At 43.0% G+C, this 223,075-nt stretch overlaps 3 protein-coding genes across 7 annotated transcripts; 2 read left to right on the top strand and 1 right to left on the bottom strand.

Annotated features, from left to right (window-relative positions):
- The first annotated feature begins 1,266 nt into the window (after window positions 1-1,266).
- On the top strand, window positions 1,267-28,040 carry LOC128438998 (peroxisomal multifunctional enzyme type 2-like). Its single transcript, XM_053421800.1, is given in 26 exon segments — window positions 1,267-1,435; window positions 3,009-3,062; window positions 3,995-4,102; window positions 4,698-4,757; window positions 4,875-4,896; window positions 5,064-5,110; window positions 5,350-5,434; window positions 7,339-7,526; window positions 8,961-9,052; window positions 9,187-9,211; window positions 9,345-9,473; window positions 11,324-11,427; window positions 16,142-16,254; window positions 16,434-16,551; window positions 16,762-16,813; window positions 17,072-17,143; window positions 18,462-18,565; window positions 18,660-18,725; window positions 20,773-20,842; window positions 21,161-21,186; window positions 21,188-21,268; window positions 24,401-24,487; window positions 24,587-24,673; window positions 24,827-24,965; window positions 26,057-26,184; window positions 27,494-28,040. Coding segments are annotated over 26 exon segments (2,199 nt in total). The 5' UTR covers window positions 1,267-1,383; the 3' UTR covers window positions 27,584-28,040.
- A 118-nt stretch (window positions 28,041-28,158) lies between these two features.
- LOC128438997 (dmX-like protein 1) lies at window positions 28,159-75,240 on the bottom strand. Of its 4 annotated transcripts, none has more exons than XM_053421796.1 (51): window positions 74,867-75,240; window positions 73,053-73,277; window positions 71,256-71,381; window positions 68,461-68,538; window positions 67,914-67,992; window positions 67,659-67,803; window positions 67,288-67,354; window positions 66,894-67,078; window positions 66,500-66,704; window positions 63,079-63,259; window positions 62,037-62,213; window positions 61,660-61,901; window positions 60,134-60,833; window positions 59,567-59,688; window positions 59,116-59,205; window positions 58,621-58,723; window positions 58,401-58,520; window positions 57,824-58,042; window positions 56,390-57,606; window positions 55,952-56,210; window positions 55,538-55,671; window positions 55,157-55,343; window positions 54,931-55,041; window positions 54,338-54,507; window positions 53,614-53,711; window positions 53,317-53,482; window positions 52,409-52,537; window positions 52,152-52,290; window positions 50,406-51,196; window positions 49,992-50,093; window positions 49,383-49,550; window positions 47,588-47,779; window positions 47,102-47,178; window positions 44,978-45,099; window positions 44,327-44,584; window positions 43,668-43,870; window positions 43,215-43,363; window positions 42,982-43,067; window positions 42,669-42,870; window positions 42,246-42,363; window positions 41,771-41,833; window positions 39,935-40,021; window positions 38,998-39,116; window positions 38,351-38,498; window positions 36,558-36,618; window positions 36,038-36,165; window positions 35,401-35,478; window positions 35,136-35,227; window positions 34,889-34,941; window positions 34,064-34,281; window positions 28,159-31,763 (listed from the first exon to the last, which is right to left on the bottom strand). In XM_053421796.1, exons 2-51 carry the CDS (start codon window positions 73,137-73,139, stop codon window positions 31,530-31,532), a joined length of 9,285 nt encoding a protein of 3,094 aa, XP_053277771.1. In that variant the 5' UTR covers window positions 73,140-73,277; window positions 74,867-75,240; the 3' UTR covers window positions 28,159-31,529. The 4 variants fall into 4 exon arrangements, with proteins under 4 accessions (XP_053277771.1, XP_053277772.1, XP_053277773.1 ...); XM_053421797.1 differs by having other exon boundaries at window positions 58,621-58,720; XM_053421798.1 differs by having other exon boundaries at window positions 63,079-63,220.
- A 16,158-nt stretch (window positions 75,241-91,398) lies between these two features.
- On the top strand, window positions 91,399-194,395 carry sema6a (sema domain, transmembrane domain (TM), and cytoplasmic domain, (semaphorin) 6A). Of its 2 annotated transcripts, XM_053421306.1 has the most exons (19): window positions 91,399-91,808; window positions 136,182-136,342; window positions 137,183-137,300; window positions 148,816-148,876; window positions 150,238-150,300; window positions 150,904-151,005; window positions 157,842-157,932; window positions 159,232-159,351; window positions 159,853-159,941; window positions 162,281-162,498; window positions 164,536-164,667; window positions 166,610-166,765; window positions 169,442-169,615; window positions 171,291-171,431; window positions 171,552-171,629; window positions 175,980-176,038; window positions 176,921-176,941; window positions 180,312-180,488; window positions 192,152-194,395. In XM_053421306.1, the coding sequence occupies exons 2-19, from the start codon at window positions 136,243-136,245 to the stop codon at window positions 193,312-193,314; spliced, it is 3,063 nt and encodes a 1,020-aa protein (XP_053277281.1). In that variant the 5' UTR covers window positions 91,399-91,808; window positions 136,182-136,242; the 3' UTR covers window positions 193,315-194,395. The 2 variants fall into 2 exon arrangements, with proteins under 2 accessions (XP_053277281.1, XP_053277282.1); XM_053421307.1 differs by lacking the exon at window positions 180,312-180,488.
- The last annotated feature ends 28,680 nt before the right edge of the window (window positions 194,396-223,075 follow it).

The raw sequence follows: 223,075 nt of genomic DNA, 5'->3' as shown, positions 1-223,075 counted from the left end.
TCAGCCTCCGTCCGTGGAGAGTCTGAGCCAAGCAGAGAGAGACAGAGAGAGAGAGAGATAGAGAGAGAGGGAGAGAGAGAGAGAGAGAGAGAGAAGAGGAGGGGGGAGAGAGAGTGAGAGAGGAGGGAGTGAGAGAGAGGGGGGAGAGAGAGCTCTATCCCATTTCATAACAAGCAGCCATGCAGAGGTTGAAGAGGTCTCACATTTATAATCAGGTTATACCCAGATCTGTTGTGTTGTGTTCATGGACGGATGATGATAAATTGGGCCCCTGGGGTACAGACAAGAAAAAGCTCCACCCCCACCTACACGCTCCTTCATGACACCCATAGTGAAAATGACAAATATTGACAAATAGTCTGCTAAGTATGGTTATGAGTCTCTCTCTCTCTCTCTCTCTCTCTCTCTCTCTCTCTCTCTCTCTCTCTCTCTCTCTCTCTCTCTCTCTCTCTCTCCCTGATGTTATACGTGACAACTGTAAAAAAATCTATTTTCATCTCTCTCTACTGTTGCTTCTCATTTGTATTTCTTTGTGGTAATTGTGTTTCTCTAAATCGCCGATTTGCATCTATCTTTTGGGTCTGTGTTTATTTTGTAACTCTTACCGGTTACTGTTATTATTCACAAGTGCCCTTAACTGTATTTACAAGGTCAGGACATCACTGCAATTTATTACATTTTTATGTTATTGTAATTGTTCTTTGGTAGAAAATGTTTTGTCCTTCTGGTTCGCTTTGCATCCTCATGATCAGCTGCTGGTCATGATCAGTTCTCGGTTTTACATCTTTTTTCCAATTTCAACATATGTAAGTCTCATTAAAGGAATCAAACTACATATATAACAGGCTATAGTATTTTAGTGTGTCTAATGACATTACAACACAATGTGTTGATGGGGAACGCTCATAAAAAAAGACAAAGTAGTAGAAGTAAGACTGCAGATAATGACTTTTTCAGGATGTCAGTTAATCTGCGGATTATTTTTCTGTTTTAATTGATTTGTCGTATAGTTGATGAAATGTTATTTTTAAGAAATGTCCATCACATATTATCATGGTCCAAGTTGAGAAGAAGCAGAAAATGTCTGAGAGGCTGAAAACAACATTTTCATTGTTGCAATTTTCAGGATCATCTTCACGGTCACAGGATGTTTCTTCAGTTGTTCGACTAATCGACTGTTGCTGCAGAGATTTAAAACTCCTCAACCTCGTGTGTAAAATCAACGGTCCCAGAGCAAGGCTTGTCTGATTGGTCAGAGCCGAGAACACGCCCCCTCGGAGATGCGGAAGTTGTGGAAGTTGCTCGAGCTGTCAGCGGACTGAGTCTCTCCTGTGTCCTCTGGTTCTTCTCACACACACACAACAACAACACCGCCTCACGGGGATGTCTCTGTCTTTCGAGGGAAGAGTTGTGCTTGTCACCGGAGCCGGAGGAGGTAAAGTCACCACGCAGACACCACTGAGCGTCAGCCGGGCTGTCAGGGCTGCTAACATCTGAGTAGAACCAGGCTGGAGACGCTTTCTGACGTTAGCTAACCTGCTAATGCTAACTTGGGGAGATTTCGTGAGAGTGTCCTGCAAATTATTAAAACTTTTTTTTTTCCTGTCGCTTTTAGCAGCCCAGCAGGTAGCATCTGTAGCTTGCTGTTTGCTAACACAAAGGAAACAGCTGCAGGGGGAAACAGTCGTTTAAGTGAACACTGCAAGAATCCCCTGGAATCACTGAAACACATTTTATGGCGTTTATGTAGAAAATACACAGTTTTAATATAAGCAATAGAAAAACCTGTCCCAGCATCTGAATCTAAAGATTACAGGGAGCAGAGTGCATGTAACGCAATGCCTTTTAATCTTTTCCCAGTGCAAGTGTGTGAAAGGGCAAATCCACCCTCACAGTCGGTGGCCTGCACAAAAAACATGGGCTCACTCACCCTCAGTGTGTGTGAAACCAGCAAATGAAATGTTTTAAACACAGCTAAGAACTTCTGAAGGATCCTAAACCTTATCGTATTTCAACCCATTTGTTTTAGAACAGTGTTATTCCTGTGGTGAGATATCAGGTTGAGATTTAACAACAGTTATGTCACAGATTTCAGGTCTCCATTATATCCTGAGCACAGACAAGGACGGAAAACATCTCAACGTGTTTCATCACAAAGGAAAATTTAAAAAAAACTTCACTGGAATACTGTTTTGTTTGCCACATTAAGTCAATGCCAGCCCAGTCTGTTGCAACATAGGCACAAACTATAGATGTAACAAATAGTCTTGAAACACAGAATAAGAATCTGCTGTCACTCTCAAATGAGTTGATTATCTTGAAGCATTAAATCTTCACAGCCACTAACCTCATTAAAGACTTCACACATCTTGGTTTGTACTGTTTGAACCTTTCTGTTTTATTTTAGTTTTTTTAAAATTCGTCCTAATTTCAATAAAGGCTTTCAGATTTATGATTCACATTATATATACACTTACTGGCAGTTTTTAAAGGTTTCTGTTGCTGCCGCAGTTTTATTTCAATCATTGAAAATGATAAAAACAAACATAATAGACAAAAGTGCAACAAAACACATTGCTTTATATTGGTGTTGAAAATCTTTCAGTGCAAATTGACCATTACAAAATAGCTGTTTGAAATGCTCTTAGTTTCTTAGGATGATGATGAGCCTGTGACTCATTCACTCTTAAGCTTTGATTTCATCCTTTTTTTAATTACATGGCTGTTTCAGGGTTCACCCAGAGTCTTTAGCTTCATAGCAATTAATGTGTTAGGAGACTGTCTATTTCTATTGAAGGATATATGTCTATAAATTGTATAACAATTTTTCTGTTTAGCCTATTATTTATATAAGTCTTATGATACTAAGTTACAGTTGGAACAATGTTTTAATTCCAGGTTATGTGAGGCTGGTTTATGTGTGTTATTTATTATTCTGTGGACTCATCTCTCTCTCTCTCCTTCTCTCTCTCCTTCTCTCTCTCTCTCTCTCTCTCTCTCTCCAACAGGCCTTGGCCGAGAATATGCACTGGCTTTTGCTGAAAGAGGTGCCTCTGTAGTAGGTAAATATTTAGGGATATATTTATTATTTATATATTTAGAAAGGATTTTCATTTTGAGCCCAATATGCCTCATAATTGAAACAGTTACAATGACCATGCTGTGGTAAGTGCAGGGTGGATATTGGGTATTTAAATCAGTTTAGCTTTCATTTATCCGATCTTCAAATAAATTGCTGCTGACAGCGGCATTATTATTTTTTTCTTGTCACATGAGTAAATGACATCACATGACTCAAGTGAAAACCACAGACTGTATATAAAGATAAACAACATGTCTCCACTTCCTCCCACTACCCAGAAATGAAGCAGTTATATATACGAGTGATAATATCTTGCGTTTTTCCCAGTAGCAATCGTGGTGAGGTTCCTCCGATAGACCAATCGCTAACCAGTCTCAACGGTCAATCATGAGATCTCAGCCCCTTATCATAGCATCGAATAACCTATTTAAACTAAACTTACTGGAATTTTTTTTTACCCATGAACATGCATCAGTGTGATAAGAGCTACCTGAGCAGACAGAAACCAACTTTGACTTTTTGGTTTGGCCCATGTCCCAACAACTAACAGCCAGCATCTAGTGATCGAGAGGATTTGACTACAATCCCTGGGTCTCAGTATCAGCAGATAACCCCGGGTTATATTTCAAATATTGAAATTGGTATTGGGAGAGAAAAGTTTGATCGGTGCATCCATAGAAAAAGTGATATGTTATACCTCTGCATGGTGTCATAGAGAAATGTATATTGCATTCATTGCCACATTAATGAAGGAATGTTTTAGACTACACTCTGGCAGACGATGGCATAAATATTTGCCTATCTCAAAATAAAAGGAACTTGCCCTTGAACTCTGACAAGGAATCAGCTTAGCTATACTGTTCTCCTAACCACCCCATTATTGCTAATCTTTTTCTTCTCGCTGCATTAAAGTGAATGACCTTGGGGCCGACACTAAAGGGGGTGGAAAGAGTTCTGCAGCCGCTGATAAGGTGGTGGAGGAGATAAGAGCGAAGGGAGGAAATGCCGTGGCGAACTACGGTGAGAAGTTTGTTCTTGGCTTGTTGTTTTAAATCTTCTCTGTTACATCCTTCCTTTTTTTCATCCTTTTTCTTTATTGCCTGCCATGTAGGATTTAGCTTATGTCTTGACTCAAAACCAGTATGGATTCTTGTCCAACAGCCTCCCTGATAAAGCTCTTTGCTATTATTGGAGACAAATGTGTCTTTTTATTTTCACCTTTGTGCATCTCACAACAAAAACTGCTTTAGACTTTGACCGATGACATTAATTTGTGGATTTGTATGCGGATGTGATACAAAATTTATAATATATATGAAAAGTTGGAATACTATCTATCTGCTTTTTAACAAACAATTATGCCCAGCAATCAATAAAAATAAAAATCACATTTTAGACGTCATTGCTTAACAAATTGAGCAGGCGAGGCTGTCGGTGCTCTTATGGGTACAATCAATCTTTCTCACAAGCTTTATCTTACTCTGTAGTTCTAATATCGTTAGTGTAACATGCAAACTTTGTGTATACACCCATATGCAAACAGATCAAATGTAGCCTAGAATTAAATAATTATTTATCACTTTTTAAACTGCATTTTTCTGCTGTGCACATACAGATTCTGTAGAGGATGGAGAAAAACTGATCCAGACAGCGCTAGATGCGTTTGGAAGACTAGGTGTGTATTGTAATTGCATGGTTATAGTGTGACCATCGGAGTTAATACTTATATCATTTAAATGCTCAGTCCTCTAATTGTAATTCATTCAATCTTGTAATATCTATTTTCTTTCAGATGTTGTCGTAAACAATGCTGGGTAAGTTGTTTAATCGTTGTAATCATACTTTTCAGATTTAACCACGCCATCTGTTTTTGGAGCAGCCATTTGTTTTCAGTTGCACATATGGGCCACTGTAATCATGTAAGAGAAACCTTAAGTTTGGCACAGACACTGAAAATACTTTCCTGCCTTTCTTTGCCAAGGATCCTCCGTGACCGATCATTTGCCAGGACGAGTGATTTGGACTGGGGTAATAAAACGATTTCTGATACATTGCATTCACTCTGATGAACTGGTACCGTGTTTGGGATTATCTCATGTTATCAGAATATGAAATGTGTACTGTATACTGTATGTAGAGGACTTCATTTGTTTTTAACCTGTGTTTGTTGAAGCACAGATTTTCTGTGTGGGAGTTAAACACCCTAATATAAGCTGGATCTGATCCACAGTTTTCTAACGTGTCGTTCCTCTCACTCTCCCTTTCAGACCTGATTCAAAGAGTTCACTTGAGAGGCTCCTTCCTGGTGACTCGAGCCGCCTGGAACCACATGAAGAACCAAAAGTTTGGCAGGTAACTGGCCGAGCTTCTAACAGATATTGACTGTGCCATCTTCCTATTACGTGGGTGGAACTTGATCGGTTCAACAGAGTTACAGAATCCTGCCTCAACAGACAGATGATTGCTGGATTGTAATCAAGAAAATATCAATATGGAACGACAAGCTGTGTGGAAAGGTTTGATTCCAAATGTCAGCTGAGGTACCAAAGATTTGTATCTGCTGCATTTTAAGTGGGCTCCTGAGGATGTGCACTTGAGGTTACGATTATATAAAGCATGTCTGCCCTCACAGAATTATACACATATTCTGACTCTTACTTTAATCACTTGATATAATTTATTATATCTGGCTCCATTGGTCTCATTGTGTAAGATGACACAAAATATGCATACTAATGAAAGCCCAGGACAGCAAAATTCATATGAATATGTAAATCAGCAAAGAAAGTAGGAAATTAGTTAATTTGGTTTTGCAGCACTGTAGGTTTATCTCTGAACAATTTAAACACTATTTAAACTGATGACTCCACAAGAAGCAGCAGAGATGTCTGTGCAGGCTCGTCTCACTCTTCAAAGTAGTGCAGCTATAAAAAATTCAAATATCCAGTGGTCTGAAGTTGTAGAATTGAAAGTGTTTTGCCAGACGCCTGAGATTTTCCACCTCTGGAGAAGTCCTTTGAGTGAGAATAGAAACATTTAGTGGATCATTTGTATTGACTGTAGTCTGTGTGGATGCATGAAGATATGTATTGATAATTTGTTTAAGGCGGCATCAATCCCTAATGGAAAAGGGTGAAGCTATTACGTACTCAAACAGACATCCAATACAGATTGTTATTTAATCAACAGGGAGTTGTCAACAGGCTTTTCTAACAAAAGACATTTTCCCGAAGTGGTTAAACTATTAACATCAATGAGAGACTCATTAATGTGTTAAGTGAAAAAAAGCCTATTGAGATGTTCACGTGATCAGTTATAATCTGCAGAAGAAGGTCACACAACCCCAGGTAACATTTTCCATTCACAAGTGCACACATTCTGTTCGACATGAATAGGACAAGACACCAGTTTATAAAGATTAAAGTGACATTTGCCCCAAAAGTTACATCGAGTTCAAGAGCAGCTTGTTATAGAGTATAATAGAATACAAATGCAATTAATGCAGTTAGTTTCATATCAAAGGTTAAAAGTCAATACAAAAATACTAGAAGTAACACAATAATCCTCAGCATTATTTCAAATTTTGTAGTTTGAGTCTACATTTGCGATGCTCATTTGCACGTCTAAAATAAAAAATGTCCTGTGTTGTCACTCCAGATAAAAAGGTCATGATGCATTTAAAGGAAAAGCTATAGCAGAGAAATGAAAATACTCCTCACGAGAGAGACCAATCCTCTCATAGTTCCATTGGAGTGTACTGTACTGTATGTGTGTGCTGTATAAGGATTCCTGTCATCTGATGACCACTGGGGCAGCGTCTCTACAGTTAATGTCGCATTTGTGCTCCACCTCATTACGTTCGCTAGACTGCAGTGAACTCTGTGCACAAGAAAACCAGCAAAATGATATGCACAAGTCTGGTTTCTGCTTTGCATACATGCATTTATTTCTGCATATAGCCTGTGATCACAGTTGTTCAACTGAACTGTTTAAGTAAAATTACTGCATCTAGGTCTGTATCAGTAATAAAGTGGTGTGTGTGTGTGTGTGCGTGTGTGAGAGAGAGAGAATGGGCGAACATTACATGACTAGGTGCTTACATGTGTGCACATGGTCTGTTTATGCATGCATGAAAAGTATGTACCACTTTGTGAGATTATGTGTGTGGGGGACCGTCTGTGTCTCCCATTACTCCGTAGCAATGCCTGTCACTTTGTATTAACACTGACTTGTTCCCCGGGGTTTTCTGTGGCCAGAATCATCATGACGGCTTCAGCCGCAGGCATCTACGGTAACTTCGGCCAGGCCAACTACAGCGCGGCCAAGCTGGGCCTGCTGGGCCTGGCAAACACCTTGGCCATCGAGGGAAGCAAGTACAACATCCACTGCAACACTATTGCCCCCGTTGCAGGGTCACGACTCACAGAGACCATCATGCCCCCAGGTAGGCACAGAGATTAAACAACATGAATAATTGCATGCCGTTGGTTTGTATTATTCATACTGTGGTGTGCCGCTCGGAATTTAGGTGAACAAATTTCATGTTTTGTGGACAGGCCAAAATAGCCAAATGGATTCTAACCACAATTTTTTTTTAAGGAGCATCTGCATAATGGAATGCCCATGTAATGTTGGTTTACAAAATTTGAGGCAACGGCACTCCCGTTTGACATGCAAATTTGTCATCTAATATTCAAGAGCTGTGTTTTTTTCTGTTCAAACAGCCATGATGAAATCATGCACCCTGTAAGTGCTTTAAAAGTTTTGATGTGTCAGCACCTGATTCAAACAGACAGATCTGGCCTCCTTATTTTACTGTTAGGGTTGTGCTTTTAGATATTCACAAATAAATGCGAATGTGTACGATTGTGAAACATTATATTTCCATTTAAAAGCAAGATGGACGGTAATGGTGGAAGCATACAGTGAACTCTGTAAACGGTGTGTCGAATATAAACATTATGAAAGTAAAATCTAAAATATCAACGTGTCTCATGAGCCCATATAAATCCAGTATTTATAAATGTCTATTCACGCTCTGTGGCCGCAGCTTGTTGACGGCAGTATTGGTGACAAATTAAAGGAATGGCTTTGTTGTCCTGCAGTGCTGGCCTCGAGCAGCATCTGTCACACCACGCTGTACCAACTGTCACAGAATAGCCTTACCTTAGCAAATGACTCGATTCCACATTTCACTGACTCAGGCTTTTTAAAAAACAAACAACAAAACTCATCTTGCTTAACATTTCAGTGAGCATGGAGCATAATGCCTTTTCTTTAGTTTTTAAAATACGTATGATGTCTAATATTACATCTTTAGCAGGAAAGTATGGGCCACATGTACTAATGTTCAGGTCTTTATTTCATAAAGCAGTAATAAGGTAATAGATATCCAGAAATACTCTCTTCTTCTGTTGCAGATAAATTTGTCCAACATACAGAGACAAATGCTCACATTCACACCTTCAGTCAATTTAGATCTGCATGTCTTTAGACTGTGGGAGGAAGTCGAAGTACTTGACGAAAACTCACACTGAAAGGCGCCAGTTGAACCAGTAACCTCCTTGCTGAGAGGCAGCAGGGCTAACTGCTGCACCACTGTGCCGCCTACATAAAGTAAAATGAAGGAAAACAAATGTTATCATCTTTTAGGGAAATTTCTAAGGAATAACTGGTGACTTATAAACCATGTTTGTTAGTTCTGTAGCAGTAGGTAAACTACTTTGGGCTTGTCTGATAATCTTTGTAATTTTCCAAAAAAAGAAAATTAAACATGGTTTCATTTTGATAATATAACTACCAAGCAGAGACTTGTGATAAACGTGTGATTACAAAGAAGGATTACTTTACCACATTGAATGTATTTTCTTTTATTTAGACCTCGTGGCATCTCTGAAGTCTGAGTATGTGGCTCCCCTCGTCCTCTGGCTCTGTCATGATCAATGTAAAGAGAATGGAGGACTATTTGAGGTACGCCAGAAAAAAGCATGTTTTCTCTTTCCCTTCAGGAAGTAAAAAATTGAAAAACTATTAATAACATAATCCTACAATCCATAATAGATTTTTTTCTGTGGGTCATCTGCTCATGTCTTTTCCCTTTTCAGGTTGGTGCAGGCTGGATTGGTAAATGTGAGTACTGTGTATTTTCCCCTGCATTAAGTATTCATCTTTAATATGCGTTAGCCCCTGGTTCATCAACACTGAATATGTGTGAGTTTCTCCATGTAACATCCTCTTTCTTTGTGTGTGTCCATGTGTGCAGTGCGCTGGGAGCGTTCTCAGGGCCGCACTGTGAGACAGAAGGATCAACCCATAAATGTCGAAGCTGTCAGGGACCAGTGGGACAAAATCTGTGATTTCACAGACGCCACCAAGCCTTCATCTGTACAAGGTCAGTACAAAGTAAACACACTCACTTACACACAATAAATGACCAAAACATATACATGTACACACTTGCATTTGAATTCATATGCACATTAACATACAAACCTTGGAGTAAATGTGCTGTTATGATCTTCCTGTCATCTTATTAAAATGTAAACAAAATTACTTTTCGCTTGCTCGCTCATTTGTGTATTGTGAATGTGATAAAACCAATAAACACGTACAACTGTTGCTTGGACACCATTAAGGCTGTTTTCACACATATTTTCTCTATTTGAGTCCAAACTGAGTAACACAGCCCCCTTCCTCCTCACAACCTTGCTGCTGTGCTTTCACACTCGTTTGACTCACTCCCTGATGAATCAGAATATTTAGTCATAGCTAGACTGAACCTTCTCAGAGCCATCGTATGCATAAGTAGAAGGGCACTTGGTACAGTGCATACCTAGACATGTTTATGAGCTCTGTGTGTTTGGTTGCGTGCCTGAAGGGATGAGTGTAAGAGATGGAGTGAATGAGGTGCAGAAAGAAAAGGGAAGGTGAATAAGATGTGAGAATGAACCAGCCCGGTGTTGTTTACAACAGGTCTCATGCAAAGCAGAGGGTGGCGAATGAGTATTACTTCTCTCCACCTCCTCCATCCCTCAGATGTACATTTGGAGAAAGGGCAGCAGTGCTAACATTAACTGCACAGGGGCGGCAGTCCCACTGGGTGCAAGCTGGACTCATTAGCATGGCTTTGTTGCGCCTCCTCGTTTGTAGCTTATTACAGAGACTTGTTGCTGCCTCTCTTCTGTAACTGCTGCCACTGAGTAATGTTCATCAGAAGCTGTGGTCTTCTCAGTCTCTCTCTGCTTCTGTTCATCGTTTTCTCATCTGTCGTCACATTACGTTACATTTAGCTGACGCTTTTATCCAAGGTGACTTACAATAAGTACATTCAACCATGAGGGGACAAACCCAGAACGGCAAGAATCATTTAATCTGTTGGTAGTTTGAGATATGTACTGTTGACATGCTACAGGCTCTGTAAGTAATTATTCTAAGCTAAGCTAACTGGTGGCTCGCAGAAGCTTCATATTTAACCTAAGACTGTACGTAAAGATCGCTGAAATGAAGGCTTCCCAAAAGTGAAGCCAAAGCATCTGTATTGTACCCTTGTGGCTGGGTGCTATAAAAATGGGGGCTAATGTTATGTTTGACAGCTGAGACTCCCAATTTGTTGAGCAAGTGTATCAGCAGAACCTTAGAGCACAGTTCCATCCCCTGGTCGTTACTGCACAGGGTCTAAGATGGCAGTGTTTGCTTGCGATATTTAGGATTAATTTCTGTACAGTGGGAGCAAGTGGAGACATTTTGTCCATCCGCATATACAGTTTAAGTATTTATTCCACAACTGAAAGAGTTGAATCTTCTCATCTAAATTGAATAAGCATAATATTTGCTCCTACTTCGCCTTTTCCTCAGCTTTAGTTTAAGTAATGTGCGCCTGCTGTGAAGTAGTTCAGACTTTCACCATTGAGCGACGCCAGCCAAGCATCAGAGCTGATTATGGTTTTTAACCTCGTAACACACGATACATTTATTTCAAAATAAGAATCCACTGTTGTCTAGAATAACAAATTAACTCTTCAAGTCCTGTTAACTTTAGCAGGCTAACACAATGTAAACCTGGTTAAAGTCAGCTGATGGGGGGATCGACAATAATACACATATTTCTGTCTTCCTACATGATCTGTGGCATCAGAGATTCGCCTTCATAAGTTGTAAATGGTGAATTATTTCGATGTGACCCCAGCTTCCTGTGTTTCTGGTGCTGTTCCACTCATCTGCCATCTCCAACCTTTTGTGCAGAGTCCCTAAGCTCGATGGTGGCGGTGCTGTCTCAAGTCGAGTCGGAGGAAGGAGTCGATGCAAATCCAACAGCTGCTGTGGCCTCGACCTCTGGGATCAATCCTGTGAGTACAGTGCCATTGCCTCTATCGTCTGACAGTAGTTGGGTGGCTGTGGCTGAGGGGTAGAGCGGGTTGTTCTCTAACCATTTGGTCAGCGATTCAAGTCTTCCCCATTCCCCATATCATCTCTTGCCTGCTGTAAGCTGTAGTACCAGTTGAGAAATGTATTTGTTCTGGGCTTTTGGGAGACTTTACACACCTATTAACTTCGATCCACTGTTGAGGCTTGTTTGAACGAGTCAAATCCGTTTCTCTGGAGTTCAAGTCAGCATCAATCAGACCTGCAGCAAACACCACCTCCGCTGCTTGCTACAGTTATAAGGAAGCACATCAACTCTCAAAGGGCAAGTTCTAGTAAAAACCTGAATAAACCTGAATTAACCAGTTAGTTTGCTTTAAAGTTTAGTTTAATTTGATTTTATCCATCCATTCAATGAAGCTTATTTTGGTCCAAATTACTTTAATTGTATTCATTATTTCATGAGGCATTTTTATAACACCCTGCTTGGTTGGACTAATGAAAATGTTAATAAATAATTATAGGCCATTGCAGCTCTCCTGGTTTCATATCATGCGTTAACACTTGGTCTCATATGATTATGAAAGAGGTATCAAAAGTCTTCCTTGTTGTAAACCCTGCACAAACCCTAATGTGAATACTAGACTTGAAATGTTTGGTCCCTGCACTTTAAAACTTAATTTCCACCACCACTATTATTATCAAGGCCCTCAGTGTTGAACTCACCCTCATTTGCTCTCACTCCTTTAAAGGCCGCGGTGGTGTTTGTATCGGTTGGCTGATAATGACTTGTGCGGAGCTGTAACCTCTGACTGTTTGCTAACATGGCAGCCCATGACTCTTTTAATACCACCACACTGTCACAGACCATAATAACCCTCCCGACAAAGCCCCTGCAACGGACGCAAGTACTTTGATTTGTGCTGTAAATATGAGATGGTGATGCACCAGACAAGTGCCGACTCACATTAGCTTTTAAAGTGCTACGTATAAAAGATGTTGGAGCACAATGGTGCTGCAATGGCTCCCTGGATGGATGCTTCTTCATTTCACCGTGTTCCCTGTCACTGACGCACAGAAAGGGAACTGGTTATAGCTCACACATGGCTGAGTTGCTTGAATACAATTATAAATGCATAAGAGCGAGTAATTATCCACAGAAACAGCCACCCACTTTCTGTGAAGACGACCGCACATATGCCTAATGTGTATCTGTAATAGTAATAGTCCTCAAATGTCCTTTTATGTTTTCAATTCCCTAAATATTTACAAACTGTTGTCCTGAATCACCACATTAAAAAAATAGCCGGCTGATTAAACTCAGACCACACTCGTTAAAGTTTAATGAATGATGGTTTAATCTGAGTCAATATACGCACTCGACCAATCATGAGTCAATCTCAGCTGTCAACCATGATGTTTCACTCCGATTTTATAGTTTAATTAAAACCAAATTAGCTCGAAAAATTAACACAGAAATTAAAACTGTGTGTGAACTAAAATATTATGAACAATCATTGACTAACCACTAACATAGAGGAGGCTGGATTTATGATACCGATACTGCAGCCAGCCACCAGGTTAGGAATGAATAATACTTATATAAGTAAATGTTATTTAATATTAGCACACATCTTTAGGTCTATGTAGAGCCGACATGTATGTGTGTTAGTCTTTTCTAAAACAGGTATGTGACTCTTTTGCAAGAAATCTTTTTATTTTACACCCAGTGAGGCGTTAACAGATCTCACTGACCTGCTTCAGTAGTATCATGGCTCAGTCCTTAAAATGTTAAGTGATTTTCAGTCATACAGTTCACCATCCTCTCCACTGGGACTGTGTGTGTCTGTGTGTGTGTGTGTGTCTGTGTGTGTATCTGTGTGTTTTTATCTGGACTGGAGATTTGGAACAGCGCCACAATGTAGCCTCAAGACAAACATCAATGTGTCCTCGCCTGACTTAGCTCTGTGTGGCGCTTTGCTGTGTTTGCATTTATTTCACGCAGCTCTCTCGCTGCACAGAGGTTGAACAATCCTTAAAACAAAAACAGTTTTTAAACACAAGTGTTGATTTTACTGTTTGATTGTTTGAAGGTTTGCAGTTTGCAAAATGATCCTTTTCTTTGTAACTCGACACAGTTGGAAAGCATCAATAACTGTAGCCTTCAAATGATCATCCAGTTGAATGAACATTTCTCTAAAACTGTTAAAACTAAAAGTGAACATTATAACCTCTGTATTAATTTAACTATTGCTCATGGTTTTTGACCTCAGAGGTCGTGTTATGCAGAGCATGAATCACATTGTGTGGAATCACATTTTATTTATAACAATAGCTCAACATAGTGGTGGATTATATGACAATTGACAAATGAATAACTGTCGGACTACAATGAATCTAATGATGATAGATGTGTCTGTTTGGTTTGTGCTGTGTGGGATATTTGAGTAGGAAATATCTATAAGTAATTTATCAGATTCAATGACGCTGCTTGACATGGAGGCTTTAACTGGAATGTGCCCTGTCATCCCTTCATAACAATATTTATTTTTAAGTTTTATATGACATTATAGGCATCTTGTGCTCTTTATGAATTTGATCAGAATTTTAGGGGCACCATCAGGTTTATTTTCTTCTTTTTACTATAAAGTTTGTATAGTCTGCTCTCATCGAGGTGTGTGTAAAGACGAAGAGATATAATCAAAGACAAATGAACATGAATGTCATAGAAATTGTACAGAAATGATTTGTGCTGGTTGCTTTAGATTGAGTGGGAGTTAAGATGGAATTTCATGATCAGTCGGAGTCTTGACTTCTCAGCAGATTCTGTCAGAGGATTGTAGGTTGGGAAAAATCCGGGTTTTAAAACATTTACAAAACATTGACAGGCTCATGAGCTTTAAAAGGCGTTTAGGTTTTGTGTCGTTACCAGTGTTGCCATAGTTACTTTGAAAAAGTAACTTAGTTACTTTACAAGTTACTTGATTTTAAAAGTAACTAAGTTAGATTACAAGTTACTTGATTTTAAAAGTTACTAAGTTAGATTACAAGTTACTTTATTAGTTACATTCAGCAGCTGCCGACAACACCCCCGCCGCCTCAACATAAAAATGACAACCGGTTTGGCCAACACTAACTTTATTAGACACCGCCCGAGCCCCCCCCCCCGCGCGAACGGAGGGTTCCCCTAACGGGCGCTGTAGCTGAGGAGATCCGCGAGAAGAGCCCGACACACGTCCAGAGTCGCTGTCGCCGACCGTCGTACCCGGTCCCCTCCAACCGGTCCCCGCCTTCCGCAGCGCCGACGGACACCGCCCCGCGGCATACTATAAAGAAAGCCCCCGCACCGCGGACGAGCACCTCCCCCCCTAAAAAAACGTCGAGGAGTGCCGCATACCGAGCCTCCGGCGGCGTGGAGAGGAGGGCGACGGGGCGACTGCTCCCCCAGCCGCAGGACGTGCCCAGCGGGCTAACCACAAATACCGAAATAGTAACGGAAAGTGACTTGGACAAGTAACTTTAATCTGATTACTGGTTTGGAAATAGTAACGCGTTAGATTACTCGTTACTGAAAAAAGTGGTCAGATTAGAGTAACGCGTTACTAAGTAGCGCGTTACCGGCATCACTGGTCGTTACTGATTGATAACTACGATGTTCTGTTAAGATGTCTGAGCGAGCATCGATCGAACGTGTAATGCCCAATTTCTGGCCTCTCCGTCTTGGCCACAAGTCAATTTCAGGGTTTGCCTTAAAAATATGCTGATCACTCACAAAGCTCTGCCTGCTCTGCTCAGGGGAACGTTTCTGAACTGCAGATTCCTCTCAACTCTGTAGCTGCACGGATTCTGATGTTTTATTCCTAAGATGCTTTCTCAAAATATCTTCTAAGATTCAAAAATTCGGATGTATTTTATCAGTTGTATGCTATTAACCCTGCATGGAAAGGGTTCTTCCAATGTTTAATGAGATTGCTAGTGTTTTAATTAGATACAAATTGTGCCAGCCCTCGAAACTGAGGTCACAGGGGACAGTTGGCTGCTTTTCTGCTGCTGGGACTTTGAAATATTGTCAAAATGCTGACACCTTTGCAAAAGCTCTAGCTAATTCCACACTACCAGAAGTCACTGCTTTTATCCTGCTCAAAAACCAGTACTTGCCAGTGGCAGTACCAGTGCAATGAAACTGCTAATAGCTGTGATATCTGGGAAAATAAAATTGCAGTTTCATCTCGTTTAAACGAATATACTTAAAAGATGTGATATCTAATCCTAACATAGATTTGCGTACTGACTAATGTCCGACCCGGCATTTATCGTATCAGAAGCATTTGTGATGCTGGTATCAGAAAATCTCTAATTAGGGTTTGGCTTGACTTGAAAAATGTCTAGGTTCTGTTTAACTGGTGCTTCCCAGTCTTCACTCTCACTGTATCTGTAATGTTTATTAAATCATTTGTATGCAGAGGTTGCGCTGTCAAGCTAATCCACCATGAGGTGAACCTTATTACTTTTCTGCAACCCCTTAAAATTGCACATTAATTTTCTCTGTCTAAATTAAAGGATAACTTTCTAATGTCCTGCTCTCAAAGTCAACACTAAAATCCTCCCCCTCCCCTCCCCTCTTCCTCCCTCCCCTCCCCTCCCCTACCCTCTGCTCTTCCTCCCCCTCTTCTTCCTCTCCTCTTCCTCTCCTCTCAGGCAATGGCAGTGGGACAGAAAATGGAGGCGACCACGTTCAGCTTCAACCACACTCAGTGTATCCTCTACGCACTGGGGGTTGGCATGTCGACCAAGGACCCAGACCATCTTAGGTGTGTATTGAAGTGTGTGTGTGCTAATGAGTGTAACAGCCTCATGGGGCCTGACAAGTCAACGATATGATAACACTAAAAAACACTATCCAGGCTTTCAAACACAGGCCGTGTGCGTCCATCTGTGAATATGAACTATTCCTATAAAGGTGGGATTTTTCACTAACACTCTCATGTAGGTTCCTGTATGAAGGCGATCCTGACTTTAGCTGCCTGCCCACCTTCGGGGTCATTCCCTCCCAGGCAGCCATGATGAATCTGGCCTCAATCCCTGGACTCAACATAGATTTCACACAGGTTAGAAAACACATGCATTATTCAGAATGCTCTGAAATGTCTGTTTGTGTATGTGTGTGACATTTGTATTTGTATATTAACATTTGCATATTCCATATGGCACATTCCATGCACTCTTTAACAATTGTAATGCACATACTTCTCATGCTAATGAGGCTTCTAGACTGTGGAGTGATTATACATCACATCTGTTCTGATGTTTTGCATCAGGTTCTGCATGGAGAACAGTATCTGGAGCTTTACAAACCTCTGCCAACATCAGGTATTTCTTTCTATGCTCGTTATCTGCATGCAATTTAATGTAGATTTTACATCATAATGAAATCTATGTTAGAGCATCAATAAGTCATTTTACTCAGATTATTGTCACTAAACATGATTTTGACTTGAAACCTTTCTAGTTCTGTGAGGCAGTAATTTCATCAAGTGTAGAGCTAGTTTACTGATGTAAGAACATGCAAGATTAATTTATGAGACATAGTTTAAGTGGAAGTAACTGGGTGCAACATATATTTTTTAGGTGAACTAACCTCTCAGGCGACGATAGCAGACGTGATGGACAAAGGCTCCGGAGCCCTCCTCCTCCTGGACGGTGAGTTTCTCTGCGTTTTAGCGGACAGAACTTTTATCGTGTTGCATAATCATTTCAAATTCATTTGTTTTCATCACTTTAGTGTGTCTTCCTGAAAGTTGCCTCTCAGGCTGAGTTAATGAAAATGAATTTACAGTCTGCGTCTGCAGGGGATGGAAATAATGGAATAAGAAGGGGCCCATATTTCTATTGGACATTTCCATAGAGATGGATGATATTAAAACCACTCGGATCTATAATTAATCCGACTTAAAACAAATAACATGGGACCTGACGCTCCCCCTGAGGAGGTAAAATCAAATCTATGTAATTTCTTGACACACACCAAACCAGTCAGCGTCTGCGATCCTCCCAGAGTAAAGACTTTCCCTGGATATTTCCTGGCACATCAAAGTGACACTGTGCAGACGCATGCATTCCTGCTGATAGTCTATTCACTGTCCACCCTCATGTGGCTGTTTCCTCCTGCTCTCAGTTCACTGTAAATGTGCTGTGAGGCTGAGGCACGTGTTCTCCTCACTCCTCCGTGTGATTGCAAGGGAAAGTCAGAATTACTGATTATTTAAAGGACTTTTTTATCTGTTAAGTCAACATCCCCTGTACTTATAGAGTAAGAGGAAATTCTCAAACTCAATGAAAATCAGATACAATTAGCATAACTCAAATATTTAATGGCAGAATTGAACTACTTAAAGTTCAGTTTCACAGTTTTCACCAATACATCAACGTTTTCCTCTTCTATCCTTTGGCTAAACAAATGCTTCCCTTCCTCCTAAAACAGATTCAGAATCAGTATTAGCTACAGGCAGTCCTTCTCTTCGCTGGCCTTCGCTGGCTATTGATCATTATTGAAGCCCGAAGCCTGAAGCTGGTTGCGTTAGCTCGGATGCATGCGAGTCCTCAAGCCTGTGATCAAGATACCAAGAAACAAGAACGCCTCTCATCTCATTGTGTCTATTAAAGAAGGAACAAAACTATTAAAAAATACTTATTTACTTTGGAAATCAGGGAATGATTTAGGATCACTTTACTATATTTCATATAATGCAATTTTATGTAATTTCAATTTTTTGTTGCAACGTCAATATTCTGATCACACATTAGTGCTGCAGTAAATATATGAATACAAAATAATGAACCACTTTCAAAGGCCACTTTGCTGACAAATGAGTTATTTTACCTTTTATGTGTTTTTACTGGTTGTTGAATATTCTTTAAAGAAATTTTCCACTGTTACTTGCTACTGTTACACAAGCGGAGGCTCTGAATCCTTCTGTCAAAGTCTGAGTCTGAACTCCACCGTTGTGCTGATTTGCAGTGAACACCTACAGCGACGGGGAGCTGCTGTGCTTCAACCAGTTTTCAGTGTTCGTGGTCGGAGCCGGAGGCTTCGGAGGGAAGAGAAACTCCGACAAAGCTAAAGTAAAAATTCACTTTACTGCTGAAAATCGAATCTAATGAAAATAAGACATCGTAAATAAAACGTTGCCTCTTAATGTTTGTGTGTTTTGTCCAGGTTGCTGTGTCACCACCTCAGCGGGCACCAGATGCTGTGGTGATTGATTCCACCACCAGAGACCAAGTGAGTGTCTGTGTGGGTTTTAGTTGCAGAATACAGTGCCTTGCATAAGTATTCACCCCCCTTGGACTTTTTCCCATTATGTACTGTTACTAACTGGAATTCAAATAGACTTAAATAAACTTTTTCCCATTTGATCAACAAAACATGCATAGTACTTTGGAGGTGCAAAATAAATTTTAATGTGACACAAACAATAATGAGAACAAAAATGTTGACATCTGTTGGGTGCATAAGTATTCACCCCCCTGTGTCAATACTTGGTAGAACCCCCTTTCGCTGCAATTACAGCTGCAAGTCTTTTGGGGTATGTCTCTACCAGCTTTGCACATCTAGAGATGGAAAGGTTTGTCCATTCTTCTTGGCAAAAAAGATGAAGCTCAGTCAGATTGGATGGAGACCGTCTGTGAACCGCAATCTTCAAGTCTTGCCTTAGATTCTCTATTGGATTGAGGTCTGGGCTTTGACTGGGCCATTTTAAGACATTAAGATTCTTTAATCCAAACCATTCCTTTGTAGCTCTGGCTGTATGTTTAGGGTCATTGTCCTGCTGGAAGATGAACCTCCGCCCCAGTCTCAAGTCTTTTGCAGACTGCATCAGATTTTCTTCAAGGATTTCCCTGTATTTGGCTCCATCCATCTTTCCCTCTATTCTGACCAGTTTCCCTGTACCTGCTGAAGAGAAGCATCCCCACAGCATGATGCTACCACCACCATGTTTCACTGTTGGGATGGTGTGCTCAGGGTGATGGGCAGTGTTGGGTTTTTCGCCACACATAGCGTTTTGCATTGAGGCCAAAAAGTTCAATTTTGGTCTCATCTGACCAGAGCACCTTCTTCCACATGTTTGCTGTGTCTCCCACATGGCTTCTGGCAAACTCCAAACGGGATTTTTTATGGATCCCTTTCAACAATGGCTTTCTTCTTGCCACTCTTCCATAAAGGCCAGATTTGTGGAGTAGACGACTAATAGTTGTCCTGTGGACAGATTCTCCCACATCAGCTGTGGATCTCTGCAACTCCTCCAGAGTAACCATGGGCCTCCTGGTTGCTTCTCTGATTAATTTTCTCCTTGTCCGACTCTTCAGTTTGGGTGGACGGCCTCCTCTTGGTAGGTTTGCGGTTGTGCCATATTCTTTCCATTTTCTTATGATGGATTTTATGGTGCTCAGAGAGATGTTCAAAGCTCTGGATATTTTTTTATAACCTAACCCTGCTTCATATTTCTCCACAACTTTATCCCTGACCTGTTTGGTGAGCTCCTTGGTCTTCATGATGCTGTTTGTTCAGTAATGATCTCCAACAAACTCTGAGTCCGTCACAGAACAGGTGTATTTATACTGAGATTAAATTGCAGACAGGTGGACCCTATTTACTAATTATGTGACTTGCAAATGTGACTTGTGAATGCAATTGGTCGCACCAGATCTTTGTGAGGGGTTTCACAGTAAAGGGGGTGAATACATATGCACTCAACACTTTTCAGATTTTTATTTGTAAATAATTGTGAAAACCATGTAATATTTCCCCCCACTTCCAAATGATGCACTATTTTGTGTTGGTCCATTACATGAACTCACGATGAAATACATTTTAATCTGTGGTTATACCATGACAAAATGTAGAAAAGTCCAAAGGGGGTGAATACTTATGCAAGGCACTGTAAATCAGCCGCATTGATAAAACGTGGGTGGAAACAGAACGTATTGTTTTTTACCTCTGTAATAACCTTAAAGATTTAGACAAAATGCGATGGCAGAGCAAAACGTTGAACAAGGTTTTCATACAGCCAGACTTAAAAAAAAAAAAAAAAAAAACAGAATGCTGACAGCGTGTGTGCAGCAGAATAAAAAACAGAACGGGAGAATAAAGAAGAAACCCAAATCCCCTGAGCGATTTAAATGACTGTATCACTTCAAAGCTATTCTTATTTTAGGTGTCTCTTCTGTTGCCTTGATGATAATTTAATTTCATACCACATTTGTGTATGAAAAGTTCAGGGGTTTATGAATTAGATATAGATTAATGTGCGTTTCCCCTGCGGTGCCAGGCCGCCTTGTACCGGCTGAGTGGCGACTTGAACCCTCTTCACATCGAGCCCAGCTTTGCTGCCATGGGAGGTGAGTGTGGGCACATCTGTTGGGGCTTCATGTGTCTTTTTCATAAATGTATATAAAATGTAAATCTTCATTAAAATGTCTACAAATTGGAAAGTTATGTATTTTGTGGATTTGTGTACTTACATTTAAACCCAGAGAAATCCACACTTTCATTTAAAGTAACACAACATTCAATTTGGGCTGACAGCATCAAACTTTTGTTACTGTTTTGATTTGAGGGACGTTAATTCATCTTGATCCAGAATAAATCTCTGTGACGTGTTTGGATTTCGTTTACACTCATACGTTCTGTATTTAAAGCTGCTGCTCTCTGTTCAGGCTTCAAGGCTCCCATCCTTCATGGCTTTGTGCTCATTTGGCTTCGCTGCGAGACACGTCCTCAAGCACTTTGCCGACAATGACCCGTCCAGATTCAAGGCTATCAAGGTGAGTCAGCTACGGGGGCGGGTGGCTCATTCAGGAACCACGTGTACGAGCAGGTTTGATTTTAAACTTAATATGTGTTTTAGCCTTGACAAGCTGAAAAGCCGTCTCTGGGGACTTTATCCATGTTGTATTCCAGGTTAACGTCCTCAGTTGCACCAACCCGTGCACATAATAAGTCTTCGTCCTTGCACAGCATCAGGTGTGCAGGAGAAAGAACTGGTTTCCTGAACACTCTCAACTCTTGTGAATTTAGGGGAAATTAAGTTTGAGGGAAGCAACCTTCACTGCCCACTGTATGATATCCTCCTGTCATTTCCCAGACTGTTACAGCCATTTATTTTTGACAAGATGTTTCATATTAAAGATTTGATGGTTCAACAACCGACACTGTTACAGAAACTGAACAGTCACGTTTCCTCGATGGTAACATTCTAATGAATTAACACACAAATAGGAGGCAAATAACCAATGAATAACAAATGTGTGGCCTTTACTGGGAGTTTTTTAACCCGGGCCCTACATTTATACATGTGGTTGTTTGATTGAATGGTGTGAACAACCTTTGGAATCGGTCCAGTTGGTAGAATCCACCTCCAGCCAGGACACGACGGCAGGGGCTCCACCTTATGGGGCAACTGTGACAGTCCCCACAATGAAGTTCCATTCATCTACACATCTATAAACACCTGGTCCAGGTTGATGAATACCAGATTTACCCGTCAAGAGAATTTAATGAATCCAACTCTCTCTCTATACGGCCAGAGTTCAAAGAATAAAAATAACAGAGCATTAGAGTAAGAATGAAAAAGTGTGCTTGCATGACCCCAATTGACATCTTCAATTTTAAGCTTTTTAATTTTTAATTAGAAACAATCTTTTGGAACGTGGTCGCTTCACAGAGTTTTAATCTATCAGGGTTTAATACTTGATAAACTACTTAGTGTTATGGAAGTTTTCTGGAAGCTGGTGAAAGGAGAACTCAGGCAGCAGCTGGTGATTTGAATGTAGACTTGATGCAACAGGGAGACCAGGAGGTGGAACAATGTTCAAATCAGAGCTCCAGAGATGAAACCAGAGCTTGGTACTGGTGTCTGAAACCAGTCTGGACTCTGGTTCAATAACCACAACACGGTCATGTTCATCATTTTCATCGATCATAGGAAGAAGAGTATGTGGGTTCAGATGTGGGGAGCGATTAGATTAGGTGGGGTCTTGAGGATGATCATTCAATATCCAGATTGACAAGCGGCTGCAGTTTGCTGAGTGGCAGAAAGGTTCAAAATATGCAAAACTGAATGGGAAACACAAACCAAACTTTGAACATTTATCCATCAGCATTCATCAGGAACATGTTATCACTGATCTTTGTGGAACAGAATCAGACTTTATCTGCTCTAGTTTCTTTAATCTCACTCATAACTTGTTTTAATTTCCACCGTCAGTCCACTCACACACGATCACAGTTAAAGACTCAACATTCTGAAAGTCTCTCTTTTTATCTGCCTTTGACTCCAGCTGGCATTCTGGAGGAAAACACAGCTTCAGACCACGCCCCTTGTTTATCTCCAGTGGACTGATTTTAGTTCCTTGACACTGTTGCTCTGCTTCCCGATTTGCCTTCTTTTATTTTATAAACCCATTTTTTACAGTTTAGTTGTAACCTCGGCTGTGGACTGATTGTTTCCCTTGTTAACATCTTCACATCAAAAAGCACAAACATTCACTTAAATGCTCATTACACACTGCTGCAGCATCAGGGCTTCCACAGCCACATTATGCTTTACTAAATCAGTGGTGGCAAACTTTAAGGATTTTGAACAAAAACTCAGAAAGTATTTTGCCTTGTGGAACCATCCTTAAAAACATCGGTGCCTCGACTCTGGGATCAGAAATCCGAGCGGAGCCTCCTCTTTTCCCAGAGGACACAGAGAAGATAATCCCTGTTATTGATTCAAACGTAACAGGCCTCTTCACACTACTTCAAAAACGTCTTTTCTATAGTTTATAACTGGATCCCTCTGTGTCGAGTGCAGCTGGAAGCCGCCCCGGGAAACATCCCCTCTCTTTGGGGTTCAGCAGACACACCACAGACTTTTTCTAATCGTTCCCGACGGACTCAGGCTCAACGCCAAACTCCAGCTTACACCAAAGTCAGGGTGGGACCAGGTGGAGGCTACAGAATACTCCAGTGCCGGGCACGACCCCCAGTAGCCCCAGAAACCAACCGACCACTGGTAAACAGATTTACCACTGACTCAGCACACTACTACAGTGCAACATGACATTATAAATATACATAATCCAATTTCCACTTCAGCTCAGTTCGCTTCCTTCATTTCTACTCATTCAGTTTTGATTCAGATAGATCAAGTTGGGTTTGAGCCTCGTTGGGCAGAAGAGACGACAGACATCTCTCCTGCACTCACACACTGGCCTTCAATGGTTTTGTTTTCCAGTCAAAATAGCAGAAATGTTCTTGTCTTTCTTATGATCCCATCACAGTAAGGAAAATCAAAAGAATAACTTTAAATTTGCAACTTACCGATTCCTTGCTGGGTTGAGATCCTGTTCGTGACACCACTTTGTTCTGGAAGTTTTCTGGAAGGTTTGAATGTCGACTTGATGCATCAAAGAAACTCTCCCACAGCGTCCCAGTGTCTCTCCCTCCACTGGCATCACCCATTCTAACAACACATCCATGAATGACTCTCACTGCTCTCACTCTCTATGTAACATGTAGGTGTTTGCATCCTATTGGACAGTTCAGCCTAAATCATGCTTTCCTAAATCACACAGTGTCCTTACGTCTTGCCACTGGTGTCATACGTTAAAGAGTTGGTGAGAGTTGAAGTTGGTGTCTCTCTGTCTGGAGCATCTGAGTTAGATACGAGTCCCTCAACGTAGACACTACAATGTGATGCTGGTCTTTATCTATAACCTGACCTTGGGTGCTGCTGAGAGAGAGGAGGGAGTGTGTGTGGACAGGCTCTACTCTCCTGTACAGATATAGTGTAAAATACAATATACATAATGTATATACAGTGGCATATACAGTGTGAGGATGTCAAGTTGAATTTGATGAAACCCTTTTAATTAGAGATGCCGTTGACTCCTCTGTCTTGTGTCTCTCAGGTTCGCTTTGTGAAGCCGGTGCTGCCGGGTCAGTCTCTGCAGACCGAGATGTGGAAGGAAGGCAACAGGATTCACATCCAGTGCAAAGTCAGTGTTGGATTCAAACCATTAAAACAGATGAAGTGAGTCAGAATGTGAGTGTCCCCCCTCCTGACGTCCTGACCCCTCCTCTTCTCTCCGGTGCAGGTGAAGGAGACTGACGCTGTCGTGTTGTCAGGAGCTTACGTGGATTTACACCCTGCGTCAGAGGCGTCTCCAGAAAGTCTCAGTCAAGCAAGTTCATCAACAATCCTTCACTTTCCTCTGATCAGATTCTGTCGATCGCTCTGAGCCTCCCTCGCTTTTCTTCGGATAATTGAGACAAGCTCCTGTTGAAGCATCGAATCGAGTGTGTGTGTGTGTGTGTGTGTGTGTGGCTCCACGCAGGGAGCAGGACTTCAGAGCGAGCTGGTGTTTGCAGAGATCGGACGTCGTGTGAAGGACCTCGGCTCCGAGCTGGTGAAGAAGGTGAACGCTGTGTTCGGCTGGGAGATCACTAAAGACGGAAAGACCACCGCACAGTGGAGTAAGTGCTGCACAAACACAATGAACACGCATTCTGGGTCTTTGTTGTACAAGGAAAAATACAACAATCCCACGATACAGATGTGCTGCTACTACTGGGTCAAAGTCTGTTTCACGTTCGGGATGTGGGTATCTCTGTAACATAAACACAGAGGGATCATTTTAACAGGAACAGAGCTGAATAGAAACAGATGTAAGAAAAGGAAGAACAAATAGGTGTTGGTGATATATCGAATGAACTCGATGAGTCTTTTCCAGATTGATTCTCTGTGAGGCTTCTCCTTCTCATCTTCAATACGGGGAAATAAAAGTCATTCCTGGACTTAGATATGAATATCTAACGTTCTTGTCCCATGTCTTAAATTTTATTCAGTATGGACCTTAAAAAGTTCTCAATTTATGTCTTAAATTTAACTTTTTGAAAGCCTGAAACACTCTCATGCGAACTTGAATGATCTCCATTTTACATATGTGACTTCCAGAATAGTGTTTAGCTGATTTATTGCTGAATTAAGGGGCAGCATCATGAAACCGAAAATATAAAACCGTAGGAACAGAAATAGAGCGACTAGGAGCCCTGAGGGACTTTGTGGTACGTCAGGATTAAGAGCATTTATCATGTCCATTTCATATACATGTGATAATTCAGTACTTTACTCTCGGAAGCATGTTTCTTAGCCAAGAGGGGGGGGGATGTTCTATATATGCTCACATGAATGAATCTCTGTGTCCCCAACCCCGACTGCAAATTCAAATTTCCACACAGGCAACTCACTGAGAGAGTCAGGAGGCTGGAGGTGTTACTGATCTATTATAGAATCAGTCAGAAAACGTGATCTGCTCCGACACTGGCTCGTGATGCTGAATTGAGTGTGAGCTGCAAAGTCGACAAGAGAATGTGACCCAGAATGACCTTGAGCTAACGAGCCGGCAAACAAACCCTGAAAACTCGGAGAAAATCCGAGCTAATGACCGAATAATAAATCCAGAGCCGGAGTGGGACGTGGAGGCGAGGGGGCCGCGGCCCGGCCGACCCGGGGAGAGTGAAGCTCGGTCAGCTGATTGTGATTTAACATCATCTCTCTCCTGTAGCCATCGATCTGAAGAACGGCAGCGGCTGCGTGCACGAGGGTCCGTTCAGCGGGAAGACGGACGTGACCATCACCGTGTCCGACGAGGACTTCATGGAGGTGGTGCAGGGGAAGCTCAACCCTCAGAAGGTGAGAGACAGGAAGCTGCTGCGTGTTGGTGTGTATCCACGTGAATCAGAAACACTGTATTGATCACTGCGGGAAATTGGGTTTCAATACATTTGCGTACAGACCTAGAATTAATATAAATATGTAATATATACATAAGAATAGGAGGTATGTAAAGATATGTGCATTATACTGCAATAAGAAACAACAACAAATGTAAATGTGTAAAATACAATATTTACATAAATATATTTCACCGTCCAGCCGCTACACGCTCGGCCAACTGCGAGTCAGTTCCGCTGTCAATCATGTTGCCCCCCCCAAAACTACCTGAAAACAAATCATCAAATAACTAATTAAAACCAAACTTATAATAATAACACTTATTACACCAGTGTGATCAGAACTACAGAAACTGTCTCAGACAAAAAGGTATTAAACGTGAATTTAAGCCGACATGTCGTCCATCTTTATAAAGTCTATCTATCTAAATCCTGCTTGATATTCATTTTTCTTTAAATCTCACATGTGGCATTTTAAAGAAAGTTTAAAAAACAGGCGCAGAAAAGGGCCCCGAGGTAACAAGTAGTTTAAAAACCAAATGTCATCTTTTACAAACCCTCTCGTCTGCTCCTCATATTAAACTTGTTCATTTTAATTAAAGCGAAAGTGTCTTTTGAAAAAGTCTCTTGAGATCTGAGACGACTCCTCGTTGATCTCGTCACGTCACAGAATCAAAGGGACGGCAGCCGAGTTCACAGAGCGCTCAGTGGGGATCAACCCCCGCTGCTTGTTAGGTCTGTAGCATCTCATCTGTCACAGGAAGTGGCCGTCACTGTACAGAACCTATCTGCCGGCTGGAGCCCTTGATATCGATCTGAGGCGTGGGTGTGTGTCAGTGTGTGTGTGTGTGTGTGTGGTTTGTGTGTGTGTGGTGCAGATCCCTCAGGCCGGGTCTTTCCCAGCGGCTCTGTCGATGAAAGATTAGTTGCTGGAGTTGAAAGGGACGCAGGGTCGTCGTCGTAGCCACGCCGGGTTGATTGATTTTTTAAACTGGGAACCACAGAGCTCATCCTCACTGGTTCAGCTCGTCGTTAAAGAGACGTTACCGCTCAGCTGTGAACCAACAGCATTTCATTTTTCAGCTGCCAGAGCAACAATGGCCGAGCTATTCCCTCCTTGCCGGAGTCCAGGCTCGCTGCTGTTCGGTTTGTGTGAAGTCTGAGCCGCAGGCGCTCTGGCTTCCTTCACCCGGTGCACTTAATGTTAACAGACAGACGAGCGGAGACCTTGTGAGGAATCAAGTGTGTGTGTTTGTTGTGTTCGCCAGGCGTTCTTCTCTGGCAGGCTGAAGGTGAGAGGGAACATCATGCTGAGTCAGAAGCTGGAGGTCATCCTGAAGGACCACGCCAAGCTGTGAGCCGGACCAGCGCTCCCCTCCGTCTGCTTCTCCGGTCCGGGGTGAACTTCCAGGATTTGACCCAGTTTGATTCCTCCTCACTAAAATCAACAAACTGACAGGAAATGTGATTGACAATAGCTCCGTATCACTGTTAATGTCTCTGTTGGTCAGAATAGGATTTATTCTTGTATTAATATGAACCTTCTGCTTCAGTGAGGAACCAGGATCTTGCCGTTTCATAAGTTAAATGTTCTGAGTGAAGTGATAACGATTAAAATCTAAACTAATCATAATTCAACACAGGGATATTTCATGACTAATTCATCTTTGTCCCTTAAACACTTTCATGTAACTGATACTGTAACAACTGAAAGTTTGAAATGTAAAATAATATGTATAATAATTTTCACTTGTCAGATGATTTCAATGCACCTGTAATATTGCTCTTTTTGAAAATAAACTAATTCAGAACTGATTTCTGTATGAATCATAAATGATCCTTTTGAAATAATGTATAAAATGTTTAAATGTTCATCAAACCCACAGAGATCTATGACCCGGATCTAAGCTTTAAAAATGACAATACAACTTGCTCATGTTGCATCATTTTTATTACATTGGTACATTTTCTGTATTTAATACATTGATTTACACATTATCTTCATTATAAAATTAGAATCTTCTGATCAAATTCACATTTGTAAGATTGAAGTGAGAAAACAAAAGGGAAGAAGTGAAGATTCAGTTCTTTTTTTATTAGGCAGAGTGAGGAAAATAAGAAGCAGGATTTGATTAAAAAATAGATTTTATTCTCCAGATTTTGTCCGAGCAAACATGGTTTTAATTTTTGATAAAATGGATTTTATTCTCTCGTCCTCCTCAAACCACTTTGATTCGTTGGGGAAACAAAAATCACAATCTTGTTGTTCACGCCCACAAAAGGAACAAAACATAAGAAAGAAGAGAAATTAATCAAATAAGAAGAAAAAGAGCAGGAAATAAGATCACATCCACCTTCTGATCAGTCACTATAACCCTAAATATGCACATGTTCCATAAATATTTGTATAGAATTATATTCTTCATAAAGTGGCTTCTGTCGTAATTACCTACTGTTCATCTACGACTAGTCCTTATTAATACGCAGTTAATATGAGAAGCCTCGTTTGCGGATCTATGTATTTACACGACTGCATTAAATCTGTTTCATTTAAAAGCTTTTCCTCAGTTTATCCCTGAAATCAAAGCGAATGTACATGTGTCCCCCAGCAGCAGCACAGCGGGGGGGCTGTGGGTCGTGTGAGCGGATTATTATTACCCTCCTTCACGCCTCGCTGCTGCGGTCGCACCGGCCGAGCTCACACGTCCCAGCAGGAGCTGAAGGCAACGTGCTGCGTTCGGGTGATTTAAATAAAAAAAAGAAAAGAAAAAAAAGACACTTTGATGATAATAATAATAAAAACACAAAAATAAGTGATATTGTTGTGACTTGATCCAAAACAAGTGAAAGTCAAACCAGATAAAGTTTGTCTGTTAATAAAGTGAATATTACTTCAAGAGAAACACTGTTGTTCCCGAGGCAGTTTTCAATCACGGCCCAAGTGGAGAAGGAAAGTTTGGAGATGACGAAAAGATGCGTCGTCATCGGAAATAAAACTTTCTGCACGACACGAGAAATTCTTTAAAACCCAGAAGCCCGTTCAACGTCTCCTGCTACATGTTCATCAGCTTAATCTCCAACATGTCAGGTGCTCATGGTGTCCCACTGCTCCAACCAGAACCTCTAACTAAAGCTAATCTGTGCAATTTAACATCAGTAACAATCTGTAGCATCAGGACCAACAGCAGCAGCAGCTGTTGGAGAGTAAGGACACTTAATAATAATAATAATAATAATAATAATAATAATACCGCTGATATAATCTAGGCCTGGATAAACACACATCCTATGATATATTGTACTATTATGACTGACTGCTCTATCCAGCCTCGTACTTATCTGCTTCACAATACATCGAGTTCAGCTTAATCCTGATGTGCAGATGAAAGAGAAGCGGAGCAGGAGCGTTAGGAAACACTGGGCGACGGCACATCTGTAAACCTGGATCCAAGCCAGTGACATTTTGGAAAATACGTTATTTTATTTGCTTTCTGTCGTAGAAGGTGAGAAGACTGATACTCTCATATGTGGCTGTTCTAAAGAAGCTAAAGCTTTAACTGGATTGGTGAAAATAGATTTGGGAGGAGTTTTATAATCGAGACTATTTAAATATATACATTCTTTTATTTATCGGGGTGTTTTTCAGGTGCAAAGCGTTGAGCTAATCTCCGGGGGGGGTGCAAGTGCGTGCAAGTGCTCTGGAAACAGCAGCAGGTGATTGGTTGGAGTTCGACACATTGTTAGATTAAGTTCGACTCACAAATAAAACTGCAAACAACTTTGGAAATGATAAAAAAGAAAAAGAAAAAGATGCTTCTTGTAAATCTGAAACTCGTCTATTGAATCTGACGGTTTACAGAAAGCAGGAAATGCCAATTGAGAATTTGGTGTGATTTTAATTTTGTAAAATATAAAAACATACACCCTAAAAAAAAAAAAAAATAGGGGCTCGTGTTGTGGCTCCTCCCATCACAATGGGAAACTGTTTACAGAATAGGCGAGGTCAAAGGTCACATCTGCTTGTGTAAAGTGAAAACTCGTGTTTAATGGAAATAAACCCAAAAGTAATAAAAGTAATAATTATAAGGCAACTGCAAAGCCATGAGATTGTGTGACGTCTATAATCAGCTGTAAAACTGCTAAAATGACTTAAACACGTTATGTCGTGATTCGGTTACATCATGACAGAGCTAGGCTAACTGAATTTATGCTAAGCTAAGCTGAGCAAAGCTAAGCAGCTAGCGACCGTAGCATCGTAAAAAACAAAGTGGCATCAATCTTCTCATCTATCGAATCCCAGAAAACCAAAAATATATATTCTCTGAAATGTGAAACTGCTGTTTTACCTCCAGGAAACATGATGTGTCTCATAAATCTAATTTGTTCACTTCAAATCAGGCTGGAAAAGCCGATCAGCCACACGAGAGTGAGACGCAGTAACAGTGACATGAATCTGACGTCTGTGATTCCTGTAGTGAGTTAACACCTGATCCTCCAGCTGAGCTGGTCGTTGTACGAGGGCACGAGAATCTGTGACTGGATCGAATGTGCTTTGTAGGATTGTCCACTGCTCTGGAGGCTGCATTGTGCTCAGGTTCAGGTTCGGCAGTGTTGTTCAGTCTCCACACGTTCAATTCTGTTAAAAGGATCAATTATCTGCGTGAGGCTCCGCCTCCATCGACTGAGCGCTCCAGCAGTGATTCAAGAAGAGCTTCCTCTATCGCAGACTCTTTCCTAACGTGAACTTAAGAGAAGCTGAGGCTGCAGCTTCCTGCTTCTACAGCTTCACTTCCTGCTTCTACAGCTTCACTTCCTGCTTCTACAGCTTCACTTCCTGTGCAAATAAAGGCTCCGCATGTGCTCGTCCTCAGACGCTGAGTTGGCAGTTTGTTTGGGAGGATCTCCTGCTGGGTCGTCTTTATTCTGACTGAACGAGCCCTCACGTCTTTACCCTGTGCCCACTTTAACTTCCACAGCAGTTTGAAACCTTTGTGTTTGGTCGACCAGACGCTAAGTTCCACACAGAGCAACAGATGGGATCATTTCACTCTCAGGGGAAAAACCTGAATCAGATGAAACACTCGCACTCTGTCAAAGTCTTTAACTCCTATGAATATTTCACCTCTTTCTCCATGAAAGTCTTTCTTCATTTAAAACTTTTCAGAACACTATGTCATCGTCTCTGTCTCGGCCTCGCTCCCCCAACATGAACCAACGTTCAGGTATGAAGGAACTTTTCATGACAGCTCCAGAAACGTTTCTCAATCATAAAACAAACTTCACATTATTCAGATCTGCTTCCGTCTATATGATGAATTTAACATCGTTCTTGAGGTTGTTGTTGTTGTTGTTGCCGACACTGTAGCGGTTGGGGAGGACCCTCAGCTTCATGGTCCCATCGGCGCCGCAGGAGAAGATGTGATTGGCCGGCCCCACTTCGATCTGCATGACGCCCGTGCCCAGGTTCCTGAACAGCGACTGGCGGGCGTGCTCGTTTGGAAACGAGAAGAGGAGACACTGAGTGGCCAGGCTCCAGACCTGAGGGGGAAGGAAACAACTTAATACAATTCAGAGACAATTTATCTGGAGAAGATATATCAGATATTTTATCATTCTAATCCTATGAAAAGACCAAAACTGAATTGATGCTAAGAAGGAGCCTTTAATTCATTTATTTTATTCAGTGAAGATTCCAGACAGACCAACTTTTCACTGCTGCAGGAGAAACTTCACTGAAAATAAACTTGACTCCTGTTTGCAAAACACATCAGTGTCTGTTTTGATCTGTTCTATGTTTTAGGGGCACAGTTCTAGTGACGTCAGTGTCTGCTGGTCAGTCGTTCTACCACCTTGGTCCAAACCATAGTCTGTATTAAATATAAGACCGACGCTTCTCCACTTCCTCCCACAATCCAGAAATGAAGCCAATACACGCTGCCATCTTGCCCTGATCACAGACGCAATCAGAAGATTGAGCTGCTGCATCGAGGTTCCACTACGAAACGCTTGAAATAACTAATTGAAACCGAACTTTACCAGAAACACGAACAATGGAACAAACATCAGTGTGATAAGAAACTAAGTATGACAGAAATCCTTCTTGAGGAACATTGACGTGTATTCTCAGTTTGGTCCATGTCCCACCCACTAACTTGGAGGAGGCAGGGTTCATGACCTATGCTGCAGCCAGCCACCAGGGGGCCATTAAGAAGCTTTGGCTTCACTTTTGTGGATCTCGTCCATCTTTGACACAAGATTTTGTACGTGCATGGTTTTTCCTATAGTGCCACCTTTAGGGCAAATTTACAATGCATGATTAAAGAGCCGACAGCACGGAGTAGAGTCTAAATCTAACTTCAAATGATGTGTTGTTAAAGGTTTAGGACTAAATGATCTGCTCTGAGTGACAGACGGCGTCGGGATGATTTTCTGCTTTTAGTCTCTTCAAATAATTTGTTGACATTAATAAAAAATTATTAAATATGAGCTCTGTTATCGTTCAAGTTGAATCGCCTCCAGAACGAGAGCCTGGAAATTGTGAACATGAGATGAGCGTCCGCTGAGATCCATGATTAGCTCTGAGACACTTGCATTGTTTGATTCCTATTCCCAGCCTGGGAGCTTTATTATTTGATAAGGTTCTTCATGGACTTAACTCTGTATACATTAGTTAATCTTCCACTTCCACAGGCTCTAATCAAACTCTTTAAAAGCTTAGAAATTTGCAAAACACCATGTGACATTTTCACTTGGCCGCTATACAATTAGCAACTTGAGAAAAGTTACCATCACACGCAGCTTCGGAGGATTTTTCAGAGCAATCATGCAGAACCAAAGTCGTTTGAATTTCCGACAGATGTTTCACTGCAGCATTCCCAAAACATCTGCGTGACACAGTGGCTTCGTGGTCGGTGCGACAGCTGTGTGATCCAACGTGTTCGAGTCCAAACATTTAAAAAGATGAATTATCTAAAGATGGTGACATCTGCTGTCGGTCAGAACACTTTCCTGTAGCTTCTCACTTTTGAACATTTCAGTCTAAATCATTCAGACGATGTTTCTGAGCAGCTGCTTCGTCTCAAGTTCTCCGTTGTTTTCTAGCAAATTAAGCTGCTTCCCTGAAATTTCACGGGAGGGGCCTCGTGTGACAATACAAATGAAGTCAGTTGCTCATGTGACAATACATCTGGAAAATATGTGGAAACTTCCCATCTAGTGAGTGGACATGTTGATGATGTTTAAAACGCACGACGGATGCAAAGTTTGAGTAAAAAAATATCTCGGGATGAAAAAGACGTGTCGTACAGGACTTGTTTTCCACAGTGGAATTTATACATCCTCTCCTGCCTCCTCCTGCTCCAACCAGACGCCATCCTTCGCCTGACCTGTTCTGTAAAAGTCTCTATTGTTGTGAACTCATCTGACCCAGACCATCTCCTGCTGCATTCTTCTTATGTGGAAGGCAAAACACAGCTTTTGATGGAGGTCTCAGTCTCCACGGATGAGTGCGACAGTCGATGTGCAGGAGACAGGAAACCTTCACACCTGGGTGCAGGACGGATCTGTCTGGGATGTGCTCACTCTGTGCAGCGGACACCCCCCACTGCTTTAACCTTGGACATGTTACGAGAAGTTTACTCCCTGTGAAAGTCCCTCACAGAGCAAACTGACCTTGAAAGTTGCCAACAAACACTATTAAATATTCATATTTAAAAAAGGAAAGATCCATCAAACTCCCCTATCCTCTTCATGGAGTACTAATCTAATCATTATCAGTAATGTCTCTAATTGCCTTCAGTAACGTGGGGATGCAAAATAAAAAAGGTCAGCGAGGATACCTTGATGTTGCCCTCAGCCGATCCACTGACGAAGCAGTCCTCAATCACGTCGACGGCCAGAGCTTTGACCGGGGAGTCATGGGCCTGGAAGCTCTGCCGCTGGTGCCTCTGGGGAAGCTCCAGGACGCTGATCCAGCCTTTCCTCCCGCCTGTGAGGAGCAACTGCTGTCGGGGGGCCATGGCGAGCACGGTGGCGCCCGACTCGTGGCAGCAGAAAGCTGAGGAGGAAGAGGAGGAGAAACAGGGAGGATGAGATATCTTCTTGGAATGGGACGGACAGACAACCCGAAAAACAAGATGCATCTGGCCTCTAGGCAGCAAAGAGTCAACCAGTGTTAATTTTAGCAGCTATTTTTGATTTAGTCTTAGTCCTTTGACGAAAATGCATATTAGTTTTAGTCACCTTTTAGTCATTTTTATCCTTCTTAGTTTTAGTCTAGTTTTAGTCGACGAAAACAAATTCCATTTTAGTCTAGTTTTAGTCACATTTAATAGCCACATTAAACTCCTTTTCTATACAAACATATAGCTGCAGCCAAATAGCTTAAAAATATATATTTAATTTTAAATGTGAAAACAAAAAGTGAGTGCAGGTCAGACTGGAGGCGAACACAGAAACTGAAGCTCGGTACAAACCAACTGCAGCTTCTGTTCTGATCAAGAAGCTGCTGCGCTGATCTCTGAGCAGCTGAGACCAGAGAAACTCTGTGTTTTCACTGTTTCCATAGTTAAGAAGCAGTCGGTCACTGAGAGGCTGCTCCAAGAGAATTCAGATTCAGTGGTAAGATGTTGAAAATAAGCTGATTCTTCAAAGAGGTGTCTTACCGTGTGCGAGGCTGTTAGCAGGAGTCACCAGAGTGTCCCACAAACACACGTTCCTGGAGTAAGTCAAAAATAACCATGTTACTGTCCAGATTCCAACATTTGCATCACATCATACATGCATGCATCATTATTCCTGTCGGCCACAGCACGGAGAAGTTAAATGGAACAGACTTCAAGTGTGAAGGGGAAATTCATTGAGGACGACTGGAGCCAGAAATCCTCTCCAATATCTTTTTTTTTTTTGTACCTGTTGTCTGTTGAAAGACCTGCAGTGGCGATGAGGGAGGAGGAGCCCACGAAGACAAAGTCATGTGCCGTCTTGTTGTGGCACTGCAACGTCTGGCAGACAGCAACACAACGGATGGTGAGTAAAAGTGACAGTAATCGAGACGCAGGAGAAGAGAAAGAAAAGATTAGAGAGACAGGAAGAAAACAGAAGGACACCGAGGTGGAAAATACATTCTGCAAAAACAGAAAAATTACTAAATGAATCCGCTCTTCACATTTCTTACCAGGAAGGGTTTGGGTGCATTCCCACTTGTGTTGGTCTGCCAGAGACTCAAACCTCCATCAGCATCTACGATACCGAACTGCACAAACATTCAGAGATGAGAGTTTGCTGATATGAAGACAGAGTTAATCCTTCATTCAATTACAGACACACAGACACACATCGCCCTCAGATTGCACACAACTGAGACCTATCGTTCCCTTCAGGTGATTTGGATCGTGCTCAAATTACTTTGCCGGAAAACAATGTCAACGGCCTCATAAGATCAAGCACCGCTCACATAGCTGCAGTCGAGAGCTCTGCATGTCCCGTCCAACCGAATGTTTTTACAGCATATTCAACTCCTGGTCAGAGCAGGCAGAGAGGGTGGTACTGGCACAGGAGCGGCACCATCTGAGAGTATTATTAGCTGGAGGCGAGTGCCTGAGGTCAGAGCGATGAGTCACTCAGATGAAGAACAATGTGCGCTGAAGACAACTCCCCGCTGCGGCTCGTGTCTGATCGGTGCAGTTGTGAGCGGACTTTTAAAAGTGTTGTTCAATCCGACAGGCGCACACATCACGATGCATTCGGCCTAGGCTAAAAATAATGGGACATGTGTGCCGGTGACTGTTCTCAGCCACGCTCGGCTTTGTTACCTTGTTGCCTTGGTGGTTGAATCGTATCCTGGTGACTCTGGAGTTGCCGGGACTTCTGAAGCAGATGATCTGCTGGGAGTGACCCCACTCGAACATCCGCACACTGCCGTCCTGAGCCCCCGTCAGGTCTGGTCCACGGGAAACAAGAACGTGAAATCAGGTTTTGGCTTTTTCCCCAAATTATGAGTTTAATAATTCATGAAGGAATAATTAAAGCACATGCTTCAGCAAACCTTACATCTTACGATCAGCATTCAAAACACCTCACAAGTGAATCCCCACTGTGCAGATTAACTGAATATACAACAGGCTGTGGGGCTCACTCATCCTTCTCTAAATCAACAGCAGTACCGAGGCCAGAGGAAATAAAATGTTGCCTCTCGCTAAATATCTGCACAGGAGAACCTGCATCAGCTGATGTAATCACCCCCAGAAGCCTCTTCTCTTTTCTCACAGAGAAATCATGATGTCAGGACAGAACATTTCATTTCTCTAATCCACTCACAGACATTTTACTTACAGTAAGGCAGTGTGGGATGGGAGGTCATCCTTCTCACATTATTGATATTTCTCTTGATCATCTGGGAGAAGTGAAGAGGAGGAAGAGGAGGAGGAGATTCTTACTGAACTTCAATATGGCAAACAGTCATATTTTACATTAGGGACACTGTACACTGCTGTTCAACAGTGCAGAGTTACAGAAAGTTGCAGGATCTACAGCCTTTGAACAGGAACTGAATACTACATGTAGCCGGCTGATCCGTAATTTTGTCGTTCAGACATAAAGAGGATTGTGTTATGAGTTTGTTCAGGACCAAAACTGAAAAAGAAACCTGTCTGCTGTATGAGAAAGGAAGCAGAGTTAGACTGTTCTATCATCACATATAGAATAAATTGCCTTAATAGCTCGGTGGATATTTTCAGTCCTGTATTATGACTGGAGGCCAAGAAGGCAGACATCAACGACGATGTCTTCCAACAGTGCTATTTACAATTATCTCTCTTTCCATATCACAGTTCTGCTCGTCATTAACCCCAGAGCTGCAGAATCTGCTTCTACTGGTCTTCTCTCTTTCCATCTCCTTGCTCTCTCTCCCTTCCCTTGCCCACTTCTCTTCTGTAAGCCCTACGAGCCGCAGATCATGGCGCCTTGATAAAGTCACATGACAGATTCAAGATGTCATAGGGTCAACACAAAGCCACCTGGAGTTCTTCAACTTCAGTTAATAAATACAATTATTTTCACATGCAAGTTAAAGTCTGTAAGACTGGATATTTATAGTATATTTTATGTGGTATATAAAAGCATTACAAACGGCCAAAATAGCCCTGGAATCTCAAGGGTTTTTACAACTGAACCAAAGAAGAGAACCCGAGTTGTTTTTCTTTCTCACTGTGGGAACTATTGGGTTTGTCTCTATAACCTTGTAAGGTCTCCACCTCACTCCGTTAAATGTCCTGAGATAATGTAAATTGTGATTTGCTGCTGTACGAATAGAGCTAAGGTGAATTGTATTCTGCTCCAACCTTGAGCAAACTTCCCGACTGAGAAATAATCACGATGCAGAGCGGCTCTCCCTGTCCAGACAGCATATCGAGAGCAATGAGCGAACTGGGTAAATATCAACAAACATGACTCACTGCTGCTCCATTCAAAGACACCGCAACCACCAGAACCGAATCAATCTCCCTCCACACTGCTCTCGCCAAGTTTCACTGCTTTGGAGAAACAGCTTTCACAGACTTTCCATTACAAATAGCAGGGAAAGGCAGAGATCTGGCCTCACAAGCTGTAGCAGTCAACAGCATCATAATGCCTTGGTAAATCAATGAGGACATCTTGTGTTTGCAGCCACGAGGCTTTTAAGCCACTGAGCCCAGACAAAGACAAATTAGCAGCTTTTGTCATTTAATCATCTGCTGGTAAAGAAGTTGAAGCCAAAAGCAACGTGTGTTATATTATTATTATTAAATATTAGCTCTACTGCTGTTAAGTTGCATTCTGCGCTATGGAGGCTATGACAGGAACGACCAATCAGTTAATGGCTGAAACTGTTTAAAATCATTCGTATATGTTCTAGAGAAGAAATAATAAAAAAAATATGATCCAGCATAGACAAGAAACAAGTAGCTCATATTTCATCACTGAAGAGAAGTTGAATGCAAATTAAGAAGCAAGAGAAGTCGCATCATGTTTCATCTTTTCTCCAGTCTACAGCTTCATCGCCATGACCAGCTCCTAGTCCTGGGTGTCCCTCCACCAGACAACTCCTGCTGACTCAGATAACATCATCACACAGGTGTAGAACTCACCATGGCTGCCCCCCGGCCTGTCTGCATACCTCCCAGCCACGGCATGTTGATGGGTGTACCAGGGCTACTGTGGGTGTACGGTGTGGTGCCATGGAGGGCGGCGAAGTCGTCACGTGCATGGATCACCAGGAAGTCATCACCTCCAACACTACACACAGAATATTAATAAGACAAACACTTTCATGACACAACGTCAAAATTCAGGATGTTATTTCAGAACGGATGCAGAGATGTTCAATATAGAAAGACAGCAGGATTTATTTGATTTAATGATTTCAAAATAACCAACTTCAGCTGGTGGTTTCTTGTTTGCAGGACAATAGCTGGTTTGTGCAGTGTGCATGTATTGAGCAATTCAGACTAGAAGAATAACATATCAACAGAAAGCCCCTTTGTTCTGAGATTCTATAACAATCTCTCGAATAGAAGCAGCTACACACACACACAAATACATATAGATTGAGGTGTGCACTCATACATACATGCATGATCACCACCTACACAACCTTGACTGAACCAATCACATTGTCCAATGCCCACACTCTATTTAGCTCTGTTGGGTGAAAAGGTGAGTTGAGGGTGAAAAGGTGAGTTGATGTTAATCATCAAGTATAGTCCACACACACACACACACACCCCTTTCTTACCCTTTGGTTTCGGCATCATCGTCGTCTATCCATGTCATAATTTGTGTGGCCAAGATGGATGACACATCCAGCTCCTGAATGTCATGTGTGGAGGCCATGACTAGACAATTACGATTTGCCTGTGAGAACAGACAGCAACAGGACATTGTGAAAAGGGGAGTGAGGAAGGGAAAACATAGGATGTATTTGCAAAATTGGAAAAGTTAGAAGAACAAGGACGGACTCTTCTTAGTCACAAAAATCCATTTGCTTTTATAAATGCGTGGAGAGGAGGAGGAAGACAGTACCCTTTTTAAATAAAAAGTAGCATTAATTTATAAGCATTGTATTGTCAACCTCTATATCATGAAAACTAAGAACTCAACAACATCAAAAGGGCTAAAATATGGCAAAATTGGTTGTCAAACTGAATTAAGTGTTGAATTTGTGTAAGTGACTATGGCGAGTTTTCCAAGATTCTGTTTGAAAACACACTAGTTTAAAACTTCAAATTCAGACACACATTTTATTTTTTATTTGGTTTACGGCACATTGATTATTACCAACTAGGAAGTACTGCTATCATACACAGCTGAGCTAAAACTGCTTAGAACAGTAATGGTCTCCACTAACTCCTGAGGGATTAACTGGCTCTGCATTGTTCAAGTAGACAAAACTAATATTTCAAAATGTATGCAACAAAGAAACCTACGACCATATGTCTATGCATTTAACATTCTCTCCCAGTAACTAACATAGATTTAATGCAGACACTAACACACAGGCTTCCACAGTAATAACTAAACAATTGGAATCATATACATTAAGATGAATGTGGACATGCTGAGGTGAAAATAGAAAGACCAGTATAGGTTTAACAGACTGTTTTACTGTTTCAGCTCAGGCCTTCATTGGTTTATCTGTGCTGTTCAGTGACATCTGTGTAAAAGAGTTTTACCTTGTTGATGGCAAAGGCTGTGATGATGTCAGATTCTTTGTGGATGATGCGTGCTTTTCCTCCAGGGCTGCCCTGCTCGGACCCAGTCTGCACATACACACATACAACAATAACATCAACATGCATATTCAATGATCCCAGCTGAAACATTGGTAAACATGTCCTGCCTGCAGATACAATTCTCTTCATGCTACAGAACTAATGACCTGACAAGATCCGAGGGAGGGGTTAATCAAAAAAAGTGTCTAAAATTCAAGATAACATAGTGGATGTTATAAAAGAATCAAGCCTCTGGCCGGACTTACTCTTTGTTCTCTACACTATGTAACAGTTTCACTCAATTTTTTTACCTTTAGGAGAAAACATGCGAGGTGCGTCAGACCACACTATTAACCACTGCAGCCAACATGTACTAAGTAGGTTGGCGCCATTAGAAAGCACGAACACAACAACCCCTGAGCAATGAGCACAAGCACACACTGAACCATATAGGTCCTATGGGATGTATGCAGTAGCAGCTAAGTATACTATACTGTGTCTTATCTCTTATATTCTGATGCCAAAATAACTGAAAACGAGACAGCCATCCTTTTAGCAAAAGACTGAATTAAAGTCTTTGCTGTATTATTCAAGAGGAAAAGACCACGTCTTTTTCTGTCAGACGGAATTAAGTAAAACTTGACTTGCAGAAACCTAAATATGGTGGTTTGGCATTTTTGCCGCGAACACACTCAGATTCACTGCGACAGTGCTGGGCTCATTAATCAGAAGCTATTCAGCTTCATAGCTTGTCCTCTGAGTGGGTTAATTAACACTGAGCCAAATGGAGTTACTTTAACATAGCAGCCTGCACAGTAAGAGCCAGAATATTAGAAACCTCTATGAAGCATCAGTGCAGAGTGCAATTTAAGATGTATGGCTCACGTTCACATGAATATTTAGATTGCTAAATGCAAGTTTAATATCAAACATTCATAGTTCATAGCCTTGAAAATACGCAAACTGCAATACTGTCAAGTTCACAATTTGAATGTTTCCAGGATTATATGTGACAGGCCACATTTACTATTCTACTGTGGAAGGTAAATAAACGATGCACGATGTACATGTTCTCTTTAGTATGTGATGTTCAGTTTCAGAAGGTTTAACAACATCTATATAGAGAATGATTCTGTTTCTCAATGTTCTCGTCAGAAGTAAACAGATATCAATGATGAAAACATCACAGATGATTTCATCACTGACAAGTCTGATGTTGCATCACCACTTTTTTATGAGCATGCTGCAAAACCCTCAGATAAAAAATATGCGTTCTTGTTGGGAATGTATTTCATGTTACAAAACCTTTGATTGTATGATTCAGACTGATGATTTTCTGCATTCCAAAATGAGGCAACCTTACATGAGAAATAAAAAGGTGCCAATCCTAATAAAACCAGAAAGTTTTTTTATTTCCCATTATCTAACATGGCAATGTTTTTTACGAGTCATTTTAGTATCAGTGCCAATGCAATGCGTTATTCTGCAGTTTTGCACAATTTAGATATGTATTTATTAAGATAAATAAATAGATACAATAAAATAAGAAGATAGAATAATAAGAAAAGCAATCATGTCAAATGTGGTCTTAAAACAATCACAAACCCATATGTATATTAATGAAGTCAACATTTAAGACAACAAACATTCAAAATGATCAGGAATAATCGTGAACTATTTGTAATTGTTTTCCCCAACTATTAAATTAGAAGTACTGCGAAAGGTTCTGAGGTTCAGCTCGGGTCCATCCCCACTCCAACATCGCTCATTTACAATAATTATCTAATGCAACAGTACCTGAGGGTTTCCTGTCTCCTCCACCACTGAACATTTCATAGTGCCAGTCTGGTCCTCGACCGACTTTAATGATTTAGGGAAGCAGCATGGGGCAGACACATCCACACGTAAACAAACACACACAACACATAACAAACCAGTGACGAACCATGCAAACACACAGAAACTGAATTATTGTAATGTTAATCAAACAGGGTGTAATTATTTGAATTAAATTAAAAGCATCATCATGCAACTGGAGGCAGTAATAATACATGTGTTTGGCATGCGGGACAAAAAAGGCACAATTGTGCCAGCAGAGATGTAAAAGCAATAACACTGCAGTTTGCCTGGGGGGTAAATACAGAGATGTGCTGTAGTATTTAATCATAACAAACAGTTAATGTGTTATTCAGTGTCAATTAATACAATGTGCTAGCTGTGCAACATGGAGACAGTTCATGCAGGGGGGTTGCATGGTGTAAACATGGTGTACCTCGTTGGGGTCCCGTTTTTTGGTGAAGATATTTCTAATGAAGGTCTCCTGCACTTCCTCCTGCTTGACCAGAAACTGCCACAAACGTTTCACCGGCAGCGCTGAATGGTGGTTGGTCCTGGAAAGAATAGAACATCTCCTGCATATTAACATTAATGCTCATTTAATCCGTCAGTTTACTGAAGCAAAACCAAATGTGTTAAAAAATGTTATTTTTGAGTCGAGCCATTGGTGCTGGTCTGGAAAACATTCACAACTGGTGCTTAAGGCGAGATACAGCAAATTCAAATGCACAATGTAGTTCTACCAAGAACGATAAATTCCTACAGTGCATTATATACTTATTACACAACCCCAGAAATATGTGTTAGACAGATACATCTATGACTTAAACAAATACTCAGGTGCAGCTCTCAGTGGTACCTGAATGGGGTGTTGGACGGCTCAAACAAGACCTTGTGTCTGAGCAGAGCCGGGCCGGGTGTGGCAGTCTCATCCTGGAGCTGTGTGGAGATGTATTTGGAAGGAGGCCCTCCAAACAGCTCCAGTCTTTTCTGCAGCACCTGCTCCCAGCGCTGCAGAGTCTTCAGCACAGCGTGACACAGAGGAGAGCCCACAGGCAGATCTGTGTTAAACAGGCGCAGGCAGACACAAGACGGCAATACGATTAGCTCAGACAGGGACTCTCATATACCTCCTGAACATTAGTGCATCAGTGGGTAGGTGGTGTAGTTACCTAATAGATCATATCCTGCCATTGGGTAAAAGGACTTCAGATTGACCAACACCAGCTGAACCATTGACAGCCGCATTAAACACCAACTAAGAGAAGAAGACGTTACAAATCAGATTAACACTTATGAACACAAACACTGTAGATGGGTTCAAAGTTTCTTTAAAAAAGTGTTAGTGAGAGTGTGTAGACAGACATTAACAGCTGAAACGACGTGCTCAGTGCTGGGTCATTACCTGTATGAATTGTGGTTTGAATGCTCTCTCCGCGGTGAGTTGGGGTCAAAGACGTCTTCAAAGTCATCGTCATCCTCGTCTTCATCCTGACTGCCATGGCTTTCCTCAGAGTCGTACTCTATTCTGTTCTCTGACGGTGGCAGCATAGGCTAAATGATGCAAGAGCACAATAACAGAAATTAAGAGGTGGTTAATTAAACTGTTTGCTTAACAAAAAGACAGCCACTCTCTTTATCTTTCATTTAGTGCCAGTCAGCTTTAGTAGATTTCGATTATAACAGCAGATGATCACACTAACAGGTGTATTTGCGTAGTCCTAATAAAATCAAACCACATTTGAATCCTGGTAATGAAACATCATCCTAATGAAAAGCCAATTTACTCAGGCTAAACTCAGAAAGGTAGGAAAAGGAGTTGATAAACTTTTAACTGATGTTTCTTTTCTTTTTTTACCTTGGCAATAAAATAGTCCCAAATGCTGAGCTCTGGAGGAACAAATCTTTCTTTAAAGATGGAGGCAGCCTCTTGTTCCACTACAGGGACATGCCTCGGACTGGATGGTCCCTCCCGCTCTATCCCAGACTCCTCTTTGGATCCACTGCGTGATGTCCGAAGCCTGAATCGTCTGGACTTCCTGTCTGAGCCGCTCGGAGAAGCTAGAGTTCCAAGAAAAAGTTTCACAATATCATACTTATGATTTCAGATGTCATCAAACCTACACACGCCTTTTAAAATCTTATAAGATACATATGCCAGGCTTGAATTATTCTTTTATTTTTTTTATTTTAGACAATTAAATTACCATTAAAATATAAAAACAATACAAACAAACAAAATGTAGTTCAAAATACCTACATAACGTGAGATAAACAGGAGTTACAGTGATATTACATCAGGTTTCCTCTGCCATCCAGAGAGCAGCAGCAAAGAGAGAGAGTGATCGAAACAGCTCCCACACTAATCGGTTAATGGATTTCACTATGACCCACAGCCGGGAACCCAATTAATTTAGCAGGAGTGATTTGATTTAGCTACTGGGTCACTACCAAGAGAAAGACTCCACACACACAGACAACCACTCACTGTCAGACAGAAACCAGAGAAACAATCACCTGGAGGGGGTGTCCTTGTCGGGCTGTACGGTTTCTCCATGACGGGGATCCGGGCACCTCCTCCGAACACTGTTACCCAGAGATTGCCGTTGAGAGGGTGGGCCATGATGCGAAACAACTCGTTGCTGGAGTGAGTGGCCATGCCGTGAACAAACAGACTGAGGTATACGGCAGTCAGGATCTCGCAGAGCAGCACGGCCAAGCCTGGCTGGCTCTCCTCACCTGCTGAGCTCAGCAGACGGATCAGAGAGGCGATACCTGCAGAGAGGGATGAGTAAAGCAGAGCGAGAAGATGGCAGCATCTGTAAAAGCCCTTCAAACGACCAGTTATTTTTAGGAGTTGACCAAAATACTAATCATTGATTAAAACACTAGAATTATCACATAACATAAAAGGCAACATTAAATCTATAACTGACTAATAATCTCGATTTGAAAATACTTTCCAGCAAATACAATCTTTGATATCGTTCAAGTCCTGTTTGGTGAAAAACTAAAATAAGTATTCACCTGTCTTTTGAAATAAGACTTTATTCATGAGAGGATTTTAGCTTTATATTGTTTTGTTATATTCCTATTGTAGCTCAGTGCTACATACAGGACAGGCAAGTTGTTGTTTTGGTTCTCCTGTTTGTCTCTTGGTTGATTTACCTGGCCACTGTGCAGGAGAAGTGTTGGGCTGAACGGACTCGTCCATGCTGACAGCTCTGACCGGCTGTTTCTGAGACAGCAGCACACTCTGGTAAACAATCCCGGTGAAATGGTTCACATGGCTGTTGGAGATTAAACATATGGAAGAAATGGAGCCAGTGGATTCAGTCATACGCAACAAAACAAAACATTTAGGAAATTCTCTCCTGACAAGTGAAATAGAAAAAATAAATGGGGTTAGGTGCTATAAATATATTATGTCTAAAAGTCTTATTTTAAATGTTTTAACTTTGTTCTGAATTCTGGGAAACAACAGTTTCTAAGAAAGAGGCACCAGAGTCAAACTGTTCCATCAAGACATGAAATACTAATGAGCTGCAGCTCCAGTTATCTATTGCCCGTCTATGCTGTTCGGTAAAAGAGAATAAAAGCATCATGATGAAGAACTCTAGTACTTTGATGCTTCACATAGATGTAACTATTGTTTATTTATTAAAAGTCAAACAAATACAACTTAGAATAAACTTAAGAGACGAAAATGCATCAAAATACCATCAGCAACACTCAACCCCTGCAACCTACATCAGGAATTAACCTCTAAAAAATTAACACTCACTCATTCTCTCACTCACTAGCGGGAAAAGTAAAAACAGAAACACAATGTCATCAAACCTCTGCAGCGAAACACCAGGAGAGTTTTTCATAATTACCACAACAAAGAGAGAGTTACATTTCAAAAAGGTTTGCTAATTCAGCCTGAGAGTTCAAGTCCCAGCAGTGTGTGATAGACGGCTGCTTATGTACATGTGTTGAGTAAATAGAGGATAAGATGCAAAACCAGCTGCCCATTTAATCACGTGGCTAAGAGTAGAGTTAGTAGTTTCCTCTATTATGTTTAAAATTCTCCCTCTCTGACACATAATTTAATTTAAACTAGCAGTTTTATCTGTGGTGTCACAGCCTTGTGGCTTTTAAAGTCCCAGCCTGGTCAAGCGTAAGTTAAAAATAATTATGTACAACATCGAGCAATATGGCAGAACCATGATAGGAACCCAGCACAGCTGTATGCCAGATGGGCTTTATTAAAAAAGAAGAAAAAAAATCCCCCACACACAGTTTAATTCCTACTGGGTTGCTGTCAAAGTGATTGGGAGTTGTGGTACATCCTAAATGAACAATGATCCTTCCATCTGCCAGAACCAGAGATCAAATTAAGTATTTAAAATAAGAATTATAAACAGCAGCCTCGCAGCTTTCATAAATTATTTTCAACAAGATCAAAACAGACAAGAGACTGGTATTTATAGTTTGCACACTTCCAAGATGTTTTTCCTTTGCACAAATCACATCGATACAGCGCTGTGTAAAACCAGCATTAAAGCATGTGTTAGGATGATTGTTCATAAAGAAAATCAAAGACATCTTGAAAATGATGGTCTACTTTTGTCATAAATTTGTAGTGTTTGACTTGAACTGTATTAATAAACAACCCTCTCATTACACAAGGACGCTTGGTTACCAGCAGCCATATCCTTCCTCCTTAGTTCTTATTATTCTGCTCCAATAAGCCCAAAAATCCTCCAACACACACAGACACAAACGCAAATGTAACCAGAGGACTCAAATTAACATTATTTTAGTCTGCATTGTGTCCACTAAAATGGCAGCGCTAAGAATAGGGAAATAAGAATCAGATCACTCGCGACAAATAAATAATCCAGTGGCACCGTTAATGGAATCGTGTCAAGGTGAATGTGATGGGAAACGAAAAAGTTCTATCAAAGTTAAGCATCACCATAAGACATATAAAGAATTCAAGAATCCTGCTATGAGAGGAGCTTCCTTGTAGATACCCACGAAGAATTCAAACCTTTCTGAGTCAAGCTGCATAAAAGCTTTTTCCACAGATTTACCAGAGACGTGCAAAGATTTATTCCCATATTACCAGATTATTATTGAGAAATGGATGGCTTGAAAATAGCTCAAGGTTCGTGATGTACGAGTGATGTGATTTATGACTTCAGCAGGAAGCCACTGGATATGGTGCCTTGTGGAAAAGTCCTTGTAACGCGATAGCCAAAAAAGAATAACGAGTGAGAATGAGAGAGATAAAGAGACAGTTACCTGAAGGTGTGTCCGTCACACAGACACTGATATATACAGGCAGACAAGGAAGCAGCCAAGGTGTGCATCACATAGATCTGAAATAACAGCCGTGATCACAGAGAAACACGAATTAGCATAAATCTTTCATAGAGGCAGACTTTCTTCTTCTAAATATATGCAAAACAATGTCACTTGTGGCAACAGACTCTACTGTGCAGTTGCTCTGTCAAGCTTTACAGCATCTTTTAGCTCATTGTTTCACAGCCCACACACCTTACTGCTGTTGTTAACTCACGCACATTACAAATACATATTTAAAATTAATTATTGTTAATTATATTGGTCCTTGTACAAATTTCCAAGTATCACTGCTTTTTTTCTTTAATAATATGTAAATGTATAGGTCCTCTTGTACAAAACATTCTGAAGCAAACTCTTAGCTTTTGGAATCCAAAGAAGAAATAGATAAGTGAAATAGATAAATGTGACCAGAGGCGGGCTCACCTCATTGTTAACCACATCAGGATGTGGAGGTGAGTCGAGTGCATTGATCGTCTGCAAGATGTCATGAGTCAAGTTGGTCAGGTAGACGATGGGATTGGCCACCACTGTCTTCACGTTGGCTGTGCAGGCCATAAGGAGAGGGATAGAGGAGGGCTGGGAACTGGTCGTCACCACTGATTGGGTGGAGTCATCCTGTGGGCAGAGGTCAGAGGGGAAGGGTTTAAAAATCATTAGAGTAGCTCTGTGGGTACAGTAAAAAGTATGTTGATGTTGATCGTGCACAATACATTTTTACGAAAACACAAGACAAAGTATACAATATATATAACCACAGTGAACTTAAACAATGTATGCGACTACAGTCAGCTTTTTCAAATAGTTTTTAGAGTATAGAATAGACAGCCCACAAAGAAACTAGAAGTTTAGGCTGCAGCTTTGAACTTTTGAACTTCTCCTGAGCCATAATAAAGACAGGATGAGCCAACAGCATGATCCCCGTACTTAAGAAAGAACAGGATGTCTCTTAGTAGTGGAGGGGTGGAAAGGTTGAGTCTGTTTATATGTGTGTGGGATTCCTGAACATGATTGAATAACAATACCACAGGCTTATGTTTATTTTTGCCTGATGAATCAAATTCAGTTGTCACTATGCTCCTTAATGAAAGTCATAATTTCCTCGACAACTACAGAGGAATTTGACAACCATGGGATCAGAGTTGAGACAAAATAATATATTCTAAAATCCAGGTAAACACCCAGTGCCTGTTGACTGTGCTAACACTGAAGAGCGCTGTTCCCATGCCGGCTCACTGAGTTGTTTACTTCCTAAATTTGATTCAACCTTTTAATAGTCAGCCTAAGGCAGGTCCTCCCTCAGGAACTCAGAGTCAGGACAACCTGTCAAACCGTTGCTGGAGGTGTGCTGACATTTGCCAATGAACGATAAGTAGGTTTATGTGTGTGTGTGTGTCCTGGGAATCTGTTTGCATTAACCAAAGATGATTCCTTCGTATTTCCTCCTCATCTGCTCAGTCTCCCTTTCCTGCTCAATAACATCACATTTAGTTTGTACTAAGATCAAGCTTTTTTCCTTTGCTACCACTTGACTGTGATGATGGACTTTTGGTTGCAAACGTATACTAATGCCATCAGAAGTATCTGAAATGTAAGACCTTGAAATAGGGTAAAAACAGCCACAATCAATAATTCATTATTTTTTCTCACTTCACTGATTAAGAAGTGCTTGCTCCAAACCCCCTTAAAAACCAACGCCATATATTTTATACTCAGGTAAGAAAAACAGAAATCAAGCAAAGTATTTATGAAACTGTAATCAGCAAACACTTGCTGCTTATTTTACTTTCATCACATACCGGATAGACTAGCAAGCAATCAATTATTTGCATAGTCAAGTCATAATTTATTCCTGCCCTTGACATGCTGTTGATATACAATCTTTTTCCAAATTGGGAAGAATAAAGTACATAAATCTATTTATCTACTCAATACAAATGTAAAGACAATAATCAAAATAAACTGCAGCACAAGTCAAATTACTACTGCTAAAAATCATTATTTAATATTTTCTATTCAACAAATTGTCAACCAAGAACCAAGAGATATATTGAATTGTTTGATCACTATCATCAGCAACAGCAAAATAAAATCAGATGCAATAGTTGCACAGAGGGGGGGAATAGCGACAGATCCAGACTAATTTGGATGCCACATAAAAGACCTGTCATGTTCTGTTTGTCAGAAGCTTTTAGTGTTGGCCTGTGTGTGTTTTCGTCACCTGGTGAGACTCCTGAAGAAGCAATATGAGCTCCATGCGTACAGAAGCCAGTCCTCCGCCATGGGAGCCATGTAAGCTGCAGTAGCTAAGAAACATCCTCAGTAAGGGCTGGTTACTCTGCAGCCAGTGTCTCCTGCTCCTCTGGCTGTCACCACGAGGGCTCCCAGGCTGGAAAAACATTTTGACTGTATTAGGTTTACTATTGACAAAACAATCAAGATCCCTGTTAATGTGCAGATGTTATCCGACTGCCTCAGATAAAAGCCCCACAAAACAAAATAAAGCAGGAACAAAAATACACATTAATCTACACTGACAACAATACATCTCTTTTAAATGTAATTATGAATTGTTATGAAAAGGTTTGCTGCTGAAACTGAATCAACAGTAGAAAAAGAAAGAGAAATTGAGTTTTTGTAACCCATAAAATACAGAGGTCTGACAGTCGGAGAGATCGAATGAAGACTGGTGCAGCAAACTCTTCAATTAAACCCCTGTTTCCCCAAACATGACAAAATCTGCTCTTGTTTTAACTTTCTAATACAGGAAGTGTTGCAATGATTTCTCTTCGCGCATTAACATCTCAAAAATCTATAAATCTGTACATACTTGTTCCTCCTCCTCCGCCGACCCAGAAACACAGGCATCACCCTGGGCAGACAGCTCTGGCAGGCAGGGCTTGTAGCTGCAGCAACGCTGAAGAGCCACCACCTGGGGAAAACAGAATTGTTATCCTGAAATCAATTTATCAAGAAGGAATTTATCATCCATGCATGGCAGCGAAAGCAAAACATTTCACCAAAACGTCAAGCTGCTTCCACAGGAGAAGGTAAACAACTCGATAAGAGGAAACCACAGGGGTTATTAACGCACAATGATAGAAAACCAGTGAACATGAAGACGGCAGAGATGTGGGAGTTTTGCAAGTTATGAAAGTTTTGCAGCCAGGATTCAGTTTCACAGATGGATATTTATTTATGTGACCTTTAAGTCTGTAAATATTAAAATGCTGCTTTAAATTACCTCTCTTTCTAACCACTGGTAGAGCTGGTAACGCAGCTTCCCCCCATCGACTTCGTACCCCGTCGACAGCGTCCGCAGCTCATTGGTCATAATCTTCAAGCAGGCAGTAAACTTCAGCTGAGCCACCAAGATGTCATCAGATGGCGCCAGGAAGTCAATGCTGGCCTCACTGTCCTCTCCGATCACCGTCTCCATTAGCGGTGACATGACGTCCTGTGGGTCCTGGAACACACTGCTGATGTCTGCGATTGTACCGGTGTTAGCATTTTTAATATCCTCTTCGTCCTCATCCTCTTCTTCATCATCTTTGTCGCTGTCCCACTTCAGCTCCAGGGCGTCCCCTGGTAGTGTCAGTGATGGCTGGCTCCAATCAAAACTCAACACCGAACCTGATTTACTGTTGGACAAGCTGTTCCCATCCGACTCGTAGCCATTCAGAGACGGCTGGGACCAGTCTGATGCTTGGCCATCTTTACTCCCGGCACTGAGCTCAGCGTTGATTCCTGTATCCTCCTGATTCAGGAGTTTGGAATGCTTGTGGACTTTGGGCATCTTAGAGAGGACTTCAAGTGCAAGCATGGGGCAGCCAGCTTGTAAATGTGCATATGCAGCAGTGAAGAACAGTCTTCTCTCCTCCAGGCTAATGGAGTCAGCCCGGCGACCCTCAGCAGTCAGGCCAACTTTAGCCTTGTCTGACGAGCCAAAATGGCGGCGAAGGAGGAGTGGGTGCGTGCGGAGGTAGGTGTAAAAGTTGAAAACTTCAGGGTTGCATGTAGCCACAGAAGAGGAACCTGTGAAAGATTGTTTTTTGTAATGAGTTAGAATTGGAAAATATCTGCCATCTTTACTGCTTTTACTAGAGTCTATGAGAACAAGATCAATTATATAACCAGGTCCTGAAATGTCTGCTGTCTGACTGAAAGTGTGTTGCAGCTTTGTGAGGATCAAAAAAGTGATGCATTAAGTTCACCAAGTTGTTCATGCGACCCTGTCAAAGGACCAAACAACTCATCGTGACCACAGGGTAAAGAAAGCATACCCTGTCTAACAGAAGAAGCATTTTCAAACCAGTGTTTGGTTTCTCTGTAAGCACATTAGCTGTGGTTTGGGGACGTCATTTATGAGACACATGTAGCAGAGGGATGTTAATCTGGGACTGGTTTGGCTCTTAAGTCAAAATAAGGTTCATATTAAGTTCAGTTCTTCATCTATTCTTCAGGCAAGCCTCACATATTTTCTTCAATTAAGTGGCCATCAGTGTCCAGTAGGGTGCAATTACTTATTTCATGAACTTAAAAGGACCAAAAATAACTGCACAGCGGAGGCGTTTAGTGAAAGCAGAGGATTCAACCTCAGTGTCAAATTACAGTCTGAGGTCACTCCCACTGGATTTTAACTAATTAAAAGAAGGTTTTAGCAAACGTTTATAAATTATATCCTGAAAGTATTTCTTTAAACTACTAATATCTATCAAATAAGTGTTGCTACGCATCACAAATGTTAAATACTATTTAAAAAATGCATTGGCAATGAAAGCAGTCTTTCTTTTAACTTTTGATTACTAATAATCTGAAGTATACAATCATAGGGTGGTGTGCTAGGTTCAAGTACACAAGTTGTGTAATAGTAAACTGTGGATTATTAATTATAAACATAAATGTTTTTGTGGAATGCAGTTACAAATTGTACTTTTCCAATTCCCCCTTTGCACATATGTAAATAAAAACAGATTCCCTGCAGACCTACCAGTGACACATTTGCTCTCAGTGGACCCAGAGCTGTTGCTGTTGGCAGGCTGCTCAATTAAGGTGTCCAAGGCTCTGCTGTAGTCCTCCAGGACCCAGTGAGCCATGCTCCGCAGGAACGGGTCCTGGTGGCCTGGAATCTAAAATATACAGAGATTTGAAATGTCTCACTCTGGTTTCTGCATCTTATTATCAATCAAACAAGGCTGGGTTGTTTGATGCAATGTGGATGCTGTTACATCCCTAAGGTGTAGGTACCTGTTTGTCGTGACCCAGAACGTGTCTTTGCAGGATCTTTTTGTAGGTGGATGACGTCTCAAACTCAGACTCATACAATCTTGAGATCACCAGAGCCAGCTGCAAGTCCTGCAATTTCTCTATACACACCTGGCGGAGGAATAAGTAAAGCACAGTCAGTCATCATTTGAAAATGGGTCTGAGCTATTGTCAAAAGACTGAATAGCTGAGACAAGACATAAGCTGACAAATTAAACATTATCTGGATACAGAGTAAAGTAGTGGAGCTTAACGATCCGCTGAATTTATTGCTTTCTTATCCATTTATTTTTATTGAACTTTATTGAATAAAATAAATTAAACTCTGCTCGAAGAGAAGAGTTAGTGGGCGTGTCTGAATTGTTCTCTTCACTTGTGACTGTTAAATTGTGAGGTGCATTTCAATGAGACTACCTCCCAGCCAGAGAGACTAAACAAAGTCAATGATAGCCCATTGCCCGGGTAATGCTCATTTCCATAAAGCGCTTAGAGAAGCTCCAGTTACCCACGCTGATGAAATAATGTGACTCATTGCTTCAGGGATTTTCTAAACAGAAGTAACCTTGATTTATAAAAGGTCAAGTACAGGAGATGACCAGAAGCTGCCCTTATGATTTGCGAGTAAAAAGATGAGAACCATGCGCTTAATTAGTGGTGACACCACAGGGAATAAATTAACTATTATAATAATAATAATAAGGATCCACTGGCCACACGATCTGTTTATGTGAATCTGGTGTTTCTGCTATATCAAGCACTTCCTGCATGAATATGACTTGTCTTATTCTGAGAGCAAGGTCTCTGAGGTTTAGCCGGCTAGAAAGTGACAATTGCAGCTGAAGGAACATGGGCTTCTTGCAAACATCATGTCATGTCTATTTTCCACTTGCCTCAACAGCATCCTTCAGGGAGCCAGCTAGAAGAAAGAATGCTGCAGAATGCTGGAAGCGCTGCTTTCCCAATAGTGAAAAGGCATTTTTCAATGCTGCTTTTCTCCACCGGTCCTCGGTGAAGTTGTTGCGGAAAAATTCTGTCATTTTGGCATTGTTCTGAGACCTGGAGAGAACGTAGTTATGGATTGAAACCTGCTGTCATACACCTTCAGTTATCAGACAAAGGGAAACTATTTTGATGACGGTATGTGCATTTGGTTTTTCAATGTGAAACATACTGTCACTTCTGCCTACCTGTACAATCCCCAGACCACTGCCTTCTTTTTCATTGCGAGGTAAAACATAGCTGCATCCAGTGGATCGTTGCTCCTCAGGAAAGAAGCCTTGGCAACCTGACAAAACAAAGAAGAAAATATACATTCAGCTCACGCCTCCTCAGTATGCAGCAGTCTTATCCACAGAAAAAAGTTTTTGCTTTGTGGATCAAACTCAGGGAGAAGCTTATGTTCCATTTTAATGCTGCATTCTAAACCGACCTCGAGAGAATGTCATTTTTACCCTAACTGACAACAATTCATTTATAATGAAACCCTCAGTAGATAGTGTCAACACTCTAAATTATTCTGTGCACGTTTCTTAGAGAAAAATAAGAAAATCCTTAATAAACTTTGTTTGATCAATATGTTGCTTAGAGTCAGAGCAGCTGTTAAAACAGTATTCTGTTCACTAATGAATAGGACAAAGAAAAATTAAATATATTAATCAAAATAGTAGAGATTAAGTTAAGAGTGAATATGAATGCAAAGTGAATGTGTGAGTTCAGAGAGGAGCTGGCCTTCTAATGTCCTACACACCTCTATATGTTCTCTGAATTACTACTAGCTGTACAACCTGTTAAATTTTTACTTCGTACATATCAATCTTATTTTATCTGAATTGGCAACAGTTCACTGCTTAAGATGAAGCACTGGCTCCTTAATTGAATATGAAAATTGATTAATGACATGAGCCGCCTCACCTTCTCAATACACCTGCGTAGCTTGTTGGTGCTGCGCAGCCACCAGCCCACACCCATGGAGCGGAGCTCAGGCCAGGTGGTCTCCCCCTTCTGTAGGGCAGGGAGCATGTTCATCAGCTCCTCCTCAGCTTCAGAGTGGAAGGCCCAGGCATAGTGACACGTTGACAGGCCTGTAGATAGTAGAAAGGCACATGTGGAAAATGGGGAAAGTTTGTATTTTGAAGGGAGAATCCACATTGTTGATGTACAGTAAATACAGAGGCACAGTTGGATCCCTATATTCAAAGCATTCAGTAGACACAGATTAAGAACCTTGCTCAATGAGATTCTTAAGTATGATAATTGGCTATGGCTTTTTCACATCTTTCATTAAAACCTCAAAAACTCAAGTTCGATATTTGTCCCTTCGATGCGTCTCGGGCATTAGAGTTAATACCCGAAAATGTGTACTATGATTTGATTGAAGGAGTGCAGGTCACACTCAGCAGCAATCTGGACGATTAGTAAGAAAAGTCTTCTGATCATACAGTATCAAAAATCCCATCAGCTATTGGATGACCCCAATGAAAACAGTTTCTCCCCAGTCTCTCTACCTTGCCGTAGCAGCTGTGCTCGGTGCGCTGGAGGCAGGGAGGTAGAGAGGAAGGTGTGCAGTCTAACGGCCAGCAAGAACTTCAGACCACACTCATCCAGTGTCTCTCCACCTGGTAAATCAACAACAGACAGTTAATTGATTTACAATTGTATTACCTTTTGTGTAATGAAATGGAGAACATGTCCTTGTAGGACCTTCATGCCAACTTTATTTCCCTGCAGTACCTTTGCTTTTGCCCTGGCTGCCCTTGAGGTCTGTGCTTGTGCTAGCAATTGTGTCGGCCAACGCCATGAGAGACATCTGCTCCATACAAGTTAATCCTGGCAAACTGGAGTGAAGGAGGTGGCTGGACAGAACCTGGGCATGTTCTGGACCAAAGTATGTGGGACTGTACTGAGACAGGTCAATAACCTACAGACAGGAACAGGACAGAGGACAGTCTCTAAAATTAAATGTATAGTATTTCTAACTTAATACACAACACATAATACAGAAGCAGAAAATAATGATAAAAGAAGGAGAGGCAGAAGATTTTAACTGGTCTATAATTTCAAGGCACCAATATATCATTCACTGAAACCAAGCAGAAGCAAACAGAAACTGACCTTGTTTCCAGTTTCCTCTTCATCGTTGTCCAGAGGATCCACGTCCGCTATGCTCGGTGTATGGAAGAGCTCATCGTAAGCATCTGTGTGACTGGAACCGTGCCCACTATCTCCACTCACACTGCTCACTGTATCTGTAAGGAGGCACAAGGCAGAGCTAAATTGTATAAGACGTGTAATTCATAAAACACCTGAGGAAAAATACCCTCCTGCTGGCGAGACAGCAGATCAAATTAAATACAACAGAGCAGATTATTGTATTATTGTATACATGTTTCAGCTTTAATACTTGTAACTTAATATCCCCGGAGACAAGATGAGAGAAAACAAGAGGATGAAACACTAGGATGGTCTCTCAATCCTTCCCATCCTAGCTACTTAGTATAATTCTCAATCCACGTTTTGTATACCCACCAGTTTTTCGTGACGTATCCTCATCAGCTGCTAGAAGGGCGTACAGAGGCAGGGGAGGGATGGAGCTTATCTCTGTGTAGTCAGGGGCAGAGTTCTCTGTGATATTGAACATCTTTGGATCCCTGGCTGTGCTTCCACTGGCACCAATAGTTCGAGAGCGCACACGTCTCTCTGGATGGGCGGTGCTGTCTTTAAGTGGCACAATTTCTCCAGCAATGCATTTCACAAGGTGAGAGAGGATGGCTTTGGCGCGATGAACCTGAAGACAGGCAAATTATGTTACACGTATTAAATAAAATACATTGATTTGCTTTGTAAAGAAACCTCAACAAATTGGTAAGCTTCTGGTAAATTCCATTATTTTTAAATGTAAAGAAAAAAATCTAATATACAGTCAATAAAAACAGTTAGAATTTGAGTATTTGTTTTTTTACTTACTTTCCCAAGATCCATGAGCTCCAGTAATTGCACAGGATGGTATTGGGGCAGAGTGGGAAAGAGTTGATGAGCTGCTTCAAAAAGACCAGAATCTTCCATCTCTACAGGCAGGTCGTAGGCCGTCCTCTTCCCGCTGAGTTTCTGAGCCAGACTCATCATCGACCTGGTCAAGGCCTTTTTGGGAGGAGCTAGTGAAGACGCTGAAGCACCAGGACTGAGTACCTCCTCCTGGCTCTGTCTGACAGCTGAGATAATGGAGGAGACACTGCTGCTGATGTCGTTGTCTTGGTTAATGACAGCACTGGGTCTTGGTGGCGTTGGCGGCTGCCACTGGGAGTAGACGTGCATCTCACAGTCCATCCCTACAACTAGGATGCCGTCTCGTACCCAGGAGAGGGAGACCGGGATGGGTAATGAGCCTTCAACCGAGGAGACCAGATCGACTGATCGAAGCAGAACTAGACGAGACAAGCTCTGTTCTCTACTCGCTTCAGACGACAGACCCAGTTCTGGAGGTTTCCCAGAAAGACGGCCGTACATATAAATCTTGGTCCCAATACCAACAGTCAGGACATGTGACCCATCCTCTTGGGACACCCAGTCCAAATGAACAAGGCTCTTACTAGTGGAACCAAGACAGTTGTCATTAGGTAAAGAGAAGTCCATTTTAGTTGTAACACTTACAGGTGTGAGATCTGCGCTGTCCAGGACGATGGTCTGATCGAGAATCCACTGTGAACCACCGGTGGACTCACACTGGAAGATGCTGATGTGTACCAAAGGTTCTCTAATGTTTACTATGTTGGGGCTGGGGGTGGGATTAGAGCTACGCTGTACAGTCAGAGTTGGGGTCAGGTGTGTGCTATAGGGAGAGGACGCCAGGGTAGGAGGAGACGTCAACAGTCCATTAGAGTTCAGATGAAGTGTTGAATTCAAAGATGTGTTTGGCGTCTGCCTGTAGGCAACTGCAATCCGTCCTGTGTGACAGCAGCTGACCTCTATGGGGCGACCTGGCACACTTACTGTGCTGCTGTTGGGAAACCTGTCCTCTAGCAGGAGCTGCCACTCCTCCCACTGGTACAACAAGGCGTCCATACTGGAGGGTCCTGCCGCCACAACATTACACCTCCAGAAGCGCACCTTACCATCAGAACAGGAAGTAGCAAGGAGATAAGGCACACGGCCAGCTGGCAGAGAACAGGATGCACTCAAGTGACCTAGGAGGAAAGTTGATAATAAAATATTAGCCAAAGAAGTTTTTCTTAACATCTTAAGTTAAAGAATGTGATATCTTTTCAGATTTAGAACTCTGGCAATTTGACAACCTTTGAATTGGCAATTTCTGTTCGGGGTCATTAAATGCTGTTCTGTGAATTCTCCTGCGTCTTGGATCTTTTTATCATTTGCATTATGTATGATCTCATTATCGCTCACCTGCGGAGGGTGTAACACTGATGGCTTCTACACCTTCTGGAAGAGCCATCTCTTGGCTGTAAAGTCTCTGCGTTGTGAGGATGAGGCGACAAGCACTCTGCAGACTGGAAGTGCAGGTTTTACTCTTCTGGGCTACTGGAGAACTGAACGTGTCAAAGTCAAACTGGGATGTGTTCATGGGAGAAGCTGAGGTGGCATCTTTCTCCGTCTTGGTCTCCTCTGGGACGACACAAACAGAAAGAGGCCTGTAAGTATACTGCCATTACAGTTTAATTAATTAATTTACAGAATATTCTCAAAAGATTGTCCACAACTTCCTAGGATCCTCAAAAGTTATTATTTCTACATATTCAATAGAAAATGACATTTTATAACATATTATTATATATATTTAATGCTCACTAGCAGAAATCATAATACTGTCTGGGAGCTTCAAGTATTTGTCCCTTTCTCAGGATTAAAGTTGTTTTTTGGAGCTGTCATTCATGTATTTCATTAGCTATTAAACAAGGTGATAGATAAAATAGGGCCTGTCCTTAAGCAATTGTGAATTAAAATGTCATATCAAAGTACCCACCCATGGTGATTGGTCGAGCAACAAGATGGAGATGCCACATGTGGAGGAGGGAACGACCTGTCGGAGTTAATTCGACCACCACCAGGAAAAAACGTGCCGAGAAGGTTGGCTCACCGGAGGCTGCAGAGCAAAAACACACAGACACACAGAGAATAATAATGAAGTTTGAAAGGTGGCATAAATCAAACTTCTGAGCTAGCAAAAGATAATTTATCTGTACCAGTGCGAGGAGAATCAGGATTGTCCTGTGTGCTCTCTGTTCTCTCACTGCCAAGGATCAGATCCTCTTCAAAAACATGCAGGAGCTGCGTCTCCTTTCCCTGCTTTAGAGAACAACACAAAATGCTATCAAACTGTAACAGATGCAGACACTGAACAAAACGCTTTATCGACTGGGGTACAAATATACAAAACACATTAACACTGACAGGAGTTGTGTCAAAGCTACATAAACACATTCACAAGCTGCCTGAGGTGAAGAGGAAGGATTTGCTCTGCACCCGTTTAGACCTTTCGAAGAGACCCTGAACTCTACCACACAACGGTTCTTATACAAATGCTCCAGATTCCGTCTTTGGCCTTTAAATTTAGTTCAGTAAAGGTTTTATTTCAGGGGTAAAGTTCCAGTTCATATCTTAAATATCAAAGATGTCTACAAACAAAAAGCAAATGTTTTAGAATACGCTCCATTTACTTGGGTTTTATTTATACTTACAAAGTCAGTAATGGCGTCCAGCTCTATTATACAGCCTGGTTTTGCTGTGGATTGCTGACTGATCATGTTGAACACCTCCCCAACATTTTTCTGAAGAGGAAAGGACATTAACATTTTTAGACTAGCATTACATAGTTGAAACATACAATTACTTTACCAAACGTATAGTCTAAATTAAAAAAATGTATCTTAGATGCAATAGATAGATAGTGATTTGTTTTGGTTGATAAAGGCTTAATATCAAATGTCACTTTTGCTGAATTAAACACTGCTGTAGTAGGTCAGAGAGATCCCTGACATACCATTCGTCTTAATTATCACGTTATTTGATGTCATTTTTCTACCAAGTCATCCAAGGCTGACACTAATTAGGAGGCAAGACTGCAAATTCATAGCTTCTTCTTAAATCACTTAATAACAGTTGAAGGTACTAATACATTGGAGGACTTACTGAGATCTCAGGGTTGGAGAGTTCACCCAGGAGTTTCTTGGCTTCGATAACAGCCTGATACAGCCTGAGTGAGTGGCCGTCACTGGCCACAAAGCAGGCGCTGGGCGAGTTACAGTATACACCTAAAGAGGGAAATGAAATGAAGACAGTTAAAGAAAAAACTGTGTGACAGTGGGTGCTATTAAGCTTGTTTCTCAAAGTAAACATACAATCAAAAGACAAAAAAATCCAGAATACTAAGGTTAAATATATTTGACAAACAAGCAGATTATTAAGGTGATATTCATGATGTTTACAATGTTGTAATATAAATCTTTTATTACACAGAGGAGAGCTACAAATGAGGGTAAAATAAATATTTTAAAAATTCTATTTTTGAGTATTCATATCCCCAAGTCTCACTTGGTCAAAGTAAGTTATTGAGGAAAAGATAGTTGAAACCGAACCCGAATCCTTTCCTTCATATAACTGGACCAAAATAAGTGTTTGGTAAACAAACATATTATGATGATGATGCTGTGCTCATTAAAATGTCAAAGCAGAGAAATCCTAAAAACATTTTCTCACCTAAACAGCTGCTGGGAATGAGAGTGGGCAACCAGGCAACGTTAGCGAATGCTGATGCATGGAGGGAATTGATCCTTGCGAGCTCCGAGACCCCGCCTGACAGAGACAGCGGGCCAACAGGGTCCACTCTCCATAAAATCAGCTCACTGTAGATTGCATTGGGGTCTTGGGAAACCACACCAAGGGACAGCCGGCTGGCCCGTGACCCACGGGGTAGCGATGTTGAAACAACCTCTGGAGGAGCCAGAATGCTGTCTACCTCTGGTGTCCTCAAGGCATTGTGGTGCGAGGTGGTGAGGAGGAGCGGGAGTAACGAGTGACAGGCCAGGTCGTTGAGGTGGAAGCGGTGGCCACAGTACCGTGACTTGTGTGAGACGCTGAGGACAGTGGAGAAAGCAGAGTCCTCTGCAAAACTTACTGCCCACTGGTTCAGGGAACCATCAGCGTGTTTGGAGATCATAAGGACATTGGGGGTGAAAATGCTGAGTCGAAGGCTACTGCTGGGCAGAGTTTTTCCTTGATCTCTGTAGCTTATTAGAGCAGATTTAGCTTGAGGCAATGTGCTCCCAGACGGTCGTTGTCTGCCATGTTGGATAGCCAGATCCACGTTCTTGTTGCAGGCATACATAACAACGCTGTGGCTCAGGGAGATGGCATCACCAGCAGGGAATGCCACAGGGATACGGGACACAAACGACACCTGATGGAGAAAGAGGAAAATCAGAGCAATGAAATCTTTAACAACTCAAACTTTTCAGCTCTGAGTGTTAAAAAGGATTTTGACAATCACTTCTTTTTCAGAAACTGAAAAACTTCCCATTTGAACGTGGAATTTGACACAGATGGCACTGAAGATCGTGAACCCATTTTATAAAAAGGTTGAGCTCAAAACAAAAGGTTCACATTCTTCTGTTCTTCTTTCTGAAGTTGAGCAATAAGAGAATATCTGACATAAAGTGAGTCACAAAGACAATAATGGAGACTTTTCCTGCATTTGCACCTTCACATATGTAAAAAACGATATGTTCAACAATACTCAAGCTAAAAATAACCTGAATGCTAATGAAACTTGGGAATTTTATTTGCTGCATTGCCCGACTGAATAACTGCCACGTCAAGAGATTCTCTTTATTTCACTGCTAATAAAAATGCAGCCGGGAATTTGATAGGAAATCACACATAATTAGAATGTAATTGTCTGAACGGCTGGTTGAGAAGCCATTAGAATAGAAGCCGGACCATCGCGACTGTCAAAATTATTCACAACCTGACTGAGATGATGAATTGATGCTGTCTCTGAGAAGCACTCCCCAAAAATTTGAATACAAACCAGACATTTGAAAGAGTGAACAAAATGAAAATCTACTTAATTTACAGTGATGATTAAATCATTAGGTAAAACATTTAATTGACATTTGCTTTACTGTTTTTTCCTATCATACAATTTCATGTCTCTATTTTTCTTTATCCATCTTTGTGGATTCAATTATTTTACATAAATATGAAGCACATCACAGTAAATGTACCTGAGCTTGTCTGAACATCCCTGGCTGGTATTCATCCAACCAGTCCACATTCCAGACTAACAGGGAGCCGTCCATGGGGTGAATACTGAACAACATGTCTGCCCCTTTATTCCACTCCTCTAACAGCACGTCCACCTGGTGCTCCACTGCTGCCAGAGGAAGCTTCCCACCCTCAGGTCCTTGGGGTTCAGCTGGTCTGCTCCCAGTGTCCTCGTCATCAGAGTTATCCTCATCCTCAGGCTCTGGGTGGAGAATGCAAATCAGTGTTCAGTATGAAAAACTAAGCAGAACAAAATATGTTTTGACAGTTCTGCTCCAGCTTCATATCCACACTCCTTCAAATAAACTGTTGGCCTAATCCAAATATTTGTCTGTACCTTCATGGGAGCAGCCATTCTGTTGCTCCAGGCTGCCTCTGAGCTGCTGCAGGAAGACTTCCATAGCTAAAGTGAAGTGAAGCTCTTTGTTGTTCAGCCAGTGGACGGTAAAAGGACCTCCAGGTTCGTCGTCATCTGCGGCACTCAGAGAGGAGATTGAGGGCAGCAGAGGAATGTCTGCAGTAAAGACATTACAACCTTTAGACTAAAAGGTGAATAATAACAGGGATTTGCATTCCATTAGTTCGGGGGCACGCTGGAGAAAATAAACTTCCATGAATATGAGCATGGTTTGAAATATGCTTAAACATAATTCAAGCATACAAATACGAGCCTACAGGAATTAAAGGCTGAAGGAGATTCGGCCGCAATTCAGGTCAAATTAAGCTACCCTAAAAAAACAGAGAAGAACAGAATGAAAATAACTTCCATTTGCTGTGAGCAGCTTCCGTGAGGGAAGGGAAACACACTGGCACGTTAAACAACCTCGGGCAATGAACAACATTTACAGCCCTTTTTGTCAAAAGAAAGAGCCGAAGCCCTCTGACCCACTACTGATTTTATTCAAACAAGACTTGATGTAGCCTCTATGGTTTACAAATAACTAATATGTTGCTGGACTGTAAAGGTATTTCTAGACATGAATTCTGCTAATCATTTGGATTTTGTCTTTTCACATATGAAGAGCAGCAGGAGAAAGAAACGCTCAAAACTGGAAAATATCCAGAACATTGAGGTGAGGGATAACGTCGAGCATTCAGGAGACAGGTCATATGAATCAGCGGTTTTTAGTAACAGAACAACGGACATCCGTGTCGGGTCCTATCGCCAAAAAGCTATCAAATGTCTTTGTCTCTCCAAGTTCACTTCTTTGTCTGCATCTTATCATATCTCTAAAGCACCTCTTTATCATCCTATGATATTTATATTCTTTCAGTTGTGCATCAGTCACGTGTTTGAAACATCATCACCTTTAATACTTCACTAAATTTAGATCAACCATCAACAGCTAGTAAGAGAAACGTCAGTTATTGATTCTAACCTGTGGCTGGGTTGATGCTGGCAGCAATGTGGAAGTGGCAGAGAGCGTTGGCATGGGGCATGTTGCTGTTGATCCTCTTGTGGTTGTAGTGGCAGCTCTGATGGTTGGACATGCACCCAATCAGGGAGGGTTGGGGTACGTCCTGGTAAGAGGACAAGTGCCATGATTCTTGAAAACTCGACTGTGAAGAAAACATTAATAATTTAAAGCAGACAGTAAAAATGTGTTGTTTGTTTCTTATACTAAACTTGGGTTGATAGTCTGCCTTAGATTTAGGCCAACATGCTTTTTTCCCTGGCTTATGAAAGTATTTACATTAAAAGAAATGATAGAATTAAAAATGCCCAAAAATGTAAATAACCTGAAAAGCAGGTGTTGTATAGGATGGGTCAGTGTAGTGACACACCATAGGTACACACACAGAGAAATGCAGGTCAAACCGGCTTTTTGTTATTGTAAATGATTCAAGTTGTACTTACTAACAAGGAAACTCCTCCCAGCCTGAACAAAGCTTCTCTGCTTTAGGGTGTGAATTTAATTTGATGTTACTGATGTTAAAAGACATTCAAGTTTTACAGCCAAATGTGTCTAAGAAACAGAAATGGAAGGAACCCGCAAGCCTGGAGAGTGGATATGAGAGATGGGGCTTAAAACTTAAATTAGTACTTAGGTTAAGTACTTTGGGCTCATTTGTCATTCAGATATACACTTCTATATTTGAGCCTCTGTGAATGCTCATGACAAGATTAAACCTGTAACAATAATCTTAATCTCAAATACAGATGATCTTTAAATTCATGTAGAATTTTTTTGTTGCGGTTATGAAAAAGAAATGTGTGTAAAGAGACTATTTGGGAGTGGGTGTCTCACATTGACGTGTACAAAAGGAGACAGACGTACTTCTAATTGGTTTAAGTTATCCAAGTAGAAACATTTGATTGTAGGCGATTGCAGTGTAAGTGCTTTCTCTGTATTGTCCATCCCTTGAGTTGGGGAGGGAGAGAATTACCTCAGACTACAGCCCGGATCAACCCGCCCAGTCTGTGATTTCTAATGAATAATTCCACACATCTACTCTTGCAGACTCTCCTCAAGGCAAAGTACAGACATTTGCATACCTATTTTTCTTGTAATCTTATGTGCTCTGGGCTCTGTTAAGTGCCAGTAAGACCTATTTAAACATGGACATTTAAATGTACATATTAAAATGGATTTTAACATTGTCTTTGGGGCCTACAGAGGCCACACAGTCAGCAACAGCCTAGGTCACAGACGACACTACCGTTGAAGGTGAGCTAGCAGCAGCAGAATGAAACAGAAAAACAACCGTCACAAGTCAAAGTGATAATGTTCAAGTGTTTTATAGAATACGGAAAGGAGGCCAATATTCTACCCTGATTCTCTTAAGCCCTCGACAAAGCTTCAGAAAGTGTTTTCATGTCTGATAGCCAATTAATTTTCACTTTTAACTCCACTAAGCCTCAGTTATATTTCTATCTCCTTCTCCAGTCTCCCTTTGCTCTTTTTCTCTCATCTCTGCAGTTCCCTAATGACATGCCTCAGCAGCGTTGAAAATATAGTGGTCTGTCTTCTATTTCAAGGTTATTTGTGCACATTTATTCCCCACAACAAAGACAAATTATGGTATTTCTTTCTGTATTTTGTAGCCAAAAAATATGATATTCCCAAAGTGATAAGGTATAACACATTAAAGCATGAAAGTGTTACGCTAATATAAACATTAAATTTGTTCTTACAATGCTTTATGAGGACAATTTATAAAACTTACTTAATCTGTGCATTTTATGGTATTTATTTATTCATTTATATCCAAGTAGGAAGTAAATGAAGCATGACGTTTGTACATGTAACAATTTGAAAATCTGCAAAGTGAATTTAGAGGTAATACACAAGCATACAGCATGTTATACATATTAGTAAATACTGACATTAAAGTATATATTTTTAACTTAAATTCTATGATGTTATTTAGGTTGAAATAATTGAGGTCCTCTTTTTTCTTAGTTTAACATTATTAGACTTGGTTAAAACGGTTTTGGAGACAATTTGACAACACTTTAGTTAAAGTTGCTGAAATGATGAGAAATATCTCATATTTTGCCCATTCGAAGATAAGCTATAAGTGTATTGCGAATTGACAGCACTGCTTACTTTAATCCCCCAAATGGCCAAAGCAATGAACTGCTTTCTATCTCCACAAGGGTAGAATATACTGCTGGAAAAAGGCTAGAGTTGTTTTATCAAGTTGTCCTTTAATACAGTGAATTTCAACCTTTTTTGAGCCGCGGCACATTTTTTACATTTACAAAATCCTGGGGCACACCACCAACCAAAATGACACTCTATGGACTAACACAGTACATATAATACATATAGTTAGTAATATAATTTCTAAATGTATTAAAAAGCACTATTTTAAATTATTTCAGCCCTTTCTTACTCTTACCTTTTAATGAGCACAAATTGAATCAGATTTATGAAACAATCTTTGATTTAACTAAACTTTATTTAACGGAGACATATTATACCCATTTTATCACATTTGATATGGTTCCTTGGGGTCTTATTGAAATGTCTGTAACATATTTTGGTCAAAATACCACAAGGATCATTTAAAACAGGACCTTTCAACCCTGTCTAAAACAGATTTACCTGTTTTGAGTGCCAATAGTTACTCCCGCCGTTTGCCCGCGCTTCATTGAATTTCTTCACTTTGACATTCAGAGCACTGGGCAGAAACCACATCGCGTCAACACCCACCGTGGGCCTTCGCGATGCTTTGTTTTAATTAAACAGTCGGATTCCCCTGGTCCGCACCAGTTCTGGCTGCTAGGCGCCACCGCCGGAAGAGGCCCCCGCGCAAACGGAGGGTTCCCCCAGCGGGCGCCGTAGCTGAGGTGATCCGCGAGAAGGGCCCGACACGCGTCCAGAGTCGCTGCCGCCGACCGCCGTACCCGGTCCCCTCCAACGGCCCGCCTTCCGCACCGGCGACGGACACCGCCCCGCGGTCCAAGAGATAGAAAGCACCCCGCACCACTGACGCCGTGAGGCACAGCGGAATAGGACCTCCCCCCCCCAAAAAGACGCCGAGTCTCCGGCGTCGTGGAGAGGAGGGCGACTGCTCCCCCAGCCGCGGCACCTGCCCAGCGGTTTAACCACAAATACCAATGATATCGGTGAAAGTCAAGTTTATTACCGATGTGCAGATGTCGGTAAACGAGGCAAATATCTGCCGCTACCGATGTTCGGCCGATACTTCGGTGCAACACTAGATATTAGATAATTTCCCACGGCACACCTGACGATCTCTCACGGCACACTAGTGTGCCGCGGCACACTGGTTGAAAATCACTGCTTTAATAAACGGGGCAACTGTTAAAGTGACATTAGAGTCTCTTACCTCCTGTGCTGTATTTCCTTGGGTCTTTCCGTTACAGGCGTGTTTTCTTGTAGGACCGGTACATCTGGGTGTGTCACTGTGTTGGCCAGAGCTGTAGTTTTCGTGGGGACCGTACAGGAGGCTGTCACCGGGCAACAGCGTCTCTGCCCAGAGCCGACACACGCTGTCCTTACAGCTGGTGAGCAGGACATTACACACTGCACCTCTTTTAGGAGACAGGAAGGAAAAGGGAGAAGGATTACCTCAAACGTTAACTAATGTCTGTTGACTTGTGCTTTTCTTACTGTTACTGTCAGCAGTGTAGGCTAAAGTCAATATTAGCCAGATGAGAAGATGAATTAATCATGGCTGCAGAGAGGAGGGCTGTCAAATAATAGCTTAACAGTGTCAATACCGTGGCATGCACGTGCTGGTCTTCCTCCACGAGAAGCCGGTAACAGAACGGGGGTGAGCCAGGTAGACAAAGGAGAAGGCCAGCTCTCCCTGGACACCGACACTGGGATGTGCAGGAATGAAGAGTCTGGAAACACCTGACTTCCACTTACTGGTGCTGTACCAGACCTTGACTAAGCAGTCATCCTGGAGAAGAGAGTGATGTTTGGATTTAGGGAGTGCAATTATAATTTAAAGCCATTGTGAAAAAAGGGAACACACTAAGGGAAAGCAGTAAGTTACTTTACACTTACAGTGTAATTACTTCTCATTGTAAATGAAGAATGTTAGCATGACATAGGATAGCTAGCATCACAATACAAACAGGTTTGGCAACTCCTGTTAAAGCCACTTACTTGTCCAGCAGTAGCAAAGAAATCCCCATCAGGTGAGAACCTCATTAAACTGACTGGAGAGGCTGTCCTTTTGAAAAAGAAAAAATACGAAATGACATTTTAATACTCATAACACACTACAGACTACCACATAAGTCTATATTCTCTGATACAAGACAACGGTTTAAGACAAAATAAAACGAATTTATATAAAACGATGCATCTGCATTCAAAGTTAAATGTACCAGTAATGGAATTAGCAAGTTTTATAACATTTTCTAATTAGTAAATAAGTTAAAAAAATTGTGTTGATGCTGTCCGAAATTGAAGAACATTTCAATTAAACATTTCCTTGGCAAAATCCCCATTTTAAAGTTTTCCTTAGTTCTTACTTGCTCTGCCAGATACACCTCCAGGAACAATGAGAGTCTCTCATGGTCATTTCTTCCTTCTTTCCCCATTCTTCAGCTTCATCTTTCACTCCATCAACATGAGACCACAACTGGAGACTAGTAGAGCCTGTTAGGAGAGTGCTACCTGCATAGACAATAAAAAGATACATTAAGGCAAATCTGAGAGATTCACCAATTCAACACTTTTTCGAGGACATCATTGTTATTTTGGTACGGTTGTGTTACATTGATTACCTGTGGGGTGCCAAGCAAGGTTCCGTACCATAGAATGTAATACAAACTGACCCGTCTTCTGCCATTGGCAATTCAACTTCTGCAGAGACAGAATATGCAAAACATTAATGTTAAAATGGGATTAATAATTTCTATTTTCCTCCATCACTTCTACTACTGGTTACAACTGCAGAACTAGAACCAGCAGTGAGGCTGTTCTCATGTGAGCCACATGTGATCAGGCCACATTGACAGCAACAGTTACAGCAGGACACTTCTGCAATGAGAGCGGTGCTGGTAAAAACTTTCCATCACTGAATAAAGAGTAGTTATAAATAGTAAACGAGAAAATGACTGCAAGATTTGAAAGGATATTTCAGTAAGAATGTGTATACGTGTTTCAAATATTTGCTCTTCCCTGGTGACTTTCTTACAAGATTAGAGTGAAAATATTCTGATGTGTGTCAAATTGTACAAGAGCAGCCCCTGAAAGAGAAATGTCTTGTTCAGGATGATGTGACTGCATGCATGACCACGCTGTAATTGGAGAAGGATGCAGACTACTCACAGTCAACGGTGGATCTTTTTGATCTGGGTGCTGAACAGGCTCAAAGACGCACACAATGCTTCCATAGGAAGCTGCAATCTGTCAGCACAGAAAAGAAAATGCAACCCACTATAAATCAATACATGTTTTCTGATGCAGAGTGAAACAATTCATCATTACACAAATTATATTTTCATTTCCATGTATGCAAAAAGGGTAACTTCCTTTAACAAAAATTGTATCAAATACAGCTAAATAAACTAGACTTGAATAAAGAAAATGTAAATGCATTTTTACTTAAATATATACATAATTTCACACAGTTTATTATTCAGCGATGTTATACTGATGTACCTGTGAAAGGCGCATATTGGTGCATTTTTATCGGCCAAGCAATAAGTCAATAAGGCTTTAAAAGCAACAATTTGTTGTAAAAAGAAAAGGGTTTAATGGAAATAAACCATAAACTAACTAACTTGACAATTGAGATGGTGAATAATGAGGGTTGATCCTGACTGATTTTTCTAATTAGGACCAACCAAAAAGAATCCATAGACTTCTCTATAAACCAGAACATCAACAAAACATTTGCATAGCCCCTGGACAACATGCCGCAAATATTTGAGCTTATAAAAAGTGAGGGATGAGTCAACATTGTCTTGTCGACTGTATGCACACGTCCCATTCATGCGTTGAGGGCTGCATGCTCAAGTGCTTTCTACGGCAGCCACGGTCACGATGTTAAACAGAGTGAATGGATGACATTTCTATGGCAATGAACACAAGTAACAATCTTCCAAGGTTCAGGGATAAGAAAAGCTGTGTCACACATAGGGTCAATAAAATACAGACTGTCAGCGTGTGACTTCTGTGAATGAGAGAGTTTAAGTTCTTTAAGAGCATGATAAGTTCCATTTCTGTCTCCACTACAATTTGATTTAATGTGAACCATCAGACAAAAAAGCAGCAATTGAACATGAACTCTCGGTGGCTGTGATCACTACACTGATTTTCATAAGAAAACAACTGAGATTCTTAGATCACTACAGAAGTTATTATAACCAGGAGGAGCACATCTTTTAGCTAGCTAACTAATGGGAGCCCCTTTTCAAATTTCACTGCTCATGCTTTGTGGTTTTTAGTGGATATTGTACCCCGCTCTGTCTCTATAGAGTTGCTCTGCATGCATTTGAATTCTAAATGCAAACCGTAGATAACAAGTAGGCATGCAAATTGTGAGGTGAGGTAATTTAACTCAGTGTTCAAACTTTGCCAATTGCCATCATTTCTTTTGTTTTGTTACAAGTTTCAAAAATAAACATTCCACGGTAGCCGGGCACAAATGCTTAGAAATATATTGTAAGTGTTACAGCATTTACATAATTAGCAGAACAATGCTGTGTAATCTAATAGCATTACCCATATCACCGTTGAGATAAAGGTATGCATACCAACTGGGCATGTTTTTACAGACACTACACTGTGCTGAAGGCATGTGAGGTTAGTTCTGGACAAACAGAATTGGATTAGACATCACATGAGGGGAGTGGTGACGGCTTGGGAGACCATTTTCCCCCCATTTGAATTAAAGCAGGCCTGTCTGCTGTTTCAGCAATGCCACCACATTCCCCAAATAAAAACTAAATTGTCTGGCGAGATGACTTTAGCTGTAACATCTTAACGAAGTAATTTGTCAAGTTTATACAGATGGAGAAACACTTTAATTCTCCTTTTGCATTTGAATGCAGCATTGTTAAGGAGTAGCTCTGAGCAACCATGAAAACCATGACTTCAGTCAAAGTGATTGTCTTCCACTAAAAACTAAAACAGCCGTCGATCAAGCTTGAGAGAAACGGAAGATTTAAATTAGTACGCTGTAGAGACGTAACCATCAAGTCTCAGTTTTTTTAACTTTTACATCAAAGTTCTGGACAGCTAATATCAAGAATCTGAAAGTGTGAATTACAAACTTAAAGCCTGTGCTGAATCCAAACCTATTCTGTAATCCTTCACCCTTATTCATTTGTGAAACTGGGTCAACATCTGCCCCAACTTCCTTTATAAAGACTACCAGCAGTCCTGCCAAAACAATGAAACAAATCCTGTTTCAACTCTGCATTCGTAATCGAAACTAATCAAACTAATACATCTACTCCTATAGCAAACAGTGTAGAAACCAAACAACTTGTTATTCTCCCAGTCCCACAGATATAATCAGACACTAGAAATAACTATACATTTTCACAAATCTTTTTGTCCTCCGGAAATCTGTTTCAGTTGAAAATTACAAACATCACAACAGATCTTTTACTGTGTAAACAATCATTAGAGGGGATATCAGGGAATGTGCCTGTGTACAACTACATGCTTCTACGGGGGGATTTTCCCCTCACTCGAACAGTAGAAGCTCAAGTTCATTACACAGCTTCTGATTTTGCCAACAAATGTCTTTCAACAGTAAAAAGACTGCAACAGAGCTGCGGCTTTGCAGTTAATCTACAACAAAAGAAACTAAAGAACAGAGCCCTGTAGGCAAATTAGCAAAGGGACAGGAAATGGATATTCAAGTCTACATAAGCATAAGTATGATTTCACCAACACTAGCTTGCTTTACACACACAGGAAAAAAACATTCAAACAAACTAATGTCGCCAATAAAAAAAAAAAAAATGTCATGAATACATCCGAATAATATTTACAAAATAAACATTGCTTTAAACTGGAATAATGTCCGTGTTCAACACAAGTGGTATTCCGGGAACATACCAGATCATAGTGAACCTAATAAGATGGAGAACCAGGCCCATCACTCTTACCTGTCCACCATGCAGTGAGCAGTCGACACAGCCGACCTGAATGTTCCCATGTTTGGCTCCTGGGATGATCTGCAGTCGCTCAAAGTCACTGCCCAAGATTACCACGTCGCAACCTGACGCATAGGCCTGTGCCAGAGAGACAAAAGAGAAAAGCACAAGGAGAAGAGGAGGTGAAGATGATTCTCAGATCCGTCCAGAGAGAATTGCCACTTGAAGGCTCACTTGATCTGCACTTGTCTTATGCCACCATATGACAGGTCTGGAGCACAACCAGATGAGAATCTGAATTATACACTCTATTTCTGTGGCTCTCAGAAGAATATCTTCACATGAGCTGTGTTCCAGTGTGTCTGTGACTCTTTTCACTAGAGGACAGAGGGACAGAAATAGTTCTCCTATTGATCCACTCTCTGAATAGCATGGGAGTAGTTTTAGATCACGGAGTGCAAACGCAGTCTGAGGTTCTGCCTTTGAATTTCAGCCCTGGAACAAAGTCGTATACCCTCATAAAGAACTTCCTGCAGAAGAGGAAAAGGACTTTGGCACAATAAAGCATTTGAATTATACAGTTAACTAATAGAGTAACCTAGCCTTCATCTATATTTCATTTCAGACTAGCAGTACTCATTTATGAGGAACTGTGTAAGCAAACCCATAATATCATTTGCTATTTATTTTTCAGCATCAGAATCCCTGGTGGGAATCACGACTGTGACGCTGACTCTGACAGTTGTTCCTCGAACTGGTAGAAATTCATTTGTGAAATTGTTGATTCATACAATTTTAAACCCAACTTACGTTGTCCTGTAGACATGTAGACTTTGAAAAAAGATTTAATACGTGTATATACTGACGAGGCAGGTAGAGGTACATTTTCTTTCATTCAGCAAAAAATACGACAAACCAGCTTAAAGCGAATTTAAGACTTTACCAGTAGAGGGGCTTTTAAAAAGGTAATAAGATATATCTTTTATCTGAGGCCAGCACATTACTTTTGTGTTATATAGTATTGGCTGGATTATGATCGGTTTTTAGCAAAGAGATTTACATATAAAATTTATATTATTAATTCAGTTCAGCTCATTTTTCTGTGTGATCCTAAATACTCTGTTTTTGCTCACTAACAGTTACAATCAGAGTATGAATGATAAGTCATATTTGATTAATAAAAATATTTTTGTTTTTGTTTTGGCTGAATAGTTCCTTCTGACAGAAAAGCATCATGCTACCATGGCTCACAGGGGAAGTTATAGAATAGAATAAAGACTGTATTATTAGTAGCATCTGTGCTTTTCCTACTATGACACATCACAATGTCTGCTGTGAAAAAGACGACAGTCCTCATCTCCTGTCCTATAAACTCCTACTTTGGGTTTAATTGGACCAACGTGGCTATAGCAACAGAATTGGTGTGATGGCTGCTACTGTATTTTATATGACAGGTTTCACTTTGTAAACAGCAGTACAGTATGTTTTGAGTTCAAGGTCACGTGTCATAAATAGATACATGGTTGCAAAGCTGTTCTACGATAGACAGATAGTAGATCAATTTTCGCTTAAAAATATTCAACATCAATAATGTGCCCAATATCTATTAGCCGGTTACTAAACAGGATCACGCCCTCGGCTTAATTCTTGCTCCAAGGAGCATTAGTAAAGCATTTTTGGTCCTTTTTCCATCCCGTGCTTCTGCTCCTACTACATTTACCTTAATAAAAAGCCTCAATGAATAAGAGTCTCTTCAGTTTTGTGACCAATCAGTTTAGCAGCATGTTTCCAGAGCTTGAAATATCTTACCGTGAATGGCACATTGTTGACGCTCCCGACAGAGAAACAATTGTCCCCTGGGTTGACAGCCCCTGTGAGGACCTGATGGAGATTCATGACTTATGTTGACAGTCTCCTTGTGCTCCTTCCTTCCTCACACCCTCCCACTCCGGGTAAAATCCATGGGAAACCATGGGAAGGATGTGTTCATCTTTGTCTTTTGTCCTTAATTTCACTTAAGTGACTACAGATATGCTGTTAGGAAGAGATAAAAACAGAGAGATGTGATGATGAATGATTTGGTTCGGTAAACACCAACCCTGAAGCCGTATTGACTGCCAATTGATTTAACACTCAGCTCTTGTAACGTTAACAAGGATTAAATACTGTGGGTGATCACTGAAGTGTTTCTGTTGTGCCACTTGGAACTTAAAACGTTTCTCCAGCCCAAAAACTGCACGAAAGTACTCTTGCAATGAGAACCTAATGTATGGAAACAAAACCATGCTGATGTTATTGATAAAGGACCCAATGCAAATGAGCATTAAGCCTATTTGGAATCCGGACAGCTGGAAAGAGCATATAGGCATCAAAGTTAATGTCGTTTGGACCTATCTCAACATTTTAAATCAATCATAGAGGGTTGAGATTCACTGCAAATTAAATGCAATCAACTTGATGACAGACTTTTTAGAATGAAGAGGAACAGGAATGCAAAAATCAAGGTGGGCAGAAACTACACTGATAAGCATGGGGGAGGGCATCCAGGGAGGTGAAAAAACAATGGTACCATGGACAAGCAAAGTGAAGTTGAAATTCAATAATGGTGCATATTTTTGCAAAGTATTTATAAGGGTCAACTGTATTTATGTATCATTGCAAAAGAAAACAAATGAAAATCTAGGTAAGTCATTAAAGACAGCAAGTTTAACACAATGTCTAGAGAAGTAGTAGAAGAGGTCGTTTTTCGATGAGTAGTGACAGATAAATCAAATTGGTTTAATGAGATTGGTTCAATAAACAAAATATGATTTACATCTCTATCAAAACAAACAAAATATTTATTGATATTATTGCTTATGCATTGTGAAAACACCGTGAGGAGGTAGAAGACATAGCTGCTTTTAATGTTACAACTCAGATTCGGGAACTCTGTTGCTGTTTATCAAGCGTCAACGTGAGAGATGAAGTGATAATTATCGATATCGACCCGATATCTAAAACCTTTTTGACCACAGCTCTCAACCCTCGATTCTCCTCTCAGAGCCGGATCCATAGGGGGGCAGGGCAGATGCCAGTGGACGTGTCACCGTCACCAGGATGCAAACCTACAACATCCTACAACAGAGACATCCTACTGCAGCCCTGTGCAGGAGACCATCCCTGCAGCTACATGGAGGGTCAAGTCAGGGTCACATGTCTGCAGGCTCTCTCTCTCTCTCTCTCTCCTCGTGTGCATCGGTCTGCGCACAGTTTTATTTCCTGATGATGTTTGAGCCTTAAGCAAAAAGTCGGTTATGACACTGTGGTTTTGACGTTACAACACCAGTGGACCACGAGCCTTCGCACATCAAAGTTAGCAACTTTACCACCAAAGGGCAGCGGCAGCGTCACAAGCCATTTTATAACAGGAGCAAATGAGAGTCATCTCTCCCGGGCTGTGGCGACTCACGTGAAAACCAGTTTATAAACACCCGCTTCCCACACCAGCTACCTGTCTCCCCAGTCACCGCATCACGACGCTAACTTTAGCCGTCAAGTTTAGCTAGTCGCCTGCAGTCCACAACAGCAAAACCCGTCCATTAAAACCCACCCGGAGCCCCAGAGGCTAGCTAGCTACTCACCGTGTGCTGCCGCGGTGTTACACGTCCCCGGGGGATGCACTGTCAACACTCGCCCCCCTGTCAGCTTCAACTTTCTGGGTAGAACGGCGAACGTTACGGTTTCGGTCACCTCGGTTAGCCCCGCGTTAGCATGTGCTAGCTGGTGGAGCGGTGTTTTAGCGAGGGTCCTTAGCTACCGGAGCTAGCTGCGGCTCACTCGTCAAACATCGCCCGGTGCCCGGTGGCCTCTGCCCGTCAATGCGAGTGATTCGCCGAGTTGTCAAGGCGCGGAGGAGCCGCAAGGAGCCAACCTCTGCCCAAGGTTAGCAAGAGAGATGCCTCCAGAGAGGAAGCTTTTGCTTATGTTGGAGATGTGTCATGATAATCGCTGTTTCCGTGCGGTGCATTGTGGTCCTTGTAGTTTGGGGTCGTGGAGTTTAAAACTCATCTGCACTTGTTCACGTTGTGTTATTCAAAACGTCACATTACCACCAGGATTATAGTTCAATCCTGATTTCAATATTTGATAAATATTCTAAGGGACGTTTAATAATTATTATAAAGTATTTGATTTATGCTGTAGAAGTGGCTGAGTTTCCCTTTAAGGTTCTGAGCATGTGATGATGTCGTAAAACCCACCAATAAAGAAGGATATGTCTTTATTCTGCCTGTTGATTCTTATGTATTTGTGTATATATAATACATAAATACGTATATAGAAATATTGTCATCTATGGTAATAAAATCGACTATAGTCAAAACATATGCAGCCGTATAGATTGTGGAGGATTTTGTGTAGATCAAAATGATGAAATAAACGCCACAATACAAAAAAATTAAATTAAAAGAGCACCACACTGCTGCAGAGCAGGGACTTCAACCACTTGAGGTCGGTAAAAACATGTTCTGCTACATGTTCAATCAAATCACAACAAACATCTGGTCACTCCCTGCTGGTTTTTAGCCTTCCACGTAGATCTGGTTTTATATCATTGAGATTTCTTCCTCTATCACTGAACATTTGAACTGAGAAGAGTTTCGTTGTTCTTCTCACAGCTTTAGAAGTTAACACTTCATAATGACATCATGGTATTTGCTACGGGATGACTGTCACATGACTGTGCACGTGTCTCCGTCTCTCTTTTGTTTATATAAGGCAAATAACTATTGGTCATGTAAGCGCACAAAAGCTGCACATTTAACATTTTCTGGTGAGGTTGAATTATATTCCACAACCTTTGGTTATGGATGTAAATTTTATCTAAATGTCTCTTTATTCCCTCTTCTTGTCTGAGAGGGTGGTAGAGTCGATTCAAATCCTCGCATTAAGCCTAAGTAACCATAGAGTGTCACTGTTCCTCAAGATACTGGGTTCCAATTTACCTTGACCAGTCCAAATGTTTGTCTCCCTAAAAAATATCCCTGAAATATCTTGGAAATATTATTAGAAAATGTGGCTTTTCGTGGATTAAGAATTTGGTTTAGTGACATCTTTACTGCAGCAATCAAACACAAATAAATACACTCAATTGCTGCAGATGCTTCAACTTTTGTTGATGACTTAAAAACTGTCTTTACAAAGACAGTGTTGGAACAAACTCTGTTTCTGCACCCTGTGATGAATAATAATAGGACAATACTGCAGGGAGTAGTCCTGTATATTATTATCAGAATGGTGAGAAAATGTCAAGTAGCAAAGGCAGACAAACTGGCTGCTCAAGGGTTTATCTTAAGATAATAAAACATGAGTAGAACAGAACCAGCTGGTGTTTTCACTTGATAAACAACCGGAACAGCCTCCAGACTGAAACATCTTCGAGTCACTTTAGGATAAACTGGAGAGAAGGTGATAACACTTTAGGCTGAGGGCAAACTTTCTGAACAATAGTTTGTTTTACAGCTGGTTTGCACTAAGTTTAGTCAAACAAGAATATTCTATAAAGTCTCTAAATGTCTATTTGTTCAATGAGATATTGAATTATGAATTATTTAAAATGACAGCTAGCAAAGTGCAGGCGTTCTACCAGCAGGGTGTACTCTAGAATACAGGACGAGATCCATTTAAAGGTATTCTGCAAAATCTAAGTTACCAACTATGCCAGTAGATGTTAGCAGGTGTTAGCAACCACAAGCAGATGTAAGGGACATAACTTCAGTTGTGCACCTTAGCGTCATTACGTGTTTTTGCCTTGTAATCAACGATACAGGCCGAACTTGAGGGTACGCTGAGGCTAAAGGTGAATCTGACTGGCTACTGGCTTGTATGGCACTACTATGAAAGCCATGTGGAGCACTCAGTAGATCAGTCATCATTACCCCAATGCCTTTTTAAACTTAACGCTGTCCCATTTTATAAAATAGGACAAAATGGAGAATATTCCTTGTATTTTCTACCTCATTAATTAATGCTTACCGCCAGTTAATGTTATCGGATGTGAGCGACCACCAGCGGATGTTAGGACGTATCTTCTGTTGTGTACCTAACCCTAACCCTAACCCTAACCCTACATGATGTGAACCCGACATCTCTATTTCTACATTCACCTTGTTTCCACACATTCTGCTCCAGCTTCACTGTAATTGAAAGGGGATGTGAATGAGGACGGGGATTTGGAGGCTTCCAAAAAAAACATGTTGAGATTAATGGGAGCGACACTCTCAATGAATAATGAAAATGGCTGACATGTTAGTGATATCAGGGAAGGCTGGCGACATTTATCGTTGTGGCAGTCGGATGGCGGCGACGATGAAACAGTTGACTTCCCAGTCAGGAAGTAGGTCACGGCATTATTAAGATGTAGCTTCATAATTCAACTGTGCTAAATATTGCATTGGATTTCCGTTTTGACACACACAACACAGACGTGACCTCTGTATCTCTGCCGGATATACGTGCACTATAGATATAATAGTCTTGTGCACACACCTACACACACAGCATCCACCCTGGTGTAGCAGTGCCTCCTTGTCTTGTTTCCCTATCTCGGCTTTCTGTCGGTTGTTTTGACTTTGAGCAACATTCACAAGGAAAATAAAAGAGATTTATAGAGGAAATTCAGTCCAGAGTGTATAGAAGATATGGCTGTTCAGGGTGATGTTGAATTCTCTGAGTTTGTGCAGCAGAGTCTCGTTCTTTGTCAGCCACACTTTTCTTTTAGTACAGGCACCTAAAGAGAAGGAAAAAATGATCTGCATTCACACTTTTTGAAACACAACTAGGATATTATGAATCATCTGGAATATGATGACCATAGAATAGATTATGGACAGTATATTTAATTTCTATTTATATATATTTATTTGACAACTGCAACCTTCTTGTCTCATCAATTGATTATTAGAAAAAAGATTTAACTCAATTTATTATTCATGTGATAAGTATGTCTATTGTTTTAGTTTTCTCATTATTTTGTGTGTGTGTGTGTGTGTGTGTGTTGCATTTCTTCTCGTGTCTCTGTGGCTATGATAAAATGTCCCCATGTGGAATTGTTGAAGCTGATCTTCTTTATGTCTTTGATAATAAGAAAAAAGCAAAATATTAAGTTTTTAATTTTGACAATAAGTGATAAATTTGTAATTTGGAGAAGTAAAGAGTATATTGTAAAGTCTAAAGTATAAAGGATAAAAAATGGAAAGAACATATTTTAAATTATGTTTATGAGACACAAGAGGGCAGTATTGAAACATTAAAAAAAAAATCCTCTGGAGGGAACTCTGTTCTGAACCAAGTCCCAGCAGTTTAACCTCGCCCTCACACTTGGCTGCTGTGAACTCCTACGAGAATTAGTCACCACATTGTAAATGCAAAAATATGGTAAAAACAGTCAGAAACCACGGGTCGGCTCAGTTTTAACATTAACATCAAATGTATTTTCAAACTGCACCAACATAAATCTTGATTATCAGGTTTGGACCTCGCTCCAGATAAACCTGAGCTGAGCCCCCGGCTGCTCTGGAAGGTTGAATCAGACCTTCCTAATGCATAATCCATGAGTTTTTATTTTCCCCTTGAAATGTGAGTTGTTCCTTTGATGTGCTCTGTGGTATTATTATAACCGTGGTTTGACGAGTAATAATGTTGATGTCTTGTGTGAGCTGTAATTACCGGATCTGGAGGTAGGAGGGCAATGCCAACATGGGCTCGGAGCTCCAGTGTGGCCGTGCTTTGATGTTTCACGGGTGGGGGGGTCGAGGGAAGCACGTTGAGGTGAGGCTGCTTTTCCAGCGAGTCCCTGAACTTTGTCTGACAGACAGGGACATTAGTACCAAACCATAATGGAGTATAATGGCAAATAAAACAACTGTTCTTTTGAAGAGACTAGCCATTTAGTATTTGGCCCAAGTAATCACAAAATGATAAATAGTCTCGTTGCAAAGTAATTATGTGTCGCTTTGAAACACTCATCAACTGATTTCATTTCGGTGACTGTATGTAAGACTGCACTGAGATGGATAATAGTCTTTGTTTGCACCCGGTAAATCAGACCAGCTGCACTGGGCTGCATGATAATATTGTTTTTGTTGGTGCCATCTCTGCCAGACTCTCTGTGTTTGCAATTCACCGGCTCTTTCTCCTCCGTGCAATGATTTCAACACTGACCTTCGTTTGTGTGAAACGCAGTGACCTGAGTGAAAGTGTCCTTGGCTGTGAACGTTGTTGAGTCAACTGGAGGTTCGTGCGTGTGTGTGTCTGTGTGTGTGTGTATGTGTGTGTGTGTGTGTGTGGTCCAGGTTTTACTCATGTTGTGGGGACCTAAATCTGCCGCTACAGTTACATTATTGGAACTTGTCTTCTTTAAGGGGGAAGAAAAGTCTCTATAATGTAAATCATCTAATTTTGTTTAAGTTTAAGTTTAAGTGTAAGTTTAGGTTAAGTTTAGGTTAGGGTTAGGCAAGTAGCCAATATTATTAGGGTTAGAGTAAGTCTGCAGGAAATCCAGGTAAGTAATATAATGTCATCTGAAGTCATAGAAACTGGTGTGCGTCCGTGTGTGTGTACTTTGTGTAGTTTTGGCCTTTATGAGGACCATTTTGAGCAAAGACCTTATGTAGTGAGGTCCTCACTTTCTCAATGTTCTGTTAAAGGGTCATAACTTGCTTTTAGGATTAGGTTTAGGTAAGTGTTGAGCATTTAGTTGTGATGGTTAAAGTTAGGGTCGGGGGCTCGGCTGAGCATTATGCCAATGAGTGTCCTTGGTAAGATAGTACGAGGTTGTTTATGTGTGTGTGTGTGTGTGTTTTTTGGGCTGTCAGCATGTGTTACGGCCTGCGTACATCAGCGCATGTATCCATCTGCGCTCGTGTGTGCGTCACTGCACGATGAGTCTGGTGTGTGTACGTCTCTGGAGCACAGCTTGTCCTGCAGAGGTGGCTGTGAAACGATGGGAACACACAATTACCAGCGGAGGAAGACGGGGTGAGCGGGCAGGCGGCAGGATATCCCATCACATTAGGACTTCTGCTGCGCCCACTTCCTGAAGCTCTTCCCAGCAGCCGGATCCAGGAAAAGGTCAGGAGGGGTCAAGCAGGCTCCTCCCTCCGTCATTATCCTCCCATCACCTGCCGTCCTCTCCCTGCTGACAACAGAACTTTCTTTTCTCTCTCTCTCTTTACCACTCACTCTTGACACCAGCTTCAGCTCTTTATGACCCTCACTCCCTTTTCTTTTCCTCCTTGTCTGACTCTGCCTTTATGATTTTCACTTTTTTCCCCTCTCCCCATCTGTTCCCCAGTTCTCTTTCCTTTCATGGCCTTTTATTTGTCTCCTTTTCTTTTTTTTTTTTGCTCTTTTCATAGGCCTGCATCACTTTCAATTTCCCCCTGTCATTTTCTCTCCCAGATACAGAGAGCTCAGGGGTCCCTCTTTTGGAGACCTTTTGTTGAGTCTGCAGCTGATCCCCAGATTGCAACAGAGTTAAACCCAGGCTGCTTCCACAGACAGACAGGAGATTGAACCAGATTCTTCCACAGGAGGATCTCTGGTGAGGTTTTTATTGAAAAAAGGAGGAAGACTAGTTGTGTACTGTGAGCCAGAGAGCTCAGTCTAATGTGTGTCAAAAAATACAGCTGAAATCTGGGCCAAGTGGTAATGCAATATAGATGTTATATCATTATGAATATTTCACGATACACAACAATGTACTCTAGTAGAATAATGGGCACGTATGGGTATTAAGTAAACTGAGCAACAGAGGTGATAATTTGATGTCTCTATTTTCCCTGTCATGACAGTTTTAAGTCAAATCTGTCAACCATCTTATGAAACCACGATAGCTGCCTCAAAACCGAGCAAACTTCCTATATTTAATTCACTTTTAAAGGGAGTTTTAATATTTGATCTCAATGGTTCAAAATTTTAGAGAAAGCTCCATCTGTAAGTATAAAACTCAGAACTGCAAATTACTGATTTGTATCTCACATAACAGTTTTGAAATTCAATAGTGCCCGTGGAGTCTTTATACTGAAGATCTCCCCTTCTTTTTAGCAGCAAGATGCTCAGTCGTTTTCACATACACACACACACACACACACACACACACACATACACATTTGAGCTGCACTTCCCCTCGGTGTGTTTTGACTTTCTTTGAGCTCAGGTCTCTCTTTCAACAGATGCTATGGCATCGTTCTTTGTCTGGCTGCCTCCTCCTGTCTGTGGAAATGTGGAGTGAACTTGCTTAATGAGGAGACAAGAATATTTTTACATGATTTAAAGCGAGATCACAGAGCAGGCGTCCGAGAACACATCTCTCAAACCACGCACGTCTGATAACAAATCAGATACAGGGTAGAGAAACTGCAAATGAAAAGCACTTAGCAGGAGAATCTTCTCGTCTCCAGTCGCATAAAACATGACGTCCACTTGCATCCATCCGTCCATCCATCCATCCGTCCATCCATCCATCCATCCATCCATCCATCCATCCGTCCATTCGTCCATTCATCCATCTATCCATCCAACCATCCATCCCTCCGTCCATTCGTCCATTCGTCCATTCGTCCATTCGTCCATTCGTCCATTCTTCCATTCGTCCATCCATCCATCCATTTGTTCATCCATCCATTCATTCATCCAACCATCCATCCATCCATCCATCCATCCATCCATCCGTCCATTCATCCATTCGTCCATACGTCCATTCTTCCATTCGTCCATCCATCCATCCATTTGTTCATCCATCCATTCATTCATCCAACCATCCATCCATCAGCTAAACTACTTATCGTATTGTCCGATCCATCCATCCGTCTGGTATTCTGCCTATCTTATCATCCATCCATCCACCTGAACTGCTGATCTTATGAGGGTTGCAGGGGGCTGGAGCTAATCCCTGCTGACATATGATGAGAGGCACAGTTCTGGTCCACCAGTCAGGACCAGTTTATATCCGCGTCGCTTAAATGATCCATAGATTTCAGTGCCTATTGTATTATTAAACACAACTCGCTCATCTGACCTCAAATTGTGAATCATATCACGTTTAAACCACTAAACTCTGCATATTCCACAACATCAAATTATTCTTAAGTAGTAAAATGTGCAGTGCGGTATTTAATAGATATGGCAGATTGGTGAGTTATGGCTGTTGGGTATACCTGTAATGCTTCTGGTTGGGTCATTATCCTCCATGATATCTGGTTATCATCCCTGTCTGATTTATGCTGCCTCCGTCAACCCTCAACCACGGTGACCTACATTCACTTTCATCTCAGCCATCAATCATTCAGCAGTTCAAAGCCAAGGTTTGGCTGTGGAGCAACGCAGAGGGCTTGATCATAATGACATTAATTCTCCAATGCGGAAAAGTGCCCACTATTATGCATCTAAATGTGTTTTCACTGTGGGGATAAAACAGAATACCAACTAAAAGACATCAAGAGACAATGAGCGGGAAACCGATTGTTTTGACACTCGTCTTCGCTGAGTGGAGGAATCCAGCTGTTATCAAGGCCAGCAGTAAATCCAAAAGCTCTTTCTTTCATGGTCACATTCGAATTTCCTCCATTTCCCCTCTGCTACTGTTCCATGGACCCAAGCAGCCCAACCCCAACCAGCGTCACAAACAAACACAATTAAAAAGACACTACTAAGAGCGACAGTGACAGCAATGATACCAGAATATGTTGCTGAGCACACACATAAACAACATATATCTACAGACACCTGGGCAGACATAGAGTTGGAGTGAGTAGGTAAGATAGAGAAATTGCCTCCCCTGAAAAATGGATGAGCACTATGGGTGTGTGTAAGCGGAGGCTGGATGACTTATTCAGCAGGGACTGTGTGTACATGTCATTAAATCAGCTGCTATCTCCACATCCAGCCGCCCAGGTGAGGGGAAGGCTGGAGCTCAGAGAGAATTGAGACGTCGGGGTCTAATCTCCATCTGGATTTGGAACTGGATCAACGGGGCAGGGTGAAGTCGGGAGTAATAATATCGCATTGTAACAGGAACATCTGTTTTCACTTTGTATGCCACTGTAGTTCTTCCGAGTGACACCATGCTTTACAGAGTCATAAATCAATTCCACTCGACACCTGATATTAGTTGGTAGGTGCAACAGAGGGCACTGTACTGTTCCACAGTGTGTAAACAAACATCTCCCGTGCTCATGCAGACAGAACCAGGGGACAAAGGTCAGTCCTCCTGCAAAAATAATGTCAAAGTATATAACCTAAATCTATAAATCAAATTGTTGTATTAACATACATTAATTCAACATAATATATGCAATATTGCACAAGACAATATTTATAATATAGAGTAGCTGACAGGGCATTTGTTCTCAGGGACCCAACCCTGTGGAATAGTTTTTAAATCATCTCTCAGGATGTGCTTTTACTGAATGGCTTAATGTGATTGTTTTTGTTTCTGCTCTTTTCTTTTTTTTCATCTTTTTATTACTTTTAAATGATTTGTATATATTTTTTTGTATTGTACCCTTTTGACTTTAAATGAAACTGGACTCATTCGCTTTTTGTCTTCAATGTTATTATTAAGTTATTATTATTAATTGAATTCATTTAAAACACAATAAACAAGTGAAAATAGATGTAAAGTCTATTTGTCCCTTCATTTTTCCAACAAGTCAAACCAGCGCCAGTTGTTTTACTGGTATCTCCTGCAGTTGCACCTCAGCTGACACACAGAGCACTGATAGTGGGATAAGATCATTGTATGTGGGCAGAGAATGGATTTCTGATGAAACTGAACTCAGGCTTGTCTGGAGTGAAGCATTGTGCTTCCTCTGACTCAGGGCTGTGACTGGCCTGTGGTTTTGTCTTGAGAACAGAGCTTGTGCTAAGAAGCTCGTGCCTTCCCCGTGAAAAAAAGCCATTTAACACACGAGTTATCAGCATACAAAGCAATAACACACATCCCCGTGGCATGCGATTTTAAATTATGTATGACATTATAACATTAGTGCCATGGTTAATGTCTAAATATCCATACATGACATTTTCCACATACTGTGTTTCAATAAAGACAAAGAGAAGAAGAATTTCTGGGGAAAAAAACAGGTAAATTCAGAATATTTAATAGTAGATAGATGAAAATGAATGCTGGGATATTGCTGTTTGGTTACGTGACGACCCCTCGGTAGTATTCCCTCTCCACCTTACAGCTTCATTTCCCACTGACGTCAACAACCGCTCTCTTTCCCTCCTTCAGACCTTATCAGCGGCATGGTGTCCATTTGTGAGGTAGACGAAGGCTGGGGGGAGCAAGCGAAACCCTGCATACACACACGCTCACACATACACACACACTTACACACACACACACCAAGTCCCTTCTGAGATTATGAAGACTATGCTCTCTAACTGTCACTCCTAGTTACAGACCTATCATGCAGAAATGATGACTTATTCATGGCTTTCATGCAAACCTGGATGCACAGAGGAAACTGAAGCAGGCTGGGGCGAGGCCCAATAGGCTGTGCATGTGTATGACTGCATCAGTGTGTGTGTGTGTGTGTGTCTGTGTGTGTGTGCGTGTGTGTGTGTGTGTGAGTGCATGGTCTACCTTATAGTACTTTTGCTCACTCCACCTAACTCAGCCACGCTTTACATCATTTTGCAATTACACGATACACAAACACACACACGCACACGCACACACACACACACACACACACACACACACACACACACACAGGCACACTTCTTCAGGGAATACAGTATGCTGACGTACATGCCTCAGGTTTACACATTCACTTTCAGTTTCCAAGGCTTTTAATACTTTTTGAAAAAGTCAAGTACATATCGATGGAAGGACTGAAAAGACAGTTTTGCATTCAGTGTGTGTGCTTACAACTCATAAGAAAGTTTAATCACAGCTCACTGATAGAAGAGAGATACAAAATGCAACTCTTGAATAAATGTACATGACTAAACGTAATTTTGTATTCAAATGTATTTATCTAATCTTGATTACTTTATTTGACTGAAATTGATTTATGTGACTTAATAAAACTGTGGCCAATATGCAACAATACAGCTCCATACCGGCAAGCTATTGATCGTTAAAATGTGAAATGATTATTCAGGGCTGCACACAACCAAAGGCTGCCTACCTGTTGCCTAGTCTCGTCTATATCCGTGTTAAGTGGCTGGCGACTCTGCTTTAACATTAAGTGCTCATGGAGTTTTTTCAAGTACTACACTTCAACTTCAATTTTCTCAGAGAGCAATTAAAACAGTGTGAAAGTGTGATTCGTCAGCTGCATGGTGCTGAAAACGTTCTTCCTGTGACACTTAGTAATTGACAATAAACTTGTGTTGCTGTTGAAACACCTTTTAGTTCATATTGTATAATGTCCTGAGTTCATCTTTCATTTGAGCTCAGTTTTAACACTGTTTGATGAACCTCCGGCAGCCTCTGGGGTACAGTGACAGCAGCTAAATAATTCACCTCTATCAAGCCTAAGTGCCTAAAAGCCGGGACACCTTTGTATACTGGTGAGCAAAATGTCTGATGTTGAAACACAGTGTTGCACATTTATCTGTATGCTCTCTGAACTTTCTAGGATCATCTATCTCAAAGTATACCTTTTATTTACATAACATTATATATATATCGATATTACTTGTTCTACAGTGACTTGCGATGATTGGGAGGCTTTGGATACATTTCACAAACAGTCACAATTGAATAATATCTAAATGTTATATATATGGTGCCACATCACAACTTTCATTATCTCGAAGAACTTTTCATAGAGAGATCGGGACCTTATAATACAGAAACCCAACAGTTCCCGTGAGGGAGCACTTGACGATTGTAGAGAGAAAAAACCTGGACTCAGTTTTGGCGGCCTGTCTCGACAGGTTGGGTTTAGAGGATAGAAATGGGGGAGAGAGGAGAGGTGGGTGGACAAAAGGGGAGAGAAGAGAGAGAGAGAGACGGGGAGGGAGAAGAAAAATTCCTAACAAATATTTGGGATATTCATCTTAACTCAAATGATCAGTCGAAGTCATGAGAAAACTGACATTTGGTCTATTTCTAAAATATTTGTCTGTATCCTGCGTCCTCCTCACATCTTGTCATGGATCCAGAGCTGGGTCGTGTATATATATTGTCAAAAAAATACCACATACAAAGTATAAATGTCATTTGATTCATAACCGTTGTTAAAGATGCAAATTGACATGTGTTCCCGTTCCTCTTCCTTTCAAACTATCCAACAGACAGTCTTTCCTATGCTAAAAGGATCCGAGCACATTTTGAACCTTTGGGTGACTTTTACATGGCTGTATCAGAGGCCTTCTAAATTAAACATCGAGCAAAGTACCCATAGTTCTGCAGTAACTGAGCATGTGTGTCCCTGGTCTGCTGCTGGGAATGCTTCAGACTCGTAATCCAGCGCTTTGAGCCTGAACAAGGTTTTTCCAGAGAACCCACAGCATCACTTTCAAGCCTGTAGCTGTGTGGCAGTGTCAGACCTGATCCTTGTAATCGCTGCTTCTCTGTCTGTTCTCACCCTGATCCATGAGTGGATATCAGTTGTGACGCGACCGAAAAACGCAGAGCACAGATGATGAACACAGATGCAGATGTTGTGCTCCCGGTGGTCACACATGGTTTAGCAATCAGCAGGATGTTACCAATAAGTTTTGGATGTTACTTGTTTACTCTTTTCCACTTTAGTTCCTTTGGGAATAAAAAAAAAAAAACCAGCTGCGGTGCCCATTAAATCTCCAAGAGGGGAAGCAGCCGACAGACTCACTGGCGTGCAACACCACAATGGCTGTAAACAGGCCCTGCTCCTTCCTCAGGTGCCTGTGTGCTCCACAGGTGAGCAGCCTCCATTAGGACTCCAGCAGCAGCAGCAGCAGCAGAAGTGATTTGAACAAGTGATGCTGATCCAGGGGTTCAGCGTAAAAACACACAGCTCTGCAGGAACAGAATCTCTCTCACCTTCATTACCTTGTGATACGAAAGCAAAACAACACTCCAGCAGGTTGAGAGGCCAGAACAGTCCCACAGTTACACAACACACCGTCTGAGGGGTTTGGGGGATTTCTTAACAAGCTCGTTACGAGTTTGTAATTCTTTGGGAACTGGTGATTTGTGTTTGTTAACATGTCTCAATAATGTGTGGCCATTCAGAATGTACACTGCATGTGTAGGAAATAAAAGTATATTTTACTCAAATAAAGTAAAATTTGAGGTGTTTTTATTCCAGGATTTCCTGTATGCGCTTTTCCAATTTAAATGCTGCACTTTCAGGGGGATAATGTGTACTTTTACTTCATTTCATGTATTTCACTGCTTTAGTGACCAGAGACTTTGCATGTTTAAAATGCAAAACACACAGGGGACTCATATAATATGCTGCTTTATTAATCTTTAACCACACAGACCATGAGGTTGTTAAAGTTGGCTTCATTAAGTGAGTGACACCATTTGTATGCAGCTCACACAAGCAACCACGATGATAAATTGAGAAAAAATTATGTAATTTTATGAAAATCACAACTGTGTATAAGTAATTTTGATGCTAAACATATTCTACTTCCTTAATTGTACTTAAATACAAAATTTGAATGCTGGATTTTCACTTTTAATGGGAGTTTTGGTTCTTTAAAATGATTTGTATGGAAACTGCTCCTAGAACTAGTGTGCTGCTGTATGTTGATGTCACAGTGTATGTGGGTGGAAACTGGGTGCTTGCATACTATATATATATGTGTATATAAATCAATGAGATACGGGTTTAAGCCTTTGAACACATTTCAACATGTGCACGTGTGGTTCAGCATGATTTCCTATGACTCCCTTCTTTTTACATAACTATTCACATTTAGAACATTCACTCACATTCTGTATTTGAGTGTATTTTGAGGTCCTTGTTACTAGAGTGGCCTATTTCCATTTTATTGCACTGAATACATCCTCACAGGGGAAAATTACTTTTACTTCACTGTTTTTATTTGACAGCTACTTATTAGTTTCTTCCATATGAAAAAAAAATATATAAAAAATGATCCATTGTAAAAGATTTAACCTTAGTGGGTTGTGACCCCTTGTAAAGAAAGCAGTGCCGTGTAAGCAGCTCCATGAAAGACACAGTTACCCGCTTTTACAAAAAAGAAAACACATTATGTTTCATAGAATATTTCCTGTTTTCTTCTCAATCCCTTCATCATGACACAACCGCTGATATTTACCATGGGACCCTTTAGAGGGGGCCAGACCCCTGTGTTCAGAACCAGTGCACCTAGAGTGGAAGTGTGTGAGTGTATTTAAAGTAGATCCTGTAAATAAGTTGCACCTCAACCTCCTGATAACCTCCTGATACTCATTGAGCATCACTATTCTCAATGTTATAATGTCATATATGATGATATATGAATTCTAGCCTTGAAGGTCAAGGTGTGTCCAGTTGAGTTGTGATGCAGGAGATTGATTTGTGTTCAACTCCACATCAAATGGCCAGAGGGAGTCAGGGGTCAGAGGTCAAATCTGAGCGAGGACAGTAAAAACACTTGCAGAAGGCTGCAGAGAGACGGCTCCGGCTGAGAAGGAGGATTAACTAACTGATTTTCATTAGAGACTCGGAAGAGTTGGTAATTGGCTATTGTCTGATCAGCCTGCTGTGGGCCAGACTCAGGACAGAAACACCCAATGACGATGAAGAACACAGACAGAAGACTTTCTCATGTTGGGTCAGAGCACTTTTCCACTTATCAACTTTGAGGCACTGGCCAAAGCTAACATATAATTGGCTTCTGAAGTGCCCCTGTTTTATCAATAGTGTTAAAAAAAATACATACTAACAATAAATATGACAGTTTAATGGGATGTTACATTTTCTAAGATTTGAGTAAACAATGTGCTTGAACAAGGTTCACTTTTTAAAATAGAGCGGTAGATAAAAACATTAAATGATGAATGACTTCAATGTGCACCTTAATGAATCAGGAATTGGGAATTAATATTGGACATATACAGTAACTGGCCCCTCTGTGTAAATTGCGGCTCATATTTTCCAGCCACTTAACACGGAAAATCCTAAATCCGCCACTGGAAGCAACAGTAACCTCCACACACACACAAACACTGTGAATGTGCCTGGAACAACTTTAGATAAGCGGGATAATGATATTTACAGAGTACAGGATCACTATTGTGTATCTTAACATTATTGAGCCTCCCACATTGCACCTCAAAGTGTGTGAAATACAAGTTTTATGTAAATTTCTCCTGCAGCATTTGCATGGCGACTGATGTTGGAACATCAAGATGCTTTTCTCGTCTGATTTGTGTGTCCAGAATGATTCACCTGCACGCGTCAACTCACACTAAACTTACACTCTGCCACGTCTCTGGCGCAGAATTTTAATGAAGCCTAACAAGCCCGCTGTACATTATGCTGTAAGATGAGATGTACTGTGTGATATATGACTGCACTCAGAGGCAGTTGAGGAAGTGCATATACTCGCCAATGATGTGCCGGCATTTGCATATACGCCTTAACCACATTTTACCTCTTGTCACTTTGTAATAAGATATTCTTTAAAACAAGCAGGATACAAACTCTGCTTTGGTGAATGATAAATCAAACAGCCGTCATTTCTCTGAGTTATTATGTTCTCTCGCTCTCTCTCTCTCTCTCGTGAACGCGGCTCTCTGTGACGCTTTCATTGCATTACGGTAAATGAGTTTTGTTTTTAAAGCAAATTAAATGATAACAGATGAGGAAAGGGCTGGCAGGCATGAGTGCATTACTTTGTATCAAGGAACAGCGGTGTATGGTGTTTGGCATCGGGCCTGTAGAGGCAGCACTGTACTGAGCTGTTACTGTAACAAGACAGCAATGGTGCCTGACAGGCCGCGACTCAGGAGCAAACACACACGCACACACACACACACACACACACACACACACACTTGTCAATCTATAGTTGTTAGGACACTCATTGACATAATAAGTTCTCTATAGCCCCTTATCCTATCCTTAACCATCACAACCCTAACTCTAAACCTACAACCAAATCATAACTTCACAACGTCCTCACAATGATGGCCTTGAACCATAGTCTCATAACTACAGAAACACAGAAACACACAGACACACACACACACACACACACACACACACACACACACACACACTCACACACACACACACACACACGCACACACACACACACACACACAATCACTGTTTTCACAGGTGGTGTGTTAAAAGCCCAAAGCCTCACATATATTAATGTTCCTCTGGAGATTTTGTGCACATTCATACACTATCCATATGATGTCCACACAGGTGTTAACTTTCCACAACACAATGTGTATTTGTATCTGAGAGCATGTGCAAGTAGTTAGGTTGGTGTTTTGTAGCAGCCCTGCAGTTTGCAATCTGACAAATTTGCCTTGACAGAGAAAGAGATTATATGTGGAGCATGTGCCTGACCTCAGATTGTTGCCTTCAATGTACCGTGAATTTTAACAACAACTTTTTTAAACTTTATCTTCGGATGCGATCAGAGCCAAATACAGCGAGGGCCCATTTGCAAAAACACAGTGACTATATAAAAGTTTTTTGAGTGCGTACACGCGCGTGCCAGGGAGGACCACCAGGGAAGGAAGGGCGGTCCCGAGTTAGGAGGCAGGAGGCAGGAGGCAGGACACAGGAGGCAGAACAGGCTTTGAACCTGATCAGAGACTGTGCGCACAAAAGACGCACCAAATGGAGGATAACGCGGATGGCATGAAGAAGGACCCGTGTCTTTATTGTGTCCTGCAAATCACCACTGACAGTTTTCCATGACACAGAGCCAGCAGACCATCTAGAAAACGCCACTTCATTTAATCTTCTTTTTTTCTCCAAATATCCTCTTCTGTCTTGTTTTCCTATTCTCTTTTTTAAAAGCTATTAATATCGCACAGGCTTTCTCCTCCGCCAGAGCGCATTCTTATGAAATGCCGCTGCGTAAAAATAGAAATACAGTTGGCCATAACTGGCACCCATTGACACAATAGCTCCCGTTCCACAGACGAAGCTCCTCCCTGTGTGTGTGTGTGTGTGTGTGTGTGTGTGTAGCGGGTGGGTGACAGCTGGGCTCGCTGCGCTCCGCTCCAGTCTGGTAAGGAGCTTCATCTCCAAATAGGATGACCGTCGGCTTTTGTGGAAGGTACTGCGCTCGTGCTCCGTAGCTAGTTCTGGGACACCCGGTTCGCCTCCGTCCGTTCAGCTCACACCTCGGGTTGCGGGAAAAAGCCAGAAACGTCGGTGGGGTGTTATTTCTTCTCTAGTGTGGATTTCCGATGGATATTCCGATCTGAAGAGGTGTGATTTGAGCGCGGCATGTAACAGAAAGAGGCGCAGGAGAAAAGTAGCGCTCGTATTGTTGTTGTGAATCGTCTGAACTGCTTTAAACAGCCGCGTCTCATGGATTACTAACGGACAGAGCATCTACTATACCGAGGTGGATCCATTCATGAGCTGAAAGGTAAGATTTCTGTGTTTATTTCAAAACTTCACGTGCGCTCGGTGCGTCTTTCTCCGGAGCCCCGGAGGCTCGTTTTCCGCCGGGCGACAAGTGCACGCACGCGGCACGGGATTACTCCATCCGCTCAGGGCGATTTCGCGGATGTATATACATATACAAAGCATTTTAAACTGAAATTAAGTTATAGAGAAAAGCAGAAAGTGCCTGTTTTATTCAAATGGGAACTGCGATGCTTGCCCTACGAGACAAACACCTTCTATCGATGTAAACAGAACCACATTTCCGTGCGTAATCCCTTTTATGCTGTTTACGCATAAGGATTAAAGAAGTGTCAGTCTCAGAGGAGCTATGGCTGCTCACACTGAGCCCAGACTCAAGCAGGAACAATGTCCGGATCAGTCATTAGCAGGTACATGGACGGAGAATAAGAAATGTGCCTGTGGGAACTTGACCGACTGTTGTCCCCCCTCGAACGGTGCGTTCTTTCCCACCCAGCCTCGCTGACCCTGAATGTGTCTACTGACACAAAAACTACTGACACAAAAACAAACAGTTTTAGATTTGAAATAAAACGAGAGAGTTTATATGAGCCCATAATAACATATTCATGGCTGATTTGTGATGGAAAACGCACAAACACTAAAGTGCTCGCTCCATTATTGCAGTCCATGATGGGATTTTCATTTTGCCATTTATTTTCCCACGACTGGAAATTCAGAATTAGAAAAAGCAATTTACATTTAGACTTGTGTTGCCGAGTGTGTTCAAAATCTTTCTTTCAAGGAAATGAGGCTAGAAACTTGCTGTGCATTCATTAGTTAATTTCACATACAGATTGTTATTGCTCTCTCTCTCTCCCTCTCTCTCTCTCACTTACACACACATGCATGCTCACACACTGGCCATAGGGGTGCGTTCAGGGATTTCAGGAGAAGCAGAGTGGTCAATCTGGTCCCAAAAAAAGATCCAATAGAAATGTTTGTAATTCCGAGCAGGAGGCAAAATTGCGTCAGTCTCTGAAGTGGGATTTGACCATTAAATCAAGGGCTGCTGCTTTAACGAGGCAGGATGAGGAGACAGAGGCCTCACAAGCCACATCCAGCCGCCGGACTGCCAACACCCAGTCAGTCATTCATTCAGTCCCTTCTCCTCTCCTCTCTTCTCCTCTCCTCTCCCAGTACACCCCCCTCTCCCCTCGCTCCACCAGGCACTAGGAAAGGGGAAGGCTGGCAAAAGGGATTCAGCAACTCTAAATGTGGGATTTAGATTAGGAAGCGTGTGCAAGGCTGGTGATAGAAATGGATGAATCTAAAGAGTATTGAAATGCCCACAGCAAAATGTGCCTCTCGTCAGCTGATTTTCAGCAGCAGCAGCACATGGTGTTTTGGAAACATGATTTTATTATCAAGCTTAACAGAATTAAAGGAAGAAAGAGGACTCACGTCACATCCAGCTCTGAGAGGAGAGGGTGCTGGGATTCATGGTTTCCCTGAAATCAATGGAAATGTTGCATGTTGCATGTTTTCATCTATGTAGTTTTTTTTGTTTTGTTTTTGCCGACACTATACATGCTGTGCTGGAGATTAGACATGATATTGAATGTGAAATAGCATAATGTTTTAGCTCAGCTCCTCCTACAACATTAGCCTCGAGGCATTCAAATGTCCTGGAGGCATTTTTTTTAGATGCTGCACGGGCTGAACCCCCCCCCCCCATGCTGTTTCATAAAGGCTACAACACCAAAAAACCAGAGCGCTAATCCTGGCTTTTGAGAAAGGAAAAAAAACACTTTATACATTGACATGTCATGATGCTGCTGCTGACATGAATTACAGCATGATTTACCTTTGTGACAGAAGCCTGCCGCTCCTCTCTTCCTGGGGAGGCAGAACAGAGCGACCAGAGTTGTTACTTGTATTTGGAGCAATGCTCTGCGGAGCGTTTGATCCAGACGATCCCCCAACAATAGCGATGGGGATGGCATTGTGTGTGACTGATGTGAATTTGTCACACTGTATGTGTGTGTGTGTGTGTGTGTGTGTGTGTGTGAGAGAGAGAGAGAGAGAGAGAGAGAGAGAGAGAGAGAGAGAGTTAGTATTTACCTTTTGCCGTACAAATGCAGATGCAGCCTGAGGATAGTCAGCTTGAATAATTGATAAATGGCTTTGTTCTGATTCAAATGAATTGCCCCTCTACTCTAAACAACGAGACAGGTCAGTTGCTGTTAACCACTGCTCCTCATTCAGCCAGTGTCAATACCCAGCATCCAATAGTGTTTGTGTTTATGCATAATGCATATTTCATAAAAGCCATGTTTTATTGATGCACGTCCTTGGTGTGTGGGCTGCTGTTTTTTTGTTTTTTTAATTAGAGTGTGAGAAAGCATCAGACCCCTCTCACTCATTTGCATGTGATTTATTGATGCTTAACCCATTTTCCAGTTTTCACATCTTTACTAAATTGCCGCTGCTCCAATTACACTGCCTTAACGCTAAATCTGTTATAGCGGTGGAACATTAAAAACACATAATCGTGAGCTTGAGTGTGTGTCTGAGCACATTTTGTTTTCAGGGATACAGGTCAGCACAATCAGAGACGCTTGCGCTGAAATGAAACTGTCCATCACAAATGTGAGCATGTGCTAATTCTTCTTAAGTTGTGATTCATCTGCCGAAAGAGGTAAAAAGAAAAAACAGAAGATGTTGTAAACTGCTAATAAATTACACAACTTCTCCTCTGTGTAAACGCTTCTCCACTTTTCCTCTGCTGGTAAGATTTCCTTGACCCCCTGAAGTTGAACTCATTATTGATAAACGCCTTAAATCTGATTTAAGAGAACACACTGAATAATATGCAGTTTGAGAGACGATGGCTGCAGACCTGTATCTCAATCTCATCTATTGCCTTCGTTGATATGTATTTATTTTTCTGAAAAGGCAGCAGTTTATTTGCTTCAAATTGGAACATATCGCCCACTCCTTATAGGCAATGATAAATGATGTTCACTGTACTGTAGGGATTTAGTATATCTCACTGAGCAGTATGGTCAAGTGTGCTATATATTCACAGCATGGCTCATTGAAAATGTAATCTCTCGCTTGAGCGTGTTGGTCCATGATCTCGCTCTCGGTCTTACACATACACACACACACACATGCGTGGATCCATGATGCCAGTTTTCACGTTTCATTGTGTTGTTGGAGCTGGCTGCTGTCTCCCACTTAGCCTTAACCCTTCCGGCTCCCTAGAAATGACTCTCCATCGCATGCACAGAATTAACCGTCCATGTGTTAAACATTCTTCATACTCATTACATTAGCATAATTGATTGAGAGTGTTTGGTGTGCCAAGAACGCCAGAGGCATGGAGGACCAAGCGGAGGGCTTATTTCGGTCCGGGCGCCGCAAGTCAGCGGCAGAATTGGCTGAGGGTCTGTTGATGCTGTTGGTCCTTGGCAAAGCTTTGTTGTTCGAAATTTAGTGAATCAGAAAGTGATAGCCAGTCCATCGAGGAGAAGGTTGTTGAGGAGCCAAACTTTGTCACATGCTCGCCAATTGAGAGCTCATCCAGAGAAACATTTTAAATCAGCTTATAACATCTGTCTAGTCCTCATGCAAAATGTGTATTTTAAATACTTAGTGTATGCGACATCAACATGCGGTAATACCTTTGTCCAGGCTGACTGTGTTTGCCTGTTATTACTCAAATGGAGAGGGAATGCATTTACAGGGATAATCCAAAAGCTGCAGGACTTTGTGTGATTGCCTGGGAGATGGATGAATGACTGGAAAAGTCTTGTTCTGCAGATCAGATGACGTAAATTGTGGAACAAAGCATAAAAATATAATGTCCCAGTTCCCGTCCTGCTGTTGGGCTTTTACAGGTAAGAGCAGCCAGCTGTGAGTCATGGAGACAGCCACAGGCTGATAAGATTCATTAGGGCCACATCCGCTGCCGTGTTAATTTGTGTGGTTACTTGTTGTGTGTCATGTGGACGTTAAGCATCAGGAAAACTCTGCCACCTCTTTGTTTGCCCCTTCAGCGTTAACTCTGCCTTTAATACAGTGTTTATGTGTCTCTGTGAGGTGTGTGGCAAGGAAACCACTAATGGTGGTCCATGTGTGTGAGTGTGTGTTTGAGTTTATGTGTATGATTTTTGATAAGATGGGGTGGGGTGGGGGTTGGGGGGGGGGGGGGGGGGGGTCATGAGTGTGTACTCAGTGTGTGTGCTCCCTGTGACTGTGCGTGCAGGTTGCCTGCATGGTGTTGTTCAAGTGCATCTGTCCCTCCTCCCCAGGCCCCAGCGATTGGCGCTGCATCTCTCATCTATTAATCATAGAGAGCGCTTTCTCTCCCAGTCCGTTGCCATAGTTTCAGGACCTGAGACAGTGTTGGGGTGTCTGGCTGCTCAGAGAGAGAGAGAGAGAAAGGAAAGGAAAGGAAAGGAAAGAGGTGTGACTCTGTAGGAAAGGAGGAAATGATATAGGCTAAACAGCGTAGCGAGGTGAAGGCAGAACAATTGAAACGGAGCAGAGGAGGAAAGAAGGGAAGTGGTTGAAAGAGCGATGGTGGGCTAACACACTGAGCTTGTCCTCCACATGGATGAGTGTGCGTCGAGAACCAAAATGGATTTTTATTTCAGTGGTGAACCCCGCTATCGCCCTCTGTGCATGCATCTTTTCACTTCCTCTTAAACTGCTCTCTCGCTCCTAAATGGGGGCAGAAGAGGATTTTCACAGTAGGCCTCATCTTGTGAATAGCGTGGTCAAGGGGCCGGTGCATCTCCTGTGTGTTACAGTACATTGAACGGCCATTATTTCACCTTGCTTTACAATGGGAAAAAACCTTCCAATGCGCTGAGATGGAAGATGGGCCAGGGCCTCCTGTTTCATGCTCAGTTGGATGTTTTGATGGTAAATCATGCTGAATTCATTCGTTATTCAATGCTCGACAGCTATGGAAATCGACTGTGGGAATGTCTGAGGCAAGGAATACCTTCTGCTATCAAGCCCTGTCTCTCCATCTCCGTGTCTTTGCATTTATCTGTCTGTCTTTCACTCTTTTTCCTTTCCCACTTTCTTTCTCTCTACCTCCCTCCACATTTAGATTCGCTCCCCTCGCTGCAGAGAAGCAGTTCTTGTTTTGGCTTTAGGCTTTGCAGCTCCCATATGACCTCATAATCTCATTTGGGCCTTTTAATGGCTAACCATGCACTAATGTGGTGGTTGTACTATCGCCTTGTCTCATCACATCATACCCTGCTTGTGAGCATTTCCAATGGGAGCTTATGGAGAGTAAGCTACCGGCAGCCCTGTAATCATGGGATTTTCAGCACACAAAAACTACCTTTCACTCAAATGCATGAACACAATTACACAAAAAACCTCACTATTACACACACAAGAGACACATGTAAGTACACACTTGAGAGGAGGAGGAGGAACAGAGAAAGCTTGTTCATTGTTACAGCACCGCACAAAGTGAGCGCCAATGGGCACAGAACCAAGAATACCTGATTGCAGACACTGTCATCCTCCATGTATGGACCTTCTGCAGGGGGAATCACCATTACGGGACAGGAGGACAAAGGAGGCAGTGAGAGGGTGCGTTTGCTCTTTGTGCTGCGGTGCCACTAAGGTGCTTTTGGCCCTTTGAAGTGATGGGATTGCAGGTGACATCATAGCGGTGGCATTCTCAGGTGCAGCAGGTAAATTGATCCAGCTGGGGGAAGGGGTAAAGGTGTTTCAATGCTCCTTGAGTATCGGTGGAGGCAGGCATGCATGGCTCCGTGTGTGTGTGTGGACATACGAGTGTGTGTGTGTGTGCATCAGTCATCAAAGCAGAGGAAAGCCAGTGTGTAAGGTGATCTGTATGCTCACGGCAGAGCAGCAGGCGTACCCTCCCAGAGGCCGTAAGCCTCGCTGAATGTGGAACAAGCCGCTTCTTCCTCCAAAGCCCCGCTGCTGGTTTCCGAACGCGTGCCAAACTAGACAGATTTAGTTTATTATAAATGTTTCTGGGTTTCCCTCACAGCAACACTTCAGGATAAATGATCTGTCAGCGGTGATATAGTTTCACTCAACGTGACATCGCTTTCTAATCTCGGGATGCAAACATTTATTAGCCGGCCCGAAACCCTGCCGGCACGAGCTCGTCTCAAACAAGCATCGACGGATATCCTCGACAGCGGGTAATTTGTAACAACCGTCCCCGGCTCATCTGACACACTGATGATGATGATAGATTGCTGCAATTGGCCCTGGGTGAATATTAATTATTTCCAGGTGACTGGTAAATCCTTACAATGACCTGCAGTTATTCTGACGCATACACATGAAACGTAATAAGGAAAGATTTTTCAGCCAAAGGAAAAAGCAATTAAAAGAGTTTAGATAAGATGATCAAGCTGAAACCAATTAATATCTGAAAACCCTCAAACAAGCAATATAATTTTAGAATATATTCACAATGGTTATTAGGGAGACTAGATATATAGAGGCGAATGTGTTTCAGAGTTGGAAGCAGTGTTGAGAAATCAGTCCTCTCCCGGTCACAGTGGCTGGCAGACTACAAGTGATTCCCCTGAGGGTCCTCTATTTCACAATCCAATCAGGCAGGACTCAGAACAATATTACCCCTGTGTGTGTGTGTACATTTATTATATAGCTAATGAACAAATTGCAGCCATGTGGCAAAGCCTGGTGGCGTGGCTGGTGAAAAGAGAAACACACACACACACATATTCACAGACTCACACACCACACGCACAGCCACCGTCTTCCCCCTTTTCACCACAATACACACAGATGCACACACACACGCCCTAACCACAAGGCCCCCAGTGTTCTTGGCCCGTCTGACCATCAGCTCATGCGGAGCGCTGGGCTGGGAGTACTTATCATCACTCTGCTGAGAGGAGGCCTCACAAAGGCCCACTCACATCACACACACACACACACACACTACCGCACACACGCACACCACACACACACACACACACACACCCACACACACACACACTGCTCAGGCTGCTGGATTGATTAAATGTACGGTGCGACAGCGGCCTGAGCTGACACGAGGTGGAAGAAGAAAGCGTGATGGGCAAATGGAGACTTGTAGGAGCAGGTAGACAGGAAGTAGATAAGTAACCTTTTCTCTGATTAAATACATTTTAATACATTTTACTTGCTTTGCCAGATACAATACCTAAGTTATGTTTCCTCACAACGCAGGAAAGATTAAATCCAGGAAACCAAAGGAAGGTGGTCAATGTGACTGTAGGACAATGTGACTTGGTCTAATTAAATACTTGGTTGTGAGGCGGGATGTGTTAAGTACTGCAGCCAGCCACCAGGTGGCGATCAGGACGCTTTGGCTTCACTTTTGGTCGTCATGTTATCATCTTGTTTATGGTCTGATGCCACAAGTCGCTGTTTAGATAAGAAACACTTTACACTCAAACGAAGTTGCCTGAACATGGCTATAAAACATTTTTGGGTTATGAATAACAAGTTCAGTACCACTCTGATGTCCGTATGATGAAATATGAAGACACAGCTAGTAGCTAGATAGCTTAGCTCAGACAGCAAATAGCCTTGAGGAGGTGCTGCTAGGCAAATTTAGTAACTAGCTGTTTCCTCTCTCTTTAATGCTAAGCTAACCAGCTGCTATTGGTGGTTTCATACTTACTTCATACTTACAAACAAAGAATTATATCAATTTTCTCCTCTACCTCTATAGGCAAACATTTGTATCTTTCCCTAAATGACCATTAATTGGTCCCAACCTGACAATATGCAGATAGATAGTTTGTAGATATCAGTATGTTTCTTACTATATATTCATGAATGCAAATTTGTAAAAAAAATGAATCAAATCGTCAAGAAAAAAGGAAACAGATAGCCTTGATGGAGATATCCAGAGTAAGCACACAACCAGGTAGGGAAGGAACGCTCCGACTCACAGAGGTAACTGGGATATTTAAGTGGACAGGGAGAGAGAGGAATCAAAGAGAGGCTGAGGAGGCAGGCAGCAAGGTTTCTAGTCACAAGCTGAAAAAAAAAAACTCCACACGACTTCTCGTAATTATTCCTCGAGAAAAATAAATAAAATTTCAGCCTGCCCCCCCACTCAATCCCCTTTAATGTGGACAAAAGATGCTCCGTATGTGGGCAGGTAATCACGCTCGCGGGGTTGATAGGCTGTAAGACTGACAAGCTGTGAGGCAGGAAAAGAGAAGTTGCACCTTGCATGGTAATGCACTCATTCACTGCCTGCTCTGATAATGTTCACAGCAGGCTCGGATTGATTCATTCATCACAGTCTACTGAGGGCCCTTTCCACGTCATTTGTTCCAAAGCCCCTTTGCTTTTTCTCAACCTGTTAATTTGATCTGTGTGCTAACTGGATTATTCATGAATTTGTGAATCTGAGATATTTGTGAATGCACGCGCTCCTGTATACATCGGTATATGTGGAGAAAGTAATGAGGCTTATTTTGGTCTTGCTGTAGTTTGGTTTGATTGGGCAGCTCAGGAGGTGAATACTGAAACACAGCATCTTTTGATCTACTCCCATCCTCATGGGGCCGTCTCATCTGTTTCACTGAACAACTCCTCTGTATTTGTTGTATATTATGGGATCTGTTTAATTTAATACAAAATAACCAACAAATCCTCTGTTTATTGATCCCGGTATTATAGAGCAATTGAACCTGTGCTTATTAAATTGAGTTTGCAGTATGATCGATGTGGCTATGTGCCCAGCTCCTCGGCCGAAGGGCTCATGAGTTCAAACTGGTTAGATGTCATAACAGAGAGTGCTACTGGGTTTTTATCCCGGGCGAGGTTATTAAAACATGTGTTTTCCCACCGATATCAAGCCCTGTTTGACTCCAGGCTTTAAGCTGCTGCTCTCACATGTTCGACAGGTAGGAAAAACAGAATATGGCAAATTAGTCTCCCTTCGTTTAGTTTCTCTCCTCTTCGCTATCTTCCCTTCTCCTCCTCTGCGGGTACACATGATGCTTTCAGTAATGCTAGCTAGTCTAGTAACGCTAGCCTGGTAACTAGAGAGGAACACAGGATGGCAGGTAAGACTATCTAGACCCTTGAGCTGCTTTAATCATTTACATGGTAAAGCTTCTTATTGTCATGGTTATCAAGGAGGCAATGTTTTCATCTGCGTCTGCTTGTTCATAAGCATGAGCACGCTAACAACTACTGGATGGATTAATACAAAACTTGGTGGAAGGATGTGATATGAGTCTGTGAAGAACTCATTATTTTTGTCGGGATCCGAATCAGGGCACAAATCCAGGCATTGTTTTTCACACTTTCTTTTCAACCTCTATTACTAGTTTTTCACAGAATAATTAATTGGATCTTGATGAAAAACTATATTTACGAGACTGATATCTATGAGTGTTTGCAATTTGGTACAGTTTGATTCCAATTTATTTGTTTTTAAACTCTTTCATCTGGGGAATTAGAAGACCACAACCATTGGATCATCATTTTGTTAGTTCTCCTTCAGTTATTGGAGAGAGAGAGGTGTTGCTGATGCCCGTGGCTCCTCTACCTGGCCTCTACTTTGGGTTCACGCCGCAAAGTTACAGTTTGTTACATCAGCGCACACTACAACAAAGACATCAGAGGGCAAGAAGAGGAGGTGGGCTGAGTCGTTCGGAGGTGCAGCTCTGACCTAGATTATATTGGGAGTTTGGGGTGTTGGGTTGATCCTGTGGTGGCGGGCCTATTGTTGTGGTTGTCGACTTTGATGTTCATCCCTCCCCCTGTGCTGCGGTGGGCTTGCTCGCTCCTATGAGGCGCAGTCATCCACGGCCAGCTGAATTCCCTCTAGCTGACTTGCTTGATTGTCGCACACTCTATCTAGTGCAAACAGGTTTTCATGCAGCCACCCGATAAGATGGGACATGGTGGTGTGTTCTCGTTGGCGCCACCGCAGCAGTCATTTGTTTCACACATTAACAGGTGAAGGACTTAGTGGGTTTTTCTATGTGTGTGTGTGTGTGTGTGTAAGAGTCAGGCTGTCTGGCTGTGTGACCCAGACTTTCAGTGGACAGTCACAGATAACACAGGCTACTCCAATAAAGATATGTCATTACAACACTGTGAAGAATGAGGATGTGATCACTTATCTTTGTATTGTTTGCACACAAGCATGAACAAACAACAATAAAATACATGAAGTCAATAGAGGAAGCTCATAAACCTGTGACAGCTGAGTAGCTGAGGTTTGACGTATTTAAATAACTTAAGGTTTGAAAGAAATCCAATAGTAGAAATTAGCTACATAACGGGGGTTTTGCTTTTTTATTATGTTACATGCCTTTAGTGGCACATGCAGATCATAACTTTGCACAACAGTTGTTCAGGCTTAGGAAGCAATAAGCAAAGCTGTTTTTAAACGAATCGCTATTATAGAACCATGGCATTCAAATTTCACAGAAGCTGTGGTGTAACCCACTCGCAGTTCACCAGTTCTTCATTAATTCTGCACCATGAGATATGCTGATGGGGGGGGGGACCACTGTGCGGTGCTTCTTTTCATTTCCATTTCCCGTCCGCGTCTCAGACCTGTCTCTGTACGAAGCAGCGTACACGGCCTCAATTACCTCGGGAGGTCGTATTTCTTACCTCCGCCACTTGCATAATAAGGCGTGACTTTCTATTTGAGTGCTCTCATTGCCTGTCCCACCCTGGAGGCAGATAGTTATTCCTTAATCACGGTGATTTCCATGCTTGTAACACCGGGCTAATTACTATAGTAAATACCGCCTCAGTTGTGAATATAGCATCGGCTGAATGGAGAGGGGAGAGCGCAGGGGACGTGCATTTAATGAATTGATTGTTATTTGGAATTCCTTTTGTAAATGATTGCAGTCAATCTGACATAATGGAGGCGGAGCTGAGGTATTTCCATCCAGAGCACAAGTAGATTTTTTACTCTGGATGAATCAGAGTTAATATGTCGGTGAAGTGTCCAAACCTTTAGGTAGGATGTGTGTGCTGACAGCGCTTCAGTTCAAATCCTCCCCTTCTTTTTTTCATGACTCTTCTGAGTAATTTCTCAACCACTTTTCATCCTTAATTCCTTGTGCCACTATATTGAGATTAAATAAAGATTGTGGTTGGGGGAGATATCGATTCCAGTGGCTAGATTGTTAGCCGATTCTCAAGAGCTTTTTATAGCCATTAGCAACGGTTATTCATTCCCTGGGATGCATTGTATTACGTCTAAGGAGGGCATAGGGCGGATGGTGAGATTGTAATCAATAGAGGCATTAAGACTGTTTTGGTCCTCTTCTCACAAATGGCCGCTTTAATGACGAAACGTCCCCCATCATGTTTGCACAGCGATGTCTCTCTCGTAAAAAATATTTTTTTTATCACAAGTTTTTATGTCAATGACGCTTTGAGGTTGGAAAATAAAGAATAAACAAGCAATGGTTCAAGTATCATCATCATATGAAGTGGTCATAAAAAGTGCAGTGGCAGAAGCAGGGCGGGAGGGTTTGTCATAGAAGCAGCTTGCGCTCCAGAGCGGGCCTGCCATATGCCTGAAGTAAGCAGAGCTAAAAGGAGATATAATTCACAGAGGGACGTAACGAGGAGCCGGACACGGAGAAAAGGGGGGGAACCCAACAAGTGGAGAGGCTTCGGTTACCCTTTTAACTGATAGCTATCTCTCAAATGGACAGAGAGACGAGCGCACCTGTATCGCGGCCATTTGTATAAGAGGACAAATAGTGTATTTTATTACCTGGGGGATGATGGAACTTTATCCACCGCTGAGGGGTTTTATGATGCTGGCGTTTGATGAACGAATATGAGCGAGAGATAACAAGCTTTAGACAAGCTTTTATGACATTGTGACGGTTGGCTGGGAATTTGAGATGATACAAAAAGTACACACCCACACACTCATGCATATACACACACTGGCACCCAAGAACGTGCGCCCCAGAGAGTGTATATCATAGATATAGCCTCTCAGTATCATGCAAACATCCACAGCCACTCAGCAACACTCACTGCCTCAGGGTGTGGACGCTCTATATGCTGTGGGCTGGGTTGCGTGTGCGCCCCGCTCTGGTATCTACTATCAGGGTTTTGGGCTGGGTTCCGTGTATCATGTGTCCGTAGGCTGGACATGTGCTGGGAGTCGGATGACCCCGTGGTCGGATCTGATCTGTGAGAAGCCGGATTCTCTCACTCTGGTTGTCTTTGTGTCGCTGGCGTCAGATGTTTGGTGTTTCAATTAAAGGATGAGAAAGTCAGGTGAGACGCACGGACTAGAAGTGAAACAGCTAATGGATTAATCAATTAGGTGATTGCCAGTAAATTGATGAACTGCTATTTTGGTGACCAATTTCGCAAAATGTAAGTAAGCAAACATTTGTTGGTTCCAGCTCCTCACTCAACACGGTGTGATTCTTCTCTTCTTCATTTACGGTGGTGAACTGAATACCTTTCGCTCTGATAAGACAAAAATATTTAAATACGTTATCTCTGGCTCATTTTTCACTACATTTCTGACATTTCAGAGATAAAAATGATGAATGTGTTAATTAAAAAACAATCTGTTGATTAATCGGTAATGAAATAATCATTATTTGCAGCTCTGCTAATGACGCAATTTCATTAATGTGATGCACGGGTGGTAGGTACAGTAAGATGTTCAGTTACTTAGTCTCTCTGAATGAGTCCAGAACAAAAAAGCTAAAATCAATCCATAGAAATTACAAATTCATATATATAACTATATATAAACTGAAGATTTTTGCCCCCCCATAGTGCAACAGTGGCATCTAAAATCGAATCACTCTAATGTTCCATCACATAAACATCACACGCTCTACTAAAACAGATTTCTCTGGTTTGATGGTTTTTGGCACCGTCATTCTCTACAGCTCAAGTGGGAACAATAAACAAAGAGGTATTTGTTTATGTTCTTCCATCATATACAATTCAAACCACCTAGTGTGTCCAATTGCTTCCAGTTACAATATTTCACAGAAATCGAATAATAAGATTTGGCCAAATGAAGTCGAGTCTGAGTCATGTTTTCAAACAGCACGACCACTTTCTCAATTCCAGATATTGTCAGTTTGCTGAATAGAGCGTTTCTCTCCCTCGCTGGGATCTGATGAAAAGAAATGTCACAATTAGCACAGGTAGATGTGATAAGCAAGGTGCCGGCTGTGTTCCCTGTATTGAAAACATGCGACGGAGAACAAGACTCGTCATTGAGCATTCAATCAAACCTGTGTGATTTGGTTTCTGCCCACCCACCCTGCAGACCAGGGGATGTAATCTATCCGGGTCGATCACAAAGAACCATTCAACTGGACTTCCTTCCCCCGAACAGATTCAATGCGTAGATAACACAAACAATCTTCATATGATATTTCCCCCTTTTGTTTTTTTTGAACGTGTAGAGATGCAAAGAAACAGCGTTCGGTCAAAAGCTAATTTGTCCCCTCAGGTCATATTTCTGACATCTTCTCCTTAAGCATAAGTCCCATCTTTGTTTATAATCGCTGGGCTGTGTCTGAACGATGCAGTTCCGTTTCCGTCTGTTGATTGGATCTGTGTTTCTGTTGCTGTCTCAGTCCGTTTCTTCATGGTGGAGTTCATTATGCTCCTCTGTATGGTGCCTCCTGCTAATTAAAACATTTTCTATTTAGGCTCCACAGACCTGTTGTCAGAACCACGTCAGGTCAAATGCATAAGAGGATGTTTCTAAGGGGCGGTCCGACCTCTGCTCTTTAGAAAAGCAAGTGGAAAAGTTCTTCATAAACAGAACTAAATGGAATCACAACTGTTTTACACCCAGAGATGTGTTTTCTTTAAACACATATAAACCAGCTAAAAAATATGAATACCGATCGTATCCATTCCAGTCGTAGACAAAACCAAATGTTAGCCCATGTTAGTTTTTTCGACCGGCGGAAAAGGGGCTTCAGAATTGTATTGTCTGCATGAATTCAAATGAAAATGTTGGAAGGTTATTTTAAAAAGCAAAAAAAATGCAAAAGAAGTACCTTCTCTCATCCTTTATAAAGATTTCAGTTGTTGACACACTTGTACTGGGCTGTAGATTCCAGAGTGTGTCTGTGAGGAGGAGGTGGATGAGGAGGAGAGAAGAGAAATAGATCTGCCTTTGGTGGAGGTCGGCCTCTCAAGTGCACAGTGTGGTGCTCTTGTAGTTGAAAATGTGGGCATATTTCGGTGCGAACATGTGTGCGAGTGTGTGCACATCAAAGTTTCTGTTTTATGTGTTTCCTCTGTACTTGTGCCTTCCCCGTGGTGAGCTTGTGTGTACTTAGGTGTGCACGAGCGAGCGCTGTTGCCGCTCTCTCTCGACCCCCTACGAAGTAAATATTGCAGCGCTGGGAAAGCGGACCGGGGCCGGAGCTGCAGAGGCAAAGTAAAAGAGGAAAAAAGGGTACACAACCTGCACACAGACCCTTCTTTATACCCCATTAATAACAGGGTTCCATGAAGGGCAGCCTCGGGCCACAGAAGGTCTGTCAAGGTAGTTCATTGTGTGGTAGGAAGTGAGTTGTTCATATGGTAATAGCTGCTGGAGCGGGCTCCTTCAAAGCCCGTTTGTTTTAGTGAAAGTTGTAGTCACTCATTGAGGGGGACTGGATGGAATGTGACAGGGTGCACTGCTGTTTAGTTACTGTAGCTTAATTGACCCTGAGAAAGCCGAGCAAAGCCAGGGGAGAAGGAGGAGGAGGAGGAGGAGGAGGAGGAGGGTTTGCGCGGCAGAGGGAAGTAGAGGCAGAGGTAGAGGGAGGGCGAGAGAAACAGGCAGAGCAGCGGGGTGCAAAAACAGAAAGGAGAAATTTATTGAGACGGAGTGAAAGAAGGAAAAGAGACGAAGCTTGATTACGGCGGAAGCAGCTTTCCACTGGAATCTGTTTATCTGTTTAGTCGAGAGGAAAGAACTGTTATTGGTGGAAGCGCTGCACGATGAAGTCTCCTTCTGCTAATGAGCCAACTTGTCCAGAATCATCATCTTTATAATTATTTACTTCATCGTTATTTACGGTTCCATTTATGTTTTTTTTTCTATTTATGGCCTGCTGATCTTCTTTTGTAATTTTTTCTTCTGGGTCAGAGAAGAAGCTGAGTCTTGTCTTTTCTCATTGAGACACGTTAACACAAACAGTCACGCGATGTTGTAGATGTTGTTTCTACAAATTACGGTTTTCTTTCACCTACATGCTGCCGTAGTTTTGTCCACGGTGGAGCAGAGAACAGTGACTCTTATTGTCTCCTATTTGGCTGACAAACAGACGTCCACAATAATGAATACAGAAAATCCGGTGCCAAGAGATATACAAGTGCACAACAGGGCTGTCATTGTCGCCAAAACCATTTGGAGAGAGCAGCCAGAGGAACCAGAGATGAGGCACAAACAAACGGAAAAATAGTTTCCAGTTGAAAACGTTGAGGCCACAAACGGTCTCCCCAGACGATCTGCCTCACCCCCGTGGGCTGAACATTGCTGATGAGTTGAGCAGTGACCACATGACTTCAGCTCTATGTGTCAGGGACCTGGCTTGAATGAATCCATCCGACCGTGAACCAGAAAGCTCACCCTGCGAGGGTCGTGAGCAGACAGTTTCTATGATTATTGAGTCATTGCACTTTTTCCTGTTAATAACGTACCCACTTCATAGGAGGAGGCCTCGATAAAACTTTATTTGTCTCAGCTTCCACATTCAATGTCAGGCTGCTGTGAGGTGGACAGAGATGTTTGTGTGTGTGTGTGTGTGTGTGTGGGTTTATATGAGTGGGTGTCAGTCTGTCTGTGTGTCTGACATTCCCCTGAATCCATTACTAGGTAGGTCTAATCTGACAGATGTGATGGATGATGACACTAACGGCCACACATGTGCACATACAATACACACGCATTGCACACACATGACGGGAGTGGGCTGCATCTCTGACTTTCAGCCCAGGTTTTTTCACTCAGGCACTTAAAAGGGACCTGGATACAGGAGGAGTCAGAGTGTGGAATCGTTCTCCTGTCTCCTCTCCACCCGGAGGCCATGAGCTAATCAAAAATGTAGAGACCTCTGCAGACCTTTGTCAGCCTCCCCATTATTTGGGTTAAAGCCGGGCTGCAATCAGGGAAGCTATTTTAAGGCGCTGGCTGCTGCTCGCCCTGTACTTCCTATATATCTCTCAGTGGGAACACGGAGTCATTGATCTATTGCCTTGCAGCCCTCGTGCACCCCCCCCCCCCCCCGACCTACCCTTCCTTCTCAGTGAAAACCCACAAAGCGTCTCCACCCTGCAGCTTTCACCTTCACACAGCATAGCCCTGATGCTGTGAGTAAATAAAATATCAGCGGGGAAAGAGGTTGAAAAAGCTTCATGTGACACCATCAGCCGTCACTTCACAGCAGCCTGCACCTCTCGAAGGTAGTTGCTGCTTATAGTGTTTTTTGTGGAGTCTGTGAATTATAGTTCATACATAATGAACGTGGAGACCTCTGCTCCTCTGCGCAGTGTTTGGGAAGAGAAAACTATTCCTCAGGTATGTGAGCTGAAACAAAGACGGAAAAAAATGCTGCCCGACTCTCCAGCAAAGCATTAAATATCTCGGGCCGAGCACGAGTGCTGATGATGAACAAGAAGCCCATGTGCCTCTCTGTGAGGGGAGATATTTTTCTGTTTCTATTCCGCTGTGCTGCTGCTGCTCAGAGGAGAGATTTAGCCTGTTTTTTTTTATGTAATTACTTTTTGGAGTGGATCATTTAACTGACGAGTGACTGTGCACATTTCCTGTATTGGATAAACCTCCGCAGTGATTGGGATTTGAAGCAGTTTCTATGGAACATACAAAGTGAAATGACTCATTACGTCCGGCTTGACGGAACAATTATTGATAAATGTCCCAGTCCTGCCCGACAGTGAGTTGTTTTCTATATTTTTTTTAGAAGAAATTTGGTATGAGGTCACCGTGCTTGTCAGGACTCGGTGACATTGGGCCGTGCGGCACGAGACAGGACTCTGGGAGAAAACTCTGTGTCTACAAATATCCCACATTCATCTTCCTGTCTCTTCTGTCTGAACTGCGTCTGTCTCTGTGACTGTTTGTCCTCCCTGGCATTATGTTCTCTAAGCCCTGCGGTCAGTCTACAAGAGGTGATAGGAGAAAATGGCCCATTTAATCCCAGAGTATGTGGGTGTGTATTAGTGCGCGTGTGTGTGTGTGTGTGTATTTGTGTGTTTAGTGATTGTTAGTGCTGCTTGGAGCTTGTGCGCCTAATCTCTCATAGAAAAAAGAAGAGAGTCAATAGAATCTAACTGTTTTTCAAAGAGATAAGGAGACTTAGGAGATGTTTGAATGGTGGAATAGTTAAAAGGCGTCGGCTAAGTAATTCACATTAAATCCTCTTAAGTCGGAGTTGAGATGTAGCGACTCATGGAAGCATTTACCCAAACTGCAACTGGAGAGAAATGTTCCTTACTATATCAAATCTGTTATTCAAATGAAAATCACCAGCCGGCTTTCAAATATACTTTTCTCCCCTCTTGAGTTAATCCGGCACCATTGAGCGTTGGGGGGAGGGGCCCGCCGGAGTCATAACGCAACTATTGAGTCATCTCGTCAGTGTGACATGTGCTCCGGTTCACCAGCGAACCCCCCCCCCCCCCCCCCCCCCCCCCTCAACTTCTCAATCAGCGCTGTCGTTGACACAGTCGGTTCCTCCGTCTGAGGCTCCTGCTGCAGACTCACCCGCTATGTCTTTGTTTGTTTTGGTAATGGATTCCAAGTTGCTATTGTTGCTTATGTCACTTGGTGATTGATGGGAAAAATTCACCTTCTCCCCCCCCCCCCCCCCCCTTTCCCTCCCCAAACCATCCTTGCGTGGCTGCCACGATGGACACACAGCGAGAGAGAACAAGTTCCATCCTATCCTCCTGACAAAGTGACTCACTGGCGTCCGGGTGTCTTTAAATCAAGACGGAGCCCTTTCTGTAAACAAGGTTGAATCTGTGTGGCTATGACAGCGCAGCCTCCGAAGGAAAAGGCTGAGATTATATGCGTGGACGGTTTGGGGGTCCCTCTATTCATCGGTCATGTCGCCCCATGGGGGAGGACTAATTGGGGGCCCCAAAGAGCCCCCTGTTTTGTACCCGCTGCTCACAAAGACATCGGGGTGCGGTCGCGTAGAGGACGGGGGTGACGGAGAGCGGCAGCAGGGGGGGACAGAGAGATAGAGCAGGTTTCCCATAGAATAGTTGGCTGGAACTAACGGGACGGGGGCCCTCACCACTGGGTCGCGAGGGGACACGACACACTCATTCACTCTCACCCGATCACCCACCCTCACACACACACACACACACACAGTGGGGGATTCTGGTGCCAGTTGCTGGCCTCCTCTTCCACAAATGATCCAAAGCTGACCCACATAGTCAGCCATGTGTGAGGCTTCCCTTTATCCCCAAGCCCAGTTGAAACACTGAGTTATGGGTGTTCTCTGGTGCGCCCTGCCTTCTCGGCTGGGACCGCACTGGGCCCCATGTGGGCTGACATTGTTCACCATGACCCAAGGACAATGAAGCTGTTGGATGGGCCAAGAGAGAGAGAGAGAGATAGATAGAAAGAGAGAGAGAAAGAGGGGCGGAAGGATGGGTGGACGAGAGACAGAAAGAAAGACAGACAGAGAGAAATAGATTGAGATGGATGGAGTGAATAATTGAGAGAGGATGAGAATGGATGAGAGGGAGAGATGGGGAGATAGAAAGTGTTTGGGGTAAAAGAGACAAAGAGAAATGGCCTATCTGGTAACAGAGGGGGGAAGAGATAAGAAAGTAAGATGACAGAGGTGAAGGGAGAGTGACAGATAGGAATGAGAGATAGGACGCGGGCGGCAGGGAGACAGATGGTGAGACGGACAGCGAGTACAGGGCTCAGCCGGTATGAGGGGGAATCGATCGCCGTGTGTGCTGGGTGTCTTCAGCTGTCGGAGCTGGATCCAGAGCGAGGTCGTTAGTGTCTGCACAGCATGGAGCCATGGACATTAGTGGCTCTTTAACAAACTCTGTATTGATTGGGACTTAGAGGAAGACTTACATGTACGCCGAGGGATAATGTCCTGCATGTAATTAGCACCACTGGTCCGAGGGTGACATTGCACAGGACATCACCACCAGCGATAAGGTGTTCAGGTTTTTTCTCTTTCGCTAAAAGCTTAATTTCTGTCCTTGCAGTTTTTTTACGAGCCTTTTAGTGTCCTCGCCCTCACTCGTATTCAATCTTAATTCAGGAGTTTTATTCCGATAAAAGCATGTGATGACGGTAATACTAATACTTTATCTAAAAGTCATAAAGAGGATAAATCAGTGAACGGGAGCGTTGACTGTGTCACGGATCATTTCACTTGTTCCCATTTTCCTCGTCACTTCCACAGTTTCCTCCTCTCCACTTGACCGTGATTGGTGGTCGGGCCCGGCTTTTAAAGAGTGCAGTAAAATTGACGAATGACTTTTTCCTAATGAAGTGATAGTGGTGACGATGACGGAGGGAAAGTGTTGCCTCAGGTGCAGCGTGACGGGTCAAGCAAATGAAGTGTTTTCAGCATTAAAATGTGCTGAAAGTTTTATATTTATATATTTATAATCAATCAAAATGAGGATATAATTTGTGTTGTTTATCAAGGTTGACAACTCATTATGTCAAGTACAGACGTTGACCTGAAATACCAGGCAGGACAAAATGTGCAATTTGGCGACAGTGGATGCTAGCAGTTGCTATGGCCTTTCCGCAATGTTTTAATAACACACAATAAACACACTTTGCTGCTGCGCCTGTGTCTTGGTCTGTGCTGGACAGTATCAACCGAATCATCAGGGATTTTTCCACGGTATACAATGAACTCTTCATCATAAAGGGGGCGGCTATGAATCACGAGGTAGAGCGGGTCATCTACTAACCACATGGTCAGTGGTTCGATCCCAGTCTGGCCTTATCCCTGTGACCAAGTGTCTTTGGGCAAGATACCCAAACTGCCCCTGATGGCTTTGATTGATGTGTGACACAGAAAGTGCTTCACATGCACTGTATGAATGTGTGTGTGAATGGATGTATCACACAACTGTAGTGTAGACCACTTGGAGTTGTCATCAAGACTAGAAAAGTGCAGGAATGACTGTTTTGACATGTCTACCGACCGGATATTACATTGTTGTACCGGTTATTAAGAAGGACAATCATGTCATGTGTTGTATGGATAAGGTTCTTGTGCTTCTACGTGTGAACAGACACACACACTCAAACACATCCACATAAGATGTTTACATTACCTAAGACAAACTAAATAAAGTTTTCAGATCTCTTTCTTTCCTAGTAGTCGCTCTGTGCCGTTTGTTTTAAAGTCCATTGATCCAGATGAAAGATGGTGCTAGAGCGATGATTAAAGCAGCCATGGTTTCAACAGCAGCTGATATGTCAGCTGTCATGTTTTAAGGTATATCTAGAAAGATCAAAAACCTGTTCACGTGGGACATTAAAGACGTCGTGGAAGCGTTGGATGGTACCTTTAGGGAGTATTTGTTTTAATGGCTTTGTTACGTCTAATTAATTGTAGCATTGAAGATTCTATGGTTTCGATTTAGATGCTCTTGTGCGCTTCAGTCGGTGGCGACCACTTTCATGTTGTTTCATTAAAGTTCTGATGTCATTCTCGGCTCATTTTCCCACTTTTACCCAGCTCACCACCCAACTTGAGTTTTAAACAAAGGATTTCATGGTTCTGAGTCAGTGTGTGTTTGTGTGCACGTGTGTGTAAGGAGAGGACACACACATACCACATTGAACCAGTAGCATGTCATCAAAAGCTTAGACCTAAGCGCCGCGTGTATGCAGCACGCTCTCTTCTGGAACCCATTTTAAAGTGGGGTAAAACCACATGAAAGCTCTGCCCCTATCCTTCCGCCCATAACCCCCATCCCCCCCCCCCCCCCCCTTAATTCCCACTGCCTCCCCTCCGCTGCCGTTAGAAGATTAGACAACTTTACTAGATCTTATAATCAGAGATGTCAGCCACAGATGAAAATGCCCGGCCAAATGCATCTTGATAGTTCCCAAGAAGAGGGAGACATATGCAGGTCATTATGCCTTTTCCTCAAAGACAGCTGCTGCCTCTGGATCCCCGAGACTCCCTGAAAGTCTCTGGCATAAATGGAAGGTAATTACCATATCAGAGATCAAGACTCTGGGCTCTGACACCACTTTTTCAATTACTCAGAAAGGTTGTTAAGATGCAAATTCAACAAAATGGCTGAAACCCCCAGAGAGGGATAGGGTTTCACATCCAAAGCGGCTTCTTGAGTTTCTTAGCACATCACTTTTTGACATGCAAAGAGCGGTATGGAGGTTTGGGCGGGGTGATGCAGGCCATCTATAATTCATTCTCTTCGTTAGCGTGACAACCCCACATCTCATCTCAGCACAAACTTCTCTCAATTGTGTATTCTCTGCAGAGTTTCTCTCCTCGTCGGGGCATGCAAACTCACGTCATTCAGCCCTGATTCAGGTCTGACTTTGTGTTGATGTCGTGCGTGGAGGTTGAAACCTGACGTCTGCTATGTTTCTGTTTTGGGAAACGGAATCTTAATCTGTCCTCATGACAAAGTGGCTCTTTAATTAAACACGAGATTTATACACAAGACACATTGTTTGCCCTTAAAATAAAAGATACGATTTTACCCTTGAATTTTTTACACTGGCTTATTCTGAAGCTCTTTAAGTGAGGATGATATCTTGCAACGTAGAAGAATTACGCAGCAGCAATGTACAGAACTGAAATAAAGTATTATATTTTGCAGATCTGTGATTCTGCCTTCCAGTGTTTGTATTTGAAGGCGAAAAACAAACAAACCAGCTCCTCGAGTTTGAGCTGACAAGTTACCGACTAAAGTTGGCCTCCTCAAAGGCCCAGTGCTCGTACTGCTGTGGTGCTAGCAGGACATGACGGATACGAACAGCGAGTAAAACTGGCATAGTTTGTGTTTCTGCTGTTCAATCGTTTTGCAATTTCCTCATATCGAAGAAAAGTAGTTTTTTTAATGTCAAACATGCCCTGGTAGCAAACCCGTTGGACCTGGAGGATTATTTCTTTATGGTAGCTGTATGTGTTGTTTATTATAATGTAGACACTAGAATTTGCAGTAGAGGAGATGAAGGACGATCCCAGTGGGAACCAGGAGAAAAAGTATCTGAAAGATGTGGATGAGGAGAAAATAGTGTGAGCTTCACCTGACTGACCAACGCTGCTCAGTGCCAGCTAGATAAGAATGATATGAATAATAAGTTACACTGACATAACTTGCGTTTCTGGTCTTGAGTCATTTTACAGTTTTTCCTTTTCTTGAATAAAAGTAAAAAGTAGTTTTTTATACTTATCAAAGAAACCTCATGTCTCCAGCACATGAGTGACAAGTTCATCTTTAATTCTATTTGTTTCTGAGAGCTCAGCAGGGATCAACTGCAGATACAAGAAAAGCCAGTTGATGAGAAAAAAGGGGAGAAAACAATAAGTGAACGATGTGGAGGAGCAGCTCTGGTTTGACTGGTGCTGCCAGGAGCAGGGTGCCAGGGCCTGGAGGAGGGAAGACTCTCACTGAGGTCATGCCATGTAGGCCTCTCCACTGGGGCCCACCCTGCCTGGCAGCAACACACACACACACACACACGCACAGGCACACAGACATGCACAGAAAACCCACACTCACACACAGACACACACTGGGGCTAGTGCCAGACAGAGACTTGAGGAGACTCTATGGCTCTGTGGTATAAACGGCTGTCTGTTAACTCCGTGTTGTCCTCCTCATGTTGGCCTCATTATGGCATAGCTAAATTGTGTTTGTATGGAGATGTGTGTGTGTGTGTGTGTGAGTGTGTGTACCTTAGGTAGACAGCATAAACACTGACTAGTAGACATCACTGGGACCAAAGTCCTGTCCTAAAGAGACAAAACTTACTTTCTGAGGTCCTAGTTACCGTTAGTGGTCAGATGTGATTTGTGGCTGAGTTAAAGTTAATGAGTAAATGAGTGGCCTCACTAAGATAGAAAGAGACTGTGTGTGTGTGTGTGTGTGTGTGTGTGTGTGTGTGTGTGTGTGTGTGTGTGTGTTTGAGTAACATGGAGAGAAAAAAAACGTATAGATACAGAGACTTAAAATCCTTTATGTGTGTTCATGTGCGGTATGTTTATTCAGTGTGTGTGTATTGGTGCGTACGTGTGTGTGTGTGATTGTGTGTGTGAGGCCGTGCTCCCAGGGTATTCCTCTGTGCTGGAGTGTACCAACAGGATGTTTCTTCTCAGTGAACACTTAAGGTGGGATGTCTTCATTCAGCGAACGGAAGAGGACTCCTACAGTTTCGAGGAAAGCACTGTGGGGCTTATGTAATAATTCATTAGCTCCACGTATTATGCATATATACATAAAGTTTGCTTGCTTTCTATTGTTAGTGCTGTGTCCAAATTTTCCCTTGACAGTCTATACAGAGGCTTCATGCATTATGCAGATCACACAAGAGAGCTGGTTTGCTGGGGGAAAGTACGACTCCATAGCGAATTATTACAGCACACACACACACACACACACACACACACACACACACACACACACGCGCCACATTGTTTACACATTCTTACATATTCTGTAAGAAAAGGCAAGAGGAATAAGATGATGGTGTTTTTAGTTTTTTTTTTACATTTCCCTGTCTCCCTCCGTCTTTCATGCCGCTTCTTGGAGTTAATAAAAACACGTTGGTGGCGAGGAGGGGAGGGGGGGGGATGGGGGGGTTGATTTGCATTAGCATGCCATGTTTTTATCTTCGCCACTCTTTGTTTTCCTTTAAGCAAACACGAGTGTTTACCGTGCGTAGCGCCACCTCCTCCCTCGCCCCTGCCGTCACCATCCCTCACTCCTCCTCTCTCACTACCACTTATCTCATTACTCCCTCGGGTGGATTATTTGCAGTGCCTAATCTCATCACCACTCTCTGGCCCCCCCCCACGCAGTCACAAGAAACCCCTCATATTTACGCCCCCCCCCCCCCCCCCCCACTCGCCGCCGCACCCCCGCGCTCCACTTTCCCCTTTCCCTCGTTGCTCTCCATTCCGTTTGAATTCTCCCTTCTTTTCGCAGCACTCATTTGCGCCGCTCCCATCGGACCCAGTGCCCATGGATCTTTTAATCGACAGCCCTCCCTGTGCCGCCAGTGTTTCATTATGGCCTTGGCTCTGCTCCCCGACTCAGGCGATTCCGATTCTTGCCGGAGTCACTCTCAATGAGCTTATGCCCCTCTCCCACTTGATTAGAAGAAAAGAACGAGTGAGGGCGAGAGGGAGAGTGAGCTGAGAAAGATTAAGACAGAAACTGTGCAAAAAGATATATTTGCTCACAGGGGAGAGGAGTGCAGAGAAGGAGTCAGAGAGAGAAACGGCGTCTCACGCAGAGCTTGAGAGCGTTGGCCGGCCTGAACGACGAGCCAGCAATTGATGTCACCTCTGCTTTTAAAATAGTTAATCTGCTCCTGGAGGGACAATGACTACTTTAAGTCCCTCTCCTCTCCCGCTCCCTCTCTTCTAAGTCCCTCCCATGAGCTAAAGCCCTCTGAGGCACATTGCTCGGATTAGCTTGTGTTGTTGTTGCATCTCTTCAGCTCCACCAGCTCTGGATGCAAATGCAGCAGTTACCCAGTGTGCACTGAGAGTGAGGTGGAGGAGCAGTGTGGGTGGGTGGTTGTAATGTTTTAATCCGAGAGTAGGACTAATGGTGGTTTTACGCAGACTGAATATTACACATAAATCTGTCGATGTTTGTTAAACCTACTGGCACAACATAAATTGCGTTGCCTTTACGCTCGCTCACTTTGTGACAGGTTGGAGTGAAACATGAAATCACAGCTGATATCACAGCAGTATTGTGGATCTGTGGATCCTACTCTTTGAGCTAAAAGTCCAATTTGTGTGTGTGTTTGTGAATGCAGCTTCCAACACATTCTTAAAAATAGTCAGTGTTGGACAAAGAAAAAAAAGTGTTTTTGTTTTGATGCAGATTTGTTCTCTGGCTGCAATTTCTCAGTCATTTCCCTCAGACGCTATTTAAGTCCTGGTTGGGAGTAGAGATGTAACTGTGTGGCAATTTAGTTTCACGATGAAATTTACACAAATGTTCCCAGTATGATGAGTATCATCGCCAGTTGTGTAGTGGCAGGTTATACGCAGGTACATAGCGTAGACCCACTTATGACAGCGTCACCTGCTTTAATCTGCTTCTGATTGGTTAGCTAGGATAAGAATATTGGAGTAAGCCAATCAGAGGCTGAGTAGGGCGGGTCATATCTGTGTTTGTCTTGCTGGTAAAATATATCATCTGCCCTTTACCTGACCTCCCTCCACTAGACTCATTCAGCCATAATGCTGGTTTTAATGAGGCTTCAGCTCTATAACCCTGTACAGCACATTATCCTGTTCTCACAGGAGATGAGGTAATCTAAATGGAAAATATCAAATTGACGACATTGACAGATTAAGATTACACAATAGCTCTTTAGGTTATCCTGCCCATTTGGATAAATATGACGCACTGTATGATTTAAGGATTATGTCATATACCTAAAGAACCATGTAAACACAGGGACAATCCCATCCTCACATGTTTCTAAATCATTACATTTCAGTTTTTTCCATTTCTGCCTTGTACTGCAGTGTAATTGCTGCTGTTCCCTAGTAATGATTTTTCTAGAAAGTGTTTCCTTTATGAACTGAGAACAAGTTTCATTGAGCTGATGATTGTTCACTGCGAGGAAAGAATATTAACAGCCTCCAAACTAACTTTCCAATCTCATTTCACCAGAACACGGTTCTGATCAAATATGACGTTTATATTGAATGTTTGATATTTGTTTACGGCGGTGGAAGAGCTACATGTTCTCCAGAAGGTCTGCCTCCTTGACCTTTGACCTTCTTTCCTCATCTGACCCTCCTTCACTGAGTCAGCTGTATATTCCAGTGCCCTGTCCGCTGCTGTGGCACGAGGGGATTAACGGCTGCGGCTGCATGTTGGTTTTGTCTTGTCCGCCCGCCGCTCTCCTCAGCCAGTCCACACACACCGAGGAGCCGCAGCGGACCTGAAGGGCCGTAAAGGCAGATCTGACGGAGCTTCAGCTGTCAGCTCCAGTCTCTTGACAGATGTAGACGCGGGGTCAAAGGGCAAAGCAGATGTCTGTGTGGAAACACATCAGATACAGATTTACCTGTGTGGCCTGGCGTGATTCTACAGAAATGGCTTCGACTCAACATGACATAAAACTGCAGATGGTGTCTTTTTATGTGCTATAGCTCTATCCACAACGGAGGATCTCCTCTGAACAAACCTTAAATATTAATTCAACCCAGATGCTGGTTATAAAGAGCATCGTTCCTTGTCTCTATTGTAGAACCCATTTGACACAAAATTTATAAAATACAGTAATATTCCCTAATGAGTAGAAATATTTAGACGTGCAGGGGAGAAGCTTGAACTTCTTGTCAAATCTGCATAAATACCTTCACTAAATCATCTCGTCACCCTCCCAAGTAATTTTCTCCTAACCTGACAGTGCATGATTATAATTCATTACATTACTATGCAACAGGAGAACTGAACCCCGGCATCAATTCACGAATGGCTTATCTTTGCAAAAGGAAAAAAGACGATAATGAAAAATTAAATCTTCTGTATTGCGGCACTGAATTTATTCCTTCACAAACTGTTGAATCGAAGTGTCTCCCAATTAACGACCCGAGCGGAGGAATAAGCAAAGATGGTAGATGATTAGTGTTTGACATATAAATTAATTACGTCTATTCAAGATGAAGATCTTATCCGTTGGAATTGATTCCTAAGAAACTTGGTGGAAGGAGGTGGTGCGGGTCCGGGAAGAGGTCATTCATGATCCTAGTGTAGGGTACATTTCAGCTATGTCAGAAAATGGATAGTTTGCCAGCATTGTGTAGCTGAAGTTAATACACAATATTGTGATAAAGTGGCAAATCAGCCTTGGTGGACGTGTGCTCACTCTGAGTGCCCTTCTAGTCAGAAGTGCTATAGTCCATGAGCTCAGTGGACGACATAGAAGTCACTACACAAATTTTGCATGATTGCACAAATCGCAGCAGGTTGAACAAGCAGCTTGTCCTTTACATGGACAGCTATTAGGTAAGGAGAGAAACACAAGCTGGGAATCAACAGTGCAACTGTGCTTTGTGAGATTATGTCTAAAAAGCCCATGAGCTCTATTGCTAATTATACCATTGTTGTTTTATCCTTCCTCTACAGATTTGGTTTTAAGGTAAAAATAGTAATCTGCCGATCCTCCTGGAACAATGAGGCTGAGCATGTGTACTGCTGCACATCAGCTCGCAAGTCAATTACACAAAGTTTCCATTTGCACTGGCAGGCAAATGGTGCTGGTGATAAGAAACTGCTTTTCTTTAAAAAAAACTTGGTATGGGTAAAAAAAACTCAGATATGCAGCTTTCAGATTACTAAATTAGTTAAAATCCCTTTCACATAAGTAGTCCTCTAAATTCTGCAGGAGTGTTCACGTTAAGCCAGCTTGATCGTGGCATTAAGCCTCAGCATTGTCTGACAAGATAGCTCCTTTGCATTGTTTTCTGCTCAAAAATGTCATGTCATTGGAATTAAACGCACAAACAGTTAAATGGTTTAAGTTACCGGATGAGCAACCTGATCCTCTTATGTCTTTAGGGGCCCTCACTCAGTAAAGCACAGATTTCATTGTTGCTCGAAGCAGACTGCAGAATGCTGTCTCTGTGACTGTGTGTGCACGCGGAGGTGCTGGTGTGCGTTTGCGATGCTACAGGCCCTGTCCTTGGATTAGATGTGGCGGTAATGGTCTGGATGGGATCATATCTGGATGAATGGAAAGGAGGATTGGATGGAAAGGGAAGGGTCAGGTTACCCCGGGGACTCATCAAAAGAAGACAGAATGAGGCAAACAAGAAGAAAAGAGAAAAAGGAGGACATTGCCTGTCCGCCTTTTTTGTCCCCTCTCCAAGGCCAGTGTGAGAGCAGCTGAGGCCTGCTCACTGCTGATGCCTTTTAGCTGAGTGGATATTTGAACCCGGAGCTACCCTCTCCCTCTCCCTCTCCTCCTCGATCGCCGCCTCCCTCCCGCTCCGCTCCGCTTCATTCTGTGTCTTCACTGCCATTAACTTGATTTACATTATTCAGACATACTCATTAATCACATTTTCTCCTGGATATAATCTGCTTGTCAATCTGAACCTTGGCGAGAGAGAGGGAGGGATGGGAAGAGAGAGAGAGACAGAGAGAGAGAGAGAGAGAGAGAGAGAGAGAGAGAGAGAGAGAGAGAGAGAGAGAGGAAATAAAAATAATGAGTGAGGTAAAGAAAAATTAGGTAGACAGCTGGATTATCTCCTGCTGGAGGGTCGCCTGGACGTCACAGCAGTCCACTGTGATTATGTTCATCCTCATAGATATTTTGTGTGCATGAGGAAAGCCAGACTCGTGTTTATCTCAGGAGCCAGACGGACACCAGGGAGATAGAGACACACTGGGAGAGGAAGCGAAAGGTAAAGACAGAGAGAGAGAGAGAGAGGGGTAGACGAAGAGAAAGAAACTAACAAACAGAGAGTGAGAGTGAGAGGGAGAGAGTCGGGGGAGGCTCCAGCCACCGCCTTCCAGTCGATGATGATGAATTACTTTGACAGAGACAATCAGGATGAAATGTTAATGCGAGTGTGTCAGTGGAGGCAGTCGCAGCCAGACTTACTCCTCCGCTGGGGAAATGAGACGGTTAGTTAGAGCTCACAAACACACTCACTCAGAGTCCGACACACTCCGGTGCACACGTGCTTAGCCAGATATACACGCATCTCAGACGATATTAAAGTCCTTTTTATTGGGTGTTTGTTTAAGTGTACATATATATATATCGCCACAGCCTGGGGATTAAACGTATTGAAATACCACTGCTCTCCTGACCTTTGTTTACAAGTAGGTGTATGTGTGTGTCTGGACAGTGTTGACTTCAGGAGATAAGAGGAGATAATCACACAGTGTAATGGTTTCCTGAGTTGAACTGCTCCGGATGGCGGGGACAGTTGGTCTGGTTCGGACGGAATGGGGAGATGTATTAATAAGATTTATCTCTTTCACGTTTTGCTCAGTACAGGGAATTTGGACAGTTTGAACACGATCAGAGTGATACAAGATTGTATGGAGTTGGAATGAGGTGCATTCAATATCTTAGCACTAGTGGTCTTATAGGGCCGGGATGAGATCTGTCCAAGCCTGTCCTCCTGTCAGGGCCGGGTCTAGGCAGGGGCAAGAGGCCTGGCCCCCTCAAATAAATGTTGTGCCCCCTCAAACTAAATAGGGTTAGGGTTAGGGTTAGGCACAATGCCCCCTCAAGATTTGTGGCTGCCCCCTCATACATGCCTGTCTAGACCCGGCCCTGCCTCCTGTACTTCTCAGAGGACGCAGATGTAACATCAGGAAAGCCGCTGGTGCTCTGGTCAGAACTGCAGCTTCCCTGTAAACATCCTCACCACTGTCCCCACGTCTACGTATGTATATATTTTGGCCTTAGCTTCACATGTTTCCTGTCGACACCTGTCTGGCTTTGGGTTTTTCGGGGGATTCATGAAACGTATCGGGGAAGATTTTATTGCACTTAAGGTAACGAGTGGTCAACCCGCACTGCGAAACGCTCACGTTACCACTCAGCTCAAAACTCTGTGTCCCCATACAGAGCTGCTAATATACATGTACCTATAGAAAGCAAAGAGAAGTTCAACAAGATAAAGGTGTAGAAAGATGCTGCTGCTGTAATAAATCAACGTTTTCTGGCTCTCAATCATTTTGGGTTCTCTGAAGCATCTCCGTTCTTTTGTCTCTTTCGAACACTCAAAGTGTTTGAGACAAAGAAAGGAGGCCTTCCTCCACGAGATTCATCAAACTCTCCTGAAAAGTGAACTGACATGATAACTTGTCATCGGCTGAATAAACAGCTATGATAGATGTGTCTGCTTAGCCATGAAAGGAGGATGTCTCCCCTCTTTCTCTCTCTCCCTCTTAAATCTGCCTCTTCTCCGGCACACTTCAGCAACCGTTCCCCAAACTTCTCTTTAAACTCTCCCTTCAGATCCTTCCACGAACTGTGCAGGCGTATAATTAGGAGAAGCCGGTTTAAACCGTTTTATACCTGATGTGCTGTGGTTTTGTTGTCTGGCAGTCAATCAGGCAGACGGAGCCGGAGACAGAGAAAAAAGAGGCAGACGACGAGATGGCTTGATTTTTTCTTTCATGGCTTTGATTTAAAGGAAGCACTAATCTCAGCATTAGCTCGACATCCTGACGAGTGGGCTCCGGTTTCCCTCCGAGGTGTTTCCGCTGTGCTAAACCTGCAGGTGGGCACATGCTCCGCCATCTGACCGATCGACTGCAACACAACAGCTGCAGGAACACGCACATAACCACAAACATGCACAACAGCCCATTACCACCATCTCTCTTCACACTCTTTCCTTTATTATCACTCAGACGGAGAAAAACGGTTCAGGGCTAAGCTCTCAGCCCTCCAGACACTTTTATTCCCCCCCCTCCTCCTCTATGCTCACGCTGACAGGAAGTCGTAAAGGCAGATCTTTAGATGTTGCCTGGTTGTGGTGAGGGGAGAGGTTAGAAGGTTGCGAGGTCAGAGATGAAAGCCGGAGTGACTGGTGGAGGGTTTATACCAGAGGCCGAACATGTGATGTATTCTCCAACTCTTTGTCTGCCGCTGAGAGGCTGAAATAAAAAAGGAGAGTCAGGATTTGTAAGTGTGAAATTGAGGCAGTTAGCACTTTTATCACTCGCGAGGAGCAACACTTAGTGAGTTATGGTGTGAAATACAAAAAACAATTAGACAAGAAAGAATAATTGTATCTTCCGCCCTCCAGACTGGAAGTTTTCAGCTATTTGGCAGTGTTATAACTGTAAACAGCCATTTCTTCAGCTGCACTGCTCCTTTTTTATTCTGATAATTATGCCGCTATATTTAGTGTTTGGCTATTTCCAATGGATTGTGATGCAATTATTGTTTACACTTGACCACACATTTTTCATGCTTGTTCTCTGAATTTCTTAAATCTAAGTAAGATAACTCAATCACGATGATTCATTATTTGGGGGACATGTTTACCAAGTAGGTGTTGTGTTCCTAAAGCCTTTTAAGCTGAGTAATCCTGTTAAATATGACATTTCAAAATAAAAATTGCGTTGAACTGTTTTCCTTTTGTTTTCAAGCACCTAGAAACATTGCGAGTATACAAAACTACTTGGCTAGAATGTTCTTTATATATATTGTCAGTTCTTGTCCTTTTGGGACAAGAAACAGTAAAGCAGTTCAAACTCAGTCCAGCACTTTTATTTTACGTCTGATCCTTGCAAGCTGTACAAAATAAACAGCCTGGTCTGGCCCCAGCCCAGCTCAGCACAGCTCAGCTCAGCACAGATCAGGTCAGATCAACTCTGAGACCCCACAGGGGAAATCTACGACCGTGATGTATGGCCCCGGCCAGTGAATTAATGCAACATTTCCATTAGAAAAATTGCATGACACAGCTGATATAAGAAGTTAGTGATCACAAAGACGCTGTGACACGGCATGGAAAATTACTTATCGGAGAACCGTCATCTGTGCTTTGTCGAAATTTGTGATGGGAGGCAGACGCAGACTGAAATATATATGTTGTTCTGGAAAGGCAGAGCAGAGGGAGTGAGATGCTGGGAGGAGGCTTGTATCTAGTGGAATAAACAGCCTGGTCTGGCCTCACAAGTCTCACCTAAACTTATTTCCGACATGTATGGCAGTTAGCAAATTCTCCTGGAGTTATCCGGAGGGGCTGTACGTGAGAATGCAAATGTCCAAGTCAGATAATCCAGAGATTTTCAGGAACTGTTTCTACTGTTGGAGAGGTTTTGGAGAGATAAGGACCAATGTGCTATATATAGCACATGGTCACCGGCATATATACAAAAATATAAACGTTGTGTCCTGCCTCCTGCGTGCTCTACCCAGGCACCCCCCCCCCCCCCCCCCCGACTGATTGTCCCTGTTGTTAGTGTGTCTGAAAACAGCTTTACTTTCTGCATATTCTCACACCCATGGAATTCAGGTGAAACCTCCTACTGTACATAACTAGTTAGTGTGTGACTTTACAGTAGCGCCAGGGCTGATTAGAACCTCACACTGTAATTACTGCATAATTACCACATATAAGAAACCATGTGCATCTTGGTTGAAACAGATGTAAAACAAATACAACTACTAACAACATATATTATCTGTCTGTCTTCAATTTGATCTCATAAAACCACTTTTGGGTCGAGTCCAGGACCCAAACCCCCACTGCTCTATATCTATATGGATGTGTCTTTTTTTTTTAAATGACCTCCCTTCAGAAAACCGAATGTATTTTCCATTGTGAAACGCTCTTAGATTAACAATTAGGTGTTTCTTTTTGCTCAAGTGTTTTAAGTGCTACGGGCACTTGCATTACCAATACATCACTTAGAGTAGACTATAACAGGATGAGCACGGGGAGGGCTGTATCTCTTTTCCCCTATGCTGCTCTCATAACATTTTTTAACTTGTCTGCTTTTATCCCGGGGCTGTCTTATACACTGCTGCATAAATGAACTTGTGCCGCAGCCGAGCAGCTTCTTCCGTATTGATTTTGTGGTCTCATTATAAAGACTGCACCTCTCCTGTGGCTCCAGCGTTCATGCAGCTCATTACGTGGACCTGGCACTCAGTGTTTATGAACTTACACTTCAGTGCCGGTCATGCAGACGCTCTCAGTTTTACGACTTTGCTTGACGTTAAAGAAGTATCTATGTTTCGAACCTGTTGCTATGTCAAACGAGTCCAACGTGCTACATAAACACATCTCGAGCTAACCAAGGTTAACTCATAATCCAGCCCCAGTTGCGTCCAAACCTAAAAGGATTCTGTTTGTAGGCTCATAGCTAATAGTTAGTGGATAATTGGCCTAAATCACTAAGTCGCCTTCGTAGTTGGGTAGAGATTTTATTTCTTTATGACTTTTGTTGGAATGTGACTTGATCGTAACACAGGTCAGGGACATGTTAACATCATAAACTGTGGACTTGCAAAGTTTGAACTTTTAGGATTAGAAATAGAAGCTTTTTGGCAAAAAAAACTTTGACTTGTTTGTTTCATGATAAAAGATACAAGAATAATTCCATTTATTTTCTCCAGAATCTTTAAAAAATAATATATTTTGTGGCATAATCCTATTTTATCTTGTAAATTGTTTAACCTTGTTGTTGTTTTTATCCATATTGTTTTGAAAGGTGCTATATGAATACAGTTACTATTACTAATACTCTAGCTCGTCATGTATTGCTGTTGTCTTGAGAAGAATCTCAGTGATGCTAGTCAGTTGTGTGTGGTGTAATGGCTCGGATTGGCTTGGTTCTTATAGGATTTAGAGACGCAGACATTGGCTTCCTGAAGGACTACTTGCTTTTATCACTTCTGTTGTGTTTCTCCGAACACATCCTAGTCTTTAAATCTCTTCTCTTTCATATCTTAAGTTTTGTTAATGTCTCTCACTTCCCCCTCTATCCTCCCCCAGTGTAACGTATCAGCAGCTGAACCAAAACACAGGCGTTGGTTTTAAAAGTTAGAGTTAATCATTGGACTTATTGTGTTGCGTTTCCTCGTCTTGGACATAACAGTAATGGTAATGACCACTCAGCCGCGGACCGACAACACTTATTTGCAGCTGGTTGTACCGCACCGTGTAACAAATTTTCTTTTCGCACATTTTATTTTGCACGCTGGCGGGGGGGCCTCTCCATGATCTGCCTTCCTGAGCATTGTCATTCCTTTCATTAGTTTGGAGCTGGATGTGCGCTGCATCCCTCCCACAATATGGTCTGTGGAGATAACGACATTTAGACAGATTCATTTTGTACATTGGCAATACAATAACCACGCTGGTGTAATGTGTTGTCAGTCAGCGACTGTGGCCCCATGCAGCAACTGGATTGAATGTCCTGGATTATCGGAGATGATTCATAATGCTATTGGATGTGATGCACTAACAGAAAACAAGATACTCTGTTATCAGCATCACAATATCGCGGGCTAGCACAGGACGTAATTGGGTTTAGTTTATTTCATAAGCCATTATAAAAATATGCTTCCTGTCATAGAGGAAAATGGAGAGAAACAGAGTGTGTGGTACGAGGCTGGTGTTCTGAAGAAGTATGTGTTGCAGGGAGGACGGGGGACCGTGAGAGAAGGAAAGTGAGAGAAGGCAAACAAAGAGAAGGAGAAACTGTGATGTAACTAAACAGGAGGGTTGTTATAAAGTGAATAAAGAGACAAATAAGGAGAGAGACCAAGGAAGTGTGTGCGGGTGTTGTGCTCTGCTCTCCCCCGATCCATCGCCTGCACATCACCTTAGTAGAGATCAGCATCATGCTCAGACAGATCTGATGGGCACGCTGCTGTGGATCGGAAGGTCAGCTAACCAGTTATCAGCGAGGAAGCCGGTTCACTTAGCATAATGGAACCTGCATCAAATAAACTGGGAGCTCAATAAGAAAAGGCTATTAACGGAGCTGGAATGATTCTCTGTGAAGGCAAACCATCAAATGAAATCATGCATTTTCAGACTTTATTAGTGAAACAGATGCACATGGTGTCCCGAGCTATCCAGCAGATTTATCTACAACGCACAATTACATTTCTAATGGTTTTTTATTTTTCGTTGGTCACGAGGATGTGCAGCTGATGATAACGTGTGTCTCTGTGTGTGTTGCTAAAAGCGCACAGTTGATGGACTGTCAGAAAAAGGTGGCAGAGCTCATCATGGACGGCGGTAGAGATTGCAGTGCATTACAGGTACACTAGTCGAGGCACAAATAGAGATAGTGTCACGGCCGTGTAAAAACTCTGAAGCGCACCTATTATGGAGATGGTGAGATGTGAAAACGGCAGCAGATGGATGCAACCACAGAAACCCATCACACCTCACGCTCAGTCCCCGCAGGCCATCCGCTCATATCCTGCCTCTGCTTTCCCAGTTCAGCTGCGACGACAGGAAAGGAACACAACAATAAAACAGCTCCTCTCCGTTCACATGGAATGGAAAACACATATATATGTACTCTGTGTGTGTTTATATATAAACACATGCACTACTTTATTGTGTATGTCTCCGAGAACAGGGGTCAGGTTGGTTCTAGATACAGCAGATTTCCATGACGTTGTACTTACATAGATGCCGCATTGATTATAACTTCATGTCTATTTAGTCAAGGCCCAGCAGGAATGAAAATTCTCATTTCTTTTCCCACAAATCTCCTTGAGTCTGTTTTATCCATAGTAAAACCACTTAGTGAGCCGCCGTTGAATATTGACTTTGAGACTTTTCTCATTTACAGCCCAGGCCTGTTGAGGAAAGGGGTTTGTAGCTATCCAGCTCTCGGGCCAGAATTACAGCTATCGTTTTATTGATTGCTCATCCTCATTTACTTGTGAGGAAAACTACCCCAGGAACACCGTGTCCCTCAGCTGCTTCTCCCATACTCCTCTAAATACCCAAACAAATTTCTGCCGTGACTCACAGAACTTATTCAAGGATTTCTGCAAATCTATCAAGCTTTTCTCTCTCCCCGTTGTTTTTTCTCTTCTAGAAATCGCGTAAAAAATCATTTTGGGCCCCATGCCTTTTTGGAGTTGGAAATACTTATCCACACTAATGGATTTCCCCTGTTATGCTTTTGCCTACTGATGTTTATTGAGGATGAGAGCCGAAGCAGTTTGTGCTTAACCCCTTCCTTGAAGTCTTATCTGCTCCTGCGTTTAGTTCCGCCTGTAAGGGACACACATCTCCAAACATATTGTCGCATGCTTTCGACTCCAGGCAGCCAAATTTAAAGGATCACTCGCCTCACCAACCAAACAGGTTGGAAGTCTTTATCGGGACTTGAGCTTAGCATGGCAGGCTGCAGCAACACCTGAAGGCATCCCGCAGTCAGCTTTCACAAAGTGAGTTCCCCGAGTAAAATGTGCATTATGCTGTGTGACAGTCTCAACACCCCCACCGCTGCTCCACGGGGCGCTGTGCTTCAGTCATTCCAGCTTCTCTCCCTCTGCGGAGTTAATGTGGCATTTAGCTCAGTGACATTCTAATGTTTTTTTTACCGGTTTTCCTTCCCCGCTGCACCTCAGGAGAAACCCGGCGTCTCGGTGTCTCTGAGCTGCTTTTGCTCTTTTGACCGGGGTCACCAGGCGGGGGATCTTTTACTCAGAAATGCACAGGATAGAAAAAGCGAAAGGATAAACAGGGTGATGTCAAACATTCAGAGAGGCGGACGGAGTACCATCAGACCAAAGAGATAATTGGATCAAAAGAGAAGGCCATGTGCAGCCGAGCATGTTCTTATCAGCAGTAGTTTCCTCTGCTCTCCCCACACAGCTCCGTGTCATCTGCTCCCAAATTGATTAAGTCGCCCCGTTTGTGTCATCGCTGCCAGTGACTGACAGGCCTGCAAAAGGTTCTGGTATTTAAATGTGAAACCTTGTTCTTTTTCGGGGGGGTCAATCTTCTAAGCAATGCATGTGTGAAGTGAGTTGGGCTTTGTGTGTGTGTGTGTGTGTGTGTGTGTTTGTATGTGTGTGTGTGTGTCACTTTGTGGGGGCTGTTTTTGATACATAAATTATTTTTCCAGACAAAGAAGCCGCCTGCCCTTTTTTAGCTGCCGTTTTGAAGGAGATGAAAAGAAGTGAAAAGGGTTGAGAACAGAGAAACGGAGGAATGATGGTGATACCTTAATAAATGTTTTCATTAATTCTCTCAGAGGTGATGGAACATAGAGGTGATAGTGGGCCTAACGCTTTAAATAGCATGTTGGTGGACTTGAATCAGACGTGTGACTCGTAACGCGACGGTGCTAACTATAGCCACTACGAGTGATATAAGGCTGTGAAACATTTTAAATAAATTGTTGTTATAACTATAAATAAAGAAAACAGAAATACACAACTACTTCTAAATGTATATTCAAAGGTAGAAATAAATGCACATCTTTTCTGCATTGTCTATTCAGTAAAACAAAAGTTTGTTTTATCAGCAAACATAAATGCTGATACATCGGTAAAAGGCTCAGACCTATACAGCTTATATAGCCTTTGGACTTTCTACCTGATGGTGGCACTAGAGGAAACTTAGGAGGAATCTTTTGTCAAGATTACAATTGATCTCGTGGGTAAAACATAAAATCTGCACCTAATTTTATGTCATAAGTCAACTTCATAGTGCCGGATCTTAGGATGCACCCCCGCTGGCACCATGGTTAATATCTGTACGACATTTCAAGGCAATCCATCCAATAGTTCTAATTCAGAACTAAAGTTCTGGTCCTAGCATGGATAGAAAGTGAGAGGCTGAGATACCCTAAGCATCAATAAGAAAAGTTCGGATGATATTACCCAGTGTTATTTTCTCGTGTTGAATATCCAGTCTTTGACATCTTTTCTGGCCAATTATCTAACTTTGTGTAACACATTTTTGTGCGTTAGGCGAAACCTTCAACTGTCAGAGGTTTTTGCAGATTAATTTTGAGCCCTCGTATAGGCTCCAACTCTTCTTGACCTACTTTAAGAAACCTTGTAGTGAGTTGTAGGTAGTTATCTCCTCTCATCTTTCCCCTCCATTGATTTCTGCTGGTGGCAGTGTGATGTCACTTTACTTCGGATCATCCTCAGACGCAACCTGCCGTCCTCTTCTTTTCCTTTTTCTCTCTTTTTCTTTTTAGACTTTTCCTTTTTACTCACCTTCTTTCTGGACCTATCCTATTTCTCTACAAAGAGTGACCTCAGTACGTCTCAAAAAAGGATGTCCGAGAGATAATTGTTTTTAATGATTAAGAAGCACAGAGGCATATCCAGGCATAATGGCTCCTAGATCACGGAGGCAAGGTGATAAAGATAGCAGCTTATCTTTCCTCACCGAATGTCTTTGTTAAGTCGCCGTTACTCCAAGTCGACGCCGAGCTTCTGCTCCATGACGTTCTTCTGTGCCCTTTCTCTCTGAGGCGTCTTTGGCCGGCTTCCAGAATCAATCCGTCACCTCTTTAAGGGGGGGGGGGGGGGGGGGGGGGGGGGGGGGCATTCTTGAGTTTGGGTTTCAGTTTCAATAAAGGGCCAACAGCGACAGGGTGCCTCATTCATGTCCACTTCATTGTCTTTTAATAATCCAACCATGATGGATTACCTCCATACCGATATTCATTTGAAAAACAGCACAAGGGAAGAAAAACAGGGGAGGGAAAAAGGATAGCACCAGAATGCTACTTGATGGCTCGAGGACTATTTGTGGTAGTGTGCATGTGTGTGTGTGTGCGTGTGTGTCTTTGTATTGGATGCCAGTTTGGCTCTTGCTCTCAGAAAGACAGGCAGGTTCCTCCCTCTCGCTCCCTCTCCATTCTCGCCTCTTATCGTGGCCTCCTGGGTTGAGGCAGACAGCTCCTCCTGTCTTCTCCCTCTGATTTATCAGGCCAGGGCTGACAAGTGTAAACACCTGCCAAGGTATCCTCCCAATTTTGGAGCCCGAGGTGGTTGGACTTGTTCCATATTTTTTATCCCCATATGGTGGATCAATGAATTATTCTCACCTGGCTGTCTATCCAGCCCCCCCCTCTCTGTTTGGTCGTCTTCTCTTCTTTCTTTCACACCTCACCCCCGAACACCATCTCCTCCAGCGTTCTCTGGGAACAGGTGTGGTCTGAAGCTCTGTTAGGTTTGGCGATATGGTATTTATGTGGCTGAGTTGTGTAGTTTTATTGTGGTCCGGTGCCGGGGGGAGCTGTGTTCGCACTTGTGTGTAAGGTCTGCCTCTGCTCTGTAGTGCCGTGAGATTGTCACACGCAGCAGAAACTTCTGAAGGTGCTGGAATTACCCCGCTGTCATTCATGAGCCTGTAAATTCACTTTGGCTTTTATTCAGTTCCAGCGACCATGAAAAGCAACTGGAAAATCAACAAACAGACAAACTGCTCTTCTCGCTTCATTCTTTTAACAGATTTTCCCCTCATGTTTAAATGGATGATTTATCTCTTGAAGAACGGAGGCGTGCTGTTACTTTAGATTTTATTCGTACTGTTTTTGAACTTTTCCTTTACCCTCCACTTCTTCTTGAAGCAACAGTCCTCCAGGTGTGAGGTCTGAGACCACGAGCAGCAGGAACATTTCTGTTTCCTCACGAGACGTCATGCCCCACAATTCTATGGTGCATTCTATGTGCATCCTCTGTTACATCATTTCAATTAAAGATAAAAATAACAGCCCCTCCACCGAATGTGGTGACGGGCTACAAATACACACAGACATGTCGCAGCACATTGCCAGTAAGCCGCCACATCTCGTAGACATTCCTGTCATCTGTAAAACCTTCAGCACCAATCTGCGGACATTACCCAGACGGCCAAATATAAACACATGTAAGGTGCACTGCTGTCACACAGCATTTACAAGAGCTGCTCTTTCCTCCTGACTAGTCTATGGTCCACTCTTTTTCACAGCGTCTGGCAATGACATGTTTAAATACATCATTTCCAATACTGAATTTGATTATGTGGCACAACTTACCAGACCTTATTTATGTCGTTAACACACAGGTCAGCAATTCGACACAGATGTGCCACTTATGTACATTGCAGCCATTCAAAATGGTTTACCTGTTGATTACAGACCAATGGTTTGATAGAACAAACAAACAGCAGGTCCTCCAGAATTATGTAAATAGGAATTATCTGATTTTAAACCACTGTGGTTAAGGCTTGGTTAGGTCTAGGCACAAAAACAACATGGTTAGGGAGACGGAAAGAACATGGTTGGGGTTTGGTTTAGTATCACATTAAGGTTAGAGGACCTTCGACATCTTGGTTATATTATTAAGAACAGCTTAAGGTTATTGGAATGTCCATATGATGGTTAAGAAACCATGAAGTTAATTTTGTACTGATTCTCACTCCTTTTTGATTATGTAGATTAAACCATTAAGAGTTTTTCTTTCCTGATAACTCTTTCTGAATATTTAATTTTCCATTTGTTTGTATAATTCTTTTTTTTAAATTCACATATTCGAAATAGATAAAAAATGAATGAATGAATAAACATATTAAAGTCTGACGTATTGTTGACCCGCCCATCCACCCTGAGCAGCGTCTCCTTCGGTACTGACACCACACTAACTCCTCTCCTGATGGATTGAGGCTTTGCCACTGGAGTGTAAACACATGCTGTTTTTCGGGCACTTAGCTGAAACAACAGATACTGTGGTTTGTCGCTCATCAACAGGTCTACTCTGATTTAATCAAATGTTAGTCTTGCACTTCATTGCACGGTTTGATGGCTGGCACAGTGGGGGGGCCTCCAGGAAATGAATAGCTGGGACCTTGTCGAGATTTAATAGCTGTGTGTTTGGGAAAATGTTCCCAACCAGGCATTAGCATGTGCATCTGGGCTGCTGCTCTGTTAGTTTGTGCTCGTAAACTGCACGTGTGGCCACATGTTAGCTAACACTTCCTTCCTTGTCCTCACCTGAAGCCCACTGTGGCTGACCTTGTCACTCTAACAAATGTCTGTTATTTAGCTCCGAGCACCAACAGCTAAGTAACGACATCATTAGGCCTGGTAATATGTTTATTGTTGAAGCTAATGCACTTTGGGTTGGCGGGCCCCTTGGGGCTGCTCAGTCTTGGGAGAGAAAGTTGACGTGCGTGTTAGAGATTGTTTGTCTGCTTTGGGTTGAATGAATTCATGATATACTTTGAGTTCAGGTTCTTTTCTCCTTCTAGCAGAGTGTATTTTCCTCTTGCACGGATGCAGTGTGACCGAGTGTGTAGAGTTATTCATAAGATGGGAGGACACATGCAGAGGGATTCTGGGCCGGGGGTCCGTGTGTTTTTATTACCTGCTGGCGGCCCCATGCCAGCATCTAGCTTGATTAACTCTACCCTCTCTCCTCTTTCTGCTCCAAACACGCAAACACACACATGCCTGTTTGAACGCACGCATGCACAACCACCTAGTTTATCACCGAGAGTGTGGGGGGTGTGAGGAAACAGCAGCTGAGGTTCTCAAAAGGTTATTTCTCTATATGACTTCTCTTTGGTTGTTTTTCAAGGAGAGTTATTATGAGACAGGAAATCCACACATTTCCACCTGTGTTTGTGTGGAAGTGGATAATTTATTGCTGGAGTTTAAAGACATGTTTTAAGCCTGGATACCAGGATTATTATGTTCTTAGAGAGTGGGTTGGTGTGTGTGTGTGTGTGCGTTTGTACACATCTTGTTTTGTTCTGAAATCAACACACACTCACAAGGAAGCAATTTGCTCCTCCATAAAAAGAGCGTAATTCGGTGAAGACAGACTGTGTCTCGCTCCCTCCTGTTGCTCACGTGTGGCAGCTGCTAATGAAAGGGCCACCGGAAGCTTTAGGGGTTTCACTTAAGCAATCCTGTGCTCAATTTATTTTGTGTATCACAGGAGGCAGCGTGGGAGATGGTTTGACTCCCAGATTTCAGCAACCTGTTACAACCCTCTCATATAGACGGAGGATGTGCGTTGCCTTCAGGAGCCACAGATTCTAGACACATGCGGGATAAACATCTGGAGAATGATTGAACACCTGAAGACACTTTCAACAAACAACTAGAGAAGCCATTAGTAGAACACATGCGTCCACCAAGGCCTGACATCCCCCTATAAATAATGCACACTCATAGATATTAGTACCTCAAATGTGCCTGATTTTCTTCACCTACATTCATGAATTATTCCCAAATTCTATAGAAATTAATAGATTCTTCCCTGACCCACACCACATCCTTTCACCAAGTTTCGCAGTAATCTCAACAGCAGTTTTTTGGTAATTCTGTTCACAAACAAATAAACAAGGGTAATAATAATAGCACATCATCTACATTCAAACGGAGGAAGCAGCTATTGCAGTTTCTCATTTGATTCTGACATACAGTGGGTAAGCTCTATCGAAAAATGTCATTTCAAGGTTATTCCCATGTATTTGACCCCAGTTAAGAGCGAAACCACATCTCGTTTCTGGCTCGGCACAACCTCCATCCGTCATTCACCGTGTTAGCTCCTTCGGGGCTCACCTCTCCGCCTCGTGCCACTTCCTGCTCATCAATCAGTCAATTACTGGAGGACTTCCGGGTCAAGGTTCAGCCCACCACAGTGGTTTGCTGTACTGTATGTGGAGAGTAGAATTTTTTTTCATTTACAATCTGAAAACAGCTGGAATTTCTCGGTGCGAGATCAGCTCAGTCAACCTTTGCTGTGTGATGAAGGTGAGAGTGCGAGGGGGGAAAATCCATTTGGTTATTTTTTCCTTTTCAAAAAACATAGAGTTCGGTGTGAGAGGAATAATCCAAGGAGGGAGGAGGCAGGGAGGGGAACAGAGACGGCTTGTGAGATCAAGGTCGTATCCAGGCTTTAGTATTGGTATTCTCCTCAGTGTTAAAGTGATTCTCCCAGTGAATAGTGTTTTCATTCCTCTCCTGAATGAGATTCACAGGAGCATGGAGACAGAGAGGGAGAGAGAGAGAGAGAGGGAGAGAGACATGACAAAGAGAAGAGAGAGTAATTCCCTCTCTCTCTCTCTCGGTCTCTCTCTCTCTCTCTCTCTCTCTCCCTCTCTCTCTTTCCCCCTCCTTCTTCCCCCCTGTTTGTTCCAAATCGGACGTACAATAGCGAATGGGAATACAGCGTGGGATAAACAACTTTTTATCAGACTGGAGAAAATGAAATAGACTATTTTATTCAATTCTTCATCCCTGAAGCCCCCCCCCCCCCTCAATCTCGATCTACCCAACAACATCTCACCCCCTGCAGCTTTGGATAGACAGAAAAAAAAAGGTGTTTTATGCAAATTAAATGCTTTATTCTTGATTAGATTAGAGACGCAATAATTGTCTTGGGTGATTTATGGGAGTCATTTGTTGCCACAAACTGCAGAAGGGAAAGCTCAGTTGCCACGGTCTGTGCAATGAAAACATTGGATCAACACAATTTAGTGCACCTGCTGTCAAATCCACTTCTGGAGGAAAACATTACACTGGAAAAATAACCTTGTTGAGGACATCGTGTTTTTCCATGATTATAAGGTAAATAAGATAAACAGGACAGTCATCCCAATTATGCTGAGTGAGATCAAAGTATACACACACACGTTTTTATGACTGATCTGATCTCTTTGCTCTTCAATATAATGCAAATATATAAAGAGGGGTTATGATGTTGGTTAAATGCTCCAACCCATAAGTACACATTTTGAACAGTGCCCATGTTTTTCCCACGTTCCGACTTCAAAGCACATGAACGCACAAAGTCACAGCTCGGCAAGTCGGACCTTTTGAGGAGCATGTGAATGCACCGTTCTCTCTCAGGTGGCCAACACTCCAGTATATCTTTACACAAAAAATCAATGTTGGCTGCTTTATTAATGGATTGTGTATATAGGCTATATAACCTTTAAGATAACCTTTAATTTGATGAAGAGTACAGGAAGGAAAGCCTCTAGGTGAATCTTAGATAGTGTGTTTTTATGTAGTGGTCATCAGCATGTGGGCGTTGGCATCGGGGATTTCTGTCATTAAAAAGGAGACTGACAAGTGGGAAATATATGACCTGCCCCCCCATCCACCCCCATCCCCAGGTACTGCCCCCACTTTACAGCAGGTTAATCTCAACAAGAGCCCTCCCACTGTCACAGAGGGAGAGAGACCGAAGCACAGACATCCTCTCTGCCTGACATTGATCTATGACGCATATTACCCACCTAATCCAATTAATTCTGTTTCGCTTTACAGCACAGCTCGCTCGAGTCATCAAAAAGGCATATAAATATATCTGCGACAGATTGCAATTAGCTGTGCAATGTGCAAAATGCACCAACAGCCAATTTAGTGTGGACTTGAACTTGTTTGGCTAACTCCTTCCTTTTTCTATGCCTCCTCTCTTTCCCTCCTGGATTTTGCATTTCTTTGTCTCACACAATGAAGGCAGAAACTGAGAAGGGAAAATAATCGAAGATGCAGTCAGGTGAAAAAAACGATTTGTTTGATAAACTTTCTCTCTTTTTTTTCTTTCCCACTCCTTCCCCACCATCCCTCTCCACTACCTCCCTCTCCTCCTTTTCTCCCACTCTTCTCGTGCATAACACAGGCTGAGGAAAAATCTGTAGCAGAGGACCGGCAGCAGCGGCAGCAGCAGTGTTGGTGCGACCATGAGGTCAGAGGCCTTGTTACTCTACTTCACGCTACTGCAAATAGCCGGGGCGGGCTTCCCCGAAGACAGCGAGCCCATTAGCATCTCACACGGCAACTGTAAGTATATGCTCTCCCTCTCTTTCTTTCTTGATGTGCCTCTGTTGTCCCTCCTCTCATCACAAGTCCCCATTCGCTCTCTCTCTCTCTCTCTCTCTCTCTCCTGCACTTCTCTTCCCTCTTCTCCTTTTCACAAAACCCCCCTCTTGGTATCTTGGTCTCTTGTTCTATCCTCTCGCTCCTCCACTCCTCCTCTCGACCCCTGCCTCCTCCGCCACCCCCACCTCCTCCCACACTGAATGCATTTTGAGGGAATGGAGTGTAATTTGGGGGCCGAGGATTGGCCCGTCCACACACTCCATACTGAAGGGTTTAAAGCGGCATTTGAAACAGAGCCCACCCCACATCAAAGAGTAATCTGCTGTTTTTCTGTTGGAATCCTAATTCTGTGTGTGATAGTGGTAATGCCGTGGCAGGCTATAAAGATATAGTCATTGTTTCTCTCCCTCTGTCCCGTCCCGTTCAAGCCTCTCCGGGCGTGTTTGCTGTATCTCGCGGCCAGGACAGCTTGAAACAAACGCCAGCCGCCCTCACAACGTCCCGCTCCCCTATCAGACTATTTATTCAAACCCAGCACTTTCAGCCAAAGCCACGGACAATAGAGCGACTGCATAGAACAATGCGGCACATTTTTAGCCAGCAATTTATGATCACAGCAGGAGCTCAGCCAACTATTGTGGCAGCGTTTTCTCATCCAGCTATAAAAAACATATAGGCTGACATTTGACCTGTAACCTGTTAGACTCCTGACACAAGATTTCAAACTCAGGAATAACCAAATCCTTCATTTATTAATTAGCTATGTAATCTGGAATAATTTTTTTTTTCTTTTGCTTGCAGACACAAAGCAGTATCCAGCATTTGTAGGCCACAAACCTGGCAGGAACAACACACAGCGGCACAGACTGGACATCCAGCTCATCATGATCATGAACAGGACGATATACATCGCTGCCAGGTAAGTGATGAAAGCTGTGTGGTCAGATTTGTCTGCCTCCGTGCCAGCAACAGCAAATGGAGGCTATAGGCTTTGGGGTTGTTTGGGAACAAGATATCTGAAGAACGCGCGGAGGGAATATCTTAGAATTTGGCACAAATGTTCGATTTGACTCTGAGATGAAGTCATTCGATTTTGGTGGTCAAAGGTCAACGTCACTGTGATTTTAGATTTTCAACAAACGCTTACTTAAAGATGACGAGATTCAACTTTGTCAGTCAAAGTCATTGTGACCTCATAAAACCCTTGTGAACTTTTAAACTGAACAACGCCTCAAAATTTGCTAAAATGGCAAATACACATTTGGGTGGCCAAAGGTCAAGGTCACAGTGGGATCACGAATCAGGTTTCTGGCCTCTTGTACGTGATCTCTCAGGATCACCTTTCAGGACCGGACCGATTAGATTTCAGTGGTCAAAGGTCACAGTGACCTCATATGAGTCGGAAAGAAAGAAATGATCTAGACTGAACTGCTTTGGTGGGTGGAGGCATACGACATCGAAGCGGTAATTCTAGTTTAAACATGGTCTTCATGTATAGATCCTCAGATAGTGGTGCTACTTCAGACAAATTCAAGAAGACACTTTAAATGACTGCAAGTTTCTCCGCATGTCTTTGTGGAATAAACGTGCAATCAAACTGAGCAGGCGCGGCTCCACCAGGATTATTGAACCCTTCATCACGTCACCCCCTCTCATATTACAGCCGCTGACTCAAGTTGATTTTCAGCTACGAATGATTCTCATCAATTGCTGCCGGTCGGGGGTCGTTAACATGTGATCCTTTTTAACTCGATAACGGCTGAAGGCTGGGAGATCCCCAGCAGTCTGCCTATCGAACGGAACTGTGGAGCCCTGCTGTGCTGTTTTCTTTTAAAGTTTGACGAATCAGCGGGGACCAATTCAGAGAGAATCTCGAGACTGGATTTGTTCAAGTGGACTTTTTCCTCCTATTACCTCAGTGTTGTTTGCTATTTTCATCTCAGCATCTGCCAAAACCCTTTAGCCTCAAACCACGTCCCTGCAGACTTTTGTCCTGCTTTTCAAACATCCAGGCAGACACACGGACTCACACAAACACACAAAGCCACTCACACTTACTCAAATGAAAACTAAAGATGAATTAAACTAATAAAAAAACGTTTTCTCAATGAAAAACCTTTTCCTGTTATTTAGAAAGATGTAACTTGATGTAATCAATATTCTGGGTCTCAGCGCAACATCCAAACAACCTTAATCCACCGAGTGTTGTCGATAAATCACAATACAGGAGGAGAAGAGAAGTTTAGGTTCTTTATTGGCTGACAGACCAGTTGCCCTCGCACATCGATCTTTAAAACTCCTTTCTTTGTCTGGCTCACTCTTTCCCCATGTCTGTCACCTGCCTTTATTGCTTTCAGTCTGTCCATCAGTCTGTTTTTCACCCCTTTTTTTCGTGTGTCTCTTTCTGAGATGATATAGCTCAATTACACCATCTGGAGCCATAGAGAAAGCCGACATTGATTTAGTCTTCTCGCTTCTCATCAGTAGTTTTCGAGCGGTTTGTGTTGCCTCACCTCGTGGCTCTGCAGAAACAGTCAGGGTCGGGCCTGCAGCATCGACAGGCGGGGCAGGTGGAAGTGTGAGTGTGGAGTGTAAGTCTTAGTTAAATCAGATCTGTATCTACTTGTTCTTGCTGTTTGCCATCGAGCTAATTGAGAGGCAGACTCGATTGGATACTGTTGAAAGCCACAATGGGGGTCTTTTTTTTGTTTTCCTCCCAAGCACGTCAAATGAAATGGCGGAGGGAGGCTGCTGCTTTAAGTGGCACAGCTTTGTTACATATCTGTGGTCATTAAAACAAGGTGCAGGGAAGAGTGAGAAGGGAAACAGAGTGAAAGAGAGAGCATGTGTGTGTTGTGTGTGTGTGGTGTGTGTGTGTGGCGTGAGTTTAGGAGCGGGGGGCGGCACCGGAGGCTTTGGTCTGCCTGTCGCCCACCTGCTCCACAGGGGGTGACAGGGGCCTGGGGGATGGGGGACACAGAGGGTTTATTAAAGGGGTGTAATAAGAGTGTGTGTGTGTGTGTGTGTGTGTGTGTGTGTGTGTGTGTGTGTGTGTGTGTGTGTGTGTGTGTCTGAGAGTGTGCGAAAGCCAGCAGGTGCGTGTTTGCCCAGTTTAGAGTGCTGACCAGTTGTCGAGGGGATCTAACAGTGGTTTCTTGAGTGTGCCATGTGGGGTGGGGGTATGTGTATGTATAGATATACATGTGTTATGTTGAACATGTGTTGCTGTGCTCATGGGCGTTGGTGCTGTTGCTCATGATCGTGTCCGCAGTGAGTTATGCACGTGTTAATGTGTGCGTTGGCTTTTTTCACCTGGTGTGTCTGCACTCCAGCTTGCATGAAGCGGACGGGGATTCTGACACGTCTGCAGGGTATTTGACCCCAGAATAACTGGAATGGCCGCCTCAGATTAGACCTGCGCCGGATGACCACCATTGATCCCGACACAGAGAAGAATGTCTCTGTGTCAATATAATGTACACAGGACGACGGCCTGTGCTCAAAGATCCACTGGCGCTAAGAGGATATTGATAGAGACACGTTGAAGAGTTGAATGACAAACAGTTTAATACAAACTGTGGAGACAATCGCTACTTTAGAAATCAATGTGAACGCCGGCCAACCCCGGCAAGACTCTTGCTACGGAACAACCAACAACGCTGCAGGAAAAAAACTCAGCCACATCAATAGTTGCTTTAATGATGGTCGTCCCGTCAAATAACTTGTTTGTTCTGGGGCCAGCATCATGCAGCTTTGCCATCGCGCCTCCAGACGAGTCGGCCTCAGTTCTCGGAGCCGAGCAGCTTGCAGATGGCCGCTGTGAATGCAGTCCAAAGCCCAACACTGTTTCAGGCTGTTTTTTGAATCGTTCCTCAGTGCATTCAATCCCTTTGGCTCCCGCCTTGGCACTGGCAATAAAAAAATCACAAGATTTTTAAACTGTGCGCTGCATGCAAACATAGCAACTGATGAAATTGTAAATGGACAAAAGTGACTTGATCCATAGAGGGGAAGCGTCAAGTTGTTGGCAGGGAAAGAACTCAGCAACAGATGCAGTGACTGATAATTCATCCAAAGTTTTGAGCCCTGAATGAAATGTATTGATTTGCTGGAATCAGCTGCTCCTTTTACAGCCCTGTCTCTGCTGTTATATGTGCAGGGATTGAACAAAATGGCCTCTGTTGATGAGGTCGTATGGCTTTTCCAATACGCGTAAATTATCGTACGACCTCTTAGACTCCTATTGAGTGTGGATTATGAATTCAGTACATGCCTAGTTTAGTTTCTTAATATTCTGAATCCTATTCCATGACTCAGTTTCCATCAGGCGCATTACCCAGAGGCGCCAGTCAGCCTGATGAGATATCCGACTGCTCCGACAAAGAGACGTTTGTTCAGCTTTAAAAAGCTTAGTTGATTTCTCTCGTTCTTTAAAACAAATGACAAAAAAAAAAGGTTATTCATGAATCAAACCTAGAGGTGTTTATGTGTTAAATCGTAGTGATTAACAATGGGATTCAGCCGGGCACCAAGATTCAATCTGATACATTTTTTTATTATAGCAATTTGTTACGCATTATCCGTGATTACCAAGACAGGATGTATATTAAAGTACGGGTAATGGACATTAATAGGGAGAAGCTCAGTGGCTGATGTGTGTCTGCCGTCATGCATGTCATAGGTGTTCAGCAGCACAGTCACGTTCGCTAAAAGCAATAAAGTGTTCCTGATGCGGTGAGAGACGGACACAGCAGGTTCCACACTGACCCATATTTCATGTCCAGGCAGCCCCATGCACAGCATTCAGAGGGAATTCATCATCAGTGCAGTGGGAGATATATCATTCTGATCTCTGTAAAAGATATCCACGTGTGCATGGAAATCCTTGTGTGTGTGTGTGTGGGTGTTTTTGTGTTTGTTTGTGTGTGTGTGTGTGTGTGTGTGTGTGTCTGTGTGTCTGTGTGTGTGTGTGTGTGTGTGCATCTCTTACCAACAAGTCCTTCAACCTGAACGACCATATAGGTCATTTGTTCCTTCCTTCTAATGTGATTAATGAGCACAACTTTGGAAATTGGGTCCCATACAGCAGCAGGTGTACGGGACCTTTGTCGCAATGGTTAGTTGAGGATGATAGTGTGGTTTGTGTTAAAGTAAGAACTCTCATTAAGGCTATAGCGGATGTTAGTTAACATGGCTACAGTTTTTAACATACATTTAATGTGGTGGAATGGTCTTAGTTAAAAGAAACATTATTGACTATTGGATTCAAAAGTTTTGTAGACCTCTCCATCCTTCTAATGTGGACATCTCTGTTTATAATATCGTCCTTTGCTACCATCTAAAAAGGATTAGAGGGGTTAGAGGTCACCTAACAATACATAACCACGGGTAGTAGGTAACAAGCTGTTGGCACAGACAACTTATGGCTTCATTTCTTAACGGAGGAGATACTTGCTCGAATCACAGCAAGTGACTGCTCTCCACTGTGTGTGTGTGTGTGTGTGTGTGTGTGTGTGTGTGTGTATGTGTGTGTTTGTGTATTTATTAAAAGGATTTAATCAAAGTATCTTGTCATTTAAATCAGACAGATGTGTCCAAAGACTTTTTTTTTGCCTTGGAGGAAACAAGCTCATTGCTGAGGGTCCTAAGAACACCATTAGAAACCATTTGTATATTACTGGATCTCTTTGGTAAAGCAGATATTTCAGAGTATAATGTGCACGTGCAAAGTACAACCAGGAGTGTGGATGTTTGAAATGGAAATCTTGGATAACATTTTTATTTGTATTTTAAGCAAGAATTGGTCTTTCTATGAAATCTGCATGATGCTTATTTTGTGCATCGTCTGACTTCTTTTTTGCAACGTTGTAATGGTCTAAAAAAATAACATGATCAGTCCAATGTTACAGGAATGGAGGCTATGGCTTTGCAAATGAATCTCAGGTTGTATGAAACAGGAATTTTCCTTCGAGGTTAGGGTACGGTTTGAAGACATGAGGAGAAGTTTCATGAAGATAATGAGACAATCTGTATATCTTCATCTGTGTGTGTGTGTGTGTGTGTGTGTGTGTATGTGTGTGTGTATGTGTGTGCAAGCATGCCCCAGGTCTCTCCACATGCAGGGCATAGTCGCCATTCCTGGCCCACAGTCGGCCTTTACCATGGTAACACCAACCACACTCTGTTTACACCCCTCTATGAGACTGGGAAGCATGGGAACCAGCAGCAGAATGTGAGTGTGGAAGAGTGAGACAGTGTGAGAGTGTGAGAGTTTAGGGACCGAAATTTGTGGCTGTCATTAGCGCTCACAAAGACACACACACACGCACACACACACACACACACACACACACACACACACAAACACACACACACAGAAACAGTAAAAATCCAGATTACCTTCTCTCAGTTGAGTCCTCCAGAACAGTCGAGCCTCTGTGGCCGCTGCCCTTCCCTGTCGGGTCTCTTTGGGTCTCGCAGCGGAGGCCACTGGAGTCTCCATTATTGTAGCGGCACCAAATCCGGTTAAAACCCACTAATGACGGGGATTACACGGCCGCCTCCTCTCCCTCTCCTCGCTGCACTGTGGGCCATCCGGCCACGTCCGCACTCTGGAACAAAGCTCGCAGCTCCAGGAATCATAATCACCTGAATCAGAAGTTGTGACGACTTTCAAGGAAAAACACAAAAAGTACTTTCTTACACCAAAGTTTTTAACTGCTTTAGTAATTTATCCAAAATTCACAGAGTCTGAAAGTTCCTCAATTAGTTTCCTGTTAGTGTAACAGCAGGAATTTAAGTTATAGGTGGCTTTTACTGAGGATTCCCAGAACAACAGGGAATTGTAGTGCAAATACATTTTTTTTATTAGTATCATAACATTCTTTGGTTATGGAATTACATTTCTACTTTTCACCTTAAGACTTTTTTTTATGCATTTGAGATGCTATGCTACATGTTGTTTAATTATTCCCTGGGAGGAGGGTGACAATGTTGAAAAGCGCAATGATGAAGTGATCAAATAATCCTGGATCCGCCCCTTTATCCAAATGGACACCAAAACTGAAAGGGGTTCTCCTGACCCAGGTCACATCCTTCTTCCAAGTTTGTCCTAAATGTGAGGAAACATGTCCCACTGACCCAGCCACGCACAAAAACACACAATCCCACAAAAGGAGATGTGGTGGGAATGTAGAAATGAGAAGTTTCGCCCTTCAAAAAGAACAACCTGCCTCAGCTCGGGGGTGAGTGAACTCTGACGTGTTGTATTTCATGCCACCACATCAGCGAGGGCCTCTCGATGCCCTCGGCCCATTCAGAGCCCGAAGGTGCCTGCTGGCTCCCCCCCGCTTCCCTCCCCTTCCACTTTGTGAAGAGGATTTGAACCAGTGAAAGCCAAAACAACACACAATGGGCCCTCCTCTATACCACCCATGATCCAGTTATTAAAAGAGAGGAATATGGGCGAAGTGGATGACGAGAGAGAAAGGGTGGGAGGTGGAGCGGGGGGGTTGACGCGCCGGCATTTGGTTTGAGGAAAGAGGGGTGGTGGCACAAGGTGTGGGGGGCATGCTAATCGCACTCTCTTTTCTGCGACTGGAATGTGAGATAGTTTGACAAAGGCCCAGCAGATGGACCGAGCTGGCTCGCGGTCACCCCCAAACGAAAATGCGCTGTTATGAAAACGACATTCTTCCACACAAAGCCCCTGTGTTCTCGTGGCCATGCATGGGTACATGTCCGCCGGAGACCCCTCTATGTCACTCTGTTGCACTCCATCTCACACTCGCGCTCACTTGGTCCACTGTCTAGCCTCGATCCTCCAGCTCCATTCTCACTGTCTGTACCCGTCCTCCATTTTTTTGTGTCTAACAGGATATTTGCATACCTCCCATCCTACTCACACATTTCTTTGTCACGGAGTTTCGGGAAATAAGACGCCGACGCCAAGTGATTCACATTGACGGCCAATGTTCTGCACCCGTCAACGGCTTCAGTTTTTTTTTTGGTCTTCGGCAGAGTCTCACAGTGTTTTGCATTTCATCAACACCGCAGCCCCTATAGACCCCTATGTTTTGTGTAATATGACACGGGGCTTCTTGGCCTGATGCTTGAATCATAGATCAGAGCTCAGAGAGAGAGCTGGACTGTAACAGTGAGTCTTTGAGACGGATTTGAACCGACCACATCAGAAGGTTTGAAACCCTGAGGTGTGTCCACCAGAGAGAGAGAGAGAGAGAGAGAGAGAGAGATATCTAAAGGAAGGTGAAAGATGAGAGACTTGAGACAAAACTCCAACTTTTACTCGGGCTGTTCAATCATTGGATGTTACCCCTTTATCCCACCGCCTCACTAGTCTGTATATAAAAATATGAACATTGGGGATGTGTTGTTCTTCAATGATATTCATATAGAGTCACACCGATGTCAGTGTAAAAGGGAGAGCCGTGGGGGGACAGGACACAGATGCTTTTGTGTTACATGTCACAACCTCGGATTCCACAAAGCCAGTATACGATCTGACATCACACGCACAGCAGGGGCAGCGTGCACATGGTCTTTGAAGGAATCTTAATAGCGCAAGCAGCGATATATCAAGATGTCTGCATGAAAGCGGCTAAACACACTGAATAAGACGTTCGGCAAACATGCACCAGTGACCTGACAACAATGGGATGTTGAAAAATAGAAAGGGAGTAAAACCCATGATGGAGAAAAGATAAATAATTAACTGATGTTTGCATATGTACCAAGAAAATATGAACTAAATTATTGAAGAAGAAAGAATACGGGCAGATTAATTAACTAAGAAAAGAATTCCCGGTATCAGCCATAGTTTCAGTTTCCAGTACTGTGAGGGATCACGTGTTTCAAGTTTTGTTTCAACTCTCTTTTCATTTAAATACACAGAGCTCACTGTGTGCCTGCAGACTAATGATATTAATTTAAAAAAATTCACAGGGCCTTTCTGAACACCAAAGGAAACCTTATGATACATCATAAATACATGGATTATCAAAGTAAAACCCAAAAGTTTAAATCAGAAGATGAGACGCAGACATCATTCAATACAAAGAGGATCGTTAAAAGCAGATAGATTCAGCGTAAGAGGCGTAGACACTTCCACAGTGCGTCACATCTGAACACAAGAGTCACTAAAAGTAAAACCAAAGGCAAAACTCTAATAAGAGGGATGGATAAGATGTTACACAGGGGAGACTGATCCAAACAGATGTGTTCTGAGTTGTGATTAGAACAGTTCAAGAGGATCCAGATGTGAGACGGCAGAAGGTCTCCACAGTCTTTGTGGAGAGCGGCTGCCGAGGCTCTGAGCCACAGGAAATCAATTTTTAAAACTGCTTGGGAAAAAAAGGGCCACAATAACACTGACTATATTCGATTGGAAGTTAATGATCTGCAAACACACAATAGCACCAGTGTCGTCCTTGAAGACCCCGGTCTCGTTCCGCCTGTTGTTCACCCTGAAGTCAGATGTGAGTCACGCACCAGGGGGAAGTGATGCTGTAATGTGGGTTCAGGTGCAGCGCTGGAGAGGGGGAAAGGGTGCATGTGTGTGTTTGTTTGAGCATGTTGGGGTAAAGGAGGGGGGGGCGGTGTTAGTGTGGTGTCTTTGCACATGTGTGTGTGTTTGGAGAGCTGGTGTTGACACAGACACAGCCGCTCCATTGTCCCCCCCCCCCCCCCCCCCCCCGCCATCTCCAGTCAGGATGTTTGAGGGACGTCTCGTAGCTTTGGCTCTCTCTAATCTCTGCTGGAACCGAGAACCCCGCGGCTGGAGCTCCGTGGCCCCCGGGAGGACGCAGGCGGCCCCGGGACAGGGAGCGTGTGGCCGGGAAGGTTACCAGCGGAAATAATGGGCCAGTCAATTACACATTACTCGTGAGCTGTTTTAAAATCGCAGGCAGTCAAATCACCCACGGGATTACTCTAAATCCACCAAGTAATCCTCTGATTTAATGGCTTTTGGTTTGGTTTTTGTCTTTTTAATATAAAGTTTGAGGTTTAATGTATGAATTAAGTTATAAGAACAAATTGCTGAACTTTGCATGACATAGGGGAACATGTCAGTGGTCTCATCAATCACTGTTATCACCCATCAGTTTTGCTTTTCTTCTGTGTCCGTGCTTTATCTCATAGTTTGAATTTTTGTATCTTTGACAAATTACAGTTATAATCCAGTTTACGTCAGACACGCGACCTGAGTCTGTTCTGTTACCCTGGAGGCAAGGTGAACAGAACCCTGAAGGACAGACGGGCCATTCAGGAGCCCTGGAAATTCAATCCAGATCAATTAGCGAGAGTAGAGCAATGGGGGTGCGACTGGAGAGCCATAATAAGAAACATTTTACAGTGGAGTTTGCGGTTTTGGCATAAAATACTTCATTTGAAGCCGTGGTAGACTGCACGGTGACAGGCAGCATCTGGCATTGTGCAAGTGAACTTAAATTTGGAGAGGCCAAAGGAAGCCTCCCAGTGACCTAAAGCAGACTTCCTCTCCTTTTCATGGCTTAATATTAAATGAAAATGTTTTGATTCCCCAGTTGATTTCAAAGAACAGCCTTTTATTCATTTTTATTTCAACATTCAGAAAGTTAGTTTGGGGAGCCGTTAAGGTCAACCACAGTTTGGCTTTGAAAAGCTGATGTCATCCATAAAGACTGATACGAGCTTTGAGCAAGCTGAGTGACTAAAACATTTTTTTTTTATAGTTATTTAAAAAAAGAAAATCAATATTTAATCATAGATGAAGGGTTGTATTTGTGTGTTATGTAATTTTGGTCATTTATCTTCATATCTGCTTCTGTATCATCATCTAAAAGACAATTTTGTTTGTCAGTATGATTTGGTTTCAAATTGTGTGTATATATATATATATATATATATTTATGGTGATCTGTAAATCACATGACAGCTCAATGGCACTACAGAAACCAAGAACCACCTCCTCCCTGATGAGGGGAGCTAAGGGCGCTTTCACACACTACTTAGTTTAGTGTGAACTGGGCCTTGGATCCCGGTCAGAACCAACGGACATAAATTTAGTCCAACCAAAAGAGATGGTCATGGTCTGGATCAAACTGAACCATTGGCCGGTTCTTTTGCAGAAGGGAAAACTTTTTTCGGACTTTTGGACCAATTGCAAGAAGTTGAGGCGATTTTAAACAATAGAAGAAGAAGTCTGCCGTCTGCAGAGAGAATGATTTCAGAGTAGACGTGGAAAGAAGTAGTCATAGAAGACAATTCAGAAAACATGCCTGTCAGAGGTTTGAGTCATGTCACATCACCTAAACCATTTTCCTCTCCCACCAATAAACACACTCTTTTCTTAATTTCAACTGCTCTCAGAGATTAATTATTCAATTTGAGCATCGCGGCTGATAACGCGCAGCCGACCGGCTTTTATCCTCAAGGAGACGGCGAGGGCCCCCAGGAAAGTGATATAAGTGGATTCATTTCAACATGTCTGTTCCTCCAAAGACTTTATTAGATTTAGTTAATGAGAGAGTGAGGCGGGCCGTGCTGGCTGAGCGCAGGTCGGGGATCTGGAACGTAATTAAGCCGCGAGTCTGACGATGCCACTGTTACACACTTTGATTAAAAACACGTTCAGCGGCTAATCTCCAACAAATTAAAGCGGCCGCAGCGTTTGGCGTGGTCACCTTTGGTTCTCCCTCTTTACATCCGCCTTTCTTCCGCTCGCACCACTTCCACACCTTCCACACCCCTCCTCGCTGCACCCCCCCCCGCGTCTGCTCCCTAATTCTCCGCGGTAAGTAGGTGTAGCGACATGCCTGTTCAACCAGCCGGTGCGTCTGTCTGAGATGTAGTTAACCCTTGTGGGTTTTATGTCTTCCATATGCCCTGCTGAGTCCTATATGGCTGGACTTTGTAATAAAAGAGAAGCCTGTATATTTCCAGGCCAGCACACATAAGTCTTCTTGTCTGAGCTATAATGAGTGTTAGTATAGATTTCCTGTGGCTCAAACACTAGGCTTAATTGACCTGAACAGCCCTGAGTGACTTGGCACCTCCCGTCTCAACCTGCCCCTCCTCCCTCACCCCCCCCCCCCCCCCCCCCCCCCCTCCCCAAGACCTTTCTCTGGGACAAAGAGGCTTTTGTCCCCGGGCCTGCGCCACAGCTCTCTAAACCTTTGTTGACTGTTTCTGTCTGACAGAGCAAATAGCTCTGGCCTCCTTTTGTTTATTGTCATTTCTTGAAGTTTGAACAAAGTTTATACAAAGCTCCATTTTCCGACGTTGTTTGCTGCCTGCAGGGGCAAAACTGAGGGAAGAGGAGAAATGGGTTTATTGTTTGTTGAATTTTTGACTGTCTGCTGCTGTCTGACCTCTTATCGTCTCATCTCTCTCTCTCTCCTCTCTCCCCCCCCCCCCCCTCCATCCATCCAATGCAGGGATCACATATACACGGTGGAGACAGACACTGCCAACGGTGACGAGATCTTTTTCAGTAAGGTGAGTGAGCCGTCTGTCCCTTTCGAGGACACGTTGTCCTGGGCGTGCCGTGATTGACAACGTATCCTAATAACCTGGCTCCGAGTGCAACTGTGCGTTTGCGTGAGCACGTGGGGGTGTGTGTGTGTCTGTGTGTGTGTGTGTGTGTGTGTGTGTGTGCGCTGCCGTGTGCCGGCCGGCAGTCTTACTCACCCGCTCAACGGTGTGAGCTTGGCGTGCTCGCCATGGTGACCCCTTTAAGAAGATTATCCAATCAATCAGCTCGCGAAACGCCTGCGTCATTCACGCTCATCAGTGGGACGGCCGAGGATCCGATTGGCTCGGTGCAGAAGCTGCGAGGACAGGAGAGCAAGTCTAGTAGGTAGTAGAGGAGGAGAAAGAGGAGGAGGAGGAGAAATGGAGGGAGGAAGATCTCATTGTGTATATTTGCTGATTATTCAAAAAGCTTCATATTTGCACAGGCCCTCAGCCGCAGTATCCCACTCTCCATCTCATCCCAACCGCTGTTCAGACCACTCCTCGACTGCATCACTTACAAAATCCATGCAAACAGAATTCAAACAAGGCCGACCTCGTGTGTACAGCAACCCGCCAGCCCTCCACCTCATCCACTTCAATGTCATCGCCCGACGAGTGGGTCTTAATGAGAGCCTGCTGCAGATGAAAGGCTGGTGGGAGACTCGCAGATTGATTGATGACTGAGGGTCTTTAATCAGCGGCTGAGCTCCAAACATGTTGTACAACAGGGGCGGGTGTGCAGCGGTCTGAACCGGAGGCTCAGCACTGACCCTCTGGCCACACAGGGCAGGGAGGCAGAGGAGTGTGTGTGTTTATATCTGTGTGTGTGTGTGGGTGTGTGTGAGTGTGTGAGTGGCTGCAGAAACCAGATATAACTTAGTATTGACTGATGAGTGTGTGTGACAGCGTAAGAGGGTGTATACATTGGTGAGCGTAGTTGATTGTGTGTGTGTGTGTGTGTGTGTGTGTGTGTGTGTGTATGTGTGTGTGTGTGATGGCCAGTCAACCTATCAATCCACAGCAATGGGCTCAGAGGCGGGATCTGCCCTTGGACAGACTCGGCTCTGATCCGTGGACAGTATTGTATTTCCTCCTCTCCGCCAGAGATTTTAAAGTTCAAGGAGGTAAACTGATCTCTGATCAGCTCTTTTAGTAAAGTTCACCTCAGAGCAGGTGCCTCATTAGGAGAATCAATGACAGGGAATCTCAGATGATGATTATTGATCACAGCATCGATCTGTTATTGAGCTCTGGGGTGCCTTCTGTTTTCTGTCTCCTCCGTCGATGTTTATCTTGTTTGCTTTCTGACCCCTGATCTCATTCTATCTTTGACTCGTTTCCAGAAAATGACATGGAAGTCCAGACAGGCAGACGTGGACACTTGCAGAATGAAAGGGAAACACAAGGTAGAGAAAACGCACACAAGCATGCACATACATACCCAGACGCACATCATCTTCGGTACTTACACCTTAACTTCATTTATAGAACAAATGTCACCCTACTCTTCAGCAAACACTTCTTTAGGATGTCACACTTTACACACTGCAGACGAGCTGTATCAGATGTAATTTCACACACTTTCTGTGCCTCTTTCACACGCATATGCACGACACATTATCAGAGAGAGGCGACTCTGCAGGTGCAATAACACAGTCTCTGTGTTTCACTCTCACTGGCAGAATAATTGCATTTTCTATGGATTTATTGCACAATTCTAGCAAAACTGTTTAAAATGTTTATTGATTTCATTACTGTTCCAGAAAGAAATTGAATCTGCTGTAAATCTCTCTTGAAGTACCGAGAGGACATGATTCATTTCGTGATCGCCAGCTCGATGTTCGTTATGCTGCTCCCTGGTTTCACTTGTACTTCAAAAGAAAGAAAAGAAGGAGCCACATGTGGCTTTCTGTGTAAATACGTCTCGAGCCAAAAGACACAAATGTCACCATGAAACCTCTTTTCTTCTATTCCTCTTGTCTTCCTCTCCCGGCTTGTGCTCCCTGAAGGACGAGTGTCACAATTTCATCAAAGTTCTCCTGCAGCAAAATGATGACACCTTGTTTGTTTGTGGAACAAACGCTTTCAACCCCTCCTGCCGAACGTACAAGGTACTTACATACACAAACACGCACATGCACACACATTAACTCCCTGGTGCTATTTTTTACCTCAGTGACAGACATGCACCAAACATACTGTGCACATAAACGCCATACTAACATTGGGCTGTTTCCACTCCTGCTGTTTCTCTCTGACACACACTCCCACACACGGGTTTTATTTCAACCTCAACCATGCGGGGGTGTAGGGAGGTGAGCTCTGGAATGACGGACATAGATGGATGACTTTCACAACTCAGCAAGCGATCCCCCTATGTCTTTATCACCAGGTGTACTTTGACACGCTCGATTTAGGAGCTGCCAAACCTATCTACTTCCCTTCATACGTAGACACTCATTCACTCACACCCACTGAAATGCACGAGAAGGTGCACTGCTGAAATCCGATTCATCATTCTCCTGTAAGTGGATGCCTGCCCGGCGGTACACATGCAGGCAAGTCTGGAATAGCTTCAAGATTCCTGCAGGAAAAGCACAACCACCTCGTGAAGATGCATTTTTTTACGACCCGGGGTCAAGAAAGGAAACAGGTCGACATCGAGATTGACTTTTTTGAGAAGTGGGGATGCCAGGAGAAGATAAACAGGGAAGCAGATGGACAGATAGAAAAAGCAGCAACATGCAGACATTAACCACACTCATTTCAGGGCATACAAGCAGAGAGAATGACAAACAATAAAAAAAGCAGACAGGCTGTCTTCTAACTGCTGCTCAAAATGTCATGTTTTTTCCTTCCCTTGCGACGTAGATGTTTTTTTCATACTACTGTGAAAAGTGAGAACTGCCGTTACAAAGACTGAAGCGTTGCTCATTCACAGGACGGGTTTTATGCCTGGTAGCTTGAATGGCCCAACGTTTCGAGGATAAGGCTATGATCACACTGCGAGGGTTAGTGCTCAATTGCTCAGATTTTTGGGGGTTTTAGCAGTTCACATTATTTGTTAAATGTGGCCAGAATGTGGCAGGTGTCCGACTCGAAAGAGAAAAGTGGTCATAGTCCTGAACTGACCTGCATTGTGCAAAAGAACAACAACACGTCATACCACGTCATACACAGTGGTAAAGGCGGATGGCACTGAAGTCACAGGTCACAAGTATAAGTTGTTGGGCAGTGGAATACAACAAATGTCACATTGACAAATAGTAAATAAAGAAAACTGCACTAAATATCCACGTTATTCCAGTTTTGTATCAGGAGGATTAGCTTAAGAAGAGAAGTAGAACATATATCTTCTAGGAAAACAAATCAGATATGAATGACATCGCACCGACCGACAGACAGACAGACAGACAGACAGACAGACAGACAGACAGACAGACAGACAGACAGACAGACAGACAGAGAGACAGGAGGAGCATAAACAGACTCAGCCGAGGTTCTGTCCTGAAGGATGTTATTGTTTGCTTTGCTGGGATGTGATGTGATGGTCACAGCACACGGAGATGTTATCTAGGGGGCCTGTGGGGAAAACTCTCCTGCTTTGGTTCACTAGATCTGTTTACCAGAAAAACAAGACATCTCCGCTCCGTTGCCTCTGTGGTTTAGCATGCTACGCACACAGAGTGGACGTCTTTCAATTCACCGACTCGTCCTGCGGGGGAAAGTGGGATTTATGTCTCCGCATTTATAAGGCGTGGATAGCTTTTATAGCCACTCTGGTTATGGTTTCAAGGTTCGTGTTTTAGCCGCCGTCGCACTGATATTGTCTGGTATAGAGTTAAGGGCGGGTGAGGGAAAGGCTTGGTAATATGGCCACATTTACACACCAGCACACTTCCCTGCTACTAAACATAAAGTAGTTCTTCTTTTTATTTTTCAGTTTAGTGCTTTTTTGTCCAAACATACATACATTACATCTATAGCATGTGACACAACAATACAATCAATTACAGAGTGCTACATTGTGTAGACTAGTGTGTTAAATTCAATTACCACTTGTGTAAATTAAGCAGACAAATTGCACTGAATAAAAAATGAACAATTTAATCTACATTCGTTTGCCCTAGGAACTCTCTGGTCCCCGGGGGGGGGGGGGGGATGATTGCGTTATGTAGGGTGTGGTCTGGGCTCCCTCAAATGTATCAAGGCAGTTGTAACCTATCCTAAAAACGAAGGAGGAAAGATAGCAATGTCCTATCTGCCCATTAATACATTATAAAATGAAATTACTTCATTCAACTGTTCATTAATATTGTTCCTTTTTTTTTATTGTTTGTCTCCAACTATCCAACACATTTTATTGAGTCAGTTTATTATGTTTGCGTCTGCTCCTTCCCTTAAGAACTAATTTCACCGACCCTGCTGTAAATGTTTAAGTTGAATAAAATTACCTTTCGATTCTGGAAACACTTGAATCAATGGCCATTGATAAACTATGATGTGATTTGAAGTCTGACAAAAAGACTTGGGATTTAAAATGTTGTAAAAAATTGATCACTTACACACAAACATGCAAATGCTCATTTAAGAGCCTGGGTAGGATACAAATGGGTATATGCATCTGCACAAACACTGACAACTGTGCAAACACATTGACTCACAACACACATTTTACTAAATCATCACACACACACATTGCAGTTCTGGCAGAAAACCTCTCTGGGCCGATACCAGAGCTTTGATGGCGCGCTGGGCTCGTCCACTCTGCTTGGTGAAAAGTGTATCTTGTGTGTGTGTGTGTGTGTGTGTGTGTGTGTGTGTGTGTGTGTGTGTGTGTGTTTGTGGTTAAATCCACCTTGGCCACAGTTTGCCTCTCCATCTCCCCAGTGTGACAGCACTGAAAAGAGCTTCTGTTTCGGGGCCAGCCTCATCCCACATTAATCAACAACGCTGCGAGGGCGACTGGGAGGGGGGAGGGGGGGGTTCAGAGGTGGAGGGAGACAGAGGGGAGGGGGGTGGGCAAACAGGGGGCAGGGAGGGCACCCGACCAAACCAGCATCACCCCACATTGATTTCTGTTCTAACACCTTCTCTCTTCATTAGCTTCTCGTTATCCTTCCTTCACCTTTTGTTGGATGTGTCGACACTTGGTTACACACACACACATGCACACACACATGCACACACTAATTTACACACACATGCGTACGTAGAGAAAGACCACAGACAGACTCCTTGGCAGCCATGTCACAGACCTCGCCCTCAGCGCCGCACATCACCCAACTCTTCTCCTCTCTTCTTCACCTCCTCCTCCATCCCTCCTGGAACTCCTCCCCCTCTCCTCCTCTCCTTCCAGCCCTAATTCCTCTCCCCCAGCATTGCTCCCACCGCTCGGCCATCTTTCCCTCTGTTGCTTTCTCCCTTTGTCAATCCCTCGCTGTGCCGTAATAATAAACACCCCATCCAGCCAGGCTGATATACGACTGGAGTCGGTTTCATCGCCTGTTGCTGGGCGAAGTGTGTGTGTGTGTGTGGGGGGGGGGGGGGGGGGGGGCACTGGGTCCCAGGTGACGCGCCCTTGATTCAGAGGGACAAAAGTGTGTAAGGACATTTTTATCTGGGTCAAGTCTTTGCACAAACGGGGGGTTTATTGGATTGAAGATACATCAACATGTGTTTCTTTATTTTTTCAGAAGATGTTTTATAGACTTAATGTTTATTACAAAGAGAGACACTTTGTTTGTTCACTCCAAAAGATTGAGAGGTCATTTGAGAGGCTGACGGCTCAGACAAACGAGGGACTTGCTCCGTCCTCCATTTCTCTCAGCAGCTGCAGACACTCCAGCTCCCTGCTCCGGTGTGAAAGGTGGTCAGGCAAAGAGTTCATCCGCCCGGGGCTCAGAAACAGGTTGCAGAGAAGTGGGCCATGACTATTAATCTCCCACAGAGATCTGTCCTTGTTTGGTTTACACAACCGTTTCTGGCCCAGGTGTGAACTTGTGCACTTGAGCTTTATTGATGGAATCTGGTTGTGCAGGTGGAAAACATGGACTGCATAGAAAGAAACTTGACTCAACTCAGCTGCAGACCGTGAAATATCCACCTCTACATACCAGGACTGACACAAGGAAGATTGACGCTCTTCTTTCTTTTTCTCCTTTGTGACATTCACGATCTGTTAGTCGCTCCCCCCCCCCCTCCCTCAGACAGATTATTAAAATCCTAAATTAAATCATTTTGGAACGGCTGTCACTTTGCACGAGGAAAAAACCCTTTTCACTGCATGAAAACCCTCTACACTGTACTCTCTATGTGAACTATTGTAATAATATTTTGAAGGCTGGCTAATAAGCTGACTATTGGTTCAGTTTGCCCTCAGCGTGTCCCTCAGTTACATCTCGTAAATCCCTCAGCAGTGTTGAATAAAGCCCATAACAGGGTCCTCCCAAAGACAACAGAGACACAGACTGAGAACGTGTCCCTCACCCCTGGTGCTGAAGCTGATGCTGAACCAATTATAACACTCCTGATGGGCATGTTTTTGGCTCTACGTTGGTGTTTGTCTAATTAATTAGCATATAGCCTATGGAAAACACAGATGAGCAGTTGTAGTAATTAATTCATCGAGATACACTGCCCCCCCGAAGCCCAAGGTTACTGTACAATCGTCTGCTGAGCTACAAAAGATCCCGACTGAGCAGTGCTGACAAAGTGTGACAGCGCTACTGTTCTCTCTCCACGTTTCTTTGACTCGTGTTCCCTCAAAGCTGAAGCACCTCTTTCTTCTCTGCAGCCAGCGGAGGTGACAGCATAATAAGGTTTTTTGTTGCTTGGTAAGCAAGGTAAACAAATCCATCTGGGCTGTTAAGACATCAAAATCCTTTATGGTAATGTTTCAGGAATGTTGTGGTGCCGCGTGGCAGCTGAACGGAACTGCTGCCGATGCTTCTTTCCACAAAATACGAAATATTGCTTCCGACAGGGCTAACAGAACCCAACGTGAGCACCGAGCTGTTGTTTCTCCGCTCATGGCAACTTGTGGTGGAGAGCGGAGCTGTGAGTTTATCTGCGGTCGGCCAGGGACTGTCTTCCTCTCTTCAAACGGCAGCAATAGATCAGTGACAGCCGGTCCGGGCCCCGCGTCGACAGAGACCACTGCCTCGGTGAAAGCTACTGGGCAGGATGGAGCGGGGTGGAGGTCGCTGCTGTGGCGTGGGAGATATGTGAGGGTGTGTTAGTGATCTGTCAGCGGAGGAGGGAGTGTTTGTGTTAGCGAGCCGACACCGGAGCTCCCGACGTTTCAGGCTCTAACACCGCGCTCCTCTGGACGACCAGACGCTGTGATTCCGTGGACGCACCTGACCTTCAACGACTCACGTCCCGTGTGATTAACTCGGCTAATCCGTAATTACACTCTCCCCTGTCTGATAACAATATACATTTTCTCTGTATATGATCCTCCTGTAATTTATGAAAAAAAAACGAAGGGAACGAGAAATCGAGCAATGCTCCGTTTGCCGCTGCTGGTTCTGTGTTTGTTGTAAAAGGTCACTTGTAATTTTCTCTGCCAAATCAGCCTCAACAATTTCTCTGGCAGGATTTTCCAGCGCTGCGCCGGAATGTGTGTGTGACCTTTTTAGTGGGCAGATGATAACCGTTTCCGTCGAGACAGGAATAGAAAACAAAATGACCTGTTTAGAGACCAGAAAGGGCGGCGTGAGCAGTTTGCAGCCTCGGCAAACTGCGCTCGTCTTTGTCGAGAGAGAAGGAGGAAAGTGAGGAAGGAGAGAGTGCGCAGGAGGTAGATTCAGCGATGAAGAAGAACAATGACTATGTATTGAGAACTCTGCAGGCATACAGTGAGTTCGGTAATCTTCCCTGACCTCAGCCTCTGGCCAGTGTTTTATGGGTTCTGTTTTCCTCTAGCGTTTGTGTGTATCCCTGGTCGTTAGCCAGGGTAAGAGCAGATCCTATGGCGTGCTGGGGAAGACAAGCCTACCCGTGGTGGGATGATAGTGACCTTTTGCCCACATGTGATCCTCCGCCATGCTCAGCCAAACCTACTACAACCAAACAGGGCACAAAACACAAAAAAACGAATTCCACTACAGAGAGATCATCCCACTAAGCGCTAAACAAGACCAGTAGCGCTTCATAAACAGTGGACAAGGCCTTAAAATAGCTCATGGAACTGGGACCACTAAGTGAGTAAAAGAAAAACATTTTAAAGTAGGATCTTTCCTGAAATAAACCAAATGAGGGAACAACGCGCGCCCAAGGTGGAGCTCTGATCACACGAGAAATGTGAGGCTGCAAAATATAAAATAATGACTAATGTATGATCTACTGTTTAAAAACTACTGTGCTTCAGTAACAAATTCTCACTTTTGCTGCTCAGGGCCATGTGCTCACCCACTTCTTTCCTTCCTCTGCCCATTTATTCCCTCTTCACAGCCCAGTAAATGGGTCAAAGATCCATCATGAGGGTTGTTAAAAGTCTTTTTTAACACCAGTACAGTTGAAGGATAAAAGATGGGAGGGGGAAAGCAAACCACATCCACCCATACTGTGAAACATGTTGCTGTGGAAAATGTCTGGTTTTTCTCATCTCCCTTCATGACAGTTTCCCAGTTACTCCCAGATGGGCTGCTTCGACAGCTCGCAGCAGGACACCAGAGTGCCATCAACGGGATATTAGTTCAGATCAGAGATACACGGACACACACTCTTGGGCTGGGAATCACAACTTGTTGGGACCATTTTATAAGGACTAACCCCTCCACTCTAACACAACAGTTTTTGAGCTATGCCTTTAGATTGCATTCTTTTGAGCAAATTTTTTAGACCCTTTCCTCTGACCTCAGAGGACTCTCTAAGATATGTTTCATGTGTTTTGTTTGACACATCATTTGCTTGACCTTTTCACCTCTTTTGTTGATGCTAGTTGGACACCTTGGAGGCCCTGGGAGAGGAGATCAGTGGGATGGCCCGATGTCCATACGACGCCAAGCATGCCAACGTTGCCCTCTTCGCTGGTAAGTTGAAAAACACCCCAATTCAGCTCGGGTCTCTCTGTGTCTGGGTGAGGGTTTCTGCAGATTGGGATTTGGCTAGTTGGAGACTATAGGTGTGATTGTGATTGTGAATGGAAGGGCTCTTTGTCTCTATATGTCTGTCCCCGCGATACACTGGCAGCTCTGGGATCAGCTGGGATTGGCTCCAGCTCCCCTTGTTACCCTCAAAGGATGATCCCTTATCTGCGATTTGTCAAACTTCAATCCTGGAACAGTGGCAAAAAAAATTCATCCTTATTTTCTTTTCTAAATTGAGTGCGGGGATTAGTTGCGGTTGTATTTGATAATGTGCTTAATACCCTGAGGTTTACTTTAATGGCTCTACTCAGACAACAAGTAAAAAAGCCAATATGTGTTGCATGCACCAGAGCTCCGGAGACCCGGGGCCTTGTTTGCTCTGTGTCAAGAATTTGCTGCCACTCTAGAAACACATCAATAGCGTCGTGGGAACAGAAAAAAACACAGAATGATCCGTCCCCCGCCTCCAGTGCAGTTCCCCGTCATTCTCTGTGTCTGTCATTCACTTACTTTCACAACTGCACCAGATCAGAAACAAGTTGAGAACAGACGGGACCATAATGACCCAGCCTCTTCCGTTGGCGTGGTACAATTCCTCTCATGCAACGAAGCCGCAGGCGGCTAAAGACATCCAGTCCCCCGTTCCTATTTGCTGTGAACCGATTTACGGCCGTATTGATGAGCTGAGCCTGCCCGAGACGCTTAGAGACGAGAAGAAGAGAAGTAAACTCAAGCTTGACCATTTAATGTGTAGCAGAGCCGCTTGGAAAGAGGCTGGAAGCACTGAGTAATCAAGAGGGTTCCTCCGACTGCTGTCCTTTCAATTATGTAGTTTGAGTTTCCACTGTGGTTACAGCCGAGGCACGCTGAGGTCATGCCGGTGGTGGATTGTGTTCGCCGAGCATGTGTGTGACTGTGGGTTCCTGTGGTGCTCCGAGAGCCGCGGTGCGAGTGCCGGGCTGCAGCGAGGAGCGTTCGGGAGAGGGAGCTGTTCCCAACGTACGACATGTTCAAGTGTGGAGGGTCTGTTTGTTGTCCATCAAACAGTCTCTGCAGTTTGTGTGATTCATTCATTTGCCAGTGTCTGAGCCATCTAAAAACATGTTTGTGTATCGAGCCACAGAGAGCACACAACACTCTGAGTGACTGTGTGTTAAGCTCTTGACTCAGCTTCACTCTCATCGTTCTTCTTCCCTCTCCATCTCCCTCTCCATCCCTCCTTATTACTCCTTCTGCCTCCAGGTGGCAAGCTGTACTCGGCCACCGTAACGGACTTCCTGGCGATCGACGCGGTCATCTATCGCAGCCTGGGAGACAGCCCGACGCTGCGAACTGTCAAACACGACTCCAAGTGGCTGAAAGGTGAGTGTGGGGCCCCCCCCCCCATAGTTAGAAAGCACCAAGTTGAGTGACAAGGGAGAAAACAAGCCCGATTCGGAAAATGCATTCCTCGACCGTATGTTTGTGTTGTTCCTGATTTATGCTATATGTGTGTGTTCGCACCTCTGTGTCTGAGGAGCAGGGGCCCTTATGCTAATGCGCCACGCTCTGTTTGACGCAGTCATTTTGCCAACCTGTCCTGATACAGTTGATGAAGCCAGGAAATTGCTCTGCCCCAGGGAGAAACAACCACAAGTCCAGCCTGTCAAAACTCAATAGAGAGATCCCTCTTCCCATGCATGCAAAGTGTTCAGCTGATATGATGGATGATATATTGCGGCACTCAAGGCTCACACTCGGTGCTTTTCTGCATAATATGACAGATATTGTGGCTGTTTACTGTGAAATACGGTGTCAAAACTGTTTTGTCACGAATGAATCTCACTTTGACTCATGTTTTATTATATTTTCCTCGTTCTGCAGAGCCTTACTTTATCCAGGCAGTCGATTATGGGGACTTCATCTACTTCTTCTATCGGGAAATTGCAATGGAGTACAACACGATGGGAAAGGTAAGCAGAGGCCCCATTGTTCTGCTTTTGTTTGAACTCTAATGGGAGGTGACTTCCTATTTACCAAGAGAATGGGAAGCGCCTGAGGAAACTAACAGGATATGGGTGTATCAAATAAGTGGACGGAGACTTCCAGGAGCTGTTAAGTGGCCAAAGCGTATTTCAGTAGCACGTAAACATTGGACAGGATGCAGCACCAAAAATAGATTCAAAAAGAAAAAGAAATGTGGGTGTCTGGAGATCTCATTTTGAAGTCCAAATATAAAGTTTGAATTGCACGTCCACATCCGTCCGGCAGCGCTCCCGTTTGACCTGTCGTCTCAATGTTTCCCGAGAGGAATTCCCGAGTGTCCCTGAGAAACGAGAAGGAGTAGAAGAGGAGCGGTTCAAGACGAAAGTGGATTTCATCAGGTTTTTCAACCAGAGGGATATTACCAGACTTTTTTTTTCTTTCTATTAACTCCTCATTTCAGTTTCCCACCCGGCCTTGCGAAAGTTTAATTGGTAGAAGAAAGTCCGATATGAAAATGAATCTCTCACTACCCATTTTCCACATGTGAAATTGAAGTGGAAGGAGACACAAAGGGGAGAGTAAGAAAGGGAGGTGATGAGACGAGGTAACAAGGAAGTGAAATAATGAATTTGCTGCTAGAAGTGACAGAGCCTCTCAAGAAGGTGGATGTTTTAAAGCGATGATAATTATGCATTGTGGGGTTGGGTGTCATTGTGGTTTTTTATTTGATAAGTATACTTTTAAAAACGGTACAGGTGCTTAAACAGTGGCCGAATATACAAACAAAAAGTGATGGTGCAAAGAGCAATGTAAGATATAGTATGTTGTGTGCAGTGTGCTGATAAATAGCTATCTGTTCTTTGCTTTAGTTTTAATGTTGGGGTTGTTACCCTGTTATCTGGACACAATTTAAATGAACAAGCCTGAAGTGTGGTATTTGTTCATTGTAATTCTTCGACGTGTGAGTGTATTCGCGCCATTTATGTGTGTTTTGTCTCGCTCTGCCCAAGTGACACGGAGATAAACCCCGTGTTGAGCTATCTGCAGCGAGCAGGAGATACGACACACTGAACTGTAATATGCAAAGCTGACATAATTCCACATTAGACTTGACAGTCTCACCTGTTCTGTGTAATACTTTCTCAGCAATCTCAGGGCTCTATTATCCCACAGAGAATAGACCAGTGTGTTTTTCCTATGTGGGATTGGGTGATTTTTGCATCCATATTTGTGTGAGCGTGTGTGTGTGTCTGTGAGATTTGGAAGCTGGAGGGTTGCGGCGTATGCAAGGCTGAGGGTGTGTGTGTGGTTGACTGTGGGCGTGTGTATAGAACGCTGGTTTAAATGCATGCTAGCTCCCATTCACACTGTTTACTCTGGGTTGCAATTTCAGGTCAGGGTTAGATTTATTGCTGTTAAGTATAGTGTGACAACAGCTAATTACAATACTGCCTACACGAGCTTACGGCACAGTTGTAATTACAGCACCGGCTCCTTTTTGAAGCGGGAGGATCTAAATTTTGTTCTGCCAGGTGCTGACTCTTCAACAGCCTATCAAACACACTTACTCCTCTGAGTCTTTAATTTTCGACGAAGTGATAACACACTGGATTAAGACACCGTGGAGTCTCCCAGAGATTTTTTTTTGTCAAACGGGGTCTTTAGCGAGAACTGCAGGGAATCAAAAAACCAACGTTCTTCTTTCGGCTTCAAGGTTTGGAAACAGCAGTTGAGAAAACAGTCTCACCAGGTCTATTAGTGGCTGTTGTGGAGCTTTTGATCATATCAGGAGCTCCACTTGTCAGGGAACTACAGGTGTTCAAGTTTCATCCTTTTTTCTCCAAGAAAAAGATATCTCTGGTTCTGCATCGTGACATTTTCTCTTCCTCTGTCCTGAAGACAACCGGTGGCCAAGGGCACAATGTTTTCAGGTTGTCCGTCCAGTTTATATGAAAAGGATATCTCAAGAAAGCCTTGAAGGAATTTCTTGAAAATGTTGGTATAGTTTGACTCAGGGGCGAACAAATTAGTCTTTGTTGGCTAAAGGTCAAAGTTCACGGTCGCTCTGATGTAGCAAAGACATTTCTTGCCTTGTGAAAGTGCTATCTCAAGAATACCTTGAGGTAATCCTTTCAAACTGGGTACTAACGTCTAGACTGAAACTGCACTGGTCGGCCGAGGCATACGACCCCAGTTTGGCTAAATACCAGATCTATTAGTTGACTGCTAAATATTTAAGCGACTGCAGACATTATATGTGACAGAAGTGACTGTTGACATAAAAAAAACCTTGAGCTAATCAAATTAAACCCTGTCTCTTGCTCAGGTGGTGTTTCCTCGAGTGGCCAGGGTCTGTAAGAACGACAGGGGGGGCTCCCCTCGGGTCCTGGAGAAGCAGTGGACCTCCTTCATGAAGTCCAGGATGAACTGCTCCATACCCGGCGACTCCCACTTCTACTTCAACATCCTGCAGGCTGTGACAGACGTCATCCACATCAACGGGCGGGACGTGGTGATGGCAACCTTCTCCACACCCTACAACAGGTAAACCCTGAAGAAGTGATTGTCAAAAGCAACATTTTCACAAGAGGTTTGATGTCAGCAACAGATGGAGCTGTCTTCTTTTCCTCTAGTCTCAAATGAGTACATGTGTGTCAACAACTGTTGCTCTTTTCCCGTTTATTAAAGCGATTATCTTCCTCAGTTTGAAACACCTTTAAAAATGCCCCTAATTCATCAACATGATGACAGTGTGACCTTTGTTAATGTAAGTAGTGCTTTCCACTGATGTGCCTCTTGGCGGCGTGTAATTCCTGAGACTACTGGGTCAACATTTACATCTTCTGTCAAAACTGTTTTTCTGCCCTTCTGACATGCAGGTGTTTAATTGTATTTTCCTTTTCATAATTCATACGCTGTACCGCTTTCATATTCATAGGCAGTGGGAGTTTTTATCTAAATTGAAAATTACCACAAAGTCATAGAGCCAGGCTGATAGCTCGCACATATTGTAATTTTCCATTTTATGGCTGCTTTTTAGCAGATAAGACAATTGCTTGTGACAGTGCAATTGAGCATGGTTAATGGACATTAAAGCCCAATGAAGCAGTGCCTCTGTAATTTTTCCATAAGCGCTGGTTTGGATCCTGACATTAATTTTCTATTTCATAGTAAGGGGTTGAAATTAGAGCGAGCACATTCACGCTGCAGGCAGCACTCAGGGTTTGTGTCGTCCACTTGTCCCTCTGGGTCGCTGCCCGGCCAACCGGCTCGCCTCCTGCAAATCGGCGTGTTCCCATCGCTATCACCAAGTCTCTGCCTTGTTGGCCGCCTGCTACAAACAGACATATGATTGTCTATCTTTCTGTGCATATCCAATGCAGATCGTAATTACCACAATTTTGCAGCTAAGCCAAGAATTAACAGCTCCCTGACCTTGTTCTTTATAATACTGCCCTTGTGTACGCTGTCTCCCCGGTGTCTACATGATGAGTTTAACCCATGATGCAACAGCCAGAGCATCCAGACAGAGAGAGAAATATACTCTTTCTTGATAGAGGGAATAAACAATTCTCAGTTTTTATTTTAGAAAGCGTGAAAAATGGAAAAGTGACTCAGCAATCAGCTATGCATTGATTCCACACAGACGGGATAAATCCAGTGGCTCCACTGATATCACAAGATGGGTGTTTCCCCCCTTAAAGCAACGAGCAATAATAAGATAATCTGTTTCCAATATCTCTTGCCTAACATTGAACTTTGATGCCTCGAGGCTTTTGGGGAAACCCAGTCGTGGAAGGGAGGGTTCGGGAATGTGTGTCCTCTTGAGGCTTGGCAGGCGCACACACTGTAACTCACACAGTACTACAGTATGTGCAGTAACACTCTGACATAACAACACTGAAACTGTTCTCAATACAGAGAGGAGAATGATTGCGACCAGATTCGTAACAATTCAAACAATAAACGGAGAAAAAGATGTTGCCGCCGAAAATGTTTTATTTTTATGGATGAGGGAAGTGAGGAAAGAGACCGTGACACCTTCTTAAGCTCGAAGGAAATGTCTGGGAAATTGGATAAGAACCATTTCCCCAAGTTTGCAGCAGAAGGTTATCTGAGTCATACACTTTCACAACAACAGTAAAGTGGAGGAAACATCAGCTGAAGAGTGGCACCTGGGCAGAGAAGCAGGAGGCAGGACGTGTAAATTCTGTTTTGCCGAAGTCAGGTGTTTTTGTTTACAACGCACCAACACTGGTGTCGGCCCTTATCGACAAAAACTAATTTTCTTTCCAAGTTGATGTCTTTATAAACTGACTCGGACGTGTGTGCCCCTTCCGGTAATTTCAGAAAAATGCCTGAGTTCAGTCTGAAAGCAAATATTTTTCTCATCTTGCAAATAGATGACATTGAGTGTATCACCCAGTGTCAACGTGGTAAAAATTCAAATTTAACTCTTCTAAAATAGGACTGTAAAAATAGTTTTTTGGTCTCCTGGTGACCATCCAAACCTGGCAAGATGTTTCTGTTCTAAATTGAGTCGAGGGGATTGCTTATGTGTTTTGTTTTTTTGTGTGGCAGCATTCCAGGCTCGGCGGTGTGCGCCTACGACATGGAGGAGGTGGCCAACACGTTCACCGGGCGTTTCAAAGAGCAGAAATCCTCCGATTCTACCTGGACGCCCTTTCCTGAGGACAAGGTTCCCAAGCCAAGGTACAGCAGCAGTTAATTAGCCACAGCAAACTCACACTCACACACACACACACACACACACACACACACACACACATATGGTTTCACACCTACATACTGTGTGCACAGACTGTATGCCCAAAGATAACACCTCCCCCCCACAGTAGTTTTTACCCCATAACCCATTACCTCACCTCTCCTCCCCACGCAGCTGCATCAAAGAAGGGCTCGCTATCATTTTACAGATGGCTGCCTAATTCCACAAATGCACCACCCTGATCAATCTCCCATCTATCGCTCGCTAATTAGTGCACCGAGAGCCGCCCTCTTATCCTCAGAAAAAAAAAGAAGATTTACTATAGAGATCTGGGCCACGATAATTGTTGGTAGCCTGCATGTGTGTGTGTGTCTGTGTGTGTGTGTGTGTGTGTGTGTGTTCCCGTATGGCGGACGAGGCGGCGCCTCCCCAGCACAGATCCTGTACCCTTCATCTTTGTGCCTTGTGTGACTGAGTGCACCCTCCTCCCTCAATTAGCATGTGTGTTCAACAAGTTCAGACATTGCAAATAGCTGATACACTCTGCGTTGTGTGTGCTGTGATGGATGCGTCTGATTTCTTTTTCCATCCCCTGGTTGATTTCAGACCTTTTATCTGCAGGCAAACAGACGGGGAGTTGTAACAATGCCACCTAGGTCTAGCCCCGCAGCAGACTGTTCCTCCATGTGTTACACTCGCATACTGAAGCGTTTACAGATTTTCACATTGAAGGGATGTCTGTTTCGGTTCTGTTCTCCATATGTCTCCGTGTAGCTACAGCAAAGAAAACGTTGTAGCTCTGCCGGTTTCTGTCTCCTATTCTCTTTTTTTTGCGGTGATAAATGGTTCAGCAAATGCTGCCAATTAATTTGACTAGTTATGCGAGACCAATATGTTTTCATTACAGAGTTAATATGGTAGCAAAACATTTTCCTTTGCACAGTTGCATTTTCTTTTTTTTTATATAAGAAATACAATATTTGTCCTTAAACTCTCACGGAGTCTTTAGCTTTACCAAATTTCACACACAGATATCAGTCCTCTTAATGTGCCTATTTTCATTTAGATGTGATATGGTAAAACTGTGAAAACTTCTAAATATGCCTCAAATATATTTATATATCTCACAATGATAAAGAAAATGAAAAAAATAACTAACCACCTGGATACGCACTAAAAATGTAATGGGTTATTACCTGACCCATAACGCGTACTTCCATCAAGTTTTATGGAAACCCGTTCACTTGTTTTTGTGCATTTGGCTTCCTAACCATCAGGAGTGACGTGGGTGAAATCCTAACCTCTTGACAGAGGAGGAAAAACCATATGAAGGAAGATTTCCACTGGAAATACACCATTATACAACCATTATTATATAGGTCTGTGTGTGAGGCTGTTTTTATGGTTCGGTCCCTGCATTTCTTCGTCAGACAGTCAGAGTTCAGCTGGCTAATGTTTCTGGGAGCTGGTGAGGATTACGCGGTGTGGAAGGGTATCAGGGACCACGCAGTAAAGGGCTTTCACAAGCTCTGGGAGGTGAGATGCCTGCAAAGGGGATCTGCTATCAAAAGCAGCTTCTCTTTTACAAGCAGCTCAACAACTCCCAGTAAAAGGATCAGATAGACAGAATGTCCCAGTGCTTTAACCCGAGTCCAGTCAAAATAAGGCATCTGATGTCCTTAGTCCTGACCAAAGCCTGTTGGAATGAGAGTTCAGTAATTTAAAGCTGCGCTCACATTGATTTTGGGGAAGTAGAACTTTCTGTCTTCCATCGGGGCTCAAGCTGTGACAAATTGCTCATTACCCCACCACAGTCCATGTAGCAGTTTTCCTTTTTGTACTTTTCCCTCAGTCTACTCACAATTATTTTCTCCACTCTTCCATCATCCCTCTTCCTCACCACCCTCCCGTTCTCTCCATTTGCAGACCTGGCAACTGCGCCGGCACTTCATCCATGGAGAGGTACAAAGTATCCAACGAGTTCCCCGACGACACACTCAACTTCATCAAGATGCATCCGCTGATGGACGAGGCCGTGCCCTCCATCGCTAATAGGCCCTGGTTCCTCAAGACCATGGTCCGGTAAATATTACACACTCCACAGGCCGTCGGCATCAGAGGTTCTGTGAGCCGCTCTTCAGCCCAGGACAATAATTAGGTGAAGTGCTGCTCTGAGAGTCGGGCGGCTCATTAAAACACAGTGGTACTCCACAAACTAGCCGCTGACCTATTTTATCTCTGTAGTAGAGGAAACGCTGATATACGCAATACTATACTACCATTCTCCCAGAGTGACTCTATAGTGAGTGAGAGGGAGAGAGTGAATAATTTGATTTCTCAATAGCGTCTCTCTATATGCTAAAGCCTGTTAGTTGTATGAGAAGTCTTCATGGGATTTCATATCTCCATCGATAAAGAAGACGATCGCTGCTTTGTTGCCAAATGCTGGTTTTAAACCCTCTGAGGAGATTTCAAAGAGAAATGATTTGTTTGTGTTTTGTTCTGTGTTTGCTTTTCTCCCGACTTTCTGGAGGTTAGCCTGTTTCCCAAAAGCCACTGCACTGTGGCTGATATCATTTGATCATAAAGGTCTTTCTGGCTTTTAGCTACACGACACACAGACATTGCAACCAACGTCCTGGGGGAATATGAAAGCACATCCCGGAGGCACGGCAAAACCAGCTGACAGAGCGTTTTGAGAAAAGTAAAAAATACCCCAAAAAATCCAGTTTTTAAAATGGACCTGGTTCTGAATTGAGTTGCTAGTGATTTCAGTTCGGCAGAGCGTGCCATGCCGCTGACAAGCCCCAGTGGTGGAAACATCACTTTAAAGATGAGATACATAGAGAGAGCTCCGACAAATTATTTGCGTCGTATCACATCTTGCTTCTACTTTGCTGAGGTTTGACCTACATACTGTGCAGGCTTAGTCAGAACACGAGCAGCTTTCATCAAGGTTATCCCTACACCGCTCTCTATTCATTAGTGCGCTATATCATACGACCAAATATGAATAACACAGTGTTTCTGTCTTTACATAATCAGCAATCAGACTCTTTTATTTGATTTGAAATGACACCATAGTGAGCAGAGCCCCGCGTGTATGTCTCAGGCAGCAGTTAAAAGCATTACGTAAGCTCATAGAGCATCATGGAGACATGTGGAGTGGAAGAGAGTGAAGCCCTTTAAGAGGCCTGTCGCAGTCCTGTGAATCTGCAGGTGAAATACTGTTCTTGAGCTGAAATCATATGGAAAACAAAAACTGTAATTGGGTTGAATCCTCGTTCCACCCTGCAGAGGATTGCTGCAGATGTGAAAAGGAGGAAGCTTTTCAGTCCAGAGAGTTGTTGTGCAGTGGCAGGGACTCAGTTGGCTCTACACAATGATTGAAATGGAAGTGGGCAACACTCTGAAGATTCCCCCTCTTGAGATTTTTGTATCATCCTTGAATAGCAAAGACACTGAACGTCTTGGTCCTTGAGATTGTATTATGTAGCTGAGATCAAATCATATTGACAAAGTCCTCGGAGCTGCTGTTCTGCTTGAATGGAACAAAAAACCACACTAGACCTTCACACCGCTGCTGCCGCTGTTGATTGGATAAAGTCACAAGAGCTTTTTAGGAGATGTTTAGAGAAAACAGGAGGCAGATGGGATAAGAGGATATGACCTTGTGTGGGTTTTACGGTCTCATGGTGTAAACTGGTTCCATTTACATTCAACACATTCAAAACAAATTCACCTTCAGAGTTGCAACTTCTTTACCACCCACGGTCGAATAATGAGCATTCAGTAAACCATTAAAAAGGGCTTAGGGCTTTCAAGAGAATCTCACCTTTAATTTGCAAATACCCGATTTTTCAATTTAAACCGTGAAAACCAGGATTTGCCTAATACACATTAATGAGACGATAGCTCTTTGATAACTTTAAGAGTGTCTTGGCCCTGAAACTGATTGAGAGATAGATACAGAGATTAGATGGTGAAAGTAAGTAACCGCAGAGGAGATCTCTGAAAAACATTCCCTGTTATTTGATTGATCTAAAACAGTTTGAGTGGCAGGTGTCTAATTTGTATAATTTCCTCGCACTTGAATCTACTTCTTTTTTTTTAATTGAAAAAGTTATTTTGGGTGCTGAGCCAAGCTGTGTGACCATCAGCTGTCAATTACAACAGACAGTGATGTTTACATGTTTTATTTTGAGCAACCACCTGAAATGCCCTATGGCAATCTGATTGAGTTTAATGAAATAACAATCAATTAATGAGATTAATAAGAGAGTGTAATCTCCCCCTGCTGTTCCTTGGGCTCTGTTAGACAACTGACACAATGCTGGTAGGCAACCTGTGTGATTGATGATATATTACTGGTTCAGTGCCCGATTGGAAAGGGCTGTTTGCTGGGCCTGTGGTAATGCTGGTTACAGTAAGTGGGTTGTTGCCAGTAAAGACCCAGTCCACAGAACAAAGCTGTTCAGCTGTTTGTTCAAGGTCAAGTGAAGCTTGGAGCAGAAAGCACATTGTCTGTTGTGATCGACAACGTGTCCAAATTGCACCAATTTCTATACTGCACATCCTCGGTCCCTTAACAATACATACCTGTGGAGCTGAAGATGAATGGTTCTCAAGATATGCGAGTCACTCAAAGACATACTATATTTCTATTGATTGAATCGTTACTGATGTTCTTTTACCATTTTTGGCTCCTCTAACTTGTTCCTCTACTGACTACTAAAACTTGGGTATCCCTGTATACAGGTATCGTCTGACGCGCATTGTCGTGGACGGTGAGGCGGGTCCCCACAAGAACAACACGGTGGTCTTCCTGGGATCTGAGAAAGGAATCATCCTCAAGTTCCTGGCCAAGGTGAACGATGGCTTTCTCAACGATAGCCTGTTCCTGGAGGAGCTCAACGTCTACAACCCGGACAAGTACGTAGTGCAGCGTGCACGTACACACATGTGTGAGAGACGGATGGGAATAGAAAAACACGTGGATACAGTTGTTACAAACTAAAAGTCAGTGGTTGCATGTGTGCGTGTTGCAGAGATAGAGTGTGTGTGTGTGATTTAGTGTGTTTTCCAACCATCTCCCGACTCAGCCAACCCACCAGCCCACCAGCCCACCAGCTCCATCAATACCAGTCAGTTCCCCCGACCCATGATACAGTGAAGTCAGCCAACCAGATGGCTACTCTATCATTTAAAAGAGTTTTATCAGGTTACACTTTGTCCAACCGCAGCTACTAAATTAAAGACATAGACCCCAAGGCTCTGGATCGCCTAGTGCTGTGGTTCCCGACCATAGTGGAGACCAGCTCCTCAGAATCGTTGGCTGATTAAAGGAAACGCACACACACGCTCACACACACTCACACACTGAGGTCTGTGTTTGTCTTCAGAGCCAGGCTTTGATCTTTGTCTAATACATTAAAAGGCTGTTGGTGCATGTAAGGATGTGAGCTTGTGTCGCATGTGTGTTTTCATGAGCCGGGTCCGGTGGCGTGAAGCGAGCTGAGCATTGTCGCGTATTTGGAAAAGAAGTGAATAAGGAAAAATCGGGCCACAGTGGGACCCTGCCAAAGCAAATGTTTAGTCGAGGGGTAATGGATGAACAGGACCGATTTGGCAGCACAAACAGAGGAAGGAGAGAGAGAGAGAGGTAAAGAGCAGAGAGGAGGGATGGAAAGAAGCACAGAGGAGAATGCGTTAGACAACCGAGAAGAAAGGGGAAGCAGAGCGAGGGCCTGACAGGAGGGCTTTCAAGGTTACCACTGTTTGTTATCCAACATGCTGTGGCCATGTGACGTGGCGTATGGAGGGGATGAAGGGCAGGCCCTGCCCTCTCCTCCCTCCCCGGGTTGTGCCTCTAACTTGCCTCATCCCTGCTTCTCTTGTTTCTTCTCTGTCTCTGTGGCTGAGGCCGAGCATCGGCATCGGCTGCCGGCCATCTGGCTTCAGTCGCGTACAGTAAGTGACTTTGCCTGCCTCCCGCCCGGCTGGCAGGATCAGCACAGGCCCGATTGCCGTGCATTACCCAGTGTAGATGGATTCTAAGCCCTAATTGAGAGCGGTAATACGGGGACCAGTGCACTGCGAAGGGGGAGATTAAATCCCAGGAGCTGGATGGTGGGATGGAGAGGGGAATGGATGGAGAGAATGGATAGAAAGATGCTTGACACGCCCAAAGGGATTAGCGTGCGCTGCTACGGGGGCGAGCAGACAAAGAAGGCTAGCAGGGATGGAGGAATGGTTGAGCAGGAGGAGGGGGTTGAGTTAGCGCTAGTGGGTTTTACAGTTAAGTGCAGTGTTATTGCTGACTGCTCACAGTGCCCATCTGTCTGTTTATCTACCCTTTTCTTTATCTCCCTTTATCTCCCTCTGTTTCTGACCCCATGTTCTCAGGTCAGGCATTATCTGTTTTTCCTGACCTTACAGTATCTCTCTGCCACATTTTCGCACAACTGTATTTCAAATCAACAGTTAAATCTCGTTTTTGCAACATTTCACGTCTCTTCTGAGTTGACACTGTCCCAATAAAACCACATAGATGAATGAAAGATGGAATAATCCAGGTTTTATCCTAAACTCTGTCGTCCTCCCCTAGGTGCAGTATAGATGGTGTGGACGACAAGCGGATCATTGGCATGCTGATAGACAGCAAGAGTCATTCTCTGTGGGTTGCGTTCTCCTCCTGTGTGGTTAAAGTTCCACTGTCTCGCTGTGAAAGACATGGAAGATGCAAGAAGTAAGTTTGATGCTTGCGCACAAAGTTTTAATTTCTACTCAAACGGTCAAACGACTCGGACCCCCTCTGAGAGAGTGGAACGATCTGACAAGAGGCTAACGGTGTGTGTTTGACTTCCAGGTCCTGTATAGCCTCCAGGGACCCGTACTGTGGCTGGGTGTCAGAGGGAGCCTGCAGACAGGTGGTTGGCAACATAAAGTAAGTAAACACAAACACAGTCATAACAGTATTTGCCTTGTGCACTGAAAACCATGCTCATTGAATACATAGGCAAGGTTGGGCGACAGGTGGTTTGCACTTCCAGGGCCTGTATGGATGTGAAAATCCAATCTAAAACAATAGACCCCAGACAGATAGATGCCTGTGCACTTAACAATATAGGAACAAAAGTTGGGTTAAATGTTGTGGCTCACTGCCTTTTCTCCATAGTAATAGCAGCTAAGGCTCATGGGTATTGTAGTTTTTTATTCTCTATAAAGTGGTAGAACAGTATATGGGCTTTCAAATATTGAGTTGCATTTTCTAAAACTGTACGCCACTACACTAACCTTCACTGTTAAATGTGCCATTAACTTTATATCGTCTTCACATCTTTAGAATAACTTGAGTTTGAACAGATTTATATTTTGTCACTTCTATCACGATCTGTCCTGAAGAACGAAGCCTGCATTAGTGATGAATGCTCCATTACAGCTACAATACAGTCAACACATGACACGTTGAGCTGGTTCCATCTGTTTAGCTGAGAAAAACCATTATAACGCTTGATCGTAAAAAGCCTGTGACACGTGTGGTTTACGAGACTTCACAAGTTACATGGAACAGTGTCCGCACCTCTCCTCTACTGGTGCCATTCCTTTCTCGATTTGTCGTGTCTGTGATCTTTCTAATTTTATGGTGAGTAGGTGCAATTTCCTCCCCCAGGAAAAAGGGGGCTATTGGAAGGATGAATGGAAGGAAAGTGTTCGAGAAGGCTTGGGGGTTGGTAAGCAGAGCTGGGTAAAGCCCAACGGTCACGGGTACTGTAATTTGTGGCTGTAGTTGCGACACAGAGCCAAATTATCCCTTCTGAACAAACAGCGTATATGGAGTTTTGTGGTGGGGAGAAAACGTTTTACCGATGAAGTCATAACAAAAGGGCTCTGCAGCCTCAGTGGCTATTTGACGATGAACGGATTGGATCCCCCATGCTGGAAAATGATTGGTTTGGCATGTCAATACTCCACATGCCCACACATACACACAAAACATGCAAAACGAAAACAAACACACCACCCATCCCATTATTATTCTGCAAAAGCAGAAGCGTTGGACCATCCTGATTGAGTTTCCACCTTGACACTTTGGCACCTTGACACTGTACAGTAATTGTTAGTGAGAGGCGGAGGGATGGGAGGTCTGGTAGAAGCTACTGGTCTGTGGTGAGCGATTCGAAGCATTTGCCAAACTGGACAGAAGGAGGGATGAAACGAGGGAGGGGAGAGTCAGAGGTATTTTGGTGTTGAATAAAAAAGCGGTTATTCGCAGTCAAAACAAGTTCCTGCAAACGTGAAGCTCGCTCTTTCTCAACATCAGTCTGTTCTCCCACTTTTTCGATTCCTCATTAAAATAAAAAAGCCTTTCCCAGCACATCTCTTTTCCTGTTTCCTTGGCTGTCTTTATTTATCTGTCTGCCTAACCAGCTACCTGCCTACCTTCCACGCATTAAGCCCCCCGTCTGTCTATCTATTTCTGTCCACCTTTCTTTTTCTCTCTTTCCTCTAACATATCATTTCTCTCTTGCACGCCACCCCTCCTTTCTTCTTCCATCTGGCCCTCGGTGCTTGCGTGCCAGCTTTCCCATGTGGAGTTATGCCTCTTATACCTACTGCCTATAAACAGCTTGCACTCTGGTCTCCTGCAATATGGTCCCCGGTCACCCCCCGGTTCATGTGATTCTGGATGGCTGTTATTATGTAAACTAGGTGCACGACTGTGTTTCGTAGCATATCCATAACTATTTGTTAAATATTTAAGCCAGTGTCAGAGACTTTTCTCTATATCCGAGATATGGTCTAATACAAGCTGCACATATGCTCCTGGTGAGCCCCTGACTATTACAGCCCAGCTTATTGCAGGTAGTCCTTTGTAAATCAAAGCCATGAATCAAAATGACTTTGAGGAAACATTACACACACTTCTTTACACTATATACTACGTGCAGTACATATTCCCCAGCTGCCCATTCACTACAAATATGAATAATTAATGCTATTATGCCTGACCTGTATTTCAGCAACCACGCATCTCACATAATAATCTCATCAGGATGTAAGTTAATATAAAATGTGGCCCGTGGAGGCCTCCAGTTTATGTACAGTTTGAATCTTTAAATATGCATTAAGGGGTTGCAGTGGGATCTTATCTCTGAGCTGAGCCGTCTGTAGCGTCACATTAAAACACTGCTTCACTTCAGCTGCTATGATGCAGCTGCCGTGGGACGTGAACCGAGGGCGCACACAGTGGTGCAGTCACTTCTGTGCGTGCCAAGCGAGGGCCAGACACTGCATGTGTAGTGTGACTGCTCATTGTTAATTAATCTACAAACCAATGGGATTCAAGATGTGTAATCTTCATCTCAAAGGGGCCTCGCACTCTGCAATATTGTTATCAACCTATATTGGAAACCATGACCATGAACGTGCCAGTGTTTTGTCTTATCAAAGACGGAAAACAACATTTCATGGCAGGGTGGGACACGGAGAGCCTGGACCGCCTCTGTGCTTCGACAGTTGTAATTGTGCAGCTCTGTGTCTGCTTTGTGATTATGACTGTGGATGATAAGCAAATCAGATAAGCAGATTAAACGTACCCCCAGAAATGAAACGAGGATGCCGCTGCTCTTGTTGTTTGTGTGGCTGTTGTGGTGAACGCTTTTGAAGGGAAATCGGTAATCGGGATAGTAAAAGGAACCATTGTCGTCCCAATTAAGGTGCTGCCAAACTGGGAGAAAAGATAAATACTAAATGAGAGTGTGACATTTTCCAATCATCTCCCCCATGTACTGTGAATATACTTGAAAGGCTGCCTTTGACTTTGTGTCTGATTTGAGGGCGTTACAGCAGAAATCCAATTGTATTTTCCTCCCTCCATAAAAATCTCCCGTGCTTGCCCTTGCTGTCAGGTTCACGCTTTCAGCTCTGATCAGGGGATAAGGTCTTGGGTGATGCTGTTTTGGAAAATCTTTCTTCTTCATGCTATAATTGTGACCAGCGAAGGGTGAGAAAGATGAGAGGCGGGTGGACAGACAGGAGGAGGAGGAGGAGGAGGAGTGGCGAGGAGACGGGGAGCTCGGGAGGACTGTGAAAAGCTGTCATGCGTGACTATGATCCTGGTTGACAGTTGGTCCGCTCTGTTTCACAGATCTCCTTACTGCCTGCTTGGTGGTCTTTCAGGAAGAAAACAGGTCTCCATGCAGATTGGGTCAGAGAGTAACATCTCTGAAACTCTCAGTCTCTCTGCGTCATGTGATGGCCCTCGAGCACTGTCACCCCTCACTGCCCGGGCCCTGGCCCATGTGATTGGGACTTCTGCCTCATGTCTCTGCTCAACAGAGATTATGTCAGATACAGAGAAATAGTAAAATATCATCAAAGTGAAAAGTTTCAGATGTTTTTCCGCATTTTTCCGTTAAAAAAAAAATTCAACATTTGGGGAAATTCTATGTTGTCTTTCCAAGAGTGAGATGAGAAGAACAACACCAATGTCATGTTTCTTGGCTTAGCTTAGTTTAGCATAGTTTAGTTTAGTTAGCTTAGTTTAGCATGGGGTAAACACTTTCCAAACGTAGCTAAATTATTATCGTTTAATATTTTGGGTTACTGTACGTTATGTTGTTTTTACAGGAGTCAAGATGTATCCGTATTGGTCGATATAACTCAATATGAGACTTTCACAGTCACATCGTTATCTTTGTTTATCAATATGAAAACTTTGGCCCCCGAAAAAGCCATATAAAGTTTTTACACTTTGGTATTTGTGTGGATTAAAGAAATCAAGTGTAATCCATTATTTAGCATTAAATAGGTGTTGGTGGATGTATTTTGTTTCCTTTAAGCGCGGAGGCTAGCAGTTTCTTTCTGTCGTAGCTTCATATATCAACATGCATGTGATTTCACTGTTATTTTACTCTTGGTAAAAGAATCTAATAACCGCCAAAAAATGTATTTTTATAGCAATACAGCATAACATGCTTTTATTAGATCCAAGTAAATCATCAATGTATTTCCATCAACACTCCTGGCAATGGTCCCTGAGCCAGCTATGGATTTACCAGCCTGCCAGTGTTCTTCGTAACCACTGATTTTATGCCCCCAGGGCAACTGATAGTTGTTCTTTGATTCGGTTCCAGGTTTCGGGCTCTGAGCTGCACACACATTGTGCGAGCGTGGGGTTTGCTGTGTTTGTGCAGCAGCTTCTCTTTTAGCCGTGTTACTTTGTTAGGTGTGGCGAGCCTGCACAGCCTGGCCTGTTTTCCACCGCTGACCATGATGTCTCTGTTCCCCGCAGATCAGCCTTTGAGCAGGACGTGGAACATGGCAACACAGATGGCCTGGGAGACTGCCAAAGTAAGCAGGCCCTCTTCACTCTTATCTGTCCTCCTCTCTTCCATACCCCCCCCCCTTCTCTCCTACCATTCCTCTGCTCTCTGTTAACTTGCTCTCACTCTTCACTCGTCTCTCCGTCTCTTTCTCCGCTGCTGTCACCTCTTTCTCCCCCGTCTGTTCCGCCCTCACAATCCTCTCTTTCAGCCTCTTCCATCCATCTGTCCCTTTCGGCTCTCATCCTCCTCTGTCCTGCTCCCGCTGTCTCTCTGGTCCCCCACCGGTCAATAGAGTGTTGTGTCCCACTGGGCAGAGACTGGGTTCCTTCTTGTAAATTGCAACACAAACACAACCCAAACATCCAAGTGACACACAGGATTTGACTTGTGAGTCGTCACTGGGCTCATTTTGAAACACAAAACAAGACGGGGCTCTGAACCCAGTCGACCTCAGGCGCTTTGAAAGGTCTCTTTTGACAACACAGGGACTGGCACAGAGAGCCAATGTATATTTGATCTTTTCATGTCCACAAAAACAGTTTGGATTTGGTAAATGCTTCAGCCTGTTAAAATTCTACTGAGCTGCTCAGCTGGCAAGGGACGCTTCAAAACATTTTGACGTTAAATCATTCACCCTCTTCCATTTCATCTCAATTTCAACTATTTACGCAGAGTAAATGAAGCAGGTGCATTTTCTCTTCAATTTCATCAGTGTGTTTAGTCGAGGGGAGCCGTCGTGTTTGACCTTCATAGATCACCTCTGATTAAAAGTTGGGGGGGGATATTGAGCAGCCGGTCGATTGTGAATTACTTTAAAAGTCACGGCTTCTTGATCATGTTGGAGCAGAACCTCTCTTTACTGCGTGCAATAACACGTTTATTCTCATTTCTTCTCTTCTCCTTCCAGATACCTTTGTGGCACTCAACGGTAAGTATCCCACATTTACTGTAGAGGCAATTAAAAAGAGAAAAGTCAGCAGCTACATTTCATCCACCCAGACTCTTAAACTTCTGCCACACCTCTTCATCTAGTCAATCAATCATTCCCTCTCAAGTAAATGAAAACTCCTCCCACATGTGTAAAAGACGGGTTATTAATGACTCAGGGACTTCAACTGAATTCATCTCATTCCTTCTCTTTTCGATAGACGTTCCTTCCAGTTACGAAGGTAATGAAACATTCAGGCATGGTCTGTAAATTTCCCCTCCTCCTAGTCTTTCCCCCCCCTGGTCCCCGTTGATGTTTAGAATAAAGGACGTAGAAATTAGAAATCAGAAACCTTACGCTTGAAAATCTTTAAACGCTGATTCTGATTCTATTAGCTGTGTAAGACCTCCACTCCCTTCGTGTTCCCCCGGCCCCGTCCCCTTTATCTCCTGTGCAGTAGCATTGATTATCCCTGACCTTTGCTGGGCTAATTGGATGGATCTGGTTGTTGGTGGTTTGGGGCCTTGATGTTGAAGAAATGCCTCGACGTGCACATTAAGCAGGACGTGTCATCAGAGAGGCCGATGGAGCCGGTTTCTAGTCAGCAATAGATCAGACGCGTTTCTGCCAACTGCCACCAAGCATGTGCAGTTGGCAGCCGAGCCGGAGATAATTAATTCAGATAAGGCTAATGCAAAACGTGCACGGACGTTTCGCACATGCAACCACAGGAAGATGGCTCCTTCATGCAAATGCGTTCACTTTCTTAATCACAAGGCGTGGTATCACAATCACACTTAACTAATGGCAGATTTTTGCTCACTCAGGTTCTTTTGGAGTAATGATACTCAGATGTGATTCGCCTGCAATAAAGTCACTCTTATCCGCAGCAACCGCAATCTACACTCACATCCACCTTGGTTTTATCTAATCAGATGGTGCGTTAGCTTGGTTTTCAGTCGCTCTCAAACACACACACACACACACACACACACACACACACACATACCTTGCAGCAGCCAGATCAAAACAGTCAGATCCATACAGAAAGACGAGAATAGATATTTTGAAGTTGTTCCAGAAAGCCCAGCTCTCTCCCTTTCTCCCTCTCTCACCCCCCCTGTGGCTGCACCCCCACTGCGATTCTCTCCCTTCTTTTCAAATCCAGGGTCACGGTATCAGCATCTGCACCCATATAGTGTTGAATATGATTCCAAAAGCCTGGCTGTGTGTTTTGAAACACACACACACACACACAAACACACACACACACACACACACAGATAACACCCAATTTACAACCCCCCAAACAAAGTCTCAGCCGTCGCCCCAGAGCCTCTCCATCTATCTGCCAGTGGTTGATATGGATTTGGAGATAAATAAATGCCCCCTCTCCATTCTCCTCTCTCTCCTCTACTCCAGACTAGACAACCTTCCCTCCCTTTTAATCTGGAGAAAGAGAGGGATGTGCATCCGTCTGCAGTTTAGGGCTTTTTTCCCCCTGATCCGTGGAGGAGCTCCGAGGCTCCAAGCTCTCTCTCTCTCTCTCTCTCTCTCTCTCTCTCTCTCTCTCTCTCTCTCTCTCTCTCTCTCTCTCTCGCTCTCTCTCTCTCTATGTGTGTCATCTGCCTGAATTGCACTTCCCCTGGCAGTGGGGGGAATGAATTATAAAATAGGCCTGTCACACTAATCTCTCAGCCCTGGGCCAATAGTTAAATAAATCATTTTAATGATTGCCACGCCACACGGAGGAAGAGGAGGAGGAGGAAGCTCTGGGTGGTGTTGTGTGCGGGTGTCTGTTGCGAGTAGTCTACCAGCAACATCGACGTTAGTCCCCTGAAATGTCTATCCATTAAAAACACAAGCGTAACCACATATTGAAAAGACACCTGCATATGTGCAAGTAAACACACACATATATATACACAGGCACACAGACACACACAGACAGACACACTGCTGTCACCACCTCTGAGGAAATAGGAATTGGGGGCTGAGCTCCACAGAGGATGTTGGAACACTTCACTTTTAATCTAGGAAATATTTTTTTAAACGTGTACTGTAAGTATTTGGGATGGTAACGTGATTAGCACGCTTAAAAAATAGTCAGACAAAGCTTATGCACCCATTCCAACTTCTGAAAAAATGAGAAAACGGAGCAAGACAGATGCAGGAAAACACAGAACTCATTTGAGCGATGATAGACGGAGAGGCAACCGGTTAGATCCACAGATTACTAAAGTGGACATTTTCTCAGGTGTATGTAGCGGTGGATTCATTTTAACAGACATCCAGCCTTGTGCTAATCTTCTTGGTCGGGTCCTTATCAGTGTCACTTCCTGGCTGTGCTATGTAGCCTCCTTAAGAGTTTAATTACATGGACTAGTCAGATCAGAGAAAATTCATTAAATTTTAATGACATATTTCTGATGATTGATCAGGCCATGTTGCTGAGGGCCTTGCTAAATAAAGACTGTCGGCCAGGGAGATAAGAAACATCGGGGAGACCTTCGGTTAGGAACAAAGGAATGAAGGAAAAAAGAGACAAATGGGAGAAACCGAGGAGACAAGAGAAAAGAGGTTAAGAGAAAATTTAACAAAAAGAAGACGACAACTAGATGAGAAAAGAAGGAATTGCTTCTTTACTGTGACAAACTGTAAAATCTCACCAAAAACTGAGAATTTTAACAGTTAAGAAACTAGAGCTATACAAAAAAGAAAATAATCTCTTGAAATGTTGTGTTTAAGGGGAAATAAAGCTTGAGAAAAATAAAAGGAAGGAGCATGAACAGACTTACAAGCTCCCTTACATTTTGAAGAAAAGTTACTAAAGTTAAGTGATGGAAAGAAAGTTTGTTTCCTGTCCTTCATATTAAAGTTAGACACCCTATGGTGACTGTGGAGGATTGTGCTCAGCTCCGCTGTGACAGGCCCAGCACAGCTTTGACGTGTCAGTCAGAACAGGAGGGGAGAGAGAAAGAGAGAGAGAGAGAGAGAGAGAGAGTTAGAGAGTTAGAGAGAGAGAGAGAGAGAGAGAAAAAAAAAGAAAGGACATGTCTATCCTGAGACACACGCACACACACACAGACACACACGCACACACACACACATTAACTAATGAGTTGGTCAGGGTCACCGAGAGAGAAACACTTTTTTGGCTCGCACAGCCCAGCAGCTGCCCTTGTGTGTGGGTGTGAGTGGATCCGAGTCTGTGTGTATGCTTCAAAGGAAGGGTGCGTGTGTGTGTGTGTGTGTGTGTGTGTGTGTGTGTGTGTGTTTGTGTGCGAACCCCTGCTGGCCTGTGCTCACATGCACTGCAGCCTATCCCTCTCTGCCCCGGGCGTCGGTTAACCTGTGTTGTGTCCGGCAGGCCACCATCACCACCATCACCACACCCTCACACTCCCCACCTCGGCCCTACCTGAGGCCGCCGAGGGCCCCCTGGGGCGGGGCCGCATGGTGGAGCGGAAGGACCCCCCCATGAGCTCAGACAAAGGGGAGGACCCCTACATGGCCGTGCCCTCTCAGACCCAGCCTGAAGCCAATGGTAAGCCTTGGAACGCAACAGTGAGCGTCAGTCAATTTGGTCCATTGTCACCTGTGGCAAGAGAGGGGAGGGGAGGGGAGGGAGGAAGGGTGGGGGGGGGTGCCCTAATTGAGATTTACGGCAGCCACGCTTCTTCCAGCTGACACGGTTCAGAGATACTGGATCACTTTCTCTCCGGGGGACAAATTGCCTCAAACTGTGCATGTGCACCCAAACATAAATACGTGATACATCCCTACGCAGGAACATTCGGTGCTCATTAAATTACACGTATGCACACAATTACACTCACACACACACACACACACACACACACACACACACACACACACACACACTCTGTAGGGTTGATTTATTGTCCGTGGACAGTAATGTCCCACAGGAGATGTAATATCCAGACCATTACACTCTGAAAGGAAGATGGCGATGTATTTATTTCCTTGAGAAGAGGGCCCGGGCCCCGGCTCTGTCATGCTTTGCGACACAGGGACATGACATTGAACGCCCTTTTCTCTTGTGTTAACAACCTGCCTAATGCTGTACCGCCTCAAGGACGGCTCGCTGGATAAATGAGACAGAGAGAAGGAGGGACGGCAAAGAGACGAGAGGGACAACACACACACACACACACACACACACACAGAGGTCACTCCAGTGCTGCCGATCCATGTTTTGTCCCTTAATATAACAGCCAGCGTCTTACACACAACATGCATTATGTCCCAGCTACATTCACATAGCTCATGCTATTAGAGGTGGCATTAACCTAGCCTTGGGAACATATTGATTATTAATAACAGCGGTTCATCATGAGCCTGGCCCGGCAGATATATTTTCTGCTTTGTATAAATAGAAGGAGATGGAGAGCAGCTTCTGACCTTAGTCTGTGATAATATGTCATTTATTTTGTCCAATTGTGCAGCAGTGTCAGTTCATGCACAAACTAATTTGTGACCGTGATATATCAACATTACATTAGTGTTTAAGAAGCTTTAGAGCAATCTGTGATGAAGCCAGAAGGTCATGTGACAACTCTCATTTCCAGAATCACCTCAAACTCTTCTAACCACCTGAATAGAAAACTGTTCTGCACCAGAGAACATCTTAAGAATATCCTGTAGCCCAACTGGGATCAACGCATCTCCTTATTTAATTAAACACAGTAAATCAAAATTATTAAACCTTTTGAAATATTATATGTATTCAAATTAAGTAATACATTTGTATTTTGCTTGAATTTGATTAAAAGATCAAAAATATCAATAAAGCTAAAATAAAACTGCAACCTCAACATAGGAATAGTTTTATATCCACATGTCTGAAAGAGTCTTAAGATTTTGGAAGTACTGACACATATATACCATCAGAACCTCCACCAATTAAGTAGTTAATAAAGGAAGTAGTTAATAAATGAAAGGTACAGACACGTACAGACCTCATAAACTGATACATCGTGCGCTTTGAGTTCACAACACACACTCCAGTATCTCCTGTCTGTGGAACACACAGTGACGTGTCAGCTGGAAGCAGTGAGGCCCCGGTGGGTAGATCCAAGCACGATGGTGGCAGAGACTTCAGACAGCATGCCTACAGCCAGCATCACAACATGCTGTCGCTATAACCTTGTTGCCTTTACCTGAGCAGGTGTAGCGCCGCTCGGGCCTCTCAAGGAGCAGCGAGGAGCGCGCTCAACACAACAAGATAACAAAAAAACTGAAGTTGTCACAATAATTTGTTCTTATTTCGGGGGGGTAGTGGGAGTTCCATGCTCAGGTAAATGCAACAGGGCTTCACATTTCAAAACAATGCTTCTTGCTGTTTTTTTCCCCCTGTGTTATTATTATTATGATTATTATCATTTTTATAATACACCATTGCAGCTTCTTTCAGTGTTTATCAGTTCTATTTCTATTTCAGCTCTGCCGTCTTTTATTTTTCATTTTCTCTGAGAATCAGCTCTGAGGAGGTGTCTTGGATTTTCTTGTGTTGTGAGCAGTTGTTGATATTTTGCATGGCTTGGTTTGAGACTCTTTTCTTTTGCTATTTATATATTTGCCTATTTTCCCCCTGCCTTGATTGCTTTGCTGCTATTGAGCACAGTTGTGCCTCCATGCAGCTTTTCCAGGATGGCAAATTGAGCCCCCCACTCACAAAACAGTCTTCATTTCCTGCTCCACCCGTCCTGCCTCCTCTCCCTTCCTGCCGCCCTCAGTATCCCTGGCTTCAGGTGTCAACTGTACTGTGAAAGCTTTGCAGACTGCGAACGTGAAAGAGAATCAATGCGTGAGGAATGATTATGGAGCCCGAGATTAACTAAATGACTCCTTTTATCGGCATTTTAATGCAGCCGAGATAAATTCATGCAGCCCATTTCGCAGAGAAAATAAGGGCCAAACATTCGACTACACCATCCATCTCTCAAATTAAGTATGAAAAAAACAACACCAGCGTTTGCTTGAGTGACATCGTATTAGCGCGCGCCCAAAGTTGTTTGCCGGCTTGTTTCGATTTAAAAGACATTACAATTACTCCCCAAACTTTTTTCATTTGCAGTTAAGACATCGCAGCATCTTATTTGCTAATGAATATTACAGTGCTGCCAATATGTATTAGTCCGACGCCACCCGAGTAATTAGAAAAGCTGCAGAGGGATGGGGATTCACACGCTGATGGTATTTAGCACCCAGCAGCCTGATGATCTGGCGTTCCAGTGGGGCCAGTGCAGTTGCCAGGTGGCCGCTTCTGTTTCACAGTACATTTGAGCTTGGTGTGTGTGTGTGTGTCTGTCAGTCTGTCTGTCCGCTGTGGTCTCATCTGTCCCTGTTATATTTTTCCTCCACTCCCGTCACCCTGTCGTACACGTCTCCCTTTGCCTCCCATCGCTCACCCTGCCCTCCTCCTCCTCCCCCCTGAGAAAACTCACCACCAACCCTGCGACTTTTCCACCATCTGCTGCCATTGTGATCAGTCTCCCTTCCACAGGACCTCTCATCTGACTGGGATGGCATGTTCCAAGGCTATACCTTTACCTATAGTGCAAATTAATTCCTGAACCAATTTATGGAGGCTCCCCCCCCCCCAAACGCCCCTCCCCCTGTCTCTATTCCTTCCTCCATCTCTGCTCCCCCCCCCCCCCCCCCCCTCCGTCTCTCCCCTTGTAGTCTGTCTCTTCTCCAACGACAGTCATATCTCTTCCCTTGTCTGCAGGAATGAATCCTTGCCCTGCTCCCACCCTTTTCTCTCTCTCTCTCTCTCTCTCTCTCTCTCTCTCTCTCTCTCTCTCTCTCTCTCTCTCTCTCTCTCCTCTCTCTACCTCCTCTCTCTACCTCTCTCCCCCTCTCTCTGTCAGCCTCAGCCTCCCCCCTCCCCTCCTCTGTACATCCACCCTCCTCCCAACCCCAACCTGTAGCCGCCACCGCCGTCTTGCTCCAATTTATGGCTTCGTTACAGCAGCTATCCAGAGGAGGAGGAAGAGGGGGAGAGGTGGAAGGAAAGAGGGATGGAGAGAGCCAGCAGGGGAAAGAAACATGGGAAACGAGGGAGGGAGAGTGGGCCAGACACAGAGAGAGAGGAACATGCAGAAATGTATTAAACAGAACGAGGCCATAACATAGTGGTGAAGGTTACAAGGGGGAGAGAGTTAAATGGTAGAAGGTTGAGAAACCGACAGAGAGATAGAACCGGATAAATGTGACGGAAGGAAAGTGATAAAAGATGCTGTGAGATGTTGAAGCTGAGGACAGTGTTTCTCTCTATCCCTCTCAGCCATTCGCTTTCATACCGGGCCACAGTTTTTTACCCTGAATAGTCCACTACATTTTATTTCCACCCAGACAACCCAACTCTTACCGGCTGAACGAGCAGAATGCCATAAATCTACAAGTGGAGTCGGTGAACTCCTGTGTCCTCAAAACTACATTTTACTTTTGTTTTTTTATCAAAATAATGATATTGTGAATTACTGTTACTGGCAAATGAAAGAATGTATCTGCTAAACGTTCCTAGATAAGATATTTCATTTGTTGACTTCCCATAGTAACAAGAGCATGATTTAACTTTGTTAAGAGTTATGTTCAGGCACTTACAGCACTTGGTTAAGATCAGGGGAAGATCACAGTCTTGGTTTAATACTCAACAAGTCAAGAGAGGGGAAGACCTGTGTTTACTTTATTAACAATAACCAGACCATATTATTCTGACATGTGTTTCAACAATTGTGTCCACCCTGTTTATATTGGCACTGCTAGACTAAATGATTCAAACAGTTTCACCTCACAGCCTGGATCTTTAACTGAAACTAAACTTTAAACAGTCAGGATTTATTGCAGAATAGACCACATTTGTTTTAGGCAGGTGTCTGTTTGATGCATGTAGCTTTACTTTACATTTATTGGTTTGTAGGCGGATGGACATTCGACGTTGATGTGTTGTCAGTTTAGTTGTTGTATTTGCTTACTATTAGAATAAAGTGTATATTCAAAATTTCCTGCAATTGGTCCAAAAGTCCAAAACATCCCAAAAAAGATGTTTTCACACTAGAAATTATCCAAACTGGTTCAGGTTGATCTGGAACCAGTCCAGCTCTTTTGGTCGGACTAAATTTGCACCTTTCACACATGTGATTTTAAATGCCTACACTAAAAACAACACCATTACACATAATGGAAGCAACAACTACATTTCTGACTATAATGTAATTGTGAAAGAGAATTTGCACGAAATACACATTTGCTAAGAGACAGAATTGTGAGACAGTCATGATAGTTTTATTTCCTCTTGTCAGAGCCAATAAGATTCACAAAACCAGTAATCACAAGTGTCAACTGAAAAAGATTCCTTCTTTTTTATTATGACATGGTAATTACAAACTTGACTTGTGGTATTCCATCTGAATAACCACGATTCTTTTTAACCAACACATTTTTTAAACGACATTCGGGGCGTTTTGATATTTCTTTCCATCACACGAGAGCAACTGTAATTTACCGAGAGATGTGATTTTCCTCCATGTCAGGAACTCACAGTAATGCCCACTGTCTGGTAGCTGCTCCACAAGGGTTATTTTTTTCAGCTGGAGGCGGCTCGCTGACACCTGTGTGCCAAGGTGAGGCTGCGATGATAGAGGAAGAGTCTGACCCTGCTCACACAGGGAGGCAGATCCTGGTGTGTTTTTTCTACCAGAAAGTCACCGTGTTCCCCTCATCTCAGCGTCTGGAGGACAGCTGAAGGAACATTTCACCATCGTTACTGGGCTGGTCGTGTCAAACTCGAATGTTGAATGTAATTATGTGGGAAAGCTGTCCGCTACCTGGACCATTTTTTATTTGTTTACAGTTAAAATCAGGTTTTAAATGTGATTCGATCCAGCTACAGGCCCGTGAGAAGAGCACAATCGTGGCTTTGATTTGAGCCTTTCTTGCTAATTTGGAATAACAGTTACGCTTATAGTGTTAAAAAACAAAAAAAAAGTCAACTTTTTTGATTTGCAAGTGTGTTAAAACACATTAGTTCTGCAAAATGCAAACCGAGACCAAACAGCCCCTGTCAAATGGAACAAAGGAGCATTCAGTATCCTTGTCTCTTAAATGTGATCAGTCTGGAACAACAACATGTTTCCTTTCCACTAAGTAAAAGATAGATGGATTTTTAGGGGATTGTCTGATTATTATGGAGACACTTCTCCTCTCAAATTGCTCTCTACCCACGGAGGTGAGCCGACAAGATTTGAGGTGATAGAGGTTTGAGTTCAGCTCTGAACTCTGCTCACTGTCAGATGATGCATTTAGCAGGTGGAAGTTTCCAGAAGCCTCTGAGGGCAAGGACACATTTAATGTCAGTCGTTTTGTACTTTCCTTGAGGTAGAAAGATAATTGGTGAACAAATTATAGGATTATCAAATAAAGGTTGAAAGTTGGCAAAGGTGGCATTTACTCCAGAAATGCACAGCGATGTTTTAGGTAAATTATCCTGCACATACCTTCAGTATTGTCTTAACTAAAGGATTGTGGTTCACCATCTTTTAATCTCATCTCAGAGATTTTGATAGTTGTTTGTGAGGCAGATGAATTGCAGCTCATTGTGAATCATAATAGAAACAGGGGACCGGAGGCTTTCCCGACATTACGCACTTCCCGGACTGACGTCAAGCCATTAGCCATAATTTCCTCCACTGATTAGCTTATTGTTCTCTCTGGCCTCGTTTGTTTTCTACACATATTTGCTCCTTACTTTTCTAGTTTCGTGTTTTTACTTTTGCTTTTCACTAAGACGTAGCACTATTGCCTGAGTGTAGTTTTTAAGGAGATACAAACCGGGTCTTTGTTCCTCGGTGGCACTACAAAGAGCCTGTTTGTACCAATACGTTTTCCTTAATAATTATCAGTGGCTGCATTTGTATCTGGATGAATTACAACTCTTATCAGTACACACACAGCACTTTAGTCATCCACAGAAGTCAGAAGATTGGCACACGCTTCCAGTTGTCATAACATGATAAAACACACTTGAGTGGGTCCCCTTCTGTACAACAGTGACTCATCAGCCAGATGAATACTAATTAAACAGAGTCAACGTTCAGTAAAAAAAAAGCCATTCAGAACTTTATAACCAGAGCTTCTCTCCATGGAGAAATCTGAATTTGAAAAAAACGTATGATTCTAATTAAAGTGCAGCCGCAAATGTTCTGTCTGAGCCCAATGGAGCCCGAGAGAAAATGACCCGAGACCGAAAACCAGGATATCATTTCAAAATTCTTGTTTATCCACCCTCTAATTATAATAATGAACCTGCTGTATCAGGATAGTAGCAACATACAGAAACTAGAATGTCCCTCAGTAGAGTGTTCACCTCCATCAAAGCTTCTTATGAAGCCGCATTTAAATCCACTAGATCCAGAAATGTATTGGATAGCAATTTGGATGAAGCAGTAAAACAATCCTGGATCCGCCCAAAACATTAATGGGTTCTTTCTTGTCCCAGGTCCAGTTCTTCCACTAAGTGTCAGAATGATCTGTTAACGAAGATGTTCTAAAAGTAGATTCTGTTCAATCCAGCTGAAAAACAAACAAACAGACAGGGGTGTAAACATATCACCCTTGACAGAGGTGATAATTGGCCTAAACGTTGTTAGCGGAGTGTTTATACCGGCCAGAGTCTTAGAACCAGTCTATCACCTGTTATTTTTAAATGGTGGCAGCGTCAATTCAAGACACTTACCGGCGAATGAAAAATGTTCCTTGACTTGATTTCCTGAGAGTGTTTAATACCATAGTTCGTATACAGGGAGGTGGATAAGGTAGAACATTGATGCTAATACCTGCAGTACCGAATTGTATAATTAAGTCGTTTAATTATATCTTAACTGGCTCATCAGCATGCAGTGCACTGACTCCGGATTGTTTGATGCCTTAATATTGAGCGCCTCTCCAATGCAAACATACACAAGACTAAATGGGATAATTGTGGATTTAGAAGAACTTAATGAACTGCTGTCATCATCTGAACAACAGCCTCCGTATTTTAATAGATGACATCAAGCGTGTCCCTGAAAGCAAGATAAGAAGTTTCTAAACGCTCTCTCTGAGGCAGAGTAAACACTTTCTGATCCTCGTCTTCATGTTTCCTGGCGCTCCCTTACTTTTTCACTCGTCAAGGTCCACCATTGTGTCTTTCAACAAGTGGCCAGCCAGCGAGGGCAGTTAAGTATGATTAAGGCTTTTTTTTTTTTTTTTTATCATTTCGCAGACAATGTGTTGTGTGGCGGCCTGCAGTCAGAGGTTAGGGCCCTCTCCACAACCCCTCTGTGATGTTTAACTGCGTTTGAAGTTTGCCCAACACAAAGACGCTCTCTGTGGGCTTAAGTCAGCCGGGGCTTTCTGAGGAGATTAGAGAAGTGTACGAGTGTCTGTGTGCGAGAGACAGACAGAGAGGGAGCATTCACCCTTTCCAGTCACAGTAGATTACAATGTCTCTGATTTACCAGCAAGTGTTGCCGACCCGGGCTGTTTTGACAGCGAGAGATATCTGGGTATCTGAGATATGTGTTTAATATCTGAATGTTGAGGCCCGAGGCGGTGTGAAATTCAAATCAATTCAAACCCCGACAGAAGTGTCGAGCTGCAGGACGGCTGCACTGATGCATTCTGGGGGCGAGGCAAGAGTTGAAACCAGAAGATTATAAGTCACTGTGTAGTCAAGACCCCCCCCCCCCCCCCCCCCCCCCCCCGACACGATGAGACTAAAGCAGAAAATCTGAGTTTTAGCAACACTCTGATACTTCTCAAGGTCACGTTGGGAGAGTTTTGGGAAAGTTTTTTTTCTAGGATCACACACAGGTCTCGAAGAAGCAGCCATACTGCCACCTTGATCCAAAACCCTGAAGTCCTGTGTTCTGATAGAGACAGCACCGGTGTCCTCTGTGGCTACTTTCATCCTCTTTCATGTTCGGATGAAGAACAATTCCTCACATGAAAGATGGAAGTCTTCAAAGTTCCCTCTTTCTTCTTTCTTTTGTGTCTTACCCACGGCTTTGGGCTAAGTACCCTCTGGAAGTGTGTGTGAGTACAAGAGACAGCAGTGATGGATGGAAGCAGAGAAAGAGTGGGAAAAAAAAAAGAAATGAAAGATTTTCTTTAAGAAAGAGGCAGACAGGAAGAGCCATGCAGAGCAGGTTAAATGGGGCTTTAACCCCGGCTCCCTCAGCCGGAGGAGGAGACAAAGATGCAGCCCCGCTGATCGCCTCCCTCACCTGAAGGGACGACCCGTTTGGCTCGGCTGCCCTCGGCTCTGTTATTCAGTGGGAAACCCAAATCCCCGCTGAAATAAAGTTCACCTTTCACAGCCGTAAAATGCAGTGTCATTGAAATCTATTCCAGATTTGACTTGCTCATTCACCACAGTAAGAGATGGATTGATTTATATTCAACACGGGCAATGGATAACGGAGAGATTGGCAAAAGTATTAGTTTAAGATTGAACTTACGTTTGTTTGTCTGTTAGTTTGTAGGATTACATAAAAACTACTGGAAAGTTCACCAAGAAGCTTGGTTGAAGAACCAGGACTTATTCTTACTTTCTTTAACAAGGTGTTTTTACATTCTCCTTGGTTTCTCAGAGAATAATTAATGGATCTTAAAGAAAGCTCTGACATGTCTAGGTGCAATTTGGTGCGGATCCAAATAAAAATCCAGATCTAGTGAATTAAATGTGCTTTTGTAAGAGGACTGCATTACTGAGTGTCATCTAGGCTATTTTAATATTCCTGCAGATTTCAGGGTTTCTCACCTGAAGTGAAGCTGAACTCCTCCACCTTTTCTCCACTGTTAAGAGACACATTTCCCCCAGCACCAGGGATGATAACACACAATGTGCATGAGATTATAGTTACAGCTTTCCCAGTTTCCAACATGGAATCTGAACAGAGTTAAAAAAAAACAAGGGATTAGAAAAAAGTGATTCAGTGTTTCTGTGAAGGGGAGAAGTCCGGGAAGTGGGAGAAAAACGATGTGAGAAAAAAGTGAGGACAGAAGAAGGTCAACAAAGTGAAAGATTGCAGCAAGTTGAAGTATCTCTCACATTAACGTGTTACTGTAGGAGATGGGAAGCAGATGTTCCATTGGACAGGTGAGCCCGATTGGTCCCAGCATAACAAACGTCAGATCTTAATGCCTCGCTGCAGATAGCACTCATCGCTTCTCACACTATCTCCACAGCCGGGCACGTCCTTGATAAGAAGTGGCTTTCGGCCAGAGAAGAAGTTTTTTAAGCCTTTTGTTTAAGTCTGAATGAGGAACGGCTGAGCTGTGTTTATTCAGCACTTTGTTACAGAGAGAAGTGAAGTTCTTATTTTATACTATTAATGAGGAATGATCAGAACAGAAGTAACTCCGGAGTTTGTCTTTTCTTTTGAGCATTAGCGTCGAGGCAGAGGTTTTGCTCTGTGCTTTATATCAGCTGGGAAAATGAGTTTAAGTTTGTGTTGTTGGACTAATGATGACTGCAGCTACAGGGAGGGATTACGGATGTTAGTTGAAGAGAGTCTGGGTTTTAGTTCCATGAGAACTGATTACTTTGCTGTTTCTTGTCTGTGTTATGTCTCGGTGAGCAGTCAGAGAGACAAGATGTTTTCCAAGGAACGTCCTCGGTAACACAGCCGAGCTGAAAAGCCTAAACACGATTACACAACCCCTTTCTGGATTTAACACAATTATTGCAACTAAAGTTTTTGGGACGTCTTCGTCTGAAAAATTAACTCCAAGAAAAGTAATTTGTGGAAACAGCAACAATCTGCCTGTTGACAATTGTTTTATATTGGCAGCTTAATTTTACACCTTTTTGTAAAATCCTGAATAAAATACAAACAATAAAAAAAGCAACAAAAAAAAAAAAAAATGACAAGACAATACCATCACAGCCTTTTTACCAAATCTGGCCTCTTTCATGCACATTCCTAGTAAAAAAATAATCTTATCACCCACACGGTTCTTATTTTAGACAATCTGCCCACTGTAAAACACAGCTTAGTATAGGAAACACATGTCCCTGGCATAATGGATTAGGAGAAGTTGAATTCCATCAGGTGATTGTCCTCATATCATTCAAAGCGACTGAAACCTGCCATCTTTTTCAGTTTGTTGATTTTTGTGATTTCCTTGAGAAGCTCTTTCTTTCTCTGTCATGTGAACATTGCACGATGAACAACATGAGGATCTCAGCACATGCGTGTAAACCAAGTCAGGTTATCGAGACCAGCGGTGCACTGTGGGAGCTCTTTACGTGATGGAGTCCACCTGTCTTATCCTCTGCAGTAACTGATCTGTGTCGGCCAGAGGTCGTGAGTGAGCGCGCTGTAAATCTCTGTGCCGTGGACGTGTGTGTTTAACCCAAGGACCAAAGTGTTGCATTAGATGTCTTCATTCATCAACAGGCTGGAGACGATCATCTGTGTGTGTGTGTCCATGTGTGTAGATTATTGTTGACCCCATTTTACTACACACAACCTGCTGCACCCGCTCCACCACCACTCGAATACTTCACAGCTGCTTTTATTGAATTATCTTTTATTTGGCTGTATCGCTGGGCGTCTCTGCCGGTCTTTGAAAATGGCGCACTGATGACAGAGCTCATTGGATTCAGCGTCTAATCAGAGGCTTCTTAATGCATTCTCTGTGACTCATGAGATTGGATCCAAGCTTTATGAAAAGTCCCCCATTTGCATCAATGAGAAGAAAGGCTCTGGGTATTTCAGGCTCCTTTATCTGCGCTCATATCTTTTTTTCATTTCAGCAGAGGGTTTTATCTGGGATTTAAAATGTGAATCATAATCACCCCCGTCCAAAACATATTTTCAGTCTAGGATTGGATTTTCGGGAAACACTGAATGTTTCTACTTCAAGCTGCCATGTGAGCCTGCTCTGAATAGGTGTCTCCTCTGAAGGGATAAACCCTTCTTCATTTGCATGTTTGTCATGGAATCATTTAAAAATGCTAATCGCTTTACCCAGAAAATGTTGAAATTATTGTAATTCAATTTTCAGTGTGTCTTTAATAAGCATCTTTCCCAACAGCTCTATATTCTTCATGCTTCTAAAACACATACCAGCAGCTGTATCATCTCTCTCTCTCTCCTCTGCCTCTCTGAATGTCATCTCACCGTCTCTCCGCAGGTGTGATCCGTGAGAGCTACCAGAAGGGTCGTGACCAGCTGGTTCCCGTGACCTTGTTGGCCATCGCTGTCATCCTCGCATTTGCCATGGGCGCCATCTTCTCCGGCATCATTGTCTACTGTGTCTGCGACCACAGGCGGCGAGACATCGACCTAACAGGCCGCAAAGAAAAGGACGGCCACCACCTCCACTCCCGCCGGGGATCAATGAACAGTGTGACTAAGCTGACGGGCCTGTTTGAGACCCAGGCCAAAGACGGCCGCCCCGAGGCCATCCTCACCCCTTTGATGCACAACGGGAGAATGACACCAAACGGGAAGATGCTGATAAAAGCGGACCAGCACCACCTGGACCTCACTGCCCTGCCAACGCCGGAGTCCACCCCCATGCAGCCACGTCGCAAGCCCGGTCGCGGAAGCCGTGAGTGGGAAAGAAACCAGAACCTCATTAACGCCTGCACCAAGGACATGCCACACATGGGCTCCCCGGTTATATCTACGGACCTGCCCCTGAGGGCGTCACCAGGTCACATCCCCAGTGTGGTGGTGCTGCCCCTGCCACAGCATCAGCACCAGCTCCAGCCTCACCTGCAGCCACACCAGCACTCCTACCAGCACGAGTATGTGGAGCAGCCCCACCACAGTGACATGAGCATGGGCCACAGTGTCATGGACGACCAGGGGGCCACCCTGGAGTACAAGACAGTGAAGAGCCCATGTCACAACCTCAACATGGTGGATCCAGATGGGGTGCTGCCGCCCCGCGTGCCCCAAAGAGAGGCTTCCCTCACCATCCCCCCCGCCGTGCCACAGATGGGCAAACGTCTGGAGGTGCACTCGTCAGTCTACGGTCTCCGGAAAGGATCAGCGTCCGCTGCGTCCGGGTCCTCCGCCCTCAAGAGGCACAACACCAACTCCTCTAACTCCTCCCACTTGGCGAGACATCACAGCTTCAACCGCGTGGAGACGCCGCCGCCTGCACCTCAGAGGGTGGACTCCATACAAATGACAGCACAGGGAATATCTCTGTCACGGCAGCCTGGGATGAGCTCCTATGGTTCACTGCCTCGAACGGGCATCAAGTACCTCAAGCCTGATGTCCCTCCCAAACCCTCTGTAGTCTCTCTCTCAACAAAAGTCAAGTCCAGTGACTCCTGCACATAGTCAGCTTCTCCGCCAGTCAGTCCGATGGGAACAAACAGTAGATAAAAGGTTTTTCTGAGAGAGAAAAAAACAGGGAATACTGTACAACTTGCATCTCCTTTTAGTGTTTTATTTTTGGTTTGTTTTTTGGTGAAATATACAACACATTTTTGTTCTTTTGTTTTTTAAAGAAAGACTTTCTTTTTATATAAATATGTAAATATTATACAAATGGTTGTCGTCATTTGTTGCCGTCACAGAGCTCAAGCTCCGGCTGGCTCCCAGTTCCTCTGTTAACACACGTGGGAACATGTGCTACTGAAACAGAAGATGACGTTCGTCCTGAATATTTCATCCGACGGCACCCTGTAGCATCCAAGACTTGTGGTTCTCTTTTTTGTGGTGTCTTTGGCCGCCGGGACGCGACACGACACTTCATCACGCTGGTAAAAGCACAGAAGAAGACAGCGCGGGGAGATGGGAGAATGATCGTTGTACAGTACCTTGAGGACTGGGGGAGTCTGAGTGTGCGGGCACTCGGAGGGACTGAAAGGACAGACAGCTGCCTGAGGTCTGTGGCAAACTGTGAAAAGCCTCTCAGTGTTACAGCAATCAAGTCCTGCCCGGGTTCCACAGGAAGCCCGGGCCAGAAGAATCCTCTACTGTGCTGGTTACTGAATAACACATGACTGTTAATACTAATAGCTTGTTGTATTTATTTTTATTAAGTGCTTTTGAAAAAACAATGACTGACTTTCTAGGCTCGGAGAGAGAGACGGGAGAGAGGAGAGATCTTTTAATAATAATTAATCAAGTGTGAGAAAGAAAAAAAACAACCTTATTTAAAGTCATTAAACTGGAGCCAGTAGAACTTTTCTTGATGACTAAAGGTCCACTGGGTCTGACTGGGTGCTCAGTGGGACCTGCAGCTTGACATATATGTGAAGAGGAGGAGATATTTATTTAAAAACCGTGCCAGACAGGGACATTTAACTTCATGGACCAGAGTTTCCATCGTTTTAAACCAATCATAAGAAGAAAAAAAAGAACTTCCTGAATCTCACCATGTCACTCCTCCAATGAGCAACCCCCCCCCCCCCCCCCCCCCCCCCCCTCAATCAGCACTGTGGTTTCGTGTGAGTCGGTAACGTTTGTCCTGATTGGTTTCTGGCTTAAAGCTCACTGTTGCATGTTGCAAATATAAAATAACAGCTGCAGCAACAGACCTGGGATCTGCATCCACACATGAGAAAAGAAGCTGAGGGTGATCGGAGCGTTGCCTCCGTCTCGGGACGTCCTCGTCTCTTCTACCGGTGTCACACACACACACACACATGGGCAGGCGAAGGAGGAAAGTATCAAAACATCTGTATTGCCTGCTTCTTTTTCCACATGTAAATTTGTGCCTTACACCCTAAAAGTAGTGACAATGTTTTCTTTACTAGCTGTTAACTTTGTCTCCTTGTAGTATTTTTTATTTTTTCTTACGTCATGATATTTCCCTGGTTTGATAAAAATGCAATTAAAGAATGTAGGTGTTATTGTTGTAATTCTGGTCCCTAGACATAACACACGTACAGTTCAGAGGGCGGAGCGGGGGGGAGGATTCGCTCTCTTCTTTCACTCGTCCTTTCTGACGCACACACTCAAACACACGCAAATACACACACACACACACACGCATACACACTCATCTTTGTGGTTCATTTCTGATTGTGCCATTAATGCGCTTAAAAAAAAAACCTTTATGTTGTGCTGGCAGTGTTGATGATGACGTCGTGAGTGTTTTTTCATTTTCTATTTTATACAATTTACGAGTCCTGGTATTTGTTTTGACTTTTTTTTCTTTTCTTTCTGCTGTCTCTTTGTTTGGACTGACGGTTAATTGACTGATTAACCGACCAATTAACATTTGTTACTTGAGAAGGCAAATGTACGTGCATCTCTCTGGTGCACTGCAATAATGATGCGACGACAACATGAGAGCGGACGTACAGGATGAGATACTAACACACTTTTTGGCTTCTCGTGTGCATCGTAACACTTATTTGTTAGGCAGTTGCAAACGCAGGCTGGTTCCTGTGAAGAAAGTGGACATTTTAAAAACAACACTATTAAAAATGTACATTAATTAACCCCCTATTTTTTAACAAGACAAAACACATTTTGAGAAGATAAGATGTGATTTCATTTTATTGCTTCTCTAACTCTCGTATCAAATGGCTGAGAGTTCAACTAATCCGACCTTTATCTTCCTGTCGCGTCCTTCACTTGAGCATTTTTACTGCTCACCCCCCCCCCCCCCCCACACTTAAATCAACGGAGCACCCCCTTAGTCATGTATTTGTAAATGCGCAAAAAGTTTTCTTGAAATCAAGCAATTTTCTGTTTCTCAACGGAAGTAAGCCAACTGAGTCTCGATCCACAGCTACTGTGAGTAAAGACATGTGACCTGACTAACACTAACATGTGTAGCTAAATGCCCCTTTTAGAATTGAGACAGCTATAGCCCTGATTACTTCAAGCTATGTAATGAGGGCAAATGACCCAGGACTAGTATGAAGGGGTGTGTTTACTTCAGACTTTTTAGAATACCACTGCGTTGTCGACTGGTAACTGGGCAGTATGAGACCACAGTCCCACCCTCCAGTGTACCGAGGTGTGCATGAAACAGCAACGGTCCCAGGCCTGACGTAATGCTGATCTACGGCTGAATATTTCTTGTCCAGAAAGAGTTTAGTTGTGTTGACTTCTCTCGCCTTGGAGAATCTTCACGTCTGCACACAATGCGAGCAAGAGGATCCGTCCGGGGTCAAAAGGTTCAGACGTCCACACCCTGTGCAGAGGAGCGAGTTCTTTGCCTAGCTGTCGGTGCATTTCTGATTCTAAAAGCATTTCGATGTCAGAGTGAAGTTCGGCCGTTTTCTTTCCTCCGACGGGATCGGGTTGGCGTGTGGAGGCTGCTGTGGACAGTGAGGTTCTTTGGTGTGTGCCTTTTTTCGTCTTTCACCCTCGTTATGATTCACGTTGCGATTAGACGCAAATCGACTCTCTTCTCGACTTCTCGACCTTTTGAACTTTGTAAGCTTGTAAGATATTGTGATGTCACAAAGTTTTTTGCCCTACTCTCTCCACTTCCTTAACATCTGATTCACAGCTTAATGTATGTTGTAAAGACAAAAAACTCTTTAATTTAATGCAAAATGTAATTAAAAAAAAATGAAAATAAAATTCATGTCATGAAGATATGTCCTGGCCTGTTTCATGTGTTTCTCTGCCTTTGGGTTGCTTTATCTTTTTTTTGATTTCCTTTAAACTTCTCCGGATGTTGAATTTTGTGCAATGCTGTTTGGGGAGAAACCAAGCCGGGGTTGTTCATAGGATTTGAAGCTTTTTCTGATAGAGAATTAGTTTTAAAGAAAATATGGTACTTTAGTGACCTTAAGTTAACTCTTCTTCTTCGCTTGTAAAACCAGCGCCGAAGCCCTCGAGACCCGAGAAGCTTCTCTACCGAAGAAGATTTCACCTCTGATGTGGATCTGATTGGATGAAAGTGCTTCAAACTCAAGTTGTTTCTATAACTTCACATGTAATAATCAAAGCAATTCCAACAGGGTCTTCATGCTGTCAGTGCTCGGGCCCTGATAAGAGAAAAGAAGCCAAGTTAATCACTAAAGAGGGAGGCCAGTTCTGATCCTGTTGATCAAATGAAGCAAACATTAAGATGGAGATTGGCAGATTTCTGATAGACAGATGAATACAGAGGTTACTCAGCTTTTAAACTATGGTGAGAGATTGATCTACTACATCACTGTTCAAAGAGGCATCGTGGGAGTGTGGTGTAGATTTGGCTTTATCCGTTTAGTCCCATGAAGGAAATCGATAAACTCTTAAAATATATTCTCAAGGCAGTTAGTTCCATTTAAAAGCTCTGCAGCTCCATTCGGAGAAGACTTCGGAAAATGAAACGTTTGGTTTTAAAGTGCTTTTTAATAACTATTCATGAATATCTTTCTCAAGGGCAGACAGAGATGCTAGGTTCAGGAAATACGGATACAATCTTGATGTAATAACATTAAATAAGAACTGCAGCATAATCAAACATTTTATACATGCAGGTCCCATCACAGCATTGCAAGATTTCAATCTTATTTAACCGATTGTTTTAGTCTTTAAACATGAGTTTCTAGTTTGGGTTCAGTCTCAACACTCTCCTCAGTGTAGTTCTGCAACAGACTTTGAGTTAAATCAAAATACCAGGTCAAAATCTAACATACACCTGGTCCCAAAAAGATCTTATAAGATCTATAGAGTTGGAGTTATATGATCCAGTTCATGGTGCTAGTGAGGACTCGAGCAGCAGCCTTCAGGTCAGCTGAAGATAAAAACATAGCTTCTTCTAAATCCTGCAAAGACAAAAGTCCTTTAAATTATCTATATAATGTTGAGGTAGTAATAATAAAACTCTGTAATTGTTTATGTGGCTTAAAAGTTAAGGTCTGAGTCTGTGACTGCACCAAGATTTCTGGATTGGTTTGTGTTTTTAAACTTCACAGATTCAACCTGAGCAATGACTTTTAATCATTCTTCCAAATATTGAATTGTTCAATGCAATCTATTCATTTAAGACCTTAACAAGAGCAGTCTCAGTGCTGTGGTGTGGTCGAAAACCTGACTTGTGTGTGCCTCTTGCTTGCAGCGCAGTAATTCTATAGAAGTAGCCAGGATTTGTCGAGAAAGTCATGAGATTTGTTGGTGGATGATGTTTTGAAAAAGGTCACAGAAAAGATTTACATATTTGTCACTGGCTGGTGATTCTTCAGCCCTCAAATGGCCTAAAACATCCCTGAATGCCTGTTTTACATTTTGAAAATGTAATTAGGAGTCAAACCTGATTCCCAGGTCTCTGGAAGAGGGAATTAAGAGTTTTTGATACAAAGAAAGAGTTCTATATAGTTGCTGCTTGATCTCAGTGAACTCAAAATGACAGTTTCACTTAATAATACAGTTATTTTTATAAACTGCAAGTAACAGTGAATCCAGCCAGCTTCAGGACACAATCCTTTTAGTTAGTAGCTAAAGAAAGAACAAATTGTTATTCTGTCAAACTTTTTAAATCAATTCCTGAACTCTGTGTGACCTTAGAGTACCTACAATGTTGCCTTATTAAATTATTTTTCCTGATTTAACACATGATCATGACAACAAATCTCATCCCGTCCAGAGCCTCAGTGTTGACTAACAGTGACCAGAACAGCTCCAATATCAAATGTGGGTCTCCAGTTTCATGTGTTAGCACATCCTTGGTGTTATTGTGTCAGGATCTGTGGCTTTGGCAGGTAGCTCGACACTCGAGCTTTTGATCTCGAGGTGAGTCACAAGTTACGAGCATTGGTACAAGGCAGGCTGTGCCTGGAGATCAGATAACCAGGATGTGGTGCGGCTAATGAGGCCTGTCGCTGCCTACACAATGCCGCATTGTGCAGCCTCCATTCAGGCGCCCGTGTGTTGTTGTACAACTCAGAGATCAAGATTCAGATATTCACCGCTGAGTCTTTTTCAACATGACAAGAGCACAATCATATCTAGTGGTCGTTAGTGTGAGGGGCTTTCTTCAAAGAGTTAGTCAGAGTGTGGTGTAATGATCTCAGAGGTTGGAATTTAAGAGGTCAGTAGGTGTGTGTGTGTGTGTGTGTGTGTGTGTGTGTGTGTGTGTGTGTGTGTGTGTGTGTGTTACCATTTCACACCAAGATTAAGACAGCAAGTCATTGTAGGGACAGATATCAGACTCTTTTCAAACATATGCAGGTTATCCAGTGCATGCAACTATGTTTTTGAACGCAGCTACACAACGTGGTGTGAGACGTGCTTGGAGGTCACAACTAGTTTAAAGTGTGCATACAGGTTTCTGTCACTGTGTTGTGTTTTTTATTTATTAAAGGTTCCCTTCAAGCCAAATTCATTGAAAATGTGGTTTGTGTTATTATATATTTAAATGTAATAATTAAATTAAAAGTGTCTCAAGAGTAAATCTTTAGTATTTTTATTGTATTTTATATTACTTTTTTATTTGATAAATCTCTTTAATTATCCTCCAATGTCTGATGCAAATGCATTGCACTGCAAGGCGTCTTTATTCAGTGTAATAGAATAAAAGTATGGAATGTAAAAATAAGGGGAAAACTGTAATAGAATATAATACAAACAAAACAGTACAATTCATCAACACCAGAGAATACATATCTAAATTATCCAATAAATCCACACATCTCTAAAGTATCAACAAATAATAAAACTATATAAAAGTAGAATATATATAAGCTTTAGCTTCTAATAAACTGAGCAGTACTTCAATCCGTGATTCAACTGAGCGTGTCAGGGGGAAGAGTCTCTGAGGGATTTCTTGTTGTTACCAGTCCCTGCCTCTGTGTTAGTGCAGATTCCAGTATGGAAATCAGAAGAGACAGCTGTGGCAGCGCAGTGGATTTGTGGCTTCGTGCACTAAAACCTTAATGCATCTCGTAATCTAGAAGTAAATACGAAACGCACTCTGATTAGCAGCGGCTGCAGAAATAATGTGAGCTGCAAATCTTAGCTGTGTAAATCACTGGCAGTCGCTCTGTCTCATGACCTGACATTATGACCCGTCGCTCTAGGAGCTCAGTGGCGGTTCTCCCTGCCAGCGACAGCTTCGGTGGGCAGCCGGCCAAGCTTCCAGCAATCCCAGCAACAAACCAGCATTCAGGCAGCGGAGCAGCTAACCAGTCATCCAGCCAGTAAGCCCTTCAGCAAGCCCGTGCGTTAGCCATCTAGCGTTCGTGCTCCCATCCGGCCCCCGAGCCCCACCTGTCCTACACATCTCTAATCCAGCCCGCACATCCACAGCCTGGCAGTGCTCATTTCGAGTGCCCGGCAATCTGTGGTCACAACAAGCTTAGCCGTGTGCTAATCCTCCCTATCCAGCTATCATTATCCCCACACTGATACTCTACTGTCTGCGTCCGCGGCTGCTCCTAATGGCACACATCCCTACTTTTATTCTTTTCATGCATTTTTCTGTCCGCGAACTGAAATGGCTGCTGCAGGTACAATGACTGCAACACAAAAGAGAGAGAGAGACACAAAGGCTGGAAAAGACGAACGAGCAAACAGAAGAGATAATTATCTGCCAAACGAAAGAAAAAATTAAAACGGTGTGGATTTAAATAAAGTCAAAATACAGACAGGGTGCTAGACAGACACACATGTTTGAGCTCACACACAGACACACACACACACACACACACACATTTACATATTTACACACTCTAAAGTAACGTGTCCCCTGTGGATTTAAAAGGGTTTCTATGAGTCACTAATGGGGGTCAACAGGCCCCTTATTGACCATTATTATTCTCCATGTTGGTTAGTTTGTCATTACTGTCATTGAATAAGAACCACTGAGCATAGTGTGTGTGAGTGTGTGTGTGTTTGTGTTTGTGTTTGTGTGTGGGAGTGTGTTTGAGTGTGTGTGTGTGTGTGTGTGTGTGTGTGTGTGTGTGTGTGTGTGTGTGTGTGTGTGTGTGTGTGTGTGTGTGTGTGTCCGTCTTAGCCTCTCTGTTGTTAGGTCGTTGAAGTGCATACCTCCACCGAGGACAACGAGAGAATTTCTTGGGGAAATTTCAGGGTTTGCAAACAACCATTAAAAATGTACACTCGGTGGACATTTCGTAAGATAATTCCAGTGTTTTTAGTCCATTAAAATTTGATCTCTTTTAGGCTGATGAATAAATAAAGGATTGAGTATTTCTCTACCAGTTTTACTTCTGGCCATTTGGAGCAGGCCACATTTAAAACTCTGATCAGGGAATTAGATGGATTCTTGAATAATCGTATAGAATATTTGATCCTTTATTAATTTCTTACATAGAAAATATGAAGACTAATCAAACATGAAAAATGTCGAACAGAAAAGTAGGGAAGTATTTTGGCCGTTTTCTAAACCTCCCTCATGACCCTGATTGTCCAAGCATAGCTTAGTAACAGTAGCAATCCAGAGAGAGCTTTGGATTCCTGCACACAGCACAACTGTGTTCATGTGGTATTTAATTAGGAAGGAGGCTGGTTTGGAACAAAATGTGTTAAACTTGTGTTTATCCGCTTTAATGCAAGTGGCAATCGAGCATATCTGGATTATTAACTCACTACCTACAGTGGCTGTTGAGTGTGAAAGCCAAGGCCAAGAAGTATTCCACTGACTGTATCCATTTGTACATTAGTGTAGTATGCATTCATAGAAATGTACAAACTAATGAACCAAAAACCTCTGTCCTCTTCTTTCTTGGGCTTGGGGTTGGTTTAGAAAACAGCCAACAGTCAACTCTACCTCATACGACATTAAGATGTAGCACACATACACCTTAAAAGCCTTATTTCTTTTGATGGATCAGGTGAAAACAAGTTGTTTAAAAACACAAACAGATATTTGAGATAAGCAGCCAAACAGGGTTATGTCAAAATAAGAGTCTAGTATTGTAGTTTTCATAGTGTTATTCTTTGCATGAATACATTATTATTGTAACAATAAAGAATTAAAAAGCTGTGCAGGCAACAGTTGAGTTTTTAGGTAGAAATTAGAGGCCAACTTTACTTTTCAATAGAGATAAGTTCAGTAAGGGTGGAACATTGGTGGGTGGCGCGGTGAGGGAGCGGTTAGCACTGTTGCCTCACAGCCAATGGGTTTCCGGTCTCCCTTTCGTTTTCTCCAGCCTCCTTCAACAGTCCAAAGACAAGATAGTTTAGATTGGGGACTAATTGACGTAGGTGTGACTGGGCGACCGGTCCAGGGAGCACATGACCCAATACCATCGGCTCCTGCCCTAACTCTGGATTAAAAAGCTCTGCCAGCAACAGTTGAGTTCTCAGGTAGAAATGAGAAGCCAGCTTCAGCTTTCAAGGAAGCACTCAGAATATCTAGTGCTCTAGTCTGTCAGTGTAAACTGCAGACGGACAGTGCTGGAATAAAAAAGCTGCCATTCAGAGCCACATAGAGCGACTCAGGAGGCAGGCTTGTAAGAGATGAATTGAGAGACACGGAAATCATGAACTCAGTATTTCAATTTCCCTAAAATCTTGACTTCCTTCCTGACCCTGTCTCTCTGTTTATCTGTATGCCTGTGAGGGTTTTTCCTGTCAATGTGTGTGTGTGTGTGTGTGTGTGTGTGTGTGTGTGTGTCTGTGTTTGTTCAAAATGTCTCTCTACAAACGTCTCTAATCCTGGACTCTGAAGAAAAAACAATCTTCCAGTGGGGCCACAGGGCTTATTGCCTCTCTGTTGTAAACCGGCCCCAGCAGACTTCTCTCCACAGTAATTTAGAATATTACAAAAACCACTGGATTAGTTTGACCACAGCTTCTGTATCTGCACTTTGTATTATAATGGTATACAATGACAAACCTTTGTGGCTATCTTGCTTTTGAACACTGAACATAATGATTTTAGTTATGAACTAATAAAGCTTTGCAGTGGTAATCTCCACTTTGCTGTGGATCTCTGTGGTTTACTTGTTGAGCCTCAATCGTTCACACTGTACTTTATGTCTTGGCCAGTGAACAATATATCTGCTCCGCCTCATATTAAGCTGATTAGGTCTTGTGGTAATCTGGACGTTGGCCAAAATACAGAGCAGAGTCGAGTTACTGCCTGGACGAACTGGTAAAAGCCCAGTGGAGACTTTTCACCCTTGTTGGCGGCACATTAACACATCTCAGGCACTCAAGCTGCAATAAATACACCTTTGAGTCACGATGCCCGACAAAGACAAATGTGAAATTCAAGGGGATTAAACTATAGTGTGATTTAAATCATTCCATATATCAATATATATTAAGTAACACTAAGCAGATTTCAGAAAATGCCGTCATTGTGTGACTCACGTTGTACTCTTCTCGTTATGTTATTATATAATTCTTTCTGAGAAATATAATGCTTACACTCATATGATATTCACAGTGAGTCCCCGGCCGGTCCATTAGCAATAAACCTGCTTCTGTTTTGTGAACTTTTCCCAGGAATCTATTAAAAGTTCCTAGAAGGGGTCTCATGATATGATGACTCACTGAGAGGAGCAGGATTGCACTAAGGGGACCTGTGGCACGCCAAACCCTGTCGCCGTGATAACAGCCTGCTCTCGCATGATTCCCAGCATTATACAGAATTTGCACCATTCGGCTCAAACTTCTCCGAAAAGCGATGAGGAATCCGGCAGATGCCTCTCGGTGAGGATTCACAAGAACGAACGGAGAGAGCAACTGTCTCTCATGCTTTGAAAAAAAAGAAGAGGCTCTGGGCTGTGAAGAAGCAGCGAGAGGAGTATACCTCTGAGACTTCTGATGGCAGAGCGAGCAGGGGAAAGAGCCAAGCCTTGTTCTGCCGTTACAAGCTCTGCACTGCATGTACGCCGCCGAACAAGCAGGGGAGAAATTGGCAGTGGGAATAAGGGCAAGACAGTGTAAATTTGGAGCACAAAAGGCTTAAGGGGGCGTTGTGCATGCATCCCCGTGGCCCTCCACACACACACACACACACACATTCAGTGCTGCATGCACGGGGCTTAAGAGGTGGCTGAGGAGAATGACTGGCAGGGGATCAAAACGAAGCCCATGGGTGATGTTGGAGGGCAGCTCAGGGACTCGGGATGGAAGTCGGCTCCTCATCCACCGGTCATACGCACATTCAGGCGTGCACACACTCACACACGTGCTCAATAAGTCGGGAAGCATAATGACCATAGGAGAAGTGGAGATAACCCAAAGAGAAATCACACCACGGAGATAGAAAAGAGAAACTCACAGGCAGTAATGAGTTCATGCACGCACACCACGAGGCTCCGACCGGTAGATATGGCCAGGAGTGCAGGGATAATCCTGTGGAACTGGGTTTGTGTGAAGAAAACTTCAGTGGCCAGGAGAGAACACCCTCCGCCCGATGAGAGGAGATGCCAATCAACCTTACACCACACTAATCTGTGACCTGCTTTCCCAACGCTCTCGGCCTGTTTGACGGGCGAAAAAACAACAACCACACGGATTCATCCAATTATTTTTTGTTTAGGGGCATTTCAACATTTTCTGTAAACACGCCGGCTGTTTTCATAGTCACGGTTCAGAACCACACTTGGCCCGATCGGAGCAAAACGTGGAGAGTGGAACACAAAGAGTGAGTTGAATCTGGTCTCAGTGTCTTGGAGAAAAGGCACCGAGCAGAAAACTGTGAGGATAATTCAGAGAGAAACAAAAGGTCAGAATTTATCGGAGTCCAGTTCCCACTGATGATGTGATGGGGCGACGAGACCAGAGTCACTTTGTCTCGGCTGACAGAGATAGGACTGGGAAATGTCACTTGATTCATGGCTTTGCACATGTTGTTAATTTCACACAGGCTATTGTAATCAGTGTGAGTGTCTGTGTTGGAGTATAAAGTCCTTTCCAAAGCTGTAAACCTGAGCAGCTCGACTGTTGTTAATCTCAGATTTTACATGTGAATATGCAGAATCTGTAGCCCAGGGTTTCTAGTTGACCAATCACATTTTAACAGGCTCTGGCTGCCTGCAGGTCAGTGGTCCGTGTGGAGAACAAGAGGTGGAACACACTGACCGACACACATCGGCTTCTGCTTTTTAATTAATCTGAAACCTCCTCTCTGACGTCAGAATTGGGACGACTGTGTCCAACAATTTTTTGCATATTTGCTGAAGCCCACCCCACGTTCATATTCTCTTCCTACAACTATTGGCCAGGTGAGCAGGGGTGAGACTGAAAGACATTTTAAAAACTGAATAACACCTCAAACAAATAGTTACTACTTCAGCTCAAGCACTTTTTCTGTTTACTGCAGGCGATTCTTATTTCACTTGAGCAGCTCTCATTATAATTTGTTGTTTTTCTAATTGAATATTCTCGGAGACACCATTTGTTTTGAATATAAATAAGGAAATGAAACGACTAATAAATATTTAAAACTCAGTCTCATTCCTTGTTTTTCTCTTCACGAGTTAAAGGAGTTTTTACTGACATTCCTGTATTTAGTTCAGTGGTTTTCATTTCAATTTGTTATTTTTTTGTCAGTTTCTTATTTCACAGCATGCTCGTTCTCCACAAAATGATTTTATAATTGTGTTCAATTTTAACATCGTGAAATCTTTGACTGTCAGACAAAAATGGGTCAGAGGCAGTTATGTGATTTTTTGTTTTACATAAGATATTTTTCAATGCAACTTGAAAATCTTAACTGATGTATCGATGGGAAGCATCTACTGACGTGCATCATGTGAAGGCATCTTTATTATTAGATCCTCTTTGTGGTACTCGACCCAGATCTGGTGTCTGTGTCCCTGCTGTCATCAAGAACGTGAGAGGAGGAGGTCAAGAGAGCAGCGTGTGAAAGTCTCACCTCCCTCCCGCGCTCGCAGGCTGGCGTGAAGGGGACAGGAGTGGAAAGGCGTCCGTGCAGAAGCTTCCACCTACTTGTTAATTTGCTGACGGGGTTTCATATATCTTCTCCAAACAAGGCGATGAAAGTCTTTGTCATCTTGAATTGTGTTTCCACTTTGTAACATGTCACTTCACTTAAGAACGGAGCATCACGTTAAGGTTAGAATGGGTTTATTTAAGTCTTGTCGATTATCTTTATTTTAAAGAATCTTTCATTTGATCGTGTTATTTCCAGCAGCCCTTGTCGTGCCGCTGCCTCCATGTGTCTGTCAGAGATTAAAAAAAAAGACTAAAAAGCTTTTAGATTATAACAAGCATGTCAAATTAATGAGGACGACATCGACAATAACCATTCATGGACATTCATGAAAGTGTACTTTTTCTCCTCTGTCTGAGTGACAATCATTTAGGAGCACGGACGTTAATGAACGTTAATAAAAGCAAATATTTTCATTTGATGTATTATTTTTCATCAGTAACTGGAAAGCATCTGCAGCTAGCAGCTCTGTGAGGAGGTCCGGGGTGCACCTTATCTACCTATTTATCTTGTGTTTCTGTTTTTTATTCTTTCTACCTCAATATTTTTTGTTTTATTCTATTGTATTGTATTTTATTGTATTCAAATGTAACGGCTGCTATGACGACTTAATTTCCCTTCGGGGATGAATAAAGTAATCTATCTATCTAAATACAAGCACATGTAATATTCACCATCTTAGTTAAAACTTTCACCTCCAAGTTCCTATAATTCCTCCTATAGCTTGAATTAACTTCACTTGAATTAATAGATACATCGTACAGAGCCACAGCTGAAAAACAAAACATCCTCGTCACATCAGCACACATCCATCTCCCAGGCTGTGTTTTCAACCAGGACCTCAACAAGGTGCCTGCCGCCTGCTGATAGCTGTTGTGTGAGGAGACTGTCTGGACGTGTCGAGCGCACCAGTATAAGGAGAAATGTGTGTTATTGTATTGTGGTGACTGTTTTTCAGCAGTCGAACCCTAAAAACATAAAATTGAGCTCACACAGGGATTCGTGAACATATTTACCAAGAACCAGCGACCCCCTGACACTGAAAGGTTCAGATCAGCTCGACAAAGTATGTTCCTAAGTTAAAACATCTACAGGTTTGAGACTGAAAGTTTGAAGAAAAGAGAGTCTGACCTCATGAGACCTGACAACTGTTGTGTGAGGAGACTGTCTGGTTTTGTCAGACATCTACATTTGTTTGGCTGTGATGATAAGTGAGAGGTTGGTGTTGTTTTCATTTCTGTTTCTATATCTCACCAAGGCTTTCACTGTTACGTTTAAATTGCAAAATGAAAGGGGGACAGCCTTGTGCTTGAAATTAATAGATACTGAGTAAAGTTTATGTACATTTTTACAGCAAAGGAAGTATCGAGTCAAAGACATAAAGAAAACTAAATATATTACGTACAGACGGTGGAATTATTCCTCTTGTTAACATTGCAGCAGAATGTGTCCTCGGCCACACACACTTTATTAACGCAACCGGAGCTTTTGGAGGAGACGAGAAAGTTTACGAGCTCGGTGCAGTGAAACAGCAGCAGGGGTGAGACAAATATCAGAGTACGTGGGAAGAACCGATGCTTGTGTAACATCTCTGGCTCTGACACAGTCGAGCGGAGTCAGCCTCGGACTGAGGACCCAGGTTGTGCTGGAACACGCCCACAGGGTTACGCTTGCTTGTTGGGAGGTCATCGGATGTTATTCTGCTCTGAGAACCTCAAGGTGAGCGGAGGGACAAGACGGGTGGACCTCAGCAGATACATGTGGTCACACAGCAGCTCTATATCATAAGGAGGGAGAACTATGAAAGTACGAGACAATATTGTGATGTAGATATGCTTTCCCACAATCACACACACACACACACACAAACACGTTTCACCCCATTAACAGCAAATACGCAGTTAACATAATTCCTTTGCTCTGGTTTATTGTGCATGTGGAGAAAGAAGATTATTCTTCTATTCTTAGCCTTCACAAACAGAACTGCAGATGTCCTCAAAGGATGACACACTCGTAATTTAATCATTTCACCACCTTGTAAGTATATGTGCATACGGGACACTTTTACCCCCCGTCACACATCCTGAAAAGTGACTATCAATTTTCAAGTTCTTTTGCAGACCATGTATTTCTGTAATCTATTCCCGACAGACAAATGTAAATATAAATATATATATATATATATACAAACAGTTTTCTTGCATCACAGGCCTGTGTAAGCAGTTCCCCTCTGCCAGATGAGCCACCTCCTCTATCTTCACACATTACTTTACTCTTTGTGGTGTGGGTCTGTCAGGGTGCGCAGACGTAGCCGTGTGAAGTCGCGGCTGTCGTTCTAAACTGCAGCTCTGATATGAAATAAATAAATGAAAAACAGAGGATATCTTACTGAACCACAGATGTGACCACTGAAAGTATCTCTGCTCCCCAGAGGAATAGTTTTTTTTGAAAATCCTGCAGAAAGTACTGCAGCATGAAGAAATGTGAGAAGAAGCTGCGCAAGCACTTGGTGGCAGCTGTAGGTGTAATAACTGGGAGACACATTCAACAACCAATTACTGAGCTGCCAATTATATCATCAATAATAATGATAACTTTTTTTGCCACAACTTTGTATGTGTTTCAGATAAAAAAGGTCCATGGTGACTCAAAGGGACACAAAGAAAAGTGTTAATCTATTTACAATCACCCAAAGACATTTGGACTGATTTAGGTTGGAAAAGTAAAACTTACTGGGAAAATGGAAATAAGTACATATGTTCTTTTAAGTTTAACAGAAGGTAGAGAGAGAGAAAAACACTTCAGTGTTCTTTTGCTGTCTGACTGCTGTTATCGCTATCATATATAGTTCAAAGCATGTGTGTGAGTGTGTGTCTGTGTGTGTGTGTGTGTGTGTGTGACGTCCGACACTGTGTGTGAGCGGCTGCCTCCTTGTCCTCTGTTCTCATATCAGCTGGGATGAAGAGCTTTTCACTTCATCAGCTCACAGCTGTGACTTACTGCCTGTTGGCTGGTCAAGGTCGCTTACACACACACTTACACACACAGACACACACTTACACACACAGACATAAGCACACAGCCCTTGCATATACATACATCTTCACGCACATAGTCGAGCATTCCTGCTGTAACAGATTCTCTCTGAATTCTGAATTTGCAAAAACTAACACACGTCTCATTGCTAATCATCTCTTTTAAGCTCAAGCAAAGTAAATTGTTAAAATTTGACTTAAAGGAGAAAGGGACTGTGATGTCCTGTTGGCGAACTGATGTATGCACCATAACATTATGTGACCATGGGTTTCAATGTGGTTAATGTTTGACTTCTTTTCCATGTGTGCCGACAGTTTCCACCATATGTTGTTCAACTAACAGCATAAAAATAGCAGCGGAAAAGTAGATGAACGTGTCCAATGAATGAAGCAGCTACTTACTGCTGCTCTTTAAGTTCATTCACTCAAGAATGAACTGCTAGCTGCTACTTTAACTACTTTACTGGAGTATTGTGTTTGTATTCTACTCTATATTTCCAATTCAGTACAAATGGTTATTGTTACTTCACATTTATTGGACAGCTGCAGTTTTCACACAATGGATAATACAAAATCTTTTAAAATCCATTATCAGTGAAAGATTAAATCAGTGTTTTCCAATCCTCATGGTTTCTTATTAAGAGCACAATGTAGTCTGGGTCACTTTCAGAGCTCGGTGAAATATATTTGTGTCTCAGATCAGTTTTTACTTTGACTAAACTAGGTGATGTGGATTCCTCTTCCACGACGGGGGTTTGGAGCATGTTTGGTTAATTGTTAGTTGTTGAGGAAGCACTCAGCTTTTAAGCAGCGGCTGAAAATCAAGTAATCTCAAGAGACATCGGTTGATATTGCACCGTAGCTTTGAAGCTCTTCTAGTGGCAATAAAATCAGAGAGGAAAGACGGAGGCTTGTTTGGAGATGCCCTCGATCTGAACAAATTGATTCCTTGTCATAATATCTGTCCAATTAATTTACCTTATGCAGCTGAGGCTTTGTGGAGTGGTTGGCTAATTGCCGCCGCCGCTGTCAGATCAATCACCACGAATGCAAACACCAGAGGACCAGTGGGCCAGCTGGGGAAACTGGTTTTCTGTTGGCTGGTCGAGAGGTCGGGTGACTCCGAGTTCAGGAAACAAACCCCAACAACAGGGAAGGTGAAGCAGGGGCCAGGGGCTGAGAGGGGGCCACAGAGAACGACTCATTGAGTTTGTCAACGGTAACGACAATTATTTAGAATATCTAAATGGGTGTGTAGGATGAAAATGGAATGTTTTTTGACACAGCACTTCTCCAGTCTTATTGAGCACTGATAGCTCTTTACACATTCATACACCCGTCCTTCAATGTCGACAAGGTCCCTGGCTAATTGGGGTTCAGTATCTTGCCCAAGGACACGGTATATGCAAAATAAGCACTTTGTTTATAATTTTGATAATAAAATAATTATTTGAAGAAAGAAATGTTGTGGTTGAGTATCATGTTTAATGTGGAGACCACAAGTCCCTTTTGCTTTGGGGTCCCAAAAGTCAATTGACCTTCCTGGCTATGGAGGTCTGTAGTTCTGTTTCAGAATTTTTTTGTCCGAAGAAATCTGTGTTATATTTTCAAGCAGAAATTCAGTCACTTAGTGTTTAAAAAAAGTTAAGAGCTTAAAAGTCAAATAAAGTCAAATAAAACATTAGAAGTAAAAACAAAATGTCCCAGGTAGCGAGTGACTCACTACATGAACTTTATGAAATTGTGTTCGATAATTATCGTCTCTTAAAAAGCACGTTGAAATCTTGGTTCATACAAAGATGTGGAGGTGACTTCCGAACACCTGGTTTAATAAGAGACCTTCTAATGTACTGTAATTTGAGGTTTGAACAAAAAATGAGACCTTTCAGAAAAGCAAAGAGCTATTTTCCATCACACAGCAGATCACCTTTGTCACAGCCCGTGCTGCTCTGTGCGTCTCTATATTTAATTGCACAGATTACCTGGAGCCATGAACACATGATGTGTGATGAAGAGAAGGTAAAGCACAGACCATATGGGCTGCCTGGGTGGGACCGAGCTCTCTCTCACACACACACACACACACAGACACACACACACACACGCACACACGCACACACACGCACACACACACACACACTCACACACACACGCACACACACACACACAAAGACACAGACACACAAAGACATGCACCGACCGATATATGAACCTGAAAATACAGTTTAGTCAATGTCAGTAAACCAAGCTGATGTTACCAGTTTGTAATAGTTAATCATTATTATTATATATATATAACCGGTATACATCCATAAATCCTACATATGAGTATTTTCCTTACCTTTCACATTCTCACACTCATCCAGGAGTTGCCTTTACAGCAGCCTATCATAGAATAGGTGACGTTAATCATTCCATGTTATCCCACCAAGACGCTTTTAAATTGAGTTAATAAAGGTTTGAACTGATCTTTTTCTATTCTCCTCAGTTGCTTTCTTTCATGTCTTCTTTATCTCTTAGTTTATTACACTGAAAACAAAGAATATGTCACTGACGAAGAAAAAGATCTTGAATAGTGGTACAAATTATTAAGGATATAGCACAGATTTTAGCCTTAAAATATCAGTACTACTGGCTCTCTACAACACACGCTATACATTATGCATATGCTCACACAGACGTATATGAAAAACCCAGATATGCAGCATGAACATCGAGACATTTATGGTCTCAGATAACATATTCACTGTCTGCATCTGTCCTTCTCGCCTCCTTTTTTCTTGCCCTTCACCTTCTCTCTGTCTCTATATTCATTGTGTCTTCCTCACCTTCCCCCACCAATGTTGCATCATCTCACATCTTTCCCTCCTCTCCACGCCCCTCCACCAGCCGGCTATCAAATCCGTCCATCGCTCTCCTCCCTCTGCCTATCAGCTCCGCCAGCGACCTGTCACTTAAACCTCAGAGCCATGGGACACAGCTGCAAGATATCAGTATCCCCTATGCACGCAAATACACAAACAAGCACACACACACACACACACACACACACACACACACACACACACACACACACACAAACACACTCACAAACACTCGCACACACACACACACACACACACACACACACACACTCACAAACACTCACACACACACATGCATGTGATTGTCCCCTGCTGCCTCTCTGGACTATAATCAGTAGGGCCTCAGCTGCTGGTTTGTCCATCTCTTCTCTGAGGGCTGCAGAGATCAGTCGGGCCTCCAGGGGAATGAGCGAGTGTTTTTCTGTCATGTGTGTTTCTGAATTTTCAAACATTTGGGGACATCATTTGAATTCAAACCAGTTGATTGGGGCCAGTATATCTAATTGATGTCGCCCCCAGATTGTGTTCACTGCAGCTGCTTTCTACTCGAGCTGAACCAGCAGCAGGAGACCAGGCTGGATAAACCACAGCTCAAAGATTTGAAAACAAATATGACATTTAATTCCTCATCAGAGTATTTTTCCACAATAATTCACAACACCTCATGAATCCATTGGTGTTGCCCTCTCATATGTGAGTATATTCTCCTTTTTCACATCAAGATGACTGATAGACTGCCACTGATCATTATTAAATGTGTAAATACTACTATCAGTATTTTACCTTTGAGATATTTGTAACAGTTCTTCATTAAAATGTCATAAAATGACTGCAGCTTTATTATACATTTGTTTACTTATGTACTCAGCTTTTTTCTTCTCTGCTATAACTTTTAGGCAAATGACAAAGGAAAAACACATTTATCCATTCAGCTGTTGTTTCCTGACACTGTTTGTATTGGTCACTCGTAACAGATCAAGATTATTCACTGCCGTCGTGCCTGAGTCTCATCACATAGATTCCAATGATCCCACATTACTTCACAACATCATCAAACTAGGTCTTTGTTATTGTTTTGGTGTATTATCAGAAAAGCCCATGAATCTAAATTGAGCACAAACAAGAAAGTAATTATCAATACAAATGCAAATGTTGAAGAAGCCCAGAGGAGATAATTCCAATGATCACATAGTTGCTAAAAATGCACGTGTCATCCCACATATAAAATCCCACCTTGAGTTAAAACCGTATTGAATAATTAATAAGCACTATCCAGCCGACACCGAGAGCAACATTAACATTTATCTGAGCTTGTATTTCTGGCGACCTAACAAATGCAAGTCCAATCTTCTTTCTCCTTTTAGCCTCGCTCTGGTCTCAAGTATCTCCGGAGGGAAATCTAGCTTTTTAGCAGCTAAATTAGCAGCTACGCTCAACACCTACTTCCTAAATTCATCTGCAATAATAATGATCACGGAGCCGCTTCAAATGCTAATTAAAAAAGCAAGAGATACCTAATATGTACGGAATACTGTGAGAAGCAGGGCATTGGGGAACAGAAGCACTCGTATATCCTCCACTAGAATATCAATACAATGCCCCCAATAGGGACTTGGGAATGTGTGTGTCTGCCTGCATGGATGTTCCAGTGTGAGAGAGTGACTGAGTTCAATGTATATGTGCGTGTTCACCTGCATGTTGTGTGTCAGGCCCATGTGTGTACAGTACATGTACCAGCAGGTGCATGTTTGTCAGCCTGTGCATGTGGTGCTTTATGTGCTAGTGTGTACGTGTGTGTTTGTGTGTGTGTTGTGTGTATTCTCCGAAGCCCTGAAGGTCAGTGGTGAGGTGATTATACTTCAGCTGCATCCAGGTTGGGATCGCAAACGGCTGCACTTCCAAATCGATTTCCTGTCACAGCAGATGGAAATTCATACTGTACGCCAGATTGGACCATCTTGGCCGCCTCTCTCCCGCTCCCTCTCTCTATCTCTCTCTCTTTCACGCACACACCTACACACACACACACACATACACACACACACACACACACACACACAATCATCCTCAAACTGATGGATGATTCCAAAGTTAGCGTTTAAGAGGTTAGGGATCAGGCTGTGTTTGTGACATGTCACTGATGGTCTCCTTGGACGGGTGGAAATGTATTCTTTAGGATCGGGATGAACTGTCAAATGAGGTTATAGGAAGAGATTTCATCTGGAATGTAAATTCTCAAATTTAAAATGTCTGACATGTTATTGAAATTCAAATGACCACCCAACCCCCCCGGTATTTCTCCATCCTACCACATGAATATGAATGGAGCGATAGCCTCCATCCGATCCCTCCTTAATATGCATGAGAGGGGGGGACTTGATGAATTGACCCAACCTGTGTACTGATCTCAATGTGCGATTATTGGACCAAGAAACCAATTGTTCTATAATGAGAAGCATTTACAAAGGCGCTGGATGGACTTTTAATGCTATTTGGGTTCCATCTTGACCGGGCCTTGTTACATGTGCGGTCAGGGGTCACGCATCTTGTGAGGGGGGCATCCGTCACAGTCGACATTTCACATTGACCTCTGTGGAGAGTGCACGTCGTGGTTGGATGTGAGGATGAGGGAGCTGCTGACACTTCAACACTAAAGGTGGAACGAATGGAAATGCACATAAGAGACACGTTACACATCCCACACTACCCCCCATCCACAGGCACATTTAAAAAGCTTTTCATTTCAGGCGGTGATTGCAGGCTTAAGACATTACTTGTGAATGGCGAGTACCATTAAGGCTTGTTCACTGCTGTGCTAACAGCTCTGCTCCCAGTAACAGGACGGAATAAGTGGGGCCACATGAGTGATGACAGCAACGCCTGATATTTATGCAAGAAGCTGAATGCAAATGAAAAACCATCATTTGACTTCACGCCATGTAATGGATTTCAATCAACTATAAATTTGACCTGTATCTATTTATCTATGTCTATCTATCCAGTCATTTATCTTAATATTTATATGTATGCAAAATTACATAAATTCATGTATTTGTATTTTTGGTCAATTGTAAGTATTTTATTTTAACCTCGTACAAAAACTTGTGCATTATTAGCAAATCATATTTTGTGAATTCATTCCAGGAAATTCTTACTCTGAAAATGTACTAGTAACTATAGTTGCCAAATACAATATACAGTTCACTGACTAACACTAAATATAGTGAAATAAAAATGACGGTCAGAAAGTACAAGTAACTTAAAAACAAATTACAGACATATACTAATGGAATACATGTCAACAATCATTATCTCAGTAATAATATCAACATTTTAGAATAAACAAGATAATTAGCTTATGGAGTCACCAGGCAGAATCGACTTGATACAACTACGTCTCCCTATAAATCGGAATCAAGGACGTTTGCATGTGATTTGTCTCCACCGGAAATTGACTCAGGTCAAGGATATGAATATGTCTTTATTTTGTGTTTATGCTGAAATTCAAAGTAATTCCCTGAAATGAGCTTCCTGCTGAGCGGACGTCGATCAGTGTGTGTGTGAAAAGGGAGAGACGGAGATGACCGCTGCTTGTTGAGCTGTTTTCCAGCTGTAAGAGTGTTTTCTTGCTCCCTCTCCCACACACACACATTCACTTCTTTCATAATTGATGTGGGAGATGAGGCTCCCCAGGGGTCATCTCCTCTCTCTCCATCCCTCCTCTTTTCCCCAGCTGTTCTTGGCTGTCTCCTGCTCACCTTCTCCTCTCCTCCTTCTACTTCTTTCATTCCACCCCTCCATCCCCTGCCTTTCATCTTGTCAAACCATTTTTAATGCCTGCTGGCCTTCATCCATTTAATATGCTGACGGCGCTGGGGGTTACCACTTCGGCTTCCAGCAAACCACTCATAGCGAGATGCATTTCTTTCTCTCGTTCACCTCCCTCTCATTTGCCCTCCTCCCGTGTATCTGTATATCTATATCTGTGTGGTGGTACAAATTCACCCTCCCCCACAAACACACAGGAACACACACAAAACCCTTTGCAATTTTGTCGGGTGCAAGCACACGCACACGCATGTGCACACCTTGAGTTAGCTACCTCTCTCTGTTATGCTGTCTCCCCTCAGAGGCTCTTATCACAGCGTGCCTGGGTCCCTCTCCAGATGGTAAGTCTCTTCCTGGCTGAGAGTAGGGAGAAGGCCGGCAGGAGGAAAGCCACAGACACACACACACACACACACTCAAACACATTAATCCAGGGTGTAAGAGAAAAGCTGAATTACGTGTGAGACCATCAGAGCACCTTAATGGAACAGACACACAAAATTACAGACACCAAGACGCACATGTACATTAGCTTAGACCTTGCTGGTCACCCTGCTGTAATTTTATATTCTAATATTACAGCACAGGCAGTATATCTCACCTCACATAATGAATTTACCCCGAGAGTCTCCATTTATCAAACATGACACTCATACACTCTTTGGGGGTAATTGTGGCACAATGTGACTTCATGTGGCATTAAATTCGTCTTTATTGGATTTAATAACAGATTTACTGAAATGGAACATGTTTTATTGCTAGTATAAAAAAAACACTTCATGGAATTGCTCAAAGTGTGCAGAGAGAGAGAAAGACCTTTGCAGTCAGTTCCACTCATATCAAAATAGAAGAAATCTTATTCTATAGTCTAGAAAAACATGTTAATGGAATCTGGTTTAAAGCGTAAAAGAGATTTGAGAGGAACGTACTCACCTTGCTCCAGAATCTAAACTGTATGAGCTGAAGTGAATTAAAATCACATTGAACTGAACAATTTACAGGGAACAAGAGCAAGAGTGCATTTTCCAATAGGAATGGAAAAATCCTACTCTATCCAATCCCCCTCGCTTTTATGTGTCAGTGATTTTTTTCTGAATATCTTTCCCCTTGTAATCTGAGAAAAAGTGTCGATTAAAATGGTAATACAATATTTGAATCGTCTTCCATCAAGTAGATTTGGTTTTTTCTTTAGCAGGGACCATTTTGTCAGTAATAGACTTCATCTCTGACAATCTTTTCTCATTCATTGACAAACTCCACTCGAACTGCAACTGGTCCACAATGCATAATGCAGTTTGAATCTTTCACTCTTACTCATACTTACAAACATTTTGCCAAGAATACTCAGACCTCTTAAAAAATGTGCCAGCTCTTGTGTCAAAGTAAGCTCCTCCATCGGCTGGTGATTGCCATTCATTTCAACACCTGCCCGAGTGGTCAGGATAAAGAAGAAACACATATCAACATATGGCACCGTGACATATTTGCATATTTGCACCATTGCACAAATTGCACTATTGTTTTTTCATTTTCTCTTCAGCTGTTTTTATATATATTTAGATATAAATACTTTATTTTCTATTTACAATTTTGATATTCTATTTTATACTGTTTCTATTTTATTTTTTAGGTTGTAATTACTGGAGCATTGCTAGAAGAGAGCCTGTGACCCAAGCATTTCACTGCCAGCGACTGCTTAATGTTATTGTTGTGCATTTGATAATACAAATCTTGAATCTTGAATCTTGAATGGAGAAACACAAAAGCACGGACACAACTTTAATATAAAATGGTAGATCTATGGGTGGGGGGGCTTTTCGCCCAACATGTTGTCAATGTCAAGGTCAGTTTTATAGGCGACCTCTAGTAGGTGAGGTAATCATGACGCGAGCAGAGGAGGAAGTTGTGGTTGTATAGTCTACACGAGGAGGAGGATGAACAGAGGCATCTCTGTGTCCTGATTGAAACCAACAGTCATCATTGTTTCTTTTGACCATGACCGTTTCACAACCTGGGCCTTGTGTCTGTCATCGCAGCCATGACGGTGACGGTTTGGCACGCCACCACTGTGTTTATTATTGAAACGGCGACAAACAGTGTGACGGATGAGTGTTACACATCAGCTGGGAATCAGGTTAAACAAACATGAGCATGTAGCAATCACAGCAGATGTGACATTGGTTTGACGATTGGTGAATCACACACATGTTCTTACCTTTCTACGTTTCATTAAGAATCCGATCTGTGACTAAATGTGTCTTAATTTGTGTCCATCACAAATAAAGTGACCAAACCTGAGCAAGTTTTTTAGGGACACATTAGCTCTATGGTTGTTCAGATTTCAGCACTTTTCTGTTTCTAATTTTGATTGTAACACAGTTCTATTTATAATAAAAATCTATAGAGTAAAGGACTTTGTATTAATACAAAGTCGAAATACAGAGGTTTAGAGAGAATTTCAAATTTTTGTTATAAATAAAACCAGTAACCAATGTTAATGTAATGTTATTTCGTGTTGTTTAACTTTCCCCCCTTTGAAAATCAATCATACGACCTCAGGCGAGACTGACATAAGAGGCTGAATATTAAAGTCAATATTATGCTTGAAATAATTCAATATGATTGAACAAACATTAAAAACCAAAAGTGCTTTTAGTGAAATTTCAAGCCACTTCCTAAAATGATTCTTGTGAATGGTAATGCGTTAGTGGCCCTTGGAGTGTAACAGGTCACGCAGTCGCCTGAGGAGGCTGTCTGGTGCCTCTGTCTGGTGAGGCTGCCTCCCAGGCAGGCCCGCAGCCCTGAGAGGGCCCCTGCTCCCCGGGGACCCTCCCAGTATCCTCCAATCACCAAACCAGCAGATGGTGAAGGAGTAGGGACTGATTGGTATGGACTTCACTCTAAACTCCTCTCTCAAAACAACAGCAATATAAGTAGAAATATGGCCGTACAGTGATGAATAAAACATAGGGCTCTGACTCCTGTTTGACTCCTCCATGTTGACATTTCTTTCTATAAGGAAAAAAAACACAAACTCTTCAACACAAGAAGCGCATCCTACATATAAAGGAGAAATCGGATGATTTACATGCAGCAGATAAGCTGAATTTTACAGGGGGCAAGGGAGACAGACTATTTTGAGACATCTCTGCTTTAACGCTTTAGGACGGGGGGGGAAGTGACAGGGAGGACGGGAGGAGGGAAACATGAAACAAGGTCTGTGAGCTGGAATCAAACCAGCAGTACTCGAGAGTATACTGTACATCTTTAAATTGTACACAGAAAGCTTCCGTCAAAACAGTAAATATATCATACTGGGATAAAAAAATATTTGTTTACTTTTGCCTCCAGAAAGTTAGAAAGTTAGTCTGTACGGATTCTGCGCAATCATGTCAATCTATTAAAACAAGAAGCTTTTCGAGTCCAGTCAAATGAAATACTAAAGTCTTTGTTTTTCCAACAGCACATAGGTTTTAATCCTGAAGTGGTTAAGCAACAGAGTTTATCAATTGATTTCACCTCTGTTGACTCTTGTTTCCACTTTTTTCCCGCAGCACTGTCGGTTGCAGTTGCCCCTTAAGGATCCACTGTAGCCTCTGCAGCCGTGTCAATCAACGAGATCGAGTCCAAAGGTTTTTTAAAGAACCATACATTTACACTCCCACTCCGATTTGTGTTAACTTTGTATGTAACATTAATCTCAAGACAGGGCAAAGATTTAACTCGATCTCATCAGGAAAACATAAAGTAGCAACTCAAAGAAAGAAGTTAAATAAAGAAGGAAGTTAATACCCTCACTCGAGTGCCAGAAAAACAAATTAACTGTAGAGGCCTCTTGAGTAAATCAGCCTTCCAGTCTGTGACGCCATCGACAGGATATCAAATACTAATAGTTCTATTGTGTTCAAGAGATTAAATCTACGGCTGGAAAATTACAAACTCAATTGACCTGACTATTGACTCGAGCTAGAGCCAAACAAAGTAATTGATGTGGAGACTTTTTGATGATTGGATAATTGTGTTAGAATAATGGTTGCTTACGTAGTATGGTGCCGACTTAGAGGTCAAAATTGTTAATGTTTACAATAATTAATGTAAAGACACATGTTCATGCATGTGTGAACAGATTGATATTGCACGCCAAGAAGCTTCTCAACACAATTACCAGCTGGGATCAACGGCTAAAACATTTTGTACACCGGCACACATCAGCCTGCGTGCCCCTCGGCTCTCACACATGGCTCGTGCACATGCTGCACATTAATCGTTGGATCACAAAATTACAGTAGTTCACACTGTTTGAATAAATGGTAATCATTTATGGTGCAAAGTGTTTTTCAACATCATGAACCCTGTATTACTTTCACGCCACGCATCTGTTCAGCCTGAGAGAACAAATAGCACTGTCTGAAGCACTCGATCAGACGCACACACACACACTTCACAGACACACAAGCATGAGCGAGACCGAGATGTGTTTACTCCTCAGAGACAAGCTCATTTACAACAAGTGCGGAGCAGCTTTTACCGTCTCGCACATAGTTAATGATCATTTCAATATTGAGACAAGCCTGTGCAGACGACCACAGAGCTGAGGCGCTGATGGATGGGGCGAGGCTCTGAGAAAATCCTTCTTCCTCATATTTGATTGAGACAAACACAGACACAAACAGGACTTCAGACCAGTGAGTCGTCCTTTCACATGTGATCAATCTGGAACGACTAAATGCGAAGGAAGTGATGACTTGATTACAGCTGACACCAGCGAGCGTTGCGTCTGATCCGACGGAGTGGAGAATTCTACTTGATATAATTTAGTTCAAAAGGCCATTTGTCTTCCTCAATTTACCAGCAGTTATCAGTGAGGTCTCTGTGCCTCCATTACAGCTGCCAAGCAGCCAATTCATTAATGTTTCAGGATCAACAAGTTGTTATTCTAAAGCCTCTTCATGTGGGTGTTCTTGTCTCAACAGTACTATGGCTAATAATATCTGTCTGTCTGTCGTGTCCATCTTTATGCGATACCCATCCATTCATTATTCGTGTTCTTTGAGGCTCATGATTGGGGCTGCAGCCAATCCCAGCCGACTTGGGGGGAGAGGCAGACTACCCCCTGGACAGGTCACCTCTGTATTGCAGACGTACAGAGATAAACAACCATTCACACTCATATTCACACCTACAAGCAATTTAGAAGACCAGATTAACCTGAGCTGCTTGTCTTTAGACTGTGAGGAAGCTGGAGCACCTGTAGAAACCTCATGCACACACAGGAGAACATGCAAACTCCCCAAAGATAGGTAAGAGCCCCAAAACCTTCTTGCTGTGAGGAAACAGTGTTGAACACTTTCCACTGCAGATACCAATCCTTATCTCCTAAAAATAAAACACAGTGGATATCCATCAAAGATATTGCAATGAAAGATAAACTCTTTCCAATATGGAAAGACAATATTTATTGAGTTCAAAGGACCATTGTAGAAACAATGTGTAGTTTGATATTTTTGCACTATAATAAAACTTCTGGTGCTCGTTTTTACTAAGTTTATTAAGAACTAGCATTATGATAGAAGGCTGGAAAATCCCTTTTAATCCGAATTGACTTTTTCCCAGCAGTGTTGTGCAGTTCAGTGAGGAGTAGTTTGAGGGAAATTCAGTAAATACATTAGTTTCTAATCCCAGTAACACAACTTTACCCACATATTTGGTTTCGGGAATTTTCGCTGGTGTACTGGAAGTTTGATTGAGGAGTGATACAATGATTATCTTATTGGATACTAAACTTATTATATGTTTAAGTGTTTGTGACATTTCTGCCCGCAGGAGCCTCCATCTCACTCTAACGCACACACACACACACACACACACACACACACACTCACACGCACACACACACACACACACACAAACACAAACACACAATATAAAAACCGAGACAACTAAGAGACAGATGCTTAATTGCAAGCGAACAACAAAACATGAAATATTCCTGAAATCCCACAATGCTACTAAAGCACTTACAGGTATTCAGATGAGCATGAGAATAGAGTCTCCGTCACGCATATATGCACTTACATAAACACACACACACACAGACAGACACACACACGCAACTTAATCCAAGAAGCTGGCAGAGGAGTCTTGGAGCAGCTGCCTTGCTGCAAACGGGGAAGTAGGCATCATCTGGCTGCGGCGAGAAGCATGTTTGTTCTTTGACATTTGCAAAGACATGCAGATCTGAGAACACACACACACACGCACGCTGACATGAGCAAACCCTCACGAGCACAAACGTCACAGGATTAATTATGAAGTGAGTCGTACAGATTGAATGGAGGCGATGTGACAGCCCATCCTCTCGTTTCTCTTAGTAACAAACACTCGAGTTTCCCTGCAAGGAAACCAGCCTCATGAATTCTTTACCAAAAGCCTATCAATAAACAAACAGAGCAATAAATAAACCACTAAGTTAGTTACAGCAAAACAACAGACAAGCGGGCGGGCGGGCAAGAGAGAGAGAGGATGGTGAGTTTCCCCTTTTGTCTGTTTGTTTTTGTGTCTGTCTGAGATATTCTTCCATACAATGCGCGCAATAATAAACTCGCGACACTGTTGAGTCAGGATAGGCTGCAGGGATTTAGAGGGTGACTTACAAGGGAGAACATGGTGAAGGCAGGCTGGAAGGAGACAAAAGCAGTCTGGAGGACAGTGGATTCCTGTATGCTAAAGAGTATGAAGAAATGTGCAGCACCAATGGGATTCTCTCAGCCAAGTCCAAGGTGCCGGGATTTGGGAAACGGGATTAGCTGCTGTGTAATAATGTGGATGTGAGAGGGGGCAGTGTGATCAGAAGAGCCAGCCCATGTGGTGTGTGTTTGTATATGTGTGTGTGTGTGTGTGTGTGTGTGTGTGTGTGTGTGTTTGTGTGTAGCGGCGCGGTGAAGAGAGCAGTCAGAGGGATTAGGGAAGGTCCCAAGAATGAAATGTTCCTCTTCTCCTCTTTTTCGCTCTCTCGAGTTTGAAGATTGGATGCAACCGTCCTAATTTTAGGTCTGAATGAAACATGAATGAGGTTAGCAGGAGATAGCCAGGACCGCAATCTCTCATTCTCTCTTACACACACATGCATATACAGCAGAGATGCAACAGACACACACCACGCAGCGGAACTCACACAGATAAGAGAACAAAAAAACAGCAGCAGGTTTATGGGCATCAAAATCCTTCAGTGTAGCTTCCTGTGTTGCACAAGTGATGGAGCATTTGGTGTCGGCACGAAATTGGAGACGTGTTGAAAAGGGTCTGGAGAGTGTTTGACAAGATTAAGGAAGTGTATGCTAGGTTTCATAGCTCTTACATGAAGTATGCCCTTGTTATTGTTATTCTGATATGATTTACATTTGGAAATAACAAGAAATACTTTCTTGAGCTACGTATGAACAGCTGTAGCTTAGGGTTTTATTTCAGTCCCAGGTAAAACAAGCACATTCAGGAAACTATGGATAGGGATAAGCAACAAATGGGATGAAAGAACTGTCGCCTATTAG

Source organism: Pleuronectes platessa, chromosome 4 (genome assembly GCF_947347685.1).
Source record: "Pleuronectes platessa chromosome 4, fPlePla1.1, whole genome shotgun sequence".
Lineage (NCBI taxonomy): Eukaryota > Metazoa > Chordata > Actinopteri > Pleuronectiformes > Pleuronectidae > Pleuronectes > Pleuronectes platessa.
Note: the sequence above shows the minus strand (reverse complement) of the source record. Positions and strands in the feature narration are given on the sequence as shown.

Coding starts and splice junctions, on each gene's coding strand:
- sema6a (XM_053421306.1), top strand. CDS start 136,243: ATGAGGTCAGAGGCCTTGTTACTCTACTTCACGCTACTGCAAATAGCC. Junction 162,499..164,535: donor TTCTCCACACCCTACAACAG/GTAAACCCTGAA, acceptor TTTGTGTGGCAG/CATTCCAGGCTCGGCGGTGT. Junction 176,039..176,920: donor TGGCCTGGGAGACTGCCAAA/GTAAGCAGGCCC, acceptor TTCTCCTTCCAG/ATACCTTTGTGGCACTCAAC.
- LOC128438997 (XM_053421796.1), bottom strand. CDS start 73,139: ATGAATCTCCATCAGGTCCTCACAGGGGCTGTCAACCCAGGGGACAAT. Junction 60,834..61,659: donor GGATGTTCAGACAAGCTCAG/GTACATTTACTG, acceptor TTTCTCCATCAG/GTGTCGTTTGTGTCCCGTAT. Junction 52,538..53,316: donor CCCTGAAGGATGCTGTTGAG/GCAAGTGGAAAA, acceptor TTCCTCCGCCAG/GTGTGTATAGAGAAATTGCA.